This window comes from Phragmites australis, chromosome 3, assembly GCF_958298935.1.
Source record: "Phragmites australis chromosome 3, lpPhrAust1.1, whole genome shotgun sequence".
Lineage (NCBI taxonomy): Eukaryota > Viridiplantae > Streptophyta > Magnoliopsida > Poales > Poaceae > Phragmites > Phragmites australis.
The window spans coordinates 47,207,389-47,483,372 of NC_084923.1; the positions used below are offsets into that span (position 1 = coordinate 47,207,389).

Here is a 275,984-nt window from a genome sequence, read left to right on the forward strand (position 1 = left end):
CACCCCGCCCACGGTAACCCACGACACATGATCGGACCTAAATTTTCAAAAATGGACACACCTTATCCACTCACACACCAAGGGGACACCCACAACCCATGTTAGTTGTTGTGACCGAACCATAGCTTGTCCATGACTGTGGACACCACTATTCGAATAATTTAACCTCTACAGAGTGGTACACTTTACCCACAAAGTAAGTTTGGTAATACACCACCGTTGTGGCAGTGCGACTCAAAAAAGCCATTACCCAACATAGAATCATCTCACTAGCCGCCTACAGGAGCTAACCAGGGGTTCATGACCCTAAACTAGGCCTCCAATCGGGCTGCGAAGTCTGCATTGCCTACACCTGCTTCATGGCCTTCTGTTGCACACTTGCCTCCAGACGATAATAGACTAGCATGTGTGGTTTAGGCTAAGCCCTACCCATACAGGACTGAGTAATTGTACTATAAAAAATAGGTAGGATGTCACATCAACTCGGTCCTCATACGAGGCAAGACAAACATCTCCACAAGAGACATGCCACACATGCAATTGGCAGAGAGGGAGCACGACGGTGTGGGTGCATGTTACATGGCAGGAGAGCGGAGTTAAGCGACGGTGGTTGGCAGTTGGGCGGCGAGGTCCAGCACACGTGCTCGGGCGCGAGCGTGAGGAAGGAGAAGAAGCGACATGGGCTGGGCTAGCGCACGGCGCATGAGAGATGGGGAGAAGGGAGAGAGGCGAGTTGGGCCGGGGAAAGAGATTAGCCTAGAGAGGGAAAGAAAAGAGAGAGAGGGGAGATGGGTCGGAAGAAAGAAGGAGGCCGAGCCGCGAGAGAATAGAGAAAGGGATGCCAGGCCGAGATAAAAGGAAAAGAGGGATGGATTTGGTCCACGAAGAAAAGGAAATATTTTAGATTTTTGGGAAATTGATTTGAACATATATTGAGATAATTTTGAACTGAGTTTTGAAAAGATTTTGAAATTTGATTTTTGGCTAAAAACTAGGATGCTACATCATTTTAGAAATTAGTCGTTGTGAAATAGCTGTTGGGAGCTAGCTATCGTGGACTAGCTATTTGTGTACTAGTTGCTAGAAACTAGCTGTTGGGAATCACCTTAAGTGCATATAAAAGACACCACCCCATCCCCTCAACATTGAGCCATACAAGTCCTAGCTATTTTCAGCAGCAATCTACTCTACTACCTAAAAATGGACACATAATCAAACTCCCAGTCTGACCATCCTGAGGATCAGATTGGTGTCCATGTTCCCCCATATTCCCCCTATTGAGGCCATCTGGGACATCATCAATAATCTAGTTGAAGATTAGATTGTAGAATAGATTAGAGCTCAAATAGAAGAGCAAGTGAGGGGTACATCTAGTCAGCAACGATGATTTTCTCGAAGGTATGTTGTAAGGGATAGAGATGCTGGACACAAAAGGCTGATCGCAGACTACTTCTCCGACAACCTAGTGTACAATAATGTGCAGTTCAGATAGAGGTTTCGCATGAGATGACATCTATTCCTACAGATTGTGCAAAAGCTCAGTGATTGGTCTCCTTAGTTTCATCAAAGAAGAGATGTTGCTGGTAAGTTAGGCTTTTCACTCTTGCATAAATGCGCCGTTGCTATGCGTATGTTAGTATATGGAACTTGTGCATATATGTGGGATGAAAACTTGAGAATTGCTGAAACTACAGTCATTGAGTGCTCGACTAAATTCTGTGAATGTGTGATAGAAATTTTCAGGGAGGAATATCTTAGGAGGCCTAATAACATTCAAAAAAATATTGCAAGCAAGGGAGGCTCGTGGCTTTCAAGGTATGTTGGGAAGCCTTGATTGTATGCATTGGTAGTGGAAAAGCTGTCCAGCAGCATGGAAAGAGCAGTTTACTCGTGGTGATTATAAAGAGCAGTTTCCATGCTAGAAGATGTTACTTTGCATTACCTTTCGATATGGCATGTATTTTTTGATACTCCTGGATCAAACAATGATATAAATGTATTAAATAATTCAATATTGTTCACATAAGTTCTGAAAGGAACAGCTCCATAAGTTCAGTTTATGGTGAATGGCAATGAGTATAACATGTGCTACTAACTAACAGATGGTATTTATCCTTTATGTATAATTTTTCCCGTATCTAACACAGGTGTTCTCTAACAAAACAATACACCAATTTAGATCAACCCAAAGCATGTGCAAAGCAAAGCTAATAGATCAATCTAACCAAGTAACTTACCAATAAGGCATCCTCGAAGCTTTCTTCGTCCTTGTGCCCTGCTCCTACTATGGTGTTGCATGACCGTGTTACCCCTGGCCAAGACCTCCATGCACGGCCACGCCCCTGGCCACGCCCCTCCCAGCCGCGTTGTACCCTTGGCCAACCCCCTCTCGGGCCACGTCGTGCCCCTGGCCAAGCCCCTCCCAAGCCGTGTCGTGCCCCTCATGACTACACCCCTAGCGGCGCCCAGGCCACCCTACTCGCCTCAGGTCTAGATGCATGAACCTCCTGCTCCAATTTCATGGTGGCATAGCTTGATTTCTAGAGGAGAAGATGGGGAACGAGCGAGGAAGATGGGGTCGATAGGAAAGAGGAATGAAAATTTCCAGGTCGTCACGCATGTGTTTCAGGTTGGAGAGAGGAAAGCGATTTTTTTATTGGTTGTGGGCCCACACAATAGTTTGGCACGGTTGGAGAGCGGAGAGGCGAACCGAACGCATCGTGCGTGGCTAATTTTTTCATGATGGTTCGACTCGCTAGTGGAGATGCTCTAAAAATTCCAATTTTATATCCCATGCATGATGTACATTACCTACTACTAGTAGTAGACTAGTGCCTACGTCTAAGTCGTTGACCATTGAGGCCTGAGGCGCTAACTCTTTGTTGCACTGCTGTTGTGTGACCGTGGGAGATGTGACGATTGACGAGCGAGACGCCGAGACGTTGCTGAGTACATGTGGGTGACACAGGGCTCGCACGACCCCACACGTGTTGCTTGGCGTGACCGCGGGACGGCGGGAGACCGTTGCCGAGGGGAGGGGCCCAAGTGGTTGAGTGACTCGCCGTGCCGAAGGTGTCGTGCTATGTGCCATATGGCCCGGTCCACAACGGGTCGTGCCATGCCGGCCCGATGTGCCATGGTTTAGGCCCAGGCACGACTTGGTCCGTTATGCCATGTCAGCCCGACACGATAATAAATGGGTCGTGCCACAGCACCAAGTCACATACTGACCCATTAGGCCTAGCTCATATGGCCAGGTCTAGGCTAAGCTCCCTGATCGGCTAACTCCATGGATAGACGGCATGTCTCCTGCTAAGTCTCTCCCAAAGCTCACCACTATCTCCAACAAGGTAGTGTTTTAACACTTCGACACGGTGCATTCCAACCACTCACAATGCTTGTGGCCGCTCCACAACCTCCTTGGAGTGTCTCACAAGACACTAATGCCGTCAAAGCCGTATAGGCATCGACAAGCACAAAGAGTAACAAGCATGAATCACTCACTTAATCCAACTCTAGGGCAATCATCTAGTTAGATGCATATTAGACCTAACTAGCTCAAGTGATCATCGGATCATCTGATGAATACTCATGTGCTATCATTGGATTATCCAATACATGAATTTCAACAGGGACTTGTTCAATACAACCCAACCTTTGTCCCGGCTTCGATGGCTTCACTTCCTTGATATATTGGGTCTTCATCTGGCCTATTAGGACTAGCTAAGTCTAGTGATCACAACTAGGTAACTAATCTAAAGGCGCTAGATTAAGTTATTAAACCCAAACCCAATGAGAAACAAAACTATCTACACAAATATTGCTCTCAATACCATGATCATTTGTCTAAATTAGATCATCATATCTTCACGAACCTCTCCTTTGACCTTGATATTGAATCATTTGATGTGTTTGCAATCACATATCTATCTTTTACATCCATGCGACTAAAACATTGTATGCTATCAAACCTTATTAGTCTCATTGATCATGTTGATAATTGTCGGTGTATCAGGAACCAGGGGTCCCTGAGTCCCGAGACCGGGCCGGCCATCCGCCACGTGTCACCATCCTGCGAGGTCCCCCCTGCAGGATGAGAAGAGCTTAAGTTCCGGGAGAAGGTGCTCGGGGCCGCAGCCTCTGATTTCCAAGCACCCCAGTCCCCCGATGACCCGCAAAGTCCAAGTACCGGAAAGAAAGTACTCGGAAGGGTTCCCACTTACCCCTGAGTACCGTAGTCCCCCGATGATCCAGACAGCCAAGTGCTCGGGAGAGAGTGCTCGGGGCTGCACGTGGCAGCCCCCGAGGACTCGATTCCCCAAAGGTCTCACCGAAGTGCTCGGGAGAGAGTGCTCGGGGCTGCACGTGGCAGCCCCCGAGGACTCGGTTCCCCAAAGGTCTCACCGAAGTGCTCGGGAGAGAGTGCTCGGGGCTGCACGTGGCAGCCCCCGAGGACTCGGTTCCCCGAAGGTCTCACCGAAGTGCTCGGGAGAGAGTGCTCGGGGCTGCACGTGGCAGCCCCCGAGGACTCGGTTCCCCGAAGGTTTCACCGAAGTGCTCGGGAGAGAGTGCTCGGGGCTGCACGTGGCAGCCCCTGAGGAATCGGTTCCCCGAAGGACCTACCGAAGTGCTCGGGGGAGAGTGCTCGGGGCTGCACGTGGTGGCCCCCGAGCACTTGGTTCCCCGAAGGTTCGCGCAAGATCGCCCGACGACCCGAAGGGTCCCATCGGCGGGGTGTCAGCCAGTCAAAGGTCCAATGCCGCATTTAATAGGCACGCGCGACCTGACGTCCTGACATTCTCAGCTGCCCACGCCCTAGTGTCAGACCCTGCCATGCTTTGGCAGGGGGACGTGGGTCCATTAAATGCACGGGTCCCGTACCGTATCATCCGGGTGCCTCGGGATAACGTTGCCAGGATCGAAGCGCTCCTCCTGCCACCCTGCCCTGACAGAAGAACAAGACAGGGTGGGCGCACCGGGCGCCTCTATGGCTGCCCGGTGGGCCCTCTTAATGGCACCAGAGGATGTCCACAGTGGCGGGTGGTCGGATGCGCGCCGCATTTTTCCACCGCCCCTGTCACTCCGTCAAGACGGAATGATGACGCCTTTCTCCGTGGCACCTTGGCACTCGCGCTCCCTCTTTCCCATTCAGGATAAGTCGAGGTCGGCACGCCTATAAAAGGAAAGGATGGAGAACAAAAAAAAAAGAAGAAAGAGAGAGGACGAGAAAAAGAAGCAAGAAAAGAGATCAGACCAGACGATACATCACAAACAAGCTCGAGCAGAGCTAGAACACGGGAGCCTCAAGCTCTCTGTAGGCGACACACCCTTGTAACCAAATACATCCTTGAAGAATTCCCTTCAAGGAAAGATATCGTACTCACACAGGAGTAGGGTGTTACGCCCCCGTGCGGCCCGAACCTGTCTAAACCCCGGTGCATCTATCTCTTTTGCACTAGGTCGATCATTCTCCACCACCACCAGCCGTTGCATTTATTTCCGTTTTCATTTATTTCCCAGACGAGCTCGTTCAGGATCACCCCCCCGGCCGAATCTTTAAAAAGGGGTCTCTCGGGATCCCTGCGACAGGAGTTCATCCTCCGACAATAATAGTCACCAAAACACACTAACTCTACACTTGGGTCATTGATCTTTCACACTAAGAGCATTGAGATCGATGTTGGGTGGACTTATCGACGCCAACATGACAATTTCTCGTATGCAAGTTAGAGCATGTATTATGGGAGTGCTTAGAGGAGTTACTTAAGTAAAAAAACTGATTTATTTTTGTCACGTCATATTATGTGGGTGCTTATAGGTAGGAACAAGTGCTTAAGTTTATTTGAAGTGCTTGAGGTGTGTAACATAACGGTCCCCATATTTACAAAACGATTTGCATGGGAGAGAAGAGTTTTTATACAAGTATTTAATGATGTGTCAACATTGTCTCTTAGCATTCGTGCCAAAGCACCTTACATTGAACATGTACTTATTGTATTTGGTTGTGACAATCTCTGCTTGCAGGTCTCATAAGACCATCTCAATCATATTTCTTTTATTTCGTTTCCTTCCAGATTCCCTTCTCCGTTCTCATTCCCTTTATTTCCTCTCATCTCCAATAGCTTCCCTTCGAGGGAAATCGCGAAGGGAAAGGAGAGAAAATCCCATCCTGAAGGGAATGACTCTGAAAATCTCGTCCTGAAGAGAGCCGTAAAGAAAAACCGTTAGAACGCTGAAGAGACAGAAATCTTTTCACGACGGGAATCTCCTCTGCGAAGGAAAATCCTTGGTAATGGCCTAAACATGTGCAGGGCAGTCATCAAGCTCTTCCCATTTGTTCTTAGAAACTTCCGTTTTCCTAACATTGCAAATTGTCTTGCGCCTTAGTTTCCAACTTGGAGTGTCTGATCATTGGACTTTTCACGACCCTGTACATTGAGGATGGCTGCGAGGACACGGTGAACTAGTGATGCTTTTGACAATGGCTACGCCAGATCCGAATGCGTCGGCATGTGACAGTGCATCCAAGCGTCCAGCTCATCTCAACCCACCCCTGTCCGCGCGGCTACATCCGCAGGGTCAGACCCCCAGGGAGCCATACCGCCATAGCAGCCGTCGCGGACTCGCAGCCGCGGGCGACATTACCAAAGCCAGAGCCACACCGCCGCCTCCTCCTCCTCGCCCTGCCTCGCCGCCGCCATGGCCACCGCCGCGCGCTCCATCCACCTCCTGACCCCGCCTAAGCCCTCTAAACCCTCCTCCTACCACCTCCCTGTCTCCTCCCACTTCCGCCCCCGCCCCCGCCGCCGCGGCCCCCGCCTCGCCGCCGCTTCCTCCGACCTCACTGCCTTCCCCGACCCGCCCCCTACCCCGAACGGCGTCTACGTGCCGTTCGCGGCAGGCTCTACCGCGGCGTCCATCGACGTGGACGCCGCCACGGAGGCGGAGCTGCGGGAGAACGGGTTCCGGAGCACGCGCCGCACCAAGCTGGTCTGCACCGTGGGGCCCGCCACCTGCGGCGCCGCAGAGCTTGAGGCGCTCGCCGTCGGCGGCATGAACGTCGCGCGGGTCAACATGTGCCACGGCGACCGCGAGTGGCACCGCGGGGTCATCCGCGCTGTGCGGAAGCTCAACGACGAGAAGGGGTTCGCCGTCGCGGTCATGATGGACACCGAGGGGAGCGAGATCCACATGGGCGACCTCGGCGGCGCACCGTCCGCCAAGGCTGAGGTGAGCGCGGCCCTGCGAATCTACCTCGGCCCTCAGCTTCATCTGATTGCTTCGCTCTCATTGGTTTATTCCGCGCTAAACACTAGAGACTTAGGATGTTCTGTTGATACGCTGTTTCACCATTCCATCTGATGAGATCTCCTGTTGGAGAGGAAGAGCATGTTGTTCCGGATAGATTTATTGTTATACGTGGCGACATTGTCTGATGGATTCTAACTTTTTGAGCTTCGTACGTGCAAGATGTGTGATTGAATTATGCTTCTCTTCTTAAATGTGTTACAAAGACTGGGAATTTTTGGTAGAATTTTAGTTATGCGTGATTGGGAAAAAAGAACCGTCAATTGCATAGGTTCCACTAGTCATGGGCCTTATGGCCATAAGTGATTTCAAAGCATGAGGTTTGACAACGGTAGGAATTATCTGGTTTGTTGACCGTACCTTCCACATAAGAGACAAGCAAAGTATCTTCCATAAGAGGATTGAACTACTGAATTCTTCTGAAGTAGGAACCATATCTGTGACAGCGTAAAATTAACTTGATTTGAAACTGTTGCAGAACCTAACCACTAAATTCTTCTGAAAGAGAAGGCACGTGTGTAACAATTTAACAAAGATCTTTGAGTTTAGATCACACATACTATGAGTAATTCAAAAGAAAACCACCTAATTCTTTCACTTTAGTCTAATATCTAATGTACTTAAATTTTTAAGAACTTGGGATGTTGTTGCACTAATCAGAGCCCACAGAATTTATTTTTTCTTGGATTTTGCAGGATGGAGAAGTTTGGATATTTAGCGTTAGATCTTCTGACACGTCGCTGCCAGATAAAATCATTCATGTGAACTATGATGGCTTTGCTGAAGGTTAACCAACAAAGCTGACCTTATTTCTTGAGTCCATTGATTTATTTAAATATCTGTTGCAAAATTACTCTCATTCATTAGTGTGATTCCTGTTTGCTGCTGTGATAATTTGTCAAAACCCTACTCAGATGTGAAAGTTGGCGATGAACTTTTTGTGGATGGTGGAATGGCTAGGTTTGAGGTCACTGAAAAGTTAGGGCCAGATGTGAAGTGCCGTTGCACGGATCCTGGTTTGTTGCTGCCACGGGCTAATCTTACTATTTGGCGCGATGGCAGTGTAGTGCGAGAGAGAAATGCTATGCTTCCTACAATTTCATCAAAGGTATTTTCTATACTGAAACAGCTCTTGCCTTAATTTGAAATATGCTACTTGTACTTCACACTTAACTATCACTATAGAGTATAGATATTCTCCTGGAGGGGAAAGAACAATATAGATCACCTTGTCAGTTCATGGCATTCCTTATCGACTCCTTGGACTGGCTGGCTGATTCTTTGTCAATTCTGAATGCTAAATTAGTTTCAAGAATGAAAAGCGTCAGCTCACTCCAAAACTGTACATCATAATGTTTATTTACCTGTAAAACATGTTAAAATCATTATCTTAAAGACTGCCCTCAATCGATATCCAAGAAGGAATTGAGCTCTTCACAGATATAACTTTACAGCTGAACTTTATGTTTTGTGCAATCTCGACTTTTCAGGATTGGCTTGACATAGATTTTGGAATCTCTGAAGGTGTAGATTTCATTGCTGTCTCATTTGTCAAGTCTGCAGAAGTAATTAATCATCTGAAGAGCTACATTGCTGCGCGGAGCCGTGGAAGGTAGTATTTGAAAGTTCTCACCTCAACATATTTACTATCTGTTGCCCAAAAGAGATAGGAAGTATTTTAAAAGTCATGAGATTTTTCACATTTTCCATGCTTCTGGATGACCAGTAGCTGGGCATGTATATCAAAATTCGTGATGTTTTACTAGAGTCTTCTACATGGTTCTAAAAGTCGAACTTAATTACGTCTTAATTAACTAGATCATTAGTCCTAACATCAAACACCACCTTAGTTGTGGAAACATGTGGACATACCGGCGTTCGGAGATGCCATCTAGAGTTGATCGGTGAGGATGAGATGCGTCGGTGTAGCCGTGTAGACCGTCGGTATAGTGGCCGCAGGCGTAGTGAAGCACCTCGGTGAAGTCACAGTAGCGGCGGCCTTCACCTTGTTCTCTGCGCCTTCTTAGGATCGGATTAGAAGATGTGGGAGGGAGGTCACGCCAAATGTGGGAATGAATTGCGATCACACGTTGCATGGGACTCCTCCTTTTTTGGTTTTTATAGCGCAACACAAGGTGGGGCCACAACCATTTGTTGGTTGGGGCTCCCGATCAAAGCGTTGGAGAGGGAACAGACTCCCTCTCTTTCTCAGTCACGTTAGGGATCAATTCCAACATTCTTCCCCTTGATCGTAAGAATAGCATCATAAGTCCACTCTCAATGAAATAACACACAAAGACAAAACATTACAGTGGTTGATTAAATACCACTGAAACCTAAATACCTATAGTATACCATTCTATCTCGAAATGGAATTTCGTTATTCCTAATGGGAGTTGGTTTGTATTATGATCCTCTTATACAGAATCATAGGCTTTCCAATAACCCTATGCCGGCAACATGATCACAAAAAATGTGGGATGGTAAGCCTTTAGTGAGCGGATCCGTAAGCATTAACTTATTACTTATATGCTTGACACTTATTGTTTGATCCTTAATGTCGATGTGTTTGGCAGCACCACTCGAGTTGTTACTCGTATAGAAAATTGCGGGTTGATTATCTAGTACAACGTAAGTGGCTTTGAAATGCTGTCTATCACTCTTAATCCCGGGATAAAATTCTTTAGCCATACAACTTGCCCGATAGCCTCATAGCATGCTACAAACTCAGCTTTCATCGTTGACGATGTCGTAAGTGCTGTTTGGAGCTTTTCCACGAGATAGCTCCTCCAGCGAGGGTGAAGATATAACCTGATGTGGATTTCTTAGTATCCACCCACCCCGCAAAGTCTGCATCTGAATAACCAACAACTTTAAAGTTATCAAAATTTCTAAATACGAGCATGTAATTCTTAGTACCTTGCAAACAGTGAAGAGCTTTCTTAATGGCTTTTCAGTGATGCAGTCCTATATTTGACTGATATCTGTCAAGCATCTCGATCACGAAAGCTAAGTCAGGACGTACATACTTGAGCATCTGATCAGCTTTGTATTAATTCCTCGAACATTGAAATATCCCAAACTTATCGCCCTTAACAATAGTAGCAGGCGTAGCAGAGCACTTATACATATTGTATTTCTTCAGTACTTTATCAAGGTATGCCTTTTGAGACAAACACAATACTCCTTTTGGACCGATATCGGTGAATCTCAATGCTAAGAACATAAAAAGCTTCACCAATATCCTTCATATCAAAATTAGAGTACAAAAATCTCTTGGTCTCAAACAATATATCCTTATTGCTGCTGACAAATAAGATATCATTCACATAAAGGACTAAGATGTTGAATTTTCCCACTTTAAACTTTACATAAATGCAGTTATCAACTTTATTTTCTTTAAAGCAAAATTTCTAATGACTTTATCAAATTTGAGATACCACTGCCTAAACGCTTGCTTTAGATCATAAATTGATTTCTTAAGGCGACATCCTAAATGCTCTTTGCCTTCCACGACAAAACCTTCCGGTTGAGCCATGTAAACATTTTCTTCAAAGTCACCAGTAAGGAATGTCGTTTTTAAGTCTATCTGATGCAGCTCTAAATCATAATGCGCTACAAGCGTCATAATTATTCTGAAGGAATCTTTACTTAATACAGGAGAGAAAGTTTCATTATCACTCATAAACTTTAATTCGTCTTTCATGGCATTAAGCCACTCAGGCGAATGCTCATTCATCATGACCTCTTTATATAAGTTAGAATCTTCTACCTTCCCTATGTCATTAACATCCTCATTCATGTAGACAACGTAATCGTTCGAGATGGCAGGTCTCCTGTCACGCTGTGATCTCTTAATCGGTTCATTAGGCACTGCAGGACCATAACTAGATACTGTAGGGGACTGCTGAGACTTATTGTTAGATATATCGTTAGGAATTTCAGATACCTCAACAGGGGTGCACTGACGTTAGTTTCTACTGAATGTGCATCCATCTGGGGCACATGGATATAAAGCTCTTGGATCAGCGATGTAGGAACATAAACCCGTTTTTCCTCGAGATCAACTTCCCTATGCTCTATATTCCCGTTCTCAAGAAATACATCGTGTCTTGTTTCTACGAACTCAGTGATTCTATCTGGACAGTAAAAACGATACCCCTTCAATCTTTCGAGATACCCGATAAAGTAACAATTAACTGTCTTAGGATCTGATTTCCCAATATATGGATTAGAGATTTTAGCTTCAGCTGTACAACCCCACACACGCAAATACTTCAAAGAGGGCTTTCTCCCAGTTCATAACTCGTAAGGTGGTTTTGGAACTGATTTACTGGGAACCCGATTAAGAATATGTGCGGCTGTCTTAAGTGCCTCCATCCATAGTCTAACTGGTAAACTAGAATAGCTGAGTATACTTCGCACCATATCCATGAGCATGCGGTTGCGTCCCTCAGCTACCCCGTTCCGCTGAGGTTCACCAGGTGTAAAATATTAGACTACTATGTCATTTTCCAGAAGGAATCTGGCAAAAGAACTAGAGATTTGCCCGTAAGGGGCATGTCTTCCATAATACTCTCCCCCGCGATCCGATCTCAATACTTTAATTTTTAGGTTGTGCTAATTTTCTACCTCAGTCTTAAATATCTTGAATTTATCGAGAGACTCAGATCAATCTTTAATGGGATAGATATAGCCGTAACATGAGAAATTATCAGTGAAAGTAATGAAGGAATCAAAATCATCCACCAATGTCATAGTAAAATGACCGCATATATCCGTGTGAATTAATTCTAATAATCCTGTGCTCTGAATGACCCATTTCTTTATTTGCTTAACGTATTTTTTTAATGCAATCTATGCAGTGGTCGGAGTCAGAGAAGTCTAAGGGTTGGTGAATCTGTTCTTTAATGAGACGTTCCATTCCCCCCCTTGAAATATAGCATAAACGACAATACCACAGTTTCGAAGAAATCTCATTAGTTCTACTTCTCTTTCTCGTATGGCTTACATCACAGACATTTATAGACACAAATGATTCATTAAGAGTAAGCATATAAAGTTTGTCTTGTCGGATGATAAGACCAATAACATCTGAATTAAATTTAAGAATGCACTTATGGTTTCCAAAATTACAATAAAAATCATCATCGTCTAACATCGAAATTGAAATGAGATTTCTTCTCATGGAAGGAACATAAACTACATTATTCAGTCTAAGAGTGAAGTCACTATCAAGAACTAATAGAAGGGATTCGACAGCTTCAACTTCAACTTCCTTCCCATTGGTCACTCTAAGATTACGCTCCCCATTTCCTAATGTTCTCGCGGTAAGAAATCCATGTAATAAGTTGGTAACATGCACAGTGACACCTGAGTCAATCCACCAGGAATTAATAGACAAATCAGCATATAGCGATTCATCAATGAATGTTATTAAATCATTACCTTTATTTGTGAACCACTTCAGGAAACCAACACAATCTTTCTGGTAGTGATCCTTCCTGTGGTAGAAGTGGCATATGTTATCCTTAGGTTCTTGAGAGGCAGGAGCAGAAGGAGCAGGTGCCTTGGGCGTTCTCTGTGCTGTCTTGTAGCGACAAAATACAACTTCTTAGACTTGAAATCCCCTTGAAATTTTCTTTTATTGTTGGTGCTGCTAACTTGATTCACAAAGTCTTTCTTCTTAGCCCTCACCCTCTCTTCCTCTTGAACGCACATCACGATCAAGTTGCTCATGCTCCACTTCTCATTCTAAGTGTTGTAATTTATCTTAGAAGGAGTAAACTCAGGAGGGAGAGAGATCATAATGAAATGGACAAGAAAACCCTCTGAGATTTCTATGTTCATGTCCTTGAGTTTGGCAGTTATGTCTATCATCATCATGATGTGTTCTTTTATGCCGTTGGACCTTTTTTTTTACAACCGGGGCCCCTTACCCGGGGCCTTCAATGGAGGCCCTTTAACGGGGCAGGTGGGAGACGGGGGGATCGAACCCTCGTCGGTCGGACTCCCACCTTGGAGTCCAACCACCGAGCTCCATGCTCGTTCATAAGACCTATAATTGTACTTAGTGTTCAGGAACTTTTGAATCAGTATACTGGCATAAACCTTGGAAGTGTATTTGAATTGCTCCTTCACAGATGTTAAGTATGTCTTAGCCTTTTCTGAGTTTGGAATTGCTTCCTTTATAGCATATGATATCGAGTTCCTTATTATCATAAGTGACATGCGGTTGGATCGCTCTTACTTATCAGAAAGTACATCATAAATTTTCTTTAATTCAACATAATTCTCTACACCAATGGCAGTAGTGGGAGCGTCAACCCTGAGTGCATAGTCAAGACCCAAAACGTCAAGGACAACAATCACCTTAGCTTTCCAAGCGGGAAAGTTATTCTCCGTAAATTGCTCTATACCGTCAATTGTGGCGACAACAGAGGAAGCGTTAAGAGTTGGAGAGAAAAAATGGACAAGATTAGAAATTTATCATACAGAAATAATTTGCACGAAAATAACCCTACATTAGTCTGATTAAAATCATAAAAAAAATTAAAACTCTAATCCGCATCACCGTTGGGCACGGAAAAGAATTTGAATGAACATATAAAATGGTGCATAATTACAGTCAACTTTGGTCAGAAAGTAATTATGAACCTATATAAAATGACAATAAAATTCTTCGGAAAAATCTTCCTGTTGGTTCCAATACGTCCAGAGAATTAATCGTAATTTGTGCATTAATCATCATTAATTTTGGACCATAATCCAGTGCATAAATGAATAAAAGCATTAGATAACCACTGAAAAATCTAAATAAATGGAAAAACCCAAAGACTTAAAAGAAAACGGCCTAACTGACCTATTCAACCGATCGGCCCATGCGAAACACGCGCGCGCTAACCTGGTCCAGTAGCGTGGCGCCGACCTAGCCACCTGAGCCTGTGCAATCTCGACCGTTCATCGTGATTCGACGGCTCCTCGGCGATTTCACCCAAACAAAAACGTCGCGCCGGTCGACAACCCTAAACTTAACATCATTTCGCCCGCCCCCATTTTTTTAGCATTGAAAGAGAGAGCGATGGCGAGAGAGACCCGGTAACGGTAAGCCGCCGGCAAAAAGAGAGAGAGCGGAGCGAGAAGAAACGACGCCGCCATGGGTCGGCTCGCCAGAGCATGCGTGCGACTGCGGTTGCGCGCGTCTCCGTCGAGCCGATCTTAGGTGGTTTTGTAAAGGCGGCATGTGCGCGCGGCAGAGAGGAGAGGAGACGTGCTCGGGCAGATCTACAACGCTCGCAAGAAGACGACGGCGGCGCGAGGTGGTCACGGTCGGAGAAACCGCTCACAACTGAGGAAAAAGAAAGGACATCCCGCCGGAGAAGAAGCACAAGAGGCTCCAGCAGGCGTGATAGCGACGAGATGCGCCAACAAAACGTAAGTCCTCCCCTTCTTCTCTACTTGTTCTAGGGTTCTTGAGTTGGGGCACAATTTTGGGGCTTGATTTGGGGATTTAGGGTTTTGAAATCGGGGAAACGTGGGATTAGGGTCATGGGAAGGAGGGGAAAATGAGGGTTTTGCAAAATTTGTTAATCCCCTCCTATATACTAAACCCGAGCCGGATTAAACCCATCTGAGCCCCCAAAACACACATATGTGCCTGAACATGACTAAAACATGATTAATAAGTTCTAAACCGAGGCCAAGTTGAACTAAACATGGTCAATTGAGTCTAATATGTATCAATTATGATCAAGCATGGGTTGGATCACAACAATTATGATTAGCATAAAATCATAAATAGAACATAAACATATGGATCTGAGCCAAATTGACCTTGAAAACACATGATTAACAACTAATTTCAATTGAACCAAACCTAATATAGCCTAATTGATCATAGAAAGGCATCATCCGAACATAAGCTAATATAATTAGGTCTAATTGGGTCTAGCTAATATAATTAGGTCTCATTGGGTTTGATTAGGGCTAAGGTGACTCTGGTACCGAATGTTAAACTTAATTACGTCTTAATTAACTGGATCATTAGCCCTAACATCAAACACCACCTTAATTGCGGAAGCATGTGGATATACCAGCATTTGGAGATGCCATCTAGAGTTGATCGGTGGGGAGGAGATGAGCCAGTGTAGCCGTGTAGACCGTCGGTGTAGTGGACGCCGGCATGGTGAAGCACCTCGGTGAAGTCACAGTGGCGGTGGTCTTCACCTTGTTCTCTACTCCTTCTTAGGATCGGATTAGAAGATGTGGGGGAGAGGTCAAGCCAGATATGGGAATTTCGATCGCACGTTACACGGGACTACTTTTTTGGTTTATAGCGCAACACAATGTGGGACTGCGACCATTTGTTGGTTGAGGCTCCCGATCAGAGCGTGGGAGAGGGAGCCTCCTCTTTCTCGGTCACGTTAGGGATCACGTCAATGTATAAGACCGATTGGTTCTCCCCTGTGCAATTATGACCACACTAGCGGTACGGTCGTGTTCACTCATGGCAGTGGCATACTGTCATATGCCCTCGTTTTTATTTGGGAGGACTGCCCTTTTTTAAATTTGAAGAGTTGCGGTCACACTCGATGGCTTCGACATCATACATGCGAATTATTCATTTCATTCCCAAAGTTATCGCTTGGTCCTCTAAATGGTGGTTCTCATATTGTTTGTGGCAGTGATATATGGGTCATCTCAAAGATTGAGAGCATTGATGCTTTAAAGAACTTGGAGGAGATCATCCGTGCATCAGATGGAGTAATGGTAGCCAGAGGGGACTTAGGAGCACAAATCCCCCTGGAACAGGTCCCTTCCATCCAGCAGAGAATAGTTAAAATGTGCAGACAGCTCAACAAGCCAGTTATTGTTGCTTCTCAGCTTCTGGAATCAATGATCGAGTATCCTACACCCACTAGGGCTGAGGTTGCTGATGTTTCTGAAGCAGTCCGCCAGCGTGCAGATGCTCTCATGCTTTCTGGTGAGTCAGCCATGGGGAGGTATCCCGAGAAGGCTCTCAGTGTCCTTAGGAGTGTTAGCCTAAGGATTGAAAGGTGGTGGAGAGAGGAGAAGCGCCACGAGGCGCTGGAGCTTCTAGATGTCTCGTCTTCCTTCTCTGATAAGATATCAGAGGAAATATGCAATTCTGCAGCTAAAATGGGTATGTCCTGCAATCACTTATATCAATAACCATGTTAATTTTGTCGCAGAAACATATACTGCCATGTTTTGACTCATCCTGCCTTGCTCTTCAGGTTAACCTAGAAGCTATTTTTTGGGTCAATATTTTGAACTAATTCAAATGCTTTACACCCTTCAGTCCTCCTTTTGTGCATAGGGTCTCTACAGAAACATTTGGATCAACCTTTTTGCCCTTATTTGCATGTTTGCTTATTTGCAGCCAACAACTTGGGAGTCGACGCTGTTTTCGTCTATACGAAGGATGGTCACATGGCCTCCCTGCTCTCGCGATGCCGCCCCGACTGCCCAATCTTCGCGTTTACACCCTCGACATCCGTCAGGAGACGTCTGAACCTCCAGTGGGGCCTCATCCCGTTCCGGCTCAGCGACTCCGACGACATGGAGAGCAACCTGAACCGCACCTTCTCCCTGCTCAAGGCCAGGGGCATGGTGCAGTCCGGCGACCTGGTGATCGCCCTCTCGGACATGCTGCAGTCCATCCAAGTGATGAATGTGCCCTAGGAATAGGATCCCCATACCCAGCTGTTTCATATATTATTATTGTTCTCACCAATTTGAACCTGAGCTGTATTGTAGCATGGAAGACAAACTTTTTGCGAGTTATGTATCTCATGACCTTACACTGGATTACGGCAATAATTTGTAGCATGTTTCTGCCTCTGGTGGAGACTGGAGAGCTTGTTGAATGTCGATGTGCATTGCTGTGCTTCAGCTCAGAGGATGTCAGTCTCGATAGTTCCAAGCAGAAGTATAGAACCGAGCATTCATCACTTGAGTAGACTGCACTCGCGCGTCGCCGCGGCGGCGGCGAGCCCTGGCCCAATTGGATTCTTGACCTCATACGATCCACTGGGCTTTATATCCTACCCAGGTTGGAGGTGCAGTTGCATCTCATGCTGGGCTTCAATCAGACATTCGGGCCCATAGAGTCCAGCCCATACCAGCCAATACCTGGCCTGCGCTACGAGTGACACAAATCCAATGCAGCCCATCGCTACCCCAGCATTTTGCAGCCCACTCGAGCATCGATCTGTCCGTTTGGAATCTGAGCTGTAGCGTGTAACGTCTAATCTGAAGATAATCGTTGTACCAAAGCACTGACTTGGGATTTTCAGACAATGGAATAAAAGTATTCCAGTCGCTACATCCGAAAATGTATCAAAGCACGGACTTAGGAAGCGTGTATCTCTAAAGTAAATGCTCATCTGAAGATAAGATCGAAAGGCAGAAAGAAAAAAAAAAGGCTTTTGCGAGACGGGCGCAAAGGTGAACCCTTTTGACTTCACGACCAAACCCTCTTTCCCGCAACGAAATCCTCTCATCGTCCCTGTAAATATCATCATCACCTCAATCCCTATCGATCACTGGAGCCTAGGCAGACCGATTATATATAACACCTGCTCCGTTTGTCTCAGACAAAGGCTCCAAAAGCATCGCTTCCTTCTTGCAGGGGCAGGAAGATCACACCCAAAATGGCTTGGAGAGAGGCCGGTGGGCCCACCTCTTTTTAAATTATGAACTGCATATATTATGAAATATGGAATTATGCCTTATTATTTCGTTATGAACTCATAGCTCGAGTAACCATGCGTCCTTTCTTAACTAGCAGAAACAAAGGACAGGTGACGAAGCCTAGAATGTTGGAAATCTCCTCATGCCGATAATCTCGGCACTGTAGTGCGTCCATAAACGGCTGGCCCTGAGCACCATCCGGCATGTACAGCGGCGGATCCATAAGAGAGTGAGCGGAAGCAAATTTTATAGAACTTTATTTTAAAAAAATCTCATCCATATTATCCATCCTGTAAAACCCTCGTCTGAAGTCTCTGCCCCCAAAAAAGAAGAGAGAATCTACTACTTTGTAGTTTTGGATTTGTCATTGGGCAAGTTCAGCTCTAGTTGTTGTACTAGATTAGGATAGATCGGTTTATATAGGATATAATCCCTGTAATATCTCCTGTAATCTGTCCCTTAATTCTCTCCTCTGTATTCTACGAGTACTGCCGGATATCAACAAGGAATTTTGTCGCATGCATCTCTATTGCATGTTTACACGCTTTCATAGAACAAGCGGCATGCCCTCGAGCAGATAATAAGGCCATCAAAACTTGGACTTGGACGAGCTCAGTATTATTTTGCAGTATAACAATTTCCGCCATGCCCTTGCATTGCATGAAATATACATTGAAGAGAAGAAAAAAAGATGCCTTGCATGTAGGCCAGGCCTGCTTGGCGATCATACAGGGCCCACTTTTGAGTGCACCTAGTGGATACAAAAGTGATGGGGACGAAGATTCGCCTCCTCCATCGATCTGAGCAAATCATGCATCCTCCATGAACATTCTCTGAAATACTATAACTTTCCGTTTATCGTTTCTTTGTGACAAAACATTTCCTACGATTTATCTTATCCCAGAAGTCGTGTCTCCCAAGTAAATCATTGTCCATTTCGCTGTATGTTTCTTGCGATCCCTCACAAACTATTTAAACCGGGCTAAATAAACCTTGCGAGATGCTGACGAGGACTAGTGTTTCCTGGGCACATGTATTCAATTTTTTTCTGAATTAAATACCATAAATTCGAGTCAGATTCTAACATTCATATCGAATTCTAAATTATATTTTACGTGTTTATTTTTTAACCTCAAATTCAAATGAGATATCACCACCCGTATTCATATACATTAATACTAACAACGACATGGTTGCCATTGCTGCTGAAGTGAAGAGGGAACAGTCGCGGATGTCTTGCTTTTCCGTGGAAGCATCAGCTGATGTGAGCTCGATGTGATGTGGCGACCCCAATCCAAACCCATGGGGCGGGCGTCGCATTATTTTCAACGGGCCCGCTTTAATTCACCTAGCGAAGTAGCCACACTGCACAAGCACGTCGCTCGATGCCAAGCTCTCTGCATGCAGCAAGCAACATGATGTGCTGCTGGCCACGCGGCCTGTCTGCCGTTTCCCCTATCGCCGGAGACACCAATGCAATTTCTTTCATGGATGAATCGCCATGGCAATTAGGCAATCTTTGATCATAAATTTATCGTGTAGAGAGACACACGTTGAAGACTCGTTTATGTTTAAAACGTCAGGTACTTCCATGAATTTTGCCATGTTTTGTCACAAGCACACACTGGAGACCCTGTACGTGCCGAACTGTCAAATATTTCTGCAAACTTCCACGGTATCTGATGGGGTAAATTGTAGGCAGCTACTTAGGAATAGTACGTACTCGTGCCGTTACATCGATCCACGATGCGATGTCCGCTGGCTAACCCCGGATGGCACGGTACACCTCGTGTCACCGTCGAGGGCCCGCAAGTGCCGTCCGATCCAAGACGCACGGTCGGAATCACGGTGGTATCAGGCGGGCCCAACACGCGCCTGCTGGGCCCCACGCGTACATGCATGCATGTACACGGATACGTGCACGCACGCACGTACGTCGTGTTTCTGCAGCTGCGATCCATGTAGTTATCATCCAGTGGCCCTGTGAGATGCGAGATCGAGCAGAGATGCTGAGGCATATGGACGCGTCTGTGATCTCAAGGAGGCAGGGATGCGTGCGTGCGTGGTCCTTGACTAAGGAATCTGAGGCACTCTCTCTAGGAAGGGAAATTCTGTGAGAATGAATCCTTCACGTAGACTCCTATCGTGCCGTGACATGTGCCCGTGTTCACGTAGGCCCACACACGCGCGTCGTGCGATCGAATATGCACGGCGCGGATGGGGGTCTCACCGGGATCCTTTAAGCGCGGACCTCATAGAATTTTCGTCCCTCTCTCTGTCTGCATCTTTGTGCCGTTGAGCAAAAGAAAACAGCAGCAGTGTGATCCAGATGAAACTGCTGTTACTTCGAGAGCAAGCATTATAACCAAGCCTCTGCGTGCATGCAGCATGATGTCCTGCTGGTCATGTCTGTCTGCGTTGTTTCCTATCTCACCGGGCCTCACAGATTAACACCCTGATAATGCTGAATCAGCAAGGCAAATTGGCAGCCATGAGGTACGGAGATTTTCCAAAAGCTGAGTCTCCTGAGTTCTGCTTCAACGCCGGATAGGTGGCGAGGCGGCAATCCGACCGTCCATCTAGGTTTCAAGTCATAAGACCACCTATTGAGGAGTCCACCTTCATCTTTAGTGAGTGGCAGAGCTCTTCACTGCAGTAGCATCTGCCGCCACGATCCACGACTGGGTTAGCTTTGATTAGATTCGCGCGGCCGCCACATAAATGGAGTAACCGATGCTCGTCAATGGCGGGCACAGACTCGGTAGGTAACGGATGCTCTCTCTTCTTCATCCTCCATCTTCCCCTCGTCTTTTTCTTTCTTTCTTTTTCCTCCTCCTTCCTCTTTAATTTTTAATGGAGTTCTACCTGGTAGGGACTCAGTCCTCAGTACCCTTAGATCCGCCCTATCTACAGTAGATCAAGAATCGCCAATTTTTGGCAATTTCTCGCGAAGCCGTAGGCTCCATCAGTTTCTCGTAACTCTTCACGTACTGATCCATGAGAATTGAAGCAGGCTACTGTCAGTCGCCTTCGACGACTACAGTAGCATGGTAACGATATTAGACGCACACGAACAATGATGCCGTTGCACATCCATGTCCATGATTCAACCAAACCCTTCATGTCATAGTACATCCCGTGTGGTGTCCCCGTTCAGGGGCTCTATAGCAGAAAGATAACTCTATATGAGGACTAGCTTGTTGATCTATTACTCTCACATGATATTTATTCGTTGATTCTCTTATCAAATTTATATTTTTTATCTATCATTTCAGCACAAATTTCAACACTATTAATAAATAGTATTAATACTCATGCGTCCACGAGGACGAGTGAAAATTTCCCAAACAGCTTAGTAGTGCCGTCCGATCCAAGATGCACAGTGCAATCACCGTGACAACATCAGGTGGGCCCATGGACCCATCTGGGCCCACGTATGCGTGTACGTACACAGGTGGAGTAGGCAGGCCGCGGTCCAGTGTGCGTCCATTTGCGCAATTGCATCCCTGGTCCTGGGCAGTGTCCCAAGCGGCCAATGCAAGGTCCATTCACCTCGGCATTAGGGAGCACAGGGCGAAGCTAGACGGAGCTAGAACGATGCATAGGCATCAGATAAATTAAAATTTTAGTACTTATTTTGATCATGTTTGTATCCTTTAGACTATTTTTTTTTCATTATAGTGCATCATCATTATTTTATTATAGCTTCGCCACCGAGGGAAGCAGAGACTCTGCTGCTGCTTGCACTGCATGTAGAGGCACGTCGTCTCACAGCAGCTCACGCATCACCGACCCAGCGCCCTGGCCCCTGCCGAGAAGCGAGGTAGCGACGTGCGGCGACAGCCATTGCAATTGCATTGCTTCAGGCAGAGATGCGTCTGCATGCGATGATACTGCGAGTCTGTGATCCGAAGGAAGCAGAAATTTGTGTTTCTGGTCCTAGGTGGAATCTGAAGCACTCTATGTTTGTGTGTTCGTACGTTTATGCATGCCACTGCCGTTGCACCAGACGAACTGTTGTTGCCTCGAGAGCAGCAGGCTAGTGCGCTTGCAGATCCAGCAGGTTGCAGACTTGCAGGTCCAGGAGAGGAGACCACCTGGCACTCTAGGCAGCTGGTACCGAGACCACCTAGCTGCTATCTGTAGAAATACCAGATGTATTTTTCAGAAGCGTTCACATCACATCTCGTTCACATTAATAGAGGCCAAACCGCCGAGAGATTACAGAGGTACACATGTTATGTATATCCGGTTGTTGCCTTATTCAACAGATTATAAGAATCTTATTGTATCTCTAACAAACCAATACTTCTATACGTGTATGGCAACAATCGGGATATGTATGATACACACGATTGAATACAATGAGTACAATCTTTATGATCTAAACTTCTTTGTTAATAGCCTCTTTCAATCACAACTTTATCAAATTAAGATTGTGTCGGAATTTTTCAAGTTATCGAACTGAGAGAGGTTTGGTGAATCCATCTGCAACCTGATCACCTGTGCGAACATATTTGATGTCCAATAATTTTTGACTTACTCTTTCTCTGACAAAATAATAATCTACTTCAATATGTTTAGTCCGTACATGAAAGACTGGGTTAGCTGAAAGATAGGTATCACCAATATTATCACACAATAACCTGGTAACAGAAGGACTTTTAATCCCTAGCTCATTGAGCAAGGTTTGTATCCACATCACTTCAGCTGTGGCATTAGCTACTGACTTATACTCTGCTTCAGTACTAGATCTTGATATTATAGCTTATTTTCGTACACTCCAAGATACTAGATTTGTTCTTAAGAACACAACAAAACCTTCGGTTAATCTTCTATCGTCAGAACAGCATGCCCAGTCTGTATTAGAAAATGCACTAGCAAGCATAGTTGAAGACTTACAGATATGTAAACTGATACCCAAAGTATGTTTTAAATATCTCAAAATTCTCTTAACACCTGTCCACTATAACATGGTTGGAGAATGCAAATACTGACAGACCTTGTTAACTGAGAACGAAATATCAGACCTTGTCAAAGTTAAATATTGTAAAGCACCAATAATGCTTTTATACCTTGTAGAATCTTTAGGACCAAGCATCTCTCCTTGTGCAGAAATTTTTTCGGATGTTGACATAGGAATATTCACTGGCTTGTAGTTCAACATATTTGCTCTTTTAAGTATATCAATGGTATATTTTTTCTGTGTCAAGAGAATACTTCCTTGTGTCTTTTGGACTTCAATACTCAGAAAGTAGTGGAGATCGCCTAGGTCCTTGAGTGCAAACTCCATCTTAAGATCCCGACGAAGAGCTGTGGTTGCATCTGAAGAGGAGCTCGCAACAATTATATCATCAACATAGATAAGCATGAATATAGTAATGTTCCCTTTATTATAATAAAACAAGGAAGTATTTGCTTTAGAAGGATAAAAGCCAAGACTTTGTAATTTTTCACTAAGTGTAGAATACCAAGCTCTTAGTGCTTGCTTCAACCCATATAAAGATTTATCCAGCTTGCATACATAATCCAACATTGTCTTGTTTTTATATCCCGGGGGCTGTCTCATGAACACATATTCCTCTAGAACACCATGTAAAAACGTTTTCTGCACATCTAACTGGCGAAGGTTCCATCCTCTGGAGAGAGCAATAGATAGAACAAGTCTGATAGTAGCTGCTTTCACTACAGGACTAAAGGTATCTTCATAATCAATGCCATACCTTTATTTAAAACCCTTTACAACAAATCTAGCTTTATATCTATCTATTGTTCCATCAGCTCTCCTTTTAATTTTATAAACCCATTTATAATCAATTAAATTCATACCTGGTTTGGAAGGTACTAAGTGCCAGGTATTATTTTTCACGAGAGCTAAATATTCAGCATCCATTGCATTCTTCCAATTTTCATTGTCCAAGGCTTCTTGTAAATTATGAGGTTCACCAGTCGATGTAAGAAATCCATACCTAATTCTTCCATTAGTGAATACATTGGGCTTGACAATTCCTCATTGCAGCCAGGTAACCAGTCGGTGCTGGACAGTAGCAGTTGGATAATCACAAGTCGTAGGTAACTCGTTGGAGTCAGATGTTGCCGAGTGACCTGGAGACATGTGACTAAGCACATTTGGTGGAGAGGCCGGTGCAGATGAATTCTCCTCAGTAGGGGTGTTTCCTGATGAGACCTAAGCAGGAGAATCCACTTGAAACTCCTACACGGCAGCGCTGTTGGCCGGCCTGAGCAGAGCAGTACCATGCACGTCGTCGTTTTCAGCACTGGGGCTAGCTTCCTTCTCCTGCAAAACAGTTTCTTCTGCAAAATTCTCCAATTGATTAGCAGTATTAGTAGGGTTATTAAATAATTGATCACATATATGTTCACCCCCATGGTCAATAGGATTTAACAAGGTGGAAGGTAGAAGGAGAATCTCGGTCCGAAGACGCGCCCCTGCATTAGAGTGGAGTTTGGAGAAGGGAAAAATTTCGTCATAAAATATAACATCTCGAGAGATATAAATTCTCCCAGTTGGAATGCCTAGGCACTTAAAACTTTGTGCATATTACTATAACCGAGGAAGGTACATTGTTTGGAACGAAATTGGAGCTTGCGGGTATTATAAGGACGAAGATTCGGCCAACATGCGCACCCAAAGGTACGAAGAGATGAATAATTTGGCTTAATATGAAATAAATGTTCTAGGGGAGTTTTTGACGGAATCACCTTGCTGGATGTTCGATTGATTAAATATGTGGCAGCAAGAAATGCCTCATCCCAGAATTTCAATGGCATGGACGCATGAGCAAGAAGGGTTAAGCCAACTTCGACTATATGTCGACTATATGTTGATGAGTATGAGGACAAGAGACTTGATGTGATATGCCGACCCTTTTAAAAAAGGAATTCAACTTCTCGTACTCTCCTCCCTAATCGGTTTGCATGGCAATAATTTTTCTACTAAAGAGTCATTCAACGAGATTTTGGAACTCATGAAATTTTTGAAAAACCTTAGATTTGTGCCTGAGCAAATAGATTCATGTAAACTTGCTGTAGTCAATGAAACTAACATAATATTTATTTCTCCCTATAGACTCGGGTGCAGGACTCCATACATCAGAGAGAACTAATTCCAAAGGAAAATGTGACACTATTTGACTTGGAATAGGGTAATTGATGACTCTTTGCCTGTTGACAGGCATCACAAATTGTTTCTTTATTGGTTTCGAAGGAACAAGGGAGATTATTTATATTGACGACTTGTTGAATGACCAGAAGAGCTATATGACCTAATCGACTATGCCACTTGGACAGGGACGGCTTGATGATACTCCATGCCTGTTTATTTGAGCCAACAGGGGATGATGAGAGTGGGTACAGACCACCCTCACATCTTCCTCGATGAAGGACCTTCTTCGTTACCTGATCCTTAATCAAAAAATAATTTGGATGAAATTCAAGAAAGGCTTGATTATCGGTGGCAAGGTGATATACTGAAACGAGATTCTTTTGGGCTTTTGGAACATGTAAGACATTGTTAAGATAAAGATCACGATATGGAGTATGAACAATAGTGTGACCAATGTGTTTAATGCCTATACCTGCACCACTAGCAATATGAATCTGATCACCACCGTTGTATTTGTCATGAACATCAAGCTTCTCGAGATCGCTGGTAATGTGATTAGTAGCACCCGTATCGGTGTACCAATTTGTGTTCACTCCATAGGACGTGATAGCAGAGGCAACAATTCTCTTCTCCACACATAGTCTTCATCAAACCGGTGCCAACAATCAACCGCTGTGTGGCCTGGTTTATCACAAACTTGACAACGTGAATGATTGTCGCCCTTCCCTGGGTTGCTGCCGCTGCGACCACCACGGCTGCCGTGACCACCATGACCATTTCTGTGGCTATGACCATCGCAACCGCGCTAGAAGCCTCCTCGGCCTCGTGAAGAAGAGTTGGCCGAGCTTTGAGAGTGCATGCTCCCCTGAAGCAACCGGTTTTCAAACTTTAGTAGCTGAGCATATAATTCACTAACCGAGATGGATTCCACTCGCCCCAAGATGGTTGATACGAGTGGATTGTAGTTGATGTCGAGTCCGTTGAGGATGTAGGAGACAAGTTCTTCATCATCGAATGGCTTTCCTGATGCAGCCATCTCATCGGCATAACCTTTCATCTTGCTGAAGTATTCAGGGACAGTCATTGTACTCTTCTGAGTAGTAGTGAGAGCCATGCGAATATTGATTCCTTGTGCACGGATCTGCGAGGCAAACATATCTTCTATTGCCTTCCAGACTTGAGATGCCTTCATCATCGAGGCAACATGGGTGAGCACCTCTCGCGATAGGGAGGAGAAGAGATAGGCAAGGACCTGTTGATCCAAGGCTAACCACTTGATGTACTCAGGATTAGCTTCTTGTACAGCTTTGTCGCCAGATTTGGTGATCACCATTTCAGGAGGGGCGACGATAGTCCCATCCAAGAATCCAGTCAGCTGTGCGCCGCGCAGCGCTGGAAGCACCTGGGCCTTCCAGAGCATGTGATTGCTCTTTGTCAGCCTCTTCGTCACCGAATGACCAAGAGACGAGCTCAAGGCTGGCGCAACGGAGGAGGAAGAGGATGCACTACTCGCCATAGATGTGTTTTTTCAGAGGTTAGCTTTGGTACCATGTAGAAATACCAGATGTGTTTTTCAGAAGCGTTCACACCTCGTCTTGAGGCCGCGTATGTTTATTAATAAGGCTAAACCGTCGGGAGATTATAGAGGTGCACATGCCATGTATATCCGGTTGATGCCTTGTTCAACAGATTACAAGAATCAAATTTCTATCTCTAACAAACCAATACTTCTATATATGTATGGCAACAACCAGGATATGCATGATACACACGATCGAAATACAATCGAGGACAATCTTTATGACCTAAACTTCTCTGTTAACACTATCATCTTGGACCAACCCTTTCCATCATCAAAAGTAGTTCTCGGAAACTTTCTCGAGAATTTCTCAGGCGAGGAGATTGCTCCTGAAATCTTGAGAATTCAGGTAACATTTGAACTAAATTGTAGGATTTATAGCCGAATCTCCGTTATCCAAACCAACGAAAGAACAAGGATTCCACATCGCTAGAATTTCATGTTTTTAGTGGTAAAATCTTCAAGAAATGTGGATCGTGCTGCAGAGGTTCAGATACCAGGCCCTCATGCTTTTTCTACCATCTATGTAAGCCACGGTTTTCTGAGATCATCAACGCATATAGTAATCTGCTGGTACTATCATTGACGAGGTAAGAGTATAGTGCTTTATTACTCAAACTACGCAGCTTATGACTTGAGCACTCGTGTGCACACGCTCGTACACGCAAGGTTGATGTGCCCTTTTAATTATCCATTGGTTAATCTTCAAATGATATCATTTTTTATAAAAAAAGTTTTATTATCCCTTATCGTCATAATAAGAAAATATAATTATATGGGAGTTTGTTTCCGGCATCTACATGACTAAGATATACTCCATCCGATTATAAATGTAAGTTGTTTTAGACTTGTACATAAGGATTAAGAAAATAGATCAAATGACCTTATTGCCCTTTATTTATTTTGCATTGGAAAAGATAACTCATTTATTTGTGAGAATAGTAGCATTTATTAAACAATGACAAAATAGGAACAAAAGAGAAAAAAATGCATAGAAGTTCGAGAATGACTTATATTTAAAGAATAGTTGAGGAGGCTAAAACGACCTACATTTACAATCAGAGAAAGTATATAATTTGAAAAACAAAAAAGAATAACATAAAGTAAAACGGATATCTCATCTAAAAGTGAAAAGTCAAAACAGTCGACATTATGGTTATGAACTCATGATCTCAAGCCTGGACCTATCCATATCTACCTCACATGATGATCCAGATTAAACAAGGGGCCATGGCAGTTCTGGTTGGAACTACACAGTCCATAGGAGCAGCTCACCTAGCCCAACCAGTTGTTTAAGCCAGAGTCCGACGTCAGAGAGAGAACTGATGTAGGATGGCGACTTGAGTTTCTTCTAATTCCGCTTTGTTTGGCTTCTTTTGCAGCTTCTAGAACCTTATTTTTTTTTAGAAAAGCAGTACGAATGGATTCTTATGAAATCAAAGGAAAAAGAATGAGAGTTAACAATCATGACGTTTGGATGTGAATATCTTGTTCCAGAGAGAGAAAGGCTTGCTTTGCGTGGTTAATCTCCATTATCCTATCCTTTTACTGGTCATGAGCACAGGTAGCTAGAGTGATTGACGGGTTAAGAATTCACCACGTTAGTGAAAACTCGTCAGCGTCAGTTAGCTACCGCGCGCACTGAGGTCGCAGCGCGTCGCCGTCGCGTAATTAATCTTACGGCATCGAGGTTATCTTAAATTAATCAGTGAAGCTTTACCATAATCAACCCAAGGCACACGCTATCCGAACAAGTTGCGCGCACTAGATTATTGCGGCTTATCCATTCCTACCGAGGAAAACGGAAATTCGTCCGTCCGTCCGATCTTCGTCCGACGCATTAAATTATTTCTTTTACCTCTAACTTAACAGTCACACTCTCTTTTCCTTATGTATCGTGTTGCTTGTTCTTAGCCATACCTGGCCACTTTCGTTTCCGACGGCTCCCCGCCACTGGATCTATACCCATTGTATCGTGAGCCACAGCGCTAATTGCTCTGTTTTCTTCGCCCCCACCACCAAACCCCCATTGCTCACCCGCACCGCCACCGATATTGCATCACCACGCCGTAGCCTGTTGCCGGTCCAACCACCGCCCTAAACTCTCTCTGACTCTGAGGTCGCCGGTGAACTTAAAACCTCAGTCGCCTCCCTCACACGAAAGAGTGATGTTTTCAAGCGTATGAACCGTGCTTATATATATATATATATATATATATAGTGCAATATCAAATAATGAATCTTTTTTTTACCTGATGCCTTTGAAGAGACAAAATGGATTAATTAAAATGATTAATTCTTCTAAGAGGGAACTAAAATATAAAAACTACACGGTGTATGTTCAGTTGATTCAAATCACACTCAGACTAGACTGCATGGGAATTGAGAAGCAGCATTCGTGCCAAGTGGCTAACAAATTAGGAGTACATCCTTTGATCTGAATTATTAGTATTTTCTATAAGCTGAATGCACGTACAAGAAATAGAGGGGCGTGAGTGCTTTACCCCTCCTTTCTTTCTTTTTACTTGGCATTTTGGACATCCTTACGTACGCAATTCACATCTTTGACCGATATTTTTTCCTAAACACATGCTATTAAAATCATCAAAACATAATGACTTAACACTATTTTCATGATAGATCTACCATATCATTTTTACATGAAAAATATTAATGTTTTGTATGCCTATTGTCGATGCACGCATTCGTATACGACATGTCGTATTTGAGAACACGGGAGTAGTTCGCTTGCTCGATGGGTGCATTGACTACTATACCTATCTCTCTAACACCACTGCCGCAGGGGATATAAGTATTGTGTGTAGAATATCACCACTAAAACCGAAAGACATCTCTTTGCAAACAGTAACCAATATTCTGAGCCAGCAGCTGGTTCAATTTGCACACTACATGAAGTCATGAACTAAGCAATTAACTTCCCCGTCTAGAAGAGTTAAGTAACTTCTGATGGAGGATGACCATCGGATTACACATCTAATACAGAAGCTTCCATCCGGATTAGTACCCCTTGGAGGCTCGGAGGCCATCTAAGAGCATGCTTGGTTTTTTTTTTTAAGAACGCCGCCCCCCCTTCCCGAAGGTTTCTTTGGAACCTTAACGGGTGTGCATCCCGTGCAATCCCCGTGGCTCGAACACGGATGGCTCGGGAGAGGAGCTTCTTCTCCCTCCGTTACTGCCAATCGAGCTAAGATTCAAATACATAGCATGCTTAGTTCCTTTGCTCAATCTTACCTAGCCTTGGTTTTGGGCAAGACATGCCCGGACAAACCTAGGCAAAAAATAATTAGTTGTTTGGTTGTTTTGCCAACGGGAAAAGTTTACCGAATGCTAATACGCCGGATACATACATGTTCGGATTAAAAATATAAGGCATCACGGAGCGGACCCATCGTCAATCAAATATGGGCACGACTCATGATTCTCGGCATGCAGCTTTTTCCATCTGGCTCGCTTGCAGTTGCACCACGTGAGAAGTAATTTTATAGGATCAGGTTTAAAAAAAAAATCCTCTTCCTCTTATGCATATTAAATAAAAAATAATAATATGGATCAAAGTCTCGTTAAAAATTCCTCGCCCCCACGAAGCTAGGTTGTCTAGTTTCTAGGGCTGAACCAAATATATGTCCTTGCCAGGCAAGACGAGGCTAGACTGAGCAAAGGATCAAACAGACCCTCAGTTTCCAAAGACAGCCTTCGGTGTCCTAGTTAACCAGTTCATTAAGGGGCAACCCCTTCTGTTTGGAAGGACATGGACCATGCTCCAGCGACAGAATTAACAAATAATCAAACGGTGGCGACAGTACAGGAATGATAAGGAGCAGTACGAGCAACCACCGTTAGGTACTAATCAGGTTCATTGCACATACATACTCACGCGAGGAACAGGAAAGAACAAACAAGGCAACTTAAATGTGTGGTTAATTTGTCTGGGCCCACTGCCCAGTTATTCAAGAGGCATTTATGTGTCAGCTCCCCTCGCTGGTAGCCCCGGCAGACACGAGGCATGACTGATGAAGATGCATGCATGCCTCGGTGCTCTTTGACCATTTTCAACTATATTTTTTTATTTAGTTCTTTTTCTGTTTTTTTACTCGTTTCAATTTTTTTTTAATTTATCTCATTTCTAACAGTTTATTTTCAAGAAAAAATGTAAAAGAAAAAGAGAAAGAATCTCGTCCTGAAGTGAATGACCCTGTGAATCCCTTTGTAACAGGAACCGTGAAGTAAAACCGTTAAAACACTGAAGTAAAAAAAATTCCTTCACAATAAAATTTTTATTCATGATGGGAATCCTTGAACATAGTCTTAGCTTGATCGGTGTGCAAGGTCAAGCACGTACTTTTCTTTGTGACCCAGCGCAATGCTGAGCAAAACAAGGGGCTCAGCTCAATGCAGTTGAAGTAATGAAATAACTGCATGAATGTTAATGAACTGCTTCGGAGCATCGGTGATAGTATGCCGTGGCAGTCATTTCTACTGCTATAAAAACTGTCATCAGTATCAGTTTTAAATCAATATCAGTGATATATTTTAAATCGACACTGATTACTTGATATTAATAATCACTGACTATCAGTACCAGATATATAACTAGTACTGAAAATAACTATCAGTACCGATTGGTAAAAATAAACTGACACTGATAGACATAGATCAGTGCCGGTTGGTAATGGCATTGATAGATATTTTTCGTCCTTTTTAAAATATGGCGGTTGCCGCTAATATCATGATATTTTCAAATATTGATTGTTATTGGCAATAGTATATGATATATTTATAGATATGCACATATAAATTTAATTTACGATACGTCAAGTTTTATCGCAGCATATATACATAAGCACATATAAATTTTATTTTCAAAATATCAAATCTCGTCACTGTATATATACACCGTATACATGTGAGGTTTCATTACAACAATGAAAAAGAGTTTAAGGTTTCTTGTTAATCGAAGGTTCTGAACTTTATTTTTTCTTGTTGGATGAAGGTAACGAGAGAGAGGAACCAAATTCATAGAACTTGTCGGTTGGATTGAAGACTTGGTCATTGATGAAGCTGACAAGTTGTTCCTGAAGTGCGTTGATTTCAGTAGGCAAGAGTCGATCTCTAGATAGCTCGAGGAGCTGTAATTTTAAGAATTGAAGAAATCAATCTTTATGAACATGTATCAGATCTGAAAATTAGTCATCAAGATGTATGTCGCATACCTTAGCATCAACCACCTGGTATGACATGTCTCCGTTGAATCTGTGCATGAATTCCATTACATAAAAATCAAATAAATTATTGCTGAGGCCCTACTTCGTATAATAAAAATCATGTTAGACTATCCATTCTTTCACGAATGGCCAATATCTAACACTCTTCTTGATGTATCGTAGGTACACTCTACATGTGTGTGATTATTACCGTAAGTAGACTTAGATTCAATCAAATCAAATTACATGAGCAATAATGAATTGGTCGGGTTTTACCTTTGTAGCAAGTCAATGACGGGTTAGTAGGTTTCTTTTGGATTATTTTGTAAGTCGTAGACAATGATCTTGCTAATGTCTGGCTGGATGACAAGGAGAATCCAGTAATAACTACACATAGGTCACCGTAGGTTAGTTGGTCATAATTTCTAATGATGTATTGCTCAAAAAGAATAGAACATTTATGGAGAAAATACATACCTAAAGTGGTAGGGGCAAAAGTATGTATTTTTTCAATTATAGCTCTAGAATACACTTCAATGCATAATCCTCGGTTCGTTTTGGATCGGATTGCATCATTATCGAGTTTACATGATGTGGGTCGATGAATCCCACATGGTCGATGTCCTCCGTCCTGCATCTTTGTACCTCCATTCTACATAAGGAATCAGTTAAGAAATTCAATTTAATGGTACAAGAATGTATACTGTGAATTATATGTATACGAAACTTACAGAGTCCAACAACTCAAGATAGACACATCGAGACCATCTTGCTGGTATATTCGATATATTTCCTCAAATAATATATAAATAGAGCCATCTCTCGTGGTACAATCCCGATCCTTGTATCTGATCTCGAACATTTCTCTACTCTTCTGTGACTTCTTCATGTACCATGCATGGAATTTCTGAAGTTGATATGTCAGTTTGTCCCGCACGTTTGGCATGACCAACAGTTCGTCCAGCTTAAATTGCCATCTCTCGGGTGCCTTTGGTGCTAACGACTCATCTAGAAATTGCTCTTTTGTTATTTTGGCATCTTCAAGAAATATTTTTAAATTCGGTTTTTGTCGTATCTGTTTGATAGAAGACTCCTTCAAGTATTTCTTGCTTTTGATGCGCGTGTATTCTAATTTACTGTTACACTCAACAGGTTTGGCAATCTTCAAGAGAAACTTCTGCGTTTCTGCATGGATTGGTATTTTCTTCTTAGGTTCTAGCTTTTGAAAAAAAAATTTGACACTGGCGTCCACTGTCATTCTGGTATTTGTTCATAAGACAACTTCTTAGATGCTGCCACCTTCTTCAGTGACGTTTGCTTCTAGGATGAAACCGACTTCTGAGATGAACTCAAATTATTAGACTGTGCACATGTTGTCAACTTCGGAGGGAGAGGAATTGACTCTCTTGGTGGAGGTGGAGCTGACTTCAGAGGGGGGAGATTTAGCTCTCTTGGTGGCGACTTGCATGAGGGAGGAGTTAGAGATCATCTTGTTGATGGTGGCGGTGGCGGCGACCGAGGAGATGGAGATCTTCTGTGTGGTTGGTCCAACTCCGTATTAGACGACTCATCTATCTCATCTTTAAACACTATGTAGCGTTTATACCACAGAACGAAGCCACCTACGTTTGATCTGAGCCTCTTGGAACCCATGTCTTTGGGTCAATCCATGTCAATCTTTCAGTACGGCCTTTGCACGGAGTCCACGTGGACCGTGGCGTATCCCCACGGTATCGGGAGATCATTGAAGAGAGCCCCTTCCACGTATTGGTTGACATGCCCCATAGCCACCGTGGTGGTAATGTGCAAGGTGGGCACGATAATCTTGCACACTTTGCTTTCTATGATGTCCTCCATGGGGTAACAGACTAATTCTTCTTCTGCAAACTCCATGGACGCGTAGCTGCTCCGGCGACTACCAGGGCTCACAACATTTTCTTCGCCTTGCCATTGCCTGTTTCCTTGTTGAAATGCTTCTTTGATTTCGTACTAAATCCAACAGCTCTTTCAATTCTTCTCTCCTTCTCTTCCAACTTATGTAACTTTCGACGGCTTCTTGGAATCCCTATTTTCAAGGCACCACACCCTTGCCTCTGGTGCGACCTGAGTGCTCCTTTGTTCCCAGTGCCAAGGTTAGCTAGTCTTTCTCCCTTCCTGCCCTAAAAGAGCCTTGGGAATACTAGGCGTAGGCGTCTGCAATTTTTTGCGTCACTCCATATTCTTTGTCGCTTTTGAAGATTAGGTTGCCCTCTGTCAACAAAGTCACCCCTCTCGTGTACATATAGTGCTTTGCTCGTTCAATACAGTTGGTCGTCTAAGGTGTGGCACTACTGCAGGTTATTTGTTCTTCCATCTCTTCCCACTCGTTAATTTTCCTCACGTACCCACGCGAGCCAGTAAGGATGGCAATTTCCCCCGTCGGGTCAGGTCCCCGCGGGTTTTAGACCCAACGGGGGCGGGTTCGGGTGTAAAAAAAAACCCGCAAAGCTATCGGGTTAGGTCGGGTCGGGTCTTAACTTGGGTCGGGTTCGGGTTTGGGTCTGTTTTTTCACCCGTGGGTGTCACCCGAAACCCGAAACCCTGCCCGCCCCGCTTGCCCGCCCTGCCCTGCTCCACCCCACCCCGCTCAACCTCCCCGCCTCGCCCGCCTGCCCCGCCCCGACCCGCCGCCGTCACACTACCGGATTTCGGGTTGCCCCGTCGGGCTTCGGGTCCCCGTCGGGGTCGGGGGTGGGGGTGGTTTTGTTCCCGATATTGATTTCGGGTTCGGGTCGGGTTTGACGAGTCGAGTTTCGGGTTCGGGTCCGTTCCAGCAAAACCCGATGGGGGCAAACCCGTTGCCATCCCCGCGAGCCAGTTCTATTGGGGTATAAATTCTTGTGGGAGTTGGCATTGTTTGCCTCACTTAACCGTTGTGCTTCTTTTGACCACCTGTGCTCTATGAAATCATTCCAAAAATGATTCTACCATCAGATAATTCTCTAATTTTGGTGTACAACCCTTCAAGTAATAATTTCTCCACAACTTTCCCTTAAAATTCCTGAACACGATGCCTATTGTGGATAATACACGACTCTTCGCTTTGACCATATTGCATCGTTCAGGTTATTTAAAATTTGTCACCAACTTACCTCACATAAATTCCTTGATGTTATCGGGAACCACCCACATGTCATCTTGTCTGCCTCTCCAATTTCTATATGTGACTGCAACATGGGCCCTCACGATACACCCGATTGTTGTCTTGAACAGTCCCAGAATAACTTTAGGTATCATGGGCTCTTCGACTGAATTGACCTCCGTGATGACGAAACGTCCCTCGGGCATCCTGCTGGGATCTCACCCACTCCTCTCTTCGCCGAATGTTTCACCCTCCAAAGCATCAACATCAGGATCGACCTGACCATTCGGAGCATCATCTTCGGCCGTGCCCTACGTAGCATCAGCGGTTGTCTCCAACTCAATTTGATCCGTATTGAGGTACGTACTCGGGCTACCACCCCTCGTCTGGTCCAACTCTATGTTTGTAGGCTCATCTTGTACTGAGACTGGATCCGAATCTGAGGAGGGGCTTTGTACCAGAGGGGCGATAGGGTATGGCCGTGCACAACGGTTGGATTTTGTATGTGCCATTCCTACATAAAATTTTTATTATTAAATGAATGTGTTTCTGTCAATGTGCCAACTAAAGAATCCAAGTGCATAGACTACTATAGGGTGACAGTTGGGAGAAAATCAAATATATCCGAGTAGCTTAAAACATTCCCAAAGCTCAATTAGTGGCCCAACTATCCCAGTAAGAAAAAGAAAAAAAATCTAATAATTGTATGTGTGTGGATGTTAGCGACATGAAAGAGTTGGCTAGTAGAACAACATTTTTCTGCTCTAGAACAACACAACAGAACAACTTGAACAAATAGGAAAAGACCTAAATTCACAAGATATCAGAAACAAAAATAGCTACCAGGATGTGGCATGTGAAGATTTAGTCACTTAACACGTCACCAATAACATTCCAAGTTCAAAACAAAACTACATTGCTATCTTGATGAAATGTCTATTTTGAACCAGAGTTGTGTTTTTCGGATTCTGAATAGTTGACAAATCCATAGCAAAATTACTTCAGAACAAATTCTTCAGAAACATAGCAAAATTGGTTTCTATTTATAGCAATATCTTTCTATTCTTGATTCCATCACTAACGTGCTCTGTGAAAAATAGAGGAGATTTCCAATAATTTCTTAAGCGGACAAAAAAGGGAGATAGAAAAATAGTAATGACCATAGTTCACTAAACTTTCACATTGTTTAATTTCTTCAAGATGTATATATAACCAATCTTAAACCTATGAAAAGACATCTCAGCACAAACAAGTTCATCCCGCATATGCCTGAATCACGTCACCATTACTCAAAGTTTATAGAGTTTATGAGAGAGAATGAGATATAGAGAAAAAACTATAAATAGAAAGATATAATAAATTTAGAGAGATACATATATACAAAGTAACACACATACAAATATAGAGAGAGATTCACAACACAGGCAAAAGCATATACCAAAAACACAAGAAATGAGGACAAAAAGAGAGACACATAGATATAAATAGATAACTAGAGAATTTCTTATGATATTTGCATGTGGGATGAACTTGTCTGTCATCAGATTAAAGCAACCTCAATCAAAAACAAATCACAAAAATTAAAGCACATCAAAGGGCCGAAGATTAGACAGATTTTGGACAACAAAATTTGTCATCAGATAAATAGCAAATTTCTTATGATATTTGCGTGTGGTTTTCCATGATAACCGGCATCACAAAAATTGAAGAGGAAACCTAATTCGATTGCCACCATGCCGAAGCACACGTCCAATACACGAGCATACATCCATTCATCCATATATGAGCATACATGAGCTTCCATCCACATACATGATCATCAAAATCTCTCAAGTTTGCACATAATTTGACATAAACCTAACATAGCGACTTCAAGAGGAGGAGGCGGCCGAGGAGGAGGCAACACATCGAGGTGTGGTCGAGGAGGAGGCGTCGCGTTGAGGTGCGGTTGGGGAGGAGCGGCGCGTCATGAGCAGGAGCGGCATCAGGATGAATGGAGGAATGGAGCGAACGGGGAGAGCGGCATGTCATGAGCTGGAGTGGCATCAGGCTGAATGGAGGAATGGAGTGAAAGAGGAGAGCGGCTAAGTGTTGGATAAATATATAGCAGATGCATTAGTGCCGGTTCTAGTTTCTAACCGACACTGATATGTAGATTATTAGTGCCAGTTGCTACTTAGAACCGGCAGTGATAAGTTTTTCTACTAGAAATATTCTTCTATTGTTAAATTCGGCTAAAAATTTAAAAATTTCATAGAAAAATGATTAGAGTTGAGAAAAATATGAAACCAAATTTGTTGAGTTTGACTACTATCGCCTACATGATAAAAATACTTGCATGCGTGAAATTTGCTTTGAATTATATTTATTTTATTAATTAGTCTATAATTTGTTTATTTTGTAATGAAATTATAAAATATCTATATAAAAAACATGTGAAACCATTTATGTTAATCTTATTTTTTTATACTCTTTTCAGGAAAATCAACGTTAACCATTGATTCTTGGTAACTTTGTGACTTTTAGCTCTATCTTCATTTGATTTTCTCCGTTTAATCTAATTTGAATTCTAACCAATTCAAACATGCACAATATAGATTTTCAACCAAAGAAAAGAGTGGTGTCACATAAGTCCGATCGCATGGTACGACACTCAGATCAGAACTTTCAAAAAGTTACTCTTCACCATATATGTCCTCGAGACAAATTAAAGCTTATCCTAAATTTGTACAAATTTCACTAAATACATGAAAACTGCTTTCATTAAACGATTAATGCTTCGTTATGGTCACGACGTATGTAGGTAGCTTTCTCAGTGTCATCAATGAGAGAAAGCTCGACACTCTCACCAAATAGAGATAGGTCATCGAATTTGTCGCAGTTTTCTTCCTCAACAACATACTCAACACCAATAATCTTTCTTTTTTTCTTGAATAACCACGTGGCGCTCCTCTTTGATAGCTGGGTCTGAGTCCTTTACATAGAAGACTTGTGCAATAGCCTTGGCAAGCATGAATGATTATTCTCTGTATCTGACGAGTTTGAGGTCAACGATAGTCATACCATACTTGTCGACCTTGACTCCTCTTGGGAGCCTGACCCATTGGCACTGAAACAGAGGGAGCAAATAGAGGTCTCCCTATTGCCAGCGTGGTCATAGGCATATATACAGGCACCGCTATTTTGGTTAGTGCTCTTGTTGTCTTGTGCTCTTGTATAAAATGTATAGTCGTTAATCTCGTATGTTTGGAATGTGCAAATCGTAGTTGATGGCCCATTAGCCAGTAGTTCCAACAGAGCATCGTCGGTATCCTTACCCGTTATGTGTTGATGTACCAATTACCAAAATTATCTCTGTGCTCTCTTGCGATCCAATTATCTAACTTCATTGGATTTGTGAAGCGTAGCATGCTTACGTGCATATTGACATACAGGCTCACTATAAGTGATTGTTGCAGAACTGCAAAGTGTGCTTGAGTGAATGAAAAACGATCTTTAATATGGATTGAAGTATGACCTATCATTCCTTTCCCCTATAGCGTCCCCTCATAACGAGATATAGGCATACCAATCGTGTTCAGTTTTATGTAGTTAATGCAAAACTCAATGACCTCCTCCGTACTTCACCCTTGGCAATACAACCTTCCGGATGACCTCGGTTACAAATATATTTCTTCAGAACCCCCATGAACCTTTTAAAGGGATACATCTGATGTATAAACACGAGGTCAAGGCTCTTTATCTCACTCATAATGTGAACAATTAGACGGGGCATTATATCAAAAAATATCGGAGGGAAAATAGCCTCAAACTGACATATAGTATTGACCACGTCTTCCTGCAGCTTTGCTAGTTTGTTCTGATCAATGACCTTATATAAAATTGTGTTGAAGAACGAACATAGCTTTATGATTAGGTGTCGAACCTTATCTGGTAGAACACCTCTAATTGCAATTGAAAGGATCTACGTCATTATCATGTGACAATCATACTTCATGCCAACTAATTTCATATCTTTCATGTTTACCAAGCTCCTGGTGTTGGAGGAGTAACCAGTTGAAACTTTGACATCACGCAAGCAACCACACAGGCAGATCTTCTCTTCCCTGCTCATAGTATAGAAAGCTGTGGGAAGTTTCTTTTTGTACGTAGTGTAGGTCCTTTCTGATGTTCGTTTCTTACAGGTCCAACCGCGTATTTAGTATATCTTTTATTTTACCAGATATGTCTAGTAAGGTACTAATCAAGCTATTAATTATATTCTTCTCCACGTGCATGATGTCGATTGCGTGTCAGACCATAAGATACTTCTAATAAGGCAGCAACCAAAAAAATGATATATGTTTCCATATAAGAGCAAGTTGCCCAGTCGGGATTTTTGTATTTCCTGTTTTCCAATGCGAATCTTTGGAGCTTAACGATGCTCTACTGTCTCGTCAAAAGCTCCTTTATTATTGCAGTATGGGTGATCCGGACAAAGGAACCTATAATGACCCATGAAGATCATTTTTCGACTGTTCGTCAGCCACCACCACCCCTGTTTTCTCCAAGCACTGAATATATCCATTGTACCCTTTTATAGTCTGCCCTGATAGGTTACCAAGAGTAGGCCATTCTGAGATTGTTACAAATAGCATTGCATGCAGGGTGAAATTCTCACATCTATACTCATCTCATATCCGTACGTCATCTTTCTACAATGCAAGAAGATCTTCAACCAATGGTTTGAGGTACACATCGATATCGTTGCCTGGTTCGATGCCTGGTTGATTCGACCCACTAGTTAGCAAAGACATCATAAGATACTTCCACTTCATATACATTCAAGGTGGAAGGTTGTAGAAACAGAGAGTCACGAGCCAAGTGCTATGAGTACTTCTCGTATTGCCGAAGGGATTTATCCCATCCGTACTTAACTCGGACATTATATTCCTTACTTCATCTCTGAATTTCTTGTATTTTGAATCGAATCTCCTTCATTGTATGTCATTAGCAGGGTGTCTAAGCATTTCATCTTTCTTGTGTTGTTCAGTGTGTCATTGCATCAGCTCGATATTTCCTATGTTAGCAAACAATCATTTCAAACGGAGGATTATAAGGAAATACCATACGACCTTAACAGGGGGTCTTTTCTTCTTTCTCTTCACCCTTACGCCATAGCTCTCGGTATCATCAATATTCCGCTTGTACCATGGTGTATTGCAAACGCGACACGCTCATAAGTCTGCATCCTCGCCGCAAAACAATATGTAGTCATTTCCACATGCATGTATGTTCTCTACTTCTAATCCCAACGGGTAAACAACCTGCTTGGCATGGTACTTATTTTCGGGCTCAAAAATTCTAACAATTCATTGAAGACCTTATCGGTCCAACTATTGCTAGCTTTCATTTACATCAGTGTCAGCACCACATGCAACTTGTTATGCTCATCTTTACAGTTCGGGTAAACTGGTGTTTTAGAGTCATTTAACATACGCTGGAACTTTTAATGTTGTCCTTCAATGGTGAAGCCCCCCTCCCTATTGCATAACATTTGCTCTAAGCCATCTTCATTGTTACCAACAAAAGTGTCTTCTCCATCATTCTTGACAAAAGTATCTTCAAATGTCGACATATCAAAGTCTTCGTTAATCGTCATATCATTGCTTATGTCTTCTTCGACTGTTGGTTGCCCTTCACGCCCAACATCTTCAAGTTTACCCTGCTCAGTCTAACGGGTATAGCCAGCCTTGAAACCCCTGTGAATCAAGTGTGCACAAATCTGCTCTATGTTTAAAAATTGCTTCTCGTTCTTATAGTCGACACACGAATATCATATATAGTGATCTTTACGCATCCATTTTGGCTTCTTGTACACTGAGGCAGTGCTCAGAAGCCTCAACGCCAATAAAGAACTCTGGCCCTTGATCCTTATACATCCATGATCGGTCCATCTGCAAATCATTATAATTAAATACATTTAACTTATAATCATTAAATATTTTAAAATCTAGAATAAATTCTTTGAATTACCTCGCATCCTGATTGGTCCCTATTTGAGGGTCCATCTCCTTCCGGTACTTGGGCCGGGCCGGGGGACCTGCCTTCCAAAGGATACTGTGTCTGATTGTGACCTGTGGGTGGACGTGTCATCCCTACAACACAATATTCTATCAATTATGTTAAATTCACTACGTTGATTAATGAACAGAGGAAATCCACTGTATTATTATTTAAATTCAAGACTTTAAAAATATACACAAATAACATACTAGAAAATTGAAGCTAGATTTTAGGGCATTTGTAAATACCTCTCTGATTTTTTATTCTATGCAAGAATGCCACTCGAATGATAGTTCTAGTGATATTTTTGCAATTTTTAATGGCAATAATGGTTCTAGTAGTGGCAAATTTGTAATTATCCCTAGATTTTAATGTACGCACCTACATCTATTTACATGTGACTTTAATCTACTCTTAAATCATCTACAATAACAAAATAACGATCTTTCTCTAATTTATATTAATATTAGAGCTCTTCTTATTCTAAAATTCAACATCAAAGAACAACCACCTAAATTCAAATCTAGAGTCATCTAGCAACTAAATCCAACTAAGAATCAAATGTAAATCATCTCTGTATATGTAAAAATGATAAAGTTGCAATTTTTCCTAAATTAGATCTCGATTGCATCTTTAAATCTATAACCATGGAACAAGCACCAACCATCAACCTTAGAGCAATCTACAAGTAAATATATCTAAAAAAGAAATATAAATCATCTTACTAACCTTAGAGCATTTGACTCCTCTAAATCTAGAATCCTCCAACCGTAAAGATGGCAAAAATAGCGGTCGATGCTGTTCTGGATGGGCTTACGACGGCTCTGGTCGCGCTTGAGAGAGTAGGTGGGCTTTTATACTGTAGCGTCCCATCAGTACCGGTTGGTATATGGAACCGACATTGATAGTGTCTATTAGTGGTGGTTCCAACCACGAATCGACACTGGTAGTGTCTATCAGTGCCGGTTTTTAGCTCCTCAGTGGTTGTTCGCGCGCAGGAGTTTAAGAACCGGTATTGATACGTCAATAATAGTGGTTACTATTAAACTGACACTGATGAGACGCTATATATGTGGTGTTCTACAATAGTTTTTTTATAAAAGGGTGAAACCCTTAGTTTTTAATTGAAAAATCGTATTGTGTAATTCATTAAAAGAATCATTCACCATCATACCATGGTATAGATAGCCCACCTATCTCATGCCCTCAAGTTCAGTGGCAGACGTAGAATAGAGTGGTAGGAAATAATCTATTTATTCCTTTTTAACCCCTCTTCTTCTTTCTCTTCATCTTTTTTCTCCCTCCACTCTCTCCTTCATCTCCATGGAGCACCAGCCTCTTCCCCTCCCTGCTGGATCCGACAACCCCTGCTCAACGTCACACATAAAGTAGGCCTCAAGGCTTATAACAACATCCTACTCAAAACAAACTAATGAGAGTACTGAAAGGAGTTTTAAGCAAAATGACTATGATCTACTTATGACAGTCGGATTTAGAAGGATAACTCTGCTTTTTCGACAACTATTTCCTCTGTCTTCAACTCGTTAATCTTTGCCTCAGAGGCACCCCACGACTTCGCTACATTGAAGAAATCAGCCGCCACCGTGCGTAGCCGTTATGCACATTCCTTCAGCCGCTCCCCTTCATCTTTTTTCCTGCAAAATCAACCAATAGTCCAATCGTGCAAACATCATAAATAAAAAACAATAGGATCTGATGGCAACATACTTTGGAAGCATACAATATTCTGTCCACAAAATCCAGCACAACGTTGCAACTACAACTATCATCAAATTTCTATTCTTCTTCTCAACTTTTGATAGCCATCCCACAAGCATGTCGTGAACATCTGCAGCAGTTTCATCACCCCCCCCCCCCCACACACACACACAAAAACAACATTTTGGATCTCCTACCCAGCCTCTTCTTGTCAAGTTGTCTTTAGTAAGTAAGCTATTTTTTTATCATCAACCATATAAAGACCTTGATTTTAAGCGGCAGTTTAACTTTCCAAATAAATGTATGGGTAAAATGAATTTGCTGGACTATTTCAGCCAAGAATTCATAGAAAACTGAACATCACCGGTTAACTTCCATATACTCTTTCCTGTTTCTTCTACTAAATATACACCAGAGCATAATTTTTGCATCTGCTGCCATTGTTGTAGAGTCTCCCCCACAATAATTTTCTGAATCTTATACAGCCCCACCCTTCTTCAACTTGTAAAATTGTGAAATAAGGATTAGGGATTGGTTTAGGTTGCGCTATATATATCAAAGAGTATACAATAATGATGGATTTGATCCTTTGCTACTGTTATATTATGGTTGAAAGTTAGACCAAACAGTATAGGGAAGACTTGTGACAAGGGGCCAGTACTAATCCAATGATCTTGCTAAAAATTGGTATCGTGCCCATTATTCACTAATCTTCTACAGAAAGGGATAAACTTTTCTTTCACTTCCATCAGGCCTGGCCATTAGAATCCCCAACTTTTACTTTGGCCTGCCACAAAGTTTGTTTAGACACGTTTTCCCCCTTTAAAATCAGCTCCCACAGGCCATCCTCATTATCTAGCTTATCTAACTTCCATAGACATTTACTTAAAGAGGCTTATATTCACAGTATCGAGATCTAAAACACCCAGCCCACGCTGTGCCATTGGCTTACACACCTCAGGCCAGTTGACTTGATGATAATTTTTAACTCCTTGATCAGATTGCCATAAGACCATCTTCAACTATTTTCCGTCGGGAGCTAGAATTCTTTCAAGAACGGAATTTTATTCCCTTTAGCGCTCCAACGGTTTCTCTTTATGGTTCACGTCACGAGGGATTTCCAAAGTTATTCCCTTCAGGACATGATTTTCTCTCATTTCTTTTCATGAATCCCTTCAAAAGAAAACTGTTGGAGATGAGAGAAAATAAAATAAATGGAAACAGAAAAAGGAATCGGGAAAGAAACAAAACGAAGAAAATATGGTTAGAGATGGTCTAACAATCTAGCTCTAGCTCTAAATAAATCCATCCTTTTTCTAATTCCAACAGGTAATCTACACAAGGAAATCATATATAAAGGGACATTAGTTCAACTAGATTTCGGCAAAGTTAACCTACCCCTATAGATACCAGATTCCCTTGCCAACAACCTAATTTCCTCTCCATAAGGCTTTTCAATCTTTTAGCTGCCACCGGCATTCCTAATACTGTGAAGGCAAGGCAACACTTTTACAGGTGAAAATTTCCTCCAGCACTGCTTGATTATCTACTGCTGCTCCCAAACAACAAATATCACTTTTACGTAAGTTAATATTTAACCCTGGTATTTGTTCAAAGAAAATTTTGGTTATGTGACACTAAAAGATCATGACTTTAGAAATATACAATCAAACCACTCCAATTTATTTTAATAGGCAAATTTGGAAATTTAGACAACATACGCGACCGTATTTGCGAAATTAGACAACATGTCGACGTATTTGCAAATATAGCACTCGTATTCGGTATCTCAAATACCGAAATTAGATTTTCGGAAACTGAAAATCCGAAAACACCGCGGGCCCACCGTATTCGGCAACTGAGGTGCCGAATACGGCACTGTGGCCCGTACCCGTATTCGGCACCTCAGTTGCCGAATACACCCTGTACTCTGCTGTATTCGGCAACTGAGGTGCCGAATACGGCCCACAGTGCCGTATTCGGCACCTCAGTTGCCGAATTCAGCGCATCATGTCACTTTCACGTCCTGTCGATGCTTTCGGTGTGTGCGTGCCAGCGGGATGCTGCTTTTGCGCTTAATAAAAAGCCCTGGCTCGCAGAAGAGAGAAGGGAGAAGAGAAGAGAGCAGCAAAGGAGAGAAGGGAGAAGAGAAGAGAGCAGCAAAGGAGAGAAGGGAGAAGAAAAGAGAGCAGCAGTGGAGAGAAGAGAGCAGCAGCGGAGCAACGCTAGGAGAAGCAGCTCGAGCAGAGGGGGCAGCCGGAGAGGATCAACGCGAGCAGCAGCCGCGCTCAATTTCCTTAAGGTAAGTTTTTAGATTACGTAGTTAATTAGTAATTATAATTAGATTTTTCTTAGTTCGTTCAGAAGTATATTAGTCATTTCGTCAGTATATTGTTAAATTCATTCAAGTACATTTGATTAATTATATTATTTTGGTAAATTAGAGTATTTAAATTAATGATTTAGTTGGGTTATATAATTTTTATTAGTAAGTGTGATTAGATTCTTTACTTAATATAGTAACATGAATTTACGCGATTTAATCTAGGTAATTAGTTTTATTAAAGTAATATAATTAATCAATTAACTTGATTAATTAGTTTAATCACTTAGGTTTGGTAGAACCGTAGAAGATAGTGTCCAGTAGCAACAAAGATGCATATTAGTTGTATATTGCACTATTTAATTAGTATTATTTTTGTACTTATTATTTATTACATGTATATTTATTTAGGAGATACGGTATGATTTTCCATATTTATTATGGAGAACGTCCCACAGTTTTACACGGGAGACTTGTAACAATTCAGAACTGCCAGCACATAGAGAGTTTGGTTGAGGTACCTATTGATCTAGATGGCCTAAAATCACATATTATGCTCCTTTTGCGTGTGAACCAGTAGTCCCATACTGTTGTCTTAGAGGGTGTACGGCCGCGGCTTGTTCCAAATAGCTCGGTCGTTGTCCATACGTTGTTCGAGATGAGTAGGAACAACGCATGGGCTTTATACTCACGCAAGGCATTGGAGGAGAACTTTGATATGGCGGTGTACGTAAACATAGTGTCACGACTGGTGCAAGGTGATGCAGTGACCACTGTGAAAGGCTCAAGCCAGGAGGTGATGCATGAAGAGGATGGAGGGCATGTCGGGGAGGGCAGTTCCAGTAGAGAGGGAGGTAGAGTGGACCCTGGTGAGGTCGATGCAGGATGCATGGATAATGAAGACGGTGGTAGCGGGGATGAAGAAGCTGCTGACAATGATGACCCGGTCTCGGCGATCCAGTACTTTCGTGGTACTGGGCTCCTGGAGTGTGTCGTCGTTGAGTATAACACCTTATCTAACTGGGGATACCAGAATAGCGACATTCAGGTCGGGCAACAGTTTCGTAACAGAGGGGAGGTCATCCACTTTATTAGCAACTATGCTGTAATAACAAGAAGGGACCACAAGTGCGCCCGGTCTAACCCTACAGAGTATGAGGTCAGGTGTACGAAGCACCCGAATTGCCCTTACTTCGTACGAGCACATCAGCCGAAATATGAGAACTATTTTGTGATTAGTAGACACACCCCACATACATGCAGCGAAGAGGCTATTAGGAATGTGAGCCACGCCGTTGATGCGAGGTTCGTAGCCCAACTCCTCATCACGCTTATTGGCACCGAAATTTGTTTGTCGCCAAAATCGATTATGGGGGAGGTGCACACTAAGACTGGCATGCTTATCAATTACCACACCGCGTGGCGAGCGAAGCAGAAGGCGTTGAAGATGCTGTTTGGAAGCTTCGAAGAGTCATACAACAATGCTCCGAGACTGCTGCAAAAGATTACCATGACGAATCCAGGGACTCAGTGGGCCATGGCGGATGAGCCGATCAGGCTAGATGATGGGTCATATAGCACCACTGACCGATACCTCATTAGGTTATTCTGGTCCTTTGGACAATGCATCGAAGCATTCAGGCATTGTAGGCCGGTTGTATGCGTGGATGCCACATTTCTAAGCGGCAAGTTCCATGGAACCCTTATGACAGCAATGGCGGCGGATGCAAATAATCAGATTATTCCTCTCGCCTTTGCAATGGTTGAGAGTGAAAACAATGATAGTTGGCTGTGGTTCCTCACCTTGGTAAGGACACGTGTCGTGGGAAATAGGGAACGAGTTTGCGTCATCTCAGACCGCAACAAGGGTCTTCTGCATGCGTTGGACGTGCTGCATGATAACACAAACTGCTCCATTGCATGGCCTGATGTGGAGAGAAGATGGTGCATGCGACACTTGGGCGCGAACCTGTACACAAGGTACCGCAGCAAGTCGCTTGTAAAGAGATTCAAAGGGCTATGTCTTCAGAACCAGCAGGCAAAGTTCAACGAGATATGGAGAGAGTTAAATGAGACCACTCGCAAGATGATGGCAGACCAGCAAGCAGGGGAGGATCAACTGCGGGCGCAAATGGTTGGGGGCCAAACTATCGTTAGTCGTTCGCGTGGTACATTTAGCCAGTGGATAGCGGGGAAGCCGGCGGAGCGTTGGGCCCTTATCCATGACACTCATGGTGCCAGGTTAGCGCATAGAATTGTAATGATCATATTGTACCGATTCTTATGCAAATAGCCATTCTAAAATTATTGTATCCCATGTTAGGTACTCCATCATGACAACGAACATAGCAGAGGCGTTCAACAATGTCCCGAAGGGAGTACGGGGCCTCCCGTTGTGTGCCATTATTGAGCTCACATTCTACAGAACGGCGGACTACTTTCGAGACCGTGGTAATGCTGCTATGAAGTGCAGCACACGGTTTTCACCTAAGGTGGAGCAAATCATATCAAGAAGGAGGAGCAAGGCACACTTTCATCGGTCGAGGATCTACGACTTGGCCAACAATGACTTTGAGGTCATGTGCCGCCGTAGGTATACTTCAGGGTATAGCGCCGGGGACACCGTGCAGCAATGTCAACTTGGACCTAACGAGGTGAAGTGCACATGCAATAAGCCAAAACTGCACCATATCCCGTGCTCGCATGTCTTAGCCGCTTGCAGGGACATAGGTGGCAATGACGGATCACAGTACGTATCACCGTACTTCACGATCGATGCATTGAGGAGCACATGGCTTCCAAAGATGCGGTCCTTTAACATCGGAACCAACTACAAATCGATCGAGGGCCCTAAGTGGGTACCTTATCCACGAGCACGACGCACAGATCCTGGAAGGCCTAGATCTACGAGGCTGCAAGGTGACATGGATGAAGTAGATGCTGTTGATGGCCTTCGCAGGTGCAAACTTTGCAAACAACCTGGACATGACAGGAGGACTTGCCCGACCCGTCAGTAAACTATCAGCCCACTGTCAAACTGAACTGACTTAGAGACTTTGTATTGTAAAATGTTATTCACCTGTTAGTTGTACTACTTATTGTGCATTATGTGGTTTACACTGTACCCCTTTAGACAAGAAGTGATCATTGTATTGTAAATGTAATTTTATTTATTTATTTCGTGTTTCTTAAATATTCATGGATCCGTGTTTTGATGCAGAGACAGAGCGTAGGTAGTCAATGAGCAAGAAATCTATGGCGGGATCCTCTAGTACAGGCTTTCCATGGACACCTGCAACGATCGCTATAGCACTTAATGCCTCCTTACAGGTTGTGCGCGAAGGAAACGATGATCCGTTAAAGGAGAACAACATAATCCAAGCCGTGGCGAAATTGCATACAAGACCCATATGTTCTAGGTTAACCGCGCCACTCCAATGTGTAACCACCGAGGACCTTAGGGCCCTCTTGTATCACCGGCGTTAAATGTATCTGAGGGTCCGCGAACTGGCCGACCATCCTTCTGTGATAGGTTTCTCTAGGAGGCAAAGAACGATAGTAATGTCGCCAGACCAGTATGCATCCCATATTCAGGTATGTCATATAAACATTTGGTCACCCTACTTATCTTATTTCCATTGATTCGAACGGTCCTCTTCTGCGTCAGGCTTTCCCGGAAGACGAACAGTTGATCAACAAAGAAATCTCACACTTCTTGACGATGTATATGCTCTTCGGCGGGGGTGTGATGCCTGGTTCGCGTAGAAGACGACGACAGTCAGCGAATCAAAGGGGTACAGAGGCGACCTCTACGAATCATCCAGATAATGACGAGGACGAAGACGATGACGATTTCATGCCCCCCATGCCTAGACGTTCGAACAGAAATACAGGATAAAGTTCTAGGAACACTGCAAGAGGACGTTCACGCACAACATCGAGATACCATACAATTGATAGGGAAATAGGACGTGGTACCACCTCGGAGAAACCTCAAGATGATGACGACGACGACGATTCCATGCCACAACGACCCCGCCCTCCGAGGCTTCCATCTCCGGAGGACACCGATGACCCTGAAAATGATGATGGATTTGCTCGTACTCATTTTTACAACTTCCCAGAACCACCTCGGAGACGACAACCATCTTACCCGGATAGCTTTGATCATCGCACCTGGAATTCTTACGCTAATTTGCGTCGCCACTAAGCATCTATTGTAACCCTATATATTTTATTCCCTTAAGGCATGATATTATGTTCTTTAGGCGTATCGTACATGATAATGTTTGTTGTTGTTCGCTCTTTATGTGTAACCTCTGTACCGGGTTCCATGCTACTTATGCTTTACAACTACTATTGTTTCCTCTGTACTCAGAATTTCTTAAATTAACAATACAGTGAATAAGACATAATAGGGATGACCTCGACATTAAAATCAATAATACATGTGTCATGACAAATTGTCCTGGCTACTCAACGGCGACGATGCCTCACACAATCTCCAGGCGTGTAAGCGTCTGGCGGGTGTGTGGCTCTCATCCCAGCAGCCTGCGCAAGCCCCTGCCTTGCGTGCCCTTGGTCGTCTTCATCATCATCTGCCTGCCCTGTGGGAACCCCACCGAACGTGTATCCCGCCCCGCTTACTCGGCTCTGCATGTACCATGCCGAAGGATCCTCGTGCGGAAGTGTGGACGGCCCTAGAACGTGCTCCGATGGAGTCCAGTGTGCCGAAGGCTCGCCATGCTGGTACCAATGTGAACTTCCAGGTTCATTGAGATCATGGGAGGACTGTCCGCCGAGTAGATCAGTGAAGGTGGCGGTCGCATGCATTGCAGCACCCCAGTCAAAAGCATTAGGGTCGCTCCAGCAAGGGGTCTGCTGCGTGTAGTCAACGACGTCCTCCTGATGAGTAGATGCTGCAGCCGGAGGTGTCATCGTAGCCGGAGGTGCTAGTGAACCCAGCGTAACCTGCTCGGGCGCAGGAGGCTGCGTGCACTCCTCGGCCTTAGCACCGGAACATGAGACATGACGCGCCGAAGCTGAAGATGTATGTCGTGATTCTGACCGGACGGGTTCCTCACGAGCACTGGATGACCGCCTGCTGTGGGAGGACCGCCTGCTGTGGGAGGCACGAGACGGGTCCATGGCATGTTGGTCGTACCCCCTCCATTGCGGGGCACACCCACCTAGACCACGTATAGCGTTTAGGAAGCGAGATCCTCTTGTCCTCATGTACTCCCGGAGAGGGTTACGATCCCTCTGCGATGATGACCTGCTTGGTTCCCCAAAAGGTTGATCCGCTTGCGTATGCATCTCATACGCCTCTTCAGTCTGTATAAGATGAGGGACATGTCAGTAATACACAGATTTTCCAAAGAAAACCAATATAAGTAACGCATCACTTACCACAACATGAAGTAGGCGGGCACGATCCTCGGGGAAGGGTCTGGGGCCCGGCTGTACAGGTCCGCTGAGTAAGGTGGCACGCGTGCGCGGACGGTACAAAGCAAGGTAGTCCCAGTACGTGGCCTCGTCGTATTGTCCAGCAGTAATGATGACATCCACCGCAGCTGATTCTGTCCACCTCCGTATGTACTCGGCATTCTTGGATGCCCAGTCCTGCGTGCCTCCGCCCCCCTTTAAGCTCCACCTGTACGTGACATAAACAGTTATAATTTGTTAACATGGATAACCAATGTACTAAGGCAACATACAATAACACACTTACTCGTGCGCCCGTCCGGCGTCTCGTGGTGCTGGAACAGGCACCACCTGTCGGTACCCGAACTGCCTCTGTATACGTTCTGGAGAATATACTTCCACGCAGTTCATGTACAACAAGAAGCATGTGGTCAACCATAAGTCTGCGTCAGGCTACAAGAGGATGCCAGGAGTCCACCATCTGCAATTTCTTTTACTCGTGCCATACGCCATGGATCCCTATCCACTAGATCAGCGCTAAGGATGTCCAGGTCACTTATCACCCTGGAGTAGTTACCATGGTCTTGCTGCTGACTCCATCTTAGCCTGGCATGAATCCACCGATACCCCATCGTTGGCCTTATGTCATCTGCAATGCCATCAGAGATGTGAACTGGGTAGTAGCACTTGAGCACCCAAGGTCTGGAAATCGGGAGGTACTCCCAACTCCATAACTGTAAGAGATGTAAGCACCCTGTAATGGTTGCCTTCCTCTTTGTTCGCTGGGTTGCATCACACAATCCTCTGTAGGTTGCAGCCAACACTGCAGATCCCCAACTATAAGATGTAGGCTCATAAGGATGTGACGCGAGGTGGGCTGCTAACCATACAATATGTGGGACGACATAATCGCCTGCCGTGTTGCAGAACATGATGCCTCCGAGCAGGACGTATAAGTACACCTCATAGTGTTGCATAAGTGTATTCTCGTCCGCATCCAGTGGGCATGGACCGAACTGTGTCAGCCCATGAACCCAGGACATGGAGAGGCCAGGATCCTTCCCGTCGTATTGCACACCAAACCTATAAGATGCAGATGGTCAATGACGCTTTAATAGCACCGTAATATTTTAAATGCATTACATAACAAATAATTACCTATCTGCAACATAACCCTTCCACTGCTCCCTTGCGGGTCGCGAAACTATTAACGGGGCACCCCTGATTGGCAGCCCGGTCAGCATGGCCACGTCCCGCAGTGTTACTGCCATCTCACCAAAAGGAAAGTGGAAAGTGTGTGTCTCAGGACGCCAGCGGTCGACGAGACCTGTGAGCAGTGCCTCATCAACTGCCGGGAGAGGTGTCCTACCACTGACCTCCATGGGAGCTCCGGCCATCATGAGAGCGAAAGGTAATAGTCCCGCCCGTGCGAGTGGCTCGTGGAATCGAGGGTCCAACTCCTTAATCTTGTGCACACTCCGGGCTCGTAACGGACCCAACTGCATGAGTTATCCAATACATGTACAGCGTTAGTTCAAAATTCTCGTACCAATGAAATAGCACATATAAACGTGGTACCTGTTGTCCTGTGAATATCATCCTTCCCCTATGGTTCTCGTCGTACCGCTGCTGAAGAAGCTCGGGAAGACCACCATGAGCCATGATAATGATTTAAGGCTTCATGGTTCAACAAATAGGTGAACAACAAATTAGAATATATTACAAGCTTCATAATATTGTATCTGCTAAACAAAGGTACACGTAATTTTTTCTAATTTTACCGGATAAGGACATTCATATAATTATACTAAGGACACAATCTAATTACAATGTTGAAAGAAATTCATGATATCAAACTAATTAAATAATATAATTATATAGACTAATCAAATTCATATAATCAAACTAAGCATCGTAATTAACTAATCTAAGTACTCTAATTTATCAAATAATTTAATTCATTTAATCTAATTAAATAAACTAAGTACTCTAATTAATTAATCTAAGTAATCTAATAACGTAATTAAATAATCTAATTTGTATAATCTAAGTACTCTAATTAAATAAACTAAGTACTCTAATTAAACTCTAAGTACTCTAATAACGTAATTAAATAATCTAATTTATATAATCAAAGTACTCTAATTTATCAAATTAATATAATTAAAAAAATATAATTGAACGGATTAAACAATCTACTTTGAAAAACTAATCTACTTCGAAACGGACTAACCAAATAAGCTAATTACTAATATTACTAATCTAAGTATTAAATAGGTAATATAAGGACTAACCGGTTCGAAACCTAATTAAGTGCTTGTGTTGCTCCTCTTCTGCTGATGCTTCTCGCGTTCCTCTGCTCCCTTCTCCTCTCCCTTCTCTGCTCTGCTACTGCTGCGACCTCAATTTATTCAGCAGAGCAGCGATCTCTCCGCGTGTGGCGCCAAAACAACAAATGCATGCACCGGCCGAAAGCATCACGGGAGGGAAGGGAAAAATGATTGATGTGACGTAAAAGAGATTGATGCGACGCAGCAAAATCGGTCGGTCGGCATATTTCGGCAATTGAGGTGCCGAATACGGTACTGTGGGCCGTATTCGGCACCTCAGTTGCCGAATACGGTGGGCCCGCGGTGTTTTCGGATTTTCAGTTTCCGAAATTCAAATTTTGGTATTTGAGATACCGAATACGAGTGCTAGATTTGCAAATACGTCGACATGTTGTCTATTTTCGTAAATACGATCACGTATGTTGTCTAAATTCCCAAATTTACCATTTTAATACCATCGAAAGGTTACAGTGTTCAGAAATATACCACTCTATAGGTTTTCCATCTATCCTGTCTCCGTCATCCATTCATATTACTACATTACATCCGGCAGTTTGGGTTTTGTCTTGTTGTGTTAGCGAGCAAATCAATTAACTGCATGTAGGTGTTAAGGTGTGGTCAGGCCAGACGAGGTCCTTTCTTGTGACCCTGCGTAGAGTATCCTGGGTGGGACGTCGCTACCATTCTTTCCGTGCCCCAGCTTCCTTTTTCAGGACCGAACGCCAACAGTAGACGGGATCACGGGGCGCATGATTACTGGACGCCATGCGGCTGCGCCGTTTGTGGCCGTCGCTGCTGCCACACCATACGAGCTCGCGTTGGACGCCAACACCGCAATAGAAGACTCCAGTATTTCGACGCCTCCTTGTTTGACAATAGGTATTAGCCTTTTTTTTAAAAGAAACAGCATTATCTATTTTTTTTTCTCAATAGTTAACGTGAGCATATAAAACTTTATGCTACTCCCATCCAAAGTGTTCATTGCGCTAGTTATTGTTTTCTGGAATGACGTGTGTTACTCTAGTCAAAGGAGTAAATGTTATTGTTTGCAAAAAAGGTAGTAAATGTTACTGGAAATACAAGCATATCATTAAAATAGGAGTGAAGTAAAAGTGAAAATCATCAAAGAGGTTTTCTTCAATAAAAAATAGATAAATAGGTGTATGTATAACAAGATCTGAAATCTAGAATAATACTACACAATTGCAAATGGATGGAGTAATATTTTAACAGGGCTAAACGCTTCACAAACGATTTCTCAAAAAAAAAAAGAGACCCGAACATTCTTTAATTAAGCAATGCAAACAAGCTCCCACAGAATGCTAAGTGCTTATAACTAGTTATTTAAAAAAAAGAGTATTAAACATCTTTAAAAAATATAATTTTAAATATAAATAAAGATTACATATGTTTACATTAAATTAACTATCTTATTAGTATTAATATAAACAATAAGCTTCAAATGAGTATTTTACCTTCCGACTAAATACATATGCTATAAACACAGTCTTTAAACGTCGGATGGTACATGCTCTACATGATTGCAAAAGTGGGGGAAAAGGCAGAAAAAATTCGCAGCAGGTCGCACAAAAGTCTCTCAGACTTGACTCTTTAGTATGACAGTGGCCCCACTAATTTATATTAAAATAATAACCCTATCCACAAAAGAAAATCTCTAATGAGCCGGTAGTCGGTACATGATTCCACTCCACTGTCCGCTCCTGCCGTTCCCCACGTCCGCACACCATCCACCCCTCTCCCACGAAATACCAACGTTACCCCTCGCCGCGCGGAACACAGCGAGAAAACCACCACCCGTCGCCGGGGCTACGCCGTCATTTCGCGTTCCCCCGCACCAACGGCAGCGCCGTGACACCTCCGTGCCGGACGCGTGCCGCCGTCCCTGCGACCCACGGCGCGACCGACCCCGCCACGTACCACTGCGCTCCTGGGCCCATCGCGCGGCAACGCCACGGTGGGGTCCGCCTAAGGCCTCACCTCCTTTAAATTCACCCAGCCTCCTCCCGGTTGAACTCCTCTCGCTCGGTAGTATTTTGCCCTTGCGTTGCGTGTAAACTGTGAAAAAGGAGAGAGCGTCCTCCCCGCTCTTCGCAGGAAATGATCGAAACGACGGTGTACGGGCAGTAGTACGTTGAGGTGGGAGTGGTGGTTGTTTTGGGCCGGTGGTGTGCCGGTGCGGTTGGTTACTTGGGCGAGGTGGTGTGGTTGTAGGGGCTGCAGTTCATGCGATCGATGCCGTTCCAACTCAAGAACAGTCTTCACCACCACGGTGCTCCCATGGAGGGGAAGCCGCCGCAGCAGCAGCAGCATCCTGCGCTGCCAAGAGTGTCGAGGTTCCGGAGGCTGCTGGTGAGGGTGTCCGCGTCGGAGAGGTTCGCCGCGGATGTCAAGGAGAGGGACAAAGACGAGAAGACGCAGCCGTCCGCCGCCGGCGAGGCAGACGCGGCGGGGTCCGTCGGGCTGGACCGCATGGTGCTGAGCTTCATGGAGGATGCCGCGACCATCGAGCGGCCGCCGCGCGGGCGGTGCAACTGCTTCAACGGCAGCAACCACGAGGAGAGCGACGACGAGGAGTTCGACTTCCTCCCCTCCGACCACTCCTCTTCGTCCGCCGTCGCCGCCGCCGGGGACACCTTGGAGGCTCTCAAGGTGCGAAATTTCTCGCACGGCGCACACGAACCCCCTCAAATTAGGGAAACAGTTGCAATGTTTTCCCCTTGCAACCCACATGGATCGAAATAGTGAAGGGGTTATCTCCTTTTGCGTACGATTCTCTCCAGGGCCTGGTGCAGAGCACGAACGTCGTGGAGCGGAACCTCCTCGCGGACGCGTCCAGGATCGCTGAGCGGTGCAGCAAGAACTGCAAGGGCAAGGCGGAGTGCCGCCGCGCGGTGGCGGACGGCCTCAGGGCCCTCGGCTATGACGCCGCCGTGTGCAAATCGAGGTGGGAGAAGACCCCCACCTACCCCGCAGGTACACACTATGTTCGGTTCATTAGACGGCTATACCCCCTTAGTGTCCGGCCGGCGCTGACCGTGGCTGCGGTATCCATCTGCGCAGGGGAGCATGAGTACATCGACGCGGTGGTGGGGGCGGAGGAGGTCAGGCTCATCGTGGAGGTGGACTTCCGGCCGCAGTTCGAGCTGGCGCGTTCGACTAAGGCCTACCGCGCGGCGCTGCAGGCGCTGCCGCCGATGTTCGTCGGAACGCCGGACCGTCTCGGGAAGACCGTGGCCGTCGTGGCGGAGGCGGCGCGGCAGAGTCTGAAGAAGAAGGGGCTGCACTTCCCGCCGTGGCGCAAGCCGGAGTACATGCGTGCCAAGTGGCTCTCCCCGCACGTCCGCTGCGGCGACAAGCCCGTCGTTCCGGGCCCCGCCGCTCTGTCCGCAGCGACCCCGGTCCAAGCGGCGAGCTTCTCCGGCGAGTTCGAGCTCCTGTTCGACCGGAAGCCAAACGGTGACACCGCCGCTGCGGAGGGCGGCGGCGGCGGCGAGAAGATCACGGTGGTGGTGTCGCCGTGGCGCCCGACGGAGGAGGCGAGCAATAAGCTGCAGGTGCCCAAGGCGAAGGTCGTCACGGGGCTCGCCGCCGTCCTCTGAGCGTGGCGTGGTGGACAGAGACAATAACTACTACTCGTCCCCCACCCCATCCCAATTTTTATCCTCTTTTTCGCTTCTTTTTCGCCGCGCCTCTCGATCCGTTTGGGGATCTAGTTTTTGGTGTTTTGGTGTTTTCCGGGGTTTTTTCCGGAAAAGAGAAAAAACACTTGCGTCCTATTTTGCCTTGCCGGTCTTGCTAGATTTTCCCTTTTCCTTTTTGACCCTTGTAATTTTTGGTCTCGGCATCAGGGGCTTGTGACCCTTTTAGCCCAGTATATCTATATAGTAGTTTTTAGTTGTAAGAAAAGTGGTCAGATGAGGTTGCTTGCTTGTTGCATGCTTCCTGATCATGTGCTTGCCTGCTTGTTGGAGCAATCACTTACCTGCTCTGCTAGTACTTGTACTCGTTATTGCTATGGAAGAGATGAACGATGAGTACTAATTGATAATCAAAGATGAACAATGAGTATTACAAAAATATATTGGCAATTGGCAACGAATTCTCTGCTCATTTTGCTGCCAGCTTCTCTGATACTAGCACATCATGATCCGTACACTTGAAATTGGATTGTGATGTCTGATGGTTCAATCAATTCAGAGTGACTGACAGACTACTCAAGCATAGAAGAACTTGGACGGTGGCATGAACAGATCAACAGATGGATATGATCATCCACCTGATCAAGCAAGAACAGAGAAAAATAACCATAAAATAAGCAGCGGAATCGGAGTACTGCAGTAGATCGGCGGCGTGGCCTGGCAGGGTATGACTCCGCTCGTGCAGTCTCGAGAGGCGTGCCCACTGCCGGCCCACCCCATCCCCTGCCTGCATCGATGCCAGCACTGAACTGCGAGTGCCCTGCCCATGGGAACGCCGTGACTCTGCTCCCACGATTTACCTCCCTCGCACTTAACACCTCTTTCACCGCAGTAAAAAAAGGGCTCTTCTATTTAAAGTACGGTATTGTACTGGTCGTTGAAACTTGAAAGTACAGTCGTTGAAACACGGGGAGAAAGAGCTGGATTTTTTTTACAGCACTCTCACCAGAAACGTAAAGAAAAAGGTTGTGGGTCGTCAGGATCCTCGTGGTGTGCTCGGGAGGGAGAAAGTAAAACCTGAAACCAGGAATCCGTTCATGTGTGCGGCCTCGGCACGGGAGAACTGCGTCGTGCTCGGCAAGCACTGCCCCCTCCCTGCCCCGCCGCGCGATATCTCGGAAACCACGATCGCGTACGCTTTTTTCCGGTCCGCCGAGCCCCCAAACCCTCCTCTTTTTTCCCAGCCTGCCTGATCTGATCTCGCGTCATGCATGGGTGGCCGGGAGCGCTGGCCTCGGCGAAGCTGAAGAAAGTGACGTCGCGCTCGGCGACGGCGAGTGGGGGAGGAGCGGAAGGCTGCGTGCGCGGGCGGTGGGGACTGGCAGCGGCGGTTGGGGTGGCGTGGGTATGAAATAAGTATGTTTGAAACATTAGTAAGGTTCTTACATACAACTTTAATTATTATTTTTATTATATTATATTAATAAAACATAGCAAAAATATGTTATGATAGGAGTAATTTTCAGAATAAATCTATCAATATCATTTTCAAATATCTAAATTTAATATATAAAAAATATTTGTAGCTAATGTTTGAAACAGTTGATTACACAGAATCCAAAATAACATTTATTTTAAACTAGAGTGAGTATATAGTGTTACAGATGTCTCCTCATGTAGTACTCTCTCTATCCAACTTTGTTAGACGCCTTCCCTTCCGACGCAAAGATCAAGAGCGCAGTGCATCACCTCATCCCTCAATTAAACTCTCTCGTTCGTGGCGCTTGCTTCTGCATAGAAGCAGTTCATTAACTTGCCTGCATGGCAAAATTTCTCTTTCCCTCGCATGCATGGCCGCGTGCCCTCGCCCATGCAAAGTTTATCTTTCTCTCGCCTGTGCAAAATTCTTTCCCTCGCTTGCGCAAAGTTCACTCCTTCTAATCTCCCGTGCTTCCTCCAATCTCCAAAATTGCATGGCGAGCATGCGCGCTCCACGTAAAGTTCATCCTGAGGCTATGACAAAGCTTGAAGGCAAAACGAAAGGCAAGATAAAAATTTGGAGCCAAAGATTTGAAGCTCAATTTCGCTCCATCTCTTAGTCTTCTTCCTCCTATAAATACCCAAAGTCATGGATAGCAAAGTTCATCAAGAGATTCCTCTTACTCTCTTCTCTTTCAATCCTTCATTAGTAGTATGCTCTAGAAGAAATGGTCAAGATAATCCATGAGATTGAGCTTGATCTAAACTACTTGATCCCTGGTTTTTAGCTAGACCTCAACCAATAGATCCATGAGTTTGATCTCAATGAACCGATCCAGCCAGAAGAAGGTATTGTGCAGATTGATCTGAACCATCTAGTCAATTGGGAGAAATTGAAGAGGGTTAGTTTGATTCATTTCTGTTTTTCCAGCCCAGTCTATTTGGTTTCCTTCTTGTTCATAATTTGTGGCTTGATTAGATGATCGTGTATCTGATGAGAATGAAACCAAAGTGCTCATTGCAGATGTAGACACAAATGTAAGTGAAGATGTTAACCTAGACTTGCCAACTGATGATGGTGAAGGTGACAACTATGCTGATCATACAAATGGTGAGTCAGATAGTCATGCATGATGATCATATATATTTTGATTGATTACACACTACGTGAAAAATAGATTAAAAAGGCACGATTTAGTGACGGATCATTATACGACCCGTTACTTCTATAGCCTCGGGCCGGGACCGAGCATAGACCCTATCAATGATTGTAGGTTATAGATTATTGGTTATAATATTGCCCATCACTTACATAAGTGACGGGTTATAATTAAACTCGTCATTTATGATTTGGTCATAGGTAACGGGTCTCCCCGTAACAGTTATAAGTGACGGGACATATTACGACCCGTCACTTATAATGTGACATAGGTGGCAGGTCTCCCTCCACAAGTAATAAGTGACGGGTAACCTTATGACCTGTCACTTATGATTTATCTCTGTTATAAGATTTGGCCCACTACTATGCGCTCCCAGACTGGCCAGCACTATGTGCGCACAGTAGATCGGTGATTTTCTCCGATTCCTCGTGAAACTCTCTAATATTTTGTTGATTTGAAGTTTGAATTGGTGCTAAGTCTTTGAAGGTTTTCATCTCCTCCTTTTCTCCTCCTCTAATCTCTATTTGGTATATTTGTTGTGTTTTGAGTTGTAATGAACTATTTTGTATTTTTATCCAAAGTCTTAGTACAAGTGAGTTGTATTTATGTTAGATTTGGTACTATGTTTGCCTAATCTACCGCGAGATGCCATAGATCTAGTGTAATTGTATAAAAAATTTAATCGCATGCTTAACCACGAAATTAAGGTAATTGTTCATAAAGAATTAATGTTTTTACATTAATTGTAGATGACGGATAGAAATTAGATATACCTTGAGACCCGGACTTGTCCGAAGTACCTGAGCAGGGTGAAGCATTTCGTAAGTTCTGCCTTGGGGGATATAGAAGATCATGGTAAAATGGTAATGTATTGTACATGTCGTGACTGCAGGAATGATAAGATGTTCGCGAAACCAGACAATATCCATACACACTTGATCATGCGTGGATTTAAAGAAAATTATACATATTGGAACAAACATGGCAAGGAAGGTCTTAACGAGAGAGAGATGGATCAGGCCCTCTATACCGATAGTGTGGATCAATGATTTAAATCTGGTTAAATAGATCATGATCTCGGAGACGAGGATATATTAGGTTTCAATGGTAATAATCTCGAGGATTTTGTGGAGAATGTGGACCAGATGGTGAGTTTGCTAAATTCTATGAATTAGTGCAAGATTCCAAGACATCCCTTTATCCTAACTGTAAGGAGAAGTACACACGGATATTTGGGAACCTAAAGCTTCTACAGCTGAAGGTAACTTATGGTTGGACTGACAAGAGTTTTGAAACATTGATGGGTCTGCTAAGGGACATGCTACAGGAGGAGAACTTGGTGTTCGAGGGTGTCTATGACGTGAAGAAGATAATTTATCCTTTATGACTGGAAATAGAAAAAATACATTCATGTAAACAGAATTGTATCTTATATCATGGAGAGTATGCAGAGCTGGATCAATGGCCCGTGTGTGAAACCTATCGATATAAGCATAGAAATAACGATGGTGACGGGGACAGAGGCAAGAAAAATAAAGGGCCTCCTAGGGAGGTGGTGTGGTATTTTCTTGTAATTCCCCATCGGAAGCGTCTGTTTGCTAATAGAAAGGAGGCTCAATAGGTGCGTTAGCATAATGAGGGTCGTAAGAACAACACAATGATACGACACCCAGCGGATTCCGCTCAGTGGCGAATCGTTGATCCTACATTTGGTTGGTTCGCTAAAAAATTGAGAAATATTAGGTTTGCTATGAGCACAGATAGCATGAATCTATTCGTTAACATGAGTACCTCACATAGCACTTGACATATTTTATTGTTGACCTACAACCTTCCACCCTAGCTTTGTAACAAATGAAAATACATTATGTTGCCGATCTTGATAGCATGACTGAAACAACCTGGCAACGATAACGATGTCTACCTCATACCTTTAGTCGATGATCTTAAGAAACTTCGGTCACAAGGCGTCGAGGTTTAGGATCAGTATAAGCAAGATTACTTTACTTGCACGTCATGTTGTCCGTCACCATCAATGATCTGCCAGTACTTCGTAACTTGTAAGGTCAGAGCAAAAGAAAAGGTGAAGCTTACCCCCATTGCTCAGATGACACATGCAGTTTGAGGTTGAACAACTCAAAGAAAAAAGTGTACATGTAGCATCGATATTTTCTTCCCAGGAAATACCCTTACCGAAACATGGACAAACAGTTCGATGGTACACAGGAGAAAGATACCTCCAAGGCATTTCAGCAGGAAAGATGTCCACAATCAGGTTAAGAATATCAATGTTGTACTTGGTAAGCAAAAATGATCCTCCAAGGATGATGACCAATTAGGAATGTGGAACAAGAAATTACTACTATTCGAGCTAGAGTATTTAAAAAAATTAGATATTCGCTACTCTATAACAGATATGCATGCAAAAAAGAATATTTGTGAGATTCTTATCGGTACATTGCTCCGAATGAAGGGAAAAGGAAAGATCTTGAGAACGCATGAGCTAACCTTGAAGAAATGGGCTTAAGGCTAGAGCTCCATACATATGATACGGACAAAGAAAAACACCTACCCCAGCAGCTATCACTCTCTCCAAGAAGGAGAAAAAATATGAGTTCTTGCACACTATGAAAGTTTTCTCATGTTACTCGTCCAACATCACAAGACTTATTTCAGTGAAAGAGCTAAAAATGAATTTTGCCATGATGAAGTCTCATGATTGCCATGTGATAATGATGTCACTGCTTGCGGTAGCTATTAGGAACATCCTCCGAATCAAAGTTCGCGAGGCTATCCTGAGCGTGTGCTTTTTCTTCTATGTAATTGAACAAAAAGTGCTCAATCCAAACGCGTTAGAGGAGCTAGAAAAAAGACATTTTGAGACTCTATATATTATTGAGGTGTATTTCACATCATTCCTTTTCGATATCATGGTACATCTTACTGCTCACATTGTGAAGGAGATACACTATCTTAGCCCCGTGTTCCTGCATTATATTTTTTCATATGAGAGATATATGGGCGTTCTCAAGTCATACGTAAGGACTCGAGCCCTTTCTAAGGGCTGCATCGTGTAGGGTTCCGCGACGAAGGAGGCATTAAAGTGGTCTATTAATTATATTGATCTAAATAACCCAATTGGCGTGCCAGAGTCTCACCGTGTGAGGAGACTCGTAGGTGTAGGGGTTCTAGGGAAGATAGCAATAACTCCTGATATGAAGGCATACGACCAAGCTCATATCCTCGTGCTGCAACAAATGAGCTAAGTGTGCCCATATGTTGATGAGCACAAGTAGATGCTACTTGAAGAGAATCCAGAACAGACCGAAGCTTGGGTTACAAGGCAATATTTGCAAATGTTTACCACTTGGTTCTGAGATTGAATCAGGCAATCGAGTACTCTTACAAGTGTTTTGATAAAAAAAAAACTGGTATCAAGCCCTATATACACAATTATGATATATCAACGGTACGATATAAATAGATACACAATTTACACGGTTGCCCAAGATGAGAAGAGCATATACTAGAACAGTGGTGTCCGTATAGATGCTTATGAGAATAACATATAAAGGAGCACATACTACGGTCAAATAGAGGATATCTGTGAGTTGAACTACTTGAGGTTTAAGGTAGCGCTGTTTCAAAGCCGTTGGGTACATGGGGCAAAGGGCATCACTTATCACAAGTATTGATTCACTAGCGTTGATCTCAAACATATCAGATACAAGTACGAACCCTCCGTACTCGCTAAAGATGTTCAACAAGTTTTTTATGTGACTGACACAACAAAGAAAAATGTCATGTGGTTCTCATTGGAAAAAGACACATGGTCAGAGTTGCAAATATCGTTAATGAGGAGTTCAATAAATTCAATGAAATCCCCCCTTTTGCTACTACAATCGTGCCACACCTTTCGTCAACCGAGAAAACTCCATACCTGCGCTCTGACTATAACGAAGGGATCCAAGTCAAGAAAGCACGAAAATGACAAATTTGAAATCTAGGCTTCAAGTTATTTGAATTTGTAATATTAATGTCAAATGTGTAATATTAAGTTAAAAATTTGAATTTGTATATATTAAATTTGCAATGTTAATGTCAAATTTGTAATATAAATATCTAATTTGTAATATTAAATTGAACATAACCAATTATGAATTTGAATATAGAATTTATGTCGGTGGTGGGTGATACTATTCACCTATCACTTATTATTAGTTATAGGCGACGGATGATACTATGCACCTGACACTTATTAGTACTTATAGGTAACGGGTGATACTATTCACCGGTCACCTATGACTTTCTTCCCCGATCGCTGAGTACAAGTAATAAGTGACGAATGATAATATTCACCTATCACTTATAAATTGTAATAAGTGACGGGTCAATATCATAGATAACGGGTGATAATATTTACCCGTCATCTATGATCATTTAACTATATATATATATATATATATATATATAGGTTGTCCCTCTGTGTCATTTTTTCTATCCTAGCCCTAACTCCCCGAGCCACGCCTCTAGCCTCCTCGTTAACTCAAAGTTTGAACTTTCTTATCTTCTTTTTGTGCAAATCATATCTAGTTATATAAACCATCACATCTAACATTCAACCTTGGAACACCCATGAATCTGATAGCCATAACTTGGCAAACACTTTTGATTTGTGGGTGTTAATACTCCTTTTGAGGCCTATATGTTTTTGTTAAATATGTTCGCTCATTTTTGTGAATTGGATTTTCAATTAAAATTAGGTGCAAGAATGTCGGCTTTCTCTCTTAACCTGCTATATGTTGTATGGACTATATGTTTCCATATTCAAAACAAGAACCAATTTGAATATCTAAAAAATATATATTTTGAACATGGGACGGTTTTATTACTAACACTGGTCTACGTAAAATTAGCAAAAAAAAAGTCTGGTATATTCCATGATATTTGGAACTTGTACACACATAATTGAAGTTGGCACTTTCTAAATATACAATCTATAGCCTATAAATGTCATTCCTTTTAGTAGTATTTTCTTTGGTGTAATATAGCACCATATATGTATGGGCACTTTCTAAACAGTTGAGGGAAAGACACATGTTTCTTGGTTCTTAACCTACTGACCCCTCAAAAACCAAAAGCACAGAGGATGCTAGCACTAGAGGCCACCCTAGCTCAAGATGGAATGGATAGGAGCCTAAGCCCGCACCCGATGTCCTCCTTCGGCAGCAGCGAAAGCCAGTATCATAGCCCGAGCCATGTTTTGTGTGGGCCTCTGAGCCAACATCGGGTAAGTGACAAAGAATACAATCCCGCCAAAGAGATATTTATATGAGTCAATGCATTTAATATTTGTTGAATGCAAGAATATTTTTTGTTTATGTCAACTCCCCTTGTTTTCTCTCTAGATGGAGGAATCGCAGTATCTAAGTAAGACAGTTGGTAGAAGTGCACGAGCCTAAAAGCCAAGATCATAAACACAGTGGAAGATGGACAAGGTTACTGTCATGGGAATCGTTGTTGACGGTTTGGCTACGGATGAGAAGTCCCTGAATAGATTTCGGAGGGTCACATGGCTCATTGCTTGGGAGAGGGTGCCGATAACGACTAAGTTCGATGACCTCAATGAAGAAGCAAAGAGAGACTTGTTCGATAATATTGTAAAGGAATATATGGAGTACCCTAGAAACATGAGCGAGTGTCAAACTATCGCCACGGTCAATGCAGCAATGAAAGTGATCCCGAAACTTCACCGAAGATTTAAGAGTAACCTTGTTAATCGATTATTTGCTAAAGGGGTGGCGCTCTTCAAGAGCTACAAGCATTTGAAAGAGGAATATTGTGATGCTTTTGTACAGATAAAGAACTCAGAGCAGTTGAAAAAGGAGAGTAAGGAGAAGAAGCAGCTTTGGTCTAGGAATAAGCACAACCACAGGACTTGCGCAACTGGGTACGCTGGGAAAAGGGCAAAATGGCTGGCAGATAATGATAAGTTAGCCAGAGAAGGCCGCGAGAATCCTTGGTTGCAATTCCTATGACAATCATGGTCATATTTGTGTGCAAGGGGTGAGATGTCCGAAAGGAGAGAAATCATATCCAGAAACAGCGAAACCCAGTCAGTCAAAGAAAAAGTAAAAGAAAAGACAGCCGAAGCTAGGTAAGATTCTTTCATCAGGGCCAGGAAACACAATGTTCTCTCAGCAGTGCTGGGAAACTTGGAGCACACAGGTCGAATGCGAGGTGTATCAAGTTTCGAGGGCTGAAAATACGGCTTTCCTAAAAACCTTGAGATGTACAAGAAGAGGAAGAGGTCGGGTACAATGGACATGGATACAATTACACAGGACATCACAGGGAATAGAGATTTTCATGCCACAGGAATCATGGGGCAGTTTGCATCACAGGGAATAGAGATTTCCATGCCCTAGGAAGCTAGCCCCGGAGTTGTAGGGAAGAGTAGTTGCGCCTCCAAGGAGGTCGATCAACAAGTAGCTGCCGCGGTGCCTGAATCGGATACGATTGACCTACTAGAATGACACACACCCTACAGCCTTATAATTAGGCCTGGTGGATATCTCATCGAGGTTGCAAGGGGCCAAGTGCTTCTAGAGGTTCGTATCTTACATACGGTCACAATACATGATGGCTATGCCATGGTTACAGTGGACATAGTGCATAGCAATGCCACCGATCATGTGTTAGAGCTCCCTCTAATGATGAAGTTACAACTCTGGGTGAAGCTCTTCGTTAAAGGATCCAGTAGAAGAGAGGTGATATCATGGTCTCTAGCGTATCCCAGTCTAGCGAGCTTCAAGTGCACCACCGTCGCGCCTCTCACTTTCAGAGAAGCCAGCTTCACTGTCTTCTTCTCCAGAGAAGCTGGCTTCACTGCCCCCTCCTCCGCATGCGAGCCTCGCTTCTAGATCCAATTCCGTCTCTCCCAAAGAGCCCAAAGAAGAAGAAAAAGAAAGCCAAGAAGAAAGACTCTAAAAAGCACATGCTGAAGATGTCGAAGGTCATTGTACCGTGAAGAAGTCCACGGACACTGGAGCAGCGTGGACTAGTGCCAACATGAAATTCCAATATAGAAAGCCCTTGATGAGGGTAGATGACCTAGCAAGGGTGGGAAAAGTATGTGTCGACCTGTATAATTACTACATGCAGGTTGCTAGAGACAGCAATGCTCAATCCATAGTCGTACAATAAAAATGACGCCACTTTTTAACTAATGACGACGGCTACATTAATGTGGGTTTCAATGACTTAGACAACCTCTTCAACCTTGATACCTTGGACGTATCGTTATTACGTATTTTCACATTGTAAGTCCCTTAAAACTGGATATTCGTTAGTTAAGACCACTAAGTATTGAATCTAACTATATTCTTATATGTAGACACTTGATGAAAGAAACAAAGAAGAACAAGGAGCCCATCGCATTTCTTGACACTGAGGCCATTATAATATCGGTCATCCAACTTCACCCTGATTATGTTGTGGATCATGTGGCCAGAACAATACAACAATATTCTAAAATACACTACCTGCTGGGCACCCGCAACACCGATGGCCATTGGATCTTACTAGTTATTTACCTCAAGTAGAACTTGGTGTGGTACCTCGACTCGTCAAGACTAGTAACACCAAAAGGCAAACTTAGACAACGTAATTACAATGATGTAAAAGGACTCATCGACGTGTAAGTTCCGTCTGACTTAGTTTACATATTTAACTTTTCTAACAATCAAATGCTCTATAATCGGACCCTCTTTATGCAGGGCTTTTGACAAGTACTTTCGAGCTCAACCTGATTACAACACGAAAAATGACCATAGACTGACACACAAGACCGGGTTCGTTGTAAGTGCTATCAAACAGATTACCAAATACTCTCTTTTGCTATTTTCTCCTTTTAATCTAACAATAAATTTTCTTTTCAGCAGTGTCACCAATAACCACCAGGCAACGTCTACGAATTCTATGTTGTGTGGAACATGCTCCTCACGCTCCGCATGAAGGATATCAAATTCCTTGATGTAAGTTCAATACGAGATTATTCGTAACTAATTTTAGTAATTAGTTTAATTCCATAATAACATGACATTTGTTACGCATCAAATTATGTAGGAATTTTTAGCTTCTTTTTTCGATGACGGTGCTCTCCTGGAGATTCGACGATGGATCACTGAGTTCATGGTGTCTGAAGTCATCAGCCCACACGACAAGTTCCACCATATAATCCCTAGGTTGTGAGGTCTTATATAATATAAGTTGATCTGAACTTTGTAACATTTGTGATTCTATAACGAATTGATTGGAACTTCATAACCTTTGTAATTCTGTGATGAAACGAGTTCTTATATAAGTGTGTTTGTTCATATGAATTTGGATGTGTTGCTGTTATTTACAAGGAGAAGACGACTGCCAAATCCTGGCTATGCTCCAGGATGCAGACAGAAAATAATACAATCATGTCAGGTAAACTACATATAAGTGACTAGTAACCTTATTACCAATCACTTATGTGTTCATATAAGCGATGGGTAAATTATTAACTAGGTTACCCGTTACTTATATATTTCTCCTCAACATATGAGTGAAAGATATAAGTGACGGGTGAAGAGGTTACCCGTCACTTATGTCTTTCTTCCCAATACATGGGAGACGATCATAGGTGACGGGTCATAGAAATGACCCGTCACCTATGACCTGATTGGTGATGGGTTCCCGTCATCGGTGACACGTTCAGGGTGACGGGTGTGGGACCCGTCACCCATGTCTGTTATGCCCTGACACCATTAGTTTTTTTTTTACGTAGTGACATATACTGATTTTGATTGATTTTCTTTATGATACAAATGTGGATGGCAGTGGTCGTACAAGAAGGAATTTCCTAACTGATGATGAGTGTAGAGCCATATGGGCTATGCTTTTGGAGAGGACTACTCCTAGTATGTTGAATCATGGAGTGACAAAATCTGTAACCCTTGATACCGGTGTGCATCTTAGGGTTGTGCAGCGTATATGGCGTGTTGGCAAGCTTGGTGGGGGTGTGCACAATGTTAGCAATGAGAGGGTCAAGAATTATTGACTTGAATGAGTAAACATTGACCCACAAGCCAATCGAGATGTGCCGCTAAGAAATCACACAACTCTCAAAGATTTAGCACACGCTTTGAGTATCTCCAAGAGCACGTTGTTCAGACGGCTGAAGGAAGGTGTAATCAAGAGGCATACCAATGACATAAAATTCACTGATTGATGGAAATAAGGTTGCCCGTGTACGGTTTTGCTTATATATGCTCCATAGCCAAAGCATTCCTCATGCACCCATATTTAGATATTTGTACAATGTGGTGTACATTGATGAGAAATGGTTCTATAGAACTAGGAAATGCTAAAATTATTACCTAGATATTGATGAAGATAAACCAGAGAGAACAGCTAAAAGCAAGAAATTTATTGAGAAAGTCATGTTTCTAGCGGCTATTGCTAGACCTAGCTTTGATGATCGAGGCAATGAGACTTTTTTTGGGGTAAAATTGGCATATTTCCTTTCACGTTTACAGAGCCGGTAAAAAGGAGAAGCGCAAATAGGCTAGCGAGTACATTGATCACAAAGGCAATGACATATGTGACTAAGGAAGTTAGCAGATCCTTTCTTATTGACAAGGTTTTACCTGCAATCAAGCAAAAATAGCATGCACATGAGGTAGGAAGCACTATCTATATTCAGCGGGACAATGCAAAGACACACATTTCCATTGATGATGAATATTTCTGTAGAGTGATAATCGAAGATGGCTTCAATATTCGTTTAGTTTGCCAGACTCTTAATTCTCCAGATCTCAACATATCGGACCTTGGTTTTTTTCATCCAATCAGTCTTTGTTCCAGAAATCATCTCCAAATAATATTGAAGATATCATTAACAAAGTTATACCAGCATACAAAGAATACCCGATAGAAAGGTCTAATCGTATGTTTCTTACTCAGCGGTCGTGCATGAGGGAGATTCTGTGGCATAAAGGCGACCAACATTACGCTATTCCACACATGAAGAAGCAAACCTTGGAAAGGATTGGCGAGCTACCGAGAACGTTACAATGTGATCCATATATTGTTCGACGTTGTCTTCCATCTCAGCGTCAGTCAAGTCCACGGGCGTTTCTTCGCTCACTCGCCATGTACTATCTTTGAGACATTGTCGCTATTGAAAGATTCTACGGTGTCTTCGTCTCCCTTGCCGTCAAGTCGTCCTCGTCTCCATCGTCGGCCTTCATAAACTCGCTGACGCACCCATCAAAGGACTTCACAGTGTCATCCTCGTTGTCGGGTCTAGTGATTCGCTCAAACGAGTCCACGGCCACGAGTTCTCGCCTGCCACCCGTGGCATCCCTCCTCTACTCTATTCTTGTTCTCATCTGCTGCCCCATGGCCTCTCTTCTCTACTCTATTCTTATTCTCGCATGTCGCGTGCAAAAGCTGGCATGGCCACATACAATAGCGTGTGATCAAAGTGTCGCCAAGTGGGGTCCTATTTGATGCCTATGTGTATTCGAAGCGTTCACCGAGTGCGATCCTAATTAATGCCTAACAAAACAGAACAAATCGGAAATCAATGACGCCTAACAAAATGAGACAGATGGAGTACCATCTAGATAGCCATATCCTATATATTGATTTTGAAGTTATGGATCTTATACAAATAGAATATTTACATACTTATAATTGATATATATATATATATATATATATATATGATTAATGTTGAGTATATCTTATCTATTATTTTAAGATTCGCGTAGGAACGTAGCCGTCGTGAAGATGGTGCTGCAGGAGGAGAGCTATGGAGGTTGCGTTCCGCCAAGTGGAGACTCCAGCGCGAGACGCCGCTTGTTCCCGCACCGTACTCTCACAGTCGTCGTGTCACGCGCCGGTAACAAAAACTTCCAGCTGTTAACCACGCTCTAAAACGTAATTCGTATAATAAAATCAGCCTTCGGTAACTTCGTCCGATTTTACCATCTTTCACCGTCGCGAACGTACGATTCCGCTTTGCGATGGGACGCGGGGGCCCCGATAACCGTTGGATGGGGCCATCTAACCGCGTTTGTTTTTCTCTAGAGCAGCAGTGCCGCCCCTGGAGGTGGGGCCCACGGCGCCCCGTGATCGGGGCCCACCGTCGCGTTAAATGGTGGTGGCGTGGTGGTGAATTGACGAGTTGAGCTTGACAAGGGCCTGGGGGAAGCGCAGGAGGATCGCTGCCAGGAGCAGATGCCAATGCCAGGAACAGTTCACACGTCTTGCTTTCAGGAAAGCTACGCCCCACCCGCTGCTGCTGCTCCTCCTCCTCTTCCTACTGCAGCTGCTGCTGATCTCTCTCTCTGAATCATTGCCCTTTCTTCAGTATTCACACAGTGGGAGAAGAGTGTGACAGGGTCAATCAGAACCATACCAAACTTCACAGGCAAGGAACGGACTCGAGGGGGGAAAAAGAGAGCGAAAACCACCACCACAAGGGCGTGAAAAGGAGAGGAGAACGACCTGCCTGACAGCCTGAGGCCCCGGAAAAAGAAAAGGTTCCGGGTTGAAAAGAGAAAAACGGAGGAGAAAAAAAAGGGGTTGGGTCTTCCCATCATCGCTCACAAGAGGAGTTTCTATTAAGCTCTACTAAACTCTGTTTGTTTTTTCAATAGATATCCTAATTCGTGGAGAAGCTTATTTTCATTAAATTATTGTGAGATTTTGTAGTACAATATGAATTATGGATTATGATATTTTAGATTATGATTGATTGTTTTGTTTTTACTTTTAGAATTAGAATTTATAATCAGAATAAAAAATATATATAAGGTCCAATTGCTAGGTTGGGAAGGGCAAAATTATTTGCTTCTTTTTCTCTCCAAAAGAGGTGAAGCGTGTGGATGTAGCATGTGGATCAGCTTTGCTTACGATGTTTATGCGGTGACCAAGGTGAACTGGTAAATTTTAGTTCAGTAAAAACCAAGTGAGCTTCTTAAATTTGAGACATTGTTTAACGGTTTGTTTATGAAGTTTCACCCACATTTGGGGTGTTTTCTCAGCTTTCCTGATTTCTATTTTAGAATAATATATGTGGAGTACTTGTCAATAAAACTCAATAAATGAACCATTTTTCATAATAAAGATAGTGAATTGATGTCGTGACGAAAGTGTAATTGTCAAGTGTGTAGTCTATGCAGTTGTTTTCTTATTTTCTTTCTTTCTTTCTTACTTGGTGGACAAGGTGCAACGATAAACCCTATAGTCCATTCAGTTGATTTTTGCGGTTACCACCCCACAAAAATCAACTGTATAGCACATCCGAGTTATCCTTTTTAGAGCTTAATAAAAAAGCAAAATGTTCTCATCAATAAAGCACGTCGAACCAACATTTTTTCCAAAATAAAGAAAGCGAATAAATGCTCTGAAAGAGAAAGTTGAATAAAATGAAAAATGAAAAACACAGGTGCCCATTTTCTTGAAGCTGACTCAATATAATTTCTCCCCTTTTCACTACAGCTGTGCTTGACAAGCAAGGAGGCCAAATGATATCCATAGAACCATCAACCCGTTACAAGTTTGCATCAACATATTTTTCACAATTCACCTTACCAGAAAAACAAAAAATCACCGTACTGCTAATTTGGTGCAAATTGAAAGTCTTAATAACTTTAAGCATCCAATAAAAGATAAAGTAGAAAATACATTGGGGATAAAAGAAAAGAAAAGAAAAACTCAGTAAAAGCAAAAGGACAGGGCGTTGCCTCATCTTTCTCTTCACGGGAGACGGTTGAGAATAAAAAGCAAAGGAAGCGAACGAGCGTGGCGACGAAAGCTTTCCTAAGGACGGAATCAAACGGGAAACGGTTGGGGAAAAGAATCCAAGACTTGAAGAAAGAAAACAAAAAGAAATGACACAAAAAATGAATGAAAAACGAAAGCTTTTTTTTCACGAGAGGCACCCGCTTTGATTTCTTCCCCGCCCATCTCTATCGAGAGGTAAAATTTCTACTGTGTAGCATTTACACAAATCAATTTGTAAAATTAATCAACCAAAATTTCATGTTAAGAATTATAAAAAAAATAATAAAATTTGAGCTCAGACAACAACTTGTACAATGAGAAATAAAAAGGAGAAAATCCAATAATTCATTTAGAGATACTATTCATAGATGAATTTTCTCTTTTTTTCATCAAAAAGTTTACAATTACTAACATAGTGTTTTTATTGATTGGTTATAATTTGAGTAACGGTTACTCGGTAGAATTTCTTCTCGAGAGGGCTCACCATCTGGAGAGAAAAAAAACCATGCCGGCGAACTAAAACAACCAAAGGGAAGGGTAGAAGATAAAATCTCTCGTTCTCCCAGCAACTCATCGTTTGGCCGAGCATGGCGCATCTGGATTAGTTTTCAGTTCATGTTCATCGCGATAGTACGGGAAAGAGGACAGATGAAATGCACTTGAAATGGTGCTGTCTGTGCCTGTCGAGTTGCTTTCGACCAAAAGCTGATTTGGCTCTGCGTACGCCCGGAGACGAAGGTAGGCGCCTGTCATGTAAAAGATGGGAAAACGAAGCGTGTGTACGTATGTATGCATATACATGGTCGCGGAATGTGTGGTGGTACTTGCTATTTTTGTGGCGTCGTTGTAGCGTACCACTGTGTGTACCGACGACAGATGATTCCACTACGCACTGTACATTAAGATAAAAATATAAATATTGAATACGATAACATTAATTATAAATTTAAGTATAAAAATATAGATACGTCATAAGAGAAATGTCGAACGAATACGCCAAGAGATGATGTAGTTTAATTTTAGATGTGATTTGAAAATGAAAGAGCAGATTATCTAATAAATTTTCTTCTAATTTTTTATTTATTTTTATCAGTAAAATAGGTCATATATTTTTAACCGGTAATGAGATTGGAGGAGAGGGTGGATAGAAAAATGAATAAATTATTTAAATTTAGAGATTTTTATTAGATGAGAGAGGATTGCACTGTAAGTTAGTGCAGATTTTGCAGGCCACGGTTTAATTCGCCCGAGCCGATCAATCAATCATTGAGTTGGGCCTATGCCCAACTGAATGTGGACTGGGCCTCCACGAAAGCTTGCGAGAAGTAGGTGGTGGTGGTCCATGCCTCCTCCGAATGTCCGCCGGCCGGAACCAACAGGCATGTTCCTTCCTGGCTCAGCAAGCGAAAGCTGGCAGAAAAGGATTTTTGCCGAGCCCAACTGCCACCAGATTTGTATTCGAACTTTTTTCTATTTTTCTATTTCTTGAATTGAAAATTTTTCAAAATAGATGTCCGTTTTGAAAAATCACACATCTAGAATAATGTTGCCAGCTGTAAACGAGCCCAGTTGAAAACGGGTGAACAGGTATATGTCGTGCTTTCAATAGATGACAGGTTTAAAAATTAAAAAAATCTTGTGTTCTATTACTCTTAAATTTTAAAACACTACGATATAGTTATAAAAATATATTAAAAATATATAGTGTAAGGGATACTATAATCTAACTCTCTACAAAAATTAACTCAGACAAGTACTTATACAATAACAATAAAAAAAAGATAAATTTCATTGTACAAAGTCTGTCACACTCTGTTCAATAAAATTTATCTTTTTTATTTCTGATCATATTTTTGTCTAGAAACTTTTAGAGAGCTAGATACATCCTATATACCATATATTTTTATTTTGTTCAGAATTTTTTATAATAATTTCTTGAATTTTAAGAGCAATGGAACATAAAATTGGTTTTTTATTTTTAAACTTGTCTCTTGTTGGAAGTGTGACAATAGTCTAAATGTACAATTTTTCAAAACAGACACTTATTTTTGTAATTTTTTGATTTTATAAATAAAAATATTAATTTATATTCCCTCTCTAAGAAAAAACTGATTTCTCCTCGGGATGCGGCTAAAATTGGGACAACTCATCGTACAACGAGACAACCCTCAACCTCCACGCCGTCTACCCCACGTGCTGGCCGATATTAGGCTTGCACTCCCGTGCCGCCAGATCCAGAGCAACCACCATGTGCTCGTGCGAGCGACGATGCAAAGCTTCCGATGAAAAGGAGGGTGATTCCCCTCGCCAGAGAAGAAAGCCTCTTCAGATGAGCTTGCAGGGGATGGCTATGGAGAGGATGTTGGATTCACGCGATACAGAGTAAAAGGTGATGAGAGCAGAATGGAAGAGGAGTTGCGCCCGACGACGTGCTCCTGTCGTAGGGGAGGAATACAAGGATGCTCGCCAAAGCAAAACGGTGGAGAGGATCTGGGGTGATCTAAGCCATTCCTTTTCAATCGTGTGGTATAGTGCTGGACAGAGCAAAACAGTGGAACTAGGTAGTCCAAGAGCATGTGCAATAGGGTATTTAGATAGTGTTTGCTTCGTTGTATTAGGTCTGGATGGGGATCGCCCCCATCTAATATTTTGGTCTTATCTTGTGTTTGGTTTGTGGCTAAGGCTATCACGTCTCAAAATATTAATTACATATTTAGGTATGCATAATCGTCATCGTATGTGCTTGCACGTGTTTGTTCATCAAAAATCCACCAAACATGTCTCAAACATCTTAGAGATGGTTTAGAGTATTTTGGATAATCCCTATATGCCTTAAAGAATGAAAAGAATAGAAGAAGGATAATGAGGGGGAGACTTAGAAAAAATTTAGCAAAGGAACCCCTCGCGGTTTGACCGGTGTCACCCGTACACAGAGGATTTCTCACGGTCTGACCGCCAGTACACAGAGGCTTAGGTTAAGCGGATCGATCACTTCCTTTTGCTCTCTCATTTTTGTCTCACTCTCCCTCTCTCCAACCGGCCCTAGAGAGAGAAAGAGAGCTCTACTCGTCGCGTTCGAAGACCGGAGATCGGAGGTGGGAACTCCCATGAGCTTCCCGGAGGACTTATGTAAGTTTCCCCCTCTTCTCCCTCGTCGGAGACCCGTTCATTGACCGCAAGCTTCACCACCACTCCGGGAGTCTATCCACGAACCAGAGCCTCCCCGAAGCATTCTAATACAATAGAAAGCTTTCATAAGCTAAGGTGAGCCATCCCCTCCTGTTTCCCCACTATTTCCGAGCTCAATTCGACCCTCGTGTCGTTTAGGCCCAAGTTCAACGTAGCCTAGATCCAATCCATGGGGTGTTCTGAGTTTAGCTCGGTGAATGATGTCCAAATCACTTTAGAAACACTCCACTAGTCCTATAGAATATTTTGGTACCCTTCATTATCGAATGTCTCACCGGAATCCTCACCGGCGACCCTGCAAAGGCGCTGTCGGCAAGGTCTGACAGTCTGACAGCTGCTAGGTTCGGTCTAACTGCAGTTGGGATTGGAGAATCCAATTTGGAAACTTATACAGAAGTCTGACCGCCACTTGGGTCGATCTGACCATTAGTGGGCGGTCTGACCACCACCATGCTTACGTTCACACCGTCATAGGCCAAAACTCTTTGCTGGCCGCTGGTCAGACTACCACCTCTACGTCGGTCTGATCACCAGCCTATTAAAGTTATGTATACTTAGGTTACCTTATCTGGGGTTTCAAACTTCAAAACCCTAATCACTTAGCGGTCTTCTGCAAATGTTTTTGAAGCTCAACGCTCTATTATACTTCAAGCATGCATCATTTGCGAGTTTTTCCATCATTCATTTGTTTATGCATTGCATTTTGATTCGTTTAGAGGGCGTTGCGTCGCCGGCCCAAGCGAGTGAAGGGGGCGCCAACCTTTCGAAGTTTTGCGAGTGTTGTGTGGGAAGTATCAGGTAAACCCAAGAGCAGCAAGGCAAGCATCTAAGCATATCGTACCTTTTGATTTGAATTATGGAGTCTAAATTTGATAAATTATGCTTTATGTAAGCTTGCATGTTCAATGAGTCGATATCGGACTTATATGAGTAGAACCTATGTGATGCATTATCCTATCTTGGAAATTTGATGATCCATATCTTTGTAGCCTTGATAATATTGTTGATGTCTAAATGCTTAGCAATACATAGGTTCTCGGTAGAAGTCGAGCGATGGTGTAACCATTGTTTTCAAGGTTAGAGCTTACTTATTGTTCACAAATATTGATTACAATGTCGACGGTTGGATGAGATATAAGGATGAGATGATATATGAGTGGTGTTATGGGTGTCTTTTGCCCCGGACGAGTTCCTCGGGGTAGTTCGGGAGAGGACCCGTACACCATATATCGTGCATCAGTTAAACACCGTCTGATTACATGTTGCATATGAGAACGATGAGACGAATACCTTTGTAGCTGTGGTCTTTTGACATGCGAGTCAATAGTGTGAGCGGACGGGTTTATAGGGGTATCCGGTTTGCTCTGAGAGTAGTTTTGGATGACACCTACACCTATTAGCGCATGATCAAACTGTTAGGGTTTATTAGAAAAAGTTGATACGAGTACCCCTCGCGTGGGCCTGTGTGGACACGTGAGCCGTATGGTTCTCGAGTCATGTAGGTAAATGAATACCCCTGCAGGGTGTAAAAATAATTCGAATTATCACGTTCTTGATCATAAACATACTTTTGTCCATTTGCATCAATCATAGAATTACTATTGTGGGATGATGATATGGATGGTATGTTGGGTACAACTGACGCCTGACTATCAATGTATTACTATGGTTCCATTTACATTTATGTACATGTTGGTAGTTACAGGTTTGGAAGGGTATGTTGGTTACGTCTAGATGCTCATACATATGTGTCTAGGTTGCTGGCGCATATGTTTTAATCAGTCTTGTGATCTTTTTCCTTGCTAATGGTCCAATGCATAATTCTTGGAGTCACGTTATTTATATGTATCTTATTTGGATTAAGTCTTGCGATTAACTTCGTACTCAGCTGCTCTACAAATTTTATAGGTGAGGAAGATACGGTGTTTGGCTACTTCACGCCCTCTGATATTAGCGGTGAGAATAAGTAGGCAAGTAATTGAAGGTCGCGCTGTTAGGGTGAAGGCTAAGGGAATATGGTTTCAGTAATCTTTTGTTATTTTTAGTTTTTATTTGCGCTGTGTAGTTTCTTTTTTGTTAGAAGTTGATCAATTATAGTATTATTCTAAATCTTTTTTGTTATAAATTGTTAAATTTGTAAATGGTTAAGAACTTATAATATAATTTAATTACTCGCTCTTTGTTAATTATGGTTATGATTGCTTATGTTAGAAAGGTATGTGTTATTATCTTGTGCATAAAACACGTGCCAGAATTATCAGTATGATATTCTGATTAGTCGTTAAAGTCATGATTATGAAGATGGTAGACTTGATAATTAAGTAGAATATTATTTAGACGATTCACTCATATAAACAGACATATTCATTCAAATATTCCTACAAACCCTGGATAACCCCATCCAGAAAAAAGTCCCGAACGAGGCCGCCCGTTCGTCCATCTTGTCGCTCCAGACAAGGTCACGTACGTGTGTTTCGTGATTTTTATTTCATTCTCGATTAAATATAGGAATACAAGAGAGGTCTCAGAAATCTAAATGTTTTCATGTACAAAATATAGTTCATTAGTAAACTGTTTTAATTAATTTGATCTAAAAATTATGATCCAATATTTAATTAAAATTCTTTAAAAATATACTTTTATAGCTTCTAGTAATTTTTAATGGCTCAATTAAATTTTTAAAAAACTGGTAAAATTCACTAATATTCTTCTCGTGTGATTTACTAATTTATAAAAATATTTTTAACCTTAGATTATTTAGTGAAAAAAATGAGTTATTTGTAATGCTCCATTTATATGCATTTTTATTATTTCACATGACATTCACTTTTTAATTCAATTTGAATTAAACAAATTCAAACATGCACAATTCATCCAAATACTTATAAAAGACATATAAATAGAAAACTAGCTCATTCTATCTATCCGACTAAATAGAAAAATAGCTCATCCTATCCATCCTAATCCTACTAAATAAACAGAAAACTGTCTCACTCCATCCATCCAACCAAATAGAAAACTGGCTTATCCCATTGAAAAATAGGGATAACTCTATCTCATCTAATCTCGCACTTTAACCAAATGCACCCTTTGAGGAGGTGTTGATGAAAAAAATTAGGTTTTTTCTCAGCTTCAATAGTACAGTGCTTAGACGGGAGTGCAAGATACTTACTTAAGCATCAATATTTATATTAGTGCTAACAAAATAGTTAACTATATTTAAACACATATAATATTTATTTGCATTGAAAATTATAATTTTTATGTAGATGTTTAATATTCTCTTTTCTTGAGCAACTAGTTATAAGCATATAGTATTATTCATGCCTTGAAAGTGTAATTCGTAATGCTAGAATGATATGGTTGCAAACCAGCTCTAAAATACTTAGTACTCCCTCCGATTATAAATACATATTTTTAAAAAAAATAAAATAAAATAATTTTGTAATATTACAAATTTAATATATTCTATAAATATAATCTAATAAAAAATAGCGATCAAATATATGTTAGAGATGATGTTTTACACAAAACAACATGTATATCTGACTGGAGGAGTATATAGGTAATTTTGCCATTACAAAATAGCCCCCGTGGGCCGTAGCTTATCAGATGGGCAACCGACGCAAAAAGTGTCAACCAGCTACCGCCATGTGGGCCCTGCTAACATGTGCCCTCTCCCATCCCCCAGGGTCCTGGCCTCCAGGAACTCGCTCGGCGCGCCGTCGACTGTCCCCTGCCCTGGAACCAACCGAGTTGACGAGTCGTGCGCAGCACGCCCTGCTTCCGCACAGCGAGCCCACAACCTATCCCACAGCCGTGGGGGCATTTGATTTTTTAAAGAATTTTTCTCATATTATTATAAAGTTTTACATCTTGTTAAAATATTACTTCGTGTCTATAATTATAGAGTCATGTCACACATATTATCAAAATAGTTCAGTGTTATTTTAACAAAGTAAGAGAGAGTGGTATGATGATTTTTTTATTTTCTATCATTTTATCATCCGATAGAGTGATAAATTTATCGTCTCATCTACTATCATAGATTTAAGAGATTTATTTATTATTCTCAATGACAAATTGTCATTCTAGTAGGGAGAATTTTTTTAAAATATTCCACTATACAGAAACAGGAAGCCTTAATCCACGCGAGTAACGACATTAATCGAGGATATAAAGCGCTAAACAATTGGCCGCTCAAATACGGAAGCGGGGCTCGCCGCTCGCATCACTCCTCCCCTCCCGACCTCGTCTCTCTCGTCGCGGCTCCAATTCCCTCCCGTTCATTCCCTCTCTCCGAAGCAACCCCTAACCCCAGATCCCCGCGCCTCGCACCCGCTCGCCCGCGCGCCCTTCGTCCTTTTGCTGGATCCCACGCCTCGCCGACAGGCCATTGCCGCTCGCTTCGCCTCGCCGCATTGGGGCGTCGCGCTCGCTCGCGGTGCGGAGATCTGGGAGGGGGAGGAGGTGCTTGGCCGTGGGGGCGGGGATGAGGCGGGGGCGCTGGGCCCCGGGGATCTGCGCGGTGGCGCTGGTTCTGCTTGCGGCGGCCGTCGCCGGAGATCCCGATCCCGAGGAGCTCGAGCGCGCGTAAGTACTGGTTTGGCTCCCTGCATGTGCTGTGTCGGTGCTGGCATCGATCGCGGTTGCTTGTGTTGGGCCGTGGAACCGAATTTCGCATTTGATTGTGCAGTTGTTGCGTTGCGTCTGTTGCGAGCTTTGCTCGTGCGTTGACTGGTGGAAGCGCGTGTGTCTTGGGCGACGCATGCGACGCGATGATAAGGTGTCGTGGGGGTAAGAATGGGAAGCGCCCGGCGATGCATGCAATGCAATTTGGGATACTTCTGATTCACTTTTCATCTCCCAATCCTGTCAGTTTTGTCATGTGTTTCCCATGTCGCACTGGAGGGAAGTTATAAGAAGAACAAGTTAGGTGAGATGTCGAGGAATAATATGCCATGCGGAAGGATGTTTTTGGCATTTTGTTAGTGAATGCTTTACGGATGGGTCAAGTGTTTCAGCTTGCAGGGAGTATTGAAATTTGGACTTCGATAGGGCAATGGCTGATTGGATGAAGTATAGTTGGTATGGAACTTACTTGTTAAAGGGGAAATTGATTATATGTTCCAAAGTTGATCAACCTTTGACAATATGTCCAAAATTGATCATCCTTTGATCATATATCCCACAGGGACTAGTTGGTACCTGCTTGAGATTTTTTTTGGTTCCTTTACATAAGTTGGTGAAGAAACAGGATAATTTATGGTTAGTTTAAATAGCTACTCTTTTAGTTAAGTTCCTTCAAAATTGCTAGACGGCCACCCTTTCAATGAAGTGAACGTGCACTCCTTAAAGATGAGGACACACTGCACAGCCACAATGTGCATGTCATTCAGGACTGTTCTAAATATGGTTGTTTTGGAGCTTTCAGTAAAAGCAGCTGCTCTATTTTTTCCTTCTTTTTATTTCTTTATTGCAAATTTTGTTTAGAGTTTGTTTAAGCTTATGGTTCAAACTGATATTACAATAGCTGGTTAATGGTTATTTTTTCTCGAATATTTCTAAATGTAAGAAGTAGGTACCCAAGGCTTTCTCTATTCATAGAACCCAAGTTCTAAATACATGAGGGCACACCGCACACCCACAATGTGTGTGGCATTGAGTCATTGAGTGAGAGACCACTTGCTTCTGCTCTCTTATGGAATCTTGCTGCCCCCCCACTACCCCCCAAAAAAAATCCTGCTATCTTCTTCTTCTCTTTTGAACTTTTGATTGTAATTACTTAACATTATTGTATTCGTTATTTATGCTTCTCAAGCAAGCATATGATGGAAGACCATTCAATCGACCTACCTATCAACTATTGACTGTTTATAATTATACAGGTTTCCGATAGTGGAGCCAGATTATGGCCACACTAAACTTCGTCTCTCAGAACAAGGTCTAGAAGCAATTCGAAGGATTGAAACTCCTATCGCAGTTGTTGGTGTAAGTTTGAACTTATAATTCAGACTAGTTGTAACCTGTTCGTCTTTTTTACATTCTCGAATAAGGCCAATCATTATGTTAAGGGTTGGTCATCGCGATATTGAGACCTCAATGATCAACTGTTTGCAAACCCAGGTCATTGGTCCCTATCGCTCTGGAAAGTCTTTTCTCCTTAACCAGCTTCTCTCCTTATCATGTGATAAAGGTAGTTAGATTCTGCTTCTGATATTATAAACACGGATTTGCTAAAATGCACACTAGGGCTATTTGAGGACGTGACGAATTGAACTATGCAGGTTTTGGTGTTGGTCATATGCGAGATACTAAAACCAAAGGTGAGGTGGTTTCCCAATGTTCCTGGATTTGGTCCTTGTAGTTATCTTGTCTATTTGCTTATTAAAGCTTGTGAAGCAATTATTCTACATTTTTCTATTATTGCAGGTATATGGATTTGGGGTACTCCTGTTGAGATGGATGTTGATGGTTCCAAAGTTTCTGTCCTTTATCTAGACACTGAAGGTTTTGAGAGTGTAGGGAAATCAAATGTGTATGATGATAGGTTTGTGCCTAGAATTGAACTGTTTTTGAATTACTTTTCCTAGAACGGAGAGTTCACTATTGTAACTTTTTTTCTCTTTCATGGTAGGATATTTGCTTTGGCAACTGTCTTAAGTTCGGTGCTTATCTACAACCTTCCTGAGACGGTGCTCTCTCTCTCTCTCTCTCTCTCTCTCTCTCTCTCTCAGCACCAGTGTGTGTGTTGGTTGGTTAATTTTATTGCTATGGTGTTGTAGGTGCGTGAAGCTGATATATCTAGGCTTTCATTTGCTGTTGAAATTGCTGAAGAGTTCTATGGAAGGTTTGCTTATCTCTTTTTTGCGCTTTTTCTTTGCAATTCAATCTGCAACTCTAACGTTTTCCCTCGTTTTTTAAATGCTACATGGTGGTGAGCAGAGTGAAGGTAATGTTCCATTTTCATGAGTATGAGCTTGCAAAATAGGAATATGGACAGCTTTTTGATGGAACATGCTTCTTGTTTCTTCAGGGGCAAGATGTTGCTTTTGAGCCAGCAAAGCTTCTCTGGCTTATCCAGAGAGATTTCCTCCGTAAGTTGCTTCTTGAATTTTTCTCTCCATTAACATGAGTTGTGAAACAGTTCCATTTTGTTTGAGAATGCAAAAGCCTGACCTTCAGAACTGGCATCCTTGATATGAATTTTGGAGATTGTTCCGCAGTCTTCATTGCATGTAATCAACTTATCATCCGCAGAACAATAGCATGCAATCAATTCCTTTTGGGTCTCAATGTGTGCGATTGTCATTTACAAAACATAGAATGCAACGTTGTGCTAGAGAGAATGGGAGAAATGTAGCATGAACAACCTGTAAGACCTGTAATTCTTGCCACCTCAGTTATTATGTGATCACATGTCATTAAAATGGCTTCAATCTGCACCAAACTGTGCTATTTTATGACCTGAAAAGTTAATTTGTATGACCAAATGGAGCCAATTCCTGGAACTGACTATTTGTCCTAGCCGTCTATTGGAAAAAGTGTGTGACGGTGCAGTGTTTACGCCTTTTTTTTCCATTTGCCACTGCTAGGGTATCCATACTTCGATATAAAATAAAATAGTATTAATGTTTCAACTAGTAGTTAGATTTTGTCGCACTAATTTTGGTCAAATAGTCTTGAGGTGATTGTTGTCATATTCCTTGTACTACCTGTTATTTCAAATCGATGGGGGCAATTGCCCTGTACTGAATAAAGTTCAACTTTTTATGGCACAGTGGCTTGCTAAATGGAAGGGCTTTTTCAGTCAATAGCTGCTGCTGTAACACTGTGTCGATTTTCATTATATGTATATTTTCTACTGTTCTATGATGCTTATCATGTAAGTAGGAACTTAGGTCTTGGTAGGTCAAATAGATCATATCATGATATTTTGGTTCTAAGCAGTAAGTTTTCCCTTCATTGGAGTTGTGACCATACTTTTTCATTTGTTTCTTGTATCTTGATTATCACTCTTATTATCGGTAAACCATATTTACTTGTGCTAAATATGCAAATTTTCTCTAAGAGTGGATCCTTTTAACATTGTGAACAGAAGGAAAATCTGTTCAACAGATGGTCAATGAAGCCCTCCAACGGGTGCCTAATGATAATGGTTAGTTCAAGCAGCCTTATTGACTGTTGTTAAGTTAGTTATATTTGAGCATCTAGAGATGAATCATGTGCAGTTGAATGATGTATTTTTTATTTATTTCTGCAGGGGACAAATATATTGATGAGGTATAGTTTGTTTATGAAACCTACACTTTTTTACCAGAAGTTGTTACATCCAAACTCTGCTACAGAATTTTCTTTCTATGTGCTTTTAGGTCAATCAAATAAGAGATTCTTTGGCAGTTATGGGCACCAACAGCACTGCTTTTAGCTTGCCTCAGGTGCATTTCTGATTACTTCCGTGTGGCATCTGATTTGAATTATTGCATTGATTGCTCAACAGTTTTTTGAGGGGAAGACAGTAGGGGAAACCCCTACTGTGATTGACTGCTCAACAGTTGAACTTTAGAGTGTTTAACATTTTTGTGTGTATTTAGTTATGTAACTGGTACCATTTGTTCTGTATGGTACCAACTAATGTTGATGCTTCTGCATTGTGCTGTGTATACGCATAAACCATATGGACACTGATTTTATTTATACAGCCGCATTTGCAAAGAACAAAGTTATGTGACATGGAGGACAAAGAGCTTGAACCCTTATATGTACAAAGGCGGGAGCAGTTAAAGCAGCTTGTTGGATCCATTGTAAAACCAAAAATCGTGCAGGGGAGAACTCTAAATGGAAAGGACTTTGTGTCTTTCCTGCAGCAGGTAAAATACTTTTTGTTGTGGTCATTGTTGACATGCATCTGATCCTTTCGAATTATTGGGCAACTTTTCCTCCTGTGTTTCAGATTCTTGAGGCTTTGAATAAAGGTGAAATTCCATCAACAGGATCTCTTGTCGAAATTTTCAATAAAGCCATTCTTGAACGCTGTCTGAAGGTGTATAAGGGGAAAATGGATGGCTTACGTCTACCAGTACCAGAAGGCAAACTGCAGCAAGTTCATCAGATAGCAAATGATCAAGCTAGAATACTCTTTGATAAACAGCACTTTGGTAAACATCATGCTGCTCAGTCAGTTCTCAAGCTTGAAGATGAGATAAAAAAGGTTCGTTAACATTACTTTCTGTTTTTGGGACTAAACAGTATAATTGTTTTGGGATATATTTCACACTGAAAAAAAGAGCCTGGCTTAGTTTGTGACATCAATGCTGTATTGTAATGGGCCGCCAGGTATCTTCACATGATAAGTTCTCAATTCCTGACCTTGTTACAATATCTTCATTTGGCATGTTTGATGATTTTTTTTTTATTTCCTTTCTGTGGTACCTCTCTTTTCCATGGGCATGGTTGGGGAGAAACCTACTGAAACCCTAGCATCTTTTACATGCCTTGAAATTAACTTTCACCTTCTTCACCTTTAGAAGATGATATATTTTACATACTTACAGGATGTACCTTGTAGGTGTACAGAAACTTCCTTCTAGCTAACGAGTATCAATCATCAAAGCTGTGTGAAACACGCTTTTCGGATTGTGAAGATAAAATGGATCATCTTCAAGTCTTGAAGCTTCCATCAATGGCAAAATTCAATGCAGGCTTTGGTCACTGCAATCGAAGTTTTGTAAGGGATTGTGTGGGGCCTGCAAAAGAAAGCTACGAACGTAGAATGTCAAAGGTTTGTCTCCTAAATTCCAAGATTGATATCGTGCCAGCAATGAAGGGGCTTAGCAGCAAAATCATGAATTTATATAGCACTTTGTAGCCTTGATATATTGCCATAGTTTTTGTGTTATGCATATATTTTACAGCTCAGGGGGGATTACCCTTAAGAATTTTAAGGATCCTAATCCCTCCTTTCCAAACATGCCCTTAGTTGTTCACAGAACCAGACCTCTTTCTGCTACTTAATCCTTACTATGTCATGTTTCATATCATCTAGCTGCCACAATAAATTCGGGTATTTACATATCGGCAGCAAGTTTTCACCAGTTGAAGCCTAACCTTATTTTGCAACTTGATAACTCTACAAAACCCTTTTCCTTATTTGTGAATATCAAAACATATACGGTGATGAACAGATGCATAAACGATAAGATAAGGTGCTGCACTTCAAAAGCAGAGCAGAGTGTCTGCTAAAGTTTTTGCACATTTGATGTCGTCTACCTTTTCTTGTTACATCCAGAGGTTACTCTTAGAAATTTGTTATGGGTTTATGTGAACTAAATTCCAATTCGATTTCGATATTGCATTCAGATGCTTGCCAAGTCCCGTGCTCTTTTTATCAAGGAATACAATAACAAGCTCTTCAATTGGTTGGTGACCTTCTCCTTAGTCATGGTGGTTGTGGGGCGCTTTGTCATTAAGTTCTTCTTGCTTGAAATTGTTGCCTGGGTGATGTTTATCTTCCTGGAGACATACACGAGGATGTTCTGGTCAGCAGAGTCGCTGTACTACAATCCAGCTTGGCACATCATCGTTTCTTCCTGGGAAACCATTGTTTACAGTCCTATTCTTGATCTGGACAGGTAGTCTTCTTAGTCCATTTGAATTGTGTGCATTTGGCTATTAGCTTCCGATGGTGTTTTTGTCTCTAACATGGAACTCTTTACACAGATGGGCTATCCCCATTGTCATATTGCTATTGTTTGCGGTTCTTTACTTGCGATGCTTCGGTGGTAGAAGGAAACGAGGCAACCGTTCGCTCCTGCCACTGTACAAGAGCTCTCACAAGAACTCGAGCCGCCCCAGATCAGATTAGTGATACACGATGCCTATGATTCTTTTGAAAGGATGGTGTAGAATGTCAAACTTGTAGATGAAAAAGAGGGTATTCAGCCCATTGTGGATCATCCACAGGTGTCGTTGGATGAGCTTCTTTTGACGGTGCCCTGCCAGTATATCTCCGATTCTTTTTGATCGATGAAGAGAGATAGTGAAAGCTGCTGGCGTTGGGCACTTTGCACAAGCCTCTGTTGTAATTTGTATACGGAGTATTTATTCATCTTTTGTAGCTAGGCTGCTCTTACAAGTTACGACCACATTTGTTGCAATTTTACAAGATTTTTCGTCAAACAATCTGATAAGCAATACTACCTTGTACTTTGGTAATGGTCACGAGTTCTAAATGACACTGGAAATGAGTGTTGTTTATTTGGTGGTGCCTAATTTTGTGTCAAAATACATTACCCACTTTTCATTAATGTCATAGGCTTTTTGGTTTGCTAACCTTTTCTCAAACATGGTATTGTAGAGCAGTTTAGTGCGGCCCTTTAAGAAAAAGAATTGTTGTTCACTACAAATTGATATCACCAACTAGGAGGGGTAGCGCTGAGGAACCATTTTCGTCACCTTAAGCCGCGCATGAAACTCTTAACGTATTTCTATATATATTGACATTTTTTGGCCAATCACTCCACGGCACTGGCCTCGCTTTTAACTCGTGAAAGCAGTGGCAATGGGTGCATCAAATCAGTCGGCCAAAGTGGGGGCAACAACGTTGCATATGTCACTGATCTGTTGAGTAACTTGTGTCTCACGAACAGCAGCATGAGAGTACTAGATATCCACCCAAACAGTGCACAACAACCACAAGTCTACAACCAATAAACATCATCACATGATTAGCAATGCCCGCTACAATGTATGTCTGAAATCGTCAATTTATCATTCTTGCTCGCTGGGTCTCTCCGTCTGATCGAATGGAGCAGACTAGGACGTCGACCCAGATGACGCCGGCCCTCCGCACATCCTCTTCTGGAGATGCTCCAGGCTCGCCACCCGCTGCAGCGAGGTGGTTCTACCCAGCTTGCCAGCAGCCAGGGCCGCGTTGATGAAATCGTCGTCCTCTTGAGCCAAGGAAGCTATCTCTGGCATGTAGCTATTGTTAGCTAGGACTTCGCTGGGACTGGCGAAGTAGTTGTTGGGGTCATCTTGGATGGGGACGGCAGCGTCGGAGGTGGAGTCAGATGGGGAGCCGTTGAATGGCATGCTGTGGGATGACATATCAGAGACGGCAGGGAACAACGTATTCATGCCTGTCACCCGCTTCACCGAGTCCTCTGCCATCTTCACCTGCAAACATGATGCAAGCTCACATTCAGAGTGACCAGGAACATCCATAGCCATGTTTGGAAGAGCTCTCTCTAAAAGAAAGCTTGCATAATTCAACGGCAAGGCTCAACCAGGAACATCCATAATGCTACCATTTGAAACAAGCAGAAGTGGCCAATTCAACGGCAAGGCTCAACCAGCGTATAACACAGCAGCATACCTTTGCTCTTAAGGTTTCAACATCTGCTTTTAACACCCTATTGTCAACAGCAGCCTCATTGAACTTCTGGTTAACATCTGCAAGGCGCCGTAACAGTGAAGAGTTTTCAACTCTTAACTGTGCTACCTGTAATAAGCCATCCAACACTCAACTCACCAGCCAAGCATTTTAGGACTTTCTGAACAAGTTAAAACAATAACATAAACCATCAGACCTGTGCATCCAGTTCATTCAAGTGGGCTGCCTTTCTGCTTCTTGAACGCCTGGCTGACTCCCGGTTGGATTGCTTCCTGGAACAGTTAAAACAAAACTAGCATCATCTCCAAGAATCGCATGCTCAATATCCTCATAGGAAAGGCCTCAACAGAACATATGAATGTACTATGCGAAACTTGAATCTTCTGATGTCATTGACAGATATGTGGATGTTAACTCTATCGCGTAGCTCACCATACCTTCAAATGCTGTGTGTACACGTGTTTGGCAGTGGCACTATGCCAGCACAATTCTGACAGGCAGACTTAAATTATTGCCAAATTCAATATAATCAGACCCTATTACTGACTTTTGGTGATACTAGTTGATTATATCAGCTTCAAACAACTTATGATTCTAAGGTTCATGCTCTGAATCCTAAATTAACCAATCCAAAGAATTGGTGCACTAAACAATACTAGAGCATAGAAACATTGAAAGAAATTGAAGGAGCTAGGGTTATGCACGCATCATGACTGCAAGCTAACAGGTAATGATGCACACACATTTTACATTCAAGTAAAAAGATCACCTCCTCTGCAGTCTGTGTTGATTAGGGTTTGCATTTTCAGTAGTCTCAGCTTCTCCTTCCATGTCATCATCATCTGACTGTTCCCGCGAGGAAGAGCTAGTGGCTTGCTTAACTAGGACATCGGCATTTTGTACCAACTGTGGACCTGATCCCCCACCTGGGGCACCAGTTAGCTGGTTTTGAAGCGGAATCCCATTACCTGATATGTGCCCATGATCCAAGCCAGATCACAGTACAGCCATTCAACCAGACATGTCATTTAAGAAGTCAAAAGTCAAAACTAGCATCAGGGTTGGAGGCACACCCCGGGCAACCAGGGCTCAAGCCCATGTAGGCCTAAAAATCAATGGGAATCACAGTATAACACATAGAAAACAATGGGTCCAGCCCATGGTCAGCCTGACCCATGGTCAGGCCCTGACTGGCATTTACAATTTGGTGCATGTTTCACCAAATAACACATAACATGATGACAGTGAAATCATGATTTTGGCTACTTGGTCCAACACAGAAGCAAAGTGCCCATCCTCGCACAGTACGGGATGGCCAGGCTCTAAGGATACAGCCATACAGGTTTTACCAATCATAACAGGATCTTTCCTTTTGAGAACTGAAAACAGGATATTAATTTTCTGAGGTTGACTAAGGCACCCACAAACATGGCTGCTAGCAAGCAATCCAGTGAAAAAAAACAACCCAAGAAAAACAAACTTGATCCTGTTCTTTTTTTTTAATTAACAATTGATGTTTACAAGGGTACAGACTACAGACAAAGAAACGTGACAAACTGAAGGTCCAAATATCATCATGCAAATATGGAGCATTGGGACTTATAGTCACTCACAGCCCAGTTTCATAACTAGTTTGAAGATGTGACAAGTGGAGATAAGTACCTCCGATGGAATTAACAGGGCCCACAGGCGAAGCATCCACAGCTGGCAAGGACGAACCAGCTGCAGAACGTTCTGGGGGCATCGCACTAGAGGCCTGTGGATTAAAATGGTATCGGAGATAGTACATATGAACACAAATACAGAAAGAGCTATAAGAGAAAAATGAAGCAATGCACGTTGTACTCCCAGTTCATTTGATAGTAGTACTTAATGCAAGGCGCAAAAATGGGAAATGACTCAACAACAGATGTTGGGAAAGAAAACTCGATGCATGAAATTTTGATCAACATATCCTGTAGCTAATAATATCCAGATAGGCCAGGCTCGTATAATTCCCAAGAGTATATGAACTTATCTGATTCATTTATCACGAAAACAATAATAATGTGTAGAAGACAAATCAAGCTGATATCACTCAAGTATACTTAACTAGTGCACAAGCACCTATGAACTACCACAGAACAGCATATTCGCATTCAATGCCTAGCCGCACTAAATGACACCAATCATCAAACTTACAACACAATCTCTGATCTATGCAACTACCCATACCCTAAACGCAGGGATGCCCCACGAATTACACATTTCCTAAGTCCTGAAAACACATTCTGATCGCTTACACCACCATCTCATTGCAAAGGGATATGAAAATTATTCGGCTGTTCTGTATCCTCTACAGATCCCTATAAAGACTTAGCAGAACAGCGCAACACCATGCAGATCATAGAATAGTCACATAAGAACTCAAACAAGCTGCTAAGTGCCCTAAACATTAGAATCAAACAACATTGCAGGTGGGCAGCGGTCGAGAGCTAAAGGCAAGTGCTCGTACCCTCCACATGGCAACGGCAGCGAGGTCCTTCTCAAGCTTCTGCTTCAGCATCGCGTTGTACTCCACCGGGTCCACCACCGCGCTCGAGGCCGCCGCCGCCCCGACACCCAGCGGCTTGACCTCCACCGCCTCCCCTCCGCCCACGCCCCTCCCAGCGCCCGGGTCGGGCGTTGGGCTGTCAAGCACAGCCTCCTCCAGGAACTTCTGGAAGTACCACTCCGAGGGGCACCTGTTCATCGCGCCAGCGCCGTCCACCGCCGCGCCACCACCGCCACCTCCTCCTCCGGATGCCGCGGAGGCGCCGGTGGCCGGCACCTGCGGCTGCGATGGGATCCAGTAGGGGTTGGGGATCTCCTCGACGGAGAACACGCGCTCCATGCGGGATCGACCCGGGTCGCGACGTGGGGGAGGCGAATTCTGGGCGGATTCGCAAGGGTCCGGAGGATTCGAGGATTTGAGCTGAAAATTTTGGGAAAATTTTTAGAAGAGGAGAGAAATGGAAGCGAAGACGAGAAGAAAAAGAGGATTGGTTGGTGGCTGTCAGGTAAATGAACGAGTCAGCAGTGACGGCTCCACCGCTCTAAAGTCCATTCCCATGAAATCAAATTCTATAAAATCTTATTACGACTTCATTAAAAATAAGATAAAGAAAGAAGACACATCTTCAAATCTAACGGTTAGATTAATATAGAGACCGGAAGTTATACTTCTTTCTTTAAAAACCGGAAGTTATACTTCTTTCCTTAGAAAATAAAATGATCGTTGATTTTAGGGTTGCCTGTATGTTTAATTTGTTTTCTCTTGTAAATGTTTTTTTAGTTTTGTCGGAACACCTACGGTGTTGTTCTTGTTGTAACCCCTAGAGTGCTCCAACGACATCTCAATTTATCGTGTGGGCACTTGTAGCTGATTGTTGTTTTGTAGTTTGGAGCAAAGCCGATATTGTTTCATTAAAAGAGCGAAGAGTGTTACATGTTCACCTGCTGGGAGAATCTCCCAACAAATTTTAGCTAGGTCCTTGTGATTAATATCACATAACCTACAGAAGAACCGATTGTGAAAATACTAATAACTTTAAGAATTGCTAATGACTGCACGAGTCACTTGTCTTGTCGTTATTTTCCCTCAAAATCCAAAGGTTGTGTTTATTTCCGAATGGAACGGCAACGGGTTCAAGTTTTTGTTATATGATCAAATATCCACCGGTGCTATAAAAACTAAAAGACAAACGACTAATTTTTTGCAATGTGATGGTGTTGATATACGCGAAATCACGATCAATTATAACATGACAAGGACACGCTCGATTACTAAGTGATGCATGCTTATCCCCTTTCGGCAGCACTACGCACGTGACCAAAGTGAAAACACAGATTCTTGAATGCTTAATGCTCCTATTCCCGTTTTCGAATGGAAGGATATCCTTGTTATTGCCTGATTGAGATGTTAATCTCATCCAAAAAGCAAAAGCCATCGAATTCTTTCCACGGATATAGACTCGCTTGTTTTATATCCCGTTCGTGCGTGCGCGGTCCTCTTTTTTCCTGTTGGTTTAGAGTTTAGACATCAGATGAGCACACACAAAAAATGCATATATATGTATTTTCATTTTAATCTACCTTTATGTAAATGGTCAACAATTTTATAGACTATACAACTTTTAAATAGCCTATGTTTACCTTTGATGAGTGACAAAACACTCCACAGACTATGTGGCTATGCCTCTACTTCATAGTTCCACCCAAATTTAGTTTCTCCTAAATTCTACAGAATGTCTTTTTCTTAAAAAAAAATGTTCAATATATAACGCAATAAGAGACATTATTTTCCTGTTCTTGCGTGAAAATGCGTCTTGTGTGCCTGCCCAAACAAGTGCTACTTTTGAAGCCTTATGTTTCGATACCACAAACAATACGGGTTTCTACCAATCCAAGCAAACGCCTGAGTCAAACTCACATGATGATCCTACCTGTTCAGCATCATCTTCTTCATTTTTTCTTTTACGGCGGATTTTTGGGGATCCACTTGAACGTCGGAAGATGGCAACGCGTCGTTTCCCGGATGCGTCTTGCCGCAAGAAATTGACTTTTTCATGGTACAAGCACTAGACAGCAGAACCGATATTTTAGTTATTCACCCGTCAATGCACAGCTGCAAAAGGAGTACGAGTCATATGCAGCTACTTGTACATGGACAGTTCAATATCAACACTGCTTCTTCACATCCAGATATGCTTCATCTTTTTTCATGCTGACATGAAAAGCTACAATGCAGAGTTGGTTCATCACATGTTTCTAGTAACATGATAAGTACCAAAAGAATTTTCATAAATAGATAACAAAAAGGTTCCAGCATCTGGGACCATTGAGATCATTATCTGCCCCAGCCTGATGGACCTTGCAAACCTCCAGAATGGAGCAAGAAGAATAGTCTGAAGGTAATGTAATTTTCAGCGCAGCCATTGTGCTGCCTCATCCGTGGACACCAACTGTTGGGTTCAAATGACAAGTCTGAAGGCAGCAATATAAATAAATGATCATGACCTTATCCTCTTGTTCCTATCCTCTCAGGAGCCAGGACAAGCTCATTCCAATATTGCACCTTTCAGACAAAAGAGTCTTGATATGAACTATGAACACAATATTTCACAATCTTTTCCCTCAAAGAAATCATAATCTCGTAAGATCAAGCTTCAGATTTTCCAAATTACCACCTTTATTCATCTTGCGTTCTAGGCAATGATAGAGTTCTTCTCACCACTGGAGAAATACTAAAGAACACTAGATGCTACATGGATCCTAAATCCTTGACCAGACTACCGCTAAAACCACTATTCTGTTATGTTCTAATTAGCTTGCTCGTGATGGGAGTGATTATCTCATGGCATAGCGGCCTTGATATTCTTGGTGTACTCCTCTAGCCTTTTCAGTCCTTCTTCAGGAGTAGCAGCTTCACACAACTGTCTAACAATTGCGCTGCCAATGATCACACCATCTGCTCCCCAACCTGCAATCTGTTTTGTAAATAGTGAAGTTGTCAAAAGGCTGCAACAGAGATAATAGTGTACTCATGTTTTTAACAAAGAAAGTTGCCCTAGTCTAATTCACCTGCTTCACATGCTCTGGTTTTGATACGCCGAAGCCAACAGCCACAGGTTTGTCTGTAACCTGTAAAGTCAGGAAGATACGCATTCTTGAACAAAATATTCTACACAACTACTTCACTGTACTCTGATCAGAGTAGTCCGCTAACCTGCTTGATCTCCCGAAGAAGATGTTCTACACGTGAGTTTACATTTGAGCGTGCGCCTGTAACTCCAATAGCACTCACCTGCATAACATACAAGTTAGTAATGACACATGCAATTTAGTGTCAGTAATCACTAAACAAATTCAAGTGCCATGGCAGAATATGGCGGTGAATTAAAAGAAAATGAACTTCCCTCAAAATTCTTCTGTACAAACAAGTCAGTGAAATGAACAACATAACAAACTTGAGATGACAATTTGTTTGGTGTTTGATTAATGTAAGACATGATGCACTAGTTCACAATTCTTTCCTATTTCGAATGTGCTAATTCAGGACGAAAACTTTAACTAGGGAATAAATGAAAGGTGTCCAGAACTGATGACAAACTTCGAGAAAATAGTTGGGATCTTCCAAATACGCACAAGATAAACAAAGCCTTCTGAAGCTTCTGCAATTTCCTTCATCCTTTTTGTTGGTGTAGTTGGTGTTGTAAGCAGCACCTGCGGACAATCATGCAAAATATAAATTAATAAATGGCTGAAACTCAAGATATCTCTTATATCATGACTAATCCACAAAGCTATTGTTCTGTGACACCAGCCCGAGGTACCCAAAATATAAATGAAGTATGGCCTTAGCCTAGCCAGAATTTCTGAAAGTGAATTGGGCAAACCCGCCCAACATGTATGAGCCCAATTGGCACCTGTTCTTGTTTCTACGACTGGGGATCTGTTGTAACTGTGCTTCTTTGGAGGCATGGACTTGACCTAGCCAAGCTGAAGATGGATAGGTCTCATCCCGAGTGAGGATTTTTTTAGGCCCCAAAGTTGACCAAAAGCAACACAACTACGCAATATACAAACAAAATTTACGTGAGCAGTACGTGAAAAGATGAGAGTGAGGATGAACCAGCTCTATGTTATGCATAATGGCCTCGCTCCTCAACAACGTTGTCTCCTCCAACGGAAGATCAGGCACTACAAGGCCTGCGACATATAGCAAGTGTAGGTCAACGATCTGATTGACGCAACAACAACAAAAGTGTGAATCAAGTGTAAACCATATTTATGATAAACATAAGATGCAAGAACAAGAAACCTCTTAGAGTAATAGATTGTACAAAACAACCGAAGTTTGTTTGACTCCCTACGTAGGGAAACTTACCATGTACTCCAGCTTGTTTGATAGTAGCCATGAAGTTTCGCACCCCACGCTTTAGAATTGGATTGTAGTATGTGAAGAGAACTATAGGGCAAGACAGCTCAGGTATAACCCCCTTCAGCATCTCTATGACAGAAACGAGCGTAGTGCCTTTCTTAAGTGCTCGCGTTGCAGAAGCCTGAAATGAAGTGAATTCAAAACTCTAATGTGTAGCGCATCACATATATAGCAGGTGGTAAAGGCAAATGGAATCACACACATACCTGAATTACTGGCCCATCAGCCAATGGATCTGAGTATGGTACGCCGAGCTCAATCACATCCGAACCACAAGAATCGAGGATCTTCAATGCTTTTGATGTGGTTGCCAAGTCAGGGTCACCCGCGGTGATGAACGGGATGAATGCAGTCTGAAGATTTCCAAGGTTAGACAGGCAGCTCAAACTAAATTCCTTCCCCAAAACACTACTTGCCACAGAGGGCTCGACATAAGGCAAGATAACAGCACGTGAAGGTTGCTCTCTACTTAGCATCTTATCAATACTCCGGATACAAATTTCCCGACGCAGTTATGTTGATGTAATTGAACAACCAGTAGCAACTGCAAACATAAGCAAGACTAGATTTTTATGGAGACTAAGACCGGCACAGTGCATATACTAAGTAGTCCCTAGATTTGAACAAGTACAGGCAAGAAATGCAGAGGATTGATCCGAACCCCAATTTTTTTTACTCAAATCCAGGACAGCATTGGCCATACTATTACGGCAATTTAACCACAAGAATTCACTCAGAAGTACCAAGAGCAATATAGCCGTTGCGCAATTATAACGAACGGTGAAGCACGAACTTAAGGCTCAAACGCAAGCACCTTGCCCTGCTCCCTGAGCCTGGAGAAGGTCTCCGCGACGCGACGCTTGCCGGTGACCGCACCATCGCTGCCAGCCATGGGCGCCGCGACCGCTGCCCAGGCCGAGACCCACGCCGAGCGCTGCCTCCTCGGGGAACGGGGGGGGGGGGGAGGGGGACGAGGTAGCCGGCGACGAGGTGGACTCGTCGGCGGCGGCGACAGCAGCAGACACAGAGGAGGAAGCCTGGTTGTGATTTGCGAAGGCCAGGTGTGACGTGTACTGGTGGTCTATCTGGTTAGGCGTGAGCTGTCAATGAGTGAGATGACGTGGACCTAGGGCTCTGCTCGGCTGCGTTCCTGTCTTCCCGGTTGAGTTTTTTTTCTTTCAGCAAAAACTAGGAAGGTGAGCCATGTTACTAGTGTGGCTAATACAATAATAATTTTTAATTAAAATTTAGTATTTTTAGTTTTTTATAAGATTAGTGTCATTTAATTACAAAATGTATAAAATTAGAATAAAAGATAAAAATTATTTTAATAGAAGAAAAAATTATTTATACTCTAAATTTGTACATGAATCTTATATATGTATTGGCTCTATTTGTATATATTTTGATCAACTGTCATAATTGTACGTTAGGTGTATGGGTATCCTAATAAAAATCAAAATGTGTTTGTATTGTCTTCGTGTTGTGCCTTGTCTGCTGCCTGTCTGATATGACGACCTTGAGCTACGCGATGTTTCTTAATTTATTATCATAGTAAAAAATTTAAAAAATTTCATTATTTTTTATTATAAGTTTTAGCTATTGATTAATTGTATTTTATATAGACTCTTATTTAGATATTTGATTTTTATAATAATTAATTTTTTAAGACTATATTTGCTATGATCCTTATTTTTTTATTACAACCCCAATTTCAATTATTATTTATTTTATTTTATTTGGACTCTTTATTTAGAAGTTCGATTTCTTGGTTGATATAGATTTTTTGTTTAACCTAGAATATTAGATGTTCGTAATAATGAGTGGTCTATATCAGATTAACGTGGTAATTTTGTACCTTTGAGAGCGAACATGGTAGCTCTTTTTTCCTCTCAAATATTGGAATATTTATTTAGATCTTTTGCTTCTCAAACCGTATGGAAATCGAATGGCTAATTTTTCATATCTTTTAATTCCAAATTTACCTATTTATTAATTATATTTGATATAGGCTCTTGGGTTTAATCTAAACCGGTAGATGTTCATAACAATAAGTGGTTGTTTTTTTTCTTCTTTTCAGATTAACGTGGTAATTTCGTGGACTTGAGAATGAACGTGGTATAGCAAGGTGGCCCACGCTAATAGCGTAGTTAGTTTCGCTGTAATATTTTGTCACGTTACATTTGATTAAAAAATAATCTTTTAGTTGTTTTTATGAGGTTAATGTCATTTAGTTGCAAAATGTATAAAATTAGAAGAAGAGATAAAAAAAATGTTAGTGGAAAAGAAATTATTTACGCTTTAGAGTTGTACTCGAATTATATATATATATATACATATATATATATATATATGTATGTATGTATTAGTTCGATTCATATATATTTTGATCAACTGTTAAAATCGTACGTGAGGTGTAAGTAGTCCAACCTAAATTAGAATAGGTTTGTCTTGTCTGCGTGTTGTGTATTACCCGCTGCCTGCTTGATGCGACGACCGTTAGCTACACATTGCTTTTTAATCTATTATCTTAGTAACAATTTTGATATTTTTTTTCATTATTTTTAGTATGAATTTTAGTTATTCATTAATTGCATTTTACATAGACTCTTTATTTAGGTATTTGATTTTTATAATAATTTTATTTTGTAATACTATATTTGACATGGGTCCTTCTTTTTTCTATTCTAACTCTAATTTCAATTTCAATTAATATTATTTTATTTTGACTCTTTATTTAATATTTTGTTTTCCAACTCGTATGAAAATCGAACTACTAATTTTTCATTATTTCAAATTCCCAATTTAGATATCGTATTCCCACAGAGGGCCCTTCCGTTTCTGCATGACCATTTTTAGTGCTGGAAGATAAGCCTGAACTCAATAAGCTACTTGCGCTCACTTGAATGGTAAAGGGTAAAAATTTGAGCCGAATTCGAACATGCACATAGCTTATCAAACTTGACAAGACTAGTTGGCATCATTTCTCTTAGACTTGGGCCTAGTTGAGCTGAACTTTTTCGAGCTTAGAGTATCTCCAACCGATTCCTTAAATCTCACTCCTTATATCTTCATACAGAGAGCCTCTCCAAAAAATTCCTTCTCTATTTCTCTACGTGCTCCAACCGACTGCTTAAATCCCGCTCTCTAAATTTCACTCGCATATATTTTATTAGTATCCTATAAATAAAAAATATTTACAATGACTATATTTTTAACGGCTAAATTTTGTATACATTTGAATTTTATTTGAATTCAAATTAAATTAAAAGAATAATATCATATGAAATAATAAAAATGCATATAAACAGGACATTATAAAGAAGCTCACTTTTCACCATATAACCTAGGGCTGGAAATAATTTTAAAAATTAATCCATCACATAAGAAGAATATTAGTGATTTTTCCTAGATTTTTGGGAATTTATTTGAGGCCCAAACAATTGTTATAATTTATAAAAGTAGTCTTTTTGAGAATTTTAGTTTAAATTATACACAGGTTTTTTGGGTGAATCTAATTAAAATAGGTTGCACATAGATTATAGAACAAGTACAAAAAGTTTTAGGATTTTTGGAGCAACAGAAAAGCATTGTTTTGAATACAGTAGATGAGGAGGAAAATTCGAGAACTGTTTACAGGGTCCACAAGTCATCGTCTCTAGCGAATGGAGATGGCGAGCGACCCGCTCGCTGGAAGTGGCGAGCCACACCGAGCGGATAGCGAGCGTACAAAAATAGCGAGCCAGTTGGAAAGCTGGTTGGAGGACGTTTTTTTTTACCGATCGCTGTATTTGACGATAGGGAGTCGGATAAAGAACCGGTTGAAATTGCTCTTATCCCATAATCAGTCCTCATGCCAAACTTATCCCATAATCAGTCCTCGTGCCAAACTTATATTACCGAGCTTATCTGTTCCGAGTTCGAGATGTCACCACGCATAATATATATATGCATATCCATTAAAACTCGAATGTTTCTCCAGTATTAAGCTTACTAGAGCCAAGATTCTTATAGAATTTAAAATTTATAAGGTATAATAAAGTAGTTTAAATATTTATTTTTAGTTTAAAATAAGAAAAAATATTTTAACTAAAGACCCTCAAATTACTTACGGCCAAATTCTAAAAATTTGTAAAGCTAAAAATAATCTATTTAAGAATTTTTAAGTTAAATATCTGCCCATTAGATCTACAAATACTATAACTTCTGTTACTGATAACAGTAGACCTTTCTATGTTGCAACTGATGGAAAGTTAGGAGGGCAGCAATAGCCCTGAAATGGCCTCCGAGGCCAACTCCAGCAGGGGTGTTATTGACGAGCCGTATCACTGTGCCGACGATTTTGTTTCTCTTGCCATCCCGCATCCGTCTCCAGCGGAGAAGGCAAAGTTGCTTTTTCTGGTGCTACAGGGAAGCAGTGCAGCCGGAATCGGCAAATTTGTTTATGTAAAAAGTAGTTCGTATCACTGTTAACAGAGTATGCGTGTGGGTTCGAAAGTAGAAAGAGAATAATAGAAGGTAAAAAATATGATAGCTGCTGAAAATAAAAAAGAATATGAGGTATTGTATTAGTATTAGTAGATACTATAATAATATTATATATAATATATTTTTAAGTATCTGTTCTCTCACACGGACACCGTCGGCATCTGGTGACACAACAAGCACACGGTCCCCGGCTCCCCGCCACTCCAGGGAAGCAGAGGCCCAGGCCTCGGGTCACGTACGTCTGCCGGTTCACGTACGGTACGGTATGGCCGTCGTTCTCCCAACAGTCCGCGTGCAACACATGCACAACGTTGCTTTCCATCATTCCATCCATGCTTTCCGTTGACAATTCTGTCTCTTCTAGATGGATCGTTGCGTCAGTGGACTGTGGACCGCTTGCCATCTCATCTTGCCTTGCATCTGTGCAACGCTGAAGATGACCAGTTTGTTTCATCATGCATTCCGAATCTGTCGCTGAAGGCGAACGAGCAAAGCCTAGGACGGTAAGCTCGGTGAGGAGCGAAGCATGGGTTCGAGGATTGATCCTGGTTCGCGGACACGCACGAGCATGTGCTTGATTCTACAGTGGAGTTCGAGCCGAGCGGGATCCATCCCCGCACCTAGCCCCAGGCCTTCGATAAAAATCATATAGAGTAGATAGGATAGCACTGTTAAAAAAATTGTCACTGAAGAGGACATGGAACAATGGACCGGGGCCCCTGCCATCCTTAACAACAAACTTACCGATCAGTCTCTGTGACAAGCCCCGCACAATGTTGCACGATCAGAACACCGGAGGGGAGGAGGCCATGCGAGAACCACCCAGCCGGAGCTGGGACAACGCGGGAATTCATGGGACTCATGTGGGGATTTGTTCATAATTCATCAATTGTTTGCGAGTCGCAGCAACTTCAAGGCAACGGAGACAAACTTCCATAGACGACTATGAGACCATTTTGGCACTCTGAAAAAGATGGAGATATTGGAACAAACTGATGCAAACAGGCTAGCAATGCTAGTGCATATACACTCATTGTTTATCACCAAACCAGTACTCCATCCCATCATAAACACATATCGTTTCTTTAAAAATTCGATTAAACCTTTAAAACTTTGACTAACAATAACTTTTAAATATTTCATTTAAAAATCATAAAAATTATATGCGTAGATTTATCTTAAAAAATACTTTCACAATATCCTAAATTCAATCATTTTTAAAATATATTCTAATAGAAAATAGTGTATATTTATTTTAAAAGTACTTTCATAATATTATAAATTCAATGAATTTTTTCATGCCAATTGCCATGGCTGCATGCCTCCTCACCGAGCAAAAGCTTAGAAGAGACAAGTGCCGAGGCGAGTAGTAAAGATCCTACCCAATCTAACAAGAGGGCACAGAACTTTGGTAAGCCACAAGGGTTAGCGACCTGTCCCAAGATTGGTCGAGACCCTTTAAAATTGATTGAAGCACATCGGTTGTAACCTTGCCAGAGTTAGGAGAAAGCAAGACTGCTGACATCAGCTTCGGATCCACCAAAATTGATGTCCTAAAACCATAATCCGCCAGCGACAGCCTCTGAACCGGCACCACCAAGCGCAAATCTAGGTACATCAACGATGCAAAGAACAAATAAACGGCTGCCGGTGTTAGAACCAACGACCTGGCACCGAAACAACCCAAACAAGGGGACTACACCATCATCCAACCCAATAGCATATTGGCTAGGAGCTAGATATGTTTGTTTAACTATAGATTAAAAAACAGTTTGTAAATTATAGATTGTGAAAAACTATATTGTGAAAGCTATATTATAAAAATAAAATTGTATAATCTGTAGAAGATAATGAAAAACAGATGGTTAGATTGTTATAATTAAAAAATAAATTATATGATCTAATTTTTATAATCTAGTCTGTTTATTTTAACTTACAGATTATGATTATAAAACAAAACAATTCTTTAACACCCTCACCTGGCCGTGGGCCCCTCAACTCACGCCAATACTATTCTGTCAGCCCCTTCTCTTATAAACTTTACACACCGACACCATCTTCAGACAAATTGTTGGATAACGTCAGAGCTTCCTTGCCGGCTAGTTGTCCGTCACAGCTGGGCACAGAAACTGATGCGTAAGTTTGTTGTTCAAAAGCAAAGAGAATTTTTTTTATAGGATTATATTTCACAAAAGATCATTTTTTAATGATATACATATCTACTTTTTCTTTTTTCTATTTAGTTCAGCCATTAAACCACAAAATAAATAATATAAATAAAGTTTTACGAATTTTTTTATAAAATTTGCTTCCGAGGTAAAGAATGGAGACAGCAAGCAAATATTGCACGCGCAAGCAGCATCGTACTGTTTGGAGAACGACGACCACCGTACCTTACGTGGACTAGCGGAGTGACCCTGGCCCTTGTGTGGCAGGGCAATGTCGGTTGTGTTACCAAGCGGCATCCACATCAGAGGCCATTTCAGGGTGACCGCCACAGCAATCAATCAATCAATCAACGCATATCAGAAAGGAACCAGCAAACAATCAGAAAGCATGCTGATTTGCGTGAAAAACACGCACCCAACACCTGGTTTGGGTGGAGCGTCGTCATCAACAGACACATCCACAGCCTGAAAGAAAGAATGCTGAGCAAAATGGATGGTTCGTCTTCTCGTCAGAGCTTCCTCGCCGGCTGGTGGTCCGTCACTCGTCGGAATCGCCTCCAACACTGGAGACAAACACGGAACACAGAGAGCTGTGCACGGGAGAGCAAAAGATTTGTTAGAACCTCACTGTTTGGAGCATCGTCTACAGTTTCTCCATCTAAAGGAGAACCATTAGCAACAACGCCATCAGAGAGGGATTAGAAGAGGCAAAATGCCCCCAAGCAACCACATCGCTATGAGCATATACAAAGGCTGAATATGTACACTTGCCGCCGAATACCGGTTCCCCTCCCCATCCGGCGCCTAGGAGGCTGCCGAAGGAGAGGGTGAACCAGGAAGAACATCGCTGGATCGAACTTGTCGCCTTTTTCGTCTCTAACGGTACGTAGAGAGAGGGGTAGAAGGGCTGAGTACTAAGCAATATGAATGAGCGCAGTTTGCAGTATCATGAATCCAGTATTTTTACTGTTGACTTGTTACAACAGTTACAAGCCAACTAGCTTCATCCTGCCAGATTGGTTATTTCTAATGTACACGGTAATGATCTAGTGATGAAGATCTAATCGTTGAGTAGTGAGATACAAATAAACAATAATTCCGGCTAGGACTAGGGTACATCTTTCTGCAGGGTCAAAATAAAGGCAGCCTCAGTTTACTGATCACCGCGCTTTATTACGTGATCCGATGAATTTACTGGTCCTGCAGTATCTGCATATCATGGCAGTGCATTCTTCATGCTCCTGGCATAGTTCTCTAGCCTTCTCAAGCCTTCTTTTGGAGAAGATGCTTCACCTAACTGCCTCACCATGGCACTGCCAATGATCACCCCATCTGCACCCCACTCTGCAATCTGTGTCCATTTACAATTGATGAAGTTGAATTTTTGCAGTTAAAAATGTTAAGCAGCTTGTCAGCTCTTAAGGAAGAGTTTTAGTTGGTGGTGATTTTTTTACCTGCTTTACATGCTCAGGTTTGGATATGCCAAAGCCAACAGCCACAGGTTTGTCAGTGGCCTGCAGACAGCAAAACAAACTAGCTTAGTAACTGACAGTCAGTTGAGCAGCACTCTTGACTCTTCACTTCTCCAGCAAAACACATACCTGTTTAACCTCCTGAATCAGAGACTGAACACGCGAGTTCACGTTTGCGCGGGGGCCCGTAACTCCATTGACGCTCACCAGATAAACAAATCCTTCTGAAGCTTTCGTGATCTCCTTCATCCTCTCTGCTGGTGTAGCTGGTGTTGTCAGCAGTACCTGCATGAAGCCATTGTTCATGTCAGACAAAAGCTTTCTTAATTTCCTTCATGCTCATGCTTGATGAGGTATGAATAAATGGACCTACGTACCAGCTCGAGGCTGTTCTTCATGGCTTCACTCCTGAGAGCACACGTGGGCACATAAGGGAGATCAGGCACTATAAGACCGTGTACGCCGGCTTCTTTGACGGCGGCGGCGAATTCGGCGATCCCTCGCCGCACGATGGGGTTGAAGTAGGAGTAGAGCACCACCGGGCAGGACAGCTCCGGGGTCACCTCCTTGAGCATCTCCAGCACGCCGTCCGGGGTCACGCCGCCCGCCAGCGCCCGCGCCGTCGAAGCCTGCAGATGATCAGTTGAGCGCATGCATCGTCAAACTAAGTCGTTCATGCGCGCGCGCTCATGCATGCCAAGCTGAGTGATCATGTGGCTAGCTAGGTGTGCGTGCCTGGATGATCGGCCCGTCGGCGCTGGGGTCGGAGAAGGGCATGCCGAGCTCGATGACGTCGGCGCCGCAGGCGTCCAGGAGCCGCAGCGCCTCCGCCGTCGTCGTCAGGTCGGGGTCGCCGGCGGTGATGTACGGGATGAACGCCGTCTGCTCACGGCACACCAAAGGTTCGGTTAATATCCGTACACGTACGGGAACCGACATACGATACGACAGACGTTCACACAACCACGCACCTTGCCCTTCGCCCTGAGCCTGGACAATGTCTGCGACACAGGCAGGCATCGCTTGCCGGCGGGCTTGGCCGGCGGCGGGGCTGACGAAGCCACCGCAACCGCAGCCCTCCTCCGCCCCGGCACCGGCGCCACCGCCGCAGCCCGCCTCGGGAGCGGCGACGACTGAACCGCCGGGGAAGACGACGGGGACGGAGATGCTGTCTTGAGAGCGAAAGCCATGTCGATCGCTAGCTCAGTTACCTGCACCGGTGTCGATCGGTAGGTGGGACTGTTGCCTGATCGATCGATCGGTTGGATCTTATCTACTCTGGCTTGCAAGCTACCAGCGGCTGTGCTGTGATCGGAAGCTCACACTACTAGCTGCTTCGTTCTCGAATGCTAGAAAGCTCGGGGCTTCTTGTTGCAAGGATGGGGTGCTTCTGCCCACGTTTATATAGCGGCAGCGACACGGGATGAATTTGCCCGCGTGTTAGTAACTGTGTGCGCGTCGGTTCAGATGCATGCACTGCACTGTGGATAAATTATTCACGCGAAAAACGTTGGTGCCTACCGGTCGTCCCATGTTCCGTGGTGCTAACGTTATGTCCAACTGATTTCTTTCGCGATCTGGAATCCTTTCGTGAAGAAATTTACATTTCTTTCATCGTTTTAACGGTTTCACTTTAAGATTCTTTTAATGAGAAAATTTTCAATATTATTCTATACAGGACCGAATTATCTCTCATTCCTTTTTACAAATCCCTTCGAAAAAAAATGCTGAAGATAAGAAAAAATAAAGAAAATATATCAAGGAAGTGTATCAGAAAGGGAATGAAGTAAAGAGAAAATGGTTAAGATGATCTAATGTGCTATATACATACTCTACATTCTATATATATTTTTAATTTTATAGGTATTTTTTTATCTATTTTCTATTTTTATCTCATTTTTATCTATTTTTTTATATTTTTTAATTTTATAGTTATTTTTTATTTTATCAAGCCGGCTATACCGACGAACCACCCGTTTACCGTTAGACCGCTCGTGTTCCCGTGCCCGCCAGACCACCGAACCGCAATCGTGCATGAGTCGACCCGGCACGACACGGTGGCCAACAAGACGTGCCATGAGCTAAGAGAAAGGCACGCGGACCATTCAAACTGAGCCACTCGAATCGTGCTAAGGCGGGCCCATATTGGATCGGCCTGAGTGACCTATTTAGCTATCTCTGATGGCTCCTACTCTGCCACGGCCAGGGACCCTAAACCTTGGAAGACCAGCGGGTGATTCTTCACTCACTGTCAACTGAAACTTGCGCAGCAACAAGACGATTTGAGCAATAGACTTGCCAATAACGCGTACTCGTCATTTAAAAACCCGCGCTACGCTTGTATATATCAAGTTTACTCCGAGCTCGAATCTTGAACCACAACTATAGGCTCATTTCAGCTCGAGCTTGGCATGTTGACAGCTCTGCTAGCTTAGCGTCTCTAGGAGGTACATGAATTAGACTACATCTGCCTGTGTCCTGTAGGTGCATGTGGACTTTTAGTTACCGATTATTTCTAGATCAAGTACGACTTTCGTAGCTAGGACTAGTAGCTAGTAAACCTGTCATGCGAGTTGACATGTTTGATCAAGTACGATGTTGCTTGTGCGTGCAACATGTGCTCGCCGTCCCCCTTCCATGAAATTTTTTACGATGGTCTCAGATGAATTTAGGTTATTTATTTTTTATTGATTGACCTAGATTAGTTAGAATGCTACATATTATCTAGATATAGTATGAATAGTATATGAGAAAAGTATATGTATTAGAAAAGTATTTTTGGAAAACAAGAAATGGCATAGTAGTTATATCGTGCAAATTCATAGGTTGAATGTATGGACTGCCCGAATGGTGAGAACTGGCCCGGCCCATTTCATTTCACACATTTCGTCTCCCGTGACTAGGGTTGAGCGGAGATGGTGGCTCGATTTGCGGGCAAGGTGGCATCAGGAGTGGGCGAAGTCGGCGACACCAGGAGTGAGTGAAGCTGGCGGTAGGATAGGTCGACGAAGGCGGAGCTAGGAGCACCTACGCGGCGCTCCACACCTCCTGCATGCCGCCCAGCATGTATAGATTCCCCTCGGCTGCGGGTTGCGATGCGGAGGGAGGCAGTTGTGGCACCCTAACGTCGGTGTCGTCTCCTCCGACCCCGTCTGGCGCCCTAACGCACGACGGGGGCGAGACGCGTGGCAAGCGGCACGGCCGAGGCGTGCGGCAGGGTGAAAGGTCGTGGTGCCAAGCGGTCTTTTGCCGATGCAGATATGTCCGTCTTCAGCTCTCGGATTCCATTCACAATCTGCACGAGATCTTATCCGGCAGAATATTCGCTCTATTTGCCAAGGTTTGTGGGATTAGGTTGGGCCAGGTAATCTGACATGAACAAAACTACTCTGATCTATTTTTTTGCACTGCCAATTTGTGTGCTTATAGACCATACTTAATTTTGAGCAGATTGTGTTGAGATTTCTCGAGAGCAGAAAGGAGAACAAACCGAGGATTCGATTATGCTTTAGGGGTAAGCCTGTACTTGACACTAAACACAGATGACCTATATTAGGAAAACCAATGCTGTAAGAATGATTTTTTTACACGAAAACAATGGTTTAGGGGATGAGTTGCAGATACAATGAAGCAACAATTTACATCACTATGATAAGCCTTATGGTATGGTGCTTTTCCCTACACATGTCTAGTAACTTACTATGGCCATATTCATCGAGGACTCAAGATGACCTTGAGATTATGTGTGAGAACAAGTAAGATGGATGGTTGAGCACCTTAAGTCATGATGGATTTGTCAAAACTCAAAAGAAAAATTACAGGATTTGTATTAACTCAAAAGAAAAATTACAGAGATTTGTCAAAACTAAAAACTAGGAAGCTGAGCCATATTAATAGCGTGACTTATATTATAATAATTTTTAATTAAAATTTAGTGTTTTTAGTTTTTATCAGATTTGTGTCATTTAATTACAAAATGTATAAAAGATAAAATTATTTTAGTGGAAAAAAAATATTTATACTCTAAATTTATACTTGAATTGTATATATGTGTTGGCTCTATTCTTATATGTTTTGATCAACAGTCATAATTGTACTTCAGTTGTAGGTATTCTAATAAAAATCAAAATATATTTGTATTATTTTCGTGATGTGCCCTGCCTGCTGCCTGGCTGATACGATGACCTTGAGCTACACGGTGTTTCTTAATCTATTATCTGAGTAAAAAATTTAACCTAGACCATTAGATGTTCGTAATAATGAGTGGTCTAGATCAGATTAATATGGTAATTTTGTGGTCTTGAGAGCGAATAGCTCTCCTTTTTCCTCTCAAATATTGGAATCTTTATTTAGATGTTTTGCTTCTCAAACCGTATGGAAATCGAACGTCTAATTTTCCATATCTTTTAATTTAGAATTTATCTATTTATTAATTATATTTGATATAGGCTCAGTGGTTTAATTTAGACTATTAGATGTTCATAATAATGAGTGATCTGGATTTTTTTTTCTTTTTTTCAGATTAATGTCGTAATTTCGTGGACTTGAGAGTGAACGTGGTATAGCAAGGTGGCCCACCTAATAGCATAGTTAGCCTCGCTGCAATATTTTGTCACAGTACATTTGATTAAAAATAATTTTTATATGTCTTTATGAGGTTAGTGTCATTTAGTTGTAAAACGCATAAAATGAGGAGAAGAGATAAAAAATTAGAAGAAGAGATAAAAAAATATGTTACTGGAAAAGAATTTATTTATGCTTTACGGTTGTACTCGAATTATATATATGTATTAGTTCGATCCATATACACTTTGATCAACTGCTAAAATCGTATGTCAGATGTAAGTAGTCCAACCTAAATTAGAATAGATTTGTCTTGTCTGCGTGTTGTGTATTACCTGTTGTCTATTTGATGCACCGACCGTTAGCTACACATTGCTTTTAAATATATTATCTTAGTAACAATTTTGATTTTTTTTCATTATTTTTAGTATGAATTTTAGTTATTGATTAATTGTATTTTACATAGACTCTTTATTTAGGTATTTGATTTTTATAATAATTTTTTTCTAATACTATATTTGACATGACTCCTTTTTTCTATTCTAACACTAGTTTTAATTAATTTTTATTTTATTTTATTTTAACTCTTTATTTAAATATTTTGTTTGCCAAACCATATGGAAATCAAACTATTAATTTCCCATAATTTCTAATTCCGAATTTAGATATCTATTAATTGTATTTGATATGGACTCTTTAGTTTTCAAATTTAGTTATTTATTGATCGTATTTGATACGGACTCTACGATTAAATCTAGATAGTTAGATGTTCATAATAATGATTGATCTTGATTTTTTTTTTCCAGATTTACATGGTAATTCTGTGGATTTGAGAGCAACCGTATAGCTTATTTTTCCTCTCAAATATTAAGATAATAGATTTCAAGATGAACTTGTAAAAGATCCACAAATTCCTTTTATTTTCTGGAGAACGTTACACGTGTTTCGTTAAGGTTTGAACTATATCTGACCATAATTCTCATGGTGGAGTCCCAATCTGAACTAAACTTCGAACATCTTTAACAAGGTTTACCAACATCGAAACACCCCGTTTGCTGGCCAAAACAAATAAGTGCACTATTGGACATAACCTGTGGGTAAAGACAAGCTTGCTGTCTCCTTTTGTTCCTCTGCTCGAGGCCCTTCCGTTTCTGCATGACCATTTTTAGTGCTGGAAGATAAGCCTGAACTCAATAAGCTACTTGCGCTCACTTGAATGGTAAAGGGTAAAAATTTGAGCCGAATTCGAACATGCACATAGCTTATCAAACTTGACAAGACTAGTTGGCATCATTTCTCTTAGACTTGGGCCTAGTTGAGCTGAACTTTTTCGAGCTTATCCCATAATCAGTCCTCGTGCCAAACTTATATTACCGAGCTTATCTGTTCCGAGTTCGAGATGTCACCACGCATAATATATATGCATATCCATTAAAACTCGAATGTTCCTCCAGTGTTAAGCTTACTAGAGCCAAGATTCTTATAGAATTTAAAATTTATAAGATAAAATAAAGTAGTTTATATATTTATTTTTAGTTTAAAATAAGAAAAAATATTTTAACTAAAGACCCTCAAATTACTTACGACCAAATTCTAAAAATTTGTAGAGCTAAAAATAATCTGTTTAAGAATTTTTAAGTTAGATATATGTCCATCAAATCTTACAAATACTATAACTTTTGTTACTGATAATAGTAGACATTTCTATGTTGCCACCGATGGAAATTAGGAGGGCAGTGATAGCCCTGAAATGGCCTCCGAGGCCAACTCCAACAGGAGCGGCATCGACGGGCCGTATCACTATACCGACGATTTTGCTTCTCTTTCCATCCCGCATACGTCTCCAACGGAGGAGGCAAAGTTGCTTTTTTCGGTGCTACAGGGAAGTAGTGGCAGCTCGGATGGGCAAATTTGCTGATGCAAAAAGTAGTTCGTATCACTGTTTACAGAATATGCGTGTAGGTTCGAGGGGAGAAGTAGAGTAATAAAAAGTAAGAAATATGATACCTGTTGAAGATTAAAAAAAATATAATTTCTTTTGACAATTCTCTCTCTTCTAGATGGATCGTTGCGTCAGTGGACCGCTTGCCATCTCATCTTGCCTTGCATCTGTGCAACGTTGAAGATGACCAGTTTGTTTCATCATGCTCTGAAGGCGAACGAGTAAAGCCTAGGGCGGTAAGCTTGGTGAGGAGCGAAGCATGGGTTGGAGGATTGATCCTGGTTCGCGGACACGCACGAGCATGGGCTTGATCCATGGTTTGCGGACACGCACGAAGCATGTGGCTTGATTCTACGGTGGAGTTCAGCCGAGCGGGATCTATATATCCCCGCACATAGTCCCAGACCTTCAATAAAAATCCTATAAATAGGATAGCACTGTTAAAAAAAATTGTCACTGAAGAGGACATGGAACAATGGGCCAGGGCCCCTGCCATCCTGAGCAACAAACTTACCGATCAGTCTCTGTGCCCAGCCCCGCACAATGTTGCACGATCAGAACACCGGAGGGGAGGAGGCCATGCGAGAACCACCCAGCTGGAGCTGGGACAACGCGGGAATTCATGGGACTCATGTGGGGATTTGTTCATAATTCATCAATTGTTTGCGAGTCGCAGCAACTTCAAGGCAACGGAGACAAACTTCCATAGACGACTATGAGACCATTTTGGCACTCTGAAAAAGATGGAGATATTGGAAGAAACTGATGCAAACAGGCTAGCAATGCTAGCGCATATACACTCATTGTTTATCGCCAAACCAGTACTCCATCCCATCGTAAACACATATCGTTTCTTTAAAAAATCGATTAAACCTTTAAAACTTTGACTAACAATAACTTTTAAATATTTCATTTAAAAATCATAAAAATTATATGCGTAGATTTATCTTAAAAATACTTTCACAATATCCTAAATTCAATAAATTTTTAAAATATATTCTAAAAGAAAATAGCATATATTTATTTAAAAAAATACTTTCATAATATTATAAATTCAATGAATTTTTTCATGCCTATTGCCATGGCTCCATGCCTCCTCACCGACCAAAAGCTTAGAAGAGACAAGTGCCCAAGGCGAGTAGTAAAGATCCTACCCAATCTAACAAGGGGGCACCAGAACTTTCATAAGCCACAAGCGTTAGCGACCTATACCAAGATTGGTCGAGACACTTCAAAATCGATCGAATCACATCAGTTGTTAACCTTGCCAGAGTTAGGAGAAAGCAAGACTGCTGACATCAGCTTCGGATCCACCAAAATTGATGTCCTAAAACCATAATCCGCCAGCGACAGCCTCTGAACCGGCACTACCAAGCGCAAATCTAGGTACATCAACGATGCAAAGAACAAATAAACGGCTGCCGGTGTTAGAACCAACGACCTGGCACGGGAACAACCCAAACAAGGGGACTACACCATCATCCAACCCAATAGCATATTGGCTAGGGGCTAGGATATGTTTATTTTAACTATAGATTATAAAAAACAGTTTGTAAATTATAGATTGTGAAAAACTATATTGTGAAAGCTATATTATAAAAATAAAATTGTATAATCTGCAGAAGATAGTAAAAAATATATTGTTAGATTGTTACAATCTAGAAGATAAATTGTATGATCCAATTTTTATAATCTATTATGTTTATTTTAACTTACAAATTATGATTATAAACCGAAACAAATCCTTTAACACCCTCACCTGGCAGTGGGCCCCTCAATTCACGCCAACACTATTCTGTCAGCCTCTTCTCTTATAAACTTTACACACCGACGCCATCTTCAGACAAATTATTGGATAACGTCAGAGCTTCCTTGCCGGCTAGTGGTCCGTCACAGCTTGGCACAGAAACTGATGCGTAAGTTTGTTGTTCAAAAGCAGAGAGAATTAAACTTTATAGGATTATATTTCATAAAAGATCATTTTTTAATAATATGCACATCTACTCTTTTTTCTCTCTTTAGTTCAGCTATTAAACTACCAGATAAATAATATAAATAAAAATCTACAAAGATTTTTTTATAAAATCTTATTAAATTTGCTTCCAGGCATGGAATGGAGACGGCGAGCACGTATTGCACGCGCAAGCAGCATCGTACTGTTTGGAGAACGACGACCACCGTACCGTACGTGGACTAATGGAGTGACCCTAGCCCTTGTGTGGCAAGGCAATGTCGTTGTGTTACCAAGCGGCATCCACATCAGAGGCCATTTCAGGGTGACCGCCACAGCAATCAATCAATCAATCAACGCATATCAGAAAGGAACCAGCAAACAATCAGAAAGCATGCTGATTTGCGTGAAAAACACGCACCCAACACCTGGTTTGGGTGGAGCGTCGTCATCAACAGACACATCCACAGCCTGAAAGAAAGAATGCTGAGCAAAATGGATGGTTCGTCTTCTCGTCAGAGCTTCCTCGCCGGCTGGTGGTCCGTCACTCGTCGGAATCGCCTCCAACACTGGAGACAAACACGGAACACAGAGAGCTGTGCACGGGAGAGCAAAAGATTTGTTAGAACCTCACTGTTTGGAGCATCGTCTACAGTTTCTCCATCTAAAGGAGAACCATTAGCAACAACGCCATCAGAGAGGGATTAGAAGAGGCAAAATGCCCCCAAGCAACCACATCGCTATGAGCATATACGAGGGCTAAATATGTACACTTGCCGCCGAATACCGGTTCCCCTCCCCATCCGGCGCCTAGGAGGCTGCCGAAGGAGAGGGAGAACCAGGAAGAACATCACTGGATCGAACTTGTCGTCTTTTTTTTGTGTCTCACGGCAAGTAGAGAGAGGGGTAGAAATGTCGAGTACTAAGCAATATGCATAAGCGCAGTTTGCAGTACCATGGATCCTATATTTTTACTGTTGACTTATTACAACAGTTACAAGACAACTAGCTTCATCCTGCCAGATTGGTTATTTCTAATGTACACGGTAATGATCTAGTGATGAAGATCTAATCTTTGAGTAGTGAGATACAAATAAACAATAATTCCGGCTGACTACGGTACATCTTTCTGCAGGGCCAAAAGAAAGGCAGCTTCAGTTTACTGGTCGCCGCGTTTTATTACGTGATCCGATGAATTTAGTACTGGTCCTGCAGTATCTGCATATCATGGCAGTGCATTCTTCATGCTCCTGACATAATTCTCTAGCCTTCTCAAGCCTTCTTTGGGAGAAGATGCTTCACCTAACTGCTTCACCATGGCACTGCCAATGATCACCCCATCTGCACCCCACTCTGCAATCTGTGTCCATTTACAATTGATGAAGTCGAATTTTTGCAGTTAAAAATGTTAAGCAGATTGTCAGCTCTTAAGAAAGAGTTTTAGTTGGTGGTGATTTTTTTACCTGCTTTACATGCTCAGGTTTGGATATGCCAAAGCCAACAGCCACAGGTTTGTCAGTGGCCTGCAGACAGCAACACAAGCTAGCTTAGTAACTGACAGTCAGTTGAGCAGCACTCTTGACTCTTCACTTCTCCAGCAAAACACATACCTGTTTAACCTCCTGAATCAGAGGCTGAACACGCGAGTTCACGTTTGCGCGGGGGCCCGTAACTCCATTGACGCTCACCAGATAAACAAATCCTTCTGAAGCTTTCGTGATCTCCTTCATCCTCTCTGCTGGTGTAGCTGGTGTTGTCAGCAGTACCTGCATGAAGCCATTGTTCATGTCAGACAAAAGCTTTCTTAATTTCCTTCATGCTCATGCTTGATGGGGTATGAATAAATGGACCTACGTACCAGCTCGAGGCTGTTCTTCATGGCTTCACTCCTGAGAGCACACGTGGGCATATAAGGAAGATCAGGCACTATAAGACCGTGTACGCCGGCTTGTTTGACTGCGGCGGCGAAGTCGGCGATCCCTCGCCGCACGATGGGGTTGAAGTAGGAGTAGAGCACCACCGGGCAGGACAGCTCCGGGGTCACCTCCTTGAGCATCTCCAGCACGCCGTCCGGGGTCACGCCGCCCGCCAGCGCCCGCGCCGTCGAAGCCTGCAGATGATCAGTTGAGCGCATGCATCGTCAAACCAAGTCGTTCATGCGCGCGCGCTCATGCATGCCAAGCTGAGTGATCATGTGGCTAGCTAGGTGTGCGTGCCTGGATGATCGGCCCGTCGGCGCTGGGGTCGGAGAAGGGCATGCCGAGCTCGATGACGTCGGCGCCGCAGGCGTCCAGGAGCCGCAGCGCCTCCGCCGTCGTCGTCAGGTCGGGGTCGCCGGCGGTGATGTACGGGATGAACGCCGTCTGCTCACGGCACATCAAAGGTTCAGTTAATATCCGTACACGTACGGGAACCGACATACGATACGACAGACGTTCACACAACCACGCACCTTGCCCTTCGCCCTGAGCCTGGACAATGTCTGCGACACAGGCAGGCATCGCTTGCCGGCGGGCTTGGCCGGCGCCGGGGCTGACGAAGCCACCGCAACCGCAGCCCTCCTCCGCCCCGGCACCGGCGCCACCGCCGCAGCCCGCCTCGGGAGCGGCGACGACTGAACCGCCGGGGAAGACGACGGGGACGGAGATGCTGTCTTGAGAGCGAAAGCCATGTCGATCGCTAGCTCAGTTACCTGCACCGGTGTCGATCGGTAGGTGGGACTGTTGCCTGATCGATCGATCGGTTGGATCTTATCTACTCTGGCTTGCAAGCTACCAGCGGCTGTGCTGTGATCGGAAGCTCACACTACTAGCTGCTTCGTTCTCGAATGCTAGAAAGCTTGGGGCTTCTTGTTGCAAGGATGGGGTGCTTCTGCCCACGTTTATATAGCGGCAGCGACACGGGATGAATTTGCCGGCGTGTTAGTAACTGTGTGCGCGTCGGTTCAGATGCATGCACTGCACTGTGGATAAATTATTCAAGCGAAAAACGTTGGTGCCTACCGGTCGTCCCATGTTCCGTGGCGCTAACGTCATGTCCAACTAATTTGTTTCGCGATCTGGAATCCTTTCGTGAAGAATTTATGTTTTTTTCGTCGTTTTAACGGTTTCACTTCAAGATTCTTTTTATGAGAAAATTTTCAATATTATTCCCTACAGGATGAAATTATCTCTCATTTCTTTTTACAAATCTTTTCGAAAAAAAGCTGCTGAAGATAAGGAAAAAAAATATGAACAAGGAAAGAAATTAGAAAGGAATGAAATGAAGAGAAAATGGTTAAGATAGTCTAATGTGCTATATACATACTCTACTTTCTATATATATTTTTAATTTTGTAGGTATTTTTTTTATCTATTTTCTATTTTTATCTCATTTTTATCTATTTTCTATATATTTTTTAATTTTTTACTTATTTTTTATTTTATTAGACCGGCTGTGTCGACGAACCACCCGTGTGCCATTAGATCGTCCGTGGTGCCGTGCCCGCCGTGCCTGTCGTGCCTGCCAGGTCGGCTGAGCTACCGAACCGCAATCGTGCATAAGGCGACCTAACGCAGCATGGTGGCCAACAGACCATGCCGTTTGACAAGAGAAAGGCACGCGGACTAATACGGCACATCCGGTTGCAGTAGTCAGACCATTCAGACCGAGCCACTCGAATCGTGCTAAGTCGGGCCTATTTAGCTATCTATGATGGCTCCTACTCTGCCACGGCCAGGGACCCTAAACCTTGGAAGACCAGCGGGTGATTCTTCACTCACTGCCGACTGAAACTTGCGCAGCAACAAGACGATTTGAGCAATAGACTTGCCAATAACGCGTACTCGTCATTTAAAAACCCGCGCTACGCTTGTATATATATCAAGTTTACTCCGAGCTCGAATCTTGAACCACAATTATAGGCTCATTTCAGCTCGAGCTTGGCATGTTGACAGCTCTGCTAGCTTAGCGTCTCTAGGAGGTACATGAATTAGACTACATCTGCCTCTGTCCTGTAGGTGCATGTGGACTTTTAGTTACCGATTATTTCTAGATCAAGTACGACTTTCGTTGCTAGGACTAGTAGCTAGTAAACCTGTCATGTGAGTTGACATGTTTGATCAAGTACGATGTTGCTTCTGCGTGCAACATGTGCTCGGCGTCCCCCTTCCATAAATTTTTTTATCGATGGTCTCAGATGAATTTGGGTTATTTATTTTTTATTGAATGATTTAGATTAGTTAGAATACTACATATTATCTAGATATAGTATGAGTAGTATATGAAAGGAGTATATGTATTAGAATGATATTTTTGGGGAAAGAAGAAATAGCATAATAGTTATATCGTACAAATTCATAGGTTGAATATATGGACTGCCCGAATGGTGAGAACTGGCCCGGCCCATTCCATTTCACACATTTCGTCTCCCATGACTAGGGTTGAGCGGAGATGGTGGCTAGATTTGCGGGCAAGGTGGCACCAGGAGTGGGCGAAGCCGGCGACGACAGGAGTGAGCGAAGCTGGCGGCAGGATAGGTCGACGAAGGCGGAGCTAGGAGCACCTACGCGGCGCTCCACACCTCCTGCATGCCGCCCAGCATGTATAGATTCCCCTCGGCTGCGGGTTGCGATGCGAAGGGAGGCGGTCGTGGCACCCTAACGTCGGTGTCGTCTCCTCCGACCCCGTCTAGCGCCCTAACGCACGACGGGGGCGAGACGTGCGGCAAGCGGCGGGGCCGAGGCGTGCGACAGGGTGAAGGGTCGTGGTGCCAAGCGGTCTTTTGCCAATGCAGGTATGTCCATCTTCAGCTCTCGGATTCCATTCATAGTTTGCACGAGATCTTATCCAGCGGAATATTCGCTCTATTTGCCAAGGTTTGTGGGATTAGGTTGGACCAGGTAATCTGACATGAACAAAACTACTCTGATCTGTTTTTTTGCACTGCTAATTTGTGTGCTTATAGACCGTACTTAATTTTGAGCAGATTGTGTTGAGATTTCTCGAGAGCAGAAAGGAGAACAGAACCGAGGATTCGATTATGCTTTAGGGGTAAGCCTGTACTTGACACTAAACACAGATGACCTATATTAGGAAAACCAATGCTGTAAGAATGGTTTTTTTACACGAAAACAATGGTTTAGGGGATGAGTTGCAGGATACAATGAAGCAGCAATTTACATCACTATGATAAGCCTTATGGTATGGTGCTTTTCCCTACACATGTCTAGTAACTTATTATGGCCATATTCATCGAGGACTCAAGATGACCTTGAGATTATGTGTGATAACAAGTAAGATGGATGGTTGAGCACCTTAAGTCATGATGGATTTGTCAAAACTCAAAAGAAAAATTACAGGATTTGTATTAACTCAAAAGAAAAATTACAGAGATTTGTCAAAACTAAAAACTAGGAAGCTGAGCCATATTAATAGCGTGATTTATATTATAATAATTTTTAATTAAAATTTAGTGTTTTTAGTTTTTATCAGATTAGTGTCATTTAATTACAAAATGTATAAAAGATAAAATTATTTTAGTGGAAGAAAAAAATATTTATACTCTAAATTTATACTTGAATTGTCTATATGTGTTGGCTCTATTCTTATATGTTTTGATCAACAGTCATAATTGTACTTCAGTTGTAGGTATCCTAATAAAAATCAAAATATATTTGTATTGTTTTCATGATGTGCCCTGCCTGCTGCCTGGCTGATACGATGACATTGAGCTACACGGTGTTTCTTAATCTATTATCTGAGTAAAAAATTTAAAAAATTTCATTATTTTTTATTATAAGTTTTAGTTATTGATTAATTGTATTTTATATGGACTCTTATTTAGATATTTGATTTTTATAATAATTGATTTTTTAAGAATATATTTGCTATGGATCCTTCTTCTTTTATTACAACCCCAATTTTAATAATTATTTATTTTATTTTATTTAGACTCTTTATTTAGATGTTTTTCTTTCCAAAATCGTATGGAAATCAAACTGCTAATTTTCCATATCTTTTATTCCGAATTTACCTATTTAATAATCATATTTGATATAGACTTTTTATTTAACCTAGACCATAGATGCTCGTAATAATAAGTGGTCTAGATCAGATTAACATGGTAATTTTGTGGTCGTGAGAGCGAATAGTGCTCCTTTTTCCTCTCAAATATTGGAATCTCTATTTAGATGTTTTGCTTCTCAAACTGTATGGAAATCGAACGGCTAATTTTCCATATCTTTTAATTTAAAATTTATCTATGTATTAATTATGTTTGATATAGGCTCAGTGGTTTAATTTAGACTGTTAGATGTTTATAATAATGAGTGATCTGGATTTTTTTTTCTTTTTTTCAGGTTAATGTCGTAATTCCGTGGACTTGAGAGTGAACGTGGTATAGCAAGGTGGCCCACCTAATAGCATAGTTAGCCTCGCTGTAATATTTTTGTCACAGTACATTTGATTAAAAATAATTTTTTATATGTCTTTATGAGGTTAGTGTCATTTAGTTGTAAAACGCATAAAATTAGGAGAAGAGATAAAAAAAATTAGAAGAAGAGATAAAAAAATATGTTACTGGAAAAGAATTTATTTATGCTTTACGGTTGTACTCAAATTATATATATGTATTAGTTCGATCCATATACACTTTGATCAACTGCTAAAATCGTATGTCAGATATAAGTAGTCCAACCTAAATTAGAATAGATTTGTCTTGCCTGCGTGTTGTGTATTACGTGTTGTCTACTTGATGCGCCAACCGTTAGCTACACATTGCTTTTAAATATATTATCTTAGTAACATTTTTGATTTTTTTTTCATTATTTTTAGTATGAATTTTAGTTATTGATTAATTGTATTTTACATAGACTCTTTATTTAGGTATTTGATTTTTATAATAATTTTTTTCTAATACTATATTTGACATGACTCCTTTTTTCTATTCTAACCCTAGTTTTAATTAATTTTTATTTTATTTTATTTTAACTCTTTATTTAAATATTTTGTTTGCCAAACCATATGGAAATCAAACTATTAATTTCCCATAATTTCTAATTCCGAATTTAGATATCTATTAATTGTATTTGATATGGACTCTTTAGTTTTCAAATTTAGTTATTTATTGATCGTATTTGATACGGACTCTACGATTAAATCTAGATAGTTAGATGTTCATAACAATGATTGATCTTGATTTTTTTCCCCAGATTTACATGGTAATTCTGTGGATTTGAGAGCAACCGTATAGCTTATTTTTCCTCTCAAATATTAAGATAATAGATTTCAAGATGAACTTGTAAAAGATCCACAAATTCCTTTTATTTTCTGGAGAACGTTACACGTGTTTCGTTAAGGTTTGAACTATATCTGACCATAATTCTCATGGTTGAGTCCCAATCTGAACTAAACTTCGAACATCTTTAACAAGGTTTACCAACATCGAAACACCCCGTTTGCTGGCCAAAACAAATAAGTGCATTATTGGACATAACCTGTGGGTAAAGACAAGCTTGCTGTCTCCTTTTGTTCCTCTGCTCGAGGCCCTTCCGTTTCTGCATGACCATTTTTAGTGCTGGAAGATAAGCCTGAACTCAATAAGCTACTTGCGCTCACTTGAATGGTAAAGGGTAAACATTTGAGCCGAATTCGAACATGTACATAGCTTATCAAACTTGACAAGACTAGTTGGCATCATTTCTCTTAGACTTGGGCCTAGTTGAGCTGAACTTTTTCGAGCTTATCCCATAATCAGTACTCGTGCCAAACTTATATTACCGAGCTTATCTGTTCCGAGTTCGAGATGTCACCACGCATAATATATATGCATATCCATTAAAACTCGAATGTTCCTCCAGTGTTAAGCTTACAAGAGCCAAGATTCTTATAGAATTTAAAATTTATAAGATATAATAAAGTAGTTTAAATATTTATTTTTAGTTTAAAATAAGAAAAAATATTTTAACTAAAGACCCTCAAATTACTTACGGCCAACTTCTAAAAATTTGTATCGCTAAAAATAATCTGTTTAAATTTTTTTAAGTTAAATATCTGCCCAACAAATCTTACAAATACTATAACTTCTATTACTGATAACAGTAGACCTTCCTATGTTGCCACCGATGGAAAGTTAGGAGGGCAGCGATAGCCTTGAAATGGCCTCTGAGGCCAGCTCCACCAGGAGCGGCATCTACGGGCCGTATTACTGTGCCGACGATTTTGCTTCTCTTATCATCCCGCATCCGTCTCAAGCAAAAGAGGCAAAGTTGCTTTTTTCGGTGCTACAGGGAAGCAGTGGCAGCCGGGATAGGTAAATTTGCTGATGCAAAAAGTAGTTCATATCACTGTTTACAGAGTATGCGTGTAGATTTGAGGAGAGAAGTAGAGTAATAGAAGGTAGAAAATCTAGTACCTGCTGAAAATTAAAAAAATATGAAATTATAATAGTGTTAGAAGATACTATAATAATATTATAAAAAAATATATTTTTAACTACCTGTTGTCTCACACGGACACCGTCGGCATCTGGTGACACAACAAGCACACGGTCCCGCCACTCCAGGGAAGCAAAGGCCCAGGCCTCGGTTCACGTACGGTACGGTCTGGCCGTCGTTCTCCCAACAGTCCGCGTCCATCATTCCATGCATACTTTCTGTTCCCCTCTCTCTCTCCTCTCTCTATCTCTGCCCTAGATTTTTCTTTTGACTTCTCTCTCTTCTAGATGGATCGTTGCGTCAGTGGACCACTTGCCATCTCATCTTGCCTTGCATCTGTGCAACGCTGAAGATGACCAGTTTGTTTCATCATGCGTTCCGAATCTGTGGCTGAAGGCGAACGAGCAAAGCCTAGGGCGGTAAGCTCGGTGAGGAGCGAAGCATGGGTTGGAGGATCGATCCTGGTTCGCGGACACGCACGAGCATGGGCTTGATTCTACAGTGGAGTTCGAGCTGAGCGGGATCCATCCCCAGGCCTTTGATAAAAATCATATAGAGTAGATAGGATAGCACTGTTAAAAAAGTTGTCACTGAAGAGGACATGGAACAATGGGCCGGGGCCCCTGCCATCCTTAACAACAAACTTACCGATCAGTCTCTGTGACAAGCCCCGCACAATGTTGCACGATCAGAACACCGGAGGGGAGGAGGCCATGCGAGAACCACCCAGCCGGAGCTGGGACAACGCGGGAATTCATGGGACTCATGTGGGGATTTGTTCATAATTCATCAATTGTTTGCGAGTCGCAGCAACTTCAAGGCAACGGAGACAAACTTCCATAGACGACTATAAGACCATTTTGGCACTCTGAAAAAGATGGAGATATTGGAACAAACTGATGCAAACAGGCTAGCAATGCTAGCGCATATACACTCATTGTTTATCACCAAACCAGTACTCCATCCCATCATAAACACATATCGTTTCTTTAAAAATTCGATTAAACCTTTAAAACTTTGACTAACAATAACTTTTAAATATTTCATTTAAAAACCATAAAAATTATATGCGTAGATTTATCTTAAAAAATACATTCACAATATCCTAAATTCAATAATTTTTAAAATATATTCTAATAGAAAATAGTGTATATTTATTTTAAAAGTACTTTCATAATATTATAAAATTCAATGAATTTTTTCATACCAATTGCCATGCCTGCATGCCTCCTCACCGAGCAAAAGCTTAGAAGAGACAAGTGCCGAGGCGAGTAGTAAAGATCCTACCCAATCTAACAAGAGGGCACAGAACTTTGGTAAGCCACAAGGGTTAGCGACCTGTCCCAAGATTGGTCGAGACGCTTTAAAATTGATTGAAGCACATCGGTTGTAACCTTGCCAGAGTTAGGAGAAAGCAAGACTGCTGACATCAGCTTCGGATCCACCAAAATTGATGTCCTAAAACCATAATCCGCCAGCGACAGCCTCTGAACCGGCACCACCAAGCGCAAATCTAGGTACATCAACGATGCAAAGAACAAATAAACGGCTGCCGGTGTTAGAACCAACGACCTGGCACCGAAACAACCCAAACAAGGGGACTACACCATCATCCAACCCAATAGCATATTGGCTAGGAGCTAGATATGTTTGTTTAACTATAGATTAAAAAAAACAGTTTGTAAATTATAGATTGTGAAAAACTATATTGTGGAAGCTATATTATAAAAATAAAATTGTATAATCTGTAGAAGATAGTGAAAAACAGATGGTTAGATTGTTATAATTAAAAAATAAATTATATGATCCAATTTTTATAATCTAGTCTGTTTATTTTAACTTACAGATTATTATTATAAACCAAAACAATTCTTTAACACCCTCACCTGGCCGTGGGCCCCTCAACTCACGCCAATACTATTCTGTCAGCCCCTTCTCTTATAAACTTTACACACCGACACCATCTTCAGACAAATTGTTGGATAACGTCAGAGCTTCCTTGCCGGCTAGTTGTCCGTCACAGCTGGGCACAGAAACTGATGCGTAAGTTTGTTGTTCAAAAGCAAAGAGAATTTTTTTATAGGATTATATTTCACAAAAGATCTTTTTTTAATGATATACATATCTACTTTTTCTTTTTTCTATTTAGTTCAGCCATTAAACAACAAAATAAATAATATAAATAAAGTTTTACGAATTTTTTTATAAAATTTGCTTCCGAGGTAAAGAATGGAGACAGCAAGCAAATATTGCACGCGCAAGCAGCATCGTACTGTTTGGAGAACGACGACCACCGTACCGTACGTGGACTAGCGGAGTGACCCTGGCCCTTGTGTGGCAGGGCAATGTCGGTTGTGTTACCAAGCGGCATCCACATCAGAGGCCATTTCAGGGTGACCGCCACAGCAATCAATCAATCAATCAACGCATATCAGAAAGGAACCAGCAAACAATCAGAAAGCATGCTGATTGCGTGAAAAACACGCACCCAACACCTGGTTTGGGTGGAGCGTCGTCATCAACAGACACATCCACAGCCTGAAAGAAAGAATGCTGAGCAAAATGGATGGTTCGTCTTCTCGTCAGAGCTTCCTCGCCGGCTGGTGGTCCGTCACTCGTCGGAATCGCCTCCAACACTGGAGACAAACACGGAACACAGAGAGCTGTGCGCGGGAGAGCAAAAGATCTGTTAGAATCTCACTGTTTGGAGCATCGTCTGCAGCTTCTCCATCTAAAGGAGAACCATTAGCAACAACGCCATCAGAGAGGGATTAGAAGAGGTAAAATGCCCCCAAGCAACCACATCGCTATGAGCATATACGAAGGCTGAATATGTACACTTGCCGCCGAATACCGGTTCCCCTCCCCATCCGGCGCCTAGGAGGCTGCCGAAGGAGAGGGAGAACCAGGAAGAACATCGCTGGATCGAACTTGTCGCCTTTTTCGTCTCTAACGGTACGTAGAGAGAGGGGTAGAAGGGCTGAGTACTAAGCAATATGAATGAGCGCAGTTTGCAGTATCATGAATCCAGTATTTTTACTGTTGACTTGTTACAACAGTTACAAGCCAACTAGCTTCATCCTGCCAGATTGGTTATTTCTAATGTACACGGTAATGATCTAGTGATGAAGATCTAATCGTTGTGTAGTGAGATACAAATAAACAATAATTCCGGCTAGGACTAGGGTACATCTTTCTGCAGGGTCAAAATAAAGGCAGCCTCAGTTTACTGATCGCCACGCTTTATTACGTGATCCGATGAATTTACTGGTCCTGCAGTATCTGCATATCATGGCAGTGCATTCTTTATGCTCCCGGCATAGTTCTCTAGCTTTCTCAAGCCTTCTTCGGGAGAAGATGCTTCACCTAACTGCCTCACCATGGCACTACCAATGATCACCCCATCTGCACCCCACTCTGCAATCTGTGTCCATTTACAATTGATGAAGTCGAATTTTTGCAGTTAAAAATGTTAAAGCAGCTTGTCAGCTCTTAAGGAAGAGTTTTAGTTGGTGGTGATTTTTTTACCTGCTTTACATGCTCAGGTTTGGATATGCCAAAGCCAACAGCCACAGGTTTGTCAGTGGCCTGCAGACAGCAAAACAAGCTAGCTTAGTAACTGACAGTCAGTTGAGCAGCACTCTTGACTCTTCACTTCTCCAGCAAAACACATACCTGTTTAACCTCCTGAATCAGAGACTGAACACGCGAGTTCACGTTTGCGCGGGGGCCCGTAACTCCATTGACGCTCACCAGATAAACAAATCCTTCTGAAGCTTTCGTGATCTCCTTCATCCTCTCTGCTGGTGTAGCTGGTGTTGTCAGCAGTACCTGCATGAAGCCATTGTTCATGTCAGACAAAAGCTTTCTTAATTTCCTTCATGCTCATGCTTGATGAGGTATGAATAAATGGACCTACGTACCAGCTCGAGGCTGTTCTTCATGGCTTCACTCCTGAGAGCACACGTGGGCACATAAGGGAGATCAGGCACTATAAGACCGTGTACGCCGGCTTCTTTGACGGCGGCGGCGAATTCGGCGATCCCTCGCCGCACGATGGGGTTGAAGTAGGAGTAGAGCACCACCGGGCAGGACAGCTCCGGGGTCACCTCCTTGAGCATCTCCAGCACGCCGTCCGGGGTCACGCCGCCCGCCAGCGCCCGCGCCGTCGAAGCCTGCAGATGATCAGTTGAGCGCATGCATCGTCAAACCAAGTCGTTCATGCGCGCGCGCTCATGCATGCCAAGCTGAGTGATCATGTGGCTAGCTAGGTGTGCGTGCCTGGATGATCGGCCCGTCGGCGCTGGGGTCGGAGAAGGGCATGCCGAGCTCGATGACGTCGGCGCCGCAGGCGTCCAGGAGCCGCAGCGCCTCCGCCGTCGTCGTCAGGTCGGGGTCGCCGGCGGTGATGTACGGGATGAACGCCGTCTGCTCACGGCACATCAAAGGTTCAGTTAATATCCGTACACGTACGGGAACCGACATACGACAGACGTTCACACAACCACGCACCTTGCCCTTCGCCCTGAGCCTGGACAATGTCTGCGACACAGGCAGGCATCGCTTGCCGGCGGGCTTGGCCGGCGCCGGGGCTGACGAAGCCACCGCAACCGCCCTGACGGCAGCCACAGCCCTCCTCCGCTCCGGCACCGGCGCCACCGCCGCAGCCCGCCTCGGGAGCGGCGACGACTGAACCGCCGGGGAAGACGACAGGGACGGAGATGCTGTCTTGAGAGCGAAAGCCATGTCGATCGCTAGCTCAGTTACCTGCACCGGTGTCGATCGGTAGGTGGGACTGTTGCCTGATCGATCGATCGGTTGGATCTTATCTACTCTGGTTTGCAAGCTACCAGCGGCTGTGCTGTGATCGGAAGCTCACACTACTAGCTGCTTCGTTCTCGAATGCTAGAAAGCTTGGGGCTTCTTGTTGCACGGATGGGGTGCTTCTGCCCACGTTTATATAGCGGCAGCGACACGGGATGAATTTGCCCGCGTGTTAGTAACTGTGTGCGCGTCGGTTCAGATGCATGCACTGCACTGTGGATAAATTATTCACGCGAAAAACGTTGGTGCCTACCGGTCGTCCCATGTTCCGTGGTGCTAATATCATGTCCAATTGATTCCTTCCGCCTCTGAATTTTTTCAGGAAGAGCTCTTCAGTGTTTTTTTTCCATGAGAGGATTTTTAATACTATTCTCTCAAGATGGAATTATCTCTTCTTTCACTTTACAAATTTTTTCGAAAGAAAGCTGTTGAATATGGAAAAATAAATGGAATAGTAACGGGGAAAAGAATCAGGAAGAAAACAAAATAAAGAGAAAATAGTTGAGGATGGTCTAATGTGCTACATACATCTCTATTTTCTATATATATATATATATATATAATTTTGTAGTTATTTTTTTTTATCTATTTTCTATTTTTAATCTTATTTTTATCTATTTTCTATATATATATTTTTAATTTTGTAGCTATTTTTTATTTTATCGGACTGGCTGTGCCGACGGACCACCCGTGTGCCGTTGGATCATCCGTGGCGTCGTACCCGACGTGTCTGTCATACCCGCCGGACCTACTGTGCCGCCAAACTGCAATCGTGCCTGAGCCGACCCGGCACGATACGGTGACCGACGGGTCGTGCCGTGGGCCGAGAGGAAGGCACACGGACTGACACAGCACAACCCATTATAGTAGTCGTGTCGTTTGAACTAGGCCATTCGGACCGTGCCAAGGCGAGCTCGTGTCAAACCGATCCGAGTGGTCTATTTGACTATCTCTGATGGCTCCTACTCTGCCATGGCCAGAGGACACTAAACCTTGGAGGACCAGCGGGTGATTCTTCACTCATTGTCGACTGAAACTTGCGCAGCAACAAGACGATTTGAGCAATAGACTTGCCAATAACGCGTACTCGTCATTTAAGTACCCGCGCTACGCTTGTATATATCAAGGTTACTCCGAGCTCGAATCTTGAACCACAACTATAGGCTCATTTCAGCTCGAGCTTGGCATGTTGACAGCTCTGCCTAGCGTCTCTAGGAGGTACATGAATTAGACTATATCTGCCTCTGTCCTGTAGGTGCATGTGGACTTTTAGTTACCGATTATTTCTAGATCAAATACGACTTTCGTTGCTAGGACTACTTAGCTGGTAAATTTTACGGTGGCCTAAGAGGAATTTGGGTTATCTATTTTTAGATCGGATGATTTAGATTATTATATATTATCTAGATGTAGTATTAGTAGTATATGAGAGGAGTATAAGTATTAGAAGGGTATTTTTTAAGAAAAAAGAAATGATATGGTAGTTATATTGTGCAAATTCATAGGTTGGATGTATGGACTGCCCGAATAGTGAGAACCGGCCCGGCTCATTCCATTTCACACATTTCGTCTCCCGTGACTAAGGTTCAACCTACTTGTTAGGCCCCAATAAATCCAGTATCTGAATGGTACGTAGCCTGGCGTTGACAATGCACAAGTACCAATGGGATTTGTCGATATTCATTGGGAAAAAGAGCTGTAGCAAGCAAGATGTAAGTTGTTGTTGGTAGAAACAGTACAGAATCAATAGGGAGGGTGGTTGCAGTTACCATATCATGTTTGTGATACTTTTTTTATCCTTGTGACAATCCATTCTCTATCAGAGTCAGTGTAAGTTAGGAAACGTGCAGCATATGTATCAACAAGGTACGCCCTCCCATTGGCCCTAACTTGTAGCCGTTTGCCATCGTCTAGGCAGTATATGTACGCATTCATGATCTATACGCAAATAACAATCCACTTTAGATGATATGTTAATATTTGCATAAGAATAATATATATAGGTTTAGTTACTTGGTCATCCAGCCATTTGTCCTTGTGAAAAAGAATTTCCAGAGTATTTCTTGTTATGACAATATTTTTGATATGCACCAATTTTTCATTATCTGTCGAGGACTTGATGTATTCAATAGTAGGAGTATCTTATTCAATGCACTTAAAATCAGCATCTGCAAGTTAGGATGGAAAATAGTTAGATTTTGAACTTATGCAGGGAATTAATATAATTGAAACTGGTCATACTTTTGGCACGTATAGTGGCTACGTTGGCTTGTTCTGGGTATAGTAAATAAAGTCACCATCCTTGTCATGTATTGGTTTGTGTTGCCTTTTTGATGGAGACCTTAATCGATTTGCATCGTGTGGGTCTGTTGGCTATTTCTTCCGTTTGCGAGTAGCCTATAAGAGGTATTGTTGGTATATATTGCTGCAAAAAAATAGTTTTTAACAAGATGGGATAGGACAATACCTTTGTTTGCGATGATTTGTTGTTAGTTTTCTTCCCATGTGCTTTGTTTTGATTAAGACCAAATTCGTCGTCTGCAAACATGTCCGGCGCTGGTTGCTTGTCGGTGTTGCCTGTCTCTTGTTGTTTGCTAACCTGCAATGATGAATTCTTTAATGTACGAATTAGGAATGGTTGCACATACATATACAAGTAATTCGAAGTAAAACATGAAGGGACTCACTATAAAATCTTTTATGAATTTAGTCAACAGTCTGTGTGTCAATTCAGATCATCTTGATGTCGATTCATATGTTTGTTGAACTTGTTGAATTATTTTCATGCCGTCATCAAACTTTTGTTCTAGTCGAAGAACCACTGTCATGCCATGGTGTGATCCTTGCATCATTGGACATGGTGATAAGAGGCAATATTTTATTTGTACTTGTAGGATATTAATAACACATACCTCGTCGTTGCTTCTGTGTGACTAGTGATTGTCAAATGGATCTGGGTATGGGAGTGGTCGCGTTATGTCATCAACAATTTGTTCCGAAAGTACCAAGATAAATTTGTTAGCAGCAACATAGATGACAAAATGAATTCGAATACAAGATATGTGTAGCGTGTTACCCTTCCTACTCCAAATCCATGCATCCGTTGAATTCTGTCTCGTCCGAGTGCTCGTGACTCATCCCAGTACTGAGAGAGTGGTTTTTTGCCTCCAGATGGGCGTATGGTTCTGTCAATATGAAGAACACTTACCTTTTCCCAATATCATACCTGCAGGCGATAAAAAAATACAACATGTAGTGTAAGCCAATTAGTTTGTATATGTTTGCATATGTGTGGGCTTACCTGAAGCAGATATAGGTTCCCCTCAAGATTGGTTTTTCGCTCCGTATACTTTTTAATACTCGATATCAAATTATGTAGAGTCAGGCTACATCAGTTTACGTTCTCTATATCTTTAACATTCTCGACTAGTCCGAGATACTTTGACCGGACATAAGGTTGAGTTGTAGGGCATAAAAGAATACCAATTATGTATATCACTGTTCTCCATAAGAAGTGTTCATCAGAGTCCTTGTCAGCACTGAAATATTCCTTTAATGCCGAAAAGCTGATATTATTTGTAACTTTCTCTTTATATATTTCATAGAGTTGAGGTATATTTCTCTTGGGATCTTCTGTAAATTCGTCCCTATTGGATGGCAAGCTAAGAATATGCTCTACATCCTCAAGTCAAATTTTTATCATGTTTCCTCTAATCACAAATTCTTCCGTCTTGAGGTCAAATGTGTCTGCAATGTCCTTGCACATTTTACGCCGAATGTCGATTGGTTTAACCTTACATAACTGATCGAAGCCCGATCCCTTTATTGCGTCAAGTTGATTCTCACTGAACGATTTGAATTGAGCGACAAGTTGATGGGGTGCACATTTCAATGTTCCATGTTTATCATAATGAAAACAGAGTAGCAAGTAATTAGAAATAGTTAATGGGTGCAGATCATAGCCCTTTGTCTGTAAACACAGTTTTGCCATGAAACTGTATCAAAACATAAATTTCTCTGTTTTCGCTTTTTGAAACATGAAAACTCAACTTGGGCACACAAAAATTTTAGAATATCACATTATGTAGACAATCATTTGATTTTGGAGTTTTGGAGACAAGTTGTGTAAGTTCAATTGATTGTGGGTTGGCTCCTGTAGATGTTGACAATGAGAAGAAAGGCAAAGTTAAGGGCACGAAGTAATCCTCGGAGTCTGCTTGTGTTGTGATTCCAACAACGATGTTCCAAATCTCGGAGGAACCATTGCATGAGTTCTATGGGCACTTGGGCGATATACTGGATCTATCATGGTCTAAAAATAAGGTCAGTTAAAAGATATGTTTCTTTTTTCCATTTGTTAGGATTGATTGAAGTTTTTAATCTGTCTTTTTCTCTCTGATGATTAAACTTTGCTATGTTGTAGCATCTACTGTCAGCATCAACAGACAAAATTGTTCGATTGTGGGAAATTGGATCTACAAACTGCATCACTGTTTTTCCACATAGCAACTTTGGTAGGCCTATGATATCTTAAATTGCTGCCTCAAAAGTTTTCGATTTTACTTCTGAATTTGAGCTCACAATTTACTTCTGCAATGAGAATCGCAGAGATGAGAATCGCTTCATCAGTGGATCCATAGATGGCAAAATCCGTCTATGGGATATTCCTAGATGCTGTGTTGTGGATTGGGCGGATATTAGAGACATGGTAACAGCAGTTTGTTACCGACCTGACGGAAAGGTATGATATCAGTGTGCCTTCTGAAGTTGTTTTGGCTAACTTCTTACCTCAATAGTCTATGAGATTTATCTTCTTCTTTTTTATCTTTTACAACTTGCAGGGAGCAGTGGTTGGAACCATAACTGGGAATTGACGATTTTATTTTGTCATTATACGTTGTACAGAATGTGCGAGAGATTTCAGTTTTGTTTCAAAACTCCGCAAAAGATGAGCTAAAATATGCTACCTGGTTGCCATGAAATCTGGCAGAACGTACCTTGGTCTGCCTTGTGGACCTTGTCTTCGTGGTCTTCATGGGTGGCTCGCAGTTGGGGTTCATACCGCCGGCTGTTGTTGCTCTGCAGGTGAAGTCTACGGCAGATCGTCCCGTGCGCGCGTGTCGGCTTCACTGGGCGTCGGCGTCACCTTCGAAGATGCGGTTGAAGTTGGGGGTGCTTGTCCTGTTCCTGGGCGTCTGCATGCGTTTCATATGCATGTACCAGGTGTAGGAGTCGATCACGATGTCGTGTACCGAGTGGAAACCGTATAGGCCTAGCCACGTTTAAAACGGATGCTGTGAGACTCCAAGTAGGAGGCGTTTGGATCGATGGATCGGATGGTGTGGCCAGGAGGCAAAAAGTATACACAAATAAACGGATGCTGTTGAGACTCTTAACTAGGAGGCGTTTGGATCGGAGTAAACTAGAGCTTACTAATAATTTGTTTTAATTAGTTTGATTAAAAATTATAAGTTAATATTAAATTAAAATTATCTTAAATAGCCAATTATTTAACTTCTAGCAATTTTTAATACTTAAATAAATTTCTTAAAATCTGAAAAAATTCACTACTATTCTCCTTATATGATGTACTATAAATATGAATAGATCATCCTATATACTCTAATCCTATCAACCAAAAAGAAAAATAACATATTCTATCCAATGACGGAATCAGGAATGGATGAGCTATTAATCAAATAAGTACGAGTTGACATGCACCAATTTAGTGTACACAAATCATTTTTTTTTTGCACCATCTGATTATATCAAATGGTCCACATCGATGATCGCATTTACGGCTAATTATTCTTCGTTGTTTTAAGGCGAACACACCTATAATCAGTACGTTCGCGCCTCCTTAGCTCCGACAGTGACCCATTGCGAGCATTCCTCTGCCACTGTTCAAACCACCCTATCCATTTTGGGGCAGCACCGTTGAATGCACAGTCGTTATGGTGCTTTCAAAGCTCCCAAGCAAAAAGAATAGTCATGGAATTGAACAGGCTAAAGCTCACTAGCAACCCATTTTAAATAGTTTGATTCAAATATCCTGATCCAAAATATAATTAAAATTCTTCAAAACAACCTATTTTTATAAATTCTAGCAATTTTTAATGTCTCAAATTTCTAAAAAATTTACTAATATTCTTCTCATATGATATACTAATTTATAAAAATATTTCCAACTAAGCTCATCCAATCACACCAACTAAATAGAAAACTGGCTCATTCTATTACTTTGATATCACCAACCAAACAGAAAACTGACTCATCGTATCCATCCAACCAAAAAAAAAAAATTGATTCATCTCATCCTAAAAACAAGGATGATCATATCCCATCCAACCTCGATATCAAGAGTTAATCGCAGACAATGAGAAGGAGAACTTACAAATGGGCCCAATCAGTAGTCCCATGCTTAGCTAGATATTTTAACCCAAACCATCATTACGGAGGATGTAATGCGCCTACTAGCTCTGAGGGTCCTGCTCGTCCATCCCATCCGTGGAACATCCCAGCTCCTTCCCAACTACCCATCTGCGCCGATCAAGACTTTGTTTGTTTGGAGGAGGTGCATATGGAAGGAAGACACTTGAGTAGATACAATAAATATGATTAGATGAGTTAGGTAAAGCCGGCCCTGCAACCAGTGAGGGTTGGTCATGGGATTACGCAATATTGTAAGGAGATTGGTTGCGCAAGACTCGCTCTGGTCGCGCAAGACTCGCTCTGGTCGCGTGAGCCTCGCCCTGGTCGCGCGGTGGGTCATGGTTCAGAAAATATCCACTGTTGGACATCGATGAATTGTGTCTTTGCCTATGTCACACTTCCAATGAGAGGGAGTTAGGTCATGCAATGCGAATCGACTCCTAGGTTATGGTGATAGCAGTAGTCGGCATGAATCGAGTTGTCGTCGCATCCCTAGTTGACGGTCACGAATGTTAGGATTGGATGGGCTGAATGGATGACCTAACTCTAGCTGTATAACTATTCGGGTCTCACTTTTCATATTATTACTTCCTTGCTATTAATGTACACATACCATTTTTTCCACCATCTGATTGATTATATCAAATGGTCCACATCGAAATGAGTGTAGCTCAGTTGGTTAGCTTTCTTGTGTTGTAGGCCTGTCAACGAGCCGAGCTTGAGTGAGCTCGTCACCTCAAATTTGAGTTTGATAGAAACCCGAGCCGAGCTCAGTCTGAGTCCGGTTCAAATAGACCTTTTTTGACAGCCTATAGTGGTGGAACATGTGATGTCGTATGATTTTATTGTGCCTTTATAAGCTATATTATCGGGACATGAATGAAAAGTCTGCATATTTGTTTTATACCCGTTGTCATTTTTATCACGCCTTTATAAGCTATATTATCAGGAAGTGAATGAAGGTTTGCATATTTGTTTTATACTCGTTGGCATTTACATACGAGTGTACGACATGTGGGACCATATGATTATTGTTTGTGTGGGCCAAGGGCAAATGTTACATTACGCCGTAAGCAAAATTCCGACGGCAAAATCGCAGTCCCTTTCAACTCACTTTTCCTTCCTCACGCTCCGGCCGCCTTCATTTCCACTTTGCATCCAGATCCGCCTAGCCATGGAGTTCGGCTGGATCCCCAGGGCCCATCTTCCTCCGCGCAACCACATGCTCCGAAGGCCGGTCCCGCCCCGGTCCGTCGTGCCGTCCTCACCCTGCACGCCCTCGCCTTACGGCCAAGAGGTCAGGGGGCGCGCGGCCTTGGCCTGGTGTTGCGCGGATCGGGACGTCGTCGACTCCGACCGGCCGATCTCGCAATCGTGCGCCTTCGGCGGATCCGGCACCACAGGTGCGCCCCATCTTGCCCTCTTATCTCGCCGAAGAAGTCTCCCAGGTCGCACTCTACCAGCAGCACGATGCCATCCCCCTGCTCTACAAGGTCGCATCCTTCCTCCCCTTATCTGCTTCGCATAGTTGGACGCATTCACTAAAAAAATGTTTAAAACGTTACGTTTCTCTGGCTAGAAGCAAATCAAGTTTTTTGTTGGATACTGATGGTAATGATGTTTCCCAATTTTATTCAACCATTATTGATTGACTTGATGTCATCCATCTCCCACCCTGTGCAAGCGAGACCTTTACCTTCTGCGCATGAAAACAATGATGTGATAGCTCTACCGTATACTTCAGCTCTTTACGTTCTTGACGTGGTTTTCCAAGAGAGTCAAGCACTTGAATCTCATATTTTTTGGTGTTGATCACCGCAAGGTACCAATGGTTACGATTCCGGTTTATCGGTAGGAAAATCTACACCAAACATAGAAATGTTTAACAATAGTTATGTCATCGAGCTAATAGATGGGTCTGGTATGTATTTTTACCATATCATATTTAAGGTACTTGATCCCAAATTGATTGTGATCTTCTTTCTCTTGCCCTCTTATCTCGTATTTGTAGTACGCGGGTCTATATAGAAGTAGGCACAAGAAGGTTGTTTCAATGTACACCCTTCCGTCAGCCCTCATGTCGTCTTTGTTTTGAGCTTTAAACATGTGTATTCATGCATCGATTATCTGATGTTCGACATAAGATAATTAGTCAGTTTTGATATGTTCCTGAAAGAGTCAGCAATTTTATAATAAACATACTTACATAATCTTGCACGTACTTTAATGACCCATCCACCAAATATGGATCTGCTATGCTTTCCATGTCCACCTTGATTATGGTCACATCATAGATGTGCACCAGAACCTCTTCTCTTGGAAGAGAGTTAATCAAGTCTAGCATATCTTCTTCAAATTTTTCCGTCGACTACGTTGGCAAAAATTTATATTGAAACAAAATGTATATTGAAACAAATTGAATACGAATTACTTATCGTTATATTTTCTGGTGTGTAAGCCTCTCAATTTATTTTCTTTGTGGTCTTTGGGACATTGTAGTAAAAAAAATGATTCATGATTGCGAAATGCCGGTATAGGTAGCCTCTCAAAAGGTCCTCGCACCCGCTTGGCGATGCTTGCATCTTGTTCATCATTTGGTATGTGCCCCTTCAGCTGTTAATTGTGACAAGTATTTATGCTAGAAATTATTCATCATTGCAGTCAGATAGCACACGTTTTACCTGATCCTATTGTGAGAAGGTGCGTGGGCTTACCTTATTGTTTTGAGCCTGCATGACATGACAATATTTTGGTTAGGCCTGGTATTAGCTAATTTAGCTGCTGCATTGAGTTTTTTTTAATCATATGCGTACCTGAACAAGGCTGATCAATTCATCCATTTTTTCCCTTAAATATCTGATACTACTTTTTGTTTCTGCAATGTTGCTGCACATCTCATTGATGTCATGAAGGACTCGACGATCAAGTTCGTTTAGGTGCGCTTCAATCCTCCGCACAGTAAGTATAGTTTGCACCTGCAAAACAACAGTATTTAGTTTATTTCTTTGGGTATCGCTCATGTAATGTTAACAAAAAGAATATCCATTTTGGCACTTATCCTGCGTACCTGGTTATTGTTTGGGGCTGTTGCCTTAGCATAGGGGGTTCCAGGTATGCATGGATCTTTTGTATTTGATATTTCCGAATCTTCATAGTCTACATCGTGTACATGAGGAAGGTCAGTACGCACCTGCACAAAATTTACCACAGAATTATATATGCATGCTCAATCACAGTCTACTGTTCAGGCCATGTTTAACCTTGGGTACATGCATGAGCATGGTCATGGACTTCCCCTTGATTTGCACTATGCCGCCAGTTGTTTGTTAAGACATTGTTCTCTAAATGGAGTATGTATCATCTAGTTTCTAGCTTCATCGAGGCTAGGGTTTTTTTTAACCTGGTCGACTTCATTTTTTGAACATAAGATGCTCTTTCTTTCTGGTAAAGTAGTATTTGTTGTATGATTTGAAAAGGAGCTCGTTGTCCAAGTGAATATCTATTTCATGCACTATTGCATGATACTAAACCTGAGGTAGGCAATACATGTTTTGATTATACATCATTCCAATTCTGGAAAGATTTTGATGTGGTTAACACAACTATGGTTGAAGTGGTTGTATTTGGCAGATATTTTCATAAAATTCTGTTGAAGGAGCACGATGATTTATTTGCTGCAAGCTATTGCAATTTCTTATTCCTTTTTTTAGTGAGTTTGTAATGCCGTTTGCCTTCTCCTACTTTTTTTCCCTCCAACTTTTTAACATATTGTTCCTTGGCATATTCTAACGGAGAAGATTTTGAAGCTTTCCCTCCATCTGCGCCCCCCCCCCCCCCCTCTTTTTGGAGTTCTGGCAGCCTCTGTTGGTCCGATTTTGGGGACTTCTCATGATCTTCACACAAAGGACTGGGCGATGAAACGTCATCTCATATTCTTCTTGTCAGATTTGATTTCTAAACTTGATAGCAAATTTGTGACAAATATCTCAACAATATGCAGTTTAAGAATACACAACGATGCTAGATGTACATAAAACTTACTGATTTTGCTGTTATTTTACTAGGCGTCTGCGGATCAATTGAAGCATCTACTGACTTACTCGCACACGAGGATATTATCTTCACACCTTTAGATGACAGCGAGTTATATGACTCCATGTTTATTCCTTTCTGTGCTAGGCTCCTTGCGTCTGCGTCGTTGAGGTTACGTGGTACGGCGGCGAGTTAGGGGCCAGGATCTGCTATTTGGTGTCGGGCTTCCTCTGTGAAGGCCCATCTATCTTTCGCAACCGCGGTGGTTCGATTCATGTTGGCTCTAACGAGACGGGGGAGGAGGTGGAGTGGATGGGCGGCAACGGCGCAGCGCGCAAGGAGGTCTTGGGCGCGGACTCCGGCGAGGACCTGAGTGGCTGACGGGCAGTGGCCACGGTCGCGGGAGCAGTTCGTGTACCATCGTGAATTGGTCCAAAACTGTGTTAGAAAATGCAGGGTTTGATCTCTTGCTACCAGTGTGATGCGATCTTGATCTTACAGTAAATAATCTGCTCTTGTGGCACCTCAGGTTGACATCGAATTCTCAGAAATATGCGGTTACGAGAGGCGCACACCGTAGGGGAATCGCTGCAGGAGGAGCTCGAGAAGCTGCCTGAAGTCGAGCGGGAGTTTGTTCATGTGGATTTTTAGAGCACTCATAAGCCAGAGCACTAATAGGCGTTTGGCTCTGAGATTTTGCATACGCATGTAGTGTTATGGTGTAGAGTTACTAAAAGTGTGCAACTTCATAAAAAAAAAAGAGTTCGGTTATGATTGCTTCACTACTAGATAAAATCTTACATATACAATTTTCCCTAAAATAAAACTTCAGCATGTTTCTGGGCCTTGAGCTCTCTATCTCGGACTTTGGGCTTCAATTTCTGTTACCAAAACAAATTCACACAGACGGTTACCGTTTCGCTGGCTGGACCCATTTCTGCTACGTGGAGCCCATCGGGGCCATGCAGTTCACCATCCTACCGCGAGAGTGAATAAAAGGCGAGCGACCCACCCACCAGGCCACCACTCCTCGATCCCCACTTGGCCGCTGCACTCTCGCCGAGCAAACGACTTCCGTTCCGTGCCGCCGGTAGCAGCCGGAGAGCGAGCAGCTCGGCGGCTCCCGTCGAAGGCGAGCGGGGCGAGCCTCTCGTCGCGAGGTATGGCCGGGCAGCCGCCGCCGCAGGGGCCGGAGGACGACTTCCTCGACCAGTTCTTCTCCATGGCCGGGGGCTCCTACTCCGCCGCTGCCGCGGGGGGTGGCCGGTCCGCGGGGGACCAGCCCTTCTCCCTCGTGCTCAGACTAGACGCCGCGGCAGAGGCGTCCGGGAGCGGGAAGCGCCTCGGCGGCGACGCTGACGGTGGCAAGGCGGTGAGCGCTGCTTTCCCCTTTTTTTTTTCTGGCTTTTGCCTTTGCATTCTGCACCAAACGAACGTGTGTGTGTGTGCGCTGCGTGCTAAGCTTCCTCGCTCGCCTCTGCAGGATCGGGAGGCCGTGCAGCTTCCCGGGATCTTCCCGCCGGTGTTTGGCGGCGGCGGCGGCGTGCAGCCGACGCACCTCCGCCCCAGCCCGCCTGCCCAGGTACTACGCATTCCGCAGCGCAGGTGTACAATTTATGCGTGTTCTGGTGAGTGGTGACGAATTTGCAGGGTTGTTACTAATTGTGCCATTTTTGGGTGTGTTCTGGTGGGTTTTAGGTGTTCCACGCGCAGCAGACGAAGCAGGGCGGGGCAGGGGTTGGACCGCAGCCACCGGCTCCGAGGCCGAAGGTTCGGGCGCGGCGTGGGCAGGCAACGGACCCCCACAGCATCGCGGAGAGGGTAACGAAACGATCTCTCTGCACTTGAATCGTATGGCTTGGGCATTCGGTTTCAGAAATATTTTGTTGTTGTGATCTGCGAGCAGCATAAATCATAACCCCGCCATTTGTAAGGGGATTAAGGGTTATATTTTGGTGCGCTGTTTTTTATGGTTTATAATTCTTGGATAGCTGGCCTTAAGCCGCGTTTGCTCGACATGCACAAGCAATCATTGGTCCTGTGTCTTGCGTTGCACGTTGTGACTGAGCAATCGGCTTCTAATTGGTACTGAAGAGGCTGTGTTGTTAAACATTCTCTTTCGGTGCAAGCAATTAGTAATAGCATGTTTTAAGAGGGCTGTTGCGTTAGCTAGATGACGGGTTACCGTTTGGCGGAGGTCTATGGCGTTTTTAAGTCTCACTATGGCCATGTCATTGTATTATACTAGTATTTCAATGATTCATATGTCATGTTCCAAGCGTGTTGTGAATATTGTGTACTTACTATTTAGCTACAGAATATTAATGCTTTAAGTTAGGCTGCTTGCTTTGAACTTCAGTAACATGTTTCTAGTAGCTGTGGAATTGTGTGTGCTGCTATTTTATCGTGCTCATGGATTCCCCCCTTAGTTTAAGCTATATTTTCTCACTTTTCATTTTTGCTTTTACAATCCTTTGAACCGCTTATTCAACAATATTTTGAACCATATTTGTTCTACTGCAGCTAAGAAGAGAGAAAATAGCAGAAAGGATGAGGGCTCTACAGGAATTGGTCCCCAATACAAACAAGGTAATAATGTTATTATACTTGTAGATGTTATTATAAAGGTAAAAAACTTCTAGGGTTCACATGCCTGCCATTGACAGAATTTCAACAAGTGGTCCAGTGCCATGATGTGCTCATAATAATAGATTATTTCTGTGCTTCTCATTGTTTCGACAAATAACTCTCTGTGCTTTTAAAATAACTTATTGTTATCTCATTGAGAACTATGCTATGTGAGCGTAGTATGCCTTTCCTTTTCAGAAAGCAAGCATATATCCTTAGGATAATATACAATACATGATTTTGTAATAATCATATCCATAGTTCCAGTCACCTTGCAACATCAGATGATGACAGCTAGAAGAAATTCTGATATGATATATCCTTGTATACTATGCAGACAGATAGGGCAGTTATGCTAGATGAGATCCTCGATTATGTGAAGTTTCTGAGGCTTCAAGTTAAGGTAAAGTTCATTTCGCTATTATCTATGAAGCGTAAAGAACCAGTTATTGATGGACCTTGATTCTGTATTGTTAGGTTTTAAGCATGAGCAGACTGGGCGGTGCTGGTGCTGTTGCACAACTGGTTGCTGATATTCCACTTTCAGTTAAGGTAAACCTGTGACTAATGTAGAATTATGCATTATGACCTTCTGTTAAGTTCAGTTTTACTGCAATTTAAGTAATAATATAGGACTTTCAGTTAGCTCAAATTGCTCTTGAGTTTTTGCTGTGTTCTATCAAAAACAAGCAGTATCGTTTCACCACAGTTGCTGGTAAAACCGTAAACCAGTTTTTTTGTGTGATTTTGTAAAACCATAATTATAATTCTTGAAAGATTTTTTTCTTACCTGTTGTCACTTTGCTCATTTTTTTTTTTTTCATTTTGTGGAAGCTGCTGACTTTCAGCTCATTGGGAACACATAACTTTGTACTTTAGCCTGATGTTCAAACTCAAAATCTGGTCTTGGTTTTCGTATTGATAATTGATAATGATTAGAATTGCAACTAAAAGCAGGTTTGGTTCAATTATGTTATATGTCTTGTTAGGATACAATATGCATATCTGGCACAATTTGCAAGAATCATTCCAGTTCCGATTCCTAAAGGCCTCCATAAATTTGTCATCAACATCTATATTTCTCTTGTTCCAGTTTCTCACTTACTTTTTCCTAGGCATTAGTTTTGAAAGGCAGCGCCCATTCATCAACTTGTTTCCATTCTGTATGATATGTTTTTCTATGTCAGTACGGACTGTTTGCATGTCTTGCTCTCAGTGTCAATCACTGTAGCTCTACAGTTTAAACAAATTAATTGGTCATCTTTACTAGTCTACACTAGCCAGATGAAGCATTTCATCCATGCTTTCTAGATATGTTATCATTGTCTCTGTTTCATCTAGTTTATTTATCAGTATGCTTCATCATAGGCATATAGCCTGCTTCAAAGCCCAATTTCTGAAGCCTCATATATCGCCAGCATTAGCTCTATGATGGCTATAATATATTGCGCCTTATTTGTTTCTTGAGTGATCGTGCCTTGACTTAAAAAATCAATTTGATAGTCCTTTTCCATCTCTATATCGTCATATCTTTTGGTTGTTGAACTGGATCTTGCTTTATTTTCGTTAGGGGGAAGCAAGTGATAGTGGGAGCAAACAGCAGATTTGGGAAAAATGGTCAACAGATGGCACAGAAAGACAGGTCGCAAAGCTGATGGAAGAAGACATTGGAGCAGCTATGCAGTTTCTCCAATCCAAAGCACTCTGCATGATGCCAATCTCGCTTGCCATGGCAATCTATGACACACAACATTCACAGGATGGCCAACCAGTGAAGCCAGAACCCAACACTCCTTCCTAGTATAGTAACAGCAATTGTAACATGCGTCCTTACAACTACTAGCGGGCGTCAACCTGTCAAAGTGTAAGATAAAACTGCTGGTTTTGATTCACTAACAAGGAGGCAGGAAAAGACCTAAAAGATCCTCTCCACTGATGTTGCACCAATGGTATATGATGTCACCTTCTCCCTTTCCATCTTTTGTTCAAAGGTGCTTTCATTGCAAGGATATGGCAAGCAATAACCTGCTCATGCTCCTGCATCTTTCAATGCTCCTATGAGTGTGAGTGATGGAGAGAGCTACTAAAGAGTCAGGCGTGCTCTCATAATGTTTCTTTCCGGGTCTGTAGTGAACTAGCCATACACTTTGTGGTGGGGACTGCTTTTTCGGTAGTGGGTGTATGGACTAATCAAAAGGGATTGATGTATGATTGTGTCTACGGCCTGCACAAATGGTTGACAAAATTTGAATACAATATGAAATGGAAGATGGTGTTGATGGTGATGTTCGCTCTTCTCCATTTTTCCAAAGTGGAGGGCGGAGGCTTTGGTCAATGGAGGCTGAGCATGCGTTAAATCAGCTTGCTAGTGGGTCATCAGCTTGCTAGTGGGTCTGCTATCTGCGGGTGTTACTTTATCCCTGTTAGGATACACTCTTGATAAGAACTTCCATATAAAGTTGGGATGAAATTAATCTTAGAAGTAGTCGACATTATCTGTGATGAATTATCGTCTGCCCCATTATTGTTTTGCCTACTTATTTGTGGACAACAGCTGTTATTGCCCTTTCACTTCCTGTAATGGCATAATCTGGGCAAATGATTGATTGCACCACTTAATGATTTGTTTCATGATACTGTAAATAGTTCACTGACTTGTTTGTTGTCAATTGTTCATGAGCTTTATTAATGACTACATGACCCTCAATAGCTGGTGAAATGTCCACAAAGCACTTTATCCTTCGCTTGATTTTAAAAAAGTTCTTTGGTGGAATTGCCTCTGCTATCTGTGAGCCCTTTTACTAAAGAAAGATACTGCCTCCCTTTTATCTTTACTAGTTTTGAAATGTTGGTTTTCAAGGAAGAGTGTTGCCCTCATGTCGGCCTTTGCTGCCATCTGTTTGCAGCCAATTCCTGTTGATCACTGTTTCTGGTATAGCACTTTTTGTTATCTCTGTGATGTTATACTACAATCCTTTCTCCCAACTTATTTTGTGTTTATCTATGGAATAGTCGGTAATATCATATGTTCATAATTTGGCTGCCTAATATACTGTGAGACTTCTGTGGAATAGCTTGACACATGAAAATATATTTTATGTAAATCACTTAGCATTCGTTCTTTCACTTCACACGTAATTGCATATGGTGGTTCATAGAAGTTGTACATTTCTTTGGTGTGCCTGTGTGTTAAACCTGATGCTGGTATTACATCATTCTGCAGCACCTGATGTTGCTCCATGCTTAAGACAGCTCAAAATTGTAAGCAACCGTTACCGCATGCACTGCATGCTTGTATACTTGGTCCTTAGTGATCCGCTTATACTGCTCCACTAGCCTAGCATATAGGAGATGTAGTTAGCTTGTGTACATGTATATAAACACACCTATGATCAATACAGAAAGTGCGTTGCGATCTCTCGTCCCCTGGAGCTCTCTCGTGTCTTACATGGTACCAGACGCTCCACGATCCCCAAATTCTTCCGCTGCCACCATGAACTCCTCCTCCGCCTTTGATTCCTCTTCCAGCTCCTCCGACTCCGGCTCCCCTCGCGCAGCCGTCGGCCTCCAGGTCCACACCACACCCGCTCCACCCTCTCTTGTCCACAGCACCCACATCACCTCGCGCGTCCCCATCGTCCTCGACGTCGACGCCTCGAACTACCGCCCGTGGTGCCGCTACTTCAGCGCTCTCTTCGGCGAGTTCGGTCTACGCGACCACGTCGATGGCTCGCCGGCGAAAGGAGACTCGGACTGGGTCCAAAACGACTTCGCGATCGTAGGCTGGTTCTACAACCGCGTCTCCCCGGCTCTGCTCCGCACGGTCTTCGGCGACAACGACACCGCCTATTCCCTCTGGCGCTCCATCCGCCGCGTCTTCCGCGACAACAAGGACACTCGTGCCGTCTACCTTAGCGTCGAGTTCCGCAACTTCCAGCAGGGTGATCTCACCGTTCTAGAGTACTGCTCTCGCCTCAAGGAGAAGGCGGAAACTCTTGCCGATCTCGGCGCCCCGGTCGCCGACAAGGATCTCATCTACACGATCCTCCACGGCCTCAACCCTCGGCTGCACAATGCGATCCCTCATCTCATGCAGCGTCGTCGCCCACCATCCTTCCTGAAGACACGCTCCTTCCTCATGCTTGAGGAGCAACGTCTCGCCGAGTCCGCCAAGACGCAGGCCGTGGCGGCTTTGTTCGCCCAGGCTCACGTCGGTGCGCGTCCACCTGCGACCCAGGCTCCCACTGGCTTTCCCGGCACCTTCCCCAGCAACGCCCGCCCAGGCGCCTCAGCCTCCAAGAAAGCCAAAGGGTCCCAGAAGAAGCAGAAGCAGAAGCAGGCCTCGTCGGCATCTTCGTTCGACGCCGGCGGCCAGCACGTCGCCCCGACACCGCCCCCATTCTGGCCAGGATTCAACCCCTGGACCGGTATGGTCCAGGCTTGGCCGCTGCCCATGCCTGTGTCCGCGCCTACTCCAGCTGGCGCTGGCATTCTCGGTCCGCGACCCGCCGATTCGACGCCACATGCCCACGTCGCGCAGCAGGCTGCCGGATCTTCTTCGCCATCGACGCAGCTCGATCCGCAACTCCTTGCGGCACTGTCCAACCTCTCCGTCCAGCCATACTCCTCCGACGGCGGTGGAGACTGGTTTATGGACACCGGCGCCTCCTCTCATATGACGTCGTCCTCTGGTACTCTCTCATCCCTCTCTCCCTACACCTCCTCTTCTCGGATCATCATTGGCGATGGTTCCGCTTTGCCCATTACACATACTAGTTCTTCCATTCTGCCTACCTCATCCTCTCCTTTGCACCTCCATAACATTCTTGTTTCTCCGTCACTTGTCAAAAATCTTGTCTCTGTCCGTGCTCTCACCCGTGATAACCCTATTACCATTGAATTTGATGATCGTGGTTTTTCTATCAAGGATCGGCGAACCAGCATGGTGATTCTCCGCAGTGACAGCACCAGTGACCTCTATCCCGTTTGCTCCACTCCACCGACAACCGCCTATCTCTCCTCCACCATTGCTGATCTCTGGCATCAACGCCTCAGACATCCAGGACGAGAAGCATTTCTTCAGTCATTACGTAGTTTTCCTTCTCAATGCAATAAAGATGTGTCCAGTACTTGTCATGCATGTCGTATTGGCAAACATGTTCGCCTACCGTACCACACATCTACCTCTATTTCTCAATCCCCATTTCAAATAATTCATTGTGATGTATGGACATCCCCTGTTCTCAGTATATCTGGCTACCAATATTATCTTGCCCTGCTTGATGATTTTACTCATTATGTTTGGACCTTTCCACTTCGTCGAAAATCTGACGTCGCATCCAAACTTATTGAGTTCCATGCCTACGTCAATACCCAATTCTTTCGCCCCATTCTTTCCTTGCAAACAGATAATGGTAGGGAATTTGACAACTCCACACTTCGCCAATTCTATTCCTCCCACGGCATAGTCCTTCGTCTCTCTTGTCCATATTCTTCACCTCAAAACGGCAAGGCAGAGCGCATTCTTCGGACCTTAAACGACGGCACTCGCGCTTTGTTATTTCATGTGTCCATGCCCCCCTCGTTTTGGGCGGAGGCCTTATCTACCTCCACGTATCTCCTAAACCGACGCCCCTACAAACCCAAGAAACTCTCCACTCCCTACGAGCTTCTCTTCAAAATCCAACCAGATTTCAGCCTCCTTTGCGTTTTCGGTTGCTTGTGTTATCCTAATACCTCCTCCACTGCGCCTCACAAGTTGGCTCCACGCTCAACTGCTTGCATCTTCCTTGGCTATCCTCCCGAGCACCGAGGTTATCGCTGTTACGATCTCACCACCCGGAGGATCATCATCTCTCGCAATGTTTACCTCGATGAAACAATCTTTCTGTTTTGCCAGATCTCCTCCTATCCCACCGATCCGCAGCTTCCGCCTTCCTCCATGCGCCCCGCACCAGCAGCACTCCCGGCGTCCTCTTTTCCCGTCGCGCCAAATGACATGCATGCATGCATGCAATGCGGACCCACCATGCATGCAACCCCCTCGTCTAACGGACCCAGCTACGCATGACTCATTCTCTCCAGGCTCGGTTCCGCGCTCCGCGCAACAATCGCACCACTCACCTCAGATTGCGCCGCCTCCACCTCAACAGACGCTAGCATCTCCTGCTGGGCCCTCCAGCTCCGCCATTCACTCCCCTCCCAGCGCTACGCCGGACCTCACGCTACGTCGCAGCTCCTCCCCTCCTCCTCGCTCAACCCATCATCCACGAGCACCTTCACCTCATCGCACATCGCATCCGATGATCACTCGTCGTAAGCACGGCATTGTTAAACCAAATCCGCGCTACGCCACGGTCGCTACGACCACTGACATCTCTCCTATACCCTCCTCCGTTCATGCTGCTCTCTGTGATGCCAATTGGCTTGCCGCGATGCAGGATGAGTACGATGCACTACTCTCAAACCGGACCTGGGAGCTCGTTCCCCATTCGCCTGGTACACCTGTCGTCTCTAAAAAGTGGATCTTCCGCCACAAGTTCAACGCTGATGGCTCTCTCGCTTGCTACAAAGCACGGTGGGTCGTGCGCGGATTCTCTCAGCGTCCCGGTCTCGACTACGACCAGACATTTAGTCATGTGGTCAAGCCAGGCACCGTCCGCACCGTCCTCGCCCTCGCTGCCTCACGCAACTGGCCTGTGCACCAGCTCGATGTGAAAAACGCCTTTCTTCACAGCGAGCTTCCCGAGCAGGTCTTCTGCGCCCAACTGGCTGGCTTCGTCGACAGTGCACACCCGGACTATGTCTGTCTCCTGCAGAAATCCCTCTACGGATTAAAACAGGCGCCCCGGGCATGGTTCTCTCACTTCCACAACTTCATCTGCAAGCACGGCTTCACGGCGACACGCTCAGACTCCTCCCTCTTCCTCCTACGACGCGGCGACGACAAGGCCTACCTTTTGCTCTACGTCGACGACATCGTGCTTACTGCGTCCACAACTTCACTGCTCCATTCGGTGGTGACTCAACTCACTTCCGAATTCGCAATGAAGGACCTTGGGCCCCTGCACCATTTTCTTGGCGTACAGGTCACTCGATCGTCCTCAGGCTTCTTCCTGTCCCAATCGCAATACGCGGAAGAGATACTGGACCAAGCAGGCATGTCTCAGTGCTCGGCTACTACGACTCCTGTCGAGACCAAGCCGAAGTTGTCTGCCTCCAATGGTGTCGCGATCTCCGATCCGTCCTCGTACAGAATCCTGGCTGGCGCATTACAGTACCTGACCCTGACACGGCCGGACCTTGCATACGCCGTGCAGCAGCTTTGTCTACACATGCATGACCCACGAGACAGCCACTTGGCCATGCTCAAACGGGTGCTGCGCTACGTCCGTGGGACAACTGATCACGGCCTTACCATCGCCGGCTCGCCTTCAGCTGACATCGTCGCCTACTCCGACGCAGACTGGGCTGGCTGCCCCGACACACAACGATCGGCATCGGGCTATTACGTCTTCCTCGGGAACGCGCTCGTATCATGGTCATCGAAACGGCAGCCCACGGTTTCACGGTCCAGCGCGGAGGCTGAGTACCGCGCCGTGGCGAACGCCGCGGCCGAGTGTTGTTGGCTCCGGCAACTACTACAAGAGCTTCACTCACCAGTCGACAAGGCGACCATTGTCTACTGCGATAACGTGTCAGCCGTATACCTCTCCGCCAACCCAGTTCATCACCGCCGCACAAAAGCACATCGAGCTCGACATACATTTCGTCCGCGAGAAAGTTGCGCTCGGCGAGCTACGTGTTCTACATGTTCCGACAAGTCTTCAGTTCGCCGATGTCATGACCAAAGGCCTGCCAACGGTGACATTTGAAGAATTTTGATCCAGCCTGTGCATCTCCGGCGACGCTCAGACTGCGACGGGGTGTAAGCAACCGTTACCGCATGCACGGCATGCTTGTATACCTGGTCCTTAGTGATCCGCTTATACTGCTCCACTAGCCTAGCATATAGGAGAGGTAGTTAGCTTGTGTACATGTATATAAACACACCTATGATCAATACAGAAAGTGCGTTGCGATCTCTCGTTCCCTGGAGCTCTCTCGTTTCTTACAAAAATGCGCCTGGAGTTGCTGCTGTTTTTGTAATGTCCTGCTCTGCTAGTGGCGGTGATGCAACTGTCTCACGACATACCATCGTCTTGTTTCTCACTTCATTTGACAGAATGTTCCCATGATGGTCTCTGAAGGACTGAAACTGCTGGATCCATTCCTGACTTGGAACTGGAAGGTAGGTAGGGGGTGGAAAACTGAAACCGCTCATGGTAAATGGTTTTCATTGTTTCTCTGCTGCATAGTGTAGTGCATAGAAAAGGACGAAATGGTTGTGGACTTGTGCAGTGTTCATGCATCGCGTTGATGAGGTTATGGTGAGTGGTGAGTTTCTAACATTCGTTAAGATGGCTCGGTGTAAAATTACGAGGTGACTGAGGTTCGGAAATAAGTGTCAGAGTGAGAATCCTCGTAATGTTTGCTGTGGTTTTGTCTGGCGGATTGAGCAAACGCCAAGGAGCAACATTGTAAACCCTTCATTTTCACATATTTTTAAGATACAGGCCCGATTAGAGGTGGCCAAATGGGCTGACCAAAGCCCAATATTGTTGGCATGGCTCAAACACAGCACGGCCCAGCCCCGATCATGCCTAGGCTAGTATATCACAAAGGCTTAGGTCGGTCTAGTCATGGCAGGGCCCATTAGGCATGATTAGCCCAGTCGTTAATAAAGCTCATTATTTCAGGCACATTAGTCTCGATTGTTTCAGACAAAACATTAATAAACCTTATTATTTAATTTCAATATCAGATCTTTGCATATTTTCTATATTTTGTGTACTTTTTACTTTTCTCTGATTTTTATGATATATTTCGTGCCTCACAGGCGAAAAGGGCTAGACAAGCCGTGACGACGCACTAGGCTGAATGTGCCGTGGGCTGCAAGTCATGACATGATCGTCCAGTGGGTCAAGACTGGGCTGCAACCTGGCCCGTGAGCCGGCACGGCATAATCTCCCAATCATACCTAGGTAGGCCGTGCCTAATGGGCCATATCGCAATCATAGATGGGTTGGATCGGGCCACCCATTTGAACACCTCTGGATCAGAGTCGATAGGCCATGTAGCAATACTCCCACCGTCCCACGTCATCTAATTCCATTTTTCAATGGGGGGGGGGGGGTGAATGCAGCATAGGTGGAGTGAGATCATTTTGCTAAAAATGAATTATTTGCGTGGAAAATCAAACGTCGAGTGACTTCCTTTTTATTTTGGTGATTTTCTTTTATTTAAATATTTAAATGAAGCAGGGCGGCTCTCTTCCATTTTTTATAAACAAGTTGCGAGTTTCGTTTCGAAAACCACACTTATGTCCAAAACATCGCTGTTCACGATTGGACGTTTGAAAAATTTCACAATTTTTTTGCGCAACAACTTTCATAAATTTTGAGGAAACCATCCCCATTTATTACCGCGGGTGCATTAAATATGCAGGCAGGCAGGCAGGCCGTGCATTCCAATTGGGCGGGCACTGGCAATTCCCAGCTCGAAGTGGAAAGCGAAACGCGCGAAGCCGACGCCACCCGGCCCAATCCAAACTCCCGCCGCGTAGACGCGGAAGAAGCAACCCTCCCCCTCCCATGCCTCCGCCTAGGGTTCCGGCGATGGCGCGCGGCGGCTACCCTCGCCGCGGCGCCGCCGTCCGCCGCCCCAAGTCCTCGGCCTCCGCTGCCGCAGCCGACCGCAAGCGCAAGCGGACCGCCGCCTCCAAGACCGCCACCCTCAAGAACCAGATCCGCTCCACCGAGCGCTTCCTCCGCAAGGTACCCTGTCGCTGCTCGTTGTTCTGTCCCCATGGATAGGGTTTAGCCGTGGCGTGTGGAGCGGTGGGCGTTTGTTTGGGAGCCTACGTCACTAATAGCTTGGACTTTAAGCAGAGTAGTTTGGCTGCGATGATGAATTACTCAATTACGAATGTTAGTTCATTGGTGCTAGGGTAGGGTTTATTGATGGTTCAGCTGAGATCTCCATTCGTTGCATTCGACTCAGTAGAGTAGTTCATGGTGTAACTGGATTACTGCTCATTCAGGTAGCTTGCATAGATGCTATTCACAACGTTAATGTCAAATATTGTTTGAAAAAACAACATATGCGATGTTAAGTATGCAGACCGAACTTGATAGATCAGAAAATGTTAGGTCTGCATTCCTTCTTGCCGAAGGAGAAGTGGGGATTGTTCAATGGTATATATCGGTTATCCTAGCATTGGTAACATACAATTGTAGCCAAACCCTTACTTAGATTGGAAATAAGCAGGACTAAGATGGCAACCGATTGTACAAGTCCCTTCTATCCAAAGAGGATTGTGCTTATTCATGTTGTGCACTATTCTAAATCAAGGTCAGTTGGGTTTCTTGTGTGGCCATATATAAGGAGAAAGGTAGTGTGTCCATGAATTTCAATCCTATTCACAATTGCTTGTGCATGGGTGATGCATGACGTCTATAGTACTGTCCACTTATTTGTGAGAAACTGGTCTGATAGGCTTTCTGGATTTGCCGTTCCTGAGGAAAAAAATAATACACCAAACCTTGAACCATCTGTAGTATTGTGGAGAAAGGCACTGATAGCAGGAACATCATGGAAATAGCAGCAGCAGCATAGTGGTAAGCATGTATCATGTTCATTCACATTTTAGTCGGAGTTCGGGTGGAATATTAGTTCTCTTAGGGTAGTAAGTAGTTATTTAAGACAAAAGAGCCACATGTCATGTTCGAGCTGGAGTACAAAAGGCTAGATGAGTTATTCAAGTAATGAGTTATGAGTCCAGATAGAATTATAGTTTTCTAGAGGCCTACTCGGTCAGGTGCAGTCTGCCTACAAACAGGAGGACCTGTACTCTGTTGAAATCAAGGGGGAAAAAATAATGCTGTCTGCCCTTCCTTGGCATGGTGATTGTCCTGTTGTGCTTTAACGAGCACAGCAATTGTGAAGCTAACCCCACCTTAAGTTTGTATGCTCAATTTTTTCCCAAAGTGATGATGTTTAGGAGCTATACATTTGTTGGGTCCTCTTGTAATTGTTGCCATTTTGCAGAACAGGTTTTAGCACTTTAGGATTTTCATGAATTGAGATTTTTCTCTGTTCTTCTGAGTTCCGACTACAGACATGAACCTTAGACCCCTTTTCTTTCAGCCATGTTGACAAGATGTTAATGCTGTCTATTTGAATTTTCAGGACCTTCCTAATGACATCAGAGTTGCTCAAGAGAAGAAATTGGAAGAACTGAAGAGGCAGCAAGAGCTTCAGAATGAACTGGCTGTTCAACGTACAGTACAGTTGAGAGACAGAAAGATAAAATTCTTTGGTCTGTTATCACTTGTGCCCTTTCTCTACCTGTCTGTACTTGCCTGCCTGTACTTAACATTTTCTTGGTGTTGTTCAAACTACAAGAGAGGCGAAAGATTGAGAGGATGATAAGGCGCCTTGAGAAGCAGCAACGTTCAAATGTTGATGATGCCAGCAATAAGCTGTCAAAATTACGAGAAGACCTTGAATACGTTAGAGTAAGCTCACTGCAGTACTCCCCTGATGATATTAGGATCACTACAACTTTCTTTTGCTTGCTGAATCATTCTCTTGGCATTAGATTGGAGTATCTGAGCTACCATTATTTATGTGAACCTGCTTGAATTTTCAGCTAAAGGTTATATATCTTTTCTTGTGTGTAGTTTTTCCCAAAGAATGAGAAATATGTCTCGTTATTCACCGGAGGGAATAACCCGGATATTGTTGAGAAGAGGAGTAAGTGGCGTAAACAGGTCAAAGAAAATCTCATGGCTGCTGCAGCGAACGGAAAAGATTTAGAAGGTGCATGTTTTTTTTACTGTTTCTCTTGATGACCTTTGAAATTCATACTGCCTTTTTGACTGGATATCTACTATCTATCTTAAGTACTCAACTTTATTCTTGGTCATCAACAGAGACAGCAAGCGACGATGATACCTTGGATGTGAGTGATGATGACTTCTTTATGTCTGGAAGTTCAAGTGATGAGGAGGCTGATGATGAGTGGACTGACAAAAGTGCTAAGTATGACTCACAAACCACAGATCTTGGCTATTCTACATGTTTTTAAGGTTCCCTCTGATATATCATGCAACATGCTATTACTTATTTATAAAAAGTGAAATCGAACCACTTTTATGCTCTGGTGTTGCAAGAGAATTACAACTGCTGTTCAAACGTTTTTTCTTTCTTTCTTTTTTGACTCAGCGTGCTAATGTTACTAGTACTAATTTTCTGCAGAGAACCAGCTTCCTGTGCTTCAGGTAGGGCAGCATCTGGCATGTCAAGTGATGAAAAGAACCAGGTACTTTTATATTAGTGTTTCAAGTTTCTTCTGAGTTTTTGCAAGCTGTTGCAGTTTTTGTTTCCTTGTATTTAACCCCACCTATTATGTTTTGCAGCATCAGAGAGATGCTCGAGCTCTTATGCCACCACCTCGCTCCTTAGCACCAAATAGAGCTAGATCTGCAGATAAACATGTGATATCCAGCTCGAGCAATACTTCAAACAGCACAAGTGGTGACTCATTCAAAAATAGAAGAGTACCGAATCATCCTGGAGATCATAACAGCAATCTGAGTTCAAATTCTGATGCTCATAAACCACGTCGCAAAAGGAGGCATAAGAAGAAAAAGAAGCTGGTATAACTCTGCATCCACACCAGACTTTTGTTATGTATCTTTTTAATGAGGTCATATTTGACAAAACAGATGATGGATTGTTTCTAAAATTTGCATCCGTCCTGTTTTCTCAAACTTCTCGATGAGATCCAAGTTCATTTATCTCACCATCACCAGAATATCTACTTCTGCATAAATCATAAAGTATACTGTTATACTTATGGTCCCTTGGGATGCTTCTGTGAAATCTGTATCTTGTTCGTCGAATGTCCAAACTATTGAACTTTATCTGTTGTGTGTCCACTCCTAAGGATGTGTACTCAGGTTGTATGTATTCATTGATCAGAAGGGGAGATCCGTATAAACAGTAGTTGTAATAAAATATCAACAACTTGGGCATTTTCTTTTCAAGATGATAGAAAGGAAAATCTTGTCACATGATGTTTGTGTGGCTGGAAATTGGATGTTTCATTGGGTGCAATGTCCAGTTGTTTTTTTGTACCCGTTTGTCTGCCATATCCAAACAGTTTTAGCGATGAAATGTCACTTGTACTTGATGCTATCAATCAATATATGCAGTCTCATGGTGCTACTTCTCTATCTTAACAGGCATGAATATTCTGAAGTGCGTGAATAGTGGGGCGGAAACTGAGATTCCGAACAAAGTTTGACTTTCAGCCTGCTTAGTTTGGAAAGGAAAAACACAGCATGTGTGGTGCCTGAGCAAGTTGATGATTTTGTATGATCTAACCTGATGTAAAATGACCCTTCTATTGCTCTGCATCCATCTGTATACATCTACATTGCCTGTGTACTGAATGCATGCTCATTTTGCTCGTGAAATTATGTTTCCATGATCTGCCATCAATTCATGGTACTGGAAAGGTGGAATAGTGAGTGACAGCTCCATGAATTCAGTACATCCTGTGTCTTGGTCTGAAGGGATGCTAGGCTGTGAATTGGTTGTCTTCCCCAGCTCTGAAATTTCATGACCTGTATGCATGATACGTATGTTTTATTGTCTCCCTGCTGTCTGGTTCGCATCTACTATGTGGGTGGGTCTGATGCACGTTGTCCGTAGTTGAAGCATTCACCGTCAGTTGCAAGGGAACTTTTACTATTGCGCTCTGGTGCTCTGTTTTCATCTTTACCGGGGAACGTTACGGTGATAGTTACATTTCGCTGTCATGCATCTGCCTGAATTTCTCGTGCAGCCATGCGTGTCCCCTGGATGTCCCGGCTAATAGCCCTCTGCGCTGCACTGACATTCTGGTTGCAGGAGTTCTCCTGGTACCATCGTCATCAGTGATTCCTCCGCATCTTCTGCTGTGCTCCATGCTAAATGTCGTCGTTCTCAGACGTTCATGTGGTAAGCATGCATGGGTGACGTCCATTTGGACGCTTCCGTTCTTATTTGCATCTCCATGACTCCATCAGTACGTGTCTCTGAGTCCCTTTGCATGCATGTTTCTTTTTGGAGAATTGAATGCTTGTTTGTGCAATTTTTGGCACGAATCTTTAAGATCACTAAAGATAGTTGTACGAAGGCACGGTGATCTTGTTTTGCTTCGTCATGTATGGCAGTTTTAATGACAATCTCCATGTCCTACAGAATTATTGATGGGTGACCGGTTACCAGAAAGGACTGGTCGAGTTTACTCGGATCTGATGCTTTGCAATGTTTTTCGCTCTGACTTTTCTCGGTAATGAACTTCAACACATCGACTGGAAAAAAACGAAAGCTTTACAGAGAAGAAAAGAAAAGAGATTAAGAAATACTTGAAAGAACTAGCTTAATCGGATAAATAATTGACACAAGTTTTTATTGACTTTTGTCGTCAGGAGATACCCCAAAAGAAATTTCCCTCTCTTTTATTTCCTTTCGCTCATTTCTCAGCCTTCTTCATTCATATGAAAGGGAAACCCAAAATTAAAAAAGAAAAGCTTCAGCTTATATAGACAAATCTTAGTTCCTCCTGCTACATGGCTGAATCTCTCTGATCTGTAGTTCTGCAACCACAACACTGGACATCCATCCATCTGACAGGACGGCGTGCGTATTTCGCCGTGATAGAACCATCATCTCCATGTATGTGCGTGTACGCATGGGCTGGCCGTAGAACACGATGCATCTAGCCACGTATGGGCTGGCCGTTCTCCCCATGCAGGTATGCAACGCCTCCAAGTCCGATCCATGTCTGTAGAAGTGTAGAGCGCCATGCATCGATCGAATGATCGATAGGCCAGTCTCTCGTCATGAGTCCTGGCCACAGATGAGCGTGTCCGCTCCATGCGTGCAACAAATTCTTGCATGCTCCATGGACGCCTCCTTGATCATCTTGCTTCAGACCCCCTCATGATCCTCAACTTCTTGCAAGAACAGATGAACATACTACAAATCAACAGAGGTTGACAGAAACTCTGTCAGATCAGCTAGTTCCTCCTTGATTCCCGGCAAAAGTTTATTTAGATTTTTGTTTGTACTTACTCCCAGGGCACGTCGCCGGCGAGCATGAGGTCGCCGTCCTTGTCCTCGTAGGCGATGGCGAACTGGCCGCCGCCGTCGGCCGAGGAGGAGAAGCAACCGAAGAGCAAGCCCAGCGCGTCCCTCAGCTCCCTGTACCCGCCGTACGTCCGCAGGTCGACCTTCCGGAGGTAGGGTGCCCCGTCCATGCTCACCTTCACGAATAGCCCCCTCATCTTACCCTCTCGCTCGCCATTCGCCTTCGCCGACGGCGCCTCCACCGCCGCGTGGAACGCGTTCCTCCGGTACGCCCTCACCGGCGGCCACCCCACCACCTGCACCCTGAGTGCACACACAGCAAAAGATCAGCTCAGATGTGACTACATGCGTGCGCGGCGCGTGACCGATGCAACAAGGGCATGTGCGAGAAGCACCTACTTTGAGGCCGGTGCGGCGTCTTCATGGTCATCCGTCCCGGAGGCCTCGCTCTTCACCGCCGACGACGGCCGTTTCGCCGCCGCCGGCTGCACCACGACATCGCCGCCGGGCGGGCCGAGCCGCAGCTCCGCGTCGATCATGTCCATGGCCGATCGAGAAAGAATGGATGCACCAACGAACTCGCCCAGATGCAGAGGATAAGAGAGAGAGAGAAACGAGAAGAGCGTGAGAGAGCTTCGCTTGCACTGCTCGTCGTTCCGGTTGCGTGCCTTGGCGCCTTGCATATATAGAGACGGCTCGTTAGCAGCTAGCAGCTGTGTGCCCTGGTCTAGTCCAGCTCAAGCAGCTCGTGCAGTCGTGCCCCGGACACGTCGCTATGCCAGGTGGGCCAGGGGGACAGGGAGGGCGGGGTCGCTGGTAGGGGTGGGCCCGCGTCAGGGCCCCGGCCGACAGGTAGGGCCTGCGGGGTGGACCAGGTCGAGGTAGATTCCTTGCATGTGGGTACGGAGGGGCCGCTGCCGCCATGCGGGGCTCACACGTGTCGCGGCTCGGCCAGTCTGATCTCTCTTGGATGGGTGCAGGGGTGGAATAGGTCAATGCAGTCTGAGTTGTAGCTAGATTTGGATCTAAATTTTCATTAGATTTTACTATATAAATAATAAATTTTTTAGATCTAACTTAAAGTTAAATAGATCAGCCATGGATTTAGCTCATGCCGGAACTCTAGATGAGTGGGCACGGTCCCAGACTGCCAACTCATAGGCCACGTCAGCACGTCCTCTGGTACACGTAAACGGATAGGTACTTGTCATAGTGTAGTGTACGTTTAACGGTGCTACGGTACAGTAGATTCTTGGCAGCCACACGGAACAGTATGAGAGTTAACTTGGTATTTAAATCTTGCAAGTTAGTTTAAACCTAAATTGAACTGCAAAAATTCTTCAACAATCCTTCGTATTCAAACAGGTTTGTGCAGTCCTTGATCACGCGCGTCGAGTGGCCGAGGGAGACGAAGAAGAATGGAGGGCTAAAACATGTTCAGGATTCGACAGAAACAATTTGATTTCCGCTAAGATTCCAACGAATTGAAATCCTTATATTCCAAACATATAATCCTTTGATTTGATTTGAGTTTGCTCCTGCGTAATCAGGCTCCGGCAGCGTGCGTGTACGCCCATCTGATTGGGAAGAAATATCCGGAGAGCCAAGCTAAACACGTACCAAAGCAAAAGCAATAATAAAGCAGCTGCCACATAATACTCGCAGCAAACTGATACTCCTACGCAGCGGCGCTCCTCGTGTCTCGCACACATGCCTGCCCAGCGATCGACGGATCGTGAAGGTGCCGACGCGCATAAGCAGATATGCTAGCATGCATGCATGGCAATTGGCATGGGCCAACCAACACATAACGAACAAGCAAAGCACGCAAGGAAAATCGTGCATCTTTTAATTTGCGAAATTTACACTAGCTCTTGCACACACATATAATTTATTAAGGTCATTCATTTGCGTTAAGATTCGTATTGAAGAGGTTGGCCGAAAAAAATTATAAGGTATGTGAATAAGATCAACAGATAAATAAATATCAAGCGAATAAATTGATGAACGGTTAAGATAAATTATAGATCCATGAGTATGTGTGGACTTACATTTCCCCTCTTTTGCTTGTATGCACACAAGCATTCGCCAACACGAAACGACCCGGATTGAGCGAGCACGCTTTTCCTGCCCAGTTGTTGCCTGTCCCCTCTTGACAACAAACCTTGATCCTCCCGATCGATTGTCCTCGTTGTTGCACTGTTCACTAGTCTGTTCGTAATGTCACGCCCCGCATGCACGCATGTGTGTGCACTGTCGGTCATTGTTGGCGATTTTGATTGTTCGGTACATCTTGGCATGCGAGAGGGGTCCGTCCATGGTGCATGGTCAATCGAGGGGGTTCCTGCCTGCACAGCACAACAGGGCATTGTGGAGAATGGAGATAACTGTGCTGAGTTGCTGGGTGATAATGCATGCAATCCAGCCAATTCGTGCAAGTTTGAGTGGGTCCATCCGTCACAAGTGGCATTGCGAATGATGCATGCGAGCACCGCAAAATATTCTAGAAGAAGCTTCAATACAACTGATGTAGAATTTCAAAGTCATATGAGAAGTGGATTTTTTTTTCATGATAAAATATGCATACGTGAATATGTGACATGCGAGGGGTTAAACTTTGCATGCGAGATGTTATGCGTGTTGGGGGCGTGAGTGTGTGTCCAAGATATATATGTGTGCGGTGCAATCTTGTGGGATGCGATACCACTCCATGTCACCAAAGTATGATGTTGTAACAAGGGTTCGAATGTGCATGGGATCATGGACACGTACGCTAGACAACAGGGCATGAAGTCAGGGCGGCTTGACCCATTGGGGCTCGGGGGTTCGATCCAGTCGGTCGAGGCACAGGCAAGCACACTTGCACATTCAGAACGCACCCGTGCGTCCGCTCGTGCCCCCACCTGGCTGCAGCACGACCAAGGGTCAAGTAACGCGAGACGCGGTACCAGCCGCCAGGTGGATGGGAGTGTCGCATTGTTAGGACATTCGCGTGCGTATGCTGATGCGCACCTGCCTGCCTCTTTACTCTCTTGCCGGCCGCCGCTTGCCCCATAACGTGCGAGCGTAGTGCGTGCGCCCACCACAACAAGTCTCACGCCCGCGCTTACAGGCATTCACCCGTCGGCGAATGGGCCCCACCTCCGACCAGCGCTGCCAACCACACCCGTTATTAGGATGCAAATAGGTGGATCTAAAAGTATCTACCCATCATTTTTAGTTTAATTAATTATACTAGTTTTTTTAAAAAATTATCTATTTTTTTTAAAATAATACTATTATTTAAACTAAAAAAAGATCGGTGAGTACACTTAGATTCATTAATTTGCAACCCTATTTGCCCTGTCGTGGCGTGGGCATGCATGCTGTGGATCCAAGCGAACAACCCGCATGTTACATTGTTGCGTACAACCGTATACAAGAGTACACTCACCATGATTGATGCGATGTTTGGAACTGGCACATCCCCACGGAGTTCTCACCATGATCGATCGTATAAATTCACGTCCGCGTGTACCTTGCGTGCGTGCGGAGAAGGGCCGCGTCTTGACACGCTGAAACAAGCGAAGGCATCACGGGAGAACGAACGCGGTTCAGGGTTAATTCGGTAGTCCTAATCTCCAGCGGATGTCACGAACACACATGATGTTGCAATCTCAGATGCTGACATTCTGTAATCTGAAATGTTACGCATAATGCTAATGAATGTGGTGATTAAACATGTTATTGGTAATTCATCTTCAATTTGTTTTTCAACAGAGCTAAAAGCAGACAATTAACAAAGTTACAGTAGCAAAGAAACATATAAGCACTTTTGGAATAACATCTACAATATATATACATCATATAATGTGAACCAAGTACGTGCTTCATTTGAAGCATTATTTATTGATCGTAGGGATTCCCTGGTACATATCCAAAAGGTCGTGCGGTGTAAAAAACCATACATATAGTTACATCTTCAGGTCGTGCGGTTATCTATAATTAGCATATGTATAATTACATATTTAGCTATTTTCTGCCCCAGCGCAATTCTGTGTGGCTGCCACCATCTCGACCAGATCCATCTCCTCCTTGACCTGCATAGGTTTGGTTTGGGACGTTCCAGGTTCAACAAATTCGAAGGCGTCGTCGTCCCATGCCATTTCCATATCTAGCTCATGATCAACCTTGGTCGTATAGTCGAGATGGTTGAAGATATAGTTCATGTCCACATCATCATCTACGGTGTAAACTTGGAACGCCTCCTCCTTTGTGTCAAACAAACCGTCACACATGTCAACTGAAAAATCATCACAAATGGGAGCTACAAGCTCTTCACAAGAATGAGTTTCGCCGCAATTATTCTCATGTATGCTGAGTGTTCCTCTTCCTTGGGTAGCTATTATGTTGAACGGATTGTGTTTTTGCCTCTCATCATTCGTCTCTGCTGACTTTGCTCTGGAAGGTGCAGGTGCAAGTGAAGGCGACAATTCAGGTTGAACAAGAGGTGCGACGTTGTTGCTTGGGCCAATTCCAAGGCCTTTGATGTAGTTTTGCAGAAGGGTACCTGATTTGGGACCCTTGGAGCTAGTACGGCTCCGCCTCCGTGCAAATTGCCTTCTCTTTGTTGCATTCCAATGATTTTTTATGGAGTTTTCGGTTCGACCTGGTAGGCGCTTAGCTATCTCTGCCCATTTGTTGCCCACTTCCTTGTGTGCTTGTATTAGAACCATGTCTTCCTCATCGCTCCAAATATCTTTCTGCATTTGTGGTTGCGTAAAAAGAGGTTACCCCATGCACAAATGGTACTATTGAGATATCATGATGTCATGAAAGTTTTTATATCATAGATACCTGTAAAAAAATCTGAATACCATTTTTGGGCTCAAATTGTTTCATGTGTTTTTCCTATTTTCTCCTCCTTACACTTTCTAGATTTCTAATGGCGATAAACATATTAAGAAGTTTTTTTTACTAACTCCATTTGATTGTAATGGATTTTTAACCGTGCTTTGTTTTTGGATTTCCTAAATAAAACTTTCCCTCTTGTATTTTTGGCTGCCCCATGTCAAGGTAGAAAGAACTTCCCTTTAGTTTTTACTAATGGACCAATAAAAAATATATAACTGACGTGTTCAAATTAAAGTATCCTGTATTTTAAGGCAAATTATATACGTAAGAGATACAAAAAGGCCATTTTGAGTGCGTGCAACCAAAATGCATTAACATGTTACTACATACCCTATAATACTATCTGTTTCCCCACAAAAGAAAACAATACTCTCAGTATCCCTATCTCTCTCCCCCCACAAGCACTCGGTTCACCAAACACGAAACCAAAAAAATTATTAAGGTTGACCATAATGCATCGCATGTTGGTCCTATGACTGAATGTGTTAATCTCAGTTCCTCTGCCATTTAAGATCAAAATTTTCCTTGAAGCAGGCCAAAGTAAAAGAAAGAAATGTCAAGCACTGCAATACGGGAAATACTAGAGTAGTATAATTGATAAGAACACTAGACTTTTACTTCGCTACAGATCGACAAGCAACAGAACACTATTGGATATATGTGCTATCAACACTGACATTGCACAGAAGGAAGTGGGGGTGCACCTTGATGTTCGGCCTCAAATGGTTGTGCCATCTTTCTCTGCATTGCTTTCCCACTCTTCCAGGTAGCATTTGTGCTATGTAAGACCACTTCCTCAGTCCAAATTGTTCCACTAATTTTACCAACTTCCTGTTAAAATTCGAAGAATCGACTCATTGAATTACATTAGGAAACTTTTTTACTTTTAGGAGGATAAAAAAGAAGGAAGTATCAACAGATTTTACCTATCTTCCTCTGGTGTCCATTGCCCTTTCACAACATTGGCTTTCTTCAACGAATTACTAGATGTCTTCTTTCTTTGCACAAACCTGCAATTCATCTCGTATGCCTTGTATGATCCAAGGCCACTTTCTATGAGATGAGAAACCTCAGTTTTGGGCGTCAGCAAAGGCAGGTAAGATCCAACTTTATGATCAATAGACGAAGCATGGTTGACGACAGGCTTCGTGGTTTCGCTTTCTGAGTAGTACTGACGACCAAACTCGTTGAAGGTTGCGGAGGGTACCATGGAACCAGCTGTTGTATATTCCCCATTGCCTTCAAATGGATTATCAGCAATAGGATGGATCTCGTAGTGTCCAATCTGCTGCATGTAGGACTCAAATGGCAAGCAATTACAGCTCCCTGTATGGGGCTGAAAGAAACTAAAATCCATGGGGACTTCAGAAGTTATACAAGGTGGAGAGAGAGAGAGAGAGAGAGAGAGAGAGAGAGAGAGAGAGAGATCAAATAGCAATTTTGTAATCTGTCTGCATCTCTCGGAAAAAGAATGGTACAGCAAGGCCGTAATATATAGAGTTCTAGACAAGACTTGTTCCCTTCAACACAGCAACTTAATGAAGCTTAATGTTTTATTATTTATTACAACGTTAATGACCTTATTTACTGTATCACTAATACTAAACGACTTCTTGTATTCCATGCAAGAGGTAATAAAGTGTCCTTTAATCTCAAACTTGGCTCACACTCATCTTACTGCTGCAGATATTAGTACTTCATCTGATCGAGTGCAGGCCATGTGATGAACAATGCAATTTAGATGCAACAGAATTGGTACAATCCCCACTCCAATCGTGGTAGTTCAAACTGCGAAATTAAGCATGCACACAATGGAAAGAAAACCCAAAATTTGCACAAGATTGTGATAAAGAAACAGATGGAACGTTGCAGTTGGAGGTGAACCCTGGTGATGACCAGGGGCAGAGTCACTAGTGCAGCCGTGTAGGTGAGAGGATAGGATTGCGTTTGCCTGGTCATGTCAATGCAGAAGAAACGTTTCTTGCTCCTAATTAAACTCCGGACTTAAACCATTCTCCACACACACCAAGCTGATCACACACAAGCGAGCAACTTCTTATTGTGTCATAGCCTCCTTAGTACATTAGAACTAGTAGCAACCTTACTTGAACAGTTAAACTATACCAAAAAGAAAAAGGAGAACGGTTTCATTTCGGGCCTCAGAGCCCAGCCCAGGCCTAGGTATAGAATTTTTGGGCTAGATCGGGTCAGGCCGAGCCGAGTGGTAGTTGTTGGGGCGGGCCGTTTCGAGCCCATTGCTTGCTCCCCGATGCCAAGCCCGGACTGCTTGCTAGGCTATCAGGCCGATCCAAAATAGGGTCGAGTCCACTTAGCCCATCTAACGCTGAAGATGTGTAATTAAAGCCCATAGTATATTTCTTTTCAGGTGATTTTTTTAAACATGAATACAACTCATAGACGTACGTATTTGTATAATATCTATTGAAGATGGAAGATACAAAACTTAAAGATAAACGAAATCACCACATGTGCCTCGCTGTCGACAAAAATATTGCCTACTACTGAAAGACAATTTCACCTTAGTACGACACACATCGAGCAAACTTGTAATTTGACTCTGATAAGCAAAGAGTAAACCACCTCCACTGACTACTCAAGCCTAGGTTTGATTCTCTTCTCTTCCGGTGATTAGTGCCAAAAACACAGAAGTTTTTTCAGGAGAAATTAAAAAGAGGCAAATTTTCAGGAACTTTTTTCTGGAGAGAGTTGACCAGCGAAGCGGCGAGATTGTGCCACTGGCTAGTGGTTCCAGAAACCAAGCCCACTAGCCTAGCCGCTACACCACGTCACTCTCGGTCTCAGGTCGTCTCGTCCCCACCCAAACCCAACACACACAGCGCAAGCGCGCGGCGTGCTGTCACTGTCGCTCGCACCCACGCGGCCGAGGAAATCGAAGCTTGCGAGCTGGACGCGAGGGAGGGAGGGCGAGAGCGGGAGGGAAACCCTCGCGTCGCGGCCGCCGCGCGCGTCGCCACCGGGAGCCCTCGCCCTCTCCGGCCGGCATGGACAGCGCCGTGCTCGTCTGCGCCGCGCCGACCACGGCCGCCGGCGCCGCGGCGCCTGGAACGGGAGGGGGCGGAGGAGCTGGGGGCGTCGTGAGGGTGAAGCGGTCGGTCCTCGCGGGGTGCCTCACGTGCCCGCTCTGCGGCCGCCTCCTCCGCGACGCCGCCACCATCACTGAGTGCCTCCACACATGTGAGTAGTCGCCGCTCCACCCGCCTCCTCTGTCCTCACGCTAGGCACTGGTGCATAGGTCTTTGTGTGGGTTTCCGTGGCTCTGGGGTGCGTCGCGAAGCGTGGAAAGGTGGCCCCGTCGACTGTTCCGCGCTTCTGATTTGAACTTTTGCAGTGATCTGTGTGGGTTTTGCGGTGATGCGCCAAAGGTGGCAGCTTCGGTCGTTCCAGGCGTTGAGAATTGCATTTTAGATGGGTAAAGATGTGCTGTTTTGGTGTGTGAAATTGGCGTAGTCGTCCGCTCTGTAAGTTTGTTGCTGAGAGGCTACGTTCTGATTTCCGGGGCTGGAAGGCTGAGCTCACCGTTTATACTGTTTTATGAGGGATTTTAGGCGATAGGAGTCATCTTTGGCATGGACGGTGGCTGATTCTCTGTATGTACGCCGTGATCCATGAGAAATCACATGGATTCTGCTTTTACCGGGAGTGTGTGCTAACTATAATATTCACTTTAAGTGTTTTCCCCCTAGAAGGAATTACTTAAGTTGTTTTATTGGGATTTGGTGATGGGAGGCTTCTATAATACGGCAAAGGCGGCGTTTCCACGTTCTAGGCCATATTGTCTAGAGTGGTCCCCTAATGCGGCAAAAACCGTTGCAAACCTTCTTTATGTGTTAGGAATAGGTGTAAATCGCATTGCATGAAAAGCAAAATTATTTTGCCTGATGATTATGGAGCTTCGTTCTTGGAACTTTGTCAAGTGTGTTTGTTTTGACTCTTGAACTTCTGATGCATCATCAGTTATTGTGTGGTTTGATGATTTTATAGTTTACACCCTGGTAAAAGCTAATATAGTAATCTTTCGATGCTTGCTATATGAAATTAGCAAATGCTTAAATCATAGGGAAGCAAGGCAAATTTGTTGATCATTGACTGTTAGGTTGGCTGTTCGTTTGATTTCTGTAGCAGTTGGAAAAAAAGAGAGGAAATTTCTAATATGGAGACACCACTAAAAAATAGAAACTGTTGGCCAACCTGTTCCTTCACAGATTCTGGTGAGTGTTTCAGTTTGTTTGTAGAGCTGGCTTTTTTGGCTAATGTGCATTCGGCAAATGTTTAGCTGTTCATATGCATGAATTATGGGGTTTTACGCTTCAAGAGTTGCTTATATGGGCAAAATAGTTGCGTTTTCATATATCCTCTCCTGGAGATTTTGTAACGCACCATCATCTAGAGAAGATATGGGCAAATATGTTATGTTCCTTTTGGTGAGGTGCTATGGCATAGCGCTAGAGGGATAGGGGGAAGGACTTTTCTTATTTCTCTGATAACTAAACATTCTCTTAGCCTATTTATAGGGTGAGCTCTTGACATTTTTCAACTAACAGAGGAAGATATGCTAACTAATTTGAATCCTTTGTGAATTCATCCTCAAGTCATGCCGCCTTCCTCTTTGGGTGTGCCAGCCTGGGTGGCCTGGTCGAACCTGCTGCTGGTAGTAGTGCCTGGCTTTAACTTGTTGGATATGTGTCGAATAATTATACGGAGTTAGTTATGTATAAGATTTAGAGTTGTATTAACGATATATAGTGGAATTTTAGTAGGACTCTAGTAGAATCCTAGTAGGACTCTTGTATACAGGCCTCCTCATAAATATGAGAGGAGGACCGTTGTTTCTAACCATGACGGCATAGCGATAGGTTCAAAGGGGTCTGCAGTGGTTCTACTGGAACCTCGGAAAGCGGTCGGCGTTGCTAGTTGGGGAGGAGCGTCCGTAGTCATATCTCGAGGATGTAGGCTTCGGCTGAACCTCGTTAACAAACATCGTGTCTCTGGTGTCATTTGTGATCGTGTGCATCATCTCGATAGATCCATCTGTTGTTTCTATTTGTGGCTAATTTTCTAACAAGTGATATTATAGTCATGGTTGTATTGGATCTAGAGGTGTTGCGTGGAAGATCACACAGAGGCACGAGGATTATGCTTCTACAGGGCGTCATGCCACACACAGGCGGTGCGAGGCGGACACGACGTGAGGTGGACCATGGTGCCGACCGGTGCGCTCAGGCAAGGCATGTGTGGTCGTGGCGGGTTGACGCAGGTGTACTGACAGTGCAACGTGGATGGTGGCGCGGAGGCGTCCCAGACACACGGTGTGCATAGGCGTGTACGGGAGCGTCAGCAACGGCTAGAATTTCTAGCTGGATATCGTCGTTGAGGGCGGCACGAATGTCATTGAGGAGTTGCGGACGTGCAGCACGAGGTGATTCGCGGAGACTGTTTCGGTGGCGTGCGATGGCTTAGTCATTGGAGGTGTGTACGACTTCAATAGCGCGTGCGGCCGGCATGATGGATGTGTTGGCGCGTGTGATCATCGGACGGTTTGAGCCTGTATGGGAACCGGTTTGGTGTATAGCTCACGTTCCTCCAATACACGAGAGGCGGGAGCTGCGGCGTACACGTGGTCGGTAGGGAGCACGCCATCAGCAAGCGGCTTAGCCTGGAGAGGTGGGCGCTGGCGCTCGGGGCTGAGCATTGGAGATAGAGCTGTGGGTGAATAGGAGTTAGAGCGGGACACAACGTCGGCTCGGTGTGGCCACAGGTTGGTTCGGCGCGTTGGCATGCCTAACCATTGGTGTGGAGTCCAGGTGTTGGTTTGCTGCATGAGAACACAGCATGCATGGTTGTCATCATGTTGTGGGGCCCAAGCTACATGTGATGGCTCATGGAAGCATGATGCAAGTTGCATGCATACATGCAAGGTGCTGATGGAACAAACACGGACTATGGGTGCTGACGGGGTCATGCTCGGGCACGCGTGGCTGGGGCCGGGCGGCTTGGTGCTGTGGAGCTGGTACTGCCCACGAGCGTGACTGGCCTGCTGGTGACCCACCGAGGGGCACGTGTGAAGCGGCTCTAGTGGAGTATTTGGTCGTGGCTGGTGCGAGCAGCCACATGGCCAAGCCTGAGGTGGGCGTACGGACGCACGACACAACACATGAAGCCAGAGATAGGTCGGACATGTGGGTGTGCAATGGTTCATGCGGTAGGTTAGTAGGCGGGCCCATGAGGGTGACGTTGGTCTGATGTGGCCCAAGTGGAGCCGACCTAGCTGGCAGGCAACGGGCGTATGCCAGTGACTTGGCGCAAGGTGATCTGACGAGGACAGGTGGGTTCAATGACGAGTTCGGGCAGACAATTCGCGGCGAGGGCGAATAGTTTGGTGTTCGGCGAGGTGAGACTGAGATTTTGGTCAAGCGTCGAATGGATTAGCGTACAGGTGACAAGGCGTGTCGTGTGGTCTAGTGCATGAGGTGCATAGGTGTTGGAGTGCGACAGGAGGTCGCAGACATGATGTGTGCAGATGCTGGAGCGCGACAAGTGGTCACAGACGCTGATGAATATTGCAACAGGCGAAAGAGGAGAGACAATCGACCGGTTAGCCAGACCTCTGGCCAGTGTTGCGGTGCTTTGTGATGAGCATGGGCCGTCGACGGTGTTTGGTTGTGATGCGCATGGCAACTAATAAGAGTTCGACGGTAGTGGCTCGACAATTTGCGGGCACATAACAGACAATCTAAGGATGGCTGGCAGACAGTTCACTCGGAGGGTGAACATACCGTGGTGCAGGACGGACAGGCTGGTGGCGACAAGCCAATCATACTGCAGGTAGCAGAGATGAAGAGACTGACAACAACGACATAGGAGCATGAGGGCCGATGGTGGTTATTCTCTGTGGCGTGGCAACACGTGGCACAAGCAAAGAATGCAAGATGGCATTGGAGAGGGCTTGCGTGCTTCAAAATCAACAAGGATGCGGATCGATTCGAGTTGTACGTACGGGTTTCTAAAGTGTGGATCGATGGGCGTGAAGAAGCTTCAAGGGCTGAATTGGAAGTATGTAGAGATTATGGAGATCTTTACTTGCAACTGGAGTAATCTGGTTGGTTTGGACTGCAGGAGGCTACGGTGTAAAACGTCGGAGAATCGTAACCTAAACAGTTAGGTGAAAGATCAATGCTAGTGTGATAATTTTTATGTCACTCGGAAAGCAGTCAATTGAGATCGTGGATGTTAGATTTAGTTGGTTTTTCTATGTGATGCCCAACAAGGAGTAGTTTTCTTCAAGAAGTCTATGTGACGACGCGAGCTACCATGCTGTTGGAGTAAAGTACTATCAAAATCAAGATATATTATTGAGTTATGTGCTTTAGGGAGTCAAGCATGTGTCAAGGCTAAAGAGGAATCTGATTACGCTCAAAGAGGTGTTGATAGAAGAGAAATGTACTCAGTTGCAGGTGAAGTCATGGAGTCTGAAGGGCAGGGATAGTAATGTCTCTGGAAGGTGATGCGTTTGAGTAAAACTCATCGAGCAGCTCTAATTGAGCGGCAAAGGCGACAACTCAAGTATGATGTACAGAGAGGTTTACGTATAACGGCTTCAAGGTGGCAAATTATTCACCAATGTGGAGTTTGTTGGATATGTGTTGAATAATTGTACAGAGTTGGTTACGTATAATATTTGGAGTTGCGTTATCGGTATATAGCGGAATCCTAGTAGGACTCATGTATCCAAATCTCCTCATAAATATGAGAGGAGAACCGCTATTTGTAACCATGACGATATAGCGACAGGTTCGCAGGGGTCAACAGTGGTTCTGCCAGGACCCCGGAAAGCAGTCGGTGTTACTAGTTGGGGAGGAGTGCACGTAGTTATGCTTGGAGATGTAGGCTTCGGCTGAACCTCGTTAACAAACATCGTTATCTGTGATCGTGTGCATCATCTCAGTAGATCTATCTGTTTTTCGGCTCATGGCTAATTTCCTAACATAACTATTGACAATATTGCACTAGTGTTTATTTATCTTCATTAAATTTGCATCTTCCAAGAAGTTTTCTTTGTAAATCATGATTGTGCCTCTGCCAGTTTGCAGGAAGTGCATATCTGAGGAGTTCATAAATAAGGAAGTCTGCTACTGCCCTACTTGCAGCATTGCTTTGGGCTGTGCTCCACTGGAGAAGCTCAGGTTTGTTTCTGTTTCCTTGAAATATTCATATTCATTGTTGTTTTGTGGTATTGCATAATCTTGACGCATTTTTAACCAACTCGAGATGTTATTGCATTTTTTGTTTTGTCACTGCAAATTTGTCCCTTTTGAGTTATGGCATCAATGCTAATGCATGTAAGCTAGTGCAAGTCCGCAATATACCATATCTGGGATAATGTTTTCTCCAACGCCTCTCCTCACTAGTATTTAGAAGTGAGATAGCCTTTTGTTAGACTCAGATCTTGCGAGAGGTGGGTTGATAGAACACACGCGAGCACACACTGGACACAGAAAGTTTTCTCGCTTTCAACAACTTTTGATGTTTATTTCAACATCCAAAAGCCTATAGTTAGAAACAACTACTAACGGATTACATCGGATGAAGCACATTCGATGCTTTTCTTACTGATAACAGCTTCTGATGTTTGTTCTGACATCCAAATTTTTATAGCTGCTTAACAACCTCTAATTTGATGAAGCTCTTCTCGAACTCCCATCCGGTGCACTGGATGATCCGGTGCATTCGGCACACCTTAGGGGGGGGGGGTCACTCATATTTATAGGCCAGCAACCGGCCTACTGTTCCCACAATTACCAAGGTACTACTGCTACAGTACCCGATTTACTGTTGCAAACAGCGAAACACAAGGATTATCCTACGACCTTTATGATCTACCATAGCAAGTGTGCCATCCTGGCTTTTGACATTCTCTTGCATGCAGTGATGCAACACCATGCCATATTGGACCATCTTGCTTTCACAATGCTATCACTGCGCTGTACTGGTTGCATCATTTGAATTGCTAGCATTCAGTTCAATCTCCTTCTGTTCAACATTGTCTATTGGATGGTCTTAACATGCTACATGTATGCAGTGTTTTTACTTGGTTATCCTGTAATTGTAGTTCCTCCAACAGTCTGACCATAATATTGTGAATATGCTCAAGTTTTTTTATAACTTCTGCAGTGCTAAGATTGACCCACTAATTTCAACTCTAGTTAATTGTTTCCTTTTAGTGTCGAGCAACATATTACAAGCAAGTTTTACTTTTCTTTATGTTACTTTAGTTTTTCTTAAAAGGTACTTGATCTATTTTTGAGCTTATGGCTCATGTCAACTGATTTTCTGTACAGAGTTGATCATAGCCTACAATATGTAAGGTCGAAGATATTTCCTTTCAAAAAACAGAAGGTCAAAGCCCAAGAAGTCACATCGCCATTTACATCACCTATCAAGAGGAAAGAAAGATCGTTATCTTCGTTGACAATCCATGCTCCTCAAGTGTCTATGCAGAAATGCTTGACAAAGAGGAGAACGAAAGCTTCATGCTTACGCAACCTCTCTTTGGTATGTAGCTTTTCTTTTACTGAATCTCCTTATTAACTGAATTTTAGTAGGGAATTAGAATGGTTCTAGTTCACTAAGGGTGTGTTTGGTTGAGTGTATGGGGTGGATGGTATGGGATGGAACCAACTTGTATGGAATTGGATGGGATGGGATGATCCTTCTTGTGTGTTTGGTTGAAGAGATGGATAATTCGGTTTAGTTTTTGGTTGAAGGGATGGAACTTGTCGAAGATTAGTTCTTGACAATATGTCCGTAAACTGATTGGGTACCTTCGAGTGTAGGGATTAATCACGAGACGAGACACTCGATGTATACAGGCTCGAGCCTCCGATTGGAGTAACACCCTACGTCCTGTGGGGGTGTTGCCGCCGTATATTGATGATCTCGAGTATAAGCTATGTGGCTAAAACTATTACAAGGAGTAGATCGGATCTAATCTAACCTAGGCCTAAAGTTGCCGAGCAGCTCCTCTGTTGGGGTCTTGATGCTTGCCTCTCTCTCTTGTTCTCTTGTTTTTTTTCCTCAGCTTTTCCGCCTTATATAGAGGTGAGGTAACGACTTCTATCCAGCCGTAGTTGATAGGAAATTGTCTTTCTTGATGTCCAAGTAGATATATCTGTTTTGAATATTAACCGTATCGCGTTGTGTAACCAATCTAAACCTTCCAAGTATGTACTTTCTTGATTCCGGATGTATCAGGTACCACTGATTCGGTTCCGTGATATTTAGAGTTGTCTAATATGTGTTGTACATACCCTGTTTGTGTATGATATTTTCCTTATGTGCATATATCTCATAGTTAGATATTCGACAGTAGCCCCCTAACTCTACCCAGGAGGAGAGGACTCGAGTATCACCAAGTTTAAGCTTGGTCGAGTAAAGTGGATCAGGCTCATAGTTGAAAGAATTGAGTATGAACGGATCCTTCCTCGAGTATCGAGTGGAAGCTTAGTCGGGTCAAGCGTCTTACGGCTAACTGCACTCAAGACTTAAAGAAAAAGATTAAAGAACTTAAATGGTCGACATCTGACTCCGAGTACGCACCACCGCTAAAAGAAGTTTAGATCCATGAATCCCAGCTCATCTTTGAAGATCTCGACTTCCTCCTCCCCGGAGAAGCGGTCAGACGTAGCAGCCGTCGGTGCCTCGCCCGATCAGTACGATGAAGCGCGGTTCATGATCAAGGCCTGGACACCCTCGGCTATGCAAGAATCTCGGCTGGCGGAACTCGAAGCAGAAGGAGTGGTGCCGCCGCGCAGCCTGGTTGAATGGAGGACGTCATCTAGTGAGAGATTTCCTTCCTGCAAGATCGAGCACGAGTTTATAGTTTTCGAGTCTTTCTTACGTTGCAGATTTAATATCCCTCCATCCAAATTTCTTCTTAATGTGCTCGATCGATATCAAATTGAACTTCACCACCTGAACCCCAACTCCGTCACCATGCTGAGTGTTTTTGTTCATCTATGTGAGGCTTTCCTTGGCATCAAGCCAAGTTTAAATCTTTTTCAGTACTTTTATAAACTGAAAAGGATTACCGAGAATAAATGTGTCGGGTGTGGTTTCCAATTGAGGAGTGGAATAAAAAAGTTCTATATCTTGGTTCTCCTAACCTCCTTCTGGTCGAAGGATTAAAAAAACTTTGGTTTTAAGTCTCCAATCCCGACCCGATTGGTTTTCCTTTAGTGTTTAGAGGTATTTTCCCCGTCTAAAATCTTTTTTGACACGAGCATCAAGAGTCCGACCACACCACCTACTTCGCCAACAGGATTAGCATGCTGAGGTAATTTGGCCTAACTGGGTGGCATGTGGCTAGAGATTTTATTAGCACTTTGCCATTTTCTTTTTGCTATAACCTTCGAGCTTTGTCGAACAACCTTTCTTCTCTTTTTTAGCCCTGCTTGCACAGGGTGTCACCGTTCGATTGAACAAGCTCTTCTCTTCCGAAGCACCGGAGGGTGGCATTCTGCCTTATTCCTTAGCGAATCCTCGACTAGATGTAAGGATTTTCTTAATGGAAAAGTAGGACCGGTTATTGTCTATTTGATCCGACTTGTCTGTATGACTGCAGACTCCAATCTTCCGCTAAGAACATATCCTTTCGAGCGAGGTCTTTGATCTCGACGGCACTTCTTTTGCTGATGCTGTTGACAAGGGGAAAGCATCAACCAATGAGGTCGAGGGGTTTCTTCGATCGAAGAGATCGTCCTCGTCTTCTCACCTGCTGCCTGATCCGAGTCCTCTCAAGCGCAAGCGAAGGAGCCCTCGGGTACTAAAATCAAAATTCTTATTATCTTCTTATTTTCTTTCAAATTATCAAGTAGCTACTTGAATACGTTCGGTTTGGATGAGTGGCCTTTTGTTAGGGGACAACGAGCGTACTCGAGCAACCGTCACTCTCGATGACTCGGTCGAAAAGGTAACTCTTCTCGAGTTATCGATTTTGTTTCGGTCATTCTACTAATGACGAATTTGCATGGGTGGCTTTTTTAGGGGACGTCTGGCGCGTCCTCACAATCGCTAACTCGAGGGACCGTTATGCCTGATGACTCGACTAGAGAGGTAATTTCAGTCGAATTATTGCTTTTTAGTTGGTCATACTTTCACTCGATAATAAATTCTTATCATCTGGTTCTTTGCAGGCTACTGATGACCTGGCTTTACCTGGTCCATGTGTAACTCCTCCACCGGCTCTGCCTGCCGGTCCAAGAACGAAAAAGGTGACCACAAAAAGGCCAAAGTCAAGCATCATTTCGCACTTTCCAATTTCAAAGAAGTTTGTCCTGAATCCTGATCTCGACTGGCAGTCTTTTCATTTCTTCTTCCCTTATTTTGTTGATTGCAGACTATTGACTGAGGCGCAAACCCAGGCTGCCAGCGTATCGATCAGTCATCCGGGACTGACTTCCCCGGTTGACTCAGCCTCAGCTCCAATTTCTCAGACTAGAGATCCTGCCTCAAGTGCGCCTGAAGAAGACCCGCAGCTCAAGGGAAACGAAACTTCAATATGGATCCCAACCAATGACCCGTGGGTAGCGATAAAGGCTCTTCTCCAGGTTACAAGCACTCAGGTAGCTGCCGTCGAGGCTAACCACCACAAGAAGCTCGAAGCCAAGAGGGATAAAATCAAACGTAAGTCTGTCCCTGATCACAAGTGTGTGATTTGATTATTGGGTGACTAACAAAAATTACTTTCTGGTTTACCTTCTTCAGGCCTTGAGTCCTCCTGTAACAACAAGGAAAAACTTCTGACGTAATGAAGAAAATTAACGATGACGGTAAGTATCGGAAGAAACTCAGAAATCAAGTGAACATCGCGCAAGCTGAAAAGAATGCCATGATGACTGAAAGGGATGCTGTTGTCCTTGCTCTTCAAGAGCTGAAGGAGCAAACACTCGACCTTATGTCCCAAGCAGCCTTTGCAAGCGCCGTCATATTGCTAGGTATCCTCAAGAGTTACAATCCCACGCTCGATACCTCATTGGTGACAGTCGGGTTCAATTGTACTACCGAGGAGGCCGCAAAACTTGTTGAAAGCATTCAGCCGGTGGTTACAGCCTTTGTTGAGTCGTTGAGGCTTAGTCTGCCTAGTGATGATAGTGAGGGGAGTCCCTCGGACTGATGATCTATTCTACTCTGACACTTGTTAAACATATTATATAATATGAGAATGGCCGCAACAATATTACATTTTTGCCAGTCTATTATCCTTTTGTCTGCTATTCCCTTGTCGATAAAATAGGATTAGCATAAGTAGATGCAATAACTGATAGGTACATGTTGCCATCGTTCTCAAGACCATACGATTACGTATCTGTCAACACCTGAAATCTTAACTAGATAAGCCATTAGATGCGCGACCCTCGAATACTCGAGAAGACCGTAATAATGAGGAAAAGACTAATACAAAACTAGAAAAAGAAAGAGCGTATCGAATTTTTGCGAACTTTTATCAATTTGCTCATTCGATCAGTATAAAAACATGAACTCGATAGAGAGCACACGCGAGGCAGACTAGGACTTCGGAACCCTTTTGGCCGTTAGGCGTGAGATGTCTGACAATCTCTGTGTCGTTATGCCTCATGAGGTACAATTATCTGTCATTAACTCAACACATGCCTCCGTTGGTTCTATTTATCATGATCGACGCAGAGCCAGATAAAATTTTGCAAAAAACATATAAAAGAAATATGGTATTATGATGTAGCCCCCGACTCTGGTCGAAGAAGAAATTACTCGATCGGAGAGTAGAAAAGGATATACTTGTACCATTGATCAGAGAGCAGTGTTATAGCTCTCGACTATGTACTCGATAACGGAGTCGGACGAAGAGTAAAGCTCGTTCTCGACTATGTACTTGATGACTAAGTCGGACGAAGAGTAAAGCTCGTTCTCGACTAAATTCTCGAGAATGCAAGCCCCCAAGCGTTATGGTTTTAACTGCAATGTGGTTATTGAGTAAACTCGAACCGCCGGGTAGGTGGGCATTAAAAGACTCAACTCCCATTTGTGCTCGTTTTCACCGCAACATTGATTTGACGTGTCGTAATGGCCGTCCATCCCTCTTTGTAGAGACGAGACAAGCCATAACGTTTCGACTTCCGCCAGACGCGCTACGCGCCCGAGGGGACGCCATCGTTTCGGATCTTGACGGCTACATTTACACAGTACGACCCGTTTCCCCCGCTATAAATAGAGGGGACTCGAAGTTGTCCTCTCCGCTAGGCCTCTCGCCATGGTACTTCCTGAGGTCATCATCACTTCCTTCGATGATGAGGACTCGAGTGGCGGGTTTAAGAAGGAGAGGGAAGAAACGCACATCGTAGATCGTCGTCGTCCCCTCACTCAGTGCGTTCGCCATTACATCAAGACCTATGCTTCAGGACAGACGGCGCAGTGCTCCACACCAGAGGAATGAGGATGGTAATGATCTCGACCGGATCATCGACCAAGCCGCCATCGAGGTCTTCGGCGGTGGAGCCTTCGAGTCATTGTCGGCTAAGGAGGCACGGTCGTCTTCTCCGTCGACAACCGCCATATTGCTTTCGCGCCACGCAGAAGACCACTCGCCATCACCGGCACCGGTCAGCAGCTCCAGCAGGGCCTTCGTCTTGGCCACTTTTCCTGGCCCTTATGCTGGTCAGCGGTCGATTCCTGGAGTGATCAGCTGTCGCCCGAGGGAGGAGTATAAAAAGGTTCCTCGATTCGTTCAAGAGTGAATAAGGGTCCATACGCTTCCAAACTTTTGGATGTGGTGGATCTTCATTATTTGCAAGAGGTAGACGGATCCTTTCTGCTAATTTTGCACTAGCCACACGGATTAGAGAAAAAGGGAAAGATTATGTAATCGAGTAGCTAACCGAATCGAATGTAATCGAATGTAATCGACTTACCTGTAATCTACCTTTTCTATAAATAAAACTTTCGGAGTTGGTCGATGTTTCACGAGTGCTCGAGTATCTCGCCATTTGGAGTAGATAGCCGTACTGATCCAGACCAAGTGACTTCTACTACTATGTAAAGTCCTTCCCACTTAGGCGATAACTTGTGGTGCTGGGCCTGTTTCTGCACCTTTCGTAGGACGAGGTCCCTAGCAGCGAGTTTCCCGGGCTGAATTCTCTAGATTTGATATCTACGCAACGCCTGCTGATACTTAGCTGCTCGAATAGATGCTCAATCTCGGTACTCCTCGAGTAAATTTATGTCGTCCGCTCGTAATTGCTCCTGCCTTTCTTCGGAGTAACCTTCCACTCGAGGTGATCCGAACTGCAATTCAGTCGTGAGCATCTGGTCATAAACACGAATCGATCTGTCCGGCTGCTCTGGTTAGTGTTAGAGTCATCGTCGCTCTCAGTGTCCATGCAGTGGAGAACATTAGGCTCCGCGGGATCCCACTCGAGATGTCCCACCTCGCGGTACGAGGGTACCGGTGTGGATCAGTCCATCTTGATCGTCCCAACGGAAAACCATAGTTTCGAAGATGATCTTCGAGTCGACGGGAGGGGATTCGAAGATGTCCACCGTCGACTTGAAGTGGTCGTAGAAGCCGGTGTCGGAGACCGGCGCCAAAGTGAGCTCGAGGCATGATTAATCCTACAAAACAGAAGAAGGCCCCTACCTGACGCATCAACTGTCGAAGATTAGTTCCCGACAATATGTCTATAAATTAACTAGGTACCTTCGAGTGCAGGGATTAATCACGAGACGAGACACTCGATGTAGACAGGTTCGGGCCTTCGATTGGAGTAATACCCTACGTCCTATGGGAGTGTTGCCGCCGTATATTGATGATCTCGAGTATAAGCAATGTGGCTAAAACTATTACAAGGAGTAGATCGGATCTAATCTAACTTAGGACTAAAGTTGTCAGTAGCTCATCTATTGGGGTCTTGATGCTTGCCTCTCTCTTGTTCTCTTGTTTTTTCTCCAAGCCTTTCCGCCTTATATAAGGGTGAGGTACAGACTTATATCCAGTCGTAGTCGATTGGGAGCGTCTTCCTTGATGTCTAAGTAGATAGATCTATTTTGAATAATGATCTTATCGAGTTGAGTAACTGTTGGAATATGTGTCGAATATGTGTATATAGTAGGTTACAGATAGACTTGACTTGTAATTGGGTGGGACTAGGATTAGAGTTGTAGTCGAACTCTAATTTCGGGCCTTTAAATAGAAGGCACCATCGCTGTAACCATGGCAAGACGAAACAATTGGGGAGGAGCGCCAGTAGTCATGCCCCGAGGATGTAGGCAACTTGGCCGAACCTCGTTAAAAAATATCGTGTCTTGTGTGTTGATCTTGTGCTTGGCTTGATGATCTTGGTGATACTTCCGCTAAATTCCTAACAAGTGGTACCAGAGCCATGTTAAAAGATCAAGGAAAGGCACGAGGATATGTTCCACACCGCGCAAAGCTTGCACGGGTCTGTAGAAGGACGGCGCAAGGTGGAGCATGGCGGCGATCGACGACTCGATCGGTGGATTCGGACACTTCGAGCGTGCGTGGCTTGAACCATCCGATGGGCTGCATCAATGGGGATCCGTCCAGACGTGGAGATCATGTTGATAGCGGCTGGGGGCTGCTGTTCGATAGGGGTCGGTCAGACGTGATGACCAGATTCGACGGTGCGACTGGAAGACGTTGCGGACAAGGCGGCGGCTTCGACTCACGGTTTGATTGACGGGCGGTCAATCTAGATCGGAGCGGCTGTTCTTTGCTCGAGGTGAAGCAGCGACAGCGGTGACGAAAGCGCACGGTGGACTTCAGAGATTGTGAAGGCGTTCGGGAGGCGCGATGTGATCGGTTTGGACTCGTGCGTGGCGTTGGCGTGTTGGCTGTGGCGACTTGCGTGGTGGCGTGTGACGGCCAGGAGATAGCGCACGCGTGCTGACGGAGCTGAGACGTATGTTGATGGAGACGGCGCGTGGAGTCGAGTGCAGGCCAAAGCATGCAAGAGGTGGCTCGGTCTGGATTGGCTCATGCGGTTTGCAGCTTATGCGTGAGTTGCTATGGAGGTGCATGCATGCATGAGGCCAAATAAATATATAAAAAAAAGGCATGCATGCATGAGACCGAATAAAACAGGCATGCAAAGGAAGTCCCAGGCAGCGTGGCGCATGGGAGTTGATGCACGAGGAGAGGCGTCGGACGCATGTGGGACCGGCTCGGACACGTGCTGCATGTGGAGAGGTGGGTCCCATGTTTTGCATGCGGTCAGATGTGCATGGCATGGTAATTCAAGTGCTGGGGCCAGAATCTTGCATGCTGGGAGCCATGTCACATGTGAGAGAATTAAAAAAAAAATGGAGTAGATGGATTTGCATGTGAGAGGGTTTCACGGGCCCCAGGTGGACATGCATGCATATTCATGCAGATGGATTTGCATGTGAGAGGGTATCACGGGCCCAGGTGGACATGCATGCATGCAGATGGATTGCATGCGAGAGCGTGCGGCTGTCCGTTTTTTTTATCTATCAAGGCATGGGCTCGGTGGTTATTCGGTTCGGTTACGCGTGGGAAAGTCTTGTGGGCTGCTGGGGATAGTCAATGATGACAGACGGACGTTGGTTGGCTCACGGATGTGGCCGATCTGGAGATCGAGTTCGGGTTGGATTTGACTGTCGTGCGCATGCGACGTATTGAAACCGAGTTGGTCTTCTGTACCGACGTGGTCAGGTAAATAAATAGCAGAGGTGTCCAGCAACAGAAGCGCAGAACGCAAGGCAACCAGAGAAGGAAGTCCACGAGATTGCGAAAATTGCAATCAGACTGTTCGTGAACCGTTGCTTGTGGCGGTTGACGGCGAACGGTGGGCGGCGATCGAGCGGGTCGGCTTCGTCGTGTGCAAGCGGCGTTGGTTTCGACGGGGCTTGAGAGTGGCGGATCGTGCACGAGCGGTGTACGAGGCTGGCGTACGCGCGGTTCGGCGTGTGCGTGGCGGTGCGTCCACGAGTGTGCAAAGGCGCGTTCAGCACACGTGAGGTACACGTGAGTGGGATTCGGCGGTCTTCGGCAACAGGTAGATGGCGTCGATAGCATCCAAATTCGAGGTGATGAGATTTGACGGGACTGGCAACTTCGGGCTTTGGCAAACAAGAGTGAAGGACTTGCTGGCGCAGCAGGGGATCCTGAAGGCTCTTAGCGACAAGAAGCTAGTCACGGTAGATGATGACAAGTGGGAAGAGATGCAAGCATAAGCAGCGGCGACGACAATAAGGTTGTCTCTCCGATCAGATCATGTACCATGTCATGGATGAAACATCACCTAAGAAGATTTGGGATAAATTAGATGATCAATTCATGTCCAAGACATTGACTCGGAAGTTGTATCTGAAGCAAAAACTGTATGGGCTGAAGATGCAGGAGGGGTCAGATCTTGCTGAGCACGTAAACGTCTTTAATCAAGTTGTCGCTGATCTTATGAAGGTGGAGGTGACAATTGATGATGAAGACAAGGCGATTATTCTTCTGTGTTCCTTGTCAAGGTCTTATGAGCACTCGGTCACAACATTGACGTATGGTAAAGAGGCAGTCAAAGTGGATGATATTCTTACGGCGTTGTTTGCTCATGAGCAAAGGAGGAAGAACAATGCTGGTGAGAGTTCATCTGGAGATGCTTTTTTCGTCAAAGGTGATCGAGGCAGGGAGACTAACAAGAAAAAGAAGAAGAAGGGGCCACAGTGCTATAAATGCAAGGATTGGGGACATGTAAGGAAAGATTGTCCAGAACTGAAGAAGGGCATGTCAAATATTGTGGTTTCCAAGAAAGATAACTCGGATAGCGATGGTGATCTTCTCGTACTATCAAGTGAAAAGTCTTGTGGTGAAGCATGGCTGTCAGATTCGGCGAGTTCATATCATGCAACATCAAACAAGGAGTGGTTCTCTTCATACTCTGAAGGTGATTTTGGTCTTGCTCGCTTGGGAGATGACACGGGTTACCGTGTTATGGGAGTCGGCAATATCAAACTAAAGATGTATGATGGACAAGAAGTGCTACTTGAGGGTGTGCGGCATGTGCCAGGACTTAGGAAGAATCTAATATCGCTTGGATTTCTGCATGGAGAAGGTTGGCTATATCAGGCGATGTCAGATAAGAAGACCTTAAGTGTGATGCAGGATGGCAAGACTGTGATGATAGGTGAGAAGATGGGAGGTCATCAATACAAGTTGAAAGGTGAAGTCATGAAGGTGGGAGCTGCAAATTTTGCGGAATACGTTCCTAGCGGCGAGGCATCCTCGTCGGACTGTTCAGGATGAGCAGCAGAGATAGACGGCTCAAGTCTAGGTACACAGAGGTTCACACATGGCAGACTCAAGTTGACGTGCATATTCGTCAAGGTGGAGTTTGTTGGAATATGTGTCGAATATGTGTACATGGTAGGTTACAGATAGACTTGAGTTGTAATTGGGTGGAACTAGGATTAGAGTTGTAGTCGAACTCTAATTCCGGGTCTTTAAATAGAAGACACCACCGTTGTAACCATAGCAAGACGAAACAATTGGGGAGGAGCGCCCGTAGTCATGCCCCGAGGATGTAGGCAACTTGGCCGAACCTCGTTAAAAAACATCGTGTCTTGTGTGTTGATCTTGTGCTTAGCTTGATGATCTTGGTGATACTTCCGCTAAATTCCTAACAGTAACCAATCTAAACCTTCCTAGTATGTACTTCCTTGATTTCGGATGTATCAGGCACCGCTGATTCGGTTTCGTGATATCTGGAGCTGCCTAATATGTGTTGTACATATAATGTCTGTATATGATATACTCCTTATGTGTATATACTCCACAGTTAGATATTCGACAGAACTACTAAAACTCATTAACTTTTTACCCTTAGATTGAGATCCAACGGCGCTTCGTTATCTTCCCTGAGCTACCTCCACCTGCAAAGTTCATGGCTGCCTGGAAATGTTGTAGACTGCCCACACAATGATGCCAATCCCGATTTCCATGTGCTCTCAGTTTCTATCAAAATTTACCATGTCGTAACGTATTCATCACAAGACTTATTCTAATGGACCATTCAATTTAATAGATTTTTTTTTCTGTAGATATCCAACTACATCAAACTTATCTACATCACTATGGCTTGGGTGCCACCATCACAGAAATTCATCTTCTCCAACGATGCCTTGCCATTATAGGCCACATGCCATGCTCTACCCTCGTGATCTCATCGCCTTCACTGGAATCCTTTTGCGACGCCATTGTAGCCGTCTGTCTCCGCAATTGGCCATTGCGGCTTAAAATGCACGCGCCACCAACCACCTCTATTTGCTAAACTACTGCCTCGTGCCTCATGGTGGTCGCAGGAACCCATTCTAGCTGTAGTTAGAGCACCCCGAGCCGCTGGCCGCTAGCGCGATGTGATCAACGAATCGAGCGGAGGAAGTTGGATGAGTTCGTTCAACTTTTTTCGGCGAATGACGTGGTACATGATATGGAGGGAATATTCCCACGGGGTGGATGAGATCATTCGGGTTTCATCCATTGAACTAAACATGGGGATGACCCCAAAAATTGAACAGGATGGTCACATTCACCCCCATTCGGTGATCCAAACACACCCTAAATCTCACCATTGAAAAAGTTCACTAGTGTACCCATATGTGTATGTAGTGACAGAACTTACTCTTCTACTTTTATTTCTCCTTTGTGTTGCATGCTCAGTCTTGTTATTTTTAATTTCAAACCTTAATAGTTTTCCATATGTATCAATATCGTGTCCATGTTGTTAAGGTTCCATGAAACCTGAATGTGATCTATGCATGCATGTAGGGCTGGATAATGAGCCAGCTCGACTCGTTTGAGCTCGGCTCGTTTGGGCTTGACTCATTTGGCTCGTTTAATATAACGAGCAGAAAATCCAGCTCGGCTCGGCTTGTTTGGCTCGCGAGCAGCTCATTACTTTTTTTTTTTAAGAGAGCAGCTCGTTACTAGGATGAAAAGAATATAAACATCCACTGAAAATGCATCGATAAAATCATACAAGAATAGCAATGACATCTACAATTATAGTACTTCTTTGTATGGTTTAATTAGAGGTATAATTGTTGTAAGCTAAATCTCTTCTGAATGTTTTTCAAATCCACATGCAGCACAGAAGCAGACAGATCCACCTATATATGTTCTACTACTGGAACAAAACATTCCTCCAAAAAAAAATAACAACGTTCTCCACACATATGTCTGTGCATGTGAAGCCTGAAGGAATAATTGATGGGAGAAGAAAAAAAGATAAGAGTTGCATCGTAACGAAGAACTGACCAATAAAAAGTCAACTAGGCTGGCGAGGAGCCTCTCTATCGAAGATGAAGATGACCAATGAGCAAACTAATGACCACAGTGAAAGGGAGCGATATGATGCAGATGATGACCCTGGCTCGTTTGGCTCGCGAGCTGCTCGCAAACTGGCTCGTTATCTAAACGAGCTAAAACTCTGGCTCGGCTAGTTAAATTTTGGAACGAGCCGAGCTGAGTTAGCTCGCGAGCTTCGAGCTTTTCGTCCAGCCCTACATGCATGGGATGCAATTGCACTATTTGTTAGCGAAGTCTTGTCCACATCTTAGCCTCCTTCAATATCTGCAATGACACAAATGTCTGTGCTGTTTTATGTTTTTAAATTCATGTCTTTGATTTGAATTCATAAATAATTTTTGTTATTAATTCTTATTTTCCTGCTCCTTTTGTGATTGATATGCAGCACTCAACATTGCGGGGCAGTAATATCACAAAGAAAGTTGGGGGATGGAGACCTTTGGGCTGTCACTTTAGAGCTGCTAAAAATAAAAACCCTCGTAAATCTATTTCAGAGGATGTAAATAGAACTGAAAATAAGTCTGACGATGCAGTTGATGGGACTCCTGCTAGTCAAGCAAAGACTAAGAAGCAGTTGACAAGACATGGAAATCTGGAGAAGAGAACTGGAACCAAGAATTTGTTAATTCTAAAGGGAAAACAGAAAAAGATCAAGGCAAAGCTTGCTAATAAGAAGAAGAGATTGCGAGCATTATGGTTTTACCTTGTTGCTGCTTCTGACCAGTGAGAAACTAGACTTGTCTTACAATGTTTCTTTTATTGTTTTAAAGGAAACTTGAAATCATGCTGTTGTGTTTACACTCATTTCAGGAAAGGACAGCCTCCTCTACCGCAGGTACCTTCAAAATTTTTGAGGATCAAGTGAGTTATCTCGCGCTTTCTTGCTCAAAATACTATTTGTTTTTCTGCACTAGCTCATGATGCTTTTATCCTTCAACCTAGGGATGTCGATTTGCCTGCTTCCTTCATACAGAAGTACCTTGTGCAGAAACTTAATCTTTCAAGTGAAGCTGAGGTTTGTCTTTATTTGTCCTAATGATAATCAATACTCCCTTCATTCCTTTTTACAAGGCGTATTAGGATTTGAGAAAGTCCTTCATAGTATACTTTGACTATTGAATTTCTTTTATAATATATTATCAATTGTTATAAAACCAACATCTTATTAAATGATATGTGAAGTACGAACCTATTGATATATCTTTTGTACACTAAACATGAGCATAATTTGACTAATTGTTGGTCAAAATTTATGAAGTTTGACTTTTTAAAATCCTAATATGCCTTGTATTTTGAAATGGAGGGAGTACCAATTAGTTGCACTTCGTTAGATCAAGTTTTAAAAAAAATAAAAAATAAAACATATCATTTCATGATTATATTTGAAAGATCCAAGAAAAGTCCAACCTATTGTTTTCAAACGGTACTTCCCTGAAGCTGGTTCCACTTTGGGGAGTGTCCTGTCATTCTGTTGGCATTGAGCAACATCTAGTCATCTACAGAAGCTAACAAACAGTAGTGCCCAATGTCCATAATCATCGTCTGTTCCTTGTTCAATACAGCAAAACCCTGATTACTTCCAAAGTGGTAACAAGGTAGCGAGGCAACGAGCATGTATATAGGTCCCATAAGTGCAGTAGCCCCAAATTTTGAGTAACTGAATGCATTCAAGCTTCTTTTGACAAACATAGTTACTGCTGGTAGAGAATATAATTGGCCACTGGCTCACTGCAACAGCTGCCATTTTGTTCCTAATTTCATCCGGAGCCAACGAGGTGTGCTTGCAGGTGGAGCTATTGTGCGGTGGCAAGCCAGTGAGCCCAGGGATGACCCTGCACGACCTAGCGGATTGCTGGCTCGACAAAGGACCAAAGGGCCGAGTGCGGTCATCGGTGGGCACGCCCGCCACTGGATTTGTGGCAACAGTATTCTATGGCAGGCCAGCACCGCCCCCGCCTGATACTAAAAATACCAATAGCTGATCGAGAGCTTCCCCTCGTCTCTGAACCAGCACCACACATTTCATTCTTAGGAGCCTTTGATTGATCTGAGCATCGATACCATTTTATTAAGGATCAAGCCACATCTTAAGATGTAAATAGATGTCAGGTTACAAGCCGTATCGGGCTTGTGATCCTCTAATTTAAGGCATTGGGTTATGATCTTATCTAGTTTAATGTATTTTTACCCCTACTTTTTTTTACTGACGAAGTGTCTGTACCTAGGCTATGTGACTATATATGTATGAGACATTGTCTTGTCCCCCACAGAGCCCGTAGAGGAGTCATCTGTATGTCTGTATGTTGATTTATACTTGTGTACGCTAGGCACTGGAATTTTTTCAGTTAATTCACCGCACTCGAAATTGTTATTGCTTGAGGTTGTTGCCTGATATAAGCATATTGAGCACTGGTGGAAGCTTTTTTGTTGCCCTATTATTTTCATGCCTTGCTGGGTTCAAACTTATCACCCGTCTGATTTCGCTCACGTACCTGACATCTTTGGACAAAATAATTGTAACAAAAAGTAATATTTCCTTGAACCCAAATGTTCGTACGTGTTAAGAGCTTTGGGGCTGTTTGGTTGGGAGCCAAAGCCAACCTTACCCAAAATTGGTAATGCCAACACAGTTTGGCCACCATTTGAATTCGTGCCAAAACTTGGCATGACGCAAGATTTGGCAAGATTGTAGCCATTTGTTTTTTTGGCTAAGGCATATGCTTGATGATCAAATTTTGGTAAGGCAATTATCTCCTTTCTCTCTACATAGCATGTGGGCCCATTATTGGCAAGGCAAATCTTGGCCCCACCCATGCTTTAGCGAGTGTTGGGTTTGGAAGTAACGTTTTTTACTAGGGTAAATTTATTCTATGCCATTACAATTTTGTATGTTTTAAAAAATACTACTACAAAAGTCAAAATCGGGCCGGTGCAGTTTACCTAACGTTTGACATATGTCATTATGTAAAAATTTGAACAACATTGTCCTCGTCTTTTTCTCCAACTCATCCATCATGTCTAGCATCTTACCCATCCAACATGGCCACCCCCAGCCAAGCTCCTACTCCGACGACCCCATATGCTCCAACCCTCCCTCGGTCGCATGATCTCCTCCTCAGATGACCTCATCCATTTGACTGCTCGATCTCCTCCAACACTCCCTTCCTTTGAATCATCCACAGGTCGTCGCCCTACTACTCGTGGCTACCATAGACCATGTTGACAAGGTGCTACAACCTTGGAATAGACACTCGAGCTCGACAGCCTCGGCCAGAAGCATGTACAGTCGCTCCTCGACCATCTCCACTAGGTGTCGTCCTCTTCACCGGCTGAAAGTAGTGGTGAGCTTACCTTCTGCATTCGACCGGACGTGCTCATGTTCATTGCTATGGAGGGAAGACGGACTTATGAAGGCACCCATGAATAAATACGGTGGGGGGTTCACAATGGCACCGATGCCAGGTGGAGCTCGAGGACGAGGGAGGTCTCCACTGCTGCGCAAATCCCATCGGCGAGAGAGAAAAGGGCTGAGGAATTTGCCCAGTTGCTACTAATTTAACTGCATTTCGATAAAATGCTACACCTCTCTCACTAACATATGTGACATAATGGTAAATATTTGAAATGCAACTAAATTAGTGGCATATAAGCAAATTTTTCCATGGAGGAGGTGGAAGTAGTTGGGAGGTTAAGGGTTGGAGAAGGAAGACCCAGACATTTTTATGATACATGCATAATACATACTCAAGTGGTATGTTTCAAACCAGAGACATTGTAATGGCATGGAACAATTTTGCCATTTTTATTATGCCCACGACTTGGTTGTGGAAACGAACTGGCAAGGTACATTGGTGTCCCTGTTGATTATGTAGGATTATTTGGTTTCAATTCCGGCGTTCATCGACGGCGGAAACAACCAGATATGAGGAAGGAGACTATGATCTGAAATTATTGCTACTGTGCTATCTTTTTAATATAATACCCCTTTTCTCAAAAAAGGAAAACTGCCTAAAAACATCTATATTGGAGCCTAAGAGCAATCTACTGGTTCATTGAATTGTGCCACAAATAAAATCAAATTGGAGGAGATAAAACAAATAAAATAGCAAAACTGATATAAAAAGAAACAATACTTTGCAGATTATCTCGACGAGAAAATTCGGAAAGGGAATAATAAAAAGCTCCCTCTCCAAAACCCAGCATGGCAGTACCCGATTCCAAACCCCAATTTCCCCAAATCGACGCGGAAAATTTCGGTCCTCCGCGCTCGCGCGCCAAAATGGTCCCCCCACCCCCACCCAAAACTCAAAAACCCCAAAGGCCAAAACCCCAGTGCCTCCTCGCATTCTCGACTCTCCGCTCCTTGTCGTTTCGCCTCTCCGCTCCACGCAGCGTCGCCCCCGCCGAGCCACACCTCCGACGCACGCTGCCGCTCTCGTCGCCGGAGAGCCCGCTCCTCCTCGCTTTCCTCGGTAATCTCGCCGCCTCGACTGCTCGCTCGCTTCGTTTTGTACTTTTGGAGAGGGTTTTGGATGCAGTTTTGCCTCCACGGTGTAGTAGTCTGGCTGGGTGGGTGGCTCTGCTGATCGTGCCGGGGGTTGCCGCCGGGAGGCCCTTCTCCGAGGTCTCGCCGCGTTTTTCGGAGGCCGGCGGCTCGAGTCGCGTAGCGAGCGTTCATCTGTGGTCTCCAGCCCCCCCCCCCCCCCCCCCCCGGTGTGCTTCTGGCGCGGAGCGCGGTGTGATTTTCACATTGTGGCATCTCGTCTGACGGGTGAGAGGGGCAGGAAGTAGGGATTCGTTTCGCTGGCTGCTGCTGTTGCGGAGTCGCGTGCGTAGACTGCCTCGGCTGTGCCATCCATTTGCTTCGTCTTCTCGTTTTGATCGTTCTGTTCGGTTGCGCTCTTTATCGCCTGCTTACTTAGTGATTTTGCGCGAAGGGTTATTTCTCTTGTTGTGTTGGCTTCTGATGACGATGCAAGTTTGACAGTCTACTTGATGGTTTTGCTATGCAGGGATTGCGGAGTCGGTGATGAAACGGTGACCTGCGCTGCCGGAATCTGCTGATCGTGCTGGTAATACTGTCCCTACGATTTGTATACTGGTATCTCATTTTTCAGGTGATTATTGCTGCACTTCGGTCGAACAACCTTTGTAGTTTGATGATGTAGTTGCTGAATTTTGTTAAAAAAAGATGAAGTAGTTACTGAATTGCTCCGGGTACTTTGGTGTCTGTGAATTATTTTGTGGAAACAGTGAAGAGTTGCCCTTGCTTGCTTCTTTTGGTCTGGTGGAGTTGTTAATCATACTCAGTTAGCGGTTGCGTTTCCCAGGTGGCATAATTTGAATCAGTTATGTGATTGTTTCTGCCGCTTCATTGTTCCTTGGCGGATTTGTCTGCTCTAGTCATGAGAATAAGATGGCTTATAGCAATGCTCCTGCTGAGTCTGCAAAAGTAGAACTAGTCAATTCTGTAGTCTGAGTGAGTCATGCCTAATGTTGTAGCCACCTTCTTGTGTGGTTTAATGTTCCTGCCTAGTTAGTCAGGCCTAATGTCTAGGAAGTAGAAATACAAACACATCAAAGCTGCCATTTGAAATTGCAATCAGATATACACAGTGCAGGACTAGAAAATGAATTATTTGTCGGTCTTTTGTTGATGTGACTATGGTACTTATGTTTAATGAATGATCTAATCCTCACAAATTGCCTCTTTTATGGTAACATATTTAAGGGATGAGCGGGTGTATACTTCAGTGTAGTTTAGCTGTTACGTGGTGACAATGTGTTTTCTTATTGGAGCATTTTAACATGGTTGAATTAAAAGGCATACTTACAAATTATTTCATTGCAGCACAGGGTGCTTCCTCAGTTCAAGAATATATGATGTTTTGGGACAAGACACAGTTTCCAATAAGCATCTTTCACTACAAATTTGCATCATAATACGTTAGTAAAGTATAAAAAATTTGATATTTGGAAAGGGCTTCTCTTAACAAATCTAATTGTATTATTTTCATTTAATGAATCTAAGTAGTTATCAATATATTAATAGTCAAAGTTGAGGAAGTTTGACCTGCCAAATTCTAAAATATCATATGTTTCTGAATGGAGTACATGATATGTTGTATATATATGATGCATTTGCTTTTACTCATGAATCTCTCGTGCTAGTCAATCTGTTTTAGTTGTCCGGCAAAGCTTACAGTCCGGTAGGGTTTTCAAACAACAAAATATGCACCGAAGTAGCATCGTCATTACCTTTTTTCCCTATTATGTTTGTTTCCTGATTTAATCGCTAAACTCTTTTAGTTTGCTGCTTGATTCTTACATTTATTTTGGAAATGTTAGTTGACATGTTTGCTTTATTATAAACTTTTCAGAGGTGTAATGGCGAAGAATCCATGTTCTGCTGTTGCCACAGGTCTTGTTTCTAAATGTCTTGCAACTACCCCCTCCCTCTAGTAGCTATGTGCATATTTTAATGCAAAAAGATGTGGTTTTCCGCAATATAGCACTTCTCTCTTTATGAATAGAGTTCCACTGTTCATTGTTTTATGCATATGGCATCTTGTATATTTTTCCTAGTTTTCACTAAAGACTGTTAAAGGCCGATTTATGAATGCTAGGTTACACCAAACTTCAGTTTATATCATGCCTGTATTGCGATACATATTTGATACCAATACGGCTCTAATATGTGTCGAATGAATTAGGGAAGTTTTGGATTCAGTTTATTCTTTAATCAAAGAGGAAAAAAACCATTACTCCTTAACACAAATTCTCCTCAAATTGCTCATCGCAATATTGCATTTAGGTCAACATGAAACCGCTCCCAAATCTGTGTGCCCAACTCAACCTCTTCCTCTGTCCTTGTTGCCGCTACTTCCCTATCGCCACCGTCTTCCTTGATACCTTTCATGCCGCCTCCTTCCTCTATCATACCCTGCCAAAGTGTGCGCTCATGTCAATGCCAATGAGGCAAAGTGTGCGTTGCCTTAGTCATGGTATTCCTTTTGCATTTGTTTATGTATTTTCAACAACATCGCCTTATGCGCCCACATTTCGGTGACCTACTAATACAGCAAATATAACCAATGGCTTCTTTTTTCCACAGTAATATTTTGCCTTAGGTTTTGTAGTCTAATCTTAGCCAGCATCCTTTTGCTTTTTGTAGGTGAGGAAAGCTACCATAAACATGAATAGTCTTTGCTGGTATATGGGTGTGTTAGAGTGAGCACTAGAAGGTCAATCTTTTTTTAAGCATCAAAATGCAAAATTAACTGTAGGTAGGTACACTGAGATTAACATGTTCATGAGGCCTCGTGGGTACCAGGTTGTTTAATAATTACGTTAGGATTAGTACCATCCTTATTTCTGAACATGCTAGGAGCAACCTTGTGGCATTCATCTATACCTATTTGAAATTACACTGTTCTGCTTGTAGGATCAGGTAGCTATGGAGAATATTTACAGTGCCTTGTAAAAATTCGCTGTTGTGATTCATAGAGGAGTTTCACTTAGTGTCACCCAACGGTTAGTCACTGCACTCTCATATGGAGTCTTAATATGAATCGCTAAAAGCCTCACTGAAGAACTTCACCTCTGCTACACGAGCAAACATCCAATAGGCAATATCAATACTGCTGTTCCACAACTGGCAAACAGGGAAAAAACTTTTAAACCGTTCCTTTCCAAATTCAGCTATGCTATTGTAGTATTGTCCAACTTTTGTCTTATAAGTTTTTTGTTAGTGATTTAGCAATCTGCAACCAAACTAGTATAGTAGATACATCTCAGTTCCTGTCTTTCCCAATTTCATCCACTTATCATCATCTTGCCAGAAACTTAAGTTTAAACTATCTGGGAATGGCAGCCTGAGTACTCAAGCTCATAAGCCAGGCTTACCTAGATTTGATTATATGTAACACATGAATTCAACAAGCTGGATTTGAGCTTTACTTACTGCATCGATATACTTGACCGTCACTACTTACTAGGATGAAATAGTGGTTCTGTTTATCAAACTTCTTTTTTGTGTTTCTATGGACATATGTGTTTCATCTGTTGCCTACCTTTGCATTCAGTTATGTTAATGTGTGCATTATTCTTTTGGTTTTCAGGAACAAAGAAGCGCAGAGCAAAACCGCATAAGAGGGAAGATGAATCCACTGAGAATGAAGAAATGGTAACTGAACATGACATTGCTACAAAAGAGAGCAATGGCATAGCTGATGAGCCTGTTGCGCGCAAGAGACCAAAGAGAGCAGCTGCCTGTTCTAACCTCAAAGAGAAGGAATTGGACTTATCTGAAAAAGATTTAGTTGTCACAATCAAGGAAAGTCGGGTGGAAGAGGAAGAAATAGATGCTGTTAGGTTGACAAAAACAGAACCTGAAGATCGGCGACCATGCAGAAAACTCATTGATTTCACCTTGCATGATGCAGATGGTAATCTGCAACCCTTTGAAATGTCTGAAGTTGATGGTATTTTCATAACAGCTCTTGTCATGCCCTTGAATGATGATCTGGAAAAGGATAGAGAAAAGGGTATACGCTGTTTAGGATTTGGGCGAATTGAGGACTGGGCAATTTCTGGCCACAATGAAGGGACTGCAGTAATTTGGGTCTCAACAGAAATAGCTGATTATAAATGTGTGAAGCCAGCAAGCAGTTACAGGTCTTATTTTGACCACTTCAGTGAGAAGGCTCGTGTCTGTGTTGAAGTTTATAGAAAAATAGCTAAATCAGTTGGTGGAAATCCTCAGCTTGGCCTGGAAGAATTGCTTGCTAGTGTTGTCCGTTCCATTAATTCAAACAGAAAATCTGGTGGAACAATGAGCAAGGACTTTGTGATTTCCATTGGTGAGTTCATATACAACCAACTTGTTGGATTAGATAACACAGCAGGCAGCAATGATGATATATTGGCCACACTCCCTGTTCTTGTTTCACTAAGAGACGAAAGTAAATCTAGAGTAGAATTCAACATGTTTTCAGTTATGACCTCAAGTGGAACTCTGAAGATAAAGGATGAGCAGTGTAAGGGAGTAAATGAGGACGATGATGAGAAATTAGCAAGACTGTTGCAGGAAGAGGAAGAGTGGAAGATGATGAAGCAGAGAGGGAAACGTGGAACTTCACAGAAAAATGTCTACATCAAAATTAGTGAAACTGAGATTGCCAATGACTACCCACTGCCAGCTTACTATAAACCATATAGTCAAGAAATGGATGAGTACATATTTGATAGCGACATTGGCTTGTTTTCTGATGATATGCCAGTGAGAATCCTCAACAATTGGGCTCTATATAATTCAGATTCCAGACTCATTCCTTTGGAGCTCGTCCCTATGAAATCAGGTGCCGAAAATGATACAGTGATCTTTGGATCAGGTTTTATGAGAGAAGATGATGGTAGTTGTTGTTCCACCGCTGAACCAGCACAGTTATCTTCTTCCTCAAGTAAATCTTATCAGGAAGATCCAGGAATTCCAATTTATCTGAGCCCAATCAAGGAGTGGGTTGTAGAATTTGGTGGTCCTATGATCTGCATAACCATTCGAACTGATGTAGCTTGGTAAGTACCCTGGCAGCCCCATTTCATTATGTATTATTAATTGCCTCAAAGGGGAATTATAGTTTGAGCTTAAGTACACCAATTCTATGCTAGTTTTTGTTTAAAATAACTTCTCATGCATTACAGCTCTGCCCTTAAATTTGACGCTTTATTTTAAGCATGGCATCTTGCAGTTCCTTTCTATTTAACCTTTCTCCAACTTATGTATAGTTATTAATACCATTACTCCAGGTACAAACTGCGCCAGCCAACAAAACAATATGCTCCATGGTGTGAGCCTGTATTGAAAACAGCAAGGCTGGCTGTTAGCATCATCACTCTTTTAAAGGAACAAAGTCGTGCTTCAAAGCTTTCTTTCGCCGAAGTCATTAAAAAAGTAGCAGAACTTGACAGTGGGCACCCTGCATTTATATCATCAAATTCAACGGTTGTTGAAAGATATGTTGTGGTGCATGGACAAATAATAATTCAGCAGTTTGCAGACTTTCCAGATGCGTCTATTCGACGGAGTGCCTTTGTCACAGGCCTTGTACTGAAGATGGAAGAAAGAAGGCACACGAAATTGGCTATGAAGAAGAAATCTCAAGCGATGAGAGGAGAGAATCTGAACCCAAGTGCAAAAATGGGCCCAATATTAAGAAGGAAGCTTATGCGTGCGACAACTACAAGTTTGATCAGCAAGATATGGGGTGATTATTATGCCACGCACTTTCCAGAGGATACAAAGGAAGGATATGGAAATGAACAAAAGGAAATTGATGAGGAGCAAGATGAAAATGAAGATGATACTGAAGAGGAGGTTAATGTTGAAGTGGAACAAGCTGCGAGGACCCCACCATCAGCACGGTCTAGAAAGTCATCAAATACTTGCAAGGAAGTTAAATGGGAAGGGCAAACAGCTGGAAAAACAGTGTCCGGAGAAGTTCTGTACAAATGTGTTACAGTTCGAGATCTTAGTGTTGCTGTTGGTGGGACAGTCACATTGGAAGATGATTCAGGAGAACCCATCATGTGTTTTATTGAGTATATGTATGAGAAACATGACGGTACAAAAATGTTTCATGGAAGGATTCTGCAAAAGGGTCCTCAGACTGTTCTTGGCAATGCTGCAAATGAAAGGGAGGTTTTCTTGACTAATGATTGTCTAGAGTTCGAATTAGGCGACATCAAAGAATTGGTGACTGTCAATGTCCAATTGATGCCGTGGGGCCACAAATACAGAAAGGAGAATTTCGAAGCTAATAGGATTGAAAAGGCGAAGGCAGAGGAGAGGAAGAGGAAGGGTCTACCAGTGGAATATTTTTGCAAAAGCTTATACTTGCCAGAGAACGGTGGTTTCTTCTCCCTCCCTCATGATAAGCTTGGCCTTGGAATTGGCGCTTGTAGCTCCTGTGAGAAAAGAAAACTAGTTGATGGTGAATTCAATATACTTTCAGAGACTAGTTTTGACTTCAAGAATATCAGATACAACGTTCATGACTTTCTGTATATTAGGCCTGAATTTTTCTCCCAAGGAGAGGGCCATGAGACCTACAAGGCTGGAAGAAACGTGGGCCTAAAGCCTTATGTTGTATGCCATGTATTGAGTATCCATGTTCCCGCCGGATCTAAGAAAGCACATCCTGAATCGACAAAAATAAGTGTGAGAAGGTTTTACAGGCCCGATGATATATCATCATCAAAAGCCTATTCGTCAGATATCAGAGAGGTTTGCCTTTTTGTTATGTCTGATCACTGTATCATTCCTGCTTGAAAGTTCATAGATGAACTCATGTCACTCACGCTTTCATTCTCTTGGATGTCTTTGGTCTTTACTATTGTCATTTGATCCAGGTATACTACAGTGAAGATATCATGACTGTGCCAGTGGCAATGACAGAGGGAAAATGTGAGGTTAGGATGAAGGCCGACCTTCCAAATTCAGATCTTCCGGTGGTGGTTGAGCATGTATTTTACTGTGAACATTTGTATGATCCTGTTACTGGAGCCCTCAAACAGGTCAGATATTCTGAATCCTGCCTTTTCATTTCCCAGTTGCTTGGAATTTTTTTCCTTGAGAAATTTCTGTTGTTTAGAATTTTTCCTTGAGAAATTTCTATAGAATGTTAACTGAGATTATCTTGCATGATCTTGAACCAGCTTCCCACCAATGTTGAACTCATGTCACTGATAAGGAGGGCACCTTCTGCTTTAAAAAAGAATAAAGGAAAGCAAATTTGTCACGATGGCCTAGCTTGTTCAGATAAACAGAAGGATAGGCACCAAGAGAACTGTCTTTCAACCCTTGACATTTTCGCTGGCTGTGGAGGTTTATCTGAAGGATTGCAGCAAGCCAGTATGTATTTCTCACGTAGATGTTGATGTTGGTTGATGGGAACACCTTGACTTCCACAGTTAAACATACTTTCTGATCATTCGATTCCACAGGAGCGTCACTCACAAAATGGGCAATTGAATACGAAAAGCCTGCTGGGGAAGCATTTGGTGAAAATAATCCAGAAGCAGCAGTATTTGTGGAGAACTGCAATGTGATTTTGAAGTACGGTCACTTCTTTCTTTTGGGTATGCTTAATAGTGTATCATGTATCTCCAACTCATTTGTGAGTACTGTCATGCAGGGCAATAATGGATAAGTGTGGTGATGCTGATGATTGCATCTCTACTTCTGAGGCTGCTGAGCAAGCAGCTAAACTTTCTGATGAGAAGATTAAGAATCTGCCTGTGCCTGGTGAAGTAGACTTCATCAATGGTGGACCTCCATGTCAGGTCTGTTGTTTTTCCACTGACTAGGAAATATTTTACGCTTGTTCAACCTTCTAAACCAATTGCGTGACTTTCTGTGCATCCTTTTCTTAGGGATTTTCTGGAATGAACAGATTCAATCAAAGTCCATGGAGCAAAGTTCAATGTGAGATGATCCTAGCATTCCTGTCTTTCGCAGAATATTTCCGGCCCAGATTCTTTCTCTTGGAAAACGTCAGGAACTTTGTTTCGTTCAACAAAGGCCAGACCTTCAGACTAACACTGGCATCACTCCTGGAGATGGGATACCAGGTGCTTGGCGTTCTTGTTACTTCTCTACTTGTAGTTCTTGCGTTCTAGCGTTTCCTTCAAACGCTGAATGTTCTAACCTTTTTCTTTACATATTCTTAGGTTCGATTCGGAATTCTAGAGGCAGGGGCTTACGGTGTCGCACAGTCCAGGAAAAGGGCATTCATCTGGGCTGCTGCACCTGGAGAGGCCCTTCCTGAGTGGCCTGAACCGATGCACGTCTTCGCTAGCCCTGAGCTGAAGATAAATCTCCCTGGTGGCAAATACTACGCAGCTGTCAAGAGCACTGCCACAGGGGCACCCTTCCGGTCAATAACAGTTAGAGATACAGTTGGGGATCTTCCACCCGTGGAAAATGGCGCCAGCAAACCAACAATACAGGTAAGTGCCACACCAACATCACTCCTGTTTCTTCTGTCGATGTCCTTGATTTTGTAGTATCAGCTGAATTTACTCCTTTATATGGCGCAGTACGGAAGCGAGCCTGTGTCATGGTTCCAGAAGAAGATTAGAGGCAACTCAGTTTTGCTAAACGATCACATATCCAAGGAGATGAACGAGCTTAATCTCATAAGGTGCAAGCACATCCCAAAGAGACCTGGCTGTGACTGGCATGACCTGCCAGAAGAGAAGGTAAGATTTGCATTCACTCTACCTGCTGTTTTCCATCTTCTAGGTAACCATGCCAACGGAATAATTCTCTCTTTTCATGGTGCGAGTACAGGTGAAACTGTCAACCGGGCAAATGGTGGACCTGATACCTTGGTGCTTGCCCAACACAGCCAAAAGGCACAATCAGTGGAAAGGCCTATACGGCAGGCTGGACTGGGAGGGCAACTTCCCCACCTCCGTGACCGATCCCCAGCCAATGGGCAAGGTCGGCATGTGCTTCCACCCTGAACAAGACAGGATCATCACTGTCCGTGAATGTGCCCGATCTCAGGTAACCACCTTCGCATGCATAGTAAAGATTCATTGGTTCGTTAACAAGTAGTCTTACATCAATAACCTAAACGAAGCAATCTTCAGTAGTTTTTGGCTGCTTAATTGCTTTGGTAGTGACTGAATTATGTAACCAGAACCAGAGCTTCTATGCAGCTTTAAGCACAATGCACAAAATATGTTGCTAATTTCCTTATCTCTGAACCATCTAATGGTATCCACATGTTTCTGGACCATGCAGGGCTTCCCTGACAGCTACCGTTTCGCGGGCAACATCCAGTGCAAGCACAGGCAGATCGGGAACGCCGTGCCACCTCCGCTTGCCTACGCGCTCGGGAGGAAGCTCAAGGAAGCCATCGACGCGAGGCGTTGAGCAGCTTGCCTTGGTCGCCGTCCAACTTTTTGGTTGGTCCAAGTGCACGTGATTAGTTATTGGAACTCCTGCATTTTGTGAGCAAACAAACTCTGAACTCGATTCTGACTGGGCTGGTACGCTGGTAGCCTGGTTACGTGGATGGCTTTTTGTACATCTAACCAAGGGAGGAGTAAGTAGTTAACACCAAGAGGATTCTGGTGGCATAGAAACAAAATCATAGCATTCGGAGTATAATCTTCTGTGGACAGTAACTTAAGTCATGGGGGGTATAATCTTTTGTGAACGGTCATTCAAGTCATTGGGGGTATAATCTTTTGTGGACAGTAACTTAAGTCATTGTCATTGGGGGTATAATCTTTTGTGCACTGTAACTTAAGTCATTGTCATTGGGGGTATAATCTTTTGTGCACTGTAACTTCAGTAATATGGTGACATGAACTATTTAAGGTGAAATATGAATAACCTTTCCGGGCATCTACAAGCAAGGATGAGCGAGCAACATCAGGATCTACTGCTGTCTCTTTCTCAAATTGCAAAGAAAAATGTGGCCATCTACCTTTGATGAACATACGGGTGGCGGAAAAGCACTTTAAGGTGACTTGCCACTTGATCATAGTTCCCCTTCATAGCTAAGTTCTTCAAATAATCTCCTGATGTGAATTTCATGCATAAAACAGCATTGCATTTAGCGGTCAGAAGCTTTATTCCCAATTTAGATGGATGGATGAATTACACTTGCCTGCACTGCACCCTTCATCTCCAGGAAAGCATTGCAATTTTTTTTCTTTCTTGAAAACAGATTTAAATCATAGCAATCACCTCAAAATTTTCGCTCAAACAAACACAATACTACAAACAAATAAAAAATCTCCCAAAAATCGATGCAAGAGGCTACACACAACATGCAAACTACAAAAAGGTTAAAGACACCTTACCAAAGAAATATTTAGAACATTACAGCTTCCAAGAACGCCTTACAAAATCCGACAGATGGATCAGAGCCACCAAGAATCCCCTCAAGAACACCAACCAACAATGTCATCAGCATCAGCTGAATGCTCCCTCATCTTGGGAGCGTGTAGCCGAATCCGCTATCCGTGAAGGAGGAGCCGGCGCCATCGAAAGCGTCCCTCTCGTCGAGGTAGTAGTTCACCCTGAGCGCAGCGTGCACGCCGATGACGGCTGCAGCGACGACGAGCGAGACGAGGAGGTTGAGCCCCGCGTGAGTGAGCGCAACGGCGAGGACCGTGGCCGCCGAGAGCACGGCCAGCACGACGCGGTCGTCGACCTCGCGGCCGAGGCACAAGAGCGGCTCCCCCTCTCCGCGCCCGAAGTAGAGCCCCAGCCAGGCCACGAAGAGCGCCAGGAAGGCGAGCATGGAGACCGGGCGGTAGACGAGGCCGACGAAGACGAGCACGAGTGCGGTCAGCGCGTAGTTGGCGCGGAAGTATGCCAGGTTCCGCCGCGCCCGCGCGCGGGCCTCGCCGCAGCTGTCCGGGCGCGAGAACGCTGTGGGATCGAGCACCTCCAGCCAAGCCCGCGGCCGCCCCGCCGCGGCCCCCGCGAACGCCCGCGCGCGGGAGAAGAAGGCGACCCCGGCCTCCGCCGCCGTCGTCGCCGACGAAGACGACGCCGCCGCCTCCTCGCCCACCCCGTTCCTCACCGCCACCGCCCCAGCCACATCCTCCTGCTTGAGAGGCGCCGGCGGGGTAGAGGTGGGGACAGCGCCGTACCGCGACCAGGAGGCGGTGGAGGAGGGCATGGCAGGCAAACCCTAGGCTGCGGCGGTGGCGCTGGATCGGGCGGCGGGATTCGCGTAGCTGTGTTTGGCTTGGCGTGGCTTCGAATTCGATCGATGGGGTGGGCTGTCGAGTGGATCTGTGCGACGAAGAGAGAGGGGAAAGGTTTGGAGATTTTTAAGGTCCCAAATCCCAAATTGGCCACTTCGCGGGCTTAAGTAAAATGCCCTCGTTTGCAATGCAAAGCGACTTGTTGGAACGTCGGCAGATCAAAATGGCTGGTATTAATAGGTTTAATTAAAGCGAAAAATGGGTTTCAACGTACTAACATGAGTGTCATTGTGTCATAACCTCCTCCCAAGTGCAACAATGATCGCGAACTGAGCTGTCAGGGTAAAATTTGTCCATCCGAGTTCGACTCCTATATTTGACATAAGTGCTTGTAATTTTTTAAGATTAAATTTTAAGAAAAATGGTACACATATATGTGGTTGGATATACGTGTAGAGAACGGAAATGTGATGTGTGTGTATAAGTACGTCCGACTTTTACTCTTAAAAAAAGTGCAACAATGATCACGAATGGATGTAACATATGGCCTCATGAAATTGAGATGCAATACCAAATCTTATGCTAATGGAAAAGTTTTACTTTTCTCGGTGGAGATTGATGTTTGGCATATTATTCGGGCATGTGTTTTTGCCTTGGGTGTTGTTAAGTTATCTCTTTCAAAAATTCATGATCATTTTTTTTCAAAATGATTTAGTTTATGAGAGAAACCAGATTAAAAAATCATAACAATGACTGTACGATTGATTTAAGGCCAACTGATGAAAGACCTAACGACTTGAGCGCCTCGACAACAAAAGCTAAACACCACAACATACTGATAAAACAACACACACGGAGTTCATCAACGGGTCTGCCAACGAGTCATCATTGCCAAGCTCATCACACGCTGCGCCCAAGCAATTTCGACTTTCGGTAGCAGATCTCAGCCTCTATGTAGATGACCATGCCCTCGTCCACAGCAACCTCATGCCATCATTGCCAATGTCATCGACGTCTTGATGAAGTAGCTTCGACTCCTCATGCCATCATTGCCAATGTCATCGACGTCCTGATGCAGTAGCTTCGACTCCTCCGTAGGTCGCAAGTGAGTAGAAAGGTGTAGCACCAATAGAGCAGAGACCTCGTCGAACAACTTGCCCCTTTATAAGATTGGTGTGGTCACAACCGTCGCTAAAGTAGGCTCCCGTCACAACCAAGTCATCAGTCACCAAATGTGGTGTGAGATACTCCATAGTGATGCCTACATGGAGGTCACGACGCACCAGACGCCATCATCGTCTGTCCCAATACAGACAAGGGTTTCTCCAGAGAGATTACACGACAAAAGGAGGGAGCACCTTCGACAAATGCCTCCAAGGAGGAAGTGACACCCGAGGGCATCACCGTCATCGGTCCAAGCCAAAAGTTGGATAAGACTTTCGTCCTGGACACCCAACCCCCATTAGACACCACGAGCACGTGTCGCCCCAAAACCCCTTCATGCCACGATGCTCCCTATGGGTTGGACCGGAGGGAATGAATAGAATCTAGTAAAGGGAGGATCCACCATGGCACTGAGGGGTTGAGGGCAACTGAAGATGCAGTGGGACGCAACCAAGTCGGTAGCACCACATCAAGCACAATATGAGGCCGGACAAGTGCACTCCCTCGCACCACAAGGCACTCCGCGGGCTGGAAAGGAGAATAAATCCGGCAAGGGGAGGAGTCGCCGAGGCACTGAGGGTGGAGCATACACTGGTCGCACACATGCCAAGCACACAATCCACCACCGCCAGAATTGGCCAAGCGCAACACCGCTGCCAGTGCAACCAATGGTGGCCATTGCAGACGGCCATCAACCAAAGCACCCACACCATGGTACCCTTCACGAATGCAACGCGTTCCACGGCCTTCCAGATGCACACTCGGAGGATGACCGCAAGCCCTCCATAAAACCGTCGGACGCAGCCCAATGCGCCCATCACGCGCGGAGAGGACACCCACGGTGGGTAGAAGACCAGGCGTTGACGCCCAGGTCGGCTGACACGACGTAGCACCATCCACCGCCGTTGGCCCTGAGCCACCATCAACGAGGGAAGAGGGAGCACTGGATAGGCCCCCAAGGGACACCGTCAACCCCACCTGCCCCCGACGGAGGAGAACCACACGGCGTCGGATCTGCATGGAGCCAGCCGTCGGCACATGAAACCCCCTACAAAACTAGATCCAACCTTGGAGATGTCGGATCCATACAATTCAGCGCTCAACGAGTGGAAGAGGGGGAGAGGAGGGAGGGGGAAGGAAGGGGGGGGGGTGTAACATCCCAAATTCTCAACAATTTTGAAATCAACTAATCATTTCAAGGAAATTAGATCCAAAAAAATCAAAACCTTTTCCTCTCTCTCCTTTTTCTCTCTTTCCCTCTAGCTTGCCAACCGCTGGCCCTATCGCCAAGCCGCAACAATGCCATTGCCTAAATCTTCCACCCCCTAACTTTTGCCACCCGCTGTTGGACCCCACCACCGACCGTTGTAGCCCTCACCCATCTATAAAGGCCCTGGTAGCTCATCGATCCATCACGAGACATCGCCGCTGGCCAATCAGGCCCCACGACGAGCTTCACCTGGCCACCCTTCACCTCCCTCGTCCCTCTACCTAACCACTCCTCTCTCCCAAGCCGCCACCTTGGCACCACGGCCGCTGACCTCTGCCTCCATCGTCGGCCGCCGATGGTGCCTCACCGACCAAACCGAGCACGGAGATCCCTCCCTCGACTTCGTTCTTCATCGTTTGAGTGACATCTGTTATTTTAAGATGGCTGAAGATTAGGGAGTATGAGAAAATAATGGAACTTTTTTAGGTGACATGTTTCACGTGTCTATAGTCGCTTGCTGGGATTGGGAGCAATGACGGCTGACAGGGAAAAAACATAGAGAGACGGCCCAGGCAGGGTTTTGGGGCGTTGGGAGTAGTATAATTTGGAAATAACCTTTTTTTCTTCTTTTTTTAAGATTTAAAGCCCGTTTCAGCTTCGATTTTGACAATTCTTTCACCAATATTCATCTAATTTCAACCTCTATCCCTTCTTATCAATTTCATGGTTTTTTGAAGTTTATTTATGTTTTTGTGTGTATTTATTTTGCTTGTTGTGTGTCGTGCTTTAGAGAACGAAGCGTTTGAGGAAAATGAAGAGCTGAGAGCACATGACTTCAAGCAAGACCCTCTCGAGGACATTAGTGGAGGCAAGTCTCAATATGTTTCCCCTCGTTGATCATATTGAACCCAAGTTTTATCACCACAACGTGTAGCAGTTATTTCCCACCAAATAATTGCATGAAGTATTACTTATCGACGTAATTTGAATTGTTGATCTAGTTAAGTCCTATTTTACATTAGCCAGTCAGATTGCTTTCGACTTGAATATAACCTTGGAAACCTAAGATATTCATCTTGGCAACTTTAACTACGCTAAGACGAACACCTTGTTACTAGTATGCTTAGGACTATATACTTTATTGTCATTTCATATTTAATCATAATTTGTTTTGCGAAATTTGTGAGACTTAGTGCTTTGGTGTTGTGTGAGTCATCCGGATGGGAAGACTTATCGGATATTGATAACAACAGAGAGCCTGTTAGAGCTAGGGCAAATTGAGGTTCTCGCTAGGAATGCCTTTAGAGTTTAAGTGTTGCTTGTGTGGCAGACTTAGTGTGGAGATATTTATCTAGACTCAAGTAAGAATTGAATTGGTGTGATATTTTACCTAGTCTTCTCAGTACAACCACTCGACCATGTATAAGGCAGGGCTTAGTCTAAACCTTCACTAGCTAGTCTACTAGTTATTCGGAGGCATGAGTGCAACGGGAGACCATGGAGCATGTGTAGGCTTGTTGATTTGGTTGTAGCCCTGGTACAGGTCAGGAACCCCTAGTTAACTCCCGTATACAGCTAGTGGGATGATGTCGTGGTGGGTAACGGCTTTATTGAGTCGCACTGCTACGACGGTGGTATGTTGCCAAACTCAAGTTGTGAGTAAAGTGTAACACTTTGTAGAGGTAAAATTATTTGAATAGTCGTGTCCATGGTCACTGATGAACTATGATTCGATCAAACAACTAGCATGGGTTATATGCGTTTTTCATGGAGTGTGAGTGGGCAAGGTGTGCCCCTTTTTGGAAATAGGTCTAACAGTTTGTCGTAGGTTACTGTGGAGGGAGTGTTCGATAACATTAAAACTTAGGCCCTTGTAACCTTCCACTACGGCTGAACCCCCCTCCCTCCCATCAGTTATTGATGATATGGTGTTTCACAAAATCCACCTTATGAAAATAAACCCTTGCATGTGTAACCTTGGTATTTTCACAAAATTAAACTAATAGCTATACAATTGTCAATATTATATGCATGCATTTATACCCCATGATGTAAAGTGAGGGTTGAGACTTGCTGAGTATATTTGTACTCGTGCTTACCTATGTTTTCAGAGGAAGATCCAGACTGCACCAACGCCAACGGTGATGCTGATGAAAAAGTTTTGGTTGCGTCCGCACCTGAGTTGCTTGTGGAGTGGCATGTTCCCCATGCTAACCTTGTTGTGCCCTCTGGTGTCATGGACTATGTCCCTCAACAGGCCTTAGCATAATCCTTTATGTACTCCTAGCTTGGTGGAGTTATTTCACTACTCCTTTTGTTATATGATTGTGATATCACATATTGTAATATTTGTATTTACCAACAACTGATTCAGATATTATTATAATAAAGTTGTAAGCATCAGGGATGACTCGGTGCGCTTCAGAGGGGCAAGGAAGGGAGACTACGATGACAGTCGTTTGGTGCCATCACCGTCCATTGCCACCACCGTTGGCTGGCAGCGGCCTGCACAAGGTCATGGTGAGGGAGGTTTCGACGGTGGCGGTGCAGTTGCCCCCCCTGTGCCGCCTCTCAAGGAGACGACTCACAGGGTCCTCCACAAACAAAGTTCTTTCGTGTCATAAAATTCATGTGTTTCAATTTTTAAATAAGTTAATGAGTGTTTATTTGTATAAGAATATCACATCGATTTTCCGGTAACTTGAATCCATGGTAAACTCCTGGTCTTGATGGTGAGTTTGTCCCATTGTTCATGAGAGATTTTTCCTTCTAATATCCACCCCACCCACCCACCCACCCCCTCAAGTGGTCGTTTGTGCTCCGTTTGCTGCAGGAATTTCTTACCAAACTAGCTAAGTGTCCATGTGTTGTAACGAAAATATAAATATTAGACACAGTAATATAAGCACAAACTTAAGTATATAGATATAGATACACTATGGTAGAACAGCCGAATAAATACGTCAGGAGCGATGACGTATTTTGATTTTAGATAGGATCCAAAAAATGAGGGGAGATTATCTGCTAAATTTTCTTCTAATTTTTTTATTTATTTTTATTAGTAAAATGAGTCTATAGCCAGTAACGAGGCAGGGAGACTAAAAGATAAGAGTGGATAGGAAAAATGGGTAAATTATTCGAATTTTATAGGTTTTATTAGATGAGAGAAGAGTAGAGAGAAGATGTAATGTGAAAATCAACTCGTGTTGTATATAGTAAAGATTCTTATGAATTTACTGTGTTCTGAACATGACCTTATTTTTTATGCGAAAGGGGGAATTATATTAAATTATTAGCACAGTACATCCCCAAATTGCATCCAGCACTCTAGAAACAAAAGAAAATATAGAAGAGTACATGATTGTCCTCGTAATCTTCTTCCACATTGATAGCCTCCGCCGCCTCCGCCAACTTGCTCGTAGACGAGGAAGTGCAGAGTAGTGAAGAACATCGAAAGTAGGGTGCACTCTTCTTCCACTCCTCCTACCGGTGTTGATGAAGAAGCCCAAACATTATTTAGCTGCAATATTCAGCACCCAAAAGCCTCCGCCGGAGCACATCTTACACACTGAAAGAACATCGGTGGCTTCGTCACCGAATCCAATAGAGGAAGCTCAAACCTAGTGCCTTCACCCTCATCAGAACCAAAGATGCAGGCCCCAAAATAACAGCTTACACAATAGGGGATGAAGAACATCCCATATAAACATATCATACACGCACATACATACCTCGTACAGCTCTCCATAGAGATGGTACTGGAGATGGCACTATCATCACAAATAGTTTGGAGAAACAAAAACTCTCATGATGTTGTCGCCAACGCCAAAAAAACCACGTATAGTAAGAAGGAATCCGACTGTGAAATCAAAAAACATACCACCTACACCCTTAAAAAGAGAAACGGAGACAATCTTTCCTAACACCAGCAGCGAACAATAAATAAATTGGAGCTTCACATAACTTACAAACCATAGATCTACTAATAATAATTTAGAGGGATGGGTCCCTCGACTGTTAGATCACCGGTGAAAAGCCAAAGAAGGCAGTGAGGGGCCGGATCTAACCCGGAGCAGAGAGACCGCTGGAAATCGCCGTTGGGTACTGTAGCGAGAAGGTTCCAGTACGGGACAAAGTACGTTTCTGAACATGACCTTGTTGCTGGCAACATGAACCGTACCAACAATACAAAAGACCCACCCTCGAGATTGCTATCCAGACTCGCTGAAACATAGCTTTCTCAATATCTGGGGTCGATGCCTACAGTTCTGTAAACAGTAGACATCACGATATGTTGGCTGATGCCTACAGATCTGTCATGCAAAGTATGTTGTTTGATGGGTTTCTTAAAAAAAGGTATGTTGGTTGATTCCGGACTCGGAAGAACAGCCACCCTACCGAATGGACGTGCCCACGTTGGCTGAACCCGTCCTCCCGCCTCCAGCCAGCACACGCCTAACCTGTCTGTCCTCAGGCTCGTCTCGGCGGGTTGGATTGGACGGCAGCTGTGCACAGCTGCAGAAGCGGCCACGAGACCCCTTCGCCGTTTCACGATCGCAGAATGGGCAAGAAACTAAGATATGTCCGGTGCCCGGATGCCCAACGGATTCGCATTCTCTGACTTTTTTCAGTGAAATCAGAGATGCTATAGAAATTGACGTGGAAGGTATAATGTCTGCGCAGTTTTCACTATAGCGATAGTACTGTAGCGAGAACACTGTAGTTCGAGTATAGTAGCACTCAACCATCAAAGTCATGCTACTGTGGCATTATGCATATCCCACCCAAACAGCGTAAAAAGCTGGAGAGATTTGCGATCTTATCTATATCCCTATATAATTTATTAGTTATAACGAATCTATATAATTTTTGTTATTCATCTAAATTGATCAAACAGTCATCTAAAAAATTAAATCATATTTATATTTTTAAAAATATATTTAATCTTATATTATTTGCTTATAAGGTGTAGACATCTAATATTTGACTTTTATACATTTAAGAATAGATTTAATCTTATATTATTTATCTTTCGTATTTTTTCGAATTGCTATATATCGAGATGGATTCAGTTACCTGTCGCAGAAAGGTGCGAACAGATCCAAACGCCTCGGAAAATACTTCTCGTTTGGGACCATTCTGGAAATGAAAAGAAGAAAAAGAGAGCGCGTGATTTACGGGGCTCATCGCAGAACCAATTGGCGTCTTCCGTGGAGTATTTGTGAGTCTTTGCTTGAGCGGAGAATACCCAACCCAGCCGAACATGAAATATCCTGGGCCTCGGGCCCAAATTCCGTGGCTCCTCTGGAGCCCAAATCGTCCCGTGTCAATTTCATACAGTCCCAATGGGGACATTTCTTGACATTCCTAGAAATTTGCTGGGTTTTCTTGGCTCTTCACGTACGGATGGCGGAGTAGTTCATTTTATTAGTTAGCCCAAATCGTCCCATGTCAAATTCATACAGTCCCAAAGGGGTCATTTCTTGGCATTCCTAGAAATTTGCTGGGTTTTCTTGGCTCTTTACGGATGACAACCTTTACCCATTTTCCAGGGTTAGAGATGCAACTTTTCTTTTCTAAAAAAAGAGACGCAAGTTTTTTTTGACCTAAAACCCACCCCACCTTACTAAAAATGCAATTGCACATAATTACTACTTCCTCTGGTTTAAAATAAGTATCGTTTTAGATATCGATATGGTTCTTAAAATACAATTTTAATTACTATTTTTTGTTTTAATATATTGATAAAATATAGCAAAATTATACTATTGTGAAAGTACTTTTTGAGATAAATCCATCCACATCATTTTTAAGTATCCAAACTCATAAAAAGTAATTTATAACCAAAGTTTGAAATAGTTGATTACAGTAATTAAAAAACACTTATTTTAAACTTTAAGGAGTAGTTCTTTTTGTTAGTTAGTTACCACAGAATTATTTTCTTTAACTATAGTGGTTACTTAGGTAGAACACACTTTCCCTACTGCCCTACGGCCTACGCAGGGTTGATATCTCGAGCGTTGTTCTGCCCCTTTTACCGATGGTGACCACGGTTGGTCTACCGGAAATGTCCCCATGGAAGACGGAGCTAGCTTTTCGTCACGCGAGATACGCAAGCTGCTCTGGACCATTGACCAAAAATGATCCTTGACTATAATTTTTCTTTCCATGATCTTGTAACACTAGCTGATAAAGTCGGTGAAACTTGATCAGTGCACAGGTCGTTGACCAAGTGCGAAATGGAAACAAAGCCATGGCGGGCCGACCAAGTCGAGATGAACAAGAGAAAATAAGCAGACAAACAGAAGTCAATGCTCGGACCCTACTCTTGGTTTCACCTTGCAAGATGTTAAGTGTTCATTTCGGCACAAGCATATTTTAACGTGAGTGGTCAAGTTTTCGTAGATGATCATATGCGCTCTAAAATGGAACTTCGAAAAACTGCTCAAAAATGGCATTCCCCTTGTGATTCATATCCGATCACGATCCAATGGCCCAAAGCAATTTCGAAAAGATGGGCTCGGTTGATGACTGGGCCTGATTTGGGCCCCCATGACGCTATAGTAACTATTTAGGAATTTTTTATTTTTTATTTCTTAAATCGAAGTAGACCTAGAAAATCAGAATTTTATTGTGACATGCTATTTTTTTCCCGTTCATTACCTTTGAGGATCAGTCGTGGTCTTTTAGGCTCTACCCTCTTTATTCATCTTGATAATATTTTTTTCCTTTTCACTAATAAATCGATTAATTAAACTCATGTTTCTATAATCAATTCGATCACTGGGGTCAATTCAAGAATGCCTACGAAAAGGTTCAAAATTATTTTTTGTGGGAACTTGGGGGAATGTGTTCCTATTTATTGATAGACTTTTGGTTTACATGGTTGATTGCAGCAAGTGCTTGGATTTAGTATATTTAATATCAATCGACAATGAGAACACATATGGATAGAACTTCTACAATGTTCTCGAAAAAGAGGTAATTTTTTCTTTTCACAATTGGACGTTGAACCCATTTCATATGATAGGAGTTGCTAGAGTATTAGGCGTGGCTCTGCTATGCACTATTCATGGGGCTACCGTAGAAAACACTATAGTCGAAGATGATGATGGTGCAAAGGCCTTCCACGCTTTTAACCCAACTCAAGCTAAAGAAACTTATTCAATGGTCACTACTAACTGCTTTTGGTCCCAAATCTTTAGACACGGACAAAGTAAGGGAAAACCTCTGAAACAATTTCATATTGATCTTAGACATATAAGAGTTCCGAATCGAATCTCTTTAGAAAGAAGATCTTTTGTCTCATGATAGCCTGAACCAACGTAGACATATTGTCAACGATTTTATAGTTCGTCCCCATTAAACGCTCAGGCATTGACCTAAGAAGAATTTATTCTAAGTTTTTTGATAATCCATAATTAACCTCTTTTTATAATACCCCCTACCCAGGGGAAGTCTAATCCCCGCTGCCTCCTTGAAAGAGAGATGTCCTAAACCACTAGATGATAGGGGCATCACTAGACAATAGCAATTTGACAACATAAGCAATAAGAAGCCAAAAGAAAGTAGTATTTCCAATATTGTAGGGATTAATCAATATTTCCAAATCTAATCTCTTTTCATTAGAAGCATATAAGCCCATGCCCAGAACTCCAATTAATTGAGATCTCCTCCAAATCACCGGTATAACTATCGAAATCGAACACAACTGATATATTTCAAAATAACTCTGATTCTAACATCTTTGCCCTTGGCCATGAACCTCTTTTCTTTTTTGGATCGACTTAACTTAACTCTTATACCTATTCTTTTATTCTTCTATTTTGGATCAAAGAAGAAGAATAAAATCCATAGAAGTTCCTAACTAAATCTTACACATTACTCACTCGTTCGCTACTGGAAACCACTTCCCGTTCGACTTGCATGTGTTAAGCATGCCACCAAATATGACTTTCATCGAATACGGCTTTCCACAAAATTCTATAGGGATCTATGAGATCAAGTATGGAATTCTGTTTACTCACTTTAAATTGAATATCTGTTTCTCTCCTTTTACCGCTAGGATTGGAAATCATGTATTTTCCATATCCATACGATCGAATCTTTAGGTTTCCGAACGCTATGATAGCAATGTAGCAGTTATCATTGGTCAAAAAGGAAATCCAAAAGGATCTCGAGTTTTGGCGCGATTGCTGAGGAATTAGGAGAATTGAATTTTACTAAAATAGTTTCATTAGCTCCTGAAGTATTATAAATACTAGCAGGCGAGATATAGATTAAAGAAAAAATAGTAGATTGTGTCTCATGTATATGCTTTAAAATCCAAAATAATGAACCTACAAAATCCCTCAAATTAGATCTAACTAAATCCGGGTATTATGGACATTCCCTCGTTTCCATTCCAGAGCATTGTAAAAATAGACGTCCATTTTGAAACTTCACATTATTCTTTTTTAGTATTAGACAATTAGAACAGCTCAATAAACAGTTGGTTTTATTTATTCAAAAATGGCCATGTAATCATATATCAGTTAAAGGAGGTTGGGATTGATAAACTAATAAGATAATTCTTATCAATATCCTTTGCATAACGTCAAGCTGGAGTACTTGGATGGCTAGACCGGTGACACGTACACGGGACAAAAATAATTGAAAATTTCCAGAAACCACACCACGTTGATCCATTCAACCACTGAGCTGGCCAAACTATAAATTCAACATCAATTCAGTCTTCACTAAATAAGTTGCTATACTAAAATCATTTTGTTCATCTTCTTTGTTACTTCTCCGGTCATAAATACATGATGTTTTAGACAAGTTCCAATTAAAATTTTAAAACTTTGATCATCTATAACTTTTAAAATATTTAGTTTTTTAATATGAAAATTATATGTATGGGTTTCTTTTTAAAAATACTTTTATAATATCATAATATTATTAGATTTTATAAATATATTTTAATTAAAAATAGTGGTCAAAGTTATATATTGAAGACCATATGATATCCAAAACGTCAAACTTTTTTTACTGGAGGGAATATCTTCGTTCTCAGCGTTACGCGTTGTGACCAGCTTTAGAATAATCCAAAAAAGAAGAAAATATACTTGATAACTTGGGCCTTGCAAAAGAAGTTGGTTACTTGGGATGCATGTTTTGACTTCTAAAAGAAGTTCAAAATTTTCATTTTATATAATCAAAAGGCATCTTGGCCATCCATCGCACTGACGGCTGTGATCTCCGTCAGATCAGCGACCTGGTTGACTTTCCTAATTTTTATTCCGATCGTGCTCCACCTCTCACTCCCACATGGAATATCATACTCACGAATTACTTCCTGCACAAGTGAAGGACCCAATGAGATTACATCACATATATGCTCTTGTATAAGAGCACAGAAAGATCTACCAAAGACTCTTTCTAACGCCACCATTGCTGCAATTCTCGCGACCGTTTCTTCCCACTCACTTCACAACGCAATCTTGTTTGCTCCAATCTTACTTGGTGGTCTCTGTGTTTTCATGATTTCATCTTCTGATCCATAGTCAAAATCTTATCTTTGATTCTTGGTGCAAGCTCTTTTTCTCGAAAGATCCTTGGTGCAAATTCTTGGCCATGGAGGGGGTGGAGGAAGCCAACCGGGCGGCCGTGGAGAGCTGCACGAAACTCGTCACCCTCCTCTCGCGCTCTGGGGACCCCTTCCAGCCCATGCCCGTCGCTGCGGAGACCGGTGAGGCGATCGCCCGGTTCGGCAAGGTGGTCGCCGTCCTGAGCGACAGGCTAGGCCATGCCAGAGCAAGGGTCGGCAAGAGGAATCCTCCTCCTGTTGACGCAAGCTGCCTCTTGGATCACCCATCGTTGGCGCCGTACAACACTCCCAACGGTGGCCCCCTAGTCATTAGTACTCCGGCACCGCCGCCGCCGCCGATGCGAAACGTCGCTCCGACAAGCAGACAAGAAACGGTAGTGGAGCCGGCGGTGGTGGTGGCGCCTTGTGCCAACGTGACATTGACGCCGGCCAAGTTTGACAGGAACATGTTCATGGAGACGCCGCTGCTGGACTTGCACTCTTGCAGCGTACTTCCCACGGCCATGGCGGTGCAGAAGAACAGCCCAACAGTCACCGCCGTTCCTGCATCCAATCCATGCGCCACCACCACTCACATCCAATTCCAGCCGTACACGAAGCAGAAGAGCTTCCAGTTCGATCAGGCGCCAAGCGGCGAGCAGTTCCACATCGAGGTGCCTGTGCCGCTGCCCCGGGGCGGCGGCGGCGGCGCATGCAAGGAGGTGATCAGCTTCAGCTTCGACAACAACTCGGTGTGCACCTCGTCGGCGGCGACATCCTTCTTCCCCTCAATCAGCAGCCAGCTGATCAGCATGTCCGACGCCGCGACGAGCTCCGCCGCGCTCCCGTCCAAGAAGCCGTGCGCCAGGAGAGCGGAGGACGGCAATGGCAAGTGCCACTGCCCAAAGAAAAAGTAAGTGCCAATTGCAACACTGGTGTTCTTGGCTGGTAACCCCTTCTTGCGAAGGTGTTGTGATTTCGATGTGGTGTTTGTTTCTGGTTTCTCTGCAGGAAGCCGAGGGAGAAGAGGGTGGTGAGGGTGCCAGCGATCAGCGACAAGAATGCCGATATTCCAGCGGATAATTACTCGTGGAGGAAGTATGGGCAGAAACCCATCAAAGGCTCTCCTCATCCAAGGTATCCTATCTTGAGCATCTCTCTTCACAGCATGGTTTGTTTTTTTGAAAGAAATACATAAGGGAAACTTCTGTGAAATTGGTGAGAACCGACATCGATCAAAGCTCGAACGAGGGTATGCGCACTGACTAACTGCGCTAGGCGCAGCTTCTACCACAGCATGGTTTGTCGTTATCCAAGTCCAAGAATGCCGATATTACTCATGTTCATCGTTGTCCAAGTCCAACTACTACCCTTTGACATCTATTAAACCAATTCCAATCGCAACTTCATTGACCAATTTGGTTTGATCAAAACTTCGAATGGGAGTAATCGGTCAGGCTGAACTGTTGCAATGGGATTATCAGTCATAAAAACTCTGTCCTCATCATTATACATTTCTGAATGAGTATGCAGGACACTGCAACTGAAACTGTCTTCGCTGTGCAGGGGATACTACAGGTGCAGCAGCAAGAAGGACTGCCCGGCGAGGAAGCACGTCGAGCGGTGCCGCAGCAACCCTGCCATGCTGATCGTCACCTACGAGAACGACCACAACCACGCGCAGCCGCTCGACCCGTCAGTGCTAGCCGCAAACACTACATAAGCCTATCCGAGGTTGTCGACGCCGGGAGCAACGCACACAGAGTCCTTGCAATTCATGGACAACCTGTGCGGCCTGCACTGTCGCTCGGATCATGCTCAGAGCTCAGCTTTGTCTCATGAAACAGGAGGTGCAGGACAATACATGTCAGTTCTTGTTCGATTGTTCAGTCTGACAGAAATGAAAAACTACAGCTGAGAATAGCAGCATATTTGGCAGCATTTTTTAATCCCCAACATGTATAGTGAACAGTTGATTGCATTTTAGTGCCTTTGCTTTTTCGGGCTTTTTCTTGTCTTTGTTCAGCTACATTGATTAATTGTGCATTCCAAGAACTAGATTGCTTCATTATACTCTGTAACTGCTGGTTACCTAGATTATGTTTGATCTTGTCAAATTAAGTATCTGTGTAGCTGTGGTAGTTCATGATGCAGAATTCGCATGATCTCGGCTCGTTCTCTGCCGAGGTAGTCTATTTGTTGACATCTACTGTAGATGTGAGGCAAATTAAGAATATAGAATTATAGACACATCAGCTGCTGCTGCTGAATTATTGCAGATTCTTCTAGTAGCTAAGGCCTAAGAGCAGCGATTAGATGTACTAGCTAATAGCTATCACCCGTCTTTTCCGAGCCACCAACGTACGGTTAAGCGCATTGACCGGATCCAAAATTAATTCCCCTCATGATGTTTTAGCAGATGAAATATGCATGCAGTTAAGCAACTGTCAGCTGCTAATCTGGCTCGATCGGTTCCCTGACGATACCACATGCGTGCGAGAAGAGAGATCAACACGATCGTTAAGGCATTAATTGCACCCCCACGAAGGGCGCCGATGATTAGTGTTGCTAAGCATGTGCATACCCCCGTGCTGTGGATCTTACTGACGCTGTTACTGATCGAGTTCAGAGGAATAGAGCTGGCCAGCAATTATTTCGACCTCGCTTGATTAGGTTATTGATCACTTGCAGGGTTTATCGACTGCATTTATAGCAAATCTAGACATACTTTCTCTCCATGTAGTGGATAAAAATGATAGATTATCCATCAAAATAAAAATAAAAATTATAGATCCAAGCTGTTTCAGCTTCTATGCAACTTGTATAAATAGCTCAGTTGATCTGTATACATTTGTACAGAATTTTCTTACGAATTTGCGATACAAGAACCGAACAATAGCTCGGTCGGTAGAACCTCCAATTGAGAATCCGTCCACTCAAACTTGAAACCGAATGCTCGCAGGTTAGATGAGTAACTCACTAAAAAAGTTTGATAATTCCCTCTCTTAAAGACAAAGCAAGGGCACGTCTTCTCACAATTGTCGAGTTTTTTAAAAAAAAAATCTGCAATACTATATCTGGCTACTGGCTGTATAGGTTATATTGTATTTTTTTGTGCAATAGAAGGGTTGTCTCCTGTTCACGACTTAATTGGTTATTTAAGTGGCATCAAGCACTGTTGATTTTTTTTTATTCTTGCCTACTTACTTGCAGGTTGCAGCACTGTCTCCATTTGACTAACGATACAATCTGCAAGGCTAAAAGCAGGATTAGAATGCAAAGAGATGCCAAAAGAGAATTCTAAATTTCTAATCAGATTCAAAACGATAATCAGTCTTGTTCCGAATTGTAAAAGGCAACGGTCAACGCGGCTAGCTAGGGATACAAGCGTGTCACTAACACCTAGCAGGGGTTGACAAGGCCAAAGAATGGGAATCTGACCACTGATTTGTCATTTCGTAAAAAAATCTAAAAAACTAATTCTACTACTAAGGAACAAACCATTGCAAAACAACTGTAGTACTATATATTAACATAATCATCTTCAAAGAGATTAAGAGAATGATCAAGGCCTGGTTATATGAAGGCAAGAACTAACAAAGTTTACCAATAAAAAAACACGGAGAGAATTAACAAGGTTTGCAACTGTAGGCACCCCAGACATCTCTCAACCTCCTCAAGCTGTTGTATACTTGATGATCCAACAAACTTATCATCGGTATACTTTTTAAAGTCGTTTCAATATTATAATTTTTTTCATGCCTTAATAAAAACGTATTTACACTGTAACTGTCGATGTATCAGGAACCGGGGGTCCCTGAGTCCCGAGGCCAGGCCAGCCATCCGCTACGTGTCACCATCCCGCGAGGTCCCTCCTGCGGGATGAGGAAAGTCTAAGTTCCGGGAGAAGGTGTTCGGGGCCACAGTCTCTGGTCCCGAGCACCCTAGTTCCCCGATGACCCGCAGAGTCTAAGTACTGGGAAGAAAGTGCTCGAGGAGGTGCCCGGTCACCCCCGAGCACCCTAGTCCTCCGATGATCAGAAGGGCTAAGTTCCGGGAGATAGTGCTCAGGGACTGCGCACAGCAGTCCCCGAGCGCACGGTTCCCCGAGGGCCAGTGCGAAAGTGTTCGGGAGAGAGTGCTCGGGGAGGTGAACAGTACCCCCGAGCACCCGATACCCCGAAGACAAAAATAGGCATTCCCGGGAGAGAGTGCTCGGGGAGGTGAACGATACCCCCGAGCACTCGGTTCCCCGACGACCTAGAGAGGCCCCCAAGAGGCCCACCGATGAGGTGTCCATCCGTCAGAGGTCCAATGCCGCATTAAATGAGCGCGCGTGGCCTGACATATCCAACTGCTCCCGCCGCAGCGTCAGTTCCTGCCATGCTTTGGCAGAGGGGCGTGGGGCTATTAATTGCACGGGTCTCGTCCCGTATCATCCGGTGTGTCTCGGGATAACATTGTCAGGATCAAGGCGTTCCGCCTACCGCCCTGCCATGGCAGAGGAACAAGACAGGGCGGGCACGCCGGGTGGCTCTGTGGCTGCCCGGTGGGCCCTCTCAATGGCGCCCGTTGCCAGGGCGTCCACAGTGACAAGTGACCAGACGCGCGCCGCGTTTTTTCCACCACCCCAGTCACTTCGCCTAGAGGAAATGATGACGTCTTTCTCAGTCGTGGCGTCTTGGAACTTGTGCCCCCTCCTTCCCGTTCGGGGCATGTCGCAGCCGGCGAGTGCATAAAAGAGTCGGCACACAGAAGAGAGTGGGGATCGGAGAGAAAAAAGCTCAAGCAATCAACCGGAGGGCACGAGTTGACTCACGAAGAAGACGAACCCCACAACGAACCAAGCCAACAGACGAAGATATTGTGAACAAGCCTGAGCAGAGCTCCTGCCGAAGAACAAGGAGCCTCAAGCTCTTAGTTAGACACAATATTCTTGTAACCAGATACATCCTCGAGGGATCTCCCTCAGGACAGTTATTGCATCCATATAGGAGTAGGGTATTACGCCCCCGTGCGGCCCAAACCTGTCTAAACTCCGGTGCATTTATTTCTCTTTGCACTAGGTCGATCATCCCCCACCACCGGCCGTTGCATTTACATCCACTTACATTTATTTCTCCGACGAACTTATTCAGGATCATCCCCCGGCCGAATCTCTAAAAAGGGGTCTCTCGGGATCCCTGCGACAGAAGCTAATCCTCCGACAGTAACAATTGACTGAAATGGAGCGAGGTCTCAATTAACCGTGTGAATGCGCAACGCCGACGAGTAAGCAACGGTGGGCTTTAAAGTTTTAGATTTTCCGGTGGGGTTCTATGTATTCCAAGCTTAGAAAGAAGTTTAGGTGAGGGAGGTAGGACAGACGGTGGTGGCGGGCGACGTCACGGGCAACGGGAAGAGCACCAGTGGGTGGACTTAGGGCGAGGGCGTCACGTGCCGATGGCTTAGTGCGGAGGGGTCGGACCCGGCGGCGGGGACGCCACTGGGGACGGAAGCAAGCAGGCGGGTGGAAGGCGGGGTTGTCACGATGAGCTTGTATTGGAAGCTGTCGCATCGGAGAAGAGAGCGGCTAGAGGAACAAGAACTGTGCAGAGCCGTTGGATGGAGAATAAATAACCTCTTAATTTTAATCGAGTGATAACTAGTCACCCCCTAATAAAAAAAGATAATAAAACCCTCCGCAGCGCAGTATCACCCGGTCTTTCAGATACCATGCTATATCAATAAAAAAAATACTACAGAACCTTTCTAGAATTTATTAACCGATCTTATTTAACAGAAAAACGGCTTCTGAACTGTGGAGCTGCATAGAAGGAACAGAAAAAGAAGCTGCTTCTGGCTAATGAGCTGCAGACTGCTGAATGATGAGCCATGGACGATGCATTCCTACTGGTCCTGGAGCTGCAGTACCTACTCACCATGCGAGGCTGCACCTGCACCTCAGTTACCGCGACTAGCTTGTTCCTCCAAGGATCCCTGAGCTGACGGCAGGTTTACCAGGTGGGGATGGACGAGGCCACGGGAGCGGACCTTCTTCTAATCGAGATATGCGGATCCAGTGGGGCCCCGGAGGACAATACAACGCAGACAAGGGGCACGGTCTTTTGGAGTCAAAAGTAGAGATCACGACCGTTCGTACCAGAATCACGGTCTTTTAGTAGATGAGGCAACTGTTAATCTGGCTCCATCGGTTCCTGAGGATACCCACATGCGTGCGTGAAGGGAGATCAGCATGATCTTAGGGTATAAAATGCACCACCACCACGAGGAGCGCCGATGTTTAGTGTTGCTAAGCATGTGCATACCCCGTGCGTGGAGGGATTTCAATTTTGTTTTATAGTTTTTTTAGTTCATCAGTGAAAAAAGGGAATTCGTAAAATTTTGGTTATTTTTCATCATTTGCTCTGTGAGTCTTACATAGGAATTAGGTATTTCGTTCGTTTTTGCCGAAATTTTAATCCCTACCTCCGTGACGTGGATCTTAGTGACACAGCAACTGATTATGTTCAGGGGAGACCGAGCTGGCGAACAATTATTTCGGCCTTGCTTGATGAGCTTATTGATCACTTGCAGGGTTTATCAGCCGCGCTTTTAACAAATCTAGGCAGGTTTGATCCTTGTATCATGAACAAAAATGCTAAATCAAAACCAGATGGCTAATGTGATGTGTACAGTACTACAGTCTGTGTTTTAGCTTCCATGCAGCTTGTTCTTTGATTACAGCCTAGTTGCTCTGTGTACAGCAGTACACAAATTGCTTGGAAATTTGTGGTAGTATATTGGTCTATTGGCTGTATAACGTATGATTTTTCGGTGCAATAGGATGGTATTTTAGTCACAATTTGGTTACCTCAATAATTCAGTTAGTGACAGCAAGCACTGTTGATTTGTTTTTATTCAGGGCCGGGTACTTGGATGCTTGCAGCACTGTTGTCCATCTGACTATCGATGCCAGCTGCACTGCTAAAAGCAGGATCAGAATGATAAGAGATGCCTAGAGGAGAAAACAAATCAGCTTCAAAACGTAAATAGATTAGTCTTGCCGTGAATTGCGAAAGGCATCGGTCCACGTGGCTAGCTAGGGATATAATTATATTTCAGTAACACTGGTAGTTGTTGACAGGGCACATGAATGGAATGGGAATTTGACCATTATTTTGTCTTTCTGTATAAAATCATAAAAATAAGTTATACTCCAAGCAATGCAGCTGTAGTACAGTAAATATAATCTGCTGCAAGGAGAATGATCAAGGTCTTGTTATATGAGTACAAGAATTATCAGGTTTACAATTGTAGGCACTCCAAATATATCTAACCACCACAAGCTGTAGCGTACTTTATACTATATGGTCCAACAAACTTCTAGTTGGTACACATTTTAAATCATTTTGACATTATCATGCTTCAATAAAAATAGATGATAATAAATACGTATCTCGCTTTTACACGATGTATTTACCATGACATGTTACAAAACACGAAAGAACCTTTCCAGAATGTGGCCTCGTTCAACAAAAAGGCATTGCTCGAGGATGCAACATAAAATTCAACCAAACACCAGCCGAATCACTCTAGTTCGGTGCAGTAACATACGAAGAGACATTTTTGGAATTGTGAAGTTGGAAAGGATGTTCAGAACAAGCTGCTTCGGGCAGGGGCGAGCTGAATAAAATGCAGGATATGCGACCACGAATCGCATGGAAGCGCCGCCTAACTGATGAAGCATTAGCTGGTCTGCAGTAATACACAGGAAAAGGGCAGACTCTGTGGATGCATGCAGAAACGCAGCATCCCTGTTGTGTTCAGTCGATTGTCTGTTGTGTTCTTTTCAACCTGGAAGAGGTTTAATCCTTCAAGGATCCCTGAACCGGAGACAGGTTGCTAGGGAGAAAAGCGACAAGGTCACTCGAATGGATCTTCTTCACAATCCACTCTTCCTGCCCAGAGGAAATACGCACTGCATAAACCCCCCATATGGCCCTGTAGCACAAAATTCAGAAACAGCATGCAACGTCCATGCGCTTGCAGGCAAGTCAGGTCAGGTTCACCATTCAAACAACTCAATAGCCTATCCATCAACCACTAGTCAATCAAGCAAACCAATCCATCCAAACATGGAAAAAAAAAACAAGGCCAGACCAGGCCAGTAGGATAATCAATTGATGACCAAACGAGCAGTGAGCAACACAGCAGCAGTTTCAAGGAAACACTGATACGACGAGCTGTAAACTTTCATGCAAATGAACAGAAATTTGCAATAGAAACAATATGTCAAAATAATACCATAGTTAATAAAGGCAACCAAGGAGAACGCCCAGTACATGGTAGGCATATTGAGTTCACTTTAACAGCCCAACTACATAGAGAAATCTTAAGTCTGGAAGAGAACAAAATCCCATGTCTGCCTCACTTGAGAGGAATGAACCGCGAAGAGTGGGTGGCACCAATACCGGGCCTGCCGTGCTTGACTGGTTTGTAAGAGATGGAGAACTCTGCAAGGTAGTGGCCAATCATCTCGGGCTTGATCTCAACCTGGTTGAAGGTCTTGCCATTGTAGACACCGATGATGCTCCCAATCATCTCAGGCACAATGATCATGTTGCGGAGGTGGGTCCTCACGGGCTCTGGCTTCTCGCCAGCTGGAGCATCCTTTTTCTGGACAAATAATCAATAAGCCAGGTGTTAGAATGAATATTGAGATGTAGGAACCAAGTATGCAAAGATAATACTGAAAGAGTAGCAAAAAAATATCAATCATCTGGCAGTGTTATGTAACATCAGTATCAAACAGGGAATGCTGGCAAAAAAGGATAAAATGATCCATCCTTGGTAGAATAGATAGCAGCTAAGATGCCACTGATCGTACTGGGAACTGGCATGTTCTTATGAATTGGCATTTCAATACCAAAATCCTTACTACCTATCCACCTAAAAGTTAATTGGAAAAATATTTTCCCAGAGATAAACTGGACAGCAATGCTAACCTATGAAATGTGAGTCAGAGTCAAGACTAACATACTGTTATATAACATGGACTGAGGCAAAAAAAAAAATAGTGATCGAGTAGAATGCAACATATTGTTAAATCTAGTTCTGTGAAGCTCAGCACTGAGGATTTTCTAAGGATGCCTAAAACAAATAAACAGCAACACCTCTTATAAATGATAACTCAAACTCACTGAACAAAAACAAGGATTTGGGAACTGAAATTCCATTACCTCCAAAAAAACCTTTCAAAAGGTCAATTGCTTCTACAGTTACAGAAAGAAAAATAATTTTCAAACAAAGATTTATATACTCCACCAAAGTCATATATACTCCAAATAAAACTAACAGTAAGGCCATCAATACATTCTGTTAACATTGTGTACCTTCCTATTAGGAAAACGATATCGATAACTCAAACATGTAAACAGTTGTTCCAGATAAGTAAACAACAGATCAGCAAGACAAGGTGGGTGCGAGAATTTGACAAAGATGCTTCAGGTTGATGGTTAGCTTCAGCCAGAAAGCTTCAGATTCAGAAATCAAACTTAGTAGAAAGAAATAATCTAATAGATAGAACAGGCAATTACAGGGGTAGAAATGTTAAAATGCATCATATCATATGTTTCCAAAACTCACAAAGAAAATGCATTTGAAATTCAATTGAACACAAGCACCAAAAATTACTGTAGAATTATCGTCCTCCTCTGCCTACCCAACATCAGGCATACAGCTATTGCCTATAGACTACTTGAAACACCAAAACAAGTTACATTATATTAATACTAAATCAGAGTTTCACATATCTACAATGAATCAATAGGAAACGCATATTCAACAATTAGAGACCAATACACATCAGTCCCGTAGCTCTATAGACAATTCACCTCACATGGTAGAGCCTAAACGGTTTTACTATCACAATACATTTTATTCAAGTAACAGGCACATTCCGTTTCTAAAGCGGATATGCTAGTTCTTAGCAGCACAAATGCAGCCGGAAGTTTAATATACAACTGATTTAAGGGCGTGATAAGAGGCTAAATCGCTCAACTCAACGGAAACGGAGCTCAGCACACGGACCAAGCAGATCTACACAAGCTTTGCAATCGACAGTGCGCAAACCAACCCAGGACAAAAGTAAATGTATCACCCACCGCCTTGCGCAGCTTCTTGATGAGTGCCATCGGCTTCCTCTTCAGACCCCTCTGGAACCTGCACAATCCCAGCACCACAACTAATCATCGCACGCCAGATCAGACCAAACCCAAATCCGCAAGAGACAGCACCAGAAGCAGTCGGTTACCTCCGGCGGGCGCGTGCGGGAAAGAGCTGAACGAGGTCGTCGGTGGACATGTCAAGGAGCGCGTCGAGGTCCACGCCGCGGTAGCTGTACTTGCGGAATGTCCTCTTCTTCGGCTGGCCAGTGACCGCCACCTCCGCCTCGACATCCACGTCCGCCTACGACAAAACACCAGCAAGAGCATCAGATGCAAGGCGCAGGGCGACCAAACGGCTAGGGCATTGGGGGAGGCGCGGGTTTCAGGGGAGGCGCTGCTCACCATGGTCGAAGGGGAGAGCGGGAGATGCGAGTGGAGGCGCTGCTTGGAGGCGGAGGAGAAGGCGGCGGCGGGTAGGGTTTGGGGAGAGCGTCCGTGGGGATTTATATAGTAGTGGGAATGCCACGTGGCGCGCTAGTGATTGTTTGGGTGGTCCGGTTGCTGGGCCTGGATGGGCCCGTTCAGCCCATGTAGGCAATTCGAGAAGGCCTCTTTGTGAGACGATTGCGCCATGGGCCGGTAGAGAGTTGCGTTGTCATTTTGCGATATTTTTTATTTTTATATTTTTAAATCAAAAAATTACAAATATATACATCCGTTTTGAAAATTTTCATATCCCCATTTCGAAGGCTAGAAATTGCAGACAAAAATATGGCCTAAAAATTGTCTTTTTTTCTCATTGCACAAATAATTGTTTGAGTTGAAATTTTTTTGAGCTAGATAGCATCATCTATGCCACAGAATTTTTCATGACTATTTCGATAATCTTTTAATTTTGAAAGAATTGGAACGTAGTATTTTTTAATTTCAACATGGCGCATGTTAGAAGGAAACATCGCATATTTACATTTTTTTATTTAAAAAATCTCTACTATTTAAAAAATATGCAGGAAAGCACTATGATTTGCTTGTTTCATTGGCCCCACACCCCCGCCTCCACCCGATCTCGTATGTCCGCCCTAACCCCACTCATCCCCTTCACGATCCTACCCGTCCCTCCCTGATCCACACCATCCTCCCCGCTTGCTCCCTCTCTATCCAGGATGTCACAACCCTAGCACACCCTCCCCATTCCTCCAGCTCCGCTCCTCTGTCCAAACCCTACCCCGCGGCTCTAGCTTCCTCTCCCCATCGTTCACGACAACGCCCACCTCCAGCAAATCGGACCGGTGTCGGCCCAGCCCACTACCTCCTTCCAATGAATCATGGTTGGTGACGACAGGCTGCCCACCTCCAATGGATCAGGTCCAACTAGGCCAAACGTGCCCACCACCCCCAAATTGGGTGGTAATCAATGCTCCCCCAACCTTCCACGATGCTGCCTCCTCAACGAGGCTCCCACCACCGTCGGATCAGGACTAGATCTAGAAGATGATGACCCTCCTCCTTCCCCCACCGCCACGAGCGACCGGCGCGAGCAGTCGTGAGGACACGTGGCGCCTAACTCACCGTCGTTCTCTCTTGGTATTGGTGAAGACGATGACCTTATGTGATGAGTGGAGAACAGCAGCAACGGGGGCTCACGGGTGATGATGACGCAGAGGAGGACTTAGGCGAGGACATTGCAGCTCGTGGAGTGTGCCATGTTTGCCATCATCGCATGCCTTGTGTTTCGCGGATTCGAAATGTCTCGCGTTTGAATTTGTATTTGAAACTGTGTATGTAATATTGCGGGCGTACCACTATACAGAGTATACAAGAGACAGGAGACGATGTAATGAAATTGTAAACTTTATTCATTCATATTGAATTCATAAAGTACATATTTCAATTACAAAGTTTTACTCCACAACGCACACGATATCTGACTATTTTCATGATCTGGCGATTGCTTTGTCTTGGTTCCCGTGGCCTCGTGAGGCTCTCCGGTTAATTACGCCCGTCTTTGGGCTACCTCCGATTAAGTGCGCTGGCGGTCGTCATATCGAGGTCGTCTCCGAGTCTGCAAGGTTGTAGTCACACGCAACAAAGACCAAGCAAAGTAAGCGTTAGAAATCAAAAGCAGAAAAGAACGGGACCACAGTCTAGCATGAGCTTTTTGGACTGTTTATGTATCCCGAGTCATCATCGGCCACATAGGCCTCAGAATTGTGTTTTTTATGAAGAGGTGGGCTAGGAGCGCGGCACGATGCATAGCTTCGACCGAAAGCAGCAGCATGGCCACAACCGGGAGCTCCGATGCCGTGCTTGACTCACTAGCTCCTCTTTGGGCCTCGGACTTGTCCTCATCGGCCGACCGAAGGCAACGCGCCACAAAGGCGAAGACCATAAAGACAAGGGTGATCACTTTTTGGGCCACAAAGGCGAAGCCACAGTACCAACCAATCAACAGAGCCACAAAGGCAATGACGTGGTGGCAACCAGCAACAGAATCTCTGCAATTGTATCACTTGATACAGGGGCAGCCAGAAGAAGCCCACAACAACATCATCCTTTCATCAGCTGGGCAAAAGAGCATGCCAAATAGCACATCTGTCGGCAGGAAGATAACAGGGAAGCAACACAAGCAGCCACTTGACAGTGCCATAACAACTAGGTAGCAGCAGGTCAAACATGCAGGCAATAGATCATAACCCAGCAACACCTTTAGCAACAGATAGCTCTTTAGCAATACCACCAAGTCACCATCAGGCTTATTGAACAAATCAACAGGGCTACCACAAATGAAGCCCTTTAAATAACTTATCCCTGCGCATAGCCACTGCAAGCAATCTGGATAGCAACCACAGTTGTGTCATCACAAAGTACCCAAACATTAGCGCCATCAAGCATCAAATGGCAATCTGCAGCCATCAGTCAAGAATATGGCAATAATCTCCATATATCAGCAAGATTAACCGAGAAGATGATTTTTAACGGTGGCCAAGATGTGGTGGCTGGGCTCTTTTGAAACACAACAGCGCGCATAACAGACAGGTACATGGCGACAACCGGGCCTCAGTTTTAGCATCACTGGCCACGGCAAGCAATGCGCACGGCATGACGGCCGGGTTCAGGCGTCACAGAGACAACATATGCAGCAGCGCCACGGCTCGATGACTGGGGAGAAGTGTGAGCGCAATAGCAATGCGACCATCACGGAGAGAAGGAGGGGATCACAGCCGGGCCTCAGTTTTTTTTATCACCGGCCACGGCGAGCACGACGACATCACAGTGAGCTCAAGGCGGCACGATGGCACGCACAGAGGCACGGGCAAGAACAAAAAAAAATGGCGACCGGGCCTCAGTTTTAACATCACCGGCCACGGCAAAAGCACGACGGCGCGAAGGCCGGGCTATCACAGAGCAGAGAGGGAGAAGCGCAACGGCGCGACCGGAGCACCAGCTACGACGGCACGGCCGTGCACGAACATAAAGAGGGGAAGTAACGGCAATTATGCCGGGGGCTCACCTTGCGAGTCAATTGCGGTGGAGATGCAGCTGGTGTTCATGGCAACGACGGCTTGCGCTCTGTGTTCACGGTACGCGGCGAACTTGCGCGGCGGCGGCGATTTCGTGCAGCAGCAATTGGATGCGATAGGGCCTCACCAAGGTGTCCAAGCCTCCCCCCTCCTCTAATTTTTCTTCTTTTTTTCAATAGATCAAGACCTCCTCTTTATATAGGTGGTAGCTAAGGTAAATCGGTTGGGATTTGAAAGATTTGGTTGCAGCTCTATCCGATTGGATTTGGGTGGAGATTTGATCCTGTATGGACTCTTGGAGATAGAGGAGAGAGATTGCAGCTGGGCTCACGTGGACTCTTGGAGATAGAGGAGAGGATCTATGGTGGTTTGGCTTGGAGATAGAGAGGAATTCAATCCGGATTTGATTTGGTTTGAGGCCATGGGGCTGAGGTAGTATAGGTGCAGCTCGGCTGATGTTATTGCGGCTGGAGGAAGGAGACAAAGCACGTGGCCTGCTCTCTGGTTCTGTGCTGCAGAAAAGGAGAAGAGGAGGGCATGGGCCGGTTCAACAGGAGAAAGAAATGCACATGGGCTGAAAAGAAAATGTGCTTCCCAGGCTTCTTCTTTTCTTCCTTTTTTTATATTGTTAAATACATATATATATATATATAGACACACACACATATACATGCGTCTTGTGCATATATATGATAAAATGTCGTCGTACACCTTGACTACTTCCTCATCAACTCCATCGCCATCAAGGTGGGTATGCTTTCTTGCTTCTTTTATGTACATTGTGCATTGCGTTCTTGTTTGTTTTGTCTTATTTATTGATTTGTTGGAATGCTGGCACATGACATTTTCGAGGATTCATAGATATGCTTGCTAATTTGCATTGTGAATAGCAACGCCTCACCGGAGATTCTGTAAGATGAAATTGAACTGTCTCTTCAAAGTATCTGAAGAGGATTGAGGGGTTTGCGTAGTTTATGGTTGTAGTGTTTTCTTGCTTAACTTTGTTAAGTAGTTTTTATCTAACATATTGTGCTCCTGTGCTGGTACATGGGTGCAATATACCCTTTAGTCACTATTGTTCAAGATCTGTTAGGAAACTATTCTATGATTATTATATCCCTGAATGACTTGACCACTTTAAGAACTTCTTTTTTTGGTGACCGTCACTTTAAGAACTATGGAAGTGGATTCAAAAATAATTTCTAAAGATAGAAATTGGGAAATGGGAAGTACTAACAAAATGCTTTGTTTCAGTCTGCTGGTTTGAATTTAACCTACACAAGCAAGTTTTGCGCAAAACATTGAGTCCATAATTATCATGTCATAGTTATTTGAATAGTTGTTGAACAGTTTTGGGAAGTATTTTGTAGGCATAGCAAAGCGATGGTGCTGCGAGGCCAAATTTTGAACTTGAATAGGTTAATCTTGAAAAACTCCCTGCCGCCATGCTCGCGTACGCCTCCCCACCGTCGTTGCAGTTCCATGGTCCTCTCTGATGCTGCCTCGATACCGAGGAGCATCACCCACCCCGCACCGCCACCACCACGATCCCGAGGAACATCACCCGCCCCGCTTTACTGCCGCCACCGCGATACCGAGGAGCATCACCCGCCACGGTGTTGACGGCTGCGCTCCACGCACACCGGCTGCATCCTGCGTGCCTCCTCTGTCGATAGCCACCTCCGAAGGAGATGACACCGTTGTGCCTCCCCCGCCATCCCACGCCTCGATCTTCTTCCGGCATCGCCGCTACCCGTTCTGCCTCCCACAGCCCAACGGCGAGCGAGCTGCAGCAGGAGGACCATCGTTCAACCTCCCTGTGTCCGGGAACACCATTGGGTTGCCTCCTACAGCGTCACGAACCCCTTTATTGGTCCTTGCTTGTTCGATTTGGTGCATTTGTAGATTGATTTGGTGGATGTGTAGTTCAATTTGGTGAATCTGTACTTCATTTTTGGTGGATTGTAGTTCGATTTGGTCCTTGCGGTGCTCGATTTGGTGATCAGAAAGCTTATTCGGAGTTCAGCAGGGAGGCGGCGAATCAGTGACTGTGGCGGCCAACCATCATCAACAGGGAAAATATGTGCTCACAACGCTTGTTTCTTGCACGATTTCCTCAGTAATGTGAGTTAACTCTTGTGCTTTCTTAATCTTTATCAATTTGTATCCTGATTTTTTTTCAATTCTGCTATTAAGAGATTATGTAAATAGAGATTCATCTATTCAGGTTAAAATGCCTCCATGGATTGGACACTACAATATGTTCATACATGGTTCCAGGCGTTTATATCTAGATGTTATATTTTAGTTAATTCAACTGCCAAATTTTATTTAGCCTTCTGCATAATGCTTGAAGAAAGAGTTGATTTTTGAAGTGCATTGCATATAAACCCATTAATAAGTAATTGGTTTGGTCAATCTTATCTGGCCTGCCTGCAAAAAAAAAAAAAAAAAAAAAAAAAAAAAAAAAAAACAGAAGCTAACTAGAAAATCAGTGTGGGCACACGCACCTACATATGTGCATTGGTCATTGAAAATTTTATCAGTACCGTTAAATGATTTAGTATACATGGAATATTAGTAAAGTTTTTTCTTCTTTGTTTAATGCTTGAGTGACCCCAACATTGCCCAGATAAATCAAAATAAAGTCATTGACTGTTCGTGGCAGTACAAATAATTTGTAGGAATAATAACTGATCTCAAGCGTCTCTGCTTTATGCCCTTTTCGACAGTAGATTTTTGCAAAGGGGCTTCTCTCATGGTAATGGAATAAGATTGTGAGGTCAGGTGTTAAATGTGCTGCCATTTTACTTCTACACCAATTGGTAAGCTACATGCCTACGTGAATGTTCACAGTGTTGCATACTAATGTTCTTTATCATCGAATGCCACATTGAAAGTATGGGTAATTGTGCTTGGTGTAGACATCTGCCGGTTGTAGTACAAATTGTTCTATCTGTTTAGCTTGATAATTTGGTTCAGCTGCTAATCATATTGCGATGTGAAAAATTATCTCAGTTTTAGTCACAGGCATACTGCAATGATCATTTTCTTTGTCTCTGCCGCTTTGCCAATGCTAAACTGAATCTTAGATGAGCGACGATGTTAATGTTCTGCTTTCTGCGTTCTGTTTGATCACTCAGGATTAAATATAGATGATTTGTTAGGAATTAAAGTATCCTGTTCTTCACAATTGCGTCGTACTTTTGGAACTATTCTTTTGTGCAATTAAATAGCGACAGATTAGTACATATTGTGCAAGATACATACCACAACTATTTTTCTGCTGAGCATGAGTTAATGTATGTTTACACATACTTATCACAACTCAATAACGGATGACGATGCAAATTTTGTAAACTTGCATGGATGTGCTTTTGGATAAATTAAACAATTTTGGATTATATTTTGGAACCATTGCTTTTAGTATGTGCATTAACGAGATCCCGAATGGGTCCGGCCGGCCGATGCTGCACGTTCCTTGAAATCCTCTCGCTATCATCCTCCCTCCGCTCGGCGGCTTCCTCCGCTTCGGATGTTGCAGCGTACCCTCGCTCGCGTACGTTGCGACGTCCAGTCGTTCTGGCCGGAGGGTCGAAGTCAGCGGGCGAGTGAAACCCACGACGAGCCGGCCGGTCGATGGTGACGCAGACATCGGGTGCGTCCGGTCAATTCATCTGTGCTGCGCTACGTGCGTGTCTGGTGAAAACACTTGCGAGTGATCCGGCCTCGAAACGTCGAGTCAACCGGCCGGCGCGGTTTACTTAATTTGACTGTCCTCTGCCGTAGTTGCATGCATGATGCATAGCCAGAGCCAGCAAAATGAGAGCTTACGGTGATGCAAGCTGTGTCGCCAGGGGCGCATAACACCTCAGGCCTCGCTTGGGATCGGCCGAGATTGAGGCTCGATCCCGCCCTTACGGGGAGCAGAATTCACATGTGGGAACAGATCCGGTGTGCCGAAAATGTATTTGGTATAAACGGGGGTAGAATAAATTTGATTTGAACCTCGTCAATATGTGAGAGAAAACAAAACCCTAGCTTAGGTTGGAAACATTTTTTCTCACGTCACTCATCCTCGCGGACGGCGTCACCAATGGATCTCTCTCGCGAGTGTCAACTCCAACCACGGCGAGGGTGGTCCCTGCCCACTTTGCACTCCCCGCCTCGCCGCTGTCGGCACCGAGCCCCGTATCAAATCCAGAAAGATATCAGAAACATAAGCTTCTGCCCCAGTTCATTGTTTAACTTGCTGGTTTAAATATTGATCGGAAAGGTATTAGAAACAGTTAATCGTTTACCTAGTTTGCTGCTAATGTTCTTGGATAGATATTGCACGGCTAACGAGAGAGATAGCAGCAGAAACATACCAAATATGCTATATGTGAGTGTCTATCGAGTGCTACTTTCGGCTTTTGCCCTCAGCCACGAACACGAAAATTTCAATAGGGTATGCATAAGTATTAATTATCAGGGTCGTTTATTTATGTTAAGATTCATACTTAAAAAATAGGTAAAAAAAATTGAATAAAAAAATCAACAGACGAATAAGTATCATTTAAGATATGGATAAACAAAATAGATCATGCATACGCAAGGATACGTGGAGTTATATTCCTCCTTCACTCATGTGGCCCATTAATCTGCCAAGTTTTGGTCTATGATGTTGTACCACAAGACTGGCAGTTAAAATCACACAAGATTTAATAGCCTGTGCAACAGGATAAACTTGTTTCGCCTCTGCTACATGAAAGAGCGGCGACTCCAAGGCGATTTGCTTCCCTCCGCCGATTTGCCGGCCCCCTCGCCTCCGACGGCCTCGCCGGCGTTGGATGTGGAGGGTGGCCCGGCCGTCGGTGACGGAATCGTAGTTTACTAGGTTGTTTTAGCTATTTCTGCTAGTTTAGCTTGCTAGGTTCTAGGGATAGGTCCCCGATGATGACGGTGTGTTGTTCACCGGAAGGTTTTGGCCCTCCAAGACGGACTTGGTGCAAGAGTCGATGGCCGCGCCGGCGTCTTCTTCGTCACTGGGTTGACAACTTGGAGGTTAGTTTGCTTCCTCTTTTTGCAAAAGGAGGGAAGCCTTGCTTATCCCTTTTAGTGGGTTTGTTTTCCTCGTCGCCGGCGGCACTGACGACGGTGGAGTTTTCTTCCCCCATCTTCGCCGACGAGAAGACGCCGATACGCATTCTTCGGTTCCAAATTCGCCTCGGTTCGCTAAGGCGATGGCTCTTGCAGCAGATCCAACGTTTGTGGCTTCTCGTCGACTGGATGGTTGGGACTCGGCTTTGGCTTCTGCGTTTCCTAACGGCGAAGGTCACCGGAGTTGTCGTGAAGACCCAGTGTAGCTCAAACATGAATTTGATGATGTCTAGGGTCTTCTCTGAATATGTTGTAACTGGGGAACCTTGTCTGTTGGGCTTTGTTGTAATTTCTTGTTTCCCCAGGGTGCTACGTGAAAAGCGGGGATGTAAGCATGGTGCTTCCTTTAATATATTTTAATGGGCTTCCAGCCCCTTCAAAAAAAAAATCACACAAGATTTTCACTTCTCGCAAGTTGTAAAATTGCAGGTTACAACGAGCTCGTGCTCGGTTAATCCACTTGTACCATCATCGGCATGTGGGGAGTTGCTTACTTGGCGAGTCAATTGGTTCATCGAATTTTGGGCAAATATGTTAAATACGAAAACAGATAGCTAGTTGTGTGAGCAGATTTTTCTCTGTAATGAATTCGAGATAAGATGATACTAACATGAATGGGAAAAGATAGAGGCTCTTTGTAGAGTCTAAAGTGCTATGGAACGGTCAACCACAGTTTAAGTGCTAGTACCTGTGTCATCCGTTGCTCTCGGATATCTGGCATCTGACCACCATGGATGGGCTGCTTGGTTGGACAAGTATCCGTGACGTTGCTGACGTATGAAGTTGGACTCACACGTCAGTGATAAAGTCACCGTGACGTTGATGTTAGAGGATTCGAATCCTGTTTGGTTGGTATCTGTGTGTATCGGTATCACCCGTCCATCACTACCGTTGATTTGGCTTTGGCTATCACCGGCGGCGGATTTTTAGCGGGCCAGGAGGGGCTCCGGCTGTAGTCCCCTCTCTTCATTTTTTGCAAGGGAAGAAGAGGAAGATGAGATGTATGAGGAAAAAGATCAACCCCTTCTATGACTACGCTGCGTCCGCAACCTACGCAAGTTGTACCGTGGGCTGTGTGGCTGGAGACTGCCCCGAATAGGAACCGGCATCGCAACATTTTTCTCTCGTGCGACGTCCTTGTCACCACGCAACGAGCGAGTGAACGCAGGGCAACACGAACACATGCCTGTGCGCCGGACGGTTCATTCGTCTGATGACCGAACTTGCTTGTCTAAAGCACGAATCAATCCAGCACATGCCCTGGTTATATATCCTGCACTTGTTTGACTACCTTGCTGCTAATGTTCTTCGATGGGCTAGAGATTGGTGAGTGGCCGGACGCAGCAGAATCGTCCCGTGCTATTTTGTGGCTTCTACGGCGAGATGCGTCTGAAGAAAGGCTAGATCGAACAGCCCATGAACGGAGTGCTGCTTTTGCCCCCAGCCACTCACCGCCACCGATCTGTGAAGTTCTTTCTGTCCCGTGCTTGGTTCACTTCATCACCTGTGCCATCATGCATCAGCGTGTGATGGAGATCGAGTTGCTTGCTCAGCGAACCAACTGGTTCGTCAATAATTCCAACGACTTCTGATGCTAGCCAAAACAGAAAGGCTAGTGGTTTGTGCAGGTTCTTCTCTTTAGCAATTCGAGTCGAGATGCTAAAACCAATTGGAAAAGATAGAGATAGGGATGCTCTTTGTAGAGCCTAGAGTGGTATAGATGAAACGGTCAAGCACATATAGCCTACCTACTCCTACTCTTATCTGTGCAAGCAGACCGTCCTACTTGATCAGGCCAGCACTGAAAAATCGATCAGGTTCACGAATAGCACACTGCACGCTTGGCACTCGGACATACCTGGCTCGGTGTGCCGTTCGATCATTTTATCTGATGAATCGAGACGAACACGACCGAAAAGCACGAGCTGAACCGAGCTCAGTCATGCCGTGTGTTCGAGCGACGCGCGTCCAGAGCAGCAGGCGGCTCACCGTGAAGAAAGAGCGCACGACGGCATACTCATGTGACTACGTGAGGCCGCGTGCAGCATGAACCGTCAAGCAGTTCGTTCGACCCGCACCCGATCAGGCCCGCGGCAGCGAACGCCGGCTGGATCGATCGTCCGTGCGGCGAGACCCGTTGATCTCGGGACATACGCGCAGCGCAAATATGCCTCGAGATGGCACGGGTTTTCGCACGGGAGAGGCAACGGCGACCGACCGTGCGGTGAAGCTCCTGGCGAGCAGGTAGCTCATCGCGTCAATCGCTCGGTTCATCGCAAATCCGTCCGTGTACTAGTGCATCCGGTCTGGTGCACGTCTGCAAGCCCAGCGCCGGAGCACAACGGATGGGTCGGTGTCTCTGTCTCACACCGCACCACAGCTCGGCGTCTTGTATGGCGCGCTGCCGTAAGCCGGTAACATGCATGTGTCATGCGAGCTTACGACGATGATGAACTTTTTGCCTGGAGAGCTCCTCAAACAAAAACCGAACTCGCAACATCCCGTCCCCTGGACGTCCTTGTCACCACCGACCGAGTGAGCGAGCGAGGGCAAGGCAATACACACGCCTGTGTCGCTCGTTAAACCTGATTGTCTAATAATTACAAATTAATACATCGTAAACAGTTGTTAATGTTCTTCGGTATAGATTGGAGATGGCTAACATGCTGAAATGAATAGGTATTGTGTGCCCTTTGTAGAGCCTAGAGTGGTATGGAACGGTCAGCCGCCGGTTAAGTGCTTCCTGCGCAAGCAGCCATTTCCCATCTTTCCTGTATGGTTACAACTGATGCAGCAGAGGCTTCCATCACGGTAACAGGTGAAGTGATTGCGCGAACTCCATGGATGGGATCGCTCCATGCTGCTCAGCAAGCTTCCATGGTGCACGCACGGACGAGCCGATGATACACCTGTACAGCCCAGCAAAGAACGCCCTGCCTACTTTGACCTCTTCCTGGACCAATTGATTCGTCAGATCAGTAACAAAAACTTGCACAACTTCAAACCAATTCACGATTCCAGCGCGAAATCGACGCAAATTGAATTGTGCATTGAGCAGCCTATGGATTCGATGAACAAAATTGGCCTCACAAGTAGAACAAGATAACCTGTGTCACCCGGTATGCTTTCCCCAACCACAACAGCTAGCTTTAATCACTCTCCAGCAATTAGATCTGAATTCGAATGTGACAACGTAAATGCAGCTGCGGGACTGCCTTCCTCATGAACCGACACGCCAGAGGACGGCGGTTCTCCGGCGAGCCGGCCGGCCACCGCGCCGGTGCACGGCACACGCCTGGCTGTACTCGCACACCACCACCAAGAGTGTTCCGAGGTGTGTCAGTTGCGTCGCGTTTCGTCCGATCGTAACCTATCGAAATGACGTCGGATTGATGAGATTCAAAGCTCCCTGGCTACCTCTGCTAACCTGCTACACGTCCATGCACAGAGACCGGATTGTTCGCCGGTGCACCCCGTGTCGCCGGCAGGAAATCCCGTGCAAACTCACACAACAGCACCACCCGGACCAGTCCGGATTTCCGGATCAATATCTCCCAGAATACTCAACCAAATACGTAAAACTTACACTCGTTCGAAAGCCATGACCCGTGCCTACACGACTGAAAAAATCACAGTCGAAATGATCGATCTTGTCGAGAGATATTGGGTCACAAATCGGGAGGAGAAGCACACTGAGGCCAGTTCGCGTGCCCGGCGACACGGTTGGGGGGCAGCAATCCGCGGCACCGTAGGAGGCGCGACAACGACCGTTGGATGTGCCTGGATCGGACGGGGAAGGTTCAATGTGGTGCGCGAGGGGGGCCGATCCGAGGCGAGGGTCTTCTGACCAATCAGAGCGCGGCGTTGGCTCTGCCCGTCTTCGTGGCGTCTCCACTATTTAAGCACCGCTTCCTCCGCCCCGACCTCCTCACCCATCACAGAGCTCTCTCTCTCCTCGGCACACGCGCGTGGGCTCTTCTTCCTTGTCGAGGTGCTCAGCATTGATGGCGACTGACGTGGCTGCTGACCCGGCGCCGTTGGCGGAGGCGGCCCCCGACGTCACCACGGAGGCTCCGGCGGCGGTGGACGCGAAGCCGGCCAAGGCTAAGAAGGCAGCCGCGCCGCGGAAGCGCACCAATCCCACCCACCCACCGTACGCCGAGGTAATTGCCTGCCTGAGCGGCCCTTGAATTCTTCCCGTCCTTGCTGTATTGGTTTTCGCGTAGTCGTTGTTTTGCGTCGCGTCTGGATCTGACGAATTGTGTGGTGGTTGGTGCGCAGATGATCTCGGAGGCGCTCGCGTCGCTCAAGGAGAGGACGGGGTCGAGCCAGCACGCGATTGCCAAGTTTGTGGAGGACAAGCACAAGGACAAGCTGCCGCCCAACTTCCGCAAGCTGCTGCTCGTGCAGCTCAAGAAGCTCGTCGCCGCCGGCAAGCTCACCAAGGTCAAGAACTCCTTCAAGCTGCCGCCGGCGCGCGCCCCAGCCGCCGACAAGCCCAAACCGAAGGCGAAGGCCGCCGCGAAGACCAAGGCTAAAGCCCCCGCCAAGAAGAAGGCCACCGCGAAGCCCAAGGCCAAGGTCCCCGCCAAGCCCGCGGCCAAGACGAAAGCAGTAGCTGCGAAGTCGAAGGCCCCCGGCAAGCCGGCTGCCAAGCCGAAGGCTGCACCCAAGCCGAAAGCCAAGCCGGCCGCGAAGCCGAAGCCGAAGGCGGCAGCTCCCAAGCCGAAGGCCGCGACCAAGACGAAGGCCACATCCGCCTCGTCCCGGTCCCGCCCGGCCAAGGCGGCCAAGACGTCGGCCAAGGGCGCACCCGGGAAGAAGGCGGCGCCGGCGGCCAAGAAGCCCGCTGCCGCAGTGAAGAAGTCACCAGCCAAGAAGCCCGCTCCGGCGAAGAAGGCGGCGGCCCCGGCGCGGAAGGTGCCGGCCCGGAAGGCGAAGAAGTAGAGATCGGTGTCGAGCAGTCTAGGGTTCACTTCTCGTTCTGTTTTGGTTGTTTCTCTTCTTTTTTTCTCTTAGTTGAGGAGGGGCATTCAGGGGTACTTGCTTGTAAATTTGTTATCGAGGCGGGGGCAAATTTGTGTACCCAGGTTGAAAGGACGGATGGACGGACGGTGTCGTGGAGTTTGTTAGATGGTTGTCTGTAGCTGAGGTTAAGGATCATGTGATAAGTATTTGTCGAAATTACCCTTGCTAATCTCTTTCACTCTGTGCCTGTGATCAGACCTTGTATGCTATCTGGATTCTAGATCTGAAATAGAATGATTTGAGTTCTGGAAAGACATTTCGTGCTCAACTTGTACGGCCTCCAGCGTCCTTCCATTTTGCCTGTTGCTTTCGTTCTACGTCTTGTTCCTGCGTGGCTTTATGAGCTGTAAATGGTTTTATAATCGCTACGTTGAATTTTCAAAACTGCGGATAGGATTGTTTTGATTGGGCTGGAAACTGTTCAAAACTGGCGATACTTGTGGCCCGTACGTCCCAGCGGCTCAGATTGGGTGGCCCGCCCGTGCCTCCCCTGGGTGTCCCCTAGCCATGATGCCAAATCCGGCGTGGCGGAGGCCTGGCCGACACGTGTCGCCATCTCTCGTGACGGCGCACGTAGATGGTTTGATGGAAGCTGTCGGAGGCGGGAGCTCAAGGTTTCACAAAGTCGTATCGGCTTTTGAATTGGACCGGAAACCCGTGTGGATTCGCAGTGACCGCCGAGGTGCCAGCAGATGCAGATGTAGCAGTGTAGGGTAGGCGCCTGCTTTTGCTTTGAAATTTTACTTTGGAACCCCTAGTATTTTTTTCCTTTTTTTTTGTTACAGTCATGATTCATCTTTGGCAAGTTCCTCCTCCAGAAGTTCTGCGTAGCTCCACTTTCTCCCTCCGCTCCTTTCTCGTGTCGTTTCCATTTTCGCGTTGGGGAATACTACCGGATGTAGAGCGAGCGAGCAAGGCTGCCCGTACCGCTGCTAGACCGGTGCACATCGCCGGACGAACGGTGCTGCATTCACTACTGCATAATATAGCTGCGCTGCCGGTTCCAAAATCTCCGTTACATGCGGTTTTAGACCATTTCGGATTCCATCGAGAACTAAAATCCTTCCACGAAGTGATTTTCGTTATTTCGGTGTTCTAATAGTTTTTTTTTATGGTTCACGTCACGAAAAGATTTTCAAGATTATTCTCTTAGAACGAGATTCTCTCTTCTTTCACTTCACGAATCCATTCGAATAGAGCTGTTGGAGATGAGAGAAAATAAAAAAATGAGAACAATAAGGGAATCAAAAAGAGAATAAAATGAAAAAAATATGATTGAAGATGGTCTTAAACTTGATAATGGACAAACAACAATGATAACCTGAGCACTATCACTATCTAATTTTTCCACCAATAATATTGCTTTTTTTAGATAAAAATTGGGGCTCCCGCTCAACCCCGACGCTAGCTCCGACGAACCGCGTTCACACCACCCTCGACCCCCTTTCGCGTGGCAGATTCATCCATGATTCACATCATCGATAAGCACATCTACGAACACAACGCAAGCACAATAGTTTCATCTATGATTCACATCATCGATAAGTGCATCCATAAACACGGCACAAAGCACACATATCAAAACCAGATGCACTCGGTTGTAGATACAAGACTACTAAAGAACTAAGGTTTTGTCCACTTCAACTACATCATAGATCCACCACAACTACTGCATATGAACCACGCTAAGAAACTCAAACTCAAAAGCCATTAAGACACGCAAGAAACCTTGCAAGAAGACACCTTTGCGCCACCACTTCACTCCAAGACATCGACGATGCGACTGGCGAGTGTCCAAGACACCACTATGCATCAAGGTGTTAGAGCGTCATCTCCATTTGCATCCTCCGCATCTCCCTCGCGGGTTCCATCCTCCTCTCCGCTGTTGGGGAGCCATAGGATGCTCCTGTAGACGCACCCGAAGTCTCCTTCGCCAACCACGAGTAGCTGGCTGAAGTCGCGCGTGACACCACAGAGCTAGTTCACTCGAATGTAAATACGAGACTTGAGTGCAGAGAGACCAGTGAATGAGGAAGGAGGTGGACCAGATAAGAGACTTGAGTGCAAAGAGAAAATATCACTAGACGTATATGAGTCAAAACCCAGTGAAAATAAATTTCAGGTTTGTTTATATCATCACTGCAAGCTCATATTTAAAGCGGCAATAATAGTATTATAGTCGGTTTATAATACGAGTCGACAGTGATAACTTCTATCACCGCTAGTTCATAAACTACGATAACTATTTTTTCACGTGACTTACGAACCGACAATAATATCGGACTATTAATAATAAATAGTGATGAATTAATATATAAGGTCGGTTTTTTAGCAGTGGTTGCACGCAGCGGTCAATCAAACTCACCACCGCGTACGCGATACCGATCTGTAAACCTTCGCGAAGGACGGGCCTCGTCTAAATTCGAACCATCAATGTCGTTCCCGTACGAGTCATGTTATGCCTGGCCATACGTACTACTAGTATACGCGCATGATGGCACGTAAGTCTTGGCACAGGTTGGCGAGCAGGCATCATATGCGAGATTGTGAAGACCTGCGACTCCAACTTCTAGACCGGATGCTGGATGCGACGCCCAATTTGAGGCCTGCACGAAACTAGTAGGTCCGTTTGGGGCGGTCACTCTCAACAAGGCCGAACCTATCTATCGACAATTCGGTGCAAGGGAAATACGTGCTCGGGCTCGGCTAGCCCGGAACGACCGCTACCGGCTGCAGCTATCATCAGCAACCACCGGCCGCCTCCCACTCGCGTCCCGTGGAATCTCTCCCGCCTGGCACCTCCGCCGCGTCCGCGGCTACGTTTTGATGTGTGTGTTGCGCGCGCGCGGCAACCGGACGAGGTGAATCAGCGGGAGCAGGAAGCACGAGACGAGGCCGGTTCCGTGCCGAAGGTAGGGGGCCCAGCCGAGGAAAATAAACTTATGAAATCGGTCTTATGTTTTTACGGTCTTGATTTTTTTAGACCAGAGCCCCGTTTTATCCACGTTCGTTGGATGTCTCAACGGAGATATGTGTGAAACGGTGGCTCAAACCCCATCGGCTCACTCTCACCTTGGAGATTTTGCCATGAGGCTACCTACCTGTTTCCAAAAATTTAGAAGACCTCAGCGTTCTTTGTATGTTAAATTGTGACTTGTCAGGAGTTAAAACCTAGCTGGTTTGCAACCACCTATAGTGTCTTGCCACCACACTATGCATTTATGTGCATTTACAATGTGACACATGATAAAAATTATTTTATATAATTTTTTTAATAAAACTATAGAAAATCATATATAAAGAAACATAAAAGAAAATAAATTATTATGTATCACACTACGGATAGGTTGCAGACACAAGTAAATTCCCGCCGAGGGGAGTGGTGGAACCGAGGGTTTTCTGCCGGACTTGAGAATTCGGCTCGGTGGGCCTAGTCTGGTCGTCACGTTCGTTTAGCCCATTTTCTGGTTCCCAAATTCTTGTTAAGAATTGGTGTTTTCTAGCTCAGCCCATAACTTGCCACCAGTCATCTCGGCCAGCCCGTCTATACTGGTAGGGTCCGTAGGGATTACTGGACTACCGAGTACTCTGAGTCATTCAGTTGATAAAAAGTGTGACGTTTTCCACACCAGTTGTCCTCCAATCCTCTCGACCAAACTTCACCGGCAAGTTCCCTGTGCAAATTGCCACAGCAGGTTTGCTTTAAATAAGATAAAGTTAGAAATAGATTGCACGATAAGATAACATTGGAAGCGCCAGCTTTCCTTTTTGTGTAAAGGTTGCCCTTCGTGCTAATCCAATCAGACAAGCCATCGTGAAAGATTATTCGGCACTCTTCACCTGTAGTTTTAATTCTGTGAAAAAGCATGGATTCCTTGTGGCTGGCTCGGCCTGCAGAGGAAAACAAAGTCTTAGAAGAGATACAAGCAACTTCTTCACGGTACAATGACATTTCTGTTCAGTATAGAAAAAGAACCTCTCTCGCATATTCAAGATTTTCTTTTTGAAAACAAAAGTCATCAGAAACATGCTAATGTCTTGTTTGTCAGAGCTCCAGCTTCGAGAATTATATAGAATTTAAAGTTTATTGGATAAAATAAAATAGTTTATATATATTTTTAATGTTTAATATATCTCAACCAAATACCTCTAATTATCTATTGCGCCAGCTCAAACTTTTTTTAAAGCTATAGAAGATTACCTTTAAAATTTATTAGAGCTACAGGACTCCAAACCAGCCCTAACTCCCCACATGGATCCATGGAAATTTTCTGATCGCAGGCCGTGGGCTCAGTGAGCCGGTATACGTGCTGAGCCTGGCAGGACCTACTAAACACGTCGTCGGCCGTGGCCGAACCTGGCAGGAGCATTTAAATACTCGGAGCACGTCCGAGACCGACTAATGGTGAGGCTTATATCATTCCAACCATTACTTTTCATTTCATTCTCTTTTTATTTTTTTTTCTCATATTTTTTTTTTCTCATCTATAACAGCTTGTCTTCGAAGATATTATAAAGGGAAAGAAGAGAAAATAACGTTTCGAAGGAAATGAACTTTAGAATCACTTTGTGAAGAAAACCGTGAAGAGAAATTGTTAGAATGTAAAAAACAAAAATTCCTTTTAAAAAATAATTCTAGATCACGAAGAGAATTCGTTAGGGATATTGTTACGGTTGACCCGCTTATCAGTAATTGTCAGCATCCTGACCCTCTCCATCGTGCGACCGACGACTGGTCGCCGTCCTCACCATCTTCTGCAGCTCTGAGGTTCTGGATCTTCTACGACAACCATTAGTAGATTAGAATCTCTCTACTAATGATCCTCACCAGGGACGAAGCTAGAATATTAAAATGAAGGGGCCAAAGGCTAATATAATTATGTTGAAAGGGGCAAATAAAGCTTCTAATTTGGTCTAATTAGCAAATATATGAAGGTAATACGTGAAGCATGAGGGGTGCCATCGCCCCTACCAGCTACCCCTAGCTCCGTCCCTGATCCTCACTGAGTACTTGATTCAGCAGCTCTACTGGAAATGTAACCACCTTTTTATACTTTTTTTTTGCGAGGAACCACTTTTTTTTTTTTTTTTTTTTGCGAGGAAACTACAGCAGGCTTGCGCCAACCTGAACTTTCGTTACTCAAATGGAAAGCTGTAATTTCCAGGGTTCAAGTTGTGATCTCAACGAGAACATGTTGTATGTTATTTCTTTGGTGCTATTTTTTTTTATAGCTATATCTGTTTGTCCTTCTTTTAGCTATTCCTCCCTACTGATTTCACTCAGCAATTGTTCTATTAATATAAAAACTCTTGTTGTTTTTTAATAGATGACAACGTTCATGTCACTGTTTTGAAAAAAGAACCGTTCCAGCAGTTGGATTTACTGTCAGAGCATCGACAGTTTCTATGTCAATAGGGAATTTTTCGTCGGAGAATGGTTCCGTATCCCCGTCTCTAGGTTTGCAAATCCTGTGGGCAGTGGGTAGTGCCTGCAAATCCAGTTTCATGCCTCCATCTTATGAGGTGTGAGCTTCAACTGTAATGTACCAAACTACCAACAGTTCTTCGACACCCCTGGTGGCTCGTTGCATTGAATGGTGGCCAATTTCTCCTTGAAATGGAGGGAGAAGATCGAGAATGAACTTTCAGACTGATCTTTCCATAAACTCCAACCAAAATCAGAGTGGATGATGCCTGCAACTAACGCCTCACTCGTAAACCAATTAGGATGATTTTGGCCAAATATTCTCGAAGCTATCTTATATTTACTAATTGGAGGCTCCTTTTGATGTCTCCATATTAATCCTAAAAAAATCTTAGAAATTCTCATAAAAAAGTAAAACATCCGACCGTCGAATTGATTGATTGACTAACTGTAACCATAGATCAACAACCAGAAGAAATAAAAGATTAAAAAATAAATCAGAGTCCAACTCTAAGACTACTTCCTTCCTGATCTTTCCTTCTTCTTTTTTATAGATATACTTTGTCCAACAAGGTTACGTTAGCAAACTCCAACTTAGTTACGTTAGCAATAAACACACTTTTCCAAATCAATTAAAATATACCAATTAAATATACGTGTAATCAGATATTACAAAATTAAAACAACAGAACGCAAACATATTACGGATTATCACATAAAAGTAATATCAAAAAATTTATAATGTATCTCAAAAAAATAATATGAGATACGGTGACAATATTAAAAATAATAATAATTTCAAAAAATCAAGAAACAAATAAAAATCAATTTGCATAACACATAAAATGAAAATTATAAATTAGATCTATTCACAAATAATAAATATGATTTCAATATTATGAATAAAAATTACATTTATATTTTATATTCTAATATTTAAATATAAATAGCTGATGTATCTTAGCATACCATTATTATTAACACAAATATCTAAAATTCAGTTGTATGCTAAATTTCTAGCCTGTGCAATCGCACAGGTTGATGCGCTAGTAGTGACTAATGACATTGGCCCACACATCAGCGTCAGGGTCAAGGTTGATATGGGAATGGAATGGATGCTTGCAGTTTGACCGTCTTTTCAGTTTGTGACCCGGTGCTAGCAAAAAGAAAATGAAAAAAACGTCAGTTCATGATGGCATATTTGAATTGAAAATCGACAAAGCAACCTACACGGCGCTTAATCCGAAATAAAAGAAAAGATCAGCGTTCACTCGCCTCTTTTCTTTATTCCTCGTCTAATCTTCTGTACTATCACAGCCTGTTGTGACAAATTCCGAGGTACCCACCTCCAATTGTTCCATTTGACATCTTCCATGTCCTTTCCAATGTGTATATTGATGCAAGTAAATATTTGTTTTATGTTTTATTTATGGGTTTCGTGGTAGTTGGCGAGTGGTGCTCCAGGGACAAGGAAAGGGGGAGATCTCAGCAACCTGTTTCTTTCCCCATTCCTCTTTCTTATCCTAAGCAGGCAGACACATCCATGATCTGATGATCAACTCCGAAATGCGATGAAGGTGCGTTAGATAGCTCGTTTGATCTTCCATTTCTTTGATCATCGATGCAGATTGGTAGTTCTTGATTTGTTTTGGTTTGCTTGATCGGACTGTGTACTAGGATAGTAGGATTGGATGCTTGGGTTGTAGGAATTTCATTTGAGTTCTTGCTGTCGATTTTTGAGCTCATCTTGTGCAAGCTAAATTGCCCGCGTTCTTGCGCAATTTGGTAGGCATTTGGTCATAATTCACCCTTTTCTCTCTGAATTTTAAAGCTGAAGGCTGTGGAAAGTTTCTTAATTTGGGTTAATCTAGGGTAATCCTGTGCATAAGATGGCTGATTGGGTTGAAAATTCTACTCTGGGAACTCTTTCAGTATGGATGGGGTCACAAGTTTCATCCCTAAAACCCTCAACCCTATTTCTCTGCCAAGAATGGAAATTTGAGTAGGGTATGTTTGTATTGAATCTAATTAGTAGACTCTTAGTAGGTTGCAACCATTTACTTCATCTAAGTTTCAGAGTTTAGGCTACCCCTTCTGCCTGTAATATGATAATACCATAATTTGCAGATCTTCCTCGAGATCTTGTCGTCCCAGGGAAGACACAGACTATTTATCTGGTGACAGAGTTAAAACCAATGGCTCCAAGAACAAGCGCTGGTAAACCATGGAGAACTCAGCAGTTCTCTGCTCTGCTATCTTCAGTAGTCCTTGAATGGGTTTTGATGCTTCTACTGCTGCTTGAGGGGCTACTCTCCTACCTGGTGACGACATTTGTGCGCCTTTGCAAGCTGCAACCCCCATGCCCAATGTGCACAAGGCTCGATCATGTCTTGGGCAAGGCGCATCCGGGCTTCTACCGTGACCTCATGTGCAGTACGCACAAGGCAGAAGCATCATCGTGGGCATTTTGCCACAATCACCAAAAGCTTGCCGATGTCCACAGCATGTGTGAGGCCTGCCTTCTTTCGTTTGCTGCTGACAAGAAGTCGAACCTGGAGACGTACCAGTCCTTGGTAGGGAAACTCAGTATCAGGATCGGCAACACGGGTTGCAGGAATAACTTCAGTTTGAGGACTGATGCTACTGAAGCACCAGTCCTGAAGGAGGATATTGTATGCTCATGTTGCTCGAGGCCACTGAAGGTGAAATCATATCCTTCTGTGGTTCTTCAGAGCAAAGCTTGTGGCATTGATGTTGAGGAGATCTCTAGAGATGTTTCAAAATATCAATGTATCGATGAGATCAATTATGTCGCGTACAGCGAGCTGAAGACCTCTGACTGTGAATCAGAACCCTGGCATCGCGGTTGTGATCCTAGAAGTTTGCTGGATGATGCCACCGATAATTCTACGGAAGACTTTACTTTTGGTCATCCACAAATAAAGATTGGAGATGGCAATCCTTCAGATGACAATGCCCAGGAGAACGTACGTGAGCAGTCTGAGTCGATACCAGTCCAGAATGGTGGTGCCAACAAAAAGACTTTTGAAGATTCAGGAGAGTTGTGCAAGATCCAAGCTAATGAAAAAGCAAACATTCAGTCAACTGATGGTCCCAGCAAAGGTGATCAGCAAATTACTGAAGATTCTGACACAAGAGGTGTGCATTATCCATTTATCCTTCCAAAATTCCTTTTTTTTTTTTATTTCAAGTGATTCTTTAGTTCGCATATGTTGACAATGCCATCTTTTTTCCAGTAGATAAATCAGAAGATGATGTTTGGCACAATGCTCTTAGTTCTACTGAGGATTCATCAGGAGTTGCTAAATCAGCTGAAACAGACGCCATGCCAATTGAAATGAAAGCTGATTTTTCTCAGGGAACCACAAGGAAGAATTCTTTGAAAGTTCATGAAGATTTGAAGCTACTGCTGTCACAGGTTTCTACTTCACAGGCACCTGACATTGATAGTCATACTGTACAGGACCAAGGCGAACAAGCTATACATCACAATATCAATAGAGCAATCTCCCTTGAGAGGAATTACTCGGGTATTTCCGAGAGCATGGTCAACGAATTTGAAGGAGAGTGTACAGTTGACCAGCTGAAGCGGCAAATAGAATTGGACCGTAAGTCGATAAGCCGTCTTTGGAAGGAGCTGGAGGAAGAAAGAAATGCTTCAGCTGTCGCGGCGAACCAAACAATGGCCATGATCACTAGACTGCAGGAAGAGAAGGCAGCAATGCAGATGGAAGCCCAGCAGTACCAAAGGATGATGGAAGAGCAAAGCGAGTACGACCGCGAGGACCATCAGAAGATGGCTGAAATGGTCCGGACGCTTCAAGCTGAGGTCGAAAGCTACAAGATGAAACTCAGAGATCAGTTGCTCGTCGATGAAATACGCGACCACATGCGCCTTTCATGTCTAAAAGAACACGAGTCTAGCATACCCGGAACGACTAAATCACTTTCCGGTTTTGAGGACGAGAAGGCATACATCTCAAAACGCTTGAGGAAGCTAAGACAGAAGCTTCAGGAATTCTCGAACAACAGCAATCACATTCCATTGCCAGATAGTGATGACAAACAAGATTCAGTTGATGACACAAACAGTGACGATGCTTACGAAGATGGCGAAACAGATAATCTGGCATCCCACAAGCATATAGGAAGAAATGGCAATAGCTTCAGAGACTTGACACATGGTAAAGATGATCCGAAGGGGCAGTACCACGCCATGGTCAGTGCGAACGACTTGGCTTGTTTTGAAGATGAGATTTCTGAAGTCAGTGGAAGGCTGATGGCGCTGGAAGCAGACCGGAGCTTCCTGGAGCACAGCGTGAACTCGCTGAGAAATGGCAAGGAAGGCGAGGAGCTGATCCGCGAAATAGCTGGCAGCCTCAGAGAGCTCCGGAAGATGGGGATCACTTGGAAGGAATACGATTAGCTGAAGCTACACTGCTTCAGTGGTGGCGACTATTGTAGCAGAGGTAATGTTATGCTTCAATCATCTATTCATCTGAAGCTCTCATTGACTGAAAATAAAATCAAGCTGGTCTTGTATGAACGGAAGCTTCTGAATTCTACTGAAACTCTGATCCAATGATAACTTTTTTCTGGTTATCAGCCTCGTGATCCTTGTGAGCTAATTGACCATTGTCCCTGTTGCAGTGTGTAAACAATGATGAACTGATTATAGCGGAGCATATGCATACGGTTGGTGTCAGCCTGCCATCTGGCTGTAATTGCGGGTGCAATTGCAAGTATAGGAATGCAATTTCGTATGTTCTTATAAACACATGGCTTATCTCGATTGTCTATCCCTCCTGCCGGATACTTATCGATCCGTTGCTTCTCTTATTTATCTTTTTTTTTTCACCAACATCCTCGGCACGAATCTTAGCCTAAATGAACGGTTAAATCAGAGATGCATCTTCCTGCCCTATTGGAACAACCAAACACGTCTGATCCAAAAATTTCTAACGCGAGTTGACCCATATTTTGATACATGAATGCTGCATTCCACGACCAATTTAAGGGCATGTTTGGGACGCAGGAATTTGGAAGAAAACAGTCTCGTTCTCGCACCAATCGGCAAAACTCCCGCGATCCAACCGGGGCTTCGCAGACGGTACGTGTATCCATCAGCACGCGCGTCTCGCGGTGCGTGCACGGTCCACGTGCGTTTCCCGGCGCCGACGTTGGCTTGGGGTGGTGCTCCGAATCCGACGCGCACGCGCGGACCAGAAAAGAACCGAAAGGGCTCTTGTGTTAGGCCCGTTCCATGATCCATCTCTCCCTGACAAAGCGAGCAGCCACGTCTTTCAGTTCAGACGGCCAGGTTTGCCGAGCTCTGCTAGTGCCAACTGCCAAGTGCTCCCTGCCTTCCGGAGTGCTTGCCGTACTCTTTGAAAAACCTCGATCCAACAGCTGCTTCCAGCTTCCAAGAGTCAAGCATGCGCACAACGATGTGAGAGAGAGAGAGAGAGAGAGAGAGAGAGAGAGAGAGAGAGAGAGAGAGAGAGAGAGAGAGAGTTCTCAGATTGTCACGTTCATAAAGGAGTTAGAATGCATCCCCTTGTTGCTTCACTGATTGAAATGAAGAAATTGCTAGCTGCATGCAGACTGAAAGTCTGAACCTGAGGACAGTGATCAGTCATTCAGTCATAGATATAGTGGAACGTAACACGCATTCCAAACCAGAACCAATGCCAGTTTTTTCTGCCCCTGGACGACAAGCATTCCAGGGTCACATCACAGTGCAAGAAGTCTCCCTCACTTAGCAGACTGTGGCCTGTGTTTGTGTGTGTATTTATACACGTAAACACAACACAGCTCACAAGAACGCGAGGTTCGTCGAGGGAACCATGCAAGAACACTGAAAGCAACATAGCTAGCCTGTTTTGTTCAGGCATACAGTCAAGTCCGCATCGTTGCGTCCGAGTTTTCGCGAGGAACTGATCGGCATATCGGCCATGAGATCTCCGACGTTTGTAGCTGCGGTTCTTGTGCTCGTCTTCCTTGCCTCCGGCGGCACGGCGGCGAGGACGCTGGTGAGCGAGGTCGGCTCTGAAGTGGCGCTGGATCACGTCGTCCTGGTGGAGTTGACGGGCACCGATTCTTCGGCGCAGCCGTCCAACTGCACCTACGGGAACAACGTCGGCGGCCAGTGCCCTCCGACTCCGAGTGTTGGCCACTGACGGTCCAAAAGTTCACAATTCGTGAAATTCCAATGTTGGACATTATCCGTTCATATATGCATCTATGTTCCAAGTAAATGTCAGCAGCTGCAGAAGTCTTTCATGAATACTGTTCATGGCATTTGGGCTGGTGATTTTGGTGGTGCTGGATTTAACTTGACGTATCAACCATTTTTTAATTTCTTCTGTGCTGGATTTTGTAGACTATAATTCGTCTGTATAGTCGTTTCTGTCAATTGAGGGGCCCATCAAATTTGTCAGGCCGAATTGGTCTCACCAGAAGGAGGGAAAAAAAGGAGGAAAAAAAAGAGATATAGCAATCTGCATTTGAGATCATAACAAGCTTGTTGGGCTTTAGTTAAAAAAAGGTCCGGTTAGTCGATTTACCCACGGACCTCTTGTTGGCCCATGGAGTTTTTTTTATAACAGAATAGCTGAAGCAAAAGCTCATGCAGCTAGTGTTGATTGTTTTATTTGGCCAAACTTTCATTTGTGAGGAATCTGGATTTGATTATGTAGTTGCAGAGGGTATTCTGTGCAGTGTTTCAAAATGTGTCGGTAACCACTTGATATTCACGGTTACCGATCAATTCACTGCGGTTCGCATTCAAAAATCGACCGATTTCGGTTAAATTTAAATTCAAAATTCAAAAAATTAAAAATTTGACAAAATTCGACCGATTTTTACCGAATTTCACCGAATTACCGTCGAAAACCGTGAATATAGAAGAAATCGCCAGGGCTCAGTAATCGGTCTTGAATCGAATTTTGAAACGATTCTGTGTTGGTTCTTAGTCCAGGGGCTTGACGCGCATAACGGACTCGAGCTGTACTTGCCAATATGGCAAAAACAGCAAGATAAGACAAGTTGATGAACTATCTCTGATCTCACATATACAAGTTGATGAACTATCTCTGATCTCACATATACATTGCAACTCACGCAAAACTCACGTATGCTTGAAAGAATCAACTTTGGCCAGAGATGCGTATCGCACCTCCACTTTCTTTATTTTTGTTTTTCATTTTTTCTTACTTGGTACAAAACTAGACCCTTGCCCTGTTAATTCATGCAGGTTGAACTTATCATGGTCAGACTATAATGCGGACTTAATTTCTACTTTAACTAGGAAATTTAAGCCTACTTTGTTTAAGACTCTAGTTCCTAACCAAAAGTAACTAGATTAACTCGACGTTCTGCAGCTAAGAACTCGTGCGCTCATTGAGCCACAGCTTTAGAATCCTAGGCCCAACCAGAGTGTTGGCGGAGAACACTTATCGTAGGGCGAAAAATTCTTTAATCTCCTGAGTCCTGAGAATCTTGCTTGAAACAGGAGCCTGCCTTTGCGCTTCATTTGTTTTAAATAGGTCTGGGCGTGTTTTTTCATTAAGAGGAAAAACTGAAATAAAGGTTACAGACGGCCTGTTCCTCGTCCAACAAACGGCAAGAAGCCCAGGCAAGCAGGCAAACTGAAGAAGCGAAGAAAGCCCTCAGCTGCGATTACAGAAATAAGAAAAGGTGACCTACAACCAGCTGCTACCAAAACTAAACTCGCGCTTCATGTTTGCTTGAAACGTTTGCGATGTCATCCATCGTTCATGGACAAGGATGCCATCTCATGCCGTGCTACACCGCGTGCCTTTTTCTAGGACAGGAGGGAAAAGGCGAAGGGAGCAGGGCATATCACGGACGACAGAGCCTGCCTTGTCGTGACGACAGAGTTCGCTTGCTTGATGGAGAAGAAAATCCGAGCGACATATCACGGCCACAAGGGCAAAGGCTGATGAAAAACTGCAAGCAACGCAGGCCATGGCCACCGCCCAACGCCTCACGTCTCCAGCAGACGCTACAGCTCGCCTGACCTCCTCCTCCTCCTCCTCCTCCTTCTTCTTTTCAACTGTGCAGCAAACGATCATCGTGTCGTCGCGACCGCTCCGTGGATCGAGCACGAACCTGGTAGGAAAAATAAGCCAGTTGCACCGTTTGCAGTATGTTCTTGACAAGAATCCAATCCCCATGTGAAGATATTCCGCGTGCAAACACGAGAACCTGTTGGCATCGATGGGCCCGAATGAACCTCCATAGAATAAGCTAATTGTCGTTAGCCACTACTAACTTAAGTGGCTGTTATACCAAACATTATTCTCCAATTTCTGTCCTTCAATCATCGCACAATGTCAGCAACCTCTCTCGACGATTGTTGTTGCCTTGTTGAGGCATCATCAAAACATCCAAGAATTCCTCATGAATGGGGTTCTGTATCCTCTGCAGTAATGCACAGAGGCCGACATGTGGGCCCGGGCCCACATGTCGGCCTCTGTGCAGTAACGAGGATCCACGTCCCATGAATGGTTGTCAGCTTAAATGCTCATCAAAACATCTAAGAATTCCTCATGAACTCTACGCTACCTTGGCAGATTGTCAGCTATTGACAACTTCAGAAACAAGCGATGATACGTGATCATCACACATTCACAGTTTCATACACGTACGCCCGGTAGATTCTGAAATTCAAATAGCACCGGAACTAGGCCAAGCAAAATTCTCCAGACGCAATTGCGGATTACGTTCTCAGAAAAGTTTCAATCCAATTCTATCGATCAAGATTAAAGAACATTAGTTTCAGACTCAACTCTCAACCCCCTCGGGACATGATCGAGGGAGTTGGAAAAACTTGTCGCATCGCCGAATCAAAGAAAGAAAGAATGCAAAAGAACTACTCGAATCGTGCGGGCGACAACTCGCTCCTCAATTCATCTCGAACAATGTCTCGATTCTTTCTTGCCGCCGCCGCCGCCGTGGGCACGTGCTGATCAATCCGACGCGCCGCCGTACAAGATGATCTCCGAGCCCGAGGCATCGAACAACGCCTTGGCCGCCGCCGCCGCCTGCTGCTGCTTCGTCCTCACGGTCACAGACGACGCGTCGGCCCCTCCGGACGCGCCGTCCCTCGGGGAGGGAGATGACGAGGCGGCGCTGCTCCCGGTTCCGGTGGCGGCGGTCGAGGGGGGCTTGTAGTACATGCGCGCCGTCTGGGGGCAGTGCGTGTAGGACCGCACGGCGATCCGGGCGCCCATGTCCAGCAGCTCCCCGCACACGCGGCCGTACTTGCCCATCGGCGCCGATCGCCTCCCCATCCTCTTCCCGGGCGGCCAAGAAGAGCAGCAAGAACTCCTCCCAAGAACGGCGGACGACGGCTGGGACCGTCGCCGATCGAGCGCGGCGCGAGTTCTTGGTTTCTTCCCTCGCCGTAGATGGCTGAACTCTAGAGCGCGCGACTGGGAAGAGATCGATGCCTCAGGGCGAGGGATGGGTATGGGTATTTGTAGCCGGGAGAGGCGACGTTGGTGCAGCGGGTGAGTCCGCGCGACGACGCCGGAGTCTGCGAGTTTGCTTTTCGGACTCCGACTCGGTTGGGGGCGCGAGCGCGGACGCCACGCGACGTGTGCAGGTTTCCTTTCTTTCGTGGCAAGGAAACTGGTGTGCCTGGTAAGGGCCTATTTGCAAAGAGAAATTATTAGGATCCAAATCCTTACTATGATCTAGTTCAAAACAGAGATAAATTTAATTTCTAACATTTTTTTTTCAGCGAGACGTCTATATTGGCTTCGTCATTTTTTCACCTTTGTATCTCCAGCATTCAGTAAGAACTGTACAAGCACATATGTATTATGATACGAGTATCTACATGTGTCTATACGTTGTATTGGTGTTTTAAAAAATCTAACAAAATTTTCCACGTTCCAAAGCCGCCTAGACCGGCTCAGAGCCCACTTCTCAAATTTGGCCTCCGACAGCCCAAGGCCCAGCCCATTCTTCATCTTCGAGTCCATCACTCCATTCCCACCGCACTGGAGTCGTCCGAGCCCCCAACCCAACTCCCTGCTCCGGTGGGTCCCCAATCCCCATCCCGAGCTCGCGACTCCGAGGGCGCCGAGAGCCGCCGGCGAGCGAGGGGCGACGAGGGGCCGTGAGGTGCTACGGGCAACGCGCCAGACGGAGACGGCCGGGCTGGCCGAGGTTAAGGAAGACGCCGACGGCCTCCAAAGCTCGTTTCCTCTCGTCCGACGACAATCCCTCAGCGCCGGCGACGGTCGGCCGACGAGGACCGGTGAGGTGAGAACACCCGCTCTGCTTGGCCTGCTCACCTGCCTAGGCCTCATCGCCCCCTTTCGATCTTTCGTTGGAGTTGAGCCTGTGATCTCGGTGTAGATTTACTGCAATCATGGCGCTGGCTTGCTCAGTTGACTATGCCTGCATAATTGTTTGAACATATCGATCATTCACCTTCACTCTCTAAATTTCCATTGGTATCCATTGCCTGCAAAGATGGTATTGTTCAATGGTTGGTTCGTGGCAACATCTTATTCCTGAAAAGTAGAGTATCTATTTTCGAAAAAAAGAGTAGAGTATCTGCCTGGTCAGTTTAGTTGTGAGCTTACATTCTGCAAGTGGATTTAAGCTGTTGAGTACTTTTGGAATCTGTATGTATAAGCTTTACATATTCCAGTGTCATGTGCTCTGGTAATGAGCTACCGTAAACTATCCGTCATACATTTTTGTACACTTCACTTGTGTTACCTGACCACATGCATGCCCACTTGTTCCGTTGAATGCTCATCCTTTTTTCCGTCATCGATCTTTTGCAGGAATTGCCTCTGCCTATCGATCAACAGCTCAAACTAATAGCGATCCGATGGAAACCAACAGAAGCCAGCTTGGTCCAATCGACCCACGAAGAGCCCGCTTTCCTTGTTGTATAGTATGGACTCCTATACCCTTCATCACATGGCTAGTGCCCTTTATCGGCCACATTGGTATTTGCAGAGAAGATGGTGTAATTTTGGACTTCGCTGGTCCAAATTTTATATCAGTTGACAACTTTGCCTTTGGAGCTGTTGCACGCTACATTCAAGTTAACGGTGGTGAAGTTAGTACTCTGGTTTATGCTATTCTTATGACTTGTCACGGTTACTCACCTGCATGTAGCACTTAAATGTTGAATACTGAATCAAGCTAACTCACCAAACACTGATCTTGTGTAATCTGCAGTGCGATAAGCTTCTTGAACCTGAAGGGGAGGCCACATGGGACGATGCGCTGAAGAAAGGTACGCAGGAGTTCCAGCACAGGAACTACAACCTGTTCACCTGCAACTGTCACTCCTTTGTTGCGAACAATCTGAACCGGCTGTTTTACTCCGGCCAAGACAAATGGAATGTGGTCAGCCTGGCTGCGGTAATGTTCTTAAGAGGCCGCTGGGTAAGCTTTGCGGCTCTGGTGAAGACCTTCTTGCCGTTCGCGGTCGTGCTCTCCATTGGTACACTCCTTGGCGGCACGACCTTCCTGATCGGCCTACTTGCTTTCGCTGGCGTGATGACTGGCTGGTTCCTTGTGGGCACCTACTGCATCAAGCGCCTCATAGAGTTGTAGTTAGAGTACATAAGGCTTGAGTTTGGGATGCAAGAGCGCACAATTTTCGTTGTTGGTACCTTACTGTATGGTTTATTCTTGACTGGATCCATCTTTGGAGCTGAATGAATTGTGTGGTTATTATTCTGGTAATGCATGCTCAGAATGAAAAAATGTTTGTTTGTAAGCCTCTATTTGTGCTGTTAAATGAACATTCCACACCAAGTTCGTCCGCAGATTTTTCAGCATCAAGCATGGTGGCATCTAGATGTACAGATAATCCATTTTGCTAGAAGATTCTGGACGTTTAAACAATCGATAAAATCTGGTACCAAGGAATGAAATTTCCAGCAAGCTTCTAAATTGTAGATCCGATTCAGATCCGAAGGATTGTACATAATGGAAAACAATGTAATCCCTTTGAATTTGTCGCTCAAGTCCGAAGGACAACACCTTACTCTGCACAGAACACATGTTCAACAATTCAAAGCCTGAGCCCGGGGATGCTCGCCCCTTTTTTTTAAAAAAGCCTGATAGGAACAAAAGAATTCCATGGGAAACAGTTCAATTCGAACGGAAAATAAAAATAAATTCTTTTTTACAACAACTTTTGTCTCAAGTAAATTAGGTAAGATAGAGATGAAACTCATAAAATCTAACTAAAAAGATAAGATAGTGAGAAAATAATAATAATATAAACGTAAGAGTAATAATAAAAAAAAATAAAAGTAATAACAGTATAAGGAGACTGATTTATAAGTTATGGTAAAAAATAAATTATGTTTTAATCAAAATAAATCCATTTTAAAGGAAATCAAAATAAATCCTGGCGAACCTGCACGTATCCATTGTCCAAATCATCAAAAGCTCGCTCGCCCACCATAACCATCCAACGGCCTTGATTAGGTCCTCTAAGCAATCCAACGGCGGGTGACCGAGCCCGTCAGATCCTAAATCTCCCACGCCCCACTTCTCCCGCAGCGCCGCGGCTTATCAGTTATCTCCACCTCCTCTAAAGAAAAATGGTTATCTCCAACGCGCGCACTGCTAGCCACGCCCATGGTTCGCAAATGCGACGGTAACCGTCCAAAAATCGCGGTTACCGACCTTCTCGGTCCGGTCCGGTTTCAGAAACCGAACGGTAACTAAATTTGAAATAAAAAAATCTTAAAAAAAACTAGACACGATTCTAAGACCTTCTGTGAATTTTTTTTTCAAAAATAATGTCGTTTGCATCATATTATATAGGGAGGATGTTTGAAAAAAATGAAAAAATTGAAGCGTGCGGCTCAGTTATTAACTCATGTTAAGGAAAAGTGTAACATGCAAACACATATTTTTCTTGTGTAAAATATATTTTAATAGAATCTTTAAAATTAATTTCACTTTATTAAAGTTTTATTAATTTCTCTATGATTTTTACAAAGTTCACAAGCATAAAGTGAATATGTTAAGAAACAGCACTGTAATTAAATTTTTCATGTCTACTATTATTTTTCCTACGTAAATCATAGTATAAATAAGCTAATAAAAGTGGTTTCACTAATTTTTGAGGTGTGATGGGTTAGTTATGAATTAATCTAGTCGCAACACATTTATACAATCATGTATGTTACAATAACTAATTCATGAGTTCATGTATTTTTAAAAGATATAGGATCATGTAAGAAGACTAAAAAAATTAGTTTCATGAATTTTGGATTAGCAAAGAGTAAACTATGCATTTAACTTGGTTTAACAAATACAATTTCTCATAGAAAATTTTGAACTTTTTTATGAGTATAAATACTTTTATCATGTAGATCATATCACAAGGAAACCAACAAAATTTGTTTCACTTGATTTGAAGTTTAGATGAATTAGTTATTGATTTTAGAAGATTAAGATAATTTGTAGGTTTTTTGGTTGAACTCCACTGAAAATCGAGAAAACCGCTCGATAAATTAAGAAAACCGAGTGGTTATCGACAATGCGGAAATTTAAGAAAACCACTTGATAAATCGTAAAAATCGCTCGGTAATCGGGCTAAAATTGCGATTTTTTATATCTAAATTTTAAATTTTGTTAAATGAATTTTCTCTATTTTTTTAATTTCTGACCTGTAATCGCGGTTATCGCCGGTCGGTAACTTTAACCGTGGCCGCGCCACTGCAGCCACACCACGGCGAAGCCATGGCTCTTCTCCTCGATCCTCGCCTCCCCTCCCACCCTATCCGCGCGGCCACCCACCACCACCACTACCACGCCATCTCGGGTGGCGTGCGCCTCCTTCCCCTCCCCGGCCTTGCCAGGAAGCACACGCCGGTCGCGGTGACGTGCCGGGCGACCAGGTTCAAGGAGCCCGGCCCGACCGCAGGTGCCCCGCCGCCGCCGCAGTCGCTGGCGAAGGAGGCGCACAAGTACTTCGACCACGCGGTCGTTACCGTCCGCGCGGGCGACGGCGGCCACGGCGCCGTCCTCGCCATGCCGCCCGCCCCCTCGACGGACGCCGCCAAGCCCCGCGGCAGGTTCAACAAGGGTGAGAAGAAGAGCAAGAAGGTGTCGTACAAGAGGAACTACGACGGGTCGGTGGCACTGCCGACGGGCGGGCACGGCGGCGACGTGGTGGTGTATGCCGACGAGGCCGAGGAGACGCTGCTGCGGTTCCACGAGAAGGCGCGGTACTGCGCCGAGCGGGGAGGCAATGTGGGCGCCGGCGGCGGCACACTGAGCTCGAGGATGCACAACGGTTTCGCCGAGGAGACGCTCAGGATACCCGTGCCTCTAGGTTTGTGATTCTGTGCTGTGAATTCCGAGCATTTTCGCGATATGAGTATAGGGGCTTTAATCAATGCCTGCGCATCGAATTGCAGGGATTGTTGTGAAACGCAAGAAGGGGACTGTTCTTGCTGATTTGGCTCATCCCGGTGACGAGGTGCTTTTTGCTAGAGGTGGACATGGCGGGGTGAGTTGTTTCCTGACTGGCTGTTGTGTCAGCCTAATGCAAGACGAATTGTGAATTCCTAGCCCCAAATGCATACTGTCCCGAAATTTTATGAAACATAAAAAAGTATCCCTTTTCGATGGCACAAATGCTATGGAGCATATGCTTCACCATCATGCCAAGATTTTTCAATATTACTTTGAGCACAAATGTGTAAAGTGCGTGATAAGAATCTTAGCCATCCCTTTCGGCATTTCAACATTTTGAGACATGGAGCTGTACAGTTTCAATTCATTGAAACTTGTATAAGTGTAACCTAGTGTGATAGTCAACATGGTTGGCTGCTTGCTGAGTGCTCTAGCAAAGATCTACAATTTGGTCGTCGATAGGTACCGGTTTTATATATGGGTGTCAGTCAGACTTGTATATGACCTTATGTGTGATTGATTTCTATTATTGCTGATTACTAAAGCAATGGAAACTATGCCGATTCCTTTAATACTGAGTTCGATCTAACTCCTAACTGCCTAGCTTTGTAAAATTGCTTCCTTGATGTATCGCCATACTGTGGACTTCTTTTATCATTCACTATGATTATTCCCTCTTATTTTATGGTTTTACAGGTCTAGTTCATTTTTGCAGATCAGCTTGATAGACGTGTCCGAGTACAGAGGAAAGCCATCGCTTTATCCCCAAACATCATGTGTGATGCTAGTGATAAGGTAAGTTGTCACTATGGCCTTTCAAATGGATTTGATGGTAGCTTCAAGGTTGTTTTTACCAATATGTTGCCTTTGTTGTATCTTTTTAGCCGGGGAAGGATTTATTGGGGAAAAATGGTTGTGTTTCCATTGCTTGTTTAGTGCTTAGGTTTGTATAATCAGCCCATCAGTGAACATAGTACAATCGAGTTGACTGCCTCCTCTCATGCGCTTTGCAAATGTCAAGCTGCTTGCATGTCTGCAATGTCATATTAAGCCTATGCACAAATTGATCTAAAGTCTAAACTTCCACAAACTGTGGTTCATTGGTTGATGAGTGATCATGAGAAGAAGACATTAAAGATGCTCAAGCGGTAAAGCCAACAGTCAACTACAAATTCTTGAACATACCAGAACTTCTGGTATTAACTATTATTGGTGTGATGAATTTTGATAGTTCAAAAATTTCAAAGGACCACATGCAGTTGTTTTTTCTTGCTATTACTCTCAATTTCATCACACTTGTGATTTCTTTACCTCCATTGTCTATAGGTATTAACTCATGGTCAGCCTGGTGAGGAAGTAAGCTTGGAGTTAATCTTAAGGGTGGTTGCAGATGTCGGTCTTGTGGTAAGACGTTTCAATAATCCATGCATCTAGAGTTTTTGGGAACAAGAAAATGTTTAGATTATTTAGTTAATTAGCTTATATATATATATATATATATATATATATATATATATATATATATAGTCTATTCTACTCCCTGCGCTAAAAATAGCTATTTAACACCCTGGCCGCGCGCGCCCTCCGACCCTGATCTCCTGAACCACCCCGCGAACCAGACACCCAGCCCGCAACCGTAGTTCATTTGTTATTGTAACCGTATATCTGTTCATTATTTTACGATTGGACGTTATCATTAAATGCATTGTTTCCTATAAGTAAATTCTTATTCATTACGACCGTACATATGTAACCTCCCCACTAACCAACACGTTGCTCCCCAGCCTAGCCTGCAACCGTAATGCATTAGTTATTGTAACCTTATATAGGTTCATTTTTTTACCGCTAGATGTTACCACCACCCGCAACTATAAAAAACACAAAGACGCTCCCCGCAACCGTAAAATCTCGACCACCGTGAATAAAAAAACGAAACCACCCCCTCTTTCCTCCTATTTCATTCCAGTTTCCATCCTATTTCTCTCTCCTATCCAACTCTCTCTCTCATATCCAATGCTCAAATCTTGATCTAGATCGGCGGCGGCGGCAGTGACGATGGATGCCAAGAAGGCCATGATGCACGCAGATGTGGATGTTGGATGCACCGGTGGCAGCCCCCATGGGAGGTCGCATCTAGCCTCCCTCCCTCGTCGAGTGTTGCCCGCGCGTAGGGGAGTGGCGGGCACGACAAGATTGGGCATGAGGCATCTTCCTCTTCCTCCAACTAGTAGGACAAGCACTGCGCAGGCCCTGCTGGCCACCCTCATGATGCGAAGCACCGGCAAACGTCCTTGATCCGGTAGCCATCAGTGCGGATCTGACTTCTGAGTGAAGGGTGTGGATATGAGTTGAAGTGGCTCGCCCATGTAATGGATCTGAGCAGATGTGACTAATTAGGTCTATTGTTTTTGTTGGTTTTCTGTAAATCGAGCATGGTTTCTTGATCGATCCATTACATGTAGTTGTTGGCTAGATTAGTCAATTTTGGGCTTCTTCAATGGAGCAGATTCTAATGTTGTATTTTATCTCTGTTTTGATCTATGCAGTAACTGCAAATGTATAATCCAGTAGGTCGGATCTTCTCGGCACAATCCCCAGCACTGCAGGCTTTGTTACACATCTATCCTCCTCTCCTCCTCAGGCAGACATGGTGACAGGGACACCCACGGCAAGGGTGATGACGGCGGCAACAACGTACTACAGTCATCCATAAAGATATTAGTGTAGAATTTAGTAGTGCTGACTGTAGAATCCAATACATGTACTAATATCATCTATTAGTAGGTATTGTGTAATATTCATTATTATTACAATACAAAATTTAGTAGTACAATTCCTGAAATCATGTATTTGAAGGAACATAATCAAGTGCAGGAACTATGCAATATTTCACTGTTATGCGACATGGATAACATTCTTTGTTTCAAGTAGTATGTTCTCTGATGTAACCATAAAAGGCTTGTCATTATACGGCTTGCAATACGGAATTCTACGGTTAAAGTCAATAGAGTTTACGGTTACGAATACTGGGTTTTCACGGTTGCGGGCTCATCATACTGTGTTTTACGGTTGCAAGGTGCTCGCCAGAACTCAATACGTTAAAAATCAGGGACCAACACTGTGTTTTTACAGTTATGAATATCAATTTTACGGTTGCGAATGATAATTTTACGGTTGCGGGTGATCGCTGGAGCCTTGCTACGATCGGGGCGCAGGAAGGCCGGGGCGTTAAATAACTATTCTTAGCGCAGCGCTAAGAATAGCAGCGCCCTATATATATATATATATATATATATATATATATAGGACACCTATTCTATACTCCTAGGAGTATGTACTCCCACATGCAATATACCACCTAAACAAACATTTTATACTCTTTTTTCATTTTTAGTATACTCTAATACTAATTCTAAGATACTCCAATATGAGTTGTATTAAAAAAATTCAATGTTAGCCTTTCATTTTTGCTATATACTCTTTTTTATACATAAAAAAAGTATATACGCAAATTATGATAAAAAATCATGGAATTTCATAAAAAATTTCGTGGGATTTGCATTGTAGTATCTTATAATTACTAATGAAGTATATTTAAAGTGATAAAGAAGTATAACACACGTGTAAAAGTGGTATATGAGAGGTGGGAGTACATACACCCAGGAGTACATACTAGTTTTCCTATATATATATATATATATATAGGACACCTATTTTATACTCCTAGGAGTATGTACTCCCACATGCAATATACCACCTAAACAAACACTTTATACTCTTTTATCATTTTTAGTATACTCTAATACTAATTCTAAGATACTCCAATATGAGTTGTATGAAAAAAAATTCAATGTTAGCCTTTCATTTTTGCTATATACTCTTTTTTATACATAAAAGAAGTATATACGCAAATTATGATAAAAATCATGGAATTTCATAAAAAATTTCGTGGGATTTGTATTGTAGTATCTTGTAATTACTAATGAAGTATATTTAAAGTGATAAAGAAGTATAACACACGTGTAAAAGTGGTATATGAGAGGTGGGAGTACATACACCTAGGAGTACATACTAGTTTTCCTATATATATAAAAAAGAGTATATAGCAAAAATGAAAGGCTAACATTGAATTTTTTTTCATACAACTCATATTGGAGTATCTTAGAATTAGTATTAGAGTATACTAAAAATGATAAAATAGTATAAAGTGTTTGTTTAGGTGGTATATTGCATGTGGGAGTACATACTCCTAGGAGTATAGAATAGGTGTCCTATATATATATATATATATATATATATATATATATATCATATTCGAGGGTCCATATATTGAATTTTTAGGCTGCAGATCTTTGATCATGCATGTTTTGAGGCTTGCTTTGGGGCTATTTCTTTGGCATGTCGACACGGTATGATTGTCTTACTTTCATCTTCAGGGACTTCCTAATGCTGGAAAGTCAACACTTCTATCAGCCATAACGCTTGCAAGACCAGACATTTCTGATTATCCATTCACTACATTAATGCCAAATCTTGGCCGGTTTGGTGGAGATCCTGCTTTAGGCGCATTGCAGTTTTCCTCAGAAGCAACATTGGCAGACTTGTCAGGTCTAATTGAGGGTGCTCATCTGGGCAAGGTACTGTTTTTCCTTCTATGTTCTTTGCTTGGTTCCTACACTATATTTCCTTGGAAGCTTCATGCTGCTTCCCCACATCATTTTCTTTGGACTCATCATGTGGTGTAATTAAACTTCAGGAAAACTAGAGTAATCGTCCATGTTGTTGATGCTGCTGCAGATGACCCTGTGAACGATTATAAGATTGTCAGAGAAGTATTTTCTAATTGCTTTCAACATTCCAATGTCCTGTTTGGTTTTCAGTATTACAGTGTTCACTACCTATCATTCTATCTGTCCATAGCTGTAGCCTTGAATCTGCTAGACTAGCATCAGTGGCGACATAGTTTGAATACCTTTCTATATGTTGTCAGGGTCATAATCTTATTGCTAATCTGTATGTGGTAAGTTTAATCAATCGAGTTGAAGGGAAGTCAAGTGTCATGAGTGTAATTAATGTGCTCTCCATGTCTTTTGGCTGTTACAGTAAAGAAAGAAGGTCCAGTAAAGAAAGAGAGGTCCAGTTAAGAGTATGGGACTATGAGGATACTAGGCTTCTAGCCAGTTAGGAGAAATATAGGATCTTAGAATAAAACATTCTCTTAAGGGATTGTAAATTTTAATTGGGGATATGAGGCTTGTGATTTGCGAAAGTGAAAACTGAATCATTTGTCTATATTTTGGTTTCTCAAGTCAAGGTGCAGTGTTGAACAGCAATCTGACAAGCATCTCTTTGCAGGAACTAAGGATGTATAACCCCCAATACCTGGAGCGACCTTACGTTGTGGTCCTGAACAAGATTGATCTTCCTAAGGTGCACTTCCGTACCTTCATTTGATTCAATCTATTGTCTTCCTAATTTCCATGATGCGATTTTCTGTTTCAACTAATCTCCTGAAAATTTGACCTCATATTGGCATGGTCGCTGTTTAAACTATTGTAGCATTGTTTTTTTCTCCTTGTAGGCCCATGATAGGCTATCATCACTGGCTTTTGAAATATCTTCAATTGGATGTGAAGAAGACCATGACAAAAAAGCCAGCAAAGATAACCTAAATGGAAACATAAGTGAACATCAGGTCTCATCAGAGACTAAAGTTGAAGGCGGTGAAAAGGAACTTGGGGACTATCCAAGACCTCAAGCTGTCGTCGCTGCAAGCGTATTGTATGTCTCATCACTTTACCAAACTATTTGGAGGAAATATTGTTCTATCATGACATTTTCTCAAAATAACGCACTGTCTTTTTTAAAAAAAGGAATAACGCACTGTCTTGATCTTAACATCAGTTCATTCCATGCATTTGTTCTGCAGAAAGCATATTGGGATTGACGAGATGCTGAAGCAGATAAGGGCAGCCCTGAGAAAATGCTTCGATCACAAATTCCCGGAACCATGAATAGGAAGACAGCGTAACATAGTCTTAATACCATAGTCCAGTAGCAGAAAGGGAGTGAACCGGATGCCCCTTGGCAAATGCTGAAGAATTTCCAACGGCAGTAAGTCCCATGGTTTGCAGTAACAGCACTGACAATTCCTGAAGGACGAAGCCACCAATCTTGAAGTCTGATATGGAGCGTGTCGGTTTTAAGGCCCCGTTTGGAACGCAGGAAACCCCGTTTGGAACGCAGGGATTTCAGGCGGAATTTCTAGCGGTGATGCTCCATCCACTAAAGCCGTTTTTAAACGACAATACAACATGTGTGAATATACTAGTTTGAGTTGAGAACGTGATTGCTATTCGACGCATCAGTGTACAATCTCCAGTCTGCACAGATGCATCTTTGCTGCATGCGCCGTTGAATGTTTCGTTTTCCTGCGCTCAGCTCAGATTTGTAACTTGACTTCGATCGTGTGTAAAAAAGGTAACTTTGATGGAGCCATCGCGCGTAAAAAAGTAGTCTCGATCTGTTTGTGTCTAGTCAGGAAATTAGTTTCCGTTTCTTTTCATTTTGCGGCTATCGAGTCGAGGAAGATACCTCGCGGGCTTGTTTCTCTGAAGATGCGTGTGCCTGGTCGCCGCCGGAGCTCGCTGGAGGGGGCGCTGCTGGGTGTGGCTGCCATAACCCAGCGAAAGGCGACGCGCTCACCCGATGGCCGTGCCGTACACATCTCATCAGAGGTGGCGATAGCCCCAAGCAGCAGCAGCTCCGCGACGACCACGAGCAGAGGCCCCGCGCCGGTTTCGCAGGGTGGACAGGGTGGCGGCGCTCGATCGGCGAGGGCGTACCCGTTCACTGCGGCGGCGAGAACTTCCTTCAGCAATGGTGAGTCCGTCCGCGACGATGAGGCGCAGGATGGCGGCGGCGGGATTGGAGTTGGTGGTGCTCTTGAATAGGGTATTATGAGATGCATGGCCACCTCATCACCCGGTTCCAGTAGGCGGCAAGGGTAGCTTCGACGAGAAGACCCTCCGGCCGCACCGCAGCGCTCCGTAGGCAAGCGTTCGGCGGCGGACCAACCCAGCCCACCGCACCACAGATGTCCACGCGCTGTTCTGTCGGAGGAGCGCGTGCCGAGCCGCGGATGGAGACGGCAGCGGCGAAAGTGGGCGTGGGTTTCTATATTCAAATTTGTTTGAGAAATAAGAGATTCAATGTAAGATTGAGTTTGGTGACTGTGTATGATCGTACAAGCCATGATCTATCCTATGATTTTATAAAAGAGTTACAAGGTATATGTGACAGTATCTGCATACCTTTAGCTCTTTGTGGTGACTTTAATTTGATTAGAACTAAGAAGGATATTAGTACTGGACATATCAATTTCAGCTGGTTGATATGTTTAACGGTTTTATAGACCAAAATCATCTTATTAAGTTGAGAAGAAAATAAAGGAGATTTACTTGGACAAACAAACAGGAAAATATCGTTATGGTCAACTTGATAGGGTTCTGGTTTCCTGTGATTGAGAATATCTTTTTCCTCTGAGCTCTATATCTAGTTTGACTAGGATTGGTTCTGATCATACTCCCATAATTTTAGATTTAGGTTTTAAACAAAAGCCTAGATAAAAATATTTTTTTTTTGAGAAACAGTGGGTAATGATTGAAGGGTTTAGAGATATGGTCTCCCTTAAGTGGAATGACTGGAAAGGAAGGATGCCTAATCAGATTTATTCCTTGGACAAGTGGCATGGGTGCCTGTCCATGGCCAAATAGTTCATGAGAGGATGGGAGTGGGGCCAAATTGATGATAATAAAAGGAGGAGAAATGAATCAGTGGTATTTTAAGTGATCTTCACCAAAGGGCGGAACTTGCCGGTATTGGCTTTTTGAGTAATGGGAATTTAGGTATAAGCTAGAAGAGGAGATGGAACATTTGTATCTAATGGATAAAATATATTGGTAACAAAGAGGTGGTTAAGATTGATCCTGTAGGGAGATAGTAATACAAGGTTCTTTCGTAGTTGTGCAAATGGTACAAGGAGAAAATGTCAGATTTTCTCTCTGGAGACCGAGCATTGTTTGATTTCTGAACAAAATGATTTGAAGAATCATGTGGTGAACTTCTATAAGTTCTTATTTGGTTCTACTATAGATAACAACATCCATATCAAAGAAGATTTTTGGAACGTGAATCAACAAATATAAGATCAAAACAGGGTGTCTTTGATCAGAGAAATTACTGAAGAAGAGATGAAAGGTGTGGTTCTTAACATGAAGTTAGATACAGCACCTGGGCCGAATGGTTTTGGAGTAGTTTTTTTCAGGAACTTCTGGGATGTAATCAAAGGAGAGGTCATGGATATGGTGAAAGATTTTCAAAAAGGATTGCAAATATGATGAACTGTAAATTGGGCATCTTTCCTGTCTGCTATCTGGGTATCCCCATCTCTGATCAGAATCTTAGAATGAAAGCTTTTAATCCTATAAGTGCAAAGTTGTCTAAAAGACTTGTCTCTTGAGAGGGAAATACAATGTCATCAGGAGGCAGATTGATCCTAACCAATTCTTGCTTAAGTAGTATTCCTATGTATAACATGGAAGATTATTAGGAACAGTTCTGAGACATAGTGTTAAATTCTGAGAGCTAAATACATGCCTGATGGTCTGTTTTTTAATTCCAAGAAAAGAGGATCTTCTCAATTTTGGCAGGGGCTACACAGAGTTAAACATCTCTTTACTACAAGGTCAACAGTGGAGACAAGGTCACTCTCTGGAAAGATATTTGGTTTGGAGAGTCTCCAATTCATGTTCAGTTCCCTGACCTTTTTAGACTCTGTGATGATCCTAACATTCTGATTGCAGACTGTGTTATAGATAATAATTAGAATCTTCATTTTAGAATGTCTTTAAACCTGAGTGAGCAGAAAACCTAGAGACCCTTTTATGAGAATTTGAGTAAGATGGTTCTGAACAGTGAGGAAGATAAGGTGCTATGGGCTTTGGATAAAACTAGAAAGTTTTCCACTAGATCCCTATACAGGTTTATAACCTTTGGTGTTGTTATCAGCAAGGGTGCTGAAGCGATTTGGTCCAGCAAACTGCCTATGAAAATTAAAAAAAAAAAATCTCCGTCAAATTTTACACAACAGATTGCAAACTGCTGAAGCTTTGAAGAAGAGGGGTTGGAAAGAAAGTGTTTGCTGTTGTCTGTGTGGGAAGTTAGAATCTATTGATTATATTCTTTTTACCTGTCATTTAGTACGTTTTGTTTGGTGTTGTCTCAAGAAATGCTTTGAGTTGAATTCTCAGCCCAATTCTATGGGGGAGTTTCTGTCTTCGTTGATTGGTTTGTTTCGTAAAGGATCGATAAAATTAGATGTTTTCTTTTTTGCAGGTTTAGTTTGGGCGATTTGGAGGGCTCGTAATAAGATGATGATTGAAAAGAAATTTCGTTCGCTTTCTATTGATGTGCTTTTTTCTGCGATTTCGTATTTGCAGAAATGAAAGATCCTGCTCACACCGGAGGATAGGAAAAACGTGGAGGCATCTCTATCCAACATACTTCAGTGGATCTCGGCGTTCAATCCGAGTCAAATCATGGCCTATGATATTATGGAGCTGTAATTCGGTCCTTTAGTCTTGCTTAGGCTGTCAGTTCTCAGGTGGTTGCTCATGGGTGAGCTACGATGTTTCTGTGCGTCTGATTGGTGGCGGGGACACCCCCAGCCTTTTTGTTTTTCTCCTATTTCGGTGTTGATTTTGTTGCCTTTACTGTAAGACTCATATTTAGCTTTCAATAGAAAGCGAGCAAAATTCTCATTTAAAAAAAAAAGTGGGCATGGGTGCGCCGCCGCCACCGTTTTCCACTGTTGCAAGTCCGTTCGCTCTGCAATTCAAACATGCTTCCACAGATTCGAAATACCGACCACCCCTGCTGCCCCGCGCACGCCCGCCCTACCATCTCCTCCGGCCACGGTCTCCAGCGAGCTCCGGCGGCGACGAGGCACACGTGTATTCTCATGAACGAGCCCCGCGCTCTCCGTTCTGCCGCGAAGCGGTGCGGTCGCATGTGCCTAGACGCGAGGCCGGAACCGTACGGCAGGTTGCGCGGGGGACGCAACGTGAATACGTGACAGACACGGCGCCCGCGCGCGGCCGGCCCGAGCATATCCAGCCGTCCGCGCGACGATTCCGTGGCGCTCTCCGCCTGCTCCGGCTCCTCCGTCCGACGCGTCGCGCCTCGGCGGCCTCGTGTCGTCTCGTCTCCTCCTAGAAATATCCAAGCGCCAACGCGACCTGAGCAGAGCCCCATTCAGGCCACCAGTCCACCACCGCTGCGGCAGCTGGTTCCCATGACAGGGAAAGGCGGCGAGGGTGCGGTCGGGAAGGTGACCTGCGCGGCGTGGATACGGAGGCGGGGCGATGAAGGGCTGGCCGGCGTCAGCCGCCTTCTCGTGGCGTGCGGCCGGGGCGCCACGGCCTCGTCCGCACCGCTCCTTGACCTCCTCGCGTTCGACGCCAGGGCCTCCGAGCTCGCCGCCGAGCCCCTGGTGAGCGGCTTTTCTGCGCGCTCCAGACCCCTGTGGGGGTTGGTGTCTGCTGTTTTAAGCTCTGGAGCTAGTCTGATCGCGAGCTGGGCTGGTGTGCGCGCTCGGCGCGGCGCACGCGCTTGCGGTTTTGCAGGCGAGGGTCGTGGTGGGCGAGGAGGGAGCCGACGCGCCGCGCGCGATCGCCATGCACCCCGGTGACCGGGAGTTCGTGTGTGCCACCGCTAAAGGGTGCAGGTGAGTTCCTCGAAATACATTTGCGCGATGAGCAGCTTGAATTGTACCAAATTTTCCTTGCGGATGCTAGAAGTGCTTAGTCTGGGTCTCTGAGACTTGCTGATAAAAGCTTATATTTTTAGCTGACAAGTTACTTGAAATTTGATCAACATTACACATTGCCAAGTCAATTTGGTTTGTATCCACAAAAGGATTGAGTAATCATCTCTTGCATAGCTGCATTGCATGCACTTCAGTTTTAATTGGTTTGAACTTGTGTTTTACTATACCGAATTACTGGTGAAGCAACTAGTAGACAAGCATACCCATTCTTCAGGCTTGTAACATCACAAACGAAGCCCTTTATGTTTCTATACCAGTTCACTTAATTTTTCATCGTTTTTACTCGTTGTCATACTGTAAAATGATCACCCGGATTAGATTGTCATACTTTGTCACACTTGTAGGCTATTCAAGATGGTGTATAAAGAATTAGGTATTCACCTTATTTCAAGAGATGCTTCACCTCTCCAATCTGTTGGGCCTCAGAAATGTTTGGCATTCAGCACCGATGGTGCTAAGTTTGCTATTGGTGGTGAGGTATCGGCTAATTCCATCTTGTTATTTTAAATTTTGACTCTGCAAATCTCTCTTACTTTGTCATTTTTTCTGTGTGTTTACTGTATAAATGATATGAGTTCCATTTTGCTTTCTTGAAGTATTGATCTATCATCTATCGAACTATAGATTTTTGTTAATTCTCTCTTGTTCAAAAGTTATATAAATTCAATACATACTTTTCTTTGCTGGACTATAGACTGCAATAAGAAATTGATTTCTTATCTAAATTTTCCTATTGTTTTCCGCTATGACAGGATGGACATCTCAGAATATTTCACTGGCCAAGTCTCAATATGATTTTGGACGAACCTAAAGCTCATAAATCCTTCCGTGACATGGACATCAGGTGTAGATAAGGGGAAGCATGCTTTTATTTGTCAAAAAAACATTGAATAAATTGGCACACGCATCATTACATCACATTGTCTATTAGCTACATATTCAGATTAATAGGATTCATTCTGGCGCAGTATGCACACGAACCTGCTAGATATCTTGGTAGTTTTAGTATAGCCTTTGTTAGAGTTACTTGCTTGGAAGTGAGGAAATTACTACACATTTGTTACTTTTTAAGCTAAGTGCCTAAACTCATGTCGGTAGCCTTGGATCCTGATATAGAGTTTCTCGCCTCCTCATGTAGCTTAGATTCGGAGTTCTTAGTTTCGACATCCACTGATGGTTCTGCAAGAATATGGAAGATTAACGAGGGGACTCCACTGGTCAATTTGACAAGATCTCCGGTATAGTATGATAACTCGCTATATTCACCCTTCATGATATTTGACACTGAACTGTTTCTCTGATCTTCTTTCTGTTTGTTTACAGGATGAGAAAATTGAGTGTTGCCGCTTTTCTAGGGATGGAACTAAACCCTTTTTGTTTTGCACACTTGTAAAAGGTAATCCTTTAAACGAAGTTAAAGGACTGCACCAACAGCCAGCTATAATTAAATCTTTGTCTCCGAAATAGGTCATGATGTTTTGACTATGGTTTTGGACATAAGTAATTGGAAGAGAATCGGATACAAAAGACTTTCGGCAAAGCCCATTTCCACACTCTCAGTTAGCTTGGATGGGAAGTATCTCGCACTGTAAGTGGATGAGATGCTGATTATTGAATTGATTCTGTCAACACATTTCTGTCTAGCATTTTTAGGAACACCTGTATCGCCAAAGTTTGAAACTGCTCATAATAGTTTTCCTTTCCAAGAATTAAAGCAATTTCTTGGATCTTTCTTTGCATTTCATATTGTGTTATTAATATGGATGTACTTTCCCCCTTTTTTTAGAGGAAATCGTGATGGTGACTTTTGTGTCGTGGATGTAAAGAAGATGGAAGTTTCTCACTGGAGCAAGAAGGTTCATCTTGGCTCTCCAATTTCTTCCATTGAATTTTGCCCTACTGAAAGGTAATCGTTCATCGTTGTTGCAAGAACACAGACAAAACCAACATCAGTAGAGTGATAAGTAGCATTACTAAGCATCCAGTTACTTGGTAATGATCACTGGTTTTATCTGGAACAAAAGTTTCCGAAAATGAATATTCTGTATATAACACTGAACTTGAACCAGTAGCTAGTAAACTTAGAGTTCCTCGAGTAACACACTTTGGATAGGCGACAAGATTGTTTCAGAAAAGGTGCACCCTAAAAGGATGAAAAGCATATCATTGGCTATGAACTATTATGATTTCAGACTAAATTTGCATACACATGACATGATAAATAGGTCAGGGTTTTCAATGGGACAAGAAAAATGTTTCCTCCACATGCATCCACATGCTACTCAACATGTCTGACTCTCACACGCTCTGCCTTGCCCTGGTGGCAAGTGCAAGTCGTAAGATGCATTGTGAATTGTGATATCGTCTTCTGATATTGTAGGGTTGTAATCTCCACCTCACATCAATGGGGAGCAGAGATAACGAAACTCGACGTTCCTGCTGATTGGAAAGGTACATGTTTCTGTAAATGGGTCTTGCTCCGTCTGATGATTTACCAAATGCTGCCTCCTTTTCACCTCTGCAGTGTGGCAAATCTGGCTAGTACTCTTAAGCCTCTTTGTGTCGTCGGCCGTCCTCTTCTACGCGTTCTTCAAGCACGCACGAATCAACTTGTGAAGCCATGCGTTCCAGAAAAGAACTTGTGAAGCCATGGAGGACACCTCAATTTTCTGATAGGTCCATGCTACCTTCGGCGTGGCTGTCGCTGACCGCGATAATAGCACCCTGTTGTCCTGTCGAGCTTTCCTCAAACCACTACTCGTTTCTGAATGTTGTTCCAACCCCGATTCTAGTTACTACAGCGCCACCGAGTTTTGTACCTGAATTGAGTCACATTTTGCCTTAGATTGATGTTGACGCTTTCAATAAGTGAAAAAGAAACACACGCGTTACATTCTGTTCCTACCGTGAACAGGAATGCGTTGCTACTTGCAGATGATCAGTCACAAGACCTGTGTCTCTGCAGATTATACGCTATCGGCGCATCAGCTTCAGGTCATCATCTAGTACTGTGCCAAGTGTGAAGGATTTCTGGAAGCTCGCAGCAAGCGAGCCCTGCTGCTGATCACCAGTTGTCAAACAAGGACGACGCTCAGACAGAGACTTTGCTCTGACTCGTACTGCGATTCTGGGCATTGCTTAGACCTATCAGGCTGTCGCCTATCTCAAATCCACGGCGTTGTGTGGACAGGGCGGAGGAGTATCTGCGAGCGCGCGTGCTTGACTGCTTGAAGTCATACAGATTGGTGCCACTACTATCTTTTCTGAGCTCTGACGCATTGCATGGTGAAAACTGAACAATTTGTGCGGCTGTGCAGCACGCTTTCATCGACTATTCAGCTTGTGAATCTCAATCGCCTTTTGGGCTCCATCGCTCTCACCTTTCACTACCACTTCTTGGATCCCAATCATGATCGGGCTAGTATTTGATGTGAGATCCTACTGGCGTTACAATACTTTCTGCTGGTGAAAAGGCTTCACTTCTCTTGTTACATGGATATATAATCACCTCTTTTTATCACTGAAACGTACTATGCTTATGGAAAGTTCAGAGTTATTTTTTGGACGATGGCTACATTTTACTATACTTTATGTGCCAAAGATCTGGCAAGCCACAACGTTTGTACCGAGAAAATTGGCCATCACATTTGTATCAAGCTCTGATTAAGTATCAGATCTATGACATGCGAGGTATATAGCTAAGAAAGTGTTGCATGCCTATGATGCCATGACTATAGCCCTGAACCCAAAATATCAGACAACAACGATGGTCAGAATTGTCTAAATTAAGTGTGGCAAATTTTGGTGGCCAACCAAACACGCCCACTATTTTCTCCAAGAGACACCTAGCTACTCTAGATCCTTCATCCTTGTACTCTGTCAGAGGGCCCGATCCTAATCTTTTAGGCGTGAAATTAGGCGCCTCCGTACTCCTAGATTGTGGTCATGAATCATGCAGAATTTGGAGTGGAAGGTGGAAAGGGGGATTTCAGTAGTTTCACGCACAAATGGGGGGAGAATCTTCTTTGCGTTCGTCCCCTCGTGCTGGTTCTGTACTGCAGTGCCGATCTCTTGTCACCTAGCTGTTGTCGTGCTTGGTGTCTCTTCCGTTTGCACGCTTGGGGTTGGGGAGCCGTCTTCATCTTGTTTGTTCGGTGCGCCTCTGAAAATTTCAGCTCAAGTGCGCTGCAGCTGGCCAAGGAACCTTTCTACTTCATCCTGAAAATTGCGTCTTCCTTTTATAATCATCGTCACAACTTTCCTTTATAACAAAACACGGGAATGAAACACAATCCGGCTCATTTCCCGAAACTATAGTTCATCATCAAATGGTAAAAAAAAAAAACACCAAAATGGCAATGTACATGGGGTAATGTAGGAGTAGGAATTATGAAGACCATAGCATGTGTTATGCACCAAACGAAAGAAGATAAAAAAAAAAGCACAACTCCATGATGCTGCCAAGAGAAAACCAAAGGTTCGGCAAGGTTTTCTTTGCTTTTCCACAATGTGGATAGATGGGCCTCTCCACGTTTTGGCGAAACCGACATGCATCTCTGTCGATTCATGACGAAAAGAAGAAGAAATCTAGCCGCCTTTAAACAGGCCAAATTCTAGATGTATATACTTGGTTGGCAATCGCTTTCTACGTTGTGAAATGTCGCTCTCCTCTTCTGCATGCCCCTGAACTCTGAAGCCGCCATGGGCCATTTCTGCTATAGCTGCATTTTCCTGAACAGTTGCGTAGAGCTTCACTAGTTGCAAATACACTGTTCTATCTCCGAAAGAAATAGAAAAAAGCTGCAAAAAATGTTGAGATTTATATGTCACTGTTCATCGCAGAAAAAAGAGTTAAAAAAAGCTCACCGAACTTCTCGGCGCACCATAAAAACCAACCCCAAAACTTGGCTTTCGGGTCTCTCATCAGTCATCACTCGAATTAATCAGCGATCCGTGTGGTTAGATGAGGACAAATAGATGGGACAAAGGAATCAAATCAAAACACGTTCACTCACTTGAGGTTAAGGTTATTTTCCTCCTCAGTTTTTTTACTTTGAGAACTACTTCCTCCGTTCAAAAATGTAATGTGCATTTTGTTTTTAAAAAAAATCAAATTTTATAAATATTGACTGACAATTAATCAAATTATATGTATGTTTAGAATACGAATACAAATTTTGTTTCAATAGGATGTTGATTTTATGGCAATTGACAACATATTATAAGAGAAATTATCGGTTAAAGCTTATTTTCATAAATTTTAAAAATAAAATACGTCTTACATTTTTGAACAAATGGAGTACTATTTTAGAACCGACCTGCTAGGTTAAGTCCCTAAACTCCATCTAATTCACTCTATCTAATTTTTTTAGAACAGGTAACCCATTTCCATTACCACGTAACGGAAACAAAAAACTTAACAGTATCTTATAACCCTTACTAAAAGGATAGATCGAGAGTTCGCCAACACTTACATACCATATATCTAACATAACATAGAACTAAAAGCTAAACTGCCAAGTTTAACCATACGAGAAACAAGAGATAAATTGCCCAACAGAAAGACAAACAATCAGAATAGAAACTAGTTATTCGCTTCATCGTTCTCTGCCGAGTTAGAAGTGCCCTCATCAACATTTACATCAGAAATCACCACTTCTGAACTGGGAAGAGACATCTGGTTTGGTTGAGAAGCAAAAATATTCATCACAAGAAGACCTTGTGCGCCCTTCATCAAGATTTCCTTGTCCATGCCCTTCAAAAGATCTGCCCAAATTTTCAAAAAAGAGCAAGTATGAAAAATAATTTCACTAGGATCACTTATATGTTTTTTCTCAAAGCAAGCTTATTTCTGGCCTTCCAAATAGCCCAACAAATACCTGCAAGACCAACCACATGAAAAACTTACCTTGACTCAGCCAAGACTGAATCCATTCATAATATTGTTGAACATAACTTGGAATTGTATCAGCATCAAGGAAGGAAGCCACAAAGCCTCAAATAGTTTTGGCAACTAGACAAAAAAAAGAAAAAGATGCACGCATCACTCCTGTTGCGTACAAAAGTAGAAAGAGCCATCACCAATCCACTTTATATTATCCTTAGTTATAAGAGCATGCTGTTCCAAAAGCCACATAAAAAATTTAAATTTTTTGGGGAAGTTTTGCATTCCAAATATGACTGAAAGATTTATTAGGATATCCCCTCATTAGCCACTTATACATTGACTAAACAGTGAAACGGTCATTCTTCTCAAGAGATCAACACATCAAATCCTCAGAGTCAGACAATCTAGTATGTGCCACCATTGCACAAAAGACCATTGATCATACAAGTCATTGTTTAGCCATCTCTTAAACGCTAGGTTCCAACTTTTTGCAAAAGCTTGTTTAACCAGAATGCCAGAATCATCATAGATCCTTTAAACATCTGGGAAAAGAACAGACTATATCATCTTCTAGTGTCATGCATGGAACGGTACCTTTAGGAATAATGGAGTTTTTTTGGCAGGCCAAAGGTTCAATTATAAGGAAGGCATGCATTTCCTAAAGTACTAGATCCTAACTACCCAACCAAAAAGTTGGTCATTTAGATCAAGATCTGAGAAGATATGTATGTACACTCTAAGCTGCCTGCCATGCTTCCAACTTGTCAAAATAAGCATATGACCTCTTCTCGTGAAAGAATGTTAAACACATGACTTTCACTTAACGACCTATGCATGCATCTCTTTTCACTTTCAACCAGGGATTCCAACTTTGTTTTACATTTGTTTTCGTTCACCGGCGAAAAAACCGAAATTCATGAAATTTCATCAAAATTTTGATCATTTCGTCCTCAGTCCCACATGTCAATGAAAGAATTTTTCGGAATTAAATATTTCGTCCCCTCTGAAATGCGAAATTTCGGTGAAACTTTAATCCCTGCTTACAACCACTTTAAACCGATTTTAGTTTATAGTTTCGTCTTAAAAAAATGCTCTTTTATTCCAGAGGATCTGGTCGATCGGGAAGCACGAAAGCATGTAGATGAAATGCTAAGTCTAGCACGCGCTCTGGATACTTACCCGGGACACACTGAGTACTGAGTGGTGAATAGTGTCGTGGACTTTCCTCCTCCGGTCCGGCGCAGCCAGGACCAAAATAGCCGGGGAGCTCTTGGGCTAACAAGAGCTGAATGTTGTGTTGATGCTCGAGTTGAGAGTTTGTGATTATGAGCAAAAAGTCGAAAATTTTGTGTCAACTATTCTGGCATCGAGTCCAAAAGGAGAATGTCTCAATGCACTAACGAATGGTGTAGATAGGCACTGTGGCCATTTTTAGGAGAGTACATAGAAGGCACAAACGCTTAGCTCACAACATCTCCACACGCACGTATACGTGGTTAGTTAGATGTGCACGTATTCCACACATGCGCATCATAAACGGCTTGGAAACTCTCATCTTAGACGGTTTTCGAGGCATCAAAGTTGTAGCTTCATTGTTAATGACCGGCTATCTCATATGGGTAAGAAGCCGTCTTGGATGGTTCTACAATAGAACCATTAGAGATAACCAGAATTAGTCTGATTTGCGTGTTTACATCGCGTCCGTTTTTATTTTGCTGTACAAAACATGATAAAAGACAGTTAAAAAAATTAGGTTCACAAATTTTGTGCATTTCAATATTTATCTATGAATTTATCAATGTTTAACACATTTAATTAATTATAGAGAAAACAGTAGTACTTTTGTGTATGCACATAGTTTTAATATGTAGATTAAAGTAATACTAACATAAAAAATTTGTTTCATATTTTTTTGAGTTTTAGGTAGTTTTCTTTGCATTTTAGATTTTTTTTCAACTGATTTATCAATATAACTAATATGTACCCACGCTAGAAAATTATTAGACACACAGAAAGCCTCACGTAACGCGGGGTCTAGTATTCAAACCCTGGTTGTACACCCACATCACTACTATATAAGCCATGCTTAGCTGGCCGGTCAAGAAATTAACAATGTTTAGCATCTCGTGACACCATTATTAGCTGCTGGTCCATACATTTGTTTACTCTAATATAGATGCTGGACCTAGGATGTAGAGATCTTGACTTGGTTACCGGTGAACCACACATGCGTGTTGCTGTGAAGCGTGCACAAAAGACCAACCAAGTAGCCGGTTGCCAATGCTAGTTAATGTGCAAGCACAAGTTGCACTGCTAATTTTGAAGCCTTCCGCACTGAACAAATGAAATGCTTGCCAAGTTGATCGAAGCAGTAAGGTTCATGTCAAGGCAACTGGAGAAGGCTTGTCACTTTGCAGCCCAAGAATTTTTTCTTTTGCGAGCGCAAGAAGCATGCATGCACGCGTGCACTCACAGCACACTTTGTGTGTCCTTTTTTTTAACATCAGACACTCTTTCCAGAGCCTTTGTTGGAGGCTTTTTAATGGAGCATACGAGATCAGGGGCTCGAGCCCCCATCAACTCCATCCATCCTTGGAGGTTTGTCATCAGATTATAAGTCCGTTCGCTCACACTGTGTATCCTAACACATGTTTAATTTAGATTGAAAGTAAAATCTTACTATAGCGTAGAAATACACTTTGATCATCACTAAAAGATGCGTTCAAGTTCAATATTAGGATCGCATCCGGGTGGGATGCTCGGTTAGCCAACCGAGTCTCGCTCGGTCCTCGCAGTCCAAGATTTGCTGCCTAAGCAACGAGGGCACGGTTGCTTCAACAACAGGGCACCCGGCTAGGCATGCTTATCTTCTTCGGCGAGGTGCCTCCCTGCAGAAGGATCCCCTGAAGATTTTTCATTGTACATTTTCCATTCTCTCCGCGTCTTCTGTAAATTTATGGAAGATTACTGAACTTTTGTACCTTTCCCATTTTAAGGCATTTCTGCCTCGAAAGAAACAGATTGAATGACCCAGAGCAATGAGAATGCTGGAACTGGTCTATGCTTGTTGCCAGTTTCTCAAGGGAAACCTTGACAAAATGCACTTGATGAATACTGAATAGACGTTGTTACTGTCATGATCCAATGACTGTCTTTAGGCCATTGTCAGCAGCTAGCATGGAGTTTTTCGCCGAGCGGCAGATGCCATTCGATGACCATAGATCTCTATACCTATTTGCTACCGTCCCTCGCTTAATCTCCAAGGAGAGAGATGGCCATGGCAATTTCCTAAGCACAAGAGGACACAGAGTCACCTTTTTATCGCCTAGTTTACATCCTAATCTGTACTTAATCATCTTTGGTTGACTAACCATGGGATCAGTACAGCAGATATCTCTGATTTCTTATTCCTTCCCATGTGGCACAGTTGCATTAACTTGGACCCTATTAATCACCCATCAATTCTTCTAGGGCGTCTCCAATAATCCATATAAACTATCTATAAGGTAGGTCACATCAGATTTTTACATACGCAGAAGGAATGAATAAAGAGAGAGAAAACCTACTACTACTAATCAGTACATAGTCTACTCATTAAATACAATGATCTTGTAGTCTATTACGTGTGAGCATCCATTAATTCTATAGACAATGATATAATTATGCAATTAGAGAAGTTAACTATTATACTATCTATTAGTGACATATACAACTTTTATAAATAATAACTATCTATATTGTTGAAAATACTCTTGGTCGGAGTCTTAGTCTAATCTAGCTCTCCATCACCAATCCAAGTAAAATACTAGTCAACAAACAATTTAATTGCTCATGGAAAATATGAGATGAGTCGCTGAAAAACCGGTCCCCACGGTGGGGGTGGGGGTAGGGTTTAGGATAAGCAGAAGTGCCACTCGCAAGCGGCCAGATCAGCATCCCTCACTCGCACTACATTTACCAGGGATACGGATTATTTGACTTACTGACGCATGGGCCCGGCCCGTATGTCAGGGGGCGTGGATCCCGTCCATTTACCGGTCACAAAATCACTCTCCATTCCTCAGTACGAATCCTCGGCAATATACTCCCAAGTCGAAGTCGCGGTCCTAACTCGCGGATTGTGATTAATCTATAGGAATTGCATCATGGCAACTAAACAAAATTGTGAAACCACATGCAGCGCGCCTCCAAGAATCACGGCTGCTGCGAAAAGCCACCATGTTTCTACAAACAAGCTGTCCTCTATTCCCTGAGGACTAGGCCAAAAAAGCAGTCAATTCATTGTGGACTAGGGGCTGTTTAGCTCGCAGCTTAAGACTTTAAGAGTGTCCATGGTGACAAACAGCTATGCTCAAACAAATCTAACTTATGGCGAAGGAAAAATCAGTCAGACAACTATATTTGCAAAAGAAAATATTGTCGTGTATCCAAAAAATTTGACACACTTAGAGTGTGATTGGTTGAAAAGAAAAGTGTTTTATTAGTTTTATCTATTTATACCGATTGAACTGAGTTTTTGTTTGATTGACTGAACCTGAAGTTGCATGAGTTGCATCCGCTAGATTAAGCTACAAGTGTACAATTACATCCGTCAAACCAAACTGTAACAATATATACAACAACCAAACACGCTTCTTCATTAGATTATACACATCCATCGAACCAGAATTCTACCATACGGATAACGAATCGGCCCCTTAAGCTTTGACGCCAATAGCATGTCTAACTTGCTAAAACTTTCGGCAAAATGGTGTCAAAATTCTGCGTCCAACCAAACATCTCCATGCGCAGTGCAAGTGATACTCACTCTCCGGTAGTCCGGTCTCCATAGGTCACACAAGGCTTCTCCCCCTACCATCCACCCGTTGCTCAGCAGCTCACCCTTTCTCTATATAGTAGGCGAGCGCGCGCGTCGCGAGTCACAGTGTCACACACCCACTCGCCACCAAACGCGCCGAGACAGAGCACACAGGAACAACCGGGAAGAAGCGCCTGTAATTGGCGCGCGCGATGGTGTTCGCGTCCAGCGCCGGTGCCGGCGCCGGCGGGGGGCCGGTGCTGACGGCGCGTTTCGCGCTGCAGGTGGTGCTGGGCCGCTGGTTCATGGTGTTCGCGTGCCTGCTGATCCTGTCGGCGTCGGGGGCGACCTACATCTTCAGCATCTACTCCAAGGTGCTCAAGTCGTCGCTGGGCTACGACCAGCGCACGCTCAACACGCTCTCCTTCTTCAAGGACCTGGGTGCCAACGTCGGCGTCATCTCGGGGCTCATCAACGAGGTCACGCCGCCGTGGGTGGTGCTCGCCATGGGCGCCGTCATGAACCTGGCGGGCTACCTCATGATCTACCTCGCCATCGACGGCCGAACCGCGCGCCCGCCGGTCTGGCTCATGTGCATCTACATCTGCGTGGGGGCAAACTCGCAGTCCTTCGCCAACACGGGCGCGCTCGTCACCTGCGTCAAGAACTTCCCGGAGAGCCGCGGCATCGTGCTGGGCCTGCTCAAGGGGTTCGTCGGGCTCAGCGGCGCCATCTTCACGCAGCTCTACCTCGCCATCTACGGCGACGACGCCAAGTCGCTCGTGCTGCTCATCGCGTGGCTCCCCGCCGCCATCTCCATCCTCTTCGTCCACACCGTCCGCATCATGCCGTACCCGCGCCCCAGCCGACGCGGCTCCGCCTCGTCAGCGGCGACCAGCAACGACGCCTTCTTCTGCTTCCTCTACATCTCCATCGCGCTCGCGATGTACCTCCTCGTCATGATCGTCGTGCAGAAGCAGGTCAACTTCTCGCACGCGGCCTACGCCGTGTCGGCGGCCGCGCTCCTCCTCGTCCTCTTCCTGCCGCTCGCCGTCGTCGTCAAGCAGGAGTACAAGATCCAGAAGGAGCTCGAGGAGTCTCTCCGCGAGCCCCCCATGGTGACCGTCGAGAAACCAGTTGCCGCCATGCAGATGGCGGCAGCTGAGCCGAGCCAGAGCACCACTTCGGAAACAGAGGCCGAGGTTTCAAAGCATCAGCAGCCGCGGAAGTCTTCTTGCCTCGGGTCGTGCTTGAAGCACATGTTCAACCCGCCGGCGCAGGGGGAGGACTACACCATCCTGCAGGCGCTGGTAAGCGTAGACATGCTGGTGCTGTTCCTGGCGACCATCTGCGGTGTCGGCGGCACGCTGACGGCTATCGACAACATGGGGCAGATCGGGCAGTCGCTGGGCTACCCGGCCAAGAGCATCAACACCTTCGTCTCCCTCATCAGCATCTGGAACTACGCCGGCCGCGTCACCGCCGGCTTCGCCTCCGAGATCTTCCTGTCGCGGTACAAGTTCCCGCGGCCGCTGATGCTGACGCTGGTGCACCTCCTCTCGTGCGTCGGCCACCTCCTCATCGCCTTCGGCGTGCCGCAGTCGCTCTACGCCGCCTCCGTCGTCATCGGCTTCTGCTTCGGCGCGCAGTGGCCACTGCTCTTCGCCATCATCTCCGAGGTGTTCGGGCTCAAGTACTACTCCACGCTCTACAACTTCGGCTCCGTGGCCAGCCCCATCGGCGCCTACGTGCTCAACGTCCGCGTCGCGGGTTACCTCTACGACGTGGAGGCCGCAAAGCAGCACGGCGGCTCCCTGGCCGGCGGGGACAAGACCTGCATTGGCGTGCAGTGCTTCCGGAAGTCGTTCCTGATCATCACGGCCGCCACGGTGGCCGGCGCGCTCGTGTCGCTGGTGCTCGTGTGGAGGACCAGGAACTTCTACAAGGGCGACATCTACGCCAAGTTCAGGGACAACACCGCCGCCGAGGAGGAGCTTCCGGCCGCCGATTCCAGCTCCGCAGAGAGGCAGAAGCTGAAGGGGGGCGATGAAACGGAGTCCACGGCGGTCAATGGGAGGAAGGGCTAGTGTACTAGTGTCCATGGCGGCCGGGCGCTTGCGCTGACTTGGTCGAAGCTGCCATACACAGTGAGCTAACGCTCGGTTTTGACTTGGTTTATACGTGTCATCTTCCACTTCCAGTGATCCAGTCCATGCTTTTCACAAGCTCAAAGAGAGCTGAAGGAAGGAAGCAGCAGACAGTGGAATGGTAATGGAAGGTTAATCTGATGTGCAGCTAGAACTGGCTACAGCAGCCTGCAGGTGATTAGGAGCAAGATCAGAGTGTACTAATTGTTAGCATAAGAGTAGTGGCACTGGTATAGAAGAAGCGCTTCTTTCTGCTGTTCTATGGATACTGCTTGTTACTCTACACATGCACTCCTATAGTCCTATGTACTATTTGGAGAGGAAAGGTACAAAATCCTTGTTAAATTTCAGAACTATTTCACCTATTCAGGCACATTTTGAACACGGAATCTCTAGAGGATCGAGCTTTTTCATGTAAAATTGTTGCAAGATTTTTGCTCTGTTTTACCACTAGCAACATTACACGCGGTAGTTATATAGGTACGGCGACAACGCAAGAATTTTCGCGTTGGGACCATTGAGACGACTGCTTTGGAAGAAGGCTCCTTATTAAAGGAAAATAGTTGAGTGGAGTCATATATGTTAAAATAAATAATATTTAGTTGATTGTATTTGTCTGAATAGGTTAAACTGATTTTCTGTTGGTTTGACTGAATATGAGGCTGTAGAGTTGAGACTACGATTGTTTACTCGTATGAAAATGATTTTATGACATTAACAAGAGGATCTGTCTGCATAAGCGAATGCAGAGCCTGTATCCGCTCAGCTAGGATGAAGAGTGAAGTTTAAATCGAGTTTCACTCCTCAGCCAGAATGAGACCATATATTTACATCCGCTCATGCAGATGAAAACCACAGATACAGACAATCAAACACACTTCTTTATAAGATTATATATATCTACCGAACCAAACTAAGAGAATTCAATTAACAAAACACATCATTAATATCCGGCAGCTACCATGGATCAAGACTGAAATAGTTGCGTGTCGCAACATTCCTTGATTGCCTCAACATCAGGCAAGTTTGGTTAACTTAGTTAGTTTTTTTTTCCATCTTCTCGGTGTGGTGGAGCGATATACGCAAAATAGATGCTAAGCCTGCAATGTCCGATAACAGGGCTTCAGTAGGCTCGCGTCTGATTAGCTAGTTGGTGAGGCAATAGTGGTAAGTTAACATGGTTCGTTATTAAACCATGGATTTGATTCACCAAATCCATCATTATTGTATACTCTTTGATAGATATAGCACAACCCTTAAGACCACCCTTGCAGTAGGATATCGTCTGCTTTAGGTTCTTTATTATCTCCTTCGAGAGGTTGCTTGACATTGTGATCGTCCTTGATCAGCAAAAAGAGTATTCATTTGCTGACTCTATATGATATTCTTTTCTTTGAAATAAAAGCGGTAAGGAAAATGTTTTAAAGAGAATTTGGCTAATTTAATTCGCTGGAGAGATAAGCCCGTGGCTCTTTTCATTGTGCAAGCAAGATTGGTTGGATTAGCGCACTTTTCCGTGGGTTATATATTCACTTATGCAGCTTTCTTGATTGCCTCAACATCAGGCAAGTTTGGTTAAGGTCGATTTAGTTCGGGGAAAGGGGAAGAGGAAAAAAATTCTATGAACCTTTCCTTTTTTCGTTAAGTTCAAATTTCATACATATGAATAGAGACAATTTCGACGGAAGTTCGAATTTGGCTCCAATTGGAAATGATAACAGAATGCATAAATCATAGATATTTAGAATATATTCCCTATGATAACTGGGTTCATTAGTTATGGTCAACAAACAAGGTCTCTCCCTAACTAAGGACCTGTGG

At 43.9% G+C, this 275,984-nt stretch overlaps 25 protein-coding genes, 1 non-coding gene and 1 pseudogene across 30 annotated transcripts; 16 read left to right on the forward strand and 11 right to left on the reverse strand.

Moving 5' to 3' along the window:
- Window positions 1-6,554: 6,554 nt before the first annotated feature.
- Window positions 6,555-17,198, forward strand: LOC133913521 (pyruvate kinase isozyme A, chloroplastic-like). Its single transcript, XM_062356694.1, has 6 exons — window positions 6,555-7,230; window positions 8,004-8,094; window positions 8,223-8,416; window positions 8,799-8,920; window positions 15,993-16,471; window positions 16,712-17,198. Exons 1-6 carry the CDS (start codon window positions 6,700-6,702, stop codon window positions 17,011-17,013), a joined length of 1,719 nt encoding a protein of 572 aa, XP_062212678.1. The 5' UTR covers window positions 6,555-6,699; the 3' UTR covers window positions 17,014-17,198.
- An 8,831-nt stretch (window positions 17,199-26,029) lies between these two features.
- On the reverse strand, window positions 26,030-26,168 carry LOC133913893 (small nucleolar RNA Z247). The gene has a single exon (XR_009909130.1). It is a non-coding gene; the product is annotated as a small nucleolar RNA Z247 (small nucleolar RNA).
- Window positions 26,169-54,936: 28,768 nt separating this feature from the next.
- LOC133913522 (uncharacterized) lies at window positions 54,937-57,033 on the forward strand. The gene is made up of 3 exons (XM_062356695.1): window positions 54,937-55,583; window positions 55,715-55,907; window positions 55,995-57,033. Exons 1-3 carry the CDS (start codon window positions 55,158-55,160, stop codon window positions 56,531-56,533), a joined length of 1,158 nt encoding a protein of 385 aa, XP_062212679.1. The 5' UTR covers window positions 54,937-55,157; the 3' UTR covers window positions 56,534-57,033.
- A 22,372-nt stretch (window positions 57,034-79,405) lies between these two features.
- On the forward strand, window positions 79,406-86,499 carry LOC133913524 (uncharacterized). The gene is made up of 17 exons (XM_062356696.1): window positions 79,406-79,821; window positions 81,117-81,219; window positions 81,355-81,424; window positions 81,516-81,554; window positions 81,661-81,778; window positions 81,866-81,923; window positions 82,014-82,078; window positions 82,174-82,180; window positions 82,265-82,325; window positions 83,327-83,386; window positions 83,492-83,511; window positions 83,601-83,666; window positions 83,931-84,098; window positions 84,182-84,439; window positions 84,797-85,009; window positions 85,588-85,859; window positions 85,948-86,499. The coding sequence occupies exons 1-17, from the start codon at window positions 79,721-79,723 to the stop codon at window positions 86,090-86,092; spliced, it is 1,824 nt and encodes a 607-aa protein (XP_062212680.1). The 5' UTR covers window positions 79,406-79,720; the 3' UTR covers window positions 86,093-86,499.
- A 321-nt stretch (window positions 86,500-86,820) lies between these two features.
- On the reverse strand, window positions 86,821-90,689 carry LOC133913525 (bZIP transcription factor RISBZ2-like). Its single transcript, XM_062356697.1, has 6 exons — window positions 90,117-90,689; window positions 89,285-89,378; window positions 88,392-88,590; window positions 87,819-87,894; window positions 87,605-87,730; window positions 86,821-87,405 (listed from the first exon to the last, which is right to left on the reverse strand). The coding sequence occupies exons 1-6, from the start codon at window positions 90,492-90,494 to the stop codon at window positions 87,043-87,045; spliced, it is 1,236 nt and encodes a 411-aa protein (XP_062212681.1). The 5' UTR covers window positions 90,495-90,689; the 3' UTR covers window positions 86,821-87,042.
- Window positions 90,690-92,813: 2,124 nt separating this feature from the next.
- Window positions 92,814-95,660, reverse strand: LOC133913526 (tryptophan synthase alpha chain-like). The gene is made up of 8 exons (XM_062356698.1): window positions 95,398-95,660; window positions 94,790-94,936; window positions 94,530-94,704; window positions 94,275-94,351; window positions 93,788-93,865; window positions 93,369-93,446; window positions 93,224-93,283; window positions 92,814-93,129 (listed from the first exon to the last, which is right to left on the reverse strand). Exons 1-8 carry the CDS (start codon window positions 95,473-95,475, stop codon window positions 92,995-92,997), a joined length of 828 nt encoding a protein of 275 aa, XP_062212682.1. The 5' UTR covers window positions 95,476-95,660; the 3' UTR covers window positions 92,814-92,994.
- Window positions 95,661-102,176: 6,516 nt separating this feature from the next.
- Window positions 102,177-104,093, reverse strand: LOC133913527 (indole-3-glycerol phosphate lyase, chloroplastic-like). The gene is made up of 6 exons (XM_062356700.1): window positions 103,683-104,093; window positions 103,447-103,593; window positions 103,089-103,340; window positions 102,841-102,996; window positions 102,694-102,753; window positions 102,177-102,590 (listed from the first exon to the last, which is right to left on the reverse strand). Exons 1-6 carry the CDS (start codon window positions 103,899-103,901, stop codon window positions 102,456-102,458), a joined length of 969 nt encoding a protein of 322 aa, XP_062212684.1. The 5' UTR covers window positions 103,902-104,093; the 3' UTR covers window positions 102,177-102,455.
- Window positions 104,094-112,076: 7,983 nt separating this feature from the next.
- On the reverse strand, window positions 112,077-114,039 carry LOC133913528 (indole-3-glycerol phosphate lyase, chloroplastic-like). The gene is made up of 6 exons (XM_062356701.1): window positions 113,620-114,039; window positions 113,384-113,530; window positions 113,026-113,277; window positions 112,778-112,933; window positions 112,631-112,690; window positions 112,077-112,527 (listed from the first exon to the last, which is right to left on the reverse strand). The coding sequence occupies exons 1-6, from the start codon at window positions 113,836-113,838 to the stop codon at window positions 112,393-112,395; spliced, it is 969 nt and encodes a 322-aa protein (XP_062212685.1). The 5' UTR covers window positions 113,839-114,039; the 3' UTR covers window positions 112,077-112,392.
- An 8,552-nt stretch (window positions 114,040-122,591) lies between these two features.
- Window positions 122,592-124,521, reverse strand: LOC133913529 (indole-3-glycerol phosphate lyase, chloroplastic-like). Its single transcript, XM_062356702.1, has 6 exons — window positions 124,094-124,521; window positions 123,863-124,009; window positions 123,505-123,756; window positions 123,257-123,412; window positions 123,110-123,169; window positions 122,592-123,005 (listed from the first exon to the last, which is right to left on the reverse strand). The coding sequence occupies exons 1-6, from the start codon at window positions 124,325-124,327 to the stop codon at window positions 122,871-122,873; spliced, it is 984 nt and encodes a 327-aa protein (XP_062212686.1). The 5' UTR covers window positions 124,328-124,521; the 3' UTR covers window positions 122,592-122,870.
- A 7,407-nt stretch (window positions 124,522-131,928) lies between these two features.
- LOC133913531 (uncharacterized) lies at window positions 131,929-135,403 on the forward strand. Of its 3 annotated transcripts, none has more exons than XM_062356704.1 (4): window positions 131,929-132,330; window positions 133,375-133,434; window positions 133,750-133,795; window positions 135,017-135,403. In XM_062356704.1, the coding sequence occupies exons 1-4, from the start codon at window positions 132,012-132,014 to the stop codon at window positions 135,063-135,065; spliced, it is 474 nt and encodes a 157-aa protein (XP_062212688.1). In that variant the 5' UTR covers window positions 131,929-132,011; the 3' UTR covers window positions 135,066-135,403. The 3 variants fall into 3 exon arrangements, with proteins under 3 accessions (XP_062212688.1, XP_062212689.1, XP_062212690.1); XM_062356705.1 differs by having other exon boundaries at window positions 131,929-132,240; XM_062356706.1 differs by lacking the exon at window positions 133,375-133,434 and having other exon boundaries at window positions 131,929-132,240.
- A 472-nt stretch (window positions 135,404-135,875) lies between these two features.
- On the forward strand, window positions 135,876-139,782 carry LOC133913530 (transcription factor UNE12-like). Its single transcript, XM_062356703.1, has 7 exons — window positions 135,876-136,241; window positions 136,353-136,451; window positions 136,568-136,690; window positions 137,393-137,458; window positions 137,835-137,900; window positions 137,975-138,049; window positions 139,068-139,782. The coding sequence occupies exons 1-7, from the start codon at window positions 136,032-136,034 to the stop codon at window positions 139,296-139,298; spliced, it is 870 nt and encodes a 289-aa protein (XP_062212687.1). The 5' UTR covers window positions 135,876-136,031; the 3' UTR covers window positions 139,299-139,782.
- Window positions 139,783-147,056: 7,274 nt separating this feature from the next.
- LOC133913533 (rRNA-processing protein EFG1-like) lies at window positions 147,057-151,096 on the forward strand. Its single transcript, XM_062356707.1, has 8 exons — window positions 147,057-147,372; window positions 148,787-148,916; window positions 149,003-149,115; window positions 149,281-149,419; window positions 149,533-149,641; window positions 149,858-149,921; window positions 150,019-150,258; window positions 150,847-151,096. The coding sequence occupies exons 1-8, from the start codon at window positions 147,190-147,192 to the stop codon at window positions 150,850-150,852; spliced, it is 984 nt and encodes a 327-aa protein (XP_062212691.1). The 5' UTR covers window positions 147,057-147,189; the 3' UTR covers window positions 150,853-151,096.
- A 934-nt stretch (window positions 151,097-152,030) lies between these two features.
- Window positions 152,031-153,394, reverse strand: LOC133913534 (auxin-responsive protein IAA14-like). The gene is made up of 3 exons (XM_062356708.1): window positions 153,140-153,394; window positions 152,726-153,043; window positions 152,031-152,629 (listed from the first exon to the last, which is right to left on the reverse strand). The coding sequence occupies exons 1-3, from the start codon at window positions 153,283-153,285 to the stop codon at window positions 152,572-152,574; spliced, it is 522 nt and encodes a 173-aa protein (XP_062212692.1). The 5' UTR covers window positions 153,286-153,394; the 3' UTR covers window positions 152,031-152,571.
- A 3,353-nt stretch (window positions 153,395-156,747) lies between these two features.
- On the reverse strand, window positions 156,748-159,023 carry LOC133910801 (transcription factor MYB119-like). Its single transcript, XM_062353064.1, has 3 exons — window positions 158,560-159,023; window positions 158,338-158,464; window positions 156,748-157,482 (listed from the first exon to the last, which is right to left on the reverse strand). The coding sequence occupies exons 1-3, from the start codon at window positions 158,988-158,990 to the stop codon at window positions 156,748-156,750; spliced, it is 1,293 nt and encodes a 430-aa protein (XP_062209048.1). The 5' UTR covers window positions 158,991-159,023.
- A 1,454-nt stretch (window positions 159,024-160,477) lies between these two features.
- Window positions 160,478-181,457, forward strand: LOC133913535 (E3 ubiquitin protein ligase DRIP2-like). Of its 2 annotated transcripts, none has more exons than XM_062356709.1 (7): window positions 160,478-160,849; window positions 165,756-165,855; window positions 167,011-167,224; window positions 179,425-179,762; window positions 179,850-179,900; window positions 179,982-180,054; window positions 180,827-181,457. In XM_062356709.1, the coding sequence occupies exons 1-7, from the start codon at window positions 160,657-160,659 to the stop codon at window positions 181,019-181,021; spliced, it is 1,164 nt and encodes a 387-aa protein (XP_062212693.1). In that variant the 5' UTR covers window positions 160,478-160,656; the 3' UTR covers window positions 181,022-181,457. The 2 variants fall into 2 exon arrangements, with proteins under 2 accessions (XP_062212693.1, XP_062212694.1); XM_062356710.1 differs by having other exon boundaries at window positions 160,714-160,849; window positions 165,763-165,855.
- Window positions 181,458-185,418: 3,961 nt separating this feature from the next.
- Window positions 185,419-193,451, forward strand: LOC133913536 (DNA (cytosine-5)-methyltransferase 1A-like). The gene is made up of 12 exons (XM_062356712.1): window positions 185,419-185,460; window positions 187,160-188,615; window positions 188,847-190,323; window positions 190,449-190,613; window positions 190,755-190,950; window positions 191,043-191,154; window positions 191,234-191,381; window positions 191,472-191,669; window positions 191,769-192,047; window positions 192,138-192,299; window positions 192,391-192,609; window positions 192,850-193,451. Exons 1-12 carry the CDS (start codon window positions 185,427-185,429, stop codon window positions 192,979-192,981), a joined length of 4,578 nt encoding a protein of 1,525 aa, XP_062212696.1. The 5' UTR covers window positions 185,419-185,426; the 3' UTR covers window positions 192,982-193,451.
- A 291-nt stretch (window positions 193,452-193,742) lies between these two features.
- On the reverse strand, window positions 193,743-194,990 carry LOC133913537 (PRA1 family protein E-like). Its single transcript, XM_062356713.1, has one exon. The coding sequence runs from the start codon at window positions 194,744-194,746 to the stop codon at window positions 194,048-194,050; it is 699 nt and encodes a 232-aa protein (XP_062212697.1). The 5' UTR covers window positions 194,747-194,990; the 3' UTR covers window positions 193,743-194,047.
- An 11,488-nt stretch (window positions 194,991-206,478) lies between these two features.
- On the forward strand, window positions 206,479-208,576 carry LOC133911274 (protein WRKY1-like). Its single transcript, XM_062353473.1, has 3 exons — window positions 206,479-207,629; window positions 207,728-207,853; window positions 208,283-208,576. Exons 1-3 carry the CDS (start codon window positions 206,764-206,766, stop codon window positions 208,437-208,439), a joined length of 1,149 nt encoding a protein of 382 aa, XP_062209457.1. The 5' UTR covers window positions 206,479-206,763; the 3' UTR covers window positions 208,440-208,576.
- A 6,363-nt stretch (window positions 208,577-214,939) lies between these two features.
- Window positions 214,940-217,398, reverse strand: LOC133913538 (small ribosomal subunit protein uS19-like). The gene is made up of 4 exons (XM_062356714.1): window positions 217,267-217,398; window positions 217,011-217,165; window positions 216,862-216,919; window positions 214,940-215,374 (listed from the first exon to the last, which is right to left on the reverse strand). The coding sequence occupies exons 1-4, from the start codon at window positions 217,267-217,269 to the stop codon at window positions 215,126-215,128; spliced, it is 465 nt and encodes a 154-aa protein (XP_062212698.1). The 5' UTR covers window positions 217,270-217,398; the 3' UTR covers window positions 214,940-215,125.
- A 12,043-nt stretch (window positions 217,399-229,441) lies between these two features.
- On the forward strand, window positions 229,442-230,811 carry LOC133913539 (histone H1-like). The gene is made up of 2 exons (XM_062356715.1): window positions 229,442-229,690; window positions 229,809-230,811. The coding sequence occupies exons 1-2, from the start codon at window positions 229,532-229,534 to the stop codon at window positions 230,472-230,474; spliced, it is 825 nt and encodes a 274-aa protein (XP_062212699.1). The 5' UTR covers window positions 229,442-229,531; the 3' UTR covers window positions 230,475-230,811.
- Window positions 230,812-237,211: 6,400 nt separating this feature from the next.
- LOC133913540 (probable myosin-binding protein 5) lies at window positions 237,212-241,004 on the forward strand. 2 transcript variants are annotated; one of them, XM_062356716.1, is made up of 5 exons: window positions 237,212-237,318; window positions 237,426-237,557; window positions 238,108-239,139; window positions 239,238-240,470; window positions 240,652-241,004. In XM_062356716.1, the coding sequence occupies exons 3-4, from the start codon at window positions 238,176-238,178 to the stop codon at window positions 240,425-240,427; spliced, it is 2,154 nt and encodes a 717-aa protein (XP_062212700.1). In that variant the 5' UTR covers window positions 237,212-237,318; window positions 237,426-237,557; window positions 238,108-238,175; the 3' UTR covers window positions 240,428-240,470; window positions 240,652-241,004. The 2 variants fall into 2 exon arrangements, with proteins under 2 accessions (XP_062212700.1, XP_062212701.1); XM_062356717.1 differs by having other exon boundaries at window positions 239,241-240,470; window positions 240,652-241,001.
- An 833-nt stretch (window positions 241,005-241,837) lies between these two features.
- Window positions 241,838-242,461, forward strand: LOC133911276 (uncharacterized). Its single transcript, XM_062353474.1, has one exon. The coding sequence runs from the start codon at window positions 241,956-241,958 to the stop codon at window positions 242,178-242,180; it is 225 nt and encodes a 74-aa protein (XP_062209458.1). The 5' UTR covers window positions 241,838-241,955; the 3' UTR covers window positions 242,181-242,461.
- A 2,313-nt stretch (window positions 242,462-244,774) lies between these two features.
- LOC133911277 (uncharacterized) lies at window positions 244,775-245,520 on the reverse strand. The gene has a single exon (XM_062353475.1). It carries the CDS (start codon window positions 245,316-245,318, stop codon window positions 244,995-244,997), a length of 324 nt encoding a protein of 107 aa, XP_062209459.1. The 5' UTR covers window positions 245,319-245,520; the 3' UTR covers window positions 244,775-244,994.
- Window positions 245,521-246,029: 509 nt separating this feature from the next.
- On the forward strand, window positions 246,030-247,746 carry LOC133913541 (protein RTE1-HOMOLOG-like). Its single transcript, XM_062356718.1, has 3 exons — window positions 246,030-246,297; window positions 246,831-247,111; window positions 247,234-247,746. Exons 2-3 carry the CDS (start codon window positions 246,878-246,880, stop codon window positions 247,612-247,614), a joined length of 615 nt encoding a protein of 204 aa, XP_062212702.1. The 5' UTR covers window positions 246,030-246,297; window positions 246,831-246,877; the 3' UTR covers window positions 247,615-247,746.
- A 1,992-nt stretch (window positions 247,747-249,738) lies between these two features.
- Window positions 249,739-256,937, forward strand: LOC133913544 (probable GTP-binding protein OBGC2; annotated as a pseudogene).
- A 3,343-nt stretch (window positions 256,938-260,280) lies between these two features.
- Window positions 260,281-264,233, forward strand: LOC133913543 (SEC12-like protein 1). Its single transcript, XM_062356719.1, has 10 exons — window positions 260,281-260,995; window positions 261,129-261,229; window positions 261,676-261,808; window positions 262,084-262,175; window positions 262,470-262,569; window positions 262,655-262,727; window positions 262,799-262,919; window positions 263,118-263,237; window positions 263,712-263,782; window positions 263,856-264,233. The coding sequence occupies exons 1-10, from the start codon at window positions 260,798-260,800 to the stop codon at window positions 263,945-263,947; spliced, it is 1,101 nt and encodes a 366-aa protein (XP_062212703.1). The 5' UTR covers window positions 260,281-260,797; the 3' UTR covers window positions 263,948-264,233.
- Window positions 264,234-271,956: 7,723 nt separating this feature from the next.
- LOC133913545 (uncharacterized) lies at window positions 271,957-274,697 on the forward strand. Its single transcript, XM_062356720.1, has one exon. It carries the CDS (start codon window positions 272,229-272,231, stop codon window positions 274,101-274,103), a length of 1,875 nt encoding a protein of 624 aa, XP_062212704.1. The 5' UTR covers window positions 271,957-272,228; the 3' UTR covers window positions 274,104-274,697.
- The last annotated feature ends 1,287 nt before the right edge of the window (window positions 274,698-275,984 follow it).

Bases quoted from the DNA above. Each gene is read 5' to 3' on its own strand.
- LOC133913521 (XM_062356694.1), top strand. From the start codon at position 6,700: ATGGCCACCGCCGCGCGCTCCATCCACCTCCTGACCCCGCCTAAGCCC. The intron at 8,417-8,798 runs GTATTTTCTATA...TCGACTTTTCAG, and splicing joins TTCCTACAATTTCATCAAAG to GATTGGCTTGACATAGATTT. The intron at 16,472-16,711 runs GTATGTCCTGCA...GCTTATTTGCAG, and splicing joins CAATTCTGCAGCTAAAATGG to CCAACAACTTGGGAGTCGAC.
- LOC133913522 (XM_062356695.1), top strand. From the start codon at position 55,158: ATGCGATCGATGCCGTTCCAACTCAAGAACAGTCTTCACCACCACGGT. The intron at 55,584-55,714 runs GTGCGAAATTTC...GATTCTCTCCAG, and splicing joins ACACCTTGGAGGCTCTCAAG to GGCCTGGTGCAGAGCACGAA. The intron at 55,908-55,994 runs GTACACACTATG...CCATCTGCGCAG, and splicing joins GACCCCCACCTACCCCGCAG to GGGAGCATGAGTACATCGAC.
- LOC133913524 (XM_062356696.1), top strand. From the start codon at position 79,721: ATGAGGCGGGGGCGCTGGGCCCCGGGGATCTGCGCGGTGGCGCTGGTT. The intron at 81,924-82,013 runs GTGCTCTCTCTC...ATGGTGTTGTAG, and splicing joins TCTACAACCTTCCTGAGACG to GTGCGTGAAGCTGATATATC. The intron at 84,099-84,181 runs GTAAAATACTTT...CCTGTGTTTCAG, and splicing joins TTGTGTCTTTCCTGCAGCAG to ATTCTTGAGGCTTTGAATAA.
- LOC133913525 (XM_062356697.1), bottom strand. From the start codon at position 90,494: ATGGAGCGCGTGTTCTCCGTCGAGGAGATCCCCAACCCCTACTGGATC. The intron at 88,591-89,284 runs GTACTTATCTCC...GGCACATATCAG, and splicing joins CCCTGTTAATTCCATCGGAG to GTAATGGGATTCCGCTTCAA. The intron at 87,731-87,818 runs GTCTGATGGTTT...GGCTTATTACAG, and splicing joins TGAATGAACTGGATGCACAG to GTAGCACAGTTAAGAGTTGA.
- LOC133913526 (XM_062356698.1), bottom strand. From the start codon at position 95,475: ATGGCTGGCAGCGATGGTGCGGTCACCGGCAAGCGTCGCGTCGCGGAG. The intron at 94,352-94,529 runs GTAAGTTTCCCT...TATATGTCGCAG, and splicing joins CAAACAAGCTGGAGTACATG to GCCTTGTAGTGCCTGATCTT. The intron at 93,866-94,274 runs GTTCATCCTCAC...GATTGTCCGCAG, and splicing joins TTATGCATAACATAGAGCTG to GTGCTGCTTACAACACCAAC.
- LOC133913527 (XM_062356700.1), bottom strand. From the start codon at position 103,901: ATGGCTTTCGCTCTCAAGACAGCATCTCCGTCCCCGTCGTCTTCCCCG. The intron at 102,997-103,088 runs GTACGTAGGTCC...GGCTTCATGCAG, and splicing joins TGAAGAACAGCCTCGAGCTG to GTACTGCTGACAACACCAGC. The intron at 102,754-102,840 runs GTATGTGTTTTG...TGCTGTCTGCAG, and splicing joins TGATTCAGGAGGTTAAACAG to GCCACTGACAAACCTGTGGC.
- LOC133913528 (XM_062356701.1), bottom strand. From the start codon at position 113,838: ATGGCTTTCGCTCTCAAGACAGCATCTCCGTCCCCGTCGTCTTCCCCG. The intron at 113,531-113,619 runs GTGCGTGGTTGT...TGCCGTGAGCAG, and splicing joins GGCTCAGGGCGAAGGGCAAG to ACGGCGTTCATCCCGTACAT. The intron at 113,278-113,383 runs GCACGCACACCT...GATCATCTGCAG, and splicing joins CCGACGGGCCGATCATCCAG to GCTTCGACGGCGCGGGCGCT.
- LOC133913529 (XM_062356702.1), bottom strand. From the start codon at position 124,327: ATGGCTTTCGCTCTCAAGACAGCATCTCCGTCCCTGTCGTCTTCCCCG. The intron at 123,757-123,862 runs GCACGCACACCT...GATCATCTGCAG, and splicing joins CCGACGGGCCGATCATCCAG to GCTTCGACGGCGCGGGCGCT. The intron at 123,170-123,256 runs GTATGTGTTTTG...TGCTGTCTGCAG, and splicing joins TGATTCAGGAGGTTAAACAG to GCCACTGACAAACCTGTGGC.
- LOC133913531 (XM_062356704.1), top strand. From the start codon at position 132,012: ATGGAGTTCGGCTGGATCCCCAGGGCCCATCTTCCTCCGCGCAACCAC. The intron at 132,331-133,374 runs GTCGCATCCTTC...ATGCCGGTATAG, and splicing joins CCATCCCCCTGCTCTACAAG to GTAGCCTCTCAAAAGGTCCT. The intron at 133,435-133,749 runs GTATGTGCCCCT...GATGTCATGAAG, and splicing joins TGCATCTTGTTCATCATTTG to GACTCGACGATCAAGTTCGT.
- LOC133913530 (XM_062356703.1), top strand. From the start codon at position 136,032: ATGGCCGGGCAGCCGCCGCCGCAGGGGCCGGAGGACGACTTCCTCGAC. The intron at 137,459-137,834 runs GTAATAATGTTA...TATACTATGCAG, and splicing joins TGGTCCCCAATACAAACAAG to ACAGATAGGGCAGTTATGCT. The intron at 138,050-139,067 runs GTAAACCTGTGA...TATTTTCGTTAG, and splicing joins ATATTCCACTTTCAGTTAAG to GGGGAAGCAAGTGATAGTGG.
- LOC133913533 (XM_062356707.1), top strand. From the start codon at position 147,190: ATGCCTCCGCCTAGGGTTCCGGCGATGGCGCGCGGCGGCTACCCTCGC. The intron at 149,116-149,280 runs GTAAGCTCACTG...TCTTGTGTGTAG, and splicing joins AAGACCTTGAATACGTTAGA to TTTTTCCCAAAGAATGAGAA. The intron at 149,642-149,857 runs GTATGACTCACA...AATTTTCTGCAG, and splicing joins TGGACTGACAAAAGTGCTAA to AGAACCAGCTTCCTGTGCTT.
- LOC133913534 (XM_062356708.1), bottom strand. From the start codon at position 153,285: ATGGACATGATCGACGCGGAGCTGCGGCTCGGCCCGCCCGGCGGCGAT. The intron at 153,044-153,139 runs GTAGGTGCTTCT...GTGTGCACTCAG, and splicing joins GACGCCGCACCGGCCTCAAA to GGTGCAGGTGGTGGGGTGGC. The intron at 152,630-152,725 runs GTAAGTACAAAC...GTTGATTTGTAG, and splicing joins GCCGGCGACGTGCCCTGGGA to TATGTTCATCTGTTCTTGCA.
- LOC133910801 (XM_062353064.1), bottom strand. From the start codon at position 158,990: ATGGATTTTAGTTTCTTTCAGCCCCATACAGGGAGCTGTAATTGCTTG. The intron at 158,465-158,559 runs GTAAAATCTGTT...GAATTTTAACAG, and splicing joins TGGACACCAGAGGAAGATAG to GAAGTTGGTAAAATTAGTGG. The intron at 157,483-158,337 runs GTGCACCCCCAC...CCACAAATGCAG, and splicing joins ATTTGAGGCCGAACATCAAG to AAAGATATTTGGAGCGATGA.
- LOC133913535 (XM_062356709.1), top strand. From the start codon at position 160,657: ATGGACAGCGCCGTGCTCGTCTGCGCCGCGCCGACCACGGCCGCCGGC. The intron at 179,901-179,981 runs GTGAGTTATCTC...CCTTCAACCTAG, and splicing joins TCAAAATTTTTGAGGATCAA to GGATGTCGATTTGCCTGCTT. The intron at 180,055-180,826 runs GTTTGTCTTTAT...GTGTGCTTGCAG, and splicing joins ATCTTTCAAGTGAAGCTGAG to GTGGAGCTATTGTGCGGTGG.
- LOC133913536 (XM_062356712.1), top strand. From the start codon at position 185,427: ATGGCGAAGAATCCATGTTCTGCTGTTGCCACAG. The intron at 191,670-191,768 runs GTGCTTGGCGTT...ACATATTCTTAG, and splicing joins TCCTGGAGATGGGATACCAG to GTTCGATTCGGAATTCTAGA. The intron at 192,048-192,137 runs GTAAGTGCCACA...TATATGGCGCAG, and splicing joins CCAGCAAACCAACAATACAG to TACGGAAGCGAGCCTGTGTC.
- LOC133913537 (XM_062356713.1), bottom strand. From the start codon at position 194,746: ATGCCCTCCTCCACCGCCTCCTGGTCGCGGTACGGCGCTGTCCCCACC.
- LOC133911274 (XM_062353473.1), top strand. From the start codon at position 206,764: ATGGAGGGGGTGGAGGAAGCCAACCGGGCGGCCGTGGAGAGCTGCACG. The intron at 207,630-207,727 runs GTAAGTGCCAAT...GTTTCTCTGCAG, and splicing joins TGCCACTGCCCAAAGAAAAA to GAAGCCGAGGGAGAAGAGGG. The intron at 207,854-208,282 runs GTATCCTATCTT...TTCGCTGTGCAG, and splicing joins AAAGGCTCTCCTCATCCAAG to GGGATACTACAGGTGCAGCA.
- LOC133913538 (XM_062356714.1), bottom strand. The intron at 216,920-217,010 runs GTAACCGACTGC...GGGATTGTGCAG, and splicing joins CCCGCACGCGCCCGCCGGAG to GTTCCAGAGGGGTCTGAAGA. The intron at 215,375-216,861 runs GTGGGTGATACA...TTATTTGTCCAG, and splicing joins TCAAGAAGCTGCGCAAGGCG to AAAAAGGATGCTCCAGCTGG.
- LOC133913539 (XM_062356715.1), top strand. From the start codon at position 229,532: ATGGCGACTGACGTGGCTGCTGACCCGGCGCCGTTGGCGGAGGCGGCC. The intron at 229,691-229,808 runs GTAATTGCCTGC...GTTGGTGCGCAG, and splicing joins CCCACCCACCGTACGCCGAG to ATGATCTCGGAGGCGCTCGC.
- LOC133913540 (XM_062356716.1), top strand. From the start codon at position 238,176: ATGGCTCCAAGAACAAGCGCTGGTAAACCATGGAGAACTCAGCAGTTC. The intron at 239,140-239,237 runs GTGTGCATTATC...TCTTTTTTCCAG, and splicing joins TGAAGATTCTGACACAAGAG to TAGATAAATCAGAAGATGAT.
- LOC133911276 (XM_062353474.1), top strand. From the start codon at position 241,956: ATGAGATCTCCGACGTTTGTAGCTGCGGTTCTTGTGCTCGTCTTCCTT.
- LOC133911277 (XM_062353475.1), bottom strand. From the start codon at position 245,318: ATGGGGAGGCGATCGGCGCCGATGGGCAAGTACGGCCGCGTGTGCGGG.
- LOC133913541 (XM_062356718.1), top strand. From the start codon at position 246,878: ATGGAAACCAACAGAAGCCAGCTTGGTCCAATCGACCCACGAAGAGCC. The intron at 247,112-247,233 runs GTTAGTACTCTG...TGTAATCTGCAG, and splicing joins TTCAAGTTAACGGTGGTGAA to TGCGATAAGCTTCTTGAACC.
- LOC133913543 (XM_062356719.1), top strand. From the start codon at position 260,798: ATGACAGGGAAAGGCGGCGAGGGTGCGGTCGGGAAGGTGACCTGCGCG. The intron at 260,996-261,128 runs GTGAGCGGCTTT...GCGGTTTTGCAG, and splicing joins AGCTCGCCGCCGAGCCCCTG to GCGAGGGTCGTGGTGGGCGA. The intron at 262,570-262,654 runs GTATAGTATGAT...GTTTGTTTACAG, and splicing joins TCAATTTGACAAGATCTCCG to GATGAGAAAATTGAGTGTTG.
- LOC133913545 (XM_062356720.1), top strand. From the start codon at position 272,229: ATGGTGTTCGCGTCCAGCGCCGGTGCCGGCGCCGGCGGGGGGCCGGTG.